The 272980-nt window shown below is 54.1% G+C and overlaps 15 protein-coding genes across 29 annotated transcripts in view; 8 read left to right on the forward strand and 7 right to left on the reverse strand.

Moving 5' to 3' along the window:
* The window catches only part of NDST1 (N-deacetylase and N-sulfotransferase 1), a 20991-nt gene extending 9610 nt beyond the window's left edge, over nt 1-11381 (forward strand). The window contains exons 2-15 of the mRNA XM_053956769.1: nt 1730-2632; nt 3185-3667; nt 3884-3971; nt 4195-4349; nt 5403-5588; nt 5968-6096; nt 6255-6437; nt 6765-6861; nt 7003-7126; nt 7298-7472; nt 7679-7849; nt 8684-8793; nt 9534-9636; nt 9742-11381. Coding sequence (XP_053812744.1) covers nt 2123-2632; nt 3185-3667; nt 3884-3971; nt 4195-4349; nt 5403-5588; nt 5968-6096; nt 6255-6437; nt 6765-6861; nt 7003-7126; nt 7298-7472; nt 7679-7849; nt 8684-8793; nt 9534-9636; nt 9742-9861 — 2634 coding nt within the window. The 5' untranslated portion in view covers nt 1730-2122 and the 3' untranslated portion in view covers nt 9862-11381. The remainder of the gene's footprint in view (nt 1-1729; nt 2633-3184; nt 3668-3883; nt 3972-4194; nt 4350-5402; nt 5589-5967; nt 6097-6254; nt 6438-6764; nt 6862-7002; nt 7127-7297; nt 7473-7678; nt 7850-8683; nt 8794-9533; nt 9637-9741) is intronic.
* A 19151-nt stretch (nt 11382-30532) lies between these two features.
* SYNPO (synaptopodin) lies at nt 30533-45327 on the forward strand. The gene is made up of 3 exons (XM_053956850.1): nt 30533-31007; nt 40080-42001; nt 43325-45327. The coding sequence occupies exons 1-3, from the start codon at nt 30533-30535 to the stop codon at nt 44090-44092; spliced, it is 3165 nt and encodes a 1054-aa protein (XP_053812825.1). The 3' UTR covers nt 44093-45327.
* A 1312-nt stretch (nt 45328-46639) lies between these two features.
* On the forward strand, nt 46640-51111 carry MYOZ3 (myozenin 3). Its single transcript, XM_053956851.1, has 6 exons — nt 46640-46821; nt 47124-47287; nt 47530-47604; nt 47707-47854; nt 48165-48336; nt 50880-51111. Exons 1-6 carry the CDS (start codon nt 46689-46691, stop codon nt 51040-51042), a joined length of 855 nt encoding a protein of 284 aa, XP_053812826.1. The 5' UTR covers nt 46640-46688; the 3' UTR covers nt 51043-51111.
* A 2469-nt stretch (nt 51112-53580) lies between these two features.
* Nucleotides 53581-61057, reverse strand: RBM22 (RNA binding motif protein 22). Its single transcript, XM_053956266.1, has 11 exons — nt 60946-61057; nt 60199-60252; nt 59237-59266; nt 58084-58216; nt 57708-57808; nt 57372-57544; nt 56638-56838; nt 55996-56160; nt 55503-55591; nt 54859-54990; nt 53581-54174 (listed from the first exon to the last, which is right to left on the reverse strand). Exons 1-11 carry the CDS (start codon nt 60997-60999, stop codon nt 54044-54046), a joined length of 1263 nt encoding a protein of 420 aa, XP_053812241.1. The 5' UTR covers nt 61000-61057; the 3' UTR covers nt 53581-54043.
* Nucleotides 61058-61264: 207 nt separating this feature from the next.
* Nucleotides 61265-73934, reverse strand: DCTN4 (dynactin subunit 4). Of its 4 annotated transcripts, none has more exons than XM_053956269.1 (13): nt 73741-73934; nt 72402-72472; nt 71358-71536; nt 70420-70463; nt 69565-69672; nt 67972-68045; nt 67521-67633; nt 66108-66217; nt 65053-65126; nt 64647-64701; nt 64073-64180; nt 63566-63663; nt 61265-63395 (listed from the first exon to the last, which is right to left on the reverse strand). In XM_053956269.1, exons 1-13 carry the CDS (start codon nt 73873-73875, stop codon nt 63182-63184), a joined length of 1383 nt encoding a protein of 460 aa, XP_053812244.1. In that variant the 5' UTR covers nt 73876-73934; the 3' UTR covers nt 61265-63181. The 4 variants fall into 4 exon arrangements, with proteins under 4 accessions (XP_053812244.1, XP_053812246.1, XP_053812245.1 ...); XM_053956271.1 differs by lacking the exon at nt 73741-73934 and adding an exon at nt 73245-73471; XM_053956270.1 differs by lacking the exon at nt 73741-73934 and adding an exon at nt 72980-73471.
* Nucleotides 73935-74000: 66 nt separating this feature from the next.
* SMIM3 (small integral membrane protein 3) lies at nt 74001-77355 on the forward strand. Of its 3 annotated transcripts, XM_053956273.1 has the most exons (3): nt 74001-74413; nt 75643-75705; nt 76348-77355. In XM_053956273.1, exons 1-3 carry the CDS (start codon nt 74352-74354, stop codon nt 76526-76528), a joined length of 306 nt encoding a protein of 101 aa, XP_053812248.1. In that variant the 5' UTR covers nt 74001-74351; the 3' UTR covers nt 76529-77355. The 3 variants fall into 3 exon arrangements, 2 of the variants coding, with proteins under 2 accessions (XP_053812248.1, XP_053812249.1); XM_053956274.1 differs by lacking the exon at nt 75643-75705 and having other exon boundaries at nt 74007-74413; XR_008433564.1 differs by lacking the exon at nt 76348-77355 and having other exon boundaries at nt 74336-74413; nt 75024-75715.
* Nucleotides 77356-81969: 4614 nt separating this feature from the next.
* GPX3 (glutathione peroxidase 3) lies at nt 81970-84763 on the forward strand. Its single transcript, XM_053956550.1, has 5 exons — nt 81970-82167; nt 83181-83334; nt 83545-83662; nt 83832-83931; nt 84022-84763. The coding sequence occupies exons 1-5, from the start codon at nt 82081-82083 to the stop codon at nt 84250-84252; spliced, it is 690 nt and encodes a 229-aa protein (XP_053812525.1). The 5' UTR covers nt 81970-82080; the 3' UTR covers nt 84253-84763.
* Nucleotides 84764-85397: 634 nt separating this feature from the next.
* TNIP1 (TNFAIP3 interacting protein 1) lies at nt 85398-100774 on the reverse strand. Of its 8 annotated transcripts, none has more exons than XM_053956542.1 (18): nt 100632-100774; nt 93217-93387; nt 92098-92220; nt 91760-91842; nt 91467-91535; nt 89713-89904; nt 89444-89538; nt 89284-89365; nt 88955-89047; nt 88644-88709; nt 88345-88480; nt 88136-88260; nt 87708-87824; nt 87274-87399; nt 86892-86972; nt 86587-86781; nt 86246-86336; nt 85398-85884 (listed from the first exon to the last, which is right to left on the reverse strand). In XM_053956542.1, exons 2-18 carry the CDS (start codon nt 93347-93349, stop codon nt 85820-85822), a joined length of 1872 nt encoding a protein of 623 aa, XP_053812517.1. In that variant the 5' UTR covers nt 93350-93387; nt 100632-100774; the 3' UTR covers nt 85398-85819. The 8 variants fall into 8 exon arrangements, with proteins under 8 accessions (XP_053812517.1, XP_053812518.1, XP_053812516.1 ...); XM_053956543.1 differs by lacking the exon at nt 100632-100774 and adding an exon at nt 99153-99239 and having other exon boundaries at nt 88955-89044; XM_053956541.1 differs by lacking the exon at nt 100632-100774 and adding an exon at nt 99153-99239.
* A 4872-nt stretch (nt 100775-105646) lies between these two features.
* On the reverse strand, nt 105647-122095 carry ANXA6 (annexin A6). 3 transcript variants are annotated; one of them, XM_053956659.1, is made up of 26 exons: nt 121997-122095; nt 119597-119656; nt 116909-116993; nt 116545-116639; nt 116278-116391; nt 116084-116174; nt 115892-115971; nt 115759-115815; nt 115524-115617; nt 115346-115441; nt 115041-115099; nt 114328-114450; nt 114070-114128; nt 113568-113643; nt 112576-112657; nt 112274-112368; nt 111731-111844; nt 111213-111303; nt 110703-110782; nt 110454-110507; nt 108684-108701; nt 107785-107881; nt 107417-107512; nt 107082-107140; nt 106317-106439; nt 105647-106011 (listed from the first exon to the last, which is right to left on the reverse strand). In XM_053956659.1, exons 2-26 carry the CDS (start codon nt 119612-119614, stop codon nt 105952-105954), a joined length of 2016 nt encoding a protein of 671 aa, XP_053812634.1. In that variant the 5' UTR covers nt 119615-119656; nt 121997-122095; the 3' UTR covers nt 105647-105951. The 3 variants fall into 3 exon arrangements, with proteins under 3 accessions (XP_053812634.1, XP_053812635.1, XP_053812636.1); XM_053956660.1 differs by lacking the exon at nt 121997-122095 and adding an exon at nt 121566-121660; XM_053956661.1 differs by lacking the exon at nt 108684-108701.
* LOC128795866 (cationic amino acid transporter 2-like) lies at nt 120960-130718 on the forward strand. Its single transcript, XM_053956948.1, has 15 exons — nt 120960-121220; nt 121901-122188; nt 122390-122420; nt 122822-122947; nt 125537-125968; nt 126073-126228; nt 126486-126654; nt 126903-127039; nt 127399-127621; nt 128082-128218; nt 128577-128679; nt 128743-128885; nt 129235-129401; nt 129956-130064; nt 130316-130718. The coding sequence occupies exons 1-15, from the start codon at nt 120960-120962 to the stop codon at nt 130468-130470; spliced, it is 2637 nt and encodes an 878-aa protein (XP_053812923.1). The 3' UTR covers nt 130471-130718.
* Nucleotides 130719-130815: 97 nt separating this feature from the next.
* Nucleotides 130816-140198, reverse strand: CCDC69 (coiled-coil domain containing 69). The gene is made up of 9 exons (XM_053956670.1): nt 140041-140198; nt 134960-135029; nt 134408-134568; nt 134138-134213; nt 133878-133951; nt 133554-133655; nt 133241-133360; nt 132906-133003; nt 130816-132779 (listed from the first exon to the last, which is right to left on the reverse strand). The coding sequence occupies exons 1-9, from the start codon at nt 140086-140088 to the stop codon at nt 132611-132613; spliced, it is 918 nt and encodes a 305-aa protein (XP_053812645.1). The 5' UTR covers nt 140089-140198; the 3' UTR covers nt 130816-132610.
* A 4663-nt stretch (nt 140199-144861) lies between these two features.
* On the forward strand, nt 144862-149747 carry GM2A (ganglioside GM2 activator). Its single transcript, XM_053956880.1, has 4 exons — nt 144862-145149; nt 146968-147120; nt 147968-148150; nt 148264-149747. Exons 1-4 carry the CDS (start codon nt 145033-145035, stop codon nt 148417-148419), a joined length of 609 nt encoding a protein of 202 aa, XP_053812855.1. The 5' UTR covers nt 144862-145032; the 3' UTR covers nt 148420-149747.
* A 1561-nt stretch (nt 149748-151308) lies between these two features.
* LOC128795766 (proton-coupled amino acid transporter 1-like) lies at nt 151309-172236 on the forward strand. Its single transcript, XM_053956801.1, has 11 exons — nt 151309-151357; nt 154600-154747; nt 155438-155528; nt 156126-156214; nt 156445-156540; nt 157266-157350; nt 159427-159645; nt 159886-159984; nt 161401-161567; nt 166498-166667; nt 169443-172236. The coding sequence occupies exons 2-11, from the start codon at nt 154605-154607 to the stop codon at nt 169709-169711; spliced, it is 1428 nt and encodes a 475-aa protein (XP_053812776.1). The 5' UTR covers nt 151309-151357; nt 154600-154604; the 3' UTR covers nt 169712-172236.
* Nucleotides 172237-173688: 1452 nt separating this feature from the next.
* FAT2 (FAT atypical cadherin 2) lies at nt 173689-229768 on the reverse strand. Its single transcript, XM_053956768.1, has 24 exons — nt 229682-229768; nt 214914-218199; nt 214193-214507; nt 207721-207782; nt 206579-206890; nt 205721-205931; nt 203336-203475; nt 201367-201642; nt 200742-200952; nt 195733-199785; nt 193328-193524; nt 192543-192696; nt 191631-191864; nt 190444-190833; nt 189457-189671; nt 188711-188848; nt 187669-187812; nt 187223-187420; nt 185340-186147; nt 184435-184580; nt 180904-181345; nt 178308-178461; nt 176070-176662; nt 173689-175282 (listed from the first exon to the last, which is right to left on the reverse strand). Exons 2-24 carry the CDS (start codon nt 218176-218178, stop codon nt 174750-174752), a joined length of 13191 nt encoding a protein of 4396 aa, XP_053812743.1. The 5' UTR covers nt 218179-218199; nt 229682-229768; the 3' UTR covers nt 173689-174749.
* Nucleotides 229769-259610: 29842 nt separating this feature from the next.
* On the reverse strand, nt 259611-269763 carry SPARC (secreted protein acidic and cysteine rich). The gene is made up of 10 exons (XM_053956805.1): nt 269661-269763; nt 263766-263834; nt 263545-263595; nt 263310-263394; nt 262785-262906; nt 262472-262592; nt 262153-262286; nt 261836-261984; nt 261105-261253; nt 259611-260910 (listed from the first exon to the last, which is right to left on the reverse strand). Exons 2-10 carry the CDS (start codon nt 263820-263822, stop codon nt 260882-260884), a joined length of 897 nt encoding a protein of 298 aa, XP_053812780.1. The 5' UTR covers nt 263823-263834; nt 269661-269763; the 3' UTR covers nt 259611-260881.
* Nucleotides 269764-272980: the final 3217 nt, after the last annotated feature.

A 272980-nucleotide genomic window follows, 5' to 3' on the forward strand; every position in this document is an offset into this window, starting at 1 on the left:
CACTGGCAGGTGCTTGGGGCGGGATGCTGCCCATCCCGGCCCCAGCTCACACCTGGCTGCTCCGTGGTGCAGTGCTGGCCCCCTGCCTGGGCAGGCTTTGACGTGGCAGCCTGGGGAGACTCAGCCAGAGTCTGGCCGGAGATGATGTCTCCAAAGCCTGGTCATTAAGTACCAGTAATTAAAAGCTCTTGGGAGAGAATGGACTAATGAAGCACCCTTAGAAATGGCAGGTGATGTAGATGCAGAGCCCTCTTCCCTGCTTCATGGAGGGTGGAGCAAGGATGGACACACAGTCCTGTCCATCAGCTGCTGGCCCTGGCACTTGGCATCAAACCCACTGCTGCCATTTGCCCACCTGTCACTGTGGGAATGTAGCTGCCAGCACCCATTGCTCCTGGCAGATGAAAGAAACGGAGAGGGAGTGGGTGCTGGATAATGCATTCCCAGCTCTCTGCATCCCTAGGCAGGGAGATGCAGGGAAGCCTCCCTCAGCACAAGCACATCCCTAAGATCAACAGACCTAGAGAAGTGCCCTGTCCCAAAACCCCAGCGGGGCTGTTGTCTCAGGGATGCTGGAGGGATGAGGTGGTACAGACACAACCTCAGGGGGGCTAAGGAGAGAAGGTGCATCTCTCTTGGTCATGCCTGAAGATCATCCATGTGCACGAAGATAAATTACAAATCAGTAAACCCAGGTGTTCCACTGTGCCCAGCACAGCCGACAAGAGGAGATTGCTGGTGTGTCCTGGAGATGGTGAAGGAGGAGACAGTGATGGAGGCTGGAAGGAGACTGGGTGTCAGCAGCACCTGCAGGGTCCTGGCTGAAGCAGTGCCATGTTGGCAGGATTGGGAAGCACTGTCTGGAGCAGGAGCTGCTGCTGGGAAGGGCAGGGATGACAGGATTACCCTGCCAAGCCCCAGCCTATAATCCACAGTGCCTCTCAGCCGGCCACGTTTAATCCTGTTAGGAGCCCGGCTGGTGTTAGCAGGGATGGTGCTCAGCCACGATGCTGGCAGGGCACAGGGAGCTCTCCCTGGAAGGAGCAGGGACTCCTGCCCTTGTCCCCAGCACTGGTATTGAGTTTGAGGACAGTGCTGTGAGTCACTTCTTTTCCTTAAACACATTGGCCTCATCAGTCTGTCCCCTAGTGGGCTTCACCTTCTGGCAAACAGTGCTTATTGTTTTCTTTTTTCAAATGAGCCTTTCACAGGGAAGATAAAAATATTCCCAAGGTCCCTTTGGCTCCACGTGGACACTCCTGCATTTCCCATCTCAGTGACCTTAGCTGGTGGCTCCTGGCTTGGCCTTGAGCCACCCAGCTGGCGGGCTCCCCATGTCCTTCCCGTGTCCCTCCCTGCCAGCCGAGCTGGGCCATGGGGGCTCAGACCACCCCCCATTCTCCTTGGCAGAGTGCAGCTCCTGCTGGGCACAGGGAAGAACGGGGCTGCTTCTCTAGCTGCTTGAGGTACCAGAGACTCACAGGGGGCTGGGGGCTCCCCTCCGTAGCAGCTGGTGATGCACCTGCACTCCAGGTGCACCCTCAGCTGGGATCCCCTGGCACGGCTGCGTGCCGCACTCCAGCTACATCCCTGGTGCCACAGCATTCTTGTGGCAAGCCCTGGCACGCCGGCGAGCTTGTGAGGACTGTGCTGGGGCTGTCAGGCTGGCAGAAATAACAGCGGCAGGTTGGCACTGTCCCTGCCCTCTCATCCCACCTCTCCCTCTCAGGGCGCCTTGTGGAGCCAGGGAAGCAGGGATCCGCCATGCCCACGTTCTCACCACGATCAGCGCTGAGGCCGCCCGCCGCCCCCTCGCCCCACTGAGGCCATGGAGCTGCTGCTGCTGCTGCTGCCACCATCACCACAAGAATTTTGGCTCGGCAAGGGGACTCTTGGTGCCTCTGCCATGGTGACATGAAGCAGACGGCGAGGGACGCCGGACTGCTGGAGGGGAGAGAGCCTGCACAGGCAGCCTGCTAGTATTTTAATTTATTAGTAGTATTCAATTTGATTTTACCTGATTTTTTGTTGGTTGGTTGCTTGCTTCTACCCCTCCCCGGGGCTTGTGAGGGGAGGGGGCGGGCAGGGGAGAGGGACCCCACCTCACCCAGCGGATGCAAGGATGACTGTGCTGGCCAGGGCCCGGCGGGGTATCTGGCAGCTCTCTCCGCAGGTGGTGTTGCTCCTGCTCTTTGCCTTCTGCCTGCTCAGTGTTTTCATCTCTGCTTATTATTTATATGGGTGGAAAAGGGGCTTGGAGCCCTCTGGGGACGTGGCGGGGCCGGACTGCGACGAGCCCAAGGTGGCCCCTTCCCGCTTGCTGCCACTGAAGACCCTCAAGGTGGCCGACTCCTCCCGCACGGACCCCTTGGTGCTGGTCTTCGTGGAGAGCCTCTACTCCCAGCTGGGCCAGGAGATTGTGGCCATTTTGGAGTCGAGTCGCTTCAAATACAGGACAGAGATTGCCCCGGGGAAGGGGGACATGCCCACACTGACCGACAAGGACCGGGGACGCTTTGCGCTCATCATCTACGAGAACATCCTCAAGTATGTCAACCTGGATGCCTGGAACCGGGAGCTGCTGGACAAGTACTGCGTGGAGTATGGCGTGGGCATCATCGGCTTCTTCAAGGTAAGGGGGTACATGGGGCAAACCAAGATCCCATGGCCAGGCCAGATGTGAGCCCCAGTGTCCTGCTGCCCCACAGAGATTTTGCTCTCCCCATGCTTTCTACAGGCAGCGCAAGTTGGTCTGGGGCACAGGCTTCTAGCAGAGGGCACCATCTTAGCTATCTCCCTTTGGAAGGGCTGTGTGGCCTTTGGAGATTTTGAGGGGGAAAAAAAACCACTTCTGGGATTAGTCCAGTTGCTTTTAGCACTTGTTTTCCAGCAGTGACCCTTGCTGGGGTTTGCCTAAAGCATGAACAGATATTTTGCTCAGCAGCCCTTCTCCTGCCCAGGGCTCCTAGCCTTGGGGCACTTTGCACATAGGACATGAGCAGGACTGAGTGTGTGAGGGGGATGGGGGCACCCCATGCTCCAGAGAGGAAGGGGAGAACCCAGAACCTGGATCTCAAGGGATGGTGAGCTGCTGCCTCTGTTGCCATGGCTGTTGGTGTTCCTTGTGAGCCCCCACCTTGTCCCCAATGTCCCATCTCCTGTAGCTCCCATTTTCCCCATGCAGGCCAACGAGAACAGCCTTCTGAGTGCCCAGCTGAAGGGCTTCCCACTCTTCCTCCACTCCAACCTGGCTCTGAAGGACTGCAGCATCAACCCCAAGTCGCCCCTGCTCTACATCACACGCCCCAGTGAGGTGGAGAAGGGTGTGCTCCCCGGGGAGGACTGGACTGTCTTCCAGTCCAACCACTCCACCTACGAGCCCGTCCTCCTGGCCAAGACCAAGTCAGCTGAGTCCATCCCGCACATGAGCGTGGACGCTGCACTGCACACCACTGTGATGCAGGACCTGGGCCTCCACGATGGCATTCAGAGGGTGCTTTTTGGCAACAACCTCAACTTCTGGCTGCACAAGTTGGTCTTTGTGGACTCTGTCTCCTTCCTGACGGGCAAGAGGTTGTCTCTGCCCCTTGACCGCTACATCCTGGTGGACATCGATGACATCTTTGTGGGCAAGGAGGGCACACGCATGAAGGTGGAAGATGTCAAGGTGTGTCTGTGCTCTCCTGGCTAGGTGGGCAGGGCTGGACACTTGTGCTTGCTCAAGGGATGCTCCAGAGATGGACTTTCCTGCCCTCAGAGTCTCCCCTGTCCCTCTGAGAGCCCCTCTGCGAAGCGCTCAGGGACACTGGTGCTTGCCCTGATGTGGCAGCTGTCCCTGAGGCCACGTGCTGAGGACACCTTGCTTTCTCTCCCCTTCTCCCAGGCACTGTTTGACACACAGAACGAGCTGCGCACCCACATCCCAAACTTCACCTTCAACCTGGGATACTCAGGGAAATTCTTCCACACAGGTGAGGAGGGCAAGGGCACTGCTTCTCCTGTGGGTGCTGTACAGCTGGTGCTGGGGCACCAGTTGGTGCTCAGGGAGGGTCCCCTCAGGGCTGTAGTAGAGTCCTCAGGCAACCCACCCTATTCTTCCATCACCTGGCCACCGAGAGCGGCTGGCCGCCGCTCTGCCCCAGCTGCTCACACAGCTCTCTGTGCTCAGTGGTGACAGCGAGTGTCATGCCACAGGTACTGATGCTGAGGACGAAGGTGATGACCTGCTGCTGTCCTACGTGAAGGAGTTCTGGTGGTTCCCCCACATGTGGAGCCACATGCAGCCTCACCTCTTCCACAACCAGTCAGTTCTCGCCGAGCAGATGACCTTAAACAAGAAATTTGCTATCGTGAGTAAGATGCTTCTGGTGGGGTTGCTTGTGGTGAGGGGAGGGTGGTAGAAGAGGAGCAAAGAAGATTCCCAGGGAATGGCCTCTGCTTGCTGGAGCAGAGGGACCTGGTGACGTTAAGTCGTGTCCCCCATGTTGCAGCTGTGTGGGTAAATCCATTTATACTCTAGTACCTAGAGCTAAAGCATTTATCTGCAGCAGCCAACTCGTTACTGTGGCAGTGAGCTGCCCCAGTGGCTGTTCAAGGGGAGACTCTGTCCTGCTGCCGTGCTTGCCTGGCCTGGCCCAGCCCCGTGGGGATGCAGAGGTGCAGCCCTGGGGGATGCTCAGCCTGGCACTTGTGAATCTGTGCTGGGTGATGATGTGGGATCCTGGAGCCGTGGCTGTGCTGGGAGGCTCCGGCTGATGGAAACTCCCTCTACAGGCTGAACTGTCAGGGACATATTTGGTTGTAAAGGCAGGCTCTGACCTTCAGCTTGGTCTTGGGCTGTCCTTTGTGTGGCACTGACACAGTTCATGCTGTGATTGACTGACAGCTGTCTTGAATCCAAACTGGTAAAGCCAGACCTATTAATCCTGGATCCTATGGCCTAAGAGAAGGATCTTCAACCTAACTTGAATTTATTATCTGATAACTACAACTGCTTAATTAGAGAGAGACCAGGCCTTTCCTACTTAGGATGGGCAATGTTCCAGCTCAGAATTTCCAGGCTGTTTTGTATCTACTGATACAAACCAATCTGCAGACCTATATAGCTGTATCTCCTCATTCTTCACATAACAGCTTGGCTGTGGCTGTTCTGTGGGTGACAGCAGAAGACAGGGATGAGGATGGTCTGAATGAAGCAGAGGAGTGGGTGTCCACCCAGCAGGGCTGCTTCCAGTCTCCCTTTTGTGGAGACAGCCAGGCTTAGGAGAGGATGCGGAGGCACAGCCTTGCCCTGCTTACTCTGCAGAGGCACAACTAGACAGTTTGTAGCTGGGAATGGAGAGGGATTGGTTTGTGATTTTGGGGTCTCCACAGTCACCCATTCCTCACTCTCTTCTCTGCAGGAGCATGGCATCCCCACTGACATGGGGTACGCTGTGGCCCCCCACCACTCGGGCGTGTACCCTGTCCACGTGCAGCTGTACGAGGCTTGGAAGCAGGTTTGGTCCATCAGGGTGACGAGCACGGAGGAATATCCACACCTGAAACCCGCTCGCTACCGCCGCGGCTTCATCCACAACGGCATCATGGTGAGTGCTGGCCTTTGTCTCTGGGGCTTCTCTTCTCCTGCCTCCCCCACCAAAACCAGAACTTTGGGACGTGGTTTCTGTGCAGCTCCAGACTGAGGGGTTTGTTCCCCCTTGCTCATCCTGCATGGGTGAAGCTTGTGTGAGGACAGTTTTTGGCGTTTTCATCTGTTTACATCCTTCCCTTCTGTGTATGGATTAAAGTCAGGAGTGGTGAGGGGCAGTGGAACTGGTCCTGGCCTCTGAGGGGCTGAGGTCAGATTCCCCCTTTTTGTTGGGAAGAAAAGGAGACCCAGCTCTCAAAGTCTGGAGGAGGCCATGTGGCCATTTCATTGCCCTGGCTCTTCCACCTGTTCCATCCATATTTTTTTTCCTGCCCCAGGTACTCCCCCGGCAAACCTGTGGCCTGTTCACACACACCATTTTCTACAATGAATACCCTGGTGGCTCCAGTGAGCTGGACAAAATCATCAATGGGGGTGAACTCTTCCTGACTGTCCTCCTGAACCCTGTAAGTACTGCCCAGGGAGAGACAGACAGGCATCTTTCAGGGCTGTCCTGGCACTGCTGCAGGAGATGTCCCCATTGTCTTCAGCCAGGGTGGAGCCATTTGTGGGATGGCTGCTGGGTGAGGCTCCACTAAGCCCTGCTCTGTCCTCTTGGCTTCAGATCAGCATCTTCATGACCCATCTGTCCAACTATGGCAATGACCGCCTGGGCTTGTACACCTTCAAGCACCTGGTCCGCTTCCTCAACTCCTGGACCAACTTGAAGCTGCAGACATTGCCCCCCGTGCAGCTGGCACAGAAATACTTCCAGATCTTTTCTGAGGAGAAGGACCCACTGTGGCAGGTACCCCTGTGCCTATAATAGGGGGAGTGACCCTTTTTATTGTGCTGGGAGAGGGTAGTGGGGTATAGCTGGTCCTGATTTGAGCCTCAGGTAGCTTCCAACCAGGATTTCTTTCTGGTTCCCTGGGTAAGCTGTGGCTTTTCACCTCTCACTGGTTCTGCAGGCAGTGCCAGAAAGGGGTTTGTCCTGTAGACCTGGAGATAAGCCCAGTCTGTGTCCTGCCTGCTGATCAGCGTAGCCTCTCCTGTGTCTGCTCAGGCTGGAGGGGCTGGGCAGTGGTAGGGTCCCATCCAGGCTCTATCTCTGATCGTCCACACTGTGTTTCAGGATCCCTGTGAAGACAAACGACACAAGGACATTTGGTCCAAAGAAAAGACTTGTGACCGATTCCCAAAGCTTCTCATCATTGGGCCTCAAAAAACAGGTGCTTCCCTTCAGCTTCAGTTCTGTGAGCATGCTGGGAGGCTTGACAGGACCCCCCAAACAGCCTCTGTCAGCCCTCCTGCTCTGAAGCAGAGCTTGGAGGGAGGTTTGGCCTGTGTCAACTCTTTCTGTCTGTCCAAAGGAACGACTGCCCTTTATCTCTTCCTGGGGATGCACCCGGACCTGAGCAGCAACTACCCCAGCTCAGAGACCTTTGAGGAGATACAGTTCTTCAATGGACACAACTATCACAAGGGCATCGACTGGTGGGTCTCTGCATTATGGGGAGAGTGTGCTGGGAGTGCCCATACCTTTGGGAAGGCGAGCAGTGGTGCTGTGAGGTTTCCCTTCCGAGTGTCTGAGATGTCACCTGTGAGGGCGGTGCTGGGGCCATCTTGTGGTGCCTGTCTGCCAGCCTTACACTGTGTCTCCCCCAGGTACATGGAATTCTTCCCCATCCCCTCCAACACCACCTCTGACTTCTACTTTGAGAAAAGTGCCAACTACTTTGACTCTGAAGTGGCTCCCCGGAGAGCTGCAGCCCTGCTGTCCAAGGCCAAAATCATCACCATCCTCATCAACCCTGCAGATCGAGCCTACTCCTGGTATCAGGTCAGCCTCTTCCTCTCCCCTGGGTTGGGCAGTCCTGTGGGACGGTGGGCTTGGTTTGGGATGTGGGGTGACTGTGGATGCCATGCTAGCTGGCTGAACGTGATGCACGAGGACACGTCGTGGTGGCCCGGGAGCCGCTGCACCTCGTGGGCAGCCCAGGCTTTGGGTTACCTTGGGGACAAACCTGCCTTGCTCCTGCCTGACAGCACCAGCGAGCTCACGATGACCTGGTTGCCCTGAAGTACACCTTCCACGAGGTGATCACGGCGGGGCCCGAGGCCGCCCCGAAGCTGCGGACGCTGCAGAACCGCTGCCTGGTGCCGGGCTGGTACGCCACCCACATCGAGCGCTGGCTCAACAGCTACCACGCCAACCAGGTAGGGATGGCAGCACCCCAGTCCTACAGTGGCAGCCCTCACCCAAGCAAGGATGTGGGGGGAAGAGAGCTTGGATCCAAGGTCTGCTGTGGAGTTGTTCCCATGGGAGCTGTTTTACTTACACCCTACAAACTATGAGGAGAGGAGTAAAAGTACTTGGAGAAGGGGTAGAGGGGAGGTCTGTAAAAGAAGGGGACCTGGTGTAGATAACACAGAAAGATGGTCTTGTGTGGGTTGTCACAGCAGGGTTCAGTGGGAGTGGGGGCAGAAGGCTGTGGGTGGCTCTGCAGGGTCACCCAACACTCACCCTCACTCTTGGCCACAGACCCCTGGGGCTGCCCTGTCTGGTGTCACCGTGGCATCGAACAGGACAAAAATAGCAAGTGAAGCTGCCCATAGTTCAAGCTGTCTGCAGGGAAAATGGGAGCTGGATGCCAGCCCTGCTGTGACCCACACAGTGCAGCACTGCTGGAGAGTATGGGATCAATCCCTGAATGATTTTTCCACTGTTGATTAACCTTATAAAGTCTTATTAGTTGCCTGCTGCTAGTGTAATTGCTGTGTTGCAATCCCAGCTGCCTGTGGGTTGGGTAGCCCTGAGCAGAAGCTCTGATGTTGTCCTGGATGGGTCCTGGCCGTGGCTTTAATTGCATTTCATTTTCCAACATCCAGTGTAAGGGTGCACCAGGGCACATTGGTATTTAGCAGGTGTCCTTGTGCAGGCTGGTGGCAGATTTGGCTCCGAGATGACCAAAGGTGTGGTAAAGGTGTCCTTTTGCCTCAGGAGAGCAGGGCTGGGAGCCAGTGACACCTCACCCCTCTTGCTCCCTGCAGATCCTGGTGCTGGATGGCAAGCTGCTCCGAACAGAACCCGCCAAAGTGATGGAGACAGTCCAGAAATTCCTCAGCGTGACCAACTTCATCGATTATCACAAGACCCTGGCGTGAGTCTTTCCCTTAACTTCTCCTTCCTCCACCCTGCCATTGCTCCCATGCAGTGTGTTGCCCTGGGGATGCCCAGCACTGTCCCAGAGCAGCCCCCAGCCCTGGGCCTCTCCACAGAGCTGCTGTTGAATTTGATGAGGCTGAGCTTTCACCTGAGACTTACCCAAACACTACAGCGAGGTCACTCCAGGCAGCCCAAGAGCAGCCCTGGGCTCCTGGAGCAGATTTCAGGAGTGCATTTGTGACACAGATGATGGTATTGAGCCCTCCATCTCCTCATAAATGCTTGAGAGCAGCTGCTGGCTATGTGGCACTTCTGCAGGTGTCACCTTGCTCTGAGCTTTCCATTAAACCCCACTGTGGGAAGCCTCCAGAGCTCCTAGAGAAATAATAATTTACCTCTGCGAGGCCTTGCCTATGTATGTGTCCACCGAGGTGCTGTGGGGCACTTGAGGGCATCCAGGGGCAAAAGTGTCGCAGAAAGCAGTAATTAAACCCAGGTAGACTCTGTTCTCCCTCAACAGGGCAATGAATGAGCCTTGGTGGACTGCTTATTGCACAGCTGCAGGGGGAACCTGTTGTACCAGGGGGTTGATGACAAGGTGTTAGCTGGGTTGTGGGTTCCAGAGGTGGAGAAGTGCCCTGTGCAGGGCTGGACAGCAGTGGGACCTGCTGGAGAGGATGTCCATGGAAGGTGTGAGGAGGATAAGAGGGCTGAGGCAGAGCTCTCACTTCACAGGTTTGATCCAAAGAAAGGATTCTGGTGTCAGCTTCTGGATGGAGGGAAAACGAAATGCTTGGGAAAGAGCAAAGGGAGGAAGTACCCCGAGATGGATTCAGATGTGAGTATGCAGAAAGCCTCCTGGGCTGGTCCTGAGCAGGGCTGTGCTGGGATGGTGAGCTCCAGGCTGGTCCCCCTGACGCTCCTCTTTGCTCTCCCATTGCAGTCACGCTCCTTCCTGCGGGACTATTACAGGGACCATAACATAGAGCTCTCCAAGCTCCTGTACAAAATGGGGCAGACGTTGCCCACCTGGCTGCGGGAGGAGCTGCAGAGCACCAGGTAGCTGCTGCTGCCCCCCCCCAGCAATACCTGAGTGGGGCTGACCCTGTGCCAGCAGGACCTTCTCAGCAATACCTGGCCTTGGAGGGGACCCCAGGAGCACACAACATCACTGGAGGCTTGGAGGGGATCCCCAGGAGCATATGGCTGCACCAGAGGCTTGGAGAGGACCCCCAGGATCACAGGGCTCCACTGGAGGCTGTCTGAGCAGTGATGCGACTCTGCAATCCCTGTGCTCCCACCTCTCTGCCTGCCCCACACCTGTATCTCTTTCATTTTATTTTTCCTTTTTAATTCCTCGTCCCTTCCCACCCTGCTCTGGCACAGGGAAGTGGCACAAATTCCCCCTTTCTCTGCTCAAAATGGGTTCCAACTGCCTTGGGCCTGAGGGCAGCACCAGAGCTGTCCCTCACTTTCTGGTCCGAGGGTGGAGGAGCTGTTCTGGGTGCACTGGTGGTGACTTTGCTGAGCTGGAGCAGAGGGATGGGGCTGGTGGAGACCCAAAGCACAGAGGAAAACAGACCCACTCCTGCCATCAGCTCCGTGGCAGAAAACAGGAGAGTTTGCTGGATTCCTCCAGCACCTACTTGGAAAAGCTGAGAACAAGATGGATTTTTCTTTCAAAGACTCGGGCACCATTTGTTTTGTCATCTCTGTCATCATATTCCAGCTCCTCAACCTCTGGCTCTTCCTCCATGGGCAGTGTGGTGGGAATGTGGCCTAGCAGGAGAAGGGGCTGGCATGCTGGTCTGGGCATACTGGTCCCAGTATGCTCATGACCCCCAAGCCCTTCCTGCACTCTTGTACAAGTGTGGTGTTTCCTGTGGTAAAGCCAAGTGGTGCCCAGCACACCCTGGCATGGAGGAGAGCTTGGGGACTGAACAGACATTGGGATAACGGCAATCAGGAGAATGCTGAGAACTTCAAACCTCTTGAATATTAAAAACAAAAGTATTTTAATAATGTTGGGTTTTACGGGGTGGGGGGGAAGTGTTTATTTGGTTCCCATTTTGCAGGGAGGTGTTTTTCTTCAGTGCCAGAATTTATACCTAAACCCCGAGGGTTTTACATGGTCTCTTTGGTGGTAAGACGTGACATGGACAAAGGTCAGTGGGGAAACCCAGTGGGAGACACGTCTTTGTACCAGTGGAGCCGTACAGAGCTGCAGCCTCTCCCACGCCCCGGGGTTGTTGGCAGACAAGACTGAGCCATCACGGGTTTACCGGGATAAGGGCCCACATTTCCCCTTGGACGGAGCTGTCCTGCAGGATGTGGGATGGCAGCGGTTCCATGGCAGGGGATGCAATGCCCAGGATGCTGCCTGAGTGGGGCCAGGGCAGTGGGGTGAATGTGTCACTCCCCACGTGGGGGGACCCACTGGCAGCAGCGTTCCCACCTGGATGTTCCACAGGAGCCCCCGTAGCTGCACGTGGGGCCATGGGGGCTGTGCTGGAGGAGGCTCCCAAGCACTGGTTTAAGGTCCTGTTGAACCAACTGCTAATAAATGGGGGGGCTCTGGTTTTATTTGCTGTTGCCTGTGTCTCTCCTCGCTGGCATGACCCAGTCCTGCCCCTGGGGGTCCTGGCTGCCTTTGGGCCCATCTCTGGGGGGTTTAGGAAGGGGGTGTGTGGGAGCAGCTCTCCATGCACGAGGTGGCAGCAGCTCTCTAGTCCTGGATCCGTGCACGCTGCACAGCGCCCACAGCCTCTTCCTCCCGGGACAGCATCCAGCACCGACTGCCTTAGCACTGGGGAGGGATTGGGGGGCCGGGGGGTCCCTGCTTACCTTCTCCCCCCTGCCCCATTATCCATTCCCTGCCTGCCCGAGCCTGCCGGCCTGTCTGCTGCCTCCCCACTGCCTTCTGCTGCCTGGCCCCTGCGAAGCGCTGCAGGAAACGAAGACGGAGCCTAATTAATCCCAGACGGGTTTGTTTGAACCTGTCGGAGTGACAAATGATGTGTGGTGCCAAAGGAGCTGCCGGATGGAGGAGAGGGGGCTGCAGGGGGAGATCTGGGGGGAACGATGGAGCTGCTTGCCCAGAAGAGGAGGCTGCTAATTCCCGGCCGTGCTGGAGCACATCCTGGCCATGCACCCACCACGGTTCCCTTCCTTGTGTCCCCAAGCCCAGGAAGAAGCAGTGTCAGGGGCTGGCCTCCAGCCCCAGATGATGTGCAAGGAAACCTCCGTCTGCCCCAGGTGGGCCCAGCTGGTGCTCAGCTTCGTCCTGAATTAATTGTTTGTTAATTAAAAGGGTCATAAGCACAATTCAGCCCCATGCCATGGCCATGGGGTGCCTGGGAGGATGAGAAGGTCTCTGCCCTCCCACAGCCACAGGAGAGCCCTGTGTGAGGGAGGATCTGTTCCCCTTGCCTGTCACCCGCCTTGGCACCTGTTTACTAGCTTCTGCCAAAAATGTGCAAAGTTGGCGAAATCCTTTCTGGGCTGAGCAAGGGCCAGAGGTTGGGCAGCTGCAGCCAGCAGGGCCCCAGGAGCAGTGGGACCCCAAAGCATCCCTGCTTGGGGCTCAAACCCTCACCGCAGGGCTTGCTGGGCTGTCCCTGCTGCAGCCTTGTCCTGCAGCCTCCTACCAGAGAGCCCAAGGCAGCCCCTGCCCAGCTCTGAGCTCCCATGAGCTGCAGGGGGCAGTGGGTGGCAGTCAGCAGCTTCCTGGGGTTCCCAGAGCAGCAGATGACGCTCCTGGCAGCCCCAGACTGCAGGCAGGACCACAGTGGCCATTGTGAGGGCTGGCTTTCCAGCCCACAAACTGCTGTGGGGTTGGGTCCATCCCTGATGGCTGCATTCTGCACCTTGATTCATCCTGCGGCGTGCTCTGACACGTCCTGTATCCTCGTCCTGACACATCCCATCTCCATGCCCCAACGTGTGCTGTATCCTCCTGGCTGTTGGGGATGTGCCAGTGAATCCCTGCTGGAAATGTCTGCAGGAGGGATATGGAGCCCAGCTGTGCCTGGGCTGCTCTTCCCATGGGGTCGGGGAGTGCTGGTTGTGCCACAGCCCACCCAGCTGCAGAGGGATGTGGGCAGCAGGGTGCGGGGAAGGAATGATGCTGGTCGGAGGGATGCAGGGAAGGAGTGATGCTGGCAGCAGGGATGCAGGGAAGGAGTGATGCTGGCAGCAGGGATGCAGGGAAGGAATGATGCTGGCAGCAGGGTGCAGGGCTTGCCTGGCTGGGCACAGGGCTGGAGGCTGCTGGCCACAGGCAGTTGGGTAACTCATGGACATGTGCCACTGAATGCAGGCACTGAATGTGGGGACCTGTGGTCCCCTAACCCTTCTCTTGTCCCCAGCACGGCTGTACAGACCGGGCCTGGATCCCACCCCTAGGTGCCTCAGTTGATGTAAGAACCCCAGCCCTAGGAAGGAGGGGTTGGAGAGGGGTTTTGCCGGGGAATGAGGTGGCAGTGGCAGCAGCTGGGGTGCACGTACACCCCAGCCAGCTCCTCCTGCCTGCTCCCAGCAGTGCCCTGGCTCCTTGTGACTTGGGATGCAAACCCCTGCAGAGGGATATTGTGCCTTCCATCATCTGGTGAGCAGAGTGGGCAGGGGGACAAGAGAGAAAACTCTTGGATGACTTGAAAGCCATCTCCTGTGTTGGCTCCCCAGAGCAGATGGAGGTGGGGGTGCTCAGCAGTTTATGGGTGGGATGGGTTCCTCCTCCATTCGCTTCTGTGCTGTCCCCAGCCTTCACAGCCTGCTAAGCCTCGACATTTAAATCAAGCTTTACAATGCAACTCAACAGAAATCAGAATTATTTCAATCAATGTCTATACCACAGGTTTAGGTTGAAGGAATCTCATTGTCACTCCCCCATCTCTGTAACCACCTCCCATCTCTGCTCCTCCAAATAGGCACACAGAAGGGCCAGAGCCCAGCAAAGCACTGACCTGTCCAAGACCTTGGCTCTGAAATCCATGGAGGAGTCAGGACAGGCCATGGAAACTGCTCTCTCGCAGGGAGAAGCAGGCTGTGTTTGCACCCTACAAATAACAGAGATCCCTGACCATGGAGGAGCCCCCTGCTCCCTGAGAAAGGTGTCCTCAGCCCAGGTGAGGGTAAAAGCAGATATTGAAAATATTTTATACTGTGGCAGGACTGTGAACACAGCAATGGCTTTGCCTTCTTCCACAGCCCTTTGCTCCAAGCTGGGGGCCTCCCAGGGGATCTTGTCATGGACAGGGAGGTGACAGAGGTGCTGCTGGTGAGGCTCTAGCTGTGGTCATGCTCCTGCTGGGATGATGGGACCCTCATGGAAGGTCAGATTTGGGGCAGTCGAAAGCCTCCTGAGGCCCCACGTGGTGTCACACAGTGCTATGTGCTGGAAGGGGACTGTGGCCATGCCAGGCCCTGCTGGAGAGCTGTGTCCCTTTGGATCCCCCCACAGCTGCTGGGATGTGACCTTGGCTCTGCAGCTCTGACACTGCTGCATCCTTGTCATGGGACCTGTGACTGGAGGGGGGTGATGCCTAGGAGGGGGGCACAGTGCAAGCCAGCAAGTCCTTGAATAAATGCCATGTAAAATATTTCTTTTAATGCCTCTCATGATTTTGAAGTGACATATTTACACTTTGTGATAAAACAAGACTAAATCCCAGTGTCTCAAAAAGTCAATGTATTTCTGTAACATGTTCATCTACCCTGTGACTACAAAGCTGATATAAATGGTTTTGTAGATCTACATTTTCCTGTAAAGATTTATAGCTCTTGTTTCAAAGATACAAATGTATAGAATGTCTCCTATACATGCAAAGACATTTATATATAAGGTATTTACAATGCCTAAGACTGTAAACACAAATTGACCATTTAAATGTCACAGCCCAAATCAGAAAATGCTGGGGATGCAAAATAGACTTGAAATGTCAAAGGACAGATGACGAAAAGATGTTTCTTCCATCTGGGAAAATTCTTATAACCAATTTCCATTAATCCCAGCTTTCCGGTGCCTGCAGTTAACCCCGTTCTGTGAGTGCTGTTTCTTCAGAGATGTGGTGATGGGCAGCTGGGCCCCTCCAGCCCCCAGAGCTCCTGGGCTGGTGCCCCCCTCAGCATGCCCCTCATCCCAGCCCTGCAGCTCCCCTCCTTCCCCACCTGCCAGCCCCTCATCCTGCATCCCGTGCCCTCCTGCAAGGCGCCTTTGTCCCTTCCCGCGCCATTTATTATTGAAACCAGGTGTGGGAGCAGCTCTGAGCCTGGGGGGAGCAGGGGCTGCCTCTCAGGGCTTTGGAGACAGGGAAGCAGTGGGTTGTCCCCCCCAGAGGAGTTGCAGGGGCACAAACTGAGGGGCAGCACCAAAGGGGTGACCCAAAGTCCTCTGGCTCCTGCTGGAAGTACCGATGGCTGGCAAAGCTACAACCAGGCAGGTTTTGCATGAGTGGAAAAAGATAAAGGCTGATAAGCAGGATCTGGTTTAATAATGCAGGGGCCAGCTGGGAGGCAGGCTGGGAGGCAGGCTGGGGTGTCCTCTCACGTCAGGAGGCTGAGGATGAGGAAGGGCTGTGAAGGGATGCTGAGCCCTAAAGAAAAGTGGAGGCAGACACTAAAAAAGCTCCAGACTCTGAGGGAGGCAAAGGGTGACAAGATGTGTGTGATTCTGGCTGTTCTGGCAACTTTTCCTTGAGCAAATCCAGCTTCTGGCCACATCAATGCAGATGAAACTTGTCTGAGCTCACGGAGAGGCAAATCCCATGCTGGTACCAGCACATTCCCACTGCCAAGGGGCTGGCACTGCTGTGGGAGTGGAACTCAGCCTGCACAATCTGTAATTTTCAACCATTTTAATACTCCTCCTTGTCATTTTAAGCCCCGTGGGGACTCGGTGCTGTTTGTTTGCTGGTGCTTTCAGGTTGCTGCCTTCCCCAGCGATCCCGGCAGTGCCCAGAGCTGCTGGAGCATCCCCCGTGGGTCCCTGCCCTTGTTCCTCCCTGGGACAGCATCTGCAGCTCCTTTTCAGGGCACATTTGGGGAGCGAGAGAGGAGAAACTCGGGAGCCAGGGCTGTTGGAGGGGCTTTCCAGCTCCAGGCACAGAGCAGGGAGATGTTAAAGGGTTCCCGCTGTTGCACATCTGGGTTGAGTTTCATCGCTGGAGCCTCCCCGCGCATCATGGGGGTCGCCGCTGCTGGAGCCCCCGGGGCTTGGAGAGCCGTGCCGTGGATCCCAGCGCCGGGGCAGGCAGGGAAGGCTCCGTTTGTCCTCTCCCCTCGCACTGGGGGCTCAGCGCAGCTCAGAGCCCATCTCAGCTCCCATCTTCCCAGCCCATCCTCCGCAGCCGGGCGCGATCGGCCCAGCCCTGCCGACCACCCAGGCGTGCTGGGATCGCCACTGCCACCCCCGGGACCCTCCCCTCGTCCCTCCCTGCCATCTCCACCCACCTGCCCTCACCGGGGTTTGCCAGGGTGCTCTCCCCCGTATTCTTTCCATGCAGGACATCACCTCCACCCTCCCCTGACCCATGTCCGGCAGGGCTGGGGTTGCTGGGATTGCAGTAGGAGGGGGTGAGGAGCCGCACGGCGAGCTGGACCCCCAATCCCGGCTGCCACCGGGGTCTCTTTCCCGGGCCACACACATCCATATGGATATTTATACAGGAAGGGAGCGAGCATCCAGCCCTGCACGGCCGCGTGGCTCCCCATGCACACCCCCCCAAGCCGTACGGACCCAACACGAATCAAACGCCTTGGAATGAGCCAGAATAAATATTTTACGGTAAATTACCAAGGCTAATAATTATAAAAACCTGTTCATATAACCCGGAGCCAGGGAAATGTTTCCAAGCAGCTGGTGACCACATGGGTGACGGTCCCCAGCTCCCCAGCTGGGCTGATGGACCCCCCCCGCTCGTGGGGAGCAGCCCAGGGGTAGGGATGGGGTGGGTCTGGGGTGGGTGTTCTCCCTGGCTCTGGTGCTGGGGTTGCTGGGGGGTCTGTGAAGCCCCACGGAAGGGCTGGAAGCAGGATTTCCTGCAACAACGATTGCTGATGGGGTTTGAGGAGGGGACAGTGTGGGGAGGGGAGGCTCAGCTGCCCATGGGATGGGCTTGTTTTACCCATTTGTCCACTCAGAGAGACTTTTGGTGTGCAGCCATCCTCCCCAGCCAGCAGGATCCAGATTTGCCCTTGGCCCGCAGCTCTGCTGGGATGGGACTGTCCCTGGGGGGCTGTCTCAGATTTGGCCACGTGCTCGGAGCTGGACCAGGCACATGGCGGGCGAGCATCCCCATTCCCACCCAACGGGAACTGCAGCTCAGGGAGGGGACCTGGCAGAGGGGGTGGAAAGCTCTTTCTCTTTCTTTCCTTCTTTCTTCTTCCTCCAAGGATTAGTTGGGATGAGCCCAGTGAAAACATGGGCACACATATGCCTGACATCTCCCAGCCCTTTCCTTCTCCTTGTGTCTGTCCTCACCATGAGTCACTGCAGCCTCCCTCCATCCCTCTGGCACTGCCTTGGCCCCATCTCTCTCTGGAGCAGCTGGAGAAAGGGGAGATTTGAGCAGCCCAAAGCCACTCACTGCTCCCCCCCCCCCGCCCCCGCCAGCCTTTTTCCCTTCCTCCCTGCCCTGATTCAGAGAAAAGAATCGGCCGGACTTCAGGTCAGCACCCGGCTCTGCCTTGCTCAGCTCCCGCGGGCGGATGACTCAGTCAAGAGTGGCAGGATCTGCAGCTCCGGCTCCGTCCCAGCCTGGCTCCGCTCCCCCCCGGCACGGCTTCACCAACAATGGTGTTGGCCTTGAGCGAGCGGACATGGAGCGGCAGCTCCCGCCGCAGCCGCCTGCGGGGTCACACGAGCAGGAAGGGAGTGAAGGTGGGGACCCAGCACTCGTCCCCAGACCGGGGGCTTGGATGTGATTGGTGAGCACTGAGGGATGAAGGAAATCATCCGTTGCTGGAAACGGGTGGGCATTCCCAGCCCTGGATCTCTGCAGGTGGGTGGGAGCATCCCACCCACACCCCCTCGGTGTTGAGTAGCCTGAGGAAGAATTCCCAATTCCTCCATGCCCAGAAGGGCTGTGGTTGCTCTGTCTCACCAGAGAGCTTTGATCAGCTCCCAGGGGACGCTCCAGTCCCCCAGGGCTGTTACCCCGTTCCCGAGAGCTCCTGGGCTGCCCTGTGCTCAGCCCCTTCCTCTGTCTCACAGCGAGACGTGCGCGGGCGGGGCAGCCCTTGGCTGAGGGACCTTGGCTCCCAGCGATCAACAGGAAACGGGAGATGGATTTCTCGGCAAACTGGGCTTTCCATAAACAGTCTGAGGGGCCGACCCGCGACGGCGGGAGCAGCACAGAGCCAGGGCTGGGCTTTACAGCTGTTTATCACATTTTTCTGCTCTCGTTTCCTCTCTGGCTCAGCAGCTCAGGGTTCCTCTCCTCCTGAATGCAAATCTGGGATGAGTTGAGTGCTGTTGGATGGACTGCTGCCATTCCCAACTGGGATGCTCCTGCTGGAGCAGGATCAGAGCAGGCATCATCCCATGGGTCCTGTGCCCTGCTCAGCCAGAGTGCAAATTGCCAGAACAGTCTCAAATCATTCCCAAACCTAAACCCAGGTCCTGTCAGGCTCCCTTTGCTTTGGAGCACACCAGAACCCACTGGCACACAAGCCTCCAATTTCTCTGCAATCAGGACTTAAGAAAATACAGGCTGACCCCGAGGGCTGAGAGAGGACTGGGTGGGGGGGGGGGGGCGACGCCGGGCTCTCCACCTGTTTCTCATTAGCAGCAGCTTGTTCAGCGCCAGCCCCGCTCCCCATCCCACCCTGGTGAGCTTGGCAGCTCCACTATTTCCCAGTGATTTCTGCCCATCCCAAAAAGCATGAGATGAGACGTTTGGTTGTAGAGCATCCCTCCATCCATCCGTCCATCCCTCCTGGCTGGACAGAGCAGCTCCATACCCTTGCACCCTCTGTGACCCATGCCCGTGTCCCTGGGCACTGACCCTGACCCGAGGAGGGGTGTCAGGGGCTGTCCCTGTCCCTGTGCTCATGCTTGCCCTGACCCATGGGACAGCAGGGACTGTGTTTTCGGGTGGTGGAGGTCAGTGGGGTCAGCCGGCGCATGGGCCCCGCTTGCTGAGCTGAACAAAGGGGCTTTCTTTTGGCTGGGGCTCGGGGCAAGCACCACCCGTCTGGGAGCAGAGCTGCCTGCGTCAGAGACAGACGGCGGCGGGATGGGGGGTCTTCTAGAGGGCAGGAAAAGCAGTGGGGCTGCACTGGAGTCCAAGGGGAGCTGCCACTGGGAACTTCAGAGATGAGAGCCTGGGACCTCATGCCCACACCCCCTGGCAGGAGGATGCTGGGTGCCCAGGGCCGATGCACGGTCACTGTCCTCATCCCACAATGCCATCATGGTGCCAGTGGTGCTGCCAGTCTGCCCAGCAACGCCCAGCTTTACAAAATACATATGGTTTTGCCTCTGAATGGCACAGAAATGCCCCACAGCAAGGCAAGAGTGGGCACACAGACAAATGTCCAAGCAAAGAGTGAGACACCTGGCACCACACCAATTTCAGCAGGTCAGTGTTGATGGCAAGTGCCAGCTCCTGGCTCCTCCCCACCACTCCAGGCACAGCCAAAACCATCCCACAAAAGCCAACTGCGATCCACCAGCACAGCAGCGGCTCTGTGCAGCCGTGCAGGCGCTGCTGGCGCAGCCGGCCGTGCGTGTTCTGGCACCAGAATGCACATCCTACTTCCACGTGATGGATGTGGAAGAAAATGTGTTTGCCTGTGGAGAGGGGATGTGGATGGCGGGATGGGCTGGGAGTGGGGCTGCCAGGGGAGGCAAGATGCTGGGATATGGGACCAGCCAAGGGGGAACGCTGCCTGGAAATGGGGTCCGCTGGGCCAGGGCTGTGTTTGGGAGAAAAGCTGGTATGTCGGTGTGCTGGTGCATGAGGATGTTGAGCTGGGAGTGCGTTGAAACAGAAGGATTTGATTTTTTCATTTGAAATGGCATTTCTGCTCTCTTGGCGTATAAAATGAAACATTACCAAAAGGGGAAAAAAAAGGAGGGGGGGAAAGTCATCAGTAACCGTTCCTTCCCACCCTGAAAAATCCCCTTTGCTGCTTTGTTTGTTTTCCAGCCTGGAAAACAAACTGCAGCTCAGAGGCTCATGTGTCCCTGTGCCATGGCTCTGCTGGCCTCAGGCTGCTGGGTGGGATGGCCCTCAGAGAGCCACACAGTAGGGATGCTCCCATCAGGGATGCAGCAGCATGTGGTGTGCTTGCATCACCCAGTGCTTGGAGGGATACAGCTCAGTGCCCACACGTCAGGGGAAGTGCAAGCAGGCAGTACCTGATCCTGCAGAGAGGGATGCTCGTGACCCCTGTGCCTCCAGCCCTGCATCCCAGTCCTCAGCAGGAGCACGGGCACGGTCAGTAAGGGCCAGGAGGTTCGTTGCAAGGAGGACTCAGGCAGGATTTGCTTTTGCAACTGTAAATCCAAACAGCAGCTGGTCTGTAGGCCAGCTTTCTTGGGAAGAAAGCTTCCAGCCACATGCGGCTCCAGGCCTTCCCCCTGGCCTCCCCATGGGTGCAGGCACAGGTAAGGTGAAGGATGAAGATCCTGGAGGTGCAAAGACGTGGTGGTTCCTGGCACACCCCATGCTCCTGCCTGCTCCTGGGAAGCAGTCAAGAAGGATTTGGATCCATATCTTTTCTCCCATAGAATTTGCACCTCATATTCCCACTTTTTATTCTCTCTGGCAGTATTTGGTTTAATTTATGTTAAAACCTGCAGGGTGAAGTGGCTGGAAACATTCCTCCCAAGAAGAATGTCTCTCTTAGTACAAGGGGCACTCAGGGGTGCAGATGCCGACTCCCCCCCAGACCTGGGAGGGTGCTGGGAGAGTCTGCTCCAAGCATTGCCCAGTCTCCACAACTTCTCAGCTCCCTGCCAGCTCCAGAAGCACTCCAAGCCCCAGACCCTGCTGATTAGAGACATTTAACATTCCTCCCAATGCCAAAGGGATCTTTTATCAGCAGGCTTTTTTTCCTGCAGGCTATTTTCTTTTCATGAAAACATTAAATGGCCTGAGAGATAAGGAACAAATTTATAGCAGTTCACACCGAATCAGCCAAGACACTGGCAAGGAAAAAATGCCTTCCCTCCTGCTACCCGCCTTCCCTCGCACGCTCCCCACCCCGGCTGCTTCCTCTTATTCTCTCCAAATTCTACAGACTCCCACGACAAGCTTGGCCAGCCCATCCCAGCTCTTCCTGCCCACGGCAGGGCTTGGTGCAAGGTCTCCCACCGAGCCAGGGGATTTGGCACAAGGAGGTGCTGGCACAGTCCCATTGGTCATCTCCCTGGGATGCTGCTGAGGGCTGTCTTCATCCCAGGGTGATGCAGCCTTGTGTCCAGCAGCCCTGGACATGAGGACAGGATCCTGGACATACACTCCCTCCTGGCACGAGGACGGATTCAGTCTGTGCGAAGCCTTGCCTTAAAAATGAGCCAGTCTAAATCTGGGTGGATGTTAACTGTGGGTCTGGGCGAGACCTGTCAGCCCCCCCTTCCCTTCCCCAATAAAGCATCCCTTGTTCCATCCCTGCCGCTGGGAGCTGCTCAGCAAACCCGTCCCGGGGCTCACAGAGCTGTAATGTTTAAGTTACCAAAATCTGCAATAAATTTTCCTAGCAGCCCCCAATCATCTGGCCCCCGTCTGCCAGCGCTGCCGGTTTATGAGCTCTGAAGAGCTATAAAGGCCTTTTACTGGCTGCGTTTTTTATTTCAAATTAGAGTGTGACTGGATAAACACTGGACAAAGTAAGGATTTACTGGGCATCCTGTGTAGTGCAGGGCTGGGGGTTCAGGGACAAGTGGAGCTGTGGCTCCGTGGGATGGACAACATATCCCTTCACCCTGGGTGAGTGGGCTTATGCCTTCCTTCCCCTGGCTGGCCAAAAACATGAGGGCTGGTGAAGGGGAGCCCTCATGGGTGCTAGTCAGGGGATGGACACCAGTGATGAGCCCCAGTGCTGAGGAATCCACCCAGTCTGGTGAAAACAGAGCACACATGTGGCCCCCTCCATCTCAGGCCACACTTGGAGTTTTGCCACCAGTGGATGTCCTCTCCTGCCCAGAAGGTCTAAGCCAACATCTCTTCTATGGGAATAAGGGAGGGATGCAGTGCCAAGGACCCTAGATGTTCCCATTCCACAATGAGGTGGCTGGTGGGGACTGCAGGAGGCAGTGGCAGCCACTGTCTGTGCTCAGGACCTGGAGATGTCCCTTCCCTACTTGCAAAGATGGTGTCACCCATTTTACAGGCACCTCGACAGGAGGCAGAGGGGAGAAAATGGGTAAACAGCATGAGGAGGATATTCCATGTGGATATTTCCCAGCCCTTCCCTGTCAGCACCTTGCCTGCTTTGCTGTTCCAGGGATGCTCTTGTGTCCTTGGGATTCGGGCAGGGAGGGGACATGCCACCAGCCCTCCTCAGCCCCTCTCTGCCACTGTTAGTCACAGTTCATGGGACCTTTGGGCTCTACCATGTCCCCAGGCAGGAGGGATATTTTGGGTCTCGGACCCCCGGGGATGCTGAGGTTAGTTTCCCCCACTTCACAGCATGCCCAAAAAACAGGGAAAGGGACATCCCTTTCTTGGCCTCGAGTCTGGGGGTCTCAGTTGTTCTTTTGAGGGGACAAAACCATGCAGGGGGTGATCCTGGGTGAAGCAGAGCAGTTTTCCAGGCTGTAATTTAGGGTCTCCCCACTTCTAGGGAGGGGTGCCAGGGCAGAGGGGCTGCTTGCTGCAGCCTGCAGCCCCCCAGGACAGACACTGTGCCCCGAGCTGAGCGCAGGGCTGTGCTCCCAGCCGCCGCGAGCGCTTGAAGAATATAGGTGGTTAATGCCTTCAGCATGTATGAAATATCCCATATGCTGGGAAACAAAAGGGGCTCTGTGCTATTAAAGTTTCATTTCCCCCCTCCCCTCCTCCCTCCCCTCTCCCCCCGTTCACCCTGCCCTGCGCGCGCGGCTGGAGCAGAGCAGGCGAGGAGACCCGGGCGCTGCCGGCCCCAGCTCCCGGCCGGGACCCCGGGCTCCGGGCACAGCGGGGCAGCGAGGACGCGACCTCCTCCGGGCTCAGCCGGAGCGCATGGAAAGCAGCCAGCTTTACTTCCCCAAGGGAGAAAAGGGGAAGAGAAAGAGGTGAGCGTGGCGAGTGCGAGCATCTCTGGGCTCACCAGAGGTGCCCTGGGCTCCGTGGCCATCCCAGCGGGATGCTGGCTGGGCATGGCTCTCGGTGACCATGGGGACAGGGCGGTGTCACAGGAGAGGGACACGGCAACCTCCAGGATGGAGAGGGCTCCCGGCAGAGCGGAGGGTTGGAGCTGGGCTTCCCTGGAGTGCTTTCCTCACGATGAGTGTCTCCTGGCTCCTCTGTCCTGCCCAGAGTGAGGTGCCCCCCTGCCAGCGCCCAGCCCGTGCTTGGCTATGTGAACTGGGCGCTGGAAGGGGGAGCAGCCCTTTTCCCCAGGACCCTCCGGAGCTGTTGGGGAAAGGATGAGCTGTGGAGGGGAGAAAGGAGAGGGGAGAGAAGAAGAGGGAGGGGAACCACAGCCAGGGGACTTGAGGGGAGCAAAACCAGCCCTGTGCCCTGGGGCTCACTGCTGTCCCAGCCCTTCCTTGAGGTCAGACTCCCACAGTTTCATGGGGTTTGGCTCCAGCAGCTCCTAGGGCAGGCGGGCACAGGTCCCCCGGGCTCCTGAATGGGTTAAGAGAGGAGAGGAAAAGCAGAGAAAGAAAAACAGAGTGTTGGGAGAGAGCAGCTCGGTCAGGGGCTGTTTGCACTGGCTTGGATGTGTCCTCGGCATGTTTATTCCTACTGCACACGCGGATCTGCCAGAAGGAGAGCCAGACTGCTGAGCACACACACACACACACACACACACACACACACACAGAGAGCCCCAGCCCAAAATGCTTGGGGACCCCTCTGAGTAGCAAGGTGGTGGTCGTGCCCTGGCCTCAGGGACCCCCAGAGCCCCCACAAACAGCAGGGCTGCTCTCCTGCCTCGCCTGGACTGGGTGGGCTCTCAGCCTTGGCGGAGCTAGATGGGAAAGGACCTCATGTCCCAAGGCCACCAGCCTGCTGTGCTGCTGGGGCCAAGGCCTGGGAATGGGCATGTGCTGGGGTTTGGCTGCTTTCCTGGTCTGGAAAGAAAACACTCCCTTCCCCGGGATGCTCTTTGTTTCCCATGGACAGACCCGAGCGCTGCCTGTGGGGCTCAGAGGGGCCAAACCCTGTACTTGTGTGCACTCTGTCACTGTGCTGTTAAAATGTCCTTTATCCTGGTCCTGGCAGTTCCCAGGCTGTGTGCACCCATCTCTGCTCTCAGTTCCCATCCTTCCTCCCTGGCATCAGAGCTGGGGCCAAGACACTGGCCAGAGCTGCAGGTTGGAGCAGCAGCCGGGAGCTGCTCCCTGTTTCTTAGCAGCACAGTTCTGTTCTTCAGGGAGCTTTAGGGCTTCAGGAATGCCTGGAGGTGACAGTGGGGGGGTCACAATGAGGAGGACAGAGCTGCTGGGGTCAGCAAACCTTGGCTGAGCTGTCAGGTCTACTTTGACCTTGGATCTCTGCACTGGCAGGTCGCATGCCCTGATCCCAACAGCCCCAGGTCACAACCCCTTGTTTGTTCAGGAGGACCTGGGCAGGGTTGTGACAATGTCAAACACAACTGTGAAATCCAGCAGTGGCTGTGCCAGCCCCCAGGGTTACCTGGGAAGTTCTGCAGCCTGGTTTGGAGCCTGGGGAGTTGAGATGCTCAGACTCAGTTGTCCCAGCTCAGGCAGCCCTGAATGCTCAGAGGTTGTTTAAACTGGATTTTCGAGCCCCTGTGGGGTTTTCTGCTTAGTTGCTGTCTTGCGCTTCATGTCTGCTGAGGCTGAGCTCCCTGGGGCCAGCGAGGCTGCAGGATGAGCCGTAACTCCACTGCCAGAAAGTTCATCCCACTCATCTCATGGCTGTGGGATGAGTTCCAACCCTTCTGCAGGGTGAACCCCAACCCCACTGCAGAGGCTGCCCTGTCCTCCCCACCCAACACGGTTTTTGGCACAACCATCAACAGGCATCTGATATCCAGGGGTGACCCCATCCCCATAGTGCTCACCTCCAGGAGCAGGATTTTGTTTAGTGAGAGTTCCTTCGTTCCTCTCCCAGGAAATGTGCACTGGTATTGCTTGGGAAATGCGTGAAGGCGCCACTGTGCCAGCCCGCCCTCCCTTCTTTCCCTCTGGCAGCTGCTACTGAAGCTCTGAGGGGAAATTTGGGTGTGGGACCTGCTGTGCCAGAGAGCTGGTGGCTGCACAGCCAGGATGTTCCTGCAGGATGGGTGATGAAGGTGAGCTGCCCCGGGCAGACAAGGATGTGTGGAGCCAAAAGCTGCCAGAACCTGGCCTGCCAACCCTGCTCACCTTGCAGCCATGGTGGTGCCAGTCCTGGGGACAGCTGTGCTGCACTGACCAGAGCTTGATTTTTCAGTTCATCTTCTCTCTTGGACCTCTCTGGTTTTTGCATTTCATTTGAGCTTTGAAAAGGCTGAGCTGCAGTTTCATCCCTGGCTTCCTGTAGTGACCTGCTGAGGCTCCAGCTGATCGCCCTCTGTCCCACAGCAGTAGGGACCAGAGGACCTTTAGGATGGCCACCCCCCTGGTGACACCTTGGGCTTGCATCAGGCTGAGCTGGTGGGATACAGCAAACCTGGTACTTTGCTCCCCAGAACTGCACTGAGAAGGGCTTGAGGCAGCTGTGAGAGCCAGACAGGGGGTGTCCTCATTCCCTGGAATGCAGCAGCTGGAGCTGGGGTCAGGGTTCAAGCTGAGCAAATGGCAGGACAGGCTGGGACCTGCCCTGCGTGGGGCTGTCTTGCAGTCAGGGCATGGGCAGCTGCCAGGATTGTCTGGTTGGGACCCCCAGGTCAGATGGGCCCCTTAGGGATGGCAGGGAGGGTTAGATTCACTTCTGAACTCAGCCAGGAGGGCAGAGCAGGATCACTGCTGCTTGGCTGGAGTGCACAGACTGATGTTTGATGGATGCAAATCTCTGTGGAGCATCAGGGTTTCTTGGAGACTGGGACTGGAACGTGGGCTGAGCAGTGGGAGGAGGGGAGTAGCTGTGCTGAGCACCAAAACCTGACCAAACCCCCATGGAATGGGGGTGGTGGAGTGGGGAAAACACCTTCTGGGGCTGGGCTGGGATGGCTGTGCCAGAGTACAAAATACATTTCACCCTGAGGGTCCAGCCCAGCCTGCACCCTGCTGCCCTCCAAGGGGTCAGCATTCCCTTCCTCAGCTGCCCATCCTGCTGCCCAGCCCTGCTCAGTGCCTGGCAGCCTCTGCTCCCAGCGAGCTGCCCAGGGACAGCTCCACTCCTCCCTGAACACAGAGGGACAAGCCCAGGGCTGGCGCGAGGAGCCGCGCAGCAGTTCAGAGGGATACGATCAGCCCACATCCAGCCCTTCCTTCCAGCGTGGGGTGGAGAGGGAGGGGACATGGTCCAGCTGGCCGGGATGCCACTGTCATCCTCCTCCTCCCTTGCTTCGCTCACCGCTTACTCACGGCCGCTGCCCTGGAGCCCGCAGCCCCCGTGCCCATCCCCAGCATTCCTTCTGCTGCCTCTGCCCACCAGCTGTGGGCACGGAATGAGGGCACAGACACCCACCTGCCGGGACCAGCAGCCCGTCCCCACAGGAGGGCTGGGGTGCTGGGATCGCAGGGGTTGCACGGGGACAGGAATTCGGGAATGTTGTTTTTTCCATCCCGGTTTCCGTCAGGTAGTAAATCAGCGCCGCAAAAGGCTTTTGTTTTCCCCAGCACGCTGCCGGCTGCTGTGCCTGCCTGCCCCGAGCCAGGACGCAGCCATGCCCGTCCACACTCCCAGGTTTGCTCCTCAGGGAGCAGGCATCCCTTGTCATGCCGAGGGGAGCAGTCACATCCATCCCACTTTCCTTGCGCCCCTTCCCTGAGCACTGGACCCTGTCAGAGAAGGCTTCTCTCCATCCATCCTGCACAGCCCAGCTGTGTCCCTGCTGTTGCCATCCCCTCCTGGCTGTAGGCAGCCTTGCTCTCCCATGGAAGCATATTGGGGTGGCACAGGTGACACCAGCCTGGCTCCAGCCGTGCAGGGCTTTGGGGTTTAGCAGGGGGGAGATCACCCCACAGGCAGCTCGGCCGTGCCTTCCCCCAGCACACAGCTCAGCCGTCCTGGCCAGGTATCCAGGGAGCTGGGAGGGAGATTGGATTGCAGCAGACGGGAGAGTGGCTGAGCACAGGGCAGCCAAATGCTGCTGGGTGACACCCGAGGTGTCTCCGGTGTCAGCTGTGAGGGCAGTGCTCCCTTACAGAAACACAGGGATGTGGGGCTGCCCTTGGGGGATGCAGCCACCCCGTCTCCTTGTCTGTGGTTCCCTGAGGGAAAGGGCCACGGGAGGAAGGTGCCACGTGGAGAAGGAAGGTGCCCAGCTCCCCTGAGGGGACATTCAGCTGCTGGCAGAGGGGAGGTGTAAAGCTCCCAGATGTATACATTGCAGCTGGGCTATTTTGGAAAGGGACTGGGCCGATCTTGTGACTGGAGCTGGGGACTGCAAGTCTGGGCAGCAGGGTCCTGCCTGAGTGACAGCGACCCGCTGCCTGACCCGGGGAAACCCGAGAGCCCCGCTGTGCTGGGGACAGCTTTCGCACCCCTTCCCGCCTTGTTTCATGGTGATGAAAACCCAGCGTGGGGCAGAGATGTGGCTGAGAACAACACGGGAAAGCGGGGACAGAGCCAAAGTTTGGGTGTGAATCTGCCCCCCCCACACACTTCATGGCACTCCCGTGGCTGGGCCACTCCCGGTCACCAGGGCTGTCCTGGAGGTGCCCCCCATTTTTTTTACAGCTGTGCCACCTCCTACCCCTGCGCTGTGTCTGGGACAGACCAGCCCAGGCACTGCAGACCCCCAGCCGGGTGCCGGGAGCAGATGGAGACAAAGACTTTCAGCAGACCCTGTCTCCCCCGGGCTCAGCAGCCTGAATGCCAGCAACGCCTGCCAAAAATATTTGTGTGGGACGTGGAAAGTTAACTTTAGTTTTCCTTTTTTCAATAGCTGGGGGGGGGGGAGGGTGACAGGGTGTGAGAAAGGCAGGTGGGGGGGCTGTGCATCACTCGCCAACGAGTGGGCAGGAAGAAAAGCTGAGCAAAAGATCTCCTTGCTGCCAGATTTCAACACTTTGTGAATTGAAGGATTTTTTTTGTTGTTGTTGTTGTTGTTGTTGTTATTCCCTCCCCAGCACCATTTTGCAACTTCTCGTAGGGACTTGTTGCCATCAGGAAGCATGAGGAGCCTCTCAGATGGGCACAGTGAGCAGCTGCTTCTTGGGACTGAGTTGGGCACTGGTGCCCAGTTTGGGCATCCTCTGGAGCTGCACCCCTGAAATGACCCTCATCCCTCTTTACAGCCTTTGTTTGCAGGTGGGGGCTATCTCAGCCTGGCTTTGTGGCTATGGCTGGTGTTGCTGCTGGTTATTGCCAGCACAGTGATGCACCCGAGGCATTTATACACATCCTACCTGGCTGGTATTCCAACAGACAGGATCAGCCCAGCAGCTTGTGCTAGACATCCATGGGAGTGATAAATATTCCCCTCCTGTGCTGCTGGTAGAGCCCAGGAGCTGTGTCCCAGGGGTGAAGGAGGCTGCTCTAGGCTGCTCTCTGCAGCTCTGCTGCTGTTCCCCCACCGCCGTGCCGGGCCCAGGCTGGCCCCCAGCGAGGCAGCAGATTCCTGACTCAGTATTTCGGTGCTGTGGGCGGCCCCATCCCAGCAGTGTGTCCTCAGGGAACACCACTGCTCGGGTCTCACTGAGGAAGGGTTTGCCTGGGGAACACCGGGGCCGTGGGCGTCACTCCCAGGAGATGCCCGTGTGTGGAAGGAGCTCCCGAGTGGAAGGGGGCGGCTCTGGAAGATGTTTCCAGGGAGGTACCAGCTCCCCCAGCAAATTGTCAAGGCAGCTCTGGTGTTGGATGGACACGATTGTGCTGCCCCAGAAACCCGCTCCTTAGGGAGAGGGTGGGGAAATGGGAGTGGGGAGATGCAGATCCACCCTGAGAGGTTCTCTGCCGACCCAAAATGCTGGGGCTATTTTGGACAACTTTCTCTTTGTCCTCATTTGAGATAAGCCAGCTCCCTCCAGCTCCAACAACTTGCCATGTTTCTAAGGAAAGATGTGGGTGGCTTCCTGCAACTACTGATCCCCCAAATTACGTAAAGAGGAGGGTGAAATTTCTTTTTCAGAGAGAAACATTGACATTTTCTCCTCAGGTTCTCTTTGCAAATCTGTGCTGAATAATTGCAGCAGAGAGAGGCAGGAGGAAGGATTTCAAAAAGGGCAGAAGATTTCCTTTGGGCGTCCTCCAAAAAATGCAGCCTTGTGTTTGGGAAATGCCCGAGCGACTGCTTTCTAATCTGCCTTCTTTTCCAAAATAACCTTGCTAAGGACAGGAAAAGTTTTGCAGAGAAGCTGTGTGAGCCTCGAGGAAGCTGCAGGGTGTATTCCTGCCAGAGCTTAACCTGAGGTGTTGACCTGGTGCTTTTTCTTATTTCATTGAGAAGCCTCACAGTAACTCAGGGAGGGGTTTGGGATGAGCAGGAAACCCTTTTCCTCCTCAGCTGGCCGTTAGGTTGGGAAATCCATCACAGTCCATGTGCCGTGGGTGCTGTGGATCTCCCAGGAGGCGTTTCCCCGGGACCAGCCTTGCCGTGAGCAGGGCTGGGCGATGCTGTGCGAGCGAAGGATTCACAGGAATTTCCGTACACTGTAACCCATATCCTGTCCTGGGAGAGATGACATCCCCCTCTCCCAGCTGATAACGTGTCTGTGTTGGTGCGTGGGTTTGTCATCCCAACAGGATTTATGCCTGGCAGGAGGGAAGTGGGTCTGTCTGCGCTTGTCCTGACGCCGCATGAGTCACTCAATGGTTAAACACAGTTTAGCTGGATGCTGGAAGTTTTCCTTTTTTGTTCCTGATAACCCTGAGCAACATCCTCAGGGATTTGGTTCTTGGCTGAACACTCCCAGCTCCAGAGCAGTGGTGCCCCGGTGCTGAGCACTAAGAGTGGTGCCACAGCCTCATCTGGGCTGACAAAGCGAGGGGAGCCGGGCACAGGGCTCTGGCCATGGGTGCTCTCTCCAGGGTGAGGATGGATGGACGAGGGTGCTGAGCTGGTAAGCACGGTGGTGGGGTTGGGGCACTTCTAAATTGCATCTCAGGGGATCCTTCCTCATGGGAAGTGGTGCTGGAGCTGGAGTTGGGCTGGGGTTGCTGGGAGTTGCTCCGTGGCCATAGGAAATTAGTGCAAGAACAAGCATCCTCAACGCTCCTCCTTCCCTTTACAGAAGTCTTTGGATGCTGATCCTCTGCCTGGAAAAGAGAAATTCCTGCAAAAACCTCCTTGCTGGCCTGCCTCCTCTGGATACATCCCTCCATTGGAGTCTCCAAAACCTGCCTGCTCCAGTGGCATCGTGCCTGATCCTCCTGCCTGCAAGAGTAGTAAATCTGAGCTCGTGTCCGGCACGTGGCTGCCCTCCCTCATGCTGCCCCTGATCTGAGGGAGGATCCACCCCCCTGGCCATGCAGAGCTGTTTGGAAAGGCCGTGGAGTGCCAGTGAAGGAAATCAGTGAAGAAAGATGCTGAGGACAAGGCTCCAGCAGTTCTGCCTCCACCCCCAGCCCAGCTGCCCCATGCCTGGCGAGGCTGAGCAGCCCCCCTGTGCCCCTGGGACAGCCAAGGGAGACACTGAGGGGGACAGTGGCTGTTGGCAGGAGAGGGGGAGCAGAGGGGGGCAGAGCTGCCATCAGCTCTGGGATGCTCCAGCCTCCAAGCCAGGCGAGCAGGAGGCACAGACAAGACTGCTGGGAGGGAAATCAAGTGGGAGCTGCCAGAGGGACCTCAGGGGGCTCAATGGGGATGCACCACAACCTCCATTGAATGGCAGCAGCCTGGCCTTGGCAGAGGAGTCTGAAGCCCCCCACAAGTGCCCTGGCTCTGCCCCAGAGCTGCCCCCCACAGCAGACAGCCCCACAGGCAATCCCAGCCAGGAGTGGAAGGTGGTGAAGATCCAACGTGTCCTCATCAACCCTGACTTTGAGCCAAGGAAAACAGGTAAGAGAAACCCCCTTTGGCCACTGTCCCCCCTGGAAAGGCACTACTGTGCTCCTGGTGAGAACACCCAGCTCTTCCCAGGGCAGGACTTTCCCTGGGTTAGAGGTCCCTGGCTTCCAGCAGAGCTGCTGGGACTAATTTAGCTTGAGATGATCTCTCTGGCCTTAAAAATAAGGAGGAATCTGTGGCTTTTCTCAGGAGGGGGTGTGGGAAGGCAGAAGGCGGGTTCCCACTGCCTCCAGGAGCTCAACCCATCCCTCAGTGGGGCATGAACAGGATGGACTTCCCAGCCCCCACTCTGGCCATGGGGCTTGGTGGGATCCTGCCCAAGAGTGATCAGGACTGGCTCCTGTGGCACTGTCTGGGACAGGGACACCTCTCCTCCACTGACTGGGGGTGGCCAAGCATTCCTCACATGGCTTTGGGCCATTTTTGTCAGCCCCTGGTTTAAAAACTAAGCGCTTTATTTCAGGCTGGTTGGTTCCTACAATGCTCTCTGCCATCGCCTCACTTCACAGCCCCGTGCCACAGCTATTCCTCTGTGCCCATGACTGTCCCTTCAACCACAGTGACACAACTACAGGCTCATATCTAGGGTTACTGGGGCTGCTGCCATGCCTGGAATGCCCCACCTCCCTGTGGGAGATGCTCCAACAGAACCCATCCTCTTACAGGCATCGGACCCATTTTTAAACCCTGCTTCCACCCTCCTTTCTGTTTTGCTCCTGCCCAGCTGTTATCTCAGCTGCCACACAGCGCCAGGGCAGGTGTGTCCCTGTCCCCACCGGATGGCGTTAGCGGATGCTGCTGCTCAGCTCAGAGCCTGGTTTTCCCAAGGCAGCCCCCAGGACTGGGTGGGATGGGGTGGGACCGACTGGGGATGCTTGACACGAACCCGGTGTCCAGAATCCACTCCCAGCCTTTTTGCAGCGTCAGGAATCCTCAAAACCAGCGGCTCCTGGATGGGACACAGGCTGGGAAGCTCAGCCAAGCCCTTTGGCTCACAGCTGCCCCAGCAGCATCGTGTTTCAGGGCTCAGCACACAAACCAGATGGACCCAAATAGTCTTCCCATTTCTCACTGCTCCGGGATGGCAGATCTGCGGTGGGGAAAGGTCAGGCCTGACTCTGTCCAGGCTCAGCATTTTCCTAATCCACGCCGCCATCCAGCACTTTTGCTGCCAGCCTGGAATTTTAAAGTAACTCAACAGGTTTGTTGGAAAGAGTTTGTCTGTCCCGTTTCCTCCCCCTCCAAGTGAGATCACCACCAGCCACTGCCTGCAGGACCCGTCAGACTTTCCAGAGCCTGCAGGCAGGATGTCACAGAGGGTCCTGAGAGCAGGTCTGGGACCTTGCAAAAAGCCTGCAGGCTTGGGAAAGAGAGGTTTGGTTCAATGCAGGTGAGAGGAAAGGGCAGGTGCTCTCATAAGTAACACTAGGGCTGTTCCTGCTGCAGGCTGTTTGCAGGAGCATCCCTGGGAGATGTCAGGGACGTGCTCCTCTTCTCTTTAGCTGTCATGGGGTACAGGAACCTCTTCCAGCTTCTTCAGGAGAAGAGGGCGCATCCATCCACACCCAGAGTGGTGCAGGGCTGGCCCTGGGAGCTGGAAGCCAAACGGGTGCCCCACCTTGAGCTGCTTGGGCCCACCCAGGCAGGTCCCAGGTGCCCCTTGGTTCCCATCCAGCAGCCCAAGGCCAGGCTGGCTGCTCTCAAATATCCGGCACGGCGGCCCGGGCTGGTTGGCACCTCTCAGGGCAGGCTGGGGAGCGCAGGAGCCCCGGGAAGAGGCAGTGGCTGGGAGATGCAGGAGGCAGGACTGGTTTCTCTGTCTGGTGTGCAAATAAATGGAAGGTTTCACTCCCTGGGGGCTGCAGAGCCAGCGCCAGCCTCCCTCAAAAACCAGGAAAGCACAAAAAAGCATAGAGGGGCAGGAAGAAAGGAAATTAGAAAGGCAAAAAATCAAGCCAAGAGCTCATCCTGAGGTGTGGACAGGCATGGGAAGGGGGTGAGGCCGGTCTCACCCACAGCCAGGGAGCTCTGCAGCCCCAGTGGGGTGATGGAGGTGGGAGGTGATGGCTCCCCAGGGATCATCTGTGGTTCCCTTGTGACTGGGAGCAGACAACTCCTGGCAGAGAGGATTCAGTACTGTTTCCAGGAGGTCCCCAGGGCAGTGACACCAGTGCTGGATTTTTGTCTCTGGATTTTTGCCTCCCTCCAAGTGCCTCAAAACTTTCAGCACTGAGGAAACCTGTGGAAGGGGGAAGCCCCACATCCCCATCAGCGTCTGAAACGTAAGGTGCTGCGGGGGGGAGGTGGGAAAAAGGGTGAAGGGCTGGGTAAGGGGGTGTCCCGGGATGGGTAAGAGGATGCTCAGGACTCTTAAGGGGAATGTGCAGAGCTGGGAGAGAGAGATGCCCCGGGCTGGGTAAGGGGATGTGGGGAGCTGGGTAAGGGGATGCCCCGGGCTGGGTAAGGGGATGTGGGGAGCTGGGTAAGGGGATGCCCCGGGCTGGGTAAGAGCATGTCCAGGCTTCTTCCCCCCGGCAGCGGGCTCAGGGCAGACCCAGCCAGGACGAGAAGCAGCGGAGCTGGAACATCGGGGGCGGCAGGGCGGCTGCCAGAGTGGCCGGGCGGGGGGGACCCGTCCCGTCGGGTCGGTCTGTCGGTCCGTCGGGGCGGGCAGGGGCAGGGGCAGTGCCGGCGGGACCCGCCACCCCCCCGCCCCGTCCCCCGCCCGCCTCCCCCCGGGCCCGCTCCGAGGGCGGAGCTGCCGCAACTTTCCTGCCCGCCGCCTCCTCCCCGGTGCAGTCGGGCTGCGCGGGGAGGCGGCACCGGCACCCGGCACCGCGGGTACGGTCGGGCTGGAGGGGTAGGGGGGCAGAGACCGGGGGGGTCCGGGCGGCGGCCGGGGGGTGCCAGTGCAGAAGTGACGGGGGAAGGAGGTTGTGAGGGCACGCAGAGGGGAGTGCAGCGGGGCTCTCGGCGTCTGGGGGTGTCCGGGGTGCCGGGGGATGGCAGTGCGCAGGGGGTGCTTAGGGGTCCGGGGTGCACGGGGGGGGAACGGGAGTGCATGCCCAGAAGTCTCGTGGGTGCGATGGTGGGCGAAGGGTGGGCGGTGGGGAGCACACAGCCGGGGCGGAGCGGGGTTTGCCTCCAGGAATGAGCGGGGCAGGTGTCGCTTCCCTCTGCCGGCACCCGGGTGTCCGATGTGGGGCGTGGGAGGCACAGCGAGGACACACGGCGGGGACGTGGAGGGACGTGGGGGTCCTCCTCGGGGCTCGCAGGGTCGCACCTCCCAGCTCCGCAAAACGTCTTCCCAGGCGATGTCCCCTGTCCCCTGCGTCAGGGACGTGACCTCCCCTGGCCATGCCACCCATGCTGGGACACGAGGTCTGGCCCTCGGCTTGGCAGCCAGCAGGATGGATCCTTTACGGATTGTGCAAGGGACAGGCAAAGGCCCCGTTTCGTTCCGCTGCCCTCCCCGCTCTGCCCACCCCACAGGGACACTGCGAGCCATTTGACCTTCTCTGGCCGGGCCAGCGCCGCTGGCTCGGGGCACCAGCCCGGCGGGGCTGTCCTGGGACCTTGCAGCCCGGGATGGGTCGCGGCGAGTTCCAGCAGCTTTGGGCACAGTGGGGCTGGAACGCACTTTCCAGGCAGGGTGGATGGAGTCCCCGTGGTACCCGGCCGTGGGATGGGCTGGTTCTGCAGGGCTCTCTGGGGGAGGTCTGCCCGGCTCCAGCCGCCTTTTCCAAAAATGAAAGCTTGATTTTAGCCAGCTGGGGAAGGTGCTGCCTCCACCTGTGTGATGGCAACAGCTTCGTCTTGCCCAGTGTGGACGCATGTGGGGCTGGGGCTGCTGACTGCACCCCCCAGGAACTGGGGATGGGCAGGGGCAGACAGCTCCCATTCGAACTTAATCCCCACCACCCCCTTCTCCCCCTGTGTGGGAATTGGGTGCCCCAGGACTTGCTGCTAGGAGTCTGTGGGGCCATTTCAGCAGGATTTGGGTGCTGAGTGCCAGGCACGGCTGCGAGCCGGGAGGAGCGTGGGGAGGCAAACAGCTCCAAATCCAGCAAAGCCCCTGCGAACAGAGCACAGGGAAAACTTGCAAGCGCAACGAATTTTCTCACTGTGCCACATTTTGTCACTGGCAAAGGCACCCGTGTGGAGAGGCCTGGCACAGAGTGTCTGCCAGGCAGGCGAGGTTGATCCCACCACAGCACCCACGACTTCAACTGGATCTTTTTGGGGCTGCAGGGCCAGCACAGATAAGAACTTCATGGAGGTTTTGTATCTGGGGCATAGGAGGGCTGGAAGCTGGGAATGAGGCAGAAAATTGTCATCTTTCTATCCATATGTTTGACTCATATCCGTTTCTAGCTAGCTCAGCTGCCTATCTGTGCTACCCTCCGTGTTTTCCTAGCTGCAGATTATTTGGGATAACTGGGAGCTGGAGGGGAATGTGTGCACAGACTTAAATGTGTGTGAGTTGGTACGCGTTGCAAAAAAATCCTGCACAGCTGTAGCTGGGGCAAGGGGCCAGCTTGCTGCTCTGCCAAAAAACCTGCTTACATTTTCTCAGTGTCCAAAGTCCTCAATGTTTGGGTGAAAACACTGGATCTCCTCTCCCCAGTGTTGCCTGGCTGTAGATGTGCGCTGGGGTTCGTGTCAGGTGGCGCAGAGCGTGTCCCTCTGGAAATGGGGTTTGTCTTGGTTTCGCTCTTGGTTTTGCCAGTGGGATTTTGCCAGCAGGAGGCACCATTTGGGTTGACCACAGAAGCCCAAGAAATGTTTGGAAATGGGGAAAAGTGCCTGCTGGTTATGGATGGTGGGTGCTGTGTCAGGGGTGGTCTGGTAGGGCGCCCTGAGCATGGCCAAGCTGGGCTGCAGCACCAGGATGGCTGAGCATCCAGACTTGGAGCAGGCCAGGGACAGAGCCCAAATGGAAGACTTTGGAGTCACCTGCCAGCTCTGACTCTGAGATTTCACATGACCTGTGGCACCCTGCAGGTCATTAAGACTTGGGTCTGCAATCATTAAGACTTGGGTACCTCTTGTCTTCTGCATACAAGGACTTCTCACCAGGCACAGCTTCCAAGTCACTCTTTTTCCTTCCTGTGACATCCCAGCCATGTCAAGACCATCACTGAATTTCACTGAATTCATCAGTTCAGCAAAACTGCCATTTAAAGCCAAATCTTCATCCCATTTCAGCTCTCGGAGTCTATCTTAGGGCAGGATGGGTCACAAGCCATGTCTGATACATCCTTCACCTTCATTTGGGGTCAGATGGTGATTCCAGCCTTTCCTGGCTGGGCTTCAGACATCCTGCTTTAGCACCCTTTGGGGGGATCCATCCTTTGCATGGAAAGCTGAGATGGAAGGAATTTTTTTCCCCCATCTGTCTAGGAAGTGAGAGTAACAAAAATGCCTTTCATCACCTTCGTCATCCTCGCTCTGGAGGAAAGAGCCCTGCACATGCTGTGGGAAGGATGGCTGACAGCTTGGCAAGAAGCTGTTAAGCCCTGCACTTGGGGGATGTTCAGGAAGTCACCCCTGGAGCAATGGAAAACCTACAGAGCAAGTGCCTATATAAATATATAGATAGAGATCTACAGGCTTCTGTGGCCAGAGCTGGAGTTAAAGTGGAATAGCACCTGGGGCTGCTCCTGTGTGCCAGGACTCCGGCAGTTCCATGGGGCACAGGATGCACAGGGAGCACCTCCTTCTGCAGCATCAGCACAGGGCAGTGGAGAGGGCTGTGGGACTCCTTGTCTTGGAAAAAGATGGGATATTTGGAGAGGGGAGATGTTTCCTTCCTGAGGGACAGTGTCATGGGAAGGAGGGAGGGAAGGAGGGAAGGAGGGAAGGAGGGAAGGAAGGAAGGGAAGGAAGGAAGGAAGGGAAGGAAGGAAGGAAGGAAGGAAGGAAGGAAGGAAGGAAGGAAGGAAGGAAGGAAGGAAGGAAGGAAGGAAGGAAGGAAGGAAGGAAGGAAGGAAGGAAGGAAGGAAGGAAGGAAGGAAGGAAGGAAGGAAGGAAGGAAGGAAGGAAGGAAGGAAGGAAGGAAGGAAGGAAGGAAGGAAGGAAGGAAGGAAGGAAGGAAGGAAGGAAGGAAGGAAGGAAGGAAGGAAGGAAGGAAGGAAGGAAGGAAGGAAGGAAGGAAGGAAGGAAGGAAGGAAGGAAGGAAGGAAGGAAGGAAGGAAGGAAGGAAGGAAGGAAGGAAGGAAGGAAGGAAGGAAGGAAGGAAGAAGGAAGGAAGGAAGGAAGGAAGGAAGGAAGGAAGGAAGGAAGGAAGGAAGGAAGGAAGGAAGGAAGGAAGGAAGGAAGGAAGGAAGGAAGGAAGGAAGGAAGGAAGGAAGGAAGGAAGGAAGGAAGGAAGGAAGGAAGGAAGGAAGGAGCTGTCACCTGTTGGATTTTGGACTGAGCTCAGGATAACAGTGGAAACCAGTTCCCAGTGCCCTTGGACACGTGCAGTAATTTTACTTTCGCCTCCTTCCTGCACGGCTTTGGCTGCCTTCAGCCCCACATCCCTTTTCCTTCTCCTCCCCAGCACCTGGACATTCTCAGTGCATTCAGCTCCCTCCCGCCTGCCTGGGGCTGGGGAAAAGGATCAACCAGAGCCCACCCAGGGCTGCCAGCTGTCAGGAGATGGCAGAGAAGGATAATGGAACGTTCCCTGTGGCTGGGAGGGGAGTGTGTGGTGTAGAAACTGCCCCAGGTGGCAGAATCCCTCCAGACACCATGGCACATGGATAAAGGCACTTGCACTGGGTGAATAACCTCATCCCATGGCTCAGGCTGCAGTAATTTCCTCTGGACTGCCAGAGGCTTCAGTGCTCTTCATCTGTGTCATAAAAATCGGATGTGAAGAGCAATTCTTACCCTCAGCATCCCAAGCAGTATCCTGAGGGATTCATTTCCAGTGGACCCAGGTGGACCAGCCCAGGAATGGTGGGTGCTGGGTGTGCAGGGGCAGGGAGGCTGCTGGAAGACTGGAGGGGATGGGCATGGATAGCAATGGACTCCAGGTAGAGGATTTTAGGTGGCACAGTCCACCCTGCAGCACACCCCGGCCCGGAGCGATGCCCATGGCTGTGGTGGCAGCAAGGGATGGAGACACCCGGGGCAAAATCCCGGTGGGCAAATCCCGGTATTGGTCCCGGCTACGTGGGAGCGTATCTGGCGGCTAGTCCAAGCAGGAACGGGCTGGCCAAGAGCTGAGTCATCCCTCCAGCACGGAGGAGATCCCCCAGGGCCCCTCGTTTGCTGTTAAAAGGCAGTAGCAAGAGCAAGAGCCTGCGAAATGGCTCCGCCGAGAGCTCGGCTTCTTAGGCAGCCCCGGCCTCCGAGGAAGCGGGGATGCTGCGCTCGGAGCACGAAACCCGCAGACATCTGGAGCCTGTGGCTTGTTTCTCAACGGCTCCTTGGCCGTGTTTCTCCTCCGTTTCGGAGATAAAGGCGGCGAGGGTGACCCCGCGGAGCGGGAGCCGCGGTGCTGGCCGCCCTCCAGCCAGCCCGGCCGGAGGAAACAGCGGCCCCGCTCTGTGCCGCCGCCAAAGCAAATAGAAATGGGGCGTTGAACAATGCTGGGCGCGAACCGGGGGGACTCTGGCCGCCGGCGTCGCCGCTGCCGCCGGGCTCCTCCTCTCCAGCAGAGTTTCCACTGGCATCTCTGCCTCCTCTGCCCCCCGCCCAGATAAAACCCTCCTGTCGGGCAGCCTGAAGACTTCATCCAGGGCATCCTGCACACCTGAGCTGTGTGCAAGGACTTGCTGGGTGCTTGCTGAGGGAGGCAGGAGGGATGAAGGGTAAGGAACAGGAGTTGCCCAGTTTCCAGCAGCCCTCCTGCTTATCGTGGGCTTTCTGGAAGGATTTGGCTTAGTCATCCATCCCTTTCCCTCGCTAGTAGGCTGAGCCACTGCTGAAAATATCCTGGAAGGCTCCCAAGCAGCACAGAAGGCAAGAAAATGAGGAACACATGAAGGAAGGGAAGACGGGAAGGGATGGAATGGGAAGGAAAGAAGAGCAGGGCTGGGAGCTTGGCCACCCACCTCCCTGCTGGGGCCAGAGCCAGAGCAGAGACACCCATCAGAGCCATCCTGGCAGTGCCTTTGGAAAGGGGCTGCACCTTTGCTGGGTGCGGGGGTGATGCTGATGGTCGGCGCTGGTGTCTGTGCTCAGCAGTGGCCTCGGCAGGGTGGGGGACACTGCCCTTCCCACGGGTACTTTTCGGGGGGCAAGATCATAGGAAATTGCTCACCCTGAGAAAATGCATTCCCGGCAGCTCCACATCCTTTCGGTCTTAGGGAAGGGCTGGTGCCCTGACCTTTGTCCGGCACAGAAGCTCAGCGGCACTGGGCTGCTCGCCGCGGGGCTCGCACCAGGCTTTTAGCACATTGCTTTTAGTGCTTGTCTTGAGTCCCGAGGCGTGAGGGTGGCTCCTCGCAGTGTCCGTGTCTGTGTCCTGCTGGGCAGGATCTGCACAGCTTCTGTCGGCTGCTGCCATCTCGTGTTGCTCCACAGATGAGTCTCCCACCAGGGCTGCCCACCGGCGCTGCTGTGAGGTCGGGGTGGGTTGGCATCTCCCCGCTGTCCCCGGGTTTATGTCCTGCCCGCTCGGGGCTGAGCACGCCGGGATTCGGGGCGAGGGGCTGGGGGACACACGCTGGCCTCTTCCCCGCCACTGCCTCTTTGAGCCAGGGGTCGAAGCCATGAGAGCTGCAACCGGAGAGCTGCTCCGAGAAATTCCTTTCCCATATGGTCAGCGCGGTGGTGTGCAGAACCCAGCCAAAATGCGGGGTGGGATGCTGGAAACGTCCTGAGTGTCACTAGGTGTCCCCTGGGATTCCTCATCTGTCCCAGCATCTTCGTGATGGCTGTGCTGGGTCCCCGTTGCCCCCGGACCGTGTACCCCAGCCCCGGTGCATCTGTCCTGCCTTCTCCCACCTGCCAGGGAAAGAGTTGGGGATGCCGGGGATACCTGGAGGAAGGGCTGCCAGTCCTGGGCGGGGAGGACTAACACCCCACATTCCCTCTGAGGGCCCTAATCCCCCTCTCCTCTCTGCCCAGGTCTCTCCCGCAGCGCCAGCCTCTCGGAGAAGGAGCTGAAGGAGGCGAAGGCGCGGAGCCAGAGGATCGCGGCTCAGCTCACCACGGCGCCCGGCCCCAGCTCCAAGGGCGTCCTGCTGTTCCACCGGCGCAGGCAGCGCGTTGATGGGCTCACGGGGGCCGGGCATGGCGGGGGGCTGCCGCTGAGCCCCGCGGCCCAGCCTCGCCAGGGCGCCATGGAGGAGAGCCAGGGGCAGGGGATGAAGCTGGAGCCTGACCAGCCTGGCAATCCAGGAGAGGGGATGCTGGCAAACGCCTCCCCGTGCCAGGAGCTTCCTGCTGAAGCCCAGCAGGTCCCACTCAGCGTTTACCTGAAGGAGAACATGGCATCGGCCGCCACCAACGGCGTGCAGGAGCAGGCAGCCAGCGGGATGGAGCGAGGGGTGGAGGGGCTCGGAAATGCAGGAGCCCCTGTGGGGGCGAACACGGCGGCTCTTGTCCTGCCAAAGAGCCCCGAGGAGGGGAAGAATGTCAAAGTGCCCAGTGAGGTGCCCGGTGAGGTGCCTAGCGAGGTGCCCAGCGTGCCAGTGGGGACAGCCACGGGGACGGCACCTCCAGCCGGGCAGCAGCAGAACGGGACACAGGGCCGGCAGTACTACGAGGTCCATCTCACCCTGGCCAAGCCCAAGCCTGTGAAGAACCGGACAGCCAGACCCTTCGGCACCCAGGCATTCCCCGCCAGCGCCCAGCCGGCCGAGGAACCCCCTGCCCCCGAGCTGCCTCCACCACCAACCTATGCAGAGACCCTCAGCAGCCCCCCACCCCTCACCCGTGTCCGCTCCCCCCCTGCCTACTCGGCCCTGTACCCCACCCAGGAGCAGAAGATGCTGCCAGATCCCCTCCTGGCCTGCGGGGTGAGCGGACCAAACCCCTTGCCCAAAACAGGGATCCTGGAGGAGTCGGCTGCTCGGAGAGCCAGCAGAAAGTCCATGTTCACCTTCTTGGAGAAGCCAAAGCTGAGCCCAAACCCCGACCTGCTGGACCTGGTTCAGAGTGCAGACAGCAGGAAGAAGCAGAAGGAGCAGGGGGAGCCCAGTGCAGAGGATGAGCCCTTCGCCCTCGGGGCTGAAGCTGCAAACTTTGTCCCCAACAGCGCAGCCAGGGGTGTGCAGCACCTCCCACCAGCTGAGGATGCTCCAGCATGGTCCTCCTGCCTCAAGTCTCCCACCATCCAGCCCAAGAAGAAGCCACAGCCTAGCCACATCCTCACTGAAGCGAGAGGGAAGGGGGCTGAGCTCTTTGCCCGCCGACAATCCAGGATGGAGAAGTTCATCATTGAGGCTCCCTCCCAGCCTGAGCTGCTGAGGTCCCCATCACCCACCATGTCCCTGCCTCCCTCCTGGAAGTATGACAACAATGCTTACCTGTCACCCATGGTCTCCAGACGCCCCTCCAAGAGTCCCTGCAGGCCCTCCAAAACCCCTCCTGCTTCGCTGTATGGCAGCAACCTCATGGAGAACGAGGTGTCCCAGAAGGAGCTAGAGATCTCCAGGCACCAGCCTTACCAGCTCCAGTCTTCTCTTTTCATCCTCTCCCCATCCAAGGGGCCAGCAAGGTCCATGCCCCAGGAGGTGCCTCCACCCAGACCCTCTCTTCCCGACTCCTACTCCTATCCCCAGCAAGCCTCCTGTCCGACCTCTCCGTTGCCTCCTTCCCCGGTTTGGCATCCCCCCGTGGCGCCCAGCGCTGGCCAGACCACTGCCAGCCCGTTCCCCAGTGCTGCCGGGGCTCTGCCCCTGACTCACGACAGCCGTGCCAGCCCTGGAGCCCCGGCCGAGGCGCTGCTGGCCTCCCCGTGCCGCCTGCTGCCGCCGCGGGCCAAGGCGGGCTTCCAGGCACCCCGGCCCTCCTACTCCACCAGGAATGCCGGCATCGAGCCGCAGGTGTGGAAACCTTCTTTTTACTACAAGTAGTGGTGGCAGAGAGGAAAACACAGTGGTGCTAGGCTGAGTCCTACCTAACTAACTGCTCGTGGGAGTGCCAAAAGCCAAACCAACCACAAAAAAAAACCAAAAAACAACAACAACAACAACAACAAAAAAAAGGCGGGGGGAAGGGGGGCGGGAAGAAAAGAAAATAGAAAAAAGAAGTGGTTGTGAGGCTGCAGTGCTGGGACAGTGGATGACAGGCGCTGCTGAGTCCTCAGGAGCTGAGGAGTCCCGGGGAGGCAGCAGGAACTGGGTACAGAGCCTGCAGGATTCCCAAAGCGTCAGCAGGAGCCTGCCTGTCCCACAGGGCTGCTCTTGCTCTTCTCTCACCTGGAAACTGTATGGAGCATCGCACCTCTGGCTCCCTCCTTTCCTCTCCTCCGGCTTTTCCAGCTCTCAGAGCTCCACCTGCTCCTTCATATCCCCTCTGTCCTGGGCTCTTCTCAGCTTCCTACCAAAGCAAACCTGGAGGGGACACACTGCCTTTCTGCCTCACTGTGCCTGCTCCTGGCTCTTCTGTTGCTCCTTCAGGATCTGTCCTTGTTTGCTTCCTCAATGTGGAGGAAGAACTGCATCCCTTGGGGAATGGCAGAGTCCAGTGGCACTGGGCCCAGGGTCCCTGCAGGGTCCCTGTCCCCACCTGGGCTCAGTGCTGGAGCTGGGGTGGGCAGTTCTGTGTGGCACAGCTGGAAGCAAGGGATGTGCTGGGATGAGGAAGGTGCCAAGGGCAGGGCTGCTGGGTGATGCTCAGCCCAAGGCTTGTCATCCAGCTGTGCCTCTGCCCATGCCCTCTTGCCACTTTCCCCATGGTGCCAAGTTGCCTTTTGACTGTGCTTTACTTCTCCTGCATTTTTCTTTTTTTCCCTCTTTCTGAATACACTCTCTGCGCTGTCACACCTGGCTCTTCTCTTTCCTGCCGTCTGGGGAGCAGTGCTGGGTGATGGATCCTGGGGCAGTGCAAGGGGGGCTCCGAGCATCCCCCAGAGGGACACTTTAGGAAGCTGCAGGTAATGACAGGTCCTGGGACATATTCTGGGCAAGGATGGTTAAACGGCAGGCTCAGCCTGCTCCCATCTCCTTGATGGGCGAGGGGGTGTAGGGTCAAATGAGTTTTGGGGACCCCTTGCAGGGGTGCAATGCACGAGGAGACATCCACAGCTCCTGTGGGGCTGTGCCAGCATGAATCTTACCTTGGCGCCCTCCTGCCGCTGTACCCCTGCTCTGTCCCTTCGTCCCCCCGAGGGGGGGGTCACTAACCCGCTCTCTGTCCCTCTCCAGGACAGGCGGTCGTCCCTCCCTGCATCGCCCACCTGGACGCCCCGGCTGGCGCGGCGCCCGGGCAGCCTGGACGGCTGGGCCAGCCCAGCCTCGGTGCCCGAGCTGGACGAGGGACCCCCCACGTCCCCTCCGTGGAGCGAGAGGTCCCTGTCCCCGCTGCGGCAGGACGCGGACCCCCGGGCCAGCCGGCAGATGCAAGCGCGGCTCGCCAGGAACATCATCAACGCTGCCCGCAGGAAGAGCTCCTCTCCCAAAGCCGTGGGGTTGGAGAGCTCCCGGCCCTTCACCCCCATCTCTGCCGGCCCCCCCAGTCTGCCCCAGTCGCCCCGGCTGGGGCCAAGAGCGCCGGCACTGCAGGCTGCCAGCAGCGTGCTGGGGAGCCTGGGCAGCCCCTCGCCCACCCACAAAAGCCCCCTGCGATCGCCCCGAGCAGGCAGCCCCCAGTTCTGTGCCTCCCCCGGGATGCCCCGAGCCGCCTGGGCAGAGGGTCGCCGGCTCCTGCTGCCATCCAGCGCGTCTTCCTGCCCCGTGCCCAGGCTGTCCCCCATCCCCAAGAGCCCCCTGCCATCCCCCGTGGTGGGTGGGCGGTCCCCAGCCAAGCGTTGCACCTCCCGGTCCCCGACGGACTCGGACGTCTCCCTCGACTCCGAAGACTCGGGGACCAAGAGCCCGGGAATCCACAGCTTCAACCTCTGTCCCCGGGGCTGGAGCAGCAGCCTGCGGCTGAAGACGGGGGGTCTGCCCTCAGGGGCTCCCTGCACCTCCTAGACAAGCCAGCCCCCGCCAAAAAACCCTCTCCCTCGACAGGTCGGCCCGGGTGATGCCACCCGCTCACTCCCCACCGGGAACACAGCAACCCCCGGGGCTGAGATCCCCAAAAAACAGTGTCCCTTCGGAGCTGCCACGACCCCTGTGTGTGCCAGAGGGGTCAGGTGCCTCCTGCCCGCCCGCCATCCCATGGCCCCGCTCTATTTTTACCACGCTAACCTTTCGGGGCAGGACTGCGTGGTCAGCAGGCAGGAGCAGGCAGGAGCAGGCAGAGTGGGGGAGCCGGCCCCTCCACGGCCCCTCCCTCGGCAGGTCCTGCCTGCCAGCCAGCCCCATCCCGCACAGCCAGGATGGGATGGGCTTGGTGGTTCCCGTGAGCCCCTGTCCCCAGCTCCCAGGTGTAATCCCGGGGAGTCACTGCAGCTCTGCTTCCCTGGGGTGGCACATCTGCTGCGGGTGGGCAGCATCGATTGGATGCCAGGCTCTCCCAGCGTCTCCCAGCCTCTAGATTTGGCTGGTGTCAATTAAAACCAGATTTTGGAGAGGAAAATTTAATTTTTAGTCCCAGTCCCCCAGTTCTTCAATGCCTTTTTTTTTTTTTAACTTTTGACTCCTTCTCAAAGAAATCCTCCCAAATCCTTCTTTCCCTAGAGACCAAAAAGAGCCAAAGTTATTTATTGCAATGTTCAGGGGACTGTTTACAGGTGCCCTCCTGCCCTGGCCAGACCAAGAGGGAAGCCCCATCTTGTACCTGTCACTGTCCCCATACCCAAGTTCACCACATCCCCATCCCTACTCCGGTGGGATGGAGGCACACCCAGGAACCAACGGGTGCTGTGACAGCCAGGGCAGGTGGGGAACTGTAGGAGCTGAAGGAAATGGTAGAAGTTGCAGAGGGTTTGAAGGAGGTGTTGGCACAGAAGGTGATTCTGAGAATGTCGGTGTCCCCATACCTGGGGGCCAGCACTGGAAAAGAGGTTGTGTTTGGGCTGCCAGGGCTCTAGCATATTCCCATTCACGGAGCCCGTCACCCTTTCCCTTTCCCCAGGACACGCTGTTGAAGCCAGCCCACCCCTCATCCCCGAGCACCTCCACACTGCAGCTGTCCCTCCTGGAACACAGCCCCCCATTCCTCCAGGACACATCTCCCACCCTCGCTCCAGCAGCCACCACAACCTGCCTTCACCACACCGCTGTATGCCCAGTTCAGAAATAAACCGCCGTTATTCCACCCAGGCTGGCTCTGATCTGTCCCCGAGGTGGCCTGGGCACACATGGCACACGGCCACCTCCTGCTGCTGCTACATGTCCCCAGGGGTCGGCCCTGCTCCATGCCAAGTGACAGCGTCTGCATCTGTGTGGGTCAGCCCTGCTTCATGCTGGGTCGGTGGCGTCCTGGTCCCCAAGGGTCAGAGCCCTGCTGCAGGCCGGGATTATGGCATCCTCATCCCTGTGAGTCAGACCTGTTCCACGCTGGGGTGATGGCATCCCAGTCCCCAAGGGTCACAGACCTGCTCCGCCCCCTTTCTCAGCCAGAAATAACTTCTGTCCCGTGGCTGGACCTTGGCATCTGGGCTGGAGCCCAGGACGGGTTGGGGCGAGCAGCAGGAGCCCAAGGGTGCCGTGAAGGGCCAGCAAAGGCCACCGAGTGCTGGTGGCTGCAGCTTGGCTTCGGCCTCATCCCCAGCACAGCAGGAGAAGCATCTTCAGTTCCCCAGAAGCATCTGAGGTATCCCCTGGCCAGGTAGGGAAGGTGAGGTCCCACGTGGGGGTCAGCAGGTGGGTGGGTGCACGGGGCTTGGGGATGTCCTTGGAAAAGGGGACACCACCACTGTGGGGGTCAGGGTACAGTTTCCCTGGAGTGGGGCAGAGGGAAGGACGGGGTCCCTGGCTCGTTGTGTGGATGGTCAGTGCTGAGCTCAGAGCTGGCAGGGAGCTGTGTGCCAGGCTCACACAGGCTCCCCAGCCCCACGGGAACCCCAGCACTGCAGGGCCCTTAGGGGAAGCTGCCCTGCATCAGCCTGAGCTGGAGGGTGCCAGATGCACCAAACAGTGTAGAACAGCACTTGGGGAGCCGAGCGTCCCGGCAGCAGAGGAGGGCTCTGCTGCAGGTGGGCAGCCCAGGGGGCTCAGATTGGAGCTGGTTTCCAGCCGCCTCTCCACAATGGAGCAACCCAGCCGAGTGGTGCCATGACCCTTCTTGCTGCTGGCTGGGCTCACCAGCTCCCTGCAGGTTCAGGGCTGCAGCCCCTGCACCCTCAGAGCCAGCAGCTGAAAATAGCTCTGCTAAGGCAGACGTGCTGGGGGGGCGGTAGCCAGGGCTCCCGCTCGGCCGGCACCTGCTGCTCCGAGAGAGCTTAGGGCACAAGGACAACAGCTCACTGTGGGCAAAGACAGAGGCAAGGACAGTTTCTGCCTTAAAGAAAGGCAGAGAGGAAGAAGGACAGGCAGGGGCTGAGGGGCAGTGTGATTTGAACATTCCCTATGTCTGTTGAAGGGGACAGAGAGCGGTGCAAGGAGATGCTTAGGGATGATGCTGAACAGGAGAGATGCTCAGCTGAATCCTAGCATCTCTCTGGGGCATGCCTGGGGTGACATGTTCCCATGTTTGGTGTCACTCCTGGAGTGCCTTTCTCTTCCAGCCAGACAGGATCCATCCCCCTCCCACAGAGCTGCCCCAGGAGCACGGCAGCAGGTGATGGCCATCATGAGACCGGGCCCTGAAGATGGTAAGGGGGTGCAGGTGTCACCAGCCCCAGGGCAGTGCTGCCTTCCCTGCCTAGGGGCCAGACTCAGCTCTGGTTGAGGCCACTTGCCCTGTTTCTGCTGGAATAGTCCATGCACGGGGGGAAGAGGCTGCTTGAACCTCTGGAGCTCCCTGACAATTCCTCACACTGAGGAAATGCCAGTCCTTGGCCTGGGCAAATGGCCCAGCCACAAAACAGAGGCCCCAACGAGGGCATACACGGTCTGTGCTGCCTTAGGGGTCCCCAGCACTGCAGCATCCTCAGCTGTAGCTGTGCTCTCCCAGCCTCCCCAGAGCCCCAGCTGGACCTGGGGAAGAAGATGAGCACAACACACGACCTGATGATCGAGGAGCTCTCCCTGCCCAACAACCGCGGCTCCCGGCTCTTCCAGCAACGCCAGAAGCGGGTGCAGCGCTTCGTCCTTGAGCATCCCAGTGGCTCCAGGCAGGTGGGTCTGGGAACAACCCTTCCCTGGCTCTTGCAGCCTTTCCAGGGAAGGAATTCCTGGCGGGGTCAGTGGTCTCTCCACGGGGCAGCCATGGTTGGCTGACTGCTGTGCAGAGGTGAGGGGAGAGGAGAGATGTCCTGGTGGGCTGGGCAGGGAGATGGCCAAACATGGGGTTCAATATCCACCAAAGAGGAGGGGGACGGTGCTGATCCCCCTCTGCACCCACTCACTGTCTCCTGCAGCTCCCAGGGCAAGGGGCACGTGGCTCACACCACACTGGGAAAGGTGATCCAGAAGGAGCAGTGAATGAACAGATGGTGAGTAGATGGAAGAAGCTCTGAGGTGCTTTCAACCACCCTCTGAGTCCCAAACGGGGCAGGGGGAGCTCCCCATGTGCCTGTTAACTCTCCCCTCCACAGTCAGGTGAGAATGCTGAGGGCCAGGAGAATTATCACTCTGAGCTCCACGTAGCAGCATCACCCCAAAGTGGCCCCCCAGAAGTACCCAAGAAGTCAGAGAAGGTCTTGCACATGAGCAAAGTCCTGAACCCCAGTGCCCTGGCCCCAGGTAAGACAATGCTTCCTGCACTTGAACCCTACCCTGCTGTGATCTCAGCAACATGGGGCTGGAGGCAGTGAGCTGCTGCTTGCTTAGGGGTCTGCCCAACCCTCCTCCAGAGATTTTATGTGTACAAATGTGTGTGTGTGTGTACACATATACATACAGATATATATATATGTATGTATGTATGTATGTATGTTATACTCATTCCTGCCCCACTAACAGGCCGTGGCCACGCAGAGGCTGGGCTGTTCCCAGCGCCCTGCCTCAGCATGGCTCTGGCCCCAGCAGCCCACACTGTCTCTCCCCTGCACAGGGTACTCGAGCCCCCTCAAAGAAATCCCCCACGAGAAGTTCAATGTCACCGCCATCCCCAAGGGCTACCGGTCCCCATGGCAGGAGCTCTTTGGTGACAAGGACAATGCCATGTATGGCAAGAACCCGCCGCCCATGAGACCCCCTGCGTGGGACTTCAGGAGCTTCAACAGGTAACAGGGGCAGACACCACCAGCCACGCCAGCCCTTGGCCAAGCCCTTCAGCCTCGAGGAGCATCCACCATCCTGCCAGGGAAATGCAACCATTCGTGCCCTCTTTATACCCCGGAGGGGCACAGCAAACGCTCAGGATGCTCTTTTCCTACTCAGGAGCTCCTCTGTGGCTCCCTGCAAAGGTTCCTGCCTCCAGCAGCTCTCCCCCAGATCTCCTCTCAGCTCCATTACTGGCCTCGCACAGCCTTAAGCAGCTTGATCTCACTGGGTAACCTCAGGGATGAAATTTGGGAGGGCCAATTCTTACAAACATGGCCCTGGAGTAGGAATCACTCCTGTTCCCAGCTGGGCTCAGCTCTGGGCTGTGTGAAGGAATGACACAGTGCCAAGTCTCTTTCCTAATTTCCTTAAGGTATTCAAGCAGCTGCTGGAAGCAGTAGGGGTATAAGGTTAATCTTCCCACAGAGTGCTAAGAGGTCACCAGATTCCTTCCAAACACCTGCTTGAGCCCAAAGCCTCCAGGCCAGGGGGTTTCTGGTGGCTCTGCCTGGCAAGCTCCGTGCCCTGTGGCTGTTTTTGATGGAGCATGGCTGGTGCCTCCTCACACCTCCAAATTACACTGGGTCAAGGATGGGACCCTGGAACAAAGACTGACAAGACAGATCTCCTTTCTGGAAAGGTGCTTGGTGGGGATCCAGGAGATGGGAGATCTGCTGGTAGTAAAGCACCAGCAGCCCATGGCAGAATAATGAGAACTGAACTTTTAAGCTGAACATCGTCTCAGGGAATCAGCAAAAGGAGTCCTGTCTGTCTTCCTCCCTGGAAGCCTCTGTCATGAGGATGGAATTACATTGGCTTTGGTGGCCTGGTGAAAGTCATCTTCCAGTAGGCAAGTTCCCACTGGAGTTTCCCCCAGGACACAGCACTGCTCCCCAGCAGACCATGTGCCAACAGCAGCAGCTCCCCTGTGCCCACCCCAGGGCTGGATTTGAGGCGTGGGGGGACACAACTGCTGTGCTTTCAGCACTTGGCAGAAGGGGCTGTGGGCGACCACAACCCCTCCTTGTGGGGGACCACAACCCCCCCTTGCGGGAAAAGCCATCCTAAGGGGCAGAGATGAGCCTGGCCACAAGTGTCCCTTTGCTGCTCTCCTCCCCCTCAGCCCTGGGGCTTTGCCATGTGGCTCTCCTTGAGGAGTTAGAGCCAAGGAGGTGCTGCAGGGGGAGAACAAGGGGCTGCTGCAGACACTTGGCTCTTTTCTTTCAACATTTAGCCATGTTTCTGCCTCAGGATTTATTTATGGACAGGGACTGAAGCAAGGGCATGTTTCTGAATAATACTCTACCCTGTACCATTTCTCCCCTCTCACACACTGCCTTTCTATTTAAAGTCTTCAACTGTAATTTAATACAGATGGATGCTAATTTAACTCCAAGCCTCTTGCCACCTCCTCTAATTCTTCAGTGAGGCAGGAAGATTCAGAAAGCCAATCTGCTTTTAACTGGGCTTTTCACGATCTTCCAAGCTTTTAAATCACTTCTCAGTTCAAATACCAAGCCACAGAAAAACACACTTTTTAGAACAAACTGGCTATCGAAAAGCCAGTGGTCTTGCCTAAGGCTAGCTGAATCCCAGCACAGCTCTCATGGGTCACAGAGCAAGGGCAAGTCCACCATCTCCACAGTAACTGTATTAAAGCAGACTCATTTATCCCCAATTTTGAATATTCAGACTGTGATGCAAAAACCTGGGCCACCTTGCTAAGGTGTGCTGCCTTAAGAGAGAGTGAAAACCAAGCTTTGACAAAGACTCTCTTTTCCCAAAAGGAAGTTCCTAGAACAAACTTCTCTCATTTGCCTTTCCCCCTCTTATTTCTCCTCTGTTGCAAAACAGTGCCACGTTATTCATGTTCTAGCTGTGCTTCCCAAAGCAAACATTCCCAGTTTTGCCTCACTGATAGCTCAGCCCCTATGTGCTGCTCCAAAACCAACATTCTTGGCTTTTTGGGGGCTGGCACGCTCTTCCCCAGTCCCTTTCCACATTTCTCCAGAAAGAGATGACAGCTCTTGCCCCCACACTGCTCCTCCTGTTAGTCATTGCTCAGGAGGAGCCGTCCCAAAAGGCGGGATGGAGCCAGGGCCAATAGAGCTGCATGTGCTGGTATGATCCTGAGCAGCGTCAGCCTCAGCCCTCTGCAGGACACAGGAGCTGCAGATAAGGCACTCTCAAGACCAGGGGTTTGTCATTGTCACTGGTCTCTGAATCTAAGCCCTTCCACGTGCAGAACAGTTCCACCAACACCCAGGCATCAAACTCCACTCTCCAGGTTTGCCAAAGTGTGAGTTGAGGTGGGCTCTGTACCAGACAACCACCCCGCTGGGCTGGTAGGGCCCTAACAGTGTCCTGGGGAGGAAGAGGAGGGTTAGGCAATGCAACAGGCATTGATAAATTGTGCTGGCCTCAGTAAACCCAGACTTGTTTTTTCTAACACCTTCACAACAGCCTCTCCTTGTGACTAAGTGTGCTTCTCCTTGTGCTGCAGGACTCCAGCCCCGTTTGACAGGGCGTTGGTTGGTGAGCTGTTCTCTTTGCCCACCGTAGAGCTGGATAACCTGAGTGTGCTGGAGGTGATTTCCCACAGGCCCAACTTCAACAGGGTGGCCCAAGGCTGGGTGCGGATCCTGCCGGAGAGCGAAGAGCTGTAGGACGTGCGTTCCCTTCCCCATGGCCAGGGATGGTTCCCTCACTGGACTCGGACACACTCACAGGGGAGGGGAGGGGAGGGGAGGGGAGGGAGGGCAGGTATCCTTTCTGGAAGCTCAGCTGGTGGGTTTGGGCTGTCATCTTCGAGTGGGGTTTGAACGAGCTCAAGTGTGGGACCATTCTGAATTGCCCTTGCAGTCAGTGCCAAACCAACCAGCCAAGTCCTCACTGTTAATCCAGCAGATCCCCGCAAGCTCCCGTACAAAACATCCCGTACAGCCTGTCCTCTTCCCTGCCTCATGGAAAACAGCAGCACCACCAGCTGCAACACACCAAGCTGCCTCACTGCATCCTCACTGGCACGTGAGACCAGCTCACACAGCTGGTGCTTTTGCAGAGAAACTCCATCTTCAGGATAACTCTGCATCTGTCATTCCAGTCAGGATGCAGAGAGGAGGTGATAATGCAAGAGCAGGAGCAAAACAAGTTACTTGAGGCATTGGCATGTTTATAGCAGCTACCTTGAGCTTGGCTGGACAACAAAAACAAATGAAGGAGTGGGAATCTACCTGTTTTCCAACACAGCAAAGCCACAATGGAGGAGAGAGGAACGCTGGGAGTTGGAAACTTGTGCTCTGTTTCCCAGAAGCTTCTGGCTAGCACTTGGCAGCTATTTCCTCCCTCCTACTGCTTTTTGCATGTCTCGCTTGAACATCATCTAATCTAGGCTCTTTGAGTGACTTATGACAGATTTGCTTCATGTAGTTGGTCAGTGATCAGGCCCTACCTGGACCTGTGGCCCTGCAGAACCACACCAGTGTGAGGATGCTGCCGGGGTGTTCTGGTAACTCCAACACCAGTAGGAAGGAAAAGCAGCACAGCCATGCCTCCAGAGCCAGCACAGGCTTCCCTGGCAACGTGAAAATCAGCAATGAGGATCAAACTACACCAGCATTTCCAGCAGTGACACACAGTGGGACATGCAGCTAACAACAGCCTACAGTCACCAGAATACCTGGGGAACCCCATTCACAAAAACCTCTGACTCAACACAGGCTTCCTTCAATTGCTTTTGTCAGGTTCTTAACGTTACCCTTTCTTATACTCCCAAAAGCACCACGATAAAAGTTCCTTTTTCCACCACTGTGGTTAAATGTGGAAAATAAATGTTGTGGTAAAAATGCAGTTAGCAGCTGCCTCATTTGTGAAGTTTGTAACACTGTGCAGAGGAAACCTCACGCAGGGATTCTGCTGCCACAGCATATCATTCAGGTGGGAAACTTTCATTACTCTGTTTCCCACAGAAGCAGGAGGGGGCAAGCAAACAGAAAGAAAAATGGTTTGTTCCTTAGAAACAATAAATCTATGATGCTTAACTGCTGCCCTGTTCCAATTCCATTTCTCTCCTCTTTGTCCAGCATCAGCAGAACCTAGGCACCCTGGGTAACTGGCTGGAAATAATAAACAAATTGGGATGATGTGAAGCCTCCTGCATGCCAAATCTCTCACAGCACTCACAGGTCCTGGCCATGGACACTCTGGGCCAGAGCAGTGGCAAAAGCCACAGCCCTCTCCCATCCACCAGCAGCCTCTGCTGTCCAACACCACCCTGGGTGAGCTGTCCCCTGACAAAAGCAGAACTAATTATCCACACCCAAAGCTCAGCTCTTTCTCCAGAGAAAGCCAGCCTGTGGTGCCACAAGTGCTACACCTCCTCTGACAGTCTGGCAGGGCTGGAACCATGATGGGACCCAGTGGCACTGTACAGGACAGCACATAAAACTAAAAGTGGATGTGCATGTCCTTGCCCATGTAGGATCTTGGCTGTGGCAGCAGTCACATAAAAATCAGACCAAGTCCTCAGACACTGCGCTCCAGGAAGCTGGGTCAAAGCTTGGTGTTGAAAATTTCAAATAATTTTATGTACTTTTTAACAAACAAGCAATATAAGCTTCAGAACAGGCCCCATCCTGTTATGAAGATGTCCACAGATCCCTTTCATGAAAGCAGCTAATATGGAGATAAACCTAAAATCCTCCAGCCACATGTACACAGACCTCGCTCAGCTACAGGCTCCAGGCAGGATGCAGTTGCTCCGAGGTCACCACTACACTTGGAGCATAGAAAGAAAAGCTTCACATCTTATCAAAGCAAGATGAAGTGGGACCCATGTCACATTAAGGGGATGCTGTTTCACAGGCCTTGGAGAGCCCCAAATCTTGCAGCTGCAATTGCATCGTGCCCTGCCCTGCAGCTGCAGGCAGCACAAACCAAGGCTCTGGAGCAGAGGGGGCTGTCATCTGGCTAAATCAGCAACTGCTGACCTGTCACTCCACACCATGCCCACACTGCCTGGGGGCTGCTCGCTTGAGCAAGAACCAGTGTGCCCAGAACTTGTCTTGCTCAGGATGTGCAGGATTAGAAGTGATGCACTTAAAAAGGCTTTGTTTTCTTGTCTTTTTTTAATCAAGAAGTCAGGAAAAGGAGGGAGGAAAATTCTGTGTAGTGGTAAGGCCAAGCCACGCATTTGGCAGGTCTGATGAACTCGTTTCTCAACTCTTATTCAGTCCTGGTTTAATACCTCATTAGCATAATACATCATTAGTTACCTGACAGAAAAAAGTCTCTGGTTACATTTTAACATGTATCCTCAGTTCCAACTGAGGATATCAAAAGGGCTTGAAAAGGGTTTGGTTTTGTTTTTCCAGTAGTTTATTTCAAAAGTGTGCCAATGGGATACATAGATAGCACTGTAATTCTGGTACCCCAGACCCACAGACCCCTGACAGCCCTTCTGTCTGTCCCCCACCCACCCCCCACACTAATAGAAAGACCTGGGACGTATCAAGAACCCGATTATACGTGGAGACACGGAGCTGAGCTTGCCCTGTGGCTGCAAGCAGGGAAATAAGGCGTCTCTAGCTCACCCACAGCTCAACATATGGTGCTACCATGGTAACTAGAAAATAACATTTACTTCAAGGATGAGGGTGGCAGGACGTGCTAGGGGCTGCTGTGCTTTCCTGCGTGGGCACCCATCCTCTGGGGATCCTGGGATGGGTAGTGGATGGGACCTGGGGCTCTCATGAAGGGAGGTGGGGGCCCCATGGCGTGGAACATGTGTGGTCCAAAACCTGCAGAAACAAAAGTTGGCAGCTTCAGGCAAAGTAACAAAAAACCTGATGTGTGTGTACTGCTGCTTCAAAGTACTGACACCACAGCTGGCTGACAGCTGTGCCTCACAAATGCGCACATATCCATCTCCCCAAACTCCTGCCCCTCTTTTCAGTATAACTAGGGCCAATCCCTACCCAACACACATCCTTAAAAATAAAAGCTGGTGGGGGGAGTGGGCAGGTGTCTGTAATACCCATCTAAATCTTTTCTACTCAACTACAGAGCAGAGCAAATACATCTATGAGAGTCCAAAATTCCATTAAAAAAATAAAGCATCTCTGGATAGATATATAGAGAGCCAAGGACATGCCAACATTCAACCATCTGCAAAGTTACCCTTTGAAGTTCGGGTTAATGTGGCATTTACACAGCCAGCAAAAGCACTGAGCAGGTCTCAGTACCAGTAACAGTGATCTCCAACATGCCTGGGAATTTGCAAGCAAATACCAACCACAACAGGCAGCTCAGTTTAATTAAACTGTGCTGACAGCTCAGTTTAGATCATCCGTTTACACTGTGTGATCAGGGATGAGGAAAATCAGCTCAGGGCATGCATCAGTACTGCAGCATGGCCTGGCAAGGAGGAAGAGACTGTCTAACACTGAATTTCACACCCCCACTAGAGGGGGAAACACAGGTACCTGGAGGCGGCGGTGGAGCGATGCCAGGAGGAGGTGGCAGGGCAATGTTCACCACAGCTGAAGGGCCACTTGGAGGTAGATTGAAGTAATTTGCAGAAGCCTCCTCTTCTGCAGCTGGAGGAGGGGGGAGGGCTGCAGAAAAAGTATATATGGTTATGGAAATCTCTCAAGCAAGACAAGCAGAGGTGTCTGCCTTCAGAGATGGAGCACAACCCACACTTTCACAAGGGCAAACTGTTGCTACTATTTCATGTATGAACTGGAATGAGAAGCAGAACTGCCCTGAAACCCCAGTCAACAATTTCTTCCATGTGAAACCAGCTTTGCTTTGTCCATCATACAACACTCAGTGGACTAAGAAAACATTAAAAACGTGGGTTGCCAGTATCTGTGATCTAAGTAAGTTGAATTCAGCTTTTACTTTTCATTCATCACATAAAGAACTCTCTTTTCATCAAGGATCTGCTTCTAGACAAAGCTCATCTCCCATCCAGCTGGATCTGCTGCAAACCTACTGTAACTGTTCTGGGCTCACCACTGCCTCTACCATCCTGAACTGTAAGTGCTCCTGGAAGTTTAACTGCAGTCTCACTCATGGAGTGGGTCAGCATTAAGTATTTCAGAGATGAATACAACTCCCTTACCTCCAGGAAGTCCTGGAACTGGCTCCAGCTTTATCCCCGATTCTGTAGTGCCTTCCTTGTCCTTTTCTTTTCCTCTTGCTGCCTGGGACCTGAAAAACAAGCAAAAGTTGGAGAACAAGGATGAGAAAGGCAGGATAAGGAGATATTTACACCACAGTGGCTTCACATTATCTATTCCAGATCCATTTCTTCAGGCCAAAGATGAAAAACTCACAGAACAGATGGTACCAAGTTTGCAAACAGTGTTTACAGGAGATGGACTAGGAGCAAAGCTACCAAAACTCATCTATAATCCTCAACCAAGAAATGCCTTATGTTACTTGTGTCATCTCCAAGCCAGATCCCACTGTGAACAGAAAACCAAAATGCAAGAGGACCCCAACTATTCACCAAACAACTATCAACTTCTGCATAATACCCAATCCTGCTGATCAAGACTGCAACCTGAGAGAAGAACTTGCAAATCCTCCAGGTTTCCTCCCCCCACACTCACCTTCCCCATTTGACGTTGAGCCTGCGGCCATTGACAATGAGTTTGTTGAAGGATTTCTCAGCAGCCACCTCTGCAGCCTGCCTGGTGGCAAACTGGATGAAAGCACATTGCTGCCTCTGCACCACCGTTATCGTCCGTATCTCCCCAAACTGGTAGAAGTGATTTCTGCATGGGACAAAAAAAATTATTATGATACCCCACTCCTCCTGGTCACAGGGTATAGGGCAGGTGAAATAGGCATGCTCAGAAACTTTCTCTTCTCCATTCTCAGTTCAAACTCATCATTAGAAATCAATAATCAATCAGTTAATTTGCCCTCCATGCAATTATGGAGCAATAAAAGCTCTGCAGCAGCTTCTCTCAGTAGCTAGCTAGAGGATACAGGACCTCCTTGTAAAAAGGGTTATACAGTATCCCCAACAGCTCAAAGGGATGACTCATCTTTAAAGAGATAAATTTTAATCCAAGCATTTGAAATATGCCTGCTTGTTCTCCAACAAGCTGGCACTCCTCTGCACTTGCCCACCAACCAGTTCCCCATTAAAAAAACTGAAAGCCAGATTTATTTTTGCTCCTCACTTGAAGAGCCATTATCAAAGTGTCAAACAAAAAGGCAAGGGGAATACAAATTCACCAACACACCTGAGATCTGATTCAGTGATGGTATCTCCAAGGCCTCCAACATACAGTGTAGTAATAGTCTTGTCTTCAGGAGGATCTAGACGAGGCATGGTTGATGCTCGTTTCAGAAGTTTGTCAGCCACAGGATCATTAATTCCATAGTAACGATCTTTGATGTTCTGGTCAGCCAGAGGATCATCTGGATCTGTAGGTTTCTCATGTCTAAGGTTCAGCAGACAAAGCATTTTATAGCATCAGGGATGACTGAATGGATTAAAATGATTGTAGCTGCCAGTTTCCCTTCTAAAAACCCTCAGGTCAATTATATCCTTAACCCTGTCCACATAAACATGCCAAAATGGAACAAAGCCCTGAAAACTTCAGCTGCAGCCAGGACTGCGTCAAGTTCTGAATGAATGGTGCTTCTGACAGCTCAACACTCAGCACTACAAAACACAAGAGCTGGGTTTGAAACAGCCTCTTGTTCAAATACAAAGATCTCTGCTTGAGGGGACTGATGCCACAAAGGGGAAAAATTGACTACACTTGAGAAGAGCTACAGTCACTGCCTTGGCAAAGGACACAGCCAACTTCTCACAAAACAAATGGCCACCACAGATATTCATTTGCTGGCACTGGATGCAAGTTTTGCCCTGACCCAAATCACTGTAGTGTCTCCTGCCCACTGCAGCATCTCCAAAGGAAGCTGCATCTGACCGTGGTGAAGAGATGGACTGCCCAAGCTGTGTCTGTACCTGTAGGGACACTCCTCTCCTCTCTTGCACTCTCCTTTTACCCAGAAGGAACAGATGTGAGGACGGTTACGTTTGTAGTATGGAGTCGTTCGGGCCAGCTTCAGCAGCATGTCACTGGTAGAAGTAGCTTTTCCTAGTGCACCAACTGGTCTAGTTCCATCAGAATTGGCTATCTAAAAGCACACAGAACACAAATAATTATGTGTATATCAGCACTGAACACTAATGCACAGAATCAGAGCAAGCAAGAGGTTTTAAGAGAAGCTAGGTCATTGCTGCCCTTTCCTCCCCCCACACAGCTACCCAAAAAACATGGTCATGGCTGGCTACACTTACCTCTCGCTCCATGTTCTGGGTGTAGTATTCTTTGTTGACATCAGATTTAGGCATTTCATCCTTAAGGGAGAGTCCTGCATCCCGGACTTGGATAGGCAAACCTAAAATGAAACAAAAAAACCCCAACCAATCCATATGAATAATAAGCTGAAAGAGCAGAAACAGTGATTTCTGCAACCTGCAGTAACCAGAGGTAAATCATCTGCTGCTCAGAGAAACAACTCTGCCCTTGAACCTCTGAAGAGACATGACGACCAAGACCTGTTCTTCTCAAAGACTGTCCAGTGACAATCACATGCGCACATTCAAAGTAATTTCACCAGCTCCCACTTCAGAGGGCAGCTCCCTGTCTTGGACCAGGTTTTTGGGTACACACCATATTCCAGGTCGAGCAGGCAGGTCTGACAGACATTCTTCAGCTTGCTGCAGGTCTGGCACACTTCTGTCTTCTTGAAGCGCATCCGCACCCCGGGGCACCAGCGGAACACCGTGAAGGGCCTGGCACAAATCTGGGACACAAAGGTGGCACTTGGTTCACTCTGCACAGAGCTGCCATTCTGCTTCTTGCATGGAAACAATCTCCAAACTCATCCAGCTTCTCCAAACCATAAATACAACTCCTTTGTCCTAAAGCTAAGACTCAGAGCTCAGGAAATATTTGTTTCTATTTGGAGTTTTACTTTGACAGGAAAAAGTTTTAGGGAAATTGGTTTTTTTTGTTGCTGCTTTTATTTTATTTATTGCAATAATACAAGTGCAGATCTACTCAAAGATATATAAATTCTCTTTGATTCCAGGTGATGTCAGTGTGGAGTTTCTAGAGATGAATTACAATGATGGGTACATCAGGCACCAGCACAGCAGCAATCTGCACAGCTTTGGTGCAGAACAGTGATGCTCCCTCTTATCTCATGGAATGAGGCATTTACTTCCTCTGCATGTACACCTTGAGTACACAATATAATCTCAGTATGTACAGACTCCAAATTATACCTTTTCTCTACTACCTCAGATGAAAACTGATAAAAGGGTAAAAACCTCCTTTAATTTCCCTCAGTCCAGGCAGCACTGAGTATTTCTTGCTCTTGGAAATAATTGTGGCTTATTTCTTGGGCAGCCAACACAAATCACCAAATAGCATGAATAACACACATAGTAAAACCCAAACCCCAGGTATTTTGCATTTCTCAGTAAAAACAACAAACTCACCCAAGAAAACATGGAGCATTTTAAATCCTGCAATAACTTCACATATAGTACAGCAGTATTTGCAAAACCTCATTCTGATAAACATGAAGATTTGTTTACAAAGACTCAAGATTTGCTCAATAATTTTACTATTTTAGGACCAACTGACTCTGTCTAACAAGCACAGTAGACTGACCTAAAAATTTATGTAGTTACATAAACATTTTAAGTTAACCCAGATAAGCACTCTTCTGAAGCTGACAGGTTTTTAATCATTAAAATGGATTGCTCCTAGATCTGCACTGATTTTGCCAATCTTTCTTCAAAACACACAAACATACCTTGCATTCTTTTCCATATTTTTCTTTGGTCTGAAATATAAAAAATAAAAAACCATGAAATATCACCAACGTAAACCATGAAACATATCATTGATGTGGTAACACAGAAGGTTTTTTCATAATTATGCTGCATTTAGACTCACTCATCCATAAGTATTTGGCTTACACCTTAGAAAGTCAACAGGACAAAAAATATAAATCCTAAATACTCTCAATACACTTTTGGTTTAGAAACTTTCATTGAAAATAGAGTACTTTAAGTCCCACCTCCTGTACTGATGAAAGGTGAGAATGAAAAGGAGGATTAACAGCTCTTTTTAAAGAGAGGTGATGTTACATTAAATAACCCATGGAAACAAACAGGTTTAGAAATATCCCCTATAGTAGCATTAGGGTTATGTTTCACAAGAACAACCCAATCTCTCTCAGCAAACTTTGTGGAACACAAATGTGAAGGAGATAATGTCAATGTAGGTCATGGGCAAACAGGCCAGGCAGAGAAAAGCAACAGAACATGGACTGACTCACCCTGCACAGAGCAAACCAAGGAAAACAAACAGGAATTTAAACTACCTTCATAAGTCACTTTTAACTTAATTTTAGAGGTGCATGTTTGTCACATTTTAGAAATTGCGCAAATTAGAACTTGAGCAGCTCACAGCTGTCCATGTTGAAACTTGCCAATACTAAAATTTCATTTTCTACTATTTCCTGCACTCCAGACACTGGGAGGGGTCATCTTCTCTCCTTTGTGATTGATTTGTTCTTAATTCACACCCCTAACTGTGATATTACACACCAACAACAGCTGGAACCAGCTCCTGCTGTGCAGAACCAGCTGTTCAGGAGTGTGTGCTCACTTCAGCACCTCCTCCTGTACCCAGCCCGATTTCAGTCCCCAAACCCACAGCTTCAGGGCCACCAGAGAGAGGGCAGGACTGCAGGGTCCAAGGGCCACATACCATCCGAATATAGGGATTTTCTCCAAGACACGTCTGGCACAGGATAGGGAAGTCCTATCGAGCAAGAAGAAAATTGGGAATTTGTAACAAGCTCTGCCATCACAACAGCATTCAAGACACACTGAAAAATGATCTAGTTTAACTCATCAGATGATTAAAAGTTGCAACTGGATTCAGAGACACCAGGAGAGCTGCAAGCCAGGACCCAGCCCCAAATTGCTATAGAATCATACTATGGTCGCTATTGTAGCTTGGAGTAAAACTTACAATAACTAAATGAAAAGCGCATTCCTGAGATCTGAACCTGTCAGTGCCTGGACTGCAGCAGATGACATCGGCCCCGTTATGCCTCAGCAGCGACTGTCTGCACTGGGCCCACTCGGGAGAGGCTTCAGCTGGAAGGGACGCGGCCAGGGCCACACGAGGGGCCCAGCTCAGCCCCCGCAGCTGCCACAGCCCCTGCACCGCGGCGCGGGGGGAGGAGCGGCGGGGCAGCTCCTTCCCTTCGCGCCGAAAGGAGAGCCGGGGAACCGCGGCAGAGCCCTCCCGGGCGGCTCAGCCGCAAGTGGCGGGTCCCCGGGGCGGGTGGCGGGTCCCCAGAGAAGGTCCCAGCCCCGGGGCCGCCTCCCCGCACTCCGCTCGCCTCGCGGCCTTGCCGCCCCACACGCTCCCGCGGCGGAGCAGCGCCCCGCCGGCCCAGGCCCGCTCTTGCCGGCTGTCCCGGCCCCTCGCGGCCGCCCCGCTCACCGCATCCTCCCAGTTCTGCCGGTTGTAGGTGTTGGAGCCCAGCGATGTGGACATGGCGGCTCCGCTCCGCTGCCGGCAGGCGGCGGCCGGAAGTGACGCCACTTCCACCAGCGCCGTGACGGAAAAGGCGGGCTGAACGAGCGATGACGTCACGGTGGCCCGGCGGCAGGGGGCGCTCCAATCACAGCTCAGCGGGCGAAACCATGGGAAAGGAGGCGGGGGGAGCATGGGGACGAGACCACTGGGAGAAGACGGGGGAGCTCCGCCTTCTGTTTTGTTTAAATGATGATTATTTTGGAATAAGAGCCAGCGCAAAGAATCCGAGAGCCACGTGTGGTTTATTGAAGGTCACTACACGACGTTAAGCATAAGGCAAGAGGCGCCTGTGGCGGAGCAGGGACAGAGGCAGGGACACGCCAATACCTTTCCTATGGCCTACAGCATAGAGGGGAGAACAGCTCGCCGAGCTCATCCGAGCGACACAGCCCAATGCACCTCTTGTTTGTCGTGAGAAGGGCGCAGGTCACGTTGCCTGCAGCAAACCCCAGCCCCAGGCACAGCTCTACGCTTGGGTGCTGGGAGGTCTTTCTGTGGTGGCGAGTGCAGCAGCTGTTTTGGCTACTGAACAGGAGAATCTGTGGCCAGAGGTGAAGTGCTTTGTTATCTGGACAGGGAAAGCTGCAGCAGGCACTAGCACTACACATTAACTACTAACTACAAGTCTCAAACTCATGCTGTACATCTGTGTGTCACCTACACAGAGCTGTAAACGTGATGCCTCGCTGCTTTGAGACCCGCTGCAGAACCAGGGCTGTGAGCTGTGAGCCCCTCCAGCACACCACAGCAGGTTCCCTGCACTAGGGGAGATGTTTTGGGGTGCTGCACCACCCCCCCAGAGAGCGGGCGGGCTCATCCTGCCCCTCCATGCAGAGGATTCGCAGATGCAGGCTGGCAGAGCCATGGCACAAGTATCATGACACGGCCATGGCTGGCTGGTATTCAAGCCTTTCCCAGCACAGCAGCATGTCAAAGCCCCTCAGAAATGTTTAACAAAGGGTCAGCTTCTGAAGTGGAAATGCTCTGCAGAAGAGCCATCTCACCTGCCTGCACCAGCCATGCACTTCTTGGTAATCTTGTCTCCTGGATACACAGCTCTTAATCACCCATTTTAGCTTGGACTGCAGCCAAATTATACCCTGGGTAAATGACCTCCTGGTACAATGTGTGTAGTTAACATATAATGAGTTTCCACCTTTACACCTCCCTCCTACCCGCCCTAACTGGAAAAACAAAGATTATGAACCCCACTGTAGCTTTATAATTACCAGGACTAATCTTAACTCTCCACGTTTCATACCCTCATTGCTACAACCCCTAGCAACACAACATTTACTGAGCTGAGGTCTGCCAGGGAACCTCTCTGGAGCATCCCTGCCTCTCCAGAGCATTCCTGCCTCAGTCAAGAGCTGCAGCAGAACCTGAATTCCCAGCTTTCAGCACATCCTGCTGCCACATCCAGCTGAGATGCAGCGGGCTGACGGTGGGCTTGGTTGCCAGTCAGATCCATGAACACTACAGTACACTATGTTTAAAGTTTAAAGGCAAACTGATCAACTCCTTTGTGAAAAAACCTCTGCCACCTCGGCTAAGCAAGCTACATAGGCCAGAGGGGTAGGGCAATATGGCCCAGCCCCCACAGCTGAGGTATTCTATGAGGGAGCAGAAAACCAAAAGAAAAGATCATGCTGCTGGCAGTAACTTGCCAGAATGCAGAAGGCAGGGACACTCCTTAAAATGTTTGTTTGGGAAGGGCATTGCCCTTTGTGAAAGAGAAGTTGTTCACCGGGTATGTAACATCAGGTTTGTGGGCTGACATGGAAAAAAAGCCAGTACAGGTTCTTTTCGGCTGATAAATCCAAATTCAGCCCAAATCATCTGTTGATAAAGCCAAATTCAGTGCAAACCTGGAGGGAGATCTTTTTCTGTGCTCTAAGACGTGCTGCAAGTTACTCTAGCCTGTGGCAGTGAGGGGAAGTGGAGTGGTGGTTAGTGGGCACTACGACAAGGGGAGAGAGAACAAACCAGCCCAAACCACAGCAGGCTCAGCCCCCTCCTGGCAGCTGGCCGGGCCCGTGGCACACCCACACATCACAAAGGAGCTCTGGCAGAACCTTTCACCAGGTGCTTTCTCAGGGTGCCAGTCCATCCAGCCGTCGGGAGCCAGCGCTGGGAGCCGCTACGGGAGCACGGGGCCGAGGCTGAGCTCCACGTGATGGGTGAGCCAGATCACCTCGGAGGTGTGGTCACCATCCTCGTTGGGCCGGATGGGAGCAGTGAGGTTTTTGAACTCGTGCTTCATCTTGAAACTCACGGTCACTTCGCCCTCTTCTTTCTGTGGGGTGACCTTGATGAAAACTCCCACCTTATTGGCTTTTCTAAAGGCAATAACGCTGCAAGGCAGAACACACAGGAACATTGGGTCAGCCAAGTTCTCAAAGCATTGTTCCAAGTGGAACAATGCTCTCAGAGGAACTCAAACCACACTGGAGGCAGACAGGACGAGAGGGAGTTACTCAAAGAGACAAGTTTTTAAGGGAGAGGATCCCCACAGGACACTCACTCAGGGTCATCCTGGAAGTCTTGAGGCTCTGCTAGCTCATCATATTCTGCTGCAGCATCTTTGCCAGCCAGAATAAGCTCCTTGGGAGGAACTGCCACCTGAAACAGAGCATGGAGAGAAAGAAGCCTTTCAGCACTGATCACCAGTTACACTGCAAGCAGGAGAGGGCTCTGCTCTTCTGAGGACTGCTTCACTGTGGTTTAAAAGAAAAGTGATTCATCCTCAGCTTTTCCCTGCTCCAGGACCACTTGAGTACCACCCTGCCAGTGAAATAATAAATTTCTCCCTTGGGTTTTGGATATCAAAGAACAGACACAATTTCAAAATACTTAATGAGCTGCTGTTTACAATTGTGACAGTCATTTAAGCTCCAAGGACGGAAACGCAGGACAGTTAGCAGGGGTTGAAGGACATATGAAAAGTGTGCCCTATCTATGGAAGGACAAATGGGAGTAGTAAACCCTGGAAGAGGCTTGGGCTTAGCCAGCAGGAGGGTACAATCAATACCTTGGCAGTGCTGTTGATGTTATCAGGGTCTCCCTCCTCACACTCCAGCAATGTGACATGTGTGACATTCTCCACGGGATTAGTCAGAGTCAGAAGGACTTGGCTCTCCTGAGGAGATTCAGGAATCACAGTTCAAGAAGCAATTGTGTGAAAATTCATTGTTACTGTAAGCACCTCCATCTTCTCTGACTCATCAACACATTCAAAAATTGCATCACAACCTCTCAATGGATGGACAGCGACCACCCCCGTTCATAAGACAGGCGCCAATGCCATGCAAAACTCTTAATATAAGCAATATGTATTTTGGGAGTCTAGCTGAGATCTCAATTCCACACCTTTTATTCTCCAGACATTGGCAAGTGCTGATGTCACACTGCACAGCAATCTACTGCTGCAGTGACAAGTACATGCAGTGTTACTCTGGCCACTCCCTTAAACTCTGCACCCTCTAAATGGAGTGAGTGGAGCCCTCAGGGAACAATCATCACACCATGTCATCTTCCAAGAAGATCCCACATTCACAGCTCCTGGCTATGTCTCAGCCTAAGACACTCCTGGAAAAGCTACTGACCTTCATGTAGCGCAGGTTGGGAATAGACATGATTCTCACTTCAGGGATGTAGTTACTACAAAATAACAGAGCAAATAACTGTGAGGGACTGTGCTGCTGTCTGTAAAGCTATTAGAGCTTTCCTAAAAGAAAAAAATGAAGGGTCCTTTTGCTGTATAACCCTAATCCTACAAAACCCTGCTACAGTCTGGGGCTGGCACAGCATGCAGTGTTTTTGTCAAATTGCTGAAATCTTCAGTAGATCAGCAAGCAAACCTATTACAGATAAGCTAAATATATTTAAAAAGGTGATTACACCATTCTAAGGGATGACACAATCCCACAAGAGGTCAAAGGAAATTAAAATAGAAGGCATTAACTAAGCATAAACAGGGAGTTGCTGTCCCAGTCCCCATCTCCTACTTACACAGCAACCAGCTGGATCTTGAATTTGATAGACGTTGGATTGAATTCTGGTTTGCTCAGGTTATGTTCACATTTCTAGAAAGAAAGGTATTTAAGTCAGCACCAAAAGACAGTGTGCAGTCACACACTGCAGAATCAGAGCCACAAGTGCTGTGTCACTAGCCATTATATTACAGCCTCCAGCACAGCACATAGAAACTATCTGGGTGCATGTCCAATGTGCTCAGCTACTGATACTCCAAAATGTCATATCCAGCACTACTAGCACAACCTCAGAAACACAGGACTTGGAACCAGTCTTGAAAACACCTGGACACTGACTGCAGCACAAGTAACTGTATGCTCCAGAATCCATTAAAAAAAATGAAGTAGCTAGACCCTATGATCTCCTCATAGGCTACTCTTCAAATACAGGATCAGTCTGACATTACTTCTTTCTGAGTAAATACTCTGCATTTGTTAAGCATCCTGCATCTTAAATACTTACAATAATATTGCTCTATTACTTTAGGAACTAGATAAATAAATATCCTTGTATGACTAAGAAAACAAATCGTGTAGTAAGGGGTGTGTAGAAAGCCAACAGCAGAACTTGGATTTAACTCTTGCCTCTCTTCACTTCCCAGATCTCTGATTTGCTTCTCTGAAATAGCCTCTTCCTGCCTTCACTCTAGTGACATCTTCAGTATTCTGCACTGCCTCTCCCTAATATTTTGTTTGTTGACTTTTGTCCTAAGTAACAGCAAATTTTTTTTTTAATTTCGACTGTACTGGCAGTCCTCTTTGCCTCCTTGGCTAGCAGGGCACTAGCACAAACCACCTTTGTATCTTTATGCATCTTTGACAGTGTTGACCCCCTTTCACAACTGTCATCACACCAGAGACATGACAGCCTCCCTCACCCCCTTAGTGCTGTTACGACTAACTTGGCTGAAAACTTTCAACAACCAGAAGCATTTGAGCCATTTCTTTTAAAAGAGAAACACACAGCCCATTTCCCAAGCACCCAAGTGCTGAGAGCCTGGAAAGGGCACTTCTCTGGATTGAATTCCCTACCCGGCAGCGCAGCGAGCGTTTGATCAGGAGGTGCTTGTGACGTGGGTAGAGCTGGGAAGCACAGATGGGCTGGAAGTCAGGCTGCAGCAGGCGCTGGCGCAGAGTCGTCACTGGGAGCACAACAGAAAGCAAGACAAAGAAATGTCTCAGAAACTGAAACTCGAGCTGGATTCTACATATGCACCTCGCACTGTGTGGAGATCTGCCACCATCTCTAAGACACTTAATTTCACCTGCGCCTCATAATTTAGAAGCCACTGGCAATATCACATTTCTAGAAATAAATAGAAAGGCAAAAGCTGACTAAAGCTGCCCTGGCTGGGCACAGTAACATGAGAACAACATCAGTGCTAGCCCAGGAGAAACAAGGAACCCACATCTTTCTTCACAGCTGAGCTGGGATGGAAACAAGAGTTTTCTAATCATCTAGAACATAGATCTTTCCCTCACCACAGCAAATGAGTTTCAGCTTTGTTACCCCTCACAGCTGGGTGCTGCATGACTACAATACACAGCTTCTTAGCAAGGAGTTTGCATAACTCAGACTCACACATAGAATTAGAGAAAACATAGTTCCCAAATCAAGGAACTCCCAACAGCCAAAACCTCCCATGGGTTTCTCTCAAAATGCAGGCTCCTCACTGCACCAGTGCCTAAGAGGCAAGTGAGCCACCTGACAGCCTTTCCCTCACTGTGAGGAAACAGGAAAGTTGTTTTCTTCACCAGCATCAAACTCACAATGCCAACAGCTTCATGAGAAAGGGAAACCAAGGAGATCTACCCCTTTCCATAAACCTTTCATGAATTGATACTGGCAGACTTTGTAGGCCTGCAGAGCTACCAACATCATCGTTCCACTTGGAGCTACCGCAGCTGGAAGCCCACATCACTTCTGTACCTGCTGGTTCCTGTTCACACCAAGTCTTACTGATCAATTTACAGTATTTGTGGATTAAATTTATGAGTCAGCTAAAGAACTGGCAAGTGTACACAGGCTGTTCCAAGCTGATGTCAAAGCAATGCGCAATTGTTACTCAACAGCCCACTTTTGGTTCCAGATCCCCAGCAGCTGCTATTTCCTTATTTCCTGCTATTATATGAAAAAGGATATTAGCTTTTTTCTTCATCCCAAAGTTGATGCCTCATACACACAGAAATTAAGGCCAGCAAGAAAATTAAATAACCCTTCAGGCCTTCTGTCTCTGAAGCCACGTACAACATGACTTCTTTCCATGTACAACATGCAGCTGAGGCTGCATTCAAAGTTACCATTTAAAAATTGGTAATTTCAGTATTTCAATCCCAGCATAAAAATGACCAGGAACTTGGGTCATGAGGAACGCCACAAGCTTGTAGGCAATGCCCATATTACAAAATGTAAGGCAAAAAAGTGACAGAATATTAAGGTTTTACCTTCTGTCAGATTGATTGGTCTTGTGTAGTAATCCTCAGGAAGAGGCTCCACTTCTTCCACTGCATCAGCTGGCTCAATCTTGATCTCCTTCTGGTCTTCTCCTTCTTTCAGGCTAAAGCAAAATAATGGGCAACTCAGTAATGAAATAGGGCATGTGTGCTCTGACAGCAACTGCATTATAGCACAGAAGGCAGCGAGAGCCAAGATTGCACAACAATAATTACAACAAGGGTGTGAGCAGTCCCTTGTTCCTCTTGCTTTTGAAAAAGCAGATCTAGAACTGCTGCAGACAGATGCCTGAGGATCTGACACCTCTCCAGTGCTCAAAAGGGGTAATCTCCTCTCACTGCTATCTGCTAATTGTCTATCATCTTTCTAGAGTTGCTTTACTCCTCTCTTGCCTACACCTCCAATGCACCCCCCAAAGGTAACCCCACCCCTGAGACTCACGAGAGTCCAGCGAGGGCACTGATGGGAGCTCCGGGCCTCTGGCGCTGAAGCCTCGTTCCAAGGCCGTATTTGTCCTACAAGGAAAAAAGGAACTGTCACCCTCAGGTCTGCCTCCTGATGGGACACAAAGACCAGCTGCAAACTCATCCTTTGAGCTGCATGACAAGCATAGGGGTACAAGCAAAGGAAAGCAAAAAGGAGAAAGTATTCAATGCTTCCTAAGATACAGTCTTCTGCTTAAACTGTTAGCAAGGAGAAAACAATTCCCACTGCACTGCAGATGGGGAAAGACAGATGTGTGTGGCTACTGCTTATAAAGCTTTTTGCTCCTTCCTCCAATCACCAGCCTGCACTACTGACACATCTTCCCTGGATATTCTCTTCAGAGCAACTCCATGTCAAGTAGTGTAGAATGAGAGCTCAGCTGTCAAAAAAAGTGGGTTGATGTGGTTATGCATCCATCTGAAAGGCTCTGTAGCACTACTTGAGGCAGCTGAAAGGTTCAGACTCCTACAAGCCTCGTTACCTACAAGTCTCTCTCCAGCAATAGCTGAGCTACTCCTCAGCATTCTACAGCTGAGCTGTACCCAGGGTGCTTGGAGGCAGACATCTTCCTTCTGGGCAGGGCTGAAAACCTGAATTCTCACCAAATGAGAAATGTGAGCATCAGCCTAACTCTGGTGATTTTTCAAGAATGAGATTATTAATGTAGTGGCACTTGCCTTGGCCAAGCAGAGAGCTGTGTTTCAGCCAAGTTTGATGAAGGACTGCTTTTCAAGTGTACATTACTTACTCAAAGACACTGCCCTGTTTATAAACTAACACAAAGTAATTTTTGTAACAAATGTTACCCTCTGAAGAGTTAGGCTTCACCTGTGTTTGTTCTAGGCACACCTAAGCCAGAGGCCCTGAGGCATGGTGTAGGATCTGTTACTCCCCTTCAGTTGGTACCATGAGAGCTTTAACACCAGCAGAAACTGTGAAAAGACTTACCACTACGTGTATAGTGTGTTGCTGTGGAGAGCCCCCAAAATAGCAGCAGGTAGCAACGGAGACAAAAAATGCAGCCATAAGACACAAGCAAAGGCACAGAGCAAGCACAATTCATTGAAGTAGCAAGCATATGCAGTCACCCAGCTAAACAAAGTGGGCATTTCCCTGCCAGGTACAATGAACAAGTCATTCAAGCCACAACCAAGTCTTAAGGTTAACTTCAGTAGAGATTTCATGCAGAGAAGTGTCAGACAATGCTGATCTGTCACTAAGCTGTGGGATGAACTGTCCTGAGAAAGAGCTGCCACTGGCACTGCGGCTGCAGTTGCACTGCACTTCACTGCTGGAGAACATATTCCCAGGCATGGCAAGTATAAACCTTCTGGCACTGCTGGGGAGGACTATCAGAGAGAGTGGCAATGGAATACACAGTAACGAGTGTAAAGGTATTCATTCCTAAAGAAAGTCTCATTTTCTTCATCTTGTCCTCAATTAGCCAAAGCTGGGCAGCCCTATCATGCTACCAACTATCTAATTTTCCAGGCTGAGGCTGTTGTGGATCACTTTTCCTGCTCTGAGAGGATGGCACAACCAGCTCACCGAGAAGGCCAGTGGAACGTAGTTGCGGCGTCGCACCAGCTTCTTCCTGTCCCGCTCGATCTTCTCCTTCTGGGCCAGCTGCTGGTAGTACTCAACCAGTTTGTTAATCTGGAGGGAGGAACAGGGAGCACTGTCACCTCAGCTGCAGCATTTGCTTGTGAACTAGCTGGGGTTCCAGCTACTTGTTTCACTCTGTTCCTAGTACCAGCTGCATTGTGCGGGATGTACCTCAAGAAGTCTGTGTACCTTAATGTGTCTTAAACTACAATGTGGGTGACAAAATGACCCTTCCTTGGGAATGATGTGTGTTGGAGGGCAGCGTCCAATTCTCACTTTGCAATTCAGCAACTGAGACTTCATTCACAAATTTGCCATGACTGCAGAGAGTAATGTCATGTGGCCAACTCTGAGCCATTTGGATTGGCAGAGCAAACAGCATCTTTAGCATCTTTTCCCCCCTCCCCGAGGCTGGTCACATTTAGAGTGGAGCCCTAATGGGTAAAAGGGAAGGGTGTTAAAGGTGCAGTTGTGTTTTCCAGATCCTAGACACACTTTTGATTGGAAAACAGCTTTTTTTCACATACATACACAGCACATTCACCTTAACAGCACCATTAGATAGGTTGGTTTCAACTGAGCTTCTTCTCAAAAGGAGATTTTATACTGCGATATCCTCAGGGGAGCCTCTAAGAGGCCTTCCCTCCATTGAATTCAGTCAAGGTGAAGATTAGGAACTGGAACTGGCATCTGAAGGATTATATAGATGCAGAAAAAGTGATTGAGAGGGCCTGACACTCTAACAGTTCTTTCTGGCTGATGCATTTCAGCCCAAGCACAGCCTTCCCCCTCACTCACCCTCTGTGTATGAGGATTCTCCGGCTCCTGCCAGCCACCACTCGCTGCACAAGAGAAGAGAAAAAGCAAAGTCCACAGGAGGTTTCCAGATGCCACACAGAAATCACACCCAACACTGAACTATCTTGGTGTTATTTATAAAATATGACATTCCCTATTTTTGCTACACCTACCACTGTAATTGTTTAAGTTCATGTCTGTACAAATATACACCTCTGAAAGAGTTGCGCAGGCAGGTTTGGAATGAAAGAGCTCTGACAGCTTTTATATTGTGTTTCTAAACAAATGTTGCTTGAGAGATACTCAGGACAGCACCCAGGAATCACTTCAGTAGCAGGTACATGTGTTTATATGTGTGTCTCTTATTACTGGCTGCTGCCGTCTCTGCATCCTCAGCTCCATTTTAAGTCACATCAAGTCCGAGGATCTGCTTGGCCTACTCAGCCCCACTTGACAGATATTTTCTGTACATCTCACGTACCAAAAAAATAGATGAAAGCTTTGTTCTAGTGTTCTTGTGAAGAGAAAAGCAAAGTTCAAACACTGACTAGCAACTCTGGAATAAGTCTAAGTGAACAAAAGTGATGGAAAATAAATTAGGTGTTTATGCTGTCAGACTGAGCAGCTTCAAAGCCTGTGAAAGCACACAAACAAGATCTCAGCTGTGGGGAGGGTGCACTGACTAAAACAGTTTGACAGTTTTCTCACTTGTCAGGTAACACAGGCATGAAAGTGCGTCACACATTCCACTAACTCAGCTCAGCTCTTCAGAGGAGTCTTCAGCAGCAAAGAGCTGTGAATTTCCCACTACAACTCCAATCCTAGCCAGATATCACGTCTGTAGCACAGTCGGGAACTAACTGGATTATCTGTTACCTTCAAAACACAAGCAGGGCTCATGCTGTAACTCAGCTGTGTGTCTTTCAACTGTCCCTTACCAACAGACTTGTCTGCCATGCCAACGTCCCGGGAGGTCCAGCGGCAGAAGCCGCAGGCCAGGTAATAGGCTTTCTTCATGGTGGTCTTGGCCGGGTCGTCGGGCAGCGGCGCAGGGATGCTCGTGGCCCGTGTGGAAAGGGTGTGCATGCAGCAGGGGCAGTCAAAGCAGTTGGCACACCTGCAAACAACAAGGCAGGGCTCTGAGAACGTTGAGATGCTTGAGCACATCCAGAGGAGGCAACAAGGCTGGTGAGGGGCTTGGAACACAAGCCCTCTGAGGAACGTTTGAAGGAACTGGGGTTGTTTAGCCTGGAGAAGAGGAGGCTCAGAGGTGACCTTATCACTCTCTACAGCTTCCTGAAGGGAGGCTGTAGACAGGTGGGGTTGGCAGTAAGTGACAGAACAAGAGGACACAGTCTCAAGCTACGTCAGGGAAGGTACACGTTGGATATTAGGGAAAAAAAATTTCACCAAAAGTATAATAAAGTACTGGAATTGTCTTCCCAGGGACGTGGTAGAATCACCATCTCTGGATGTGTTTAGAAAAAGACTGGGCATGGCACTTGGTGCTATAGTCTAGTTGAGGTGTTGGGGCATAGGTTGGACTTGATGATCTTAGAGGTCCCTTCCAACCTCATTGTTCTGTGATTCTGAGAAGGGTCCCAGGCTGAGAGAAATGCTCCCAACAACCACATCAGCACTAAACCAACAGATCATTAACTCCTAAGCAACAGCACTAGGGATAATGAGCTGTCACAGGAACTTGGGGATTCAGAGTCAGCAGAAGAGCAGCAGCAGTGAGAAACACAATGTGATACAAAAAAAACTCTGTATTATGAGCCCAGGTCATAAAAATACCCCCAAAAAGTCGTGAACAGCACATGGTACATCATGGAAAGACACTTATTCCCCAAAATAGACTCAAACACAACAAGCAGCCATTTTTGAAGAGTTTCAGACAGACATGGGAAGGGACTCTTTTAAATAGGGAGACTTTATGGGAAAAAAAACAAAAAAAAAAAAAAAAACCAAAGCAACTTTACCTGTTCTTTTTCAGCTTGGCTTCAGCTGAAGGCATGTTTTCCAGGCAGCTGGGGCAGTAGTGAGAGTCAACCTGAAGAAGACACAGCCACATCACACATGTTATCTGGCACACCTTTGTCCAAAAAGCCCCAAACTGCCACATGATCCCACAAGGATTTGTGTCTTGCAACAGCAGGATGAAGCCAGGGAAGGCTTGAGATGTGTACTGGTGTGCAAAACCTTAGCCCATCTCAGCCAGATTTTGATTTTTAATAACATAAATTATAAGGTTTCTTAAGTCAGAATGGATTAAATTACTCCACCTTCTAAATGGGAAAATATCAGCCGGGTGTTGACCTTTAACAGTTACCAGAATCTCATTTTTCAGCTTGAACAAAAGCTTTAACATTTTATTTTCCATTTAGACCTAAATTTATTCTGTCCTCGCAGTTACACTGGGCAGATACATGCATATTTCAGAAGCTGCTTTGTATCTCTCTGCTGTCACAGTGAATTTTATCAATTAAAACAACAACAGCAAGACTGGGCCCCCTTCTTGAATAGGAATTCAAACTGATTATTAAGCATGGCCACGCACAATGACTACACTGCTCACACCACAGTGAATTCATGACGGATACAGCCAGGTCACAAATCCGCTCTTCAGAGGCCTCAACATTTCATTAGAGATGCCTCTTCTGAGATCTGGGCTGCACAGTCATTCTTTCAAGGCTTCCCAAATCTATCACAATTTCTTAATTCCACCAGGCTTCCACAAAACCAGGCTCAGCGATTTTAATATGACAATTTATGAAGCCAAACCCTCCCCTCCACAGCAAAAATCGTAGCTGCAAAAAACACACATCCCTCCACAGCAAAAATCGAGGAGGGGTGAGGGTCTGGGGGTCCTTGCCCCTCCACGGCGGGGCCCGATGGGCATGGGTGTGGTGTGGGGGGGGTTTGACCCAAGGGTTGGGTCCCGCCGAGGGTGAGGGGTCCCCGCGGCCCCGGCCGGGCCCCACCGAGGTGTGGGGGGGTCCCCGCTCCCCCGGCCGGGGCCGGTTAGGGGGGCTGGTCCCCCGTGAGGGGAAGCCGCCCCAGCCAATCACAGCCCGAGCTCCGCCGACGGACAGGCCCGCACAGCCAATCCACCGCGCAGCCCCGCCCCATCCGTCACTCGCGGCCAATCCCCGCGCTCCGTGCAGCACTGCGCCCTCCCGCCAGCCGCGCCAACAACCAATAGCAAAGCAGAGAGCGAGTGAGTGACAGGAGAGCGACCCAATCGCAGCGCGCAGATAGAGCACCGTCCCGCCCGGTCCCGCCCGGTGCGTGGGTGCGGCGCGGCCGGTCCGCCGTTACCTCGTGCGAGACGCACTCGAGCGAGCGGAGCTCGCTGCAGTAGCGGCAGAAGTACAGCTGCGGCAGCGGCGCCCGCAGCTCCTTCTCGCCGCGCACCAGGTACAGCACCCGCTCCGACTGCAGCAGCGACGCCATCTTGGGAGAGGGCGGGCTCCGCCGCGCCGCCGCCGCCTGACGCCACCGCGCCGCCACCTTACGTCACCACGCCGGCCTAACCACGTGACCCGCGGCCTGGCCGCCCCCTCAGTGTCACCGAGTGCCGCCCGTGGCTCGGCGGCGGCGCCTTCCTCGGTCCCGGGGCCCGTCCAGCCTGGCCTCGGACACTGCCGGGGGCGGGACAGCCACAGCTGGTCTGTGCCAGAGCTCACCACCCTCGCAGAGGATTTCTTCCCAGTGTCCCATCTGTCCCTGCCCTCTGGCAGTGGGAAGCAGTTCTGTCTTATCCCGTCACTCCGAGCCCTTGTCCCCAGTCCCTCTCCAGCTCTCCTGGAGCCCCTTTAGGCACTGGAAAGGGCTCTGAGGTTTCCCAGAGCCTTGCCTTCTCCAGGCCAACATGCCCAGTTTTCCAGCCTGGCTGCAGAGCAGAGGGGCTCAGCCCTCGGAACATCTCCATGGCCTCCTCTGGAGTCGCCCCAGCTGCTCCGTGTCCTTCTCACGCTGGACACAGCTCCAGGTGGGTCTCACCAGAGCACAGCAGAGAGGGTGATCTTTTCACACCCCAAAGGTGTTTTCTCTTCAGTCTCATGTCCACTTAAGACAGGATCCTGACGAGAATGAACGTTCCCGTGCTGTGGGATCAGCAGGAAAGCACGAGGTCTGTGGATGCTCTGCTGTGTGCGTGGAGGGCAGAGCTGGCATCAGCACACACCACCAGTCTGCTGCTGGATAGCCCCAACAAGCACCAGAGCCAGCCTGGCCTGTGGCAGGAATTCCCCGTGCTCACCCCGGGATCCATACCCACACAGCGCCTGCAGGCAGTCCCTGCCCTCTGCCCGCTGCTTGCAGCTCCCCAGGAAACCCCTGTTCCTGAGGATGTGCCGCTGCTCTGCTCGCGATAAAAACCCACGTTCTTTATCCGCCTGCAGCAGCTGGAGGGGAGCGCTGTGCACTGCTCCCGCCAGAGCTGCGTGCCCAGGGGCTGCCTGGAGGCCAGGGGTGCTTGGGGAGCGTGTGGTAGGGTTTTTCACCACCAGAAACCCAACAGGTTTCCCTGGGAAAAGGCAGGAGGGAAGGGTGCAGTGTGTGGCTCCCACCGTGACTGACAGTGAGCTTTTGTGTCCCAGAAGGAAAGTCGGAGCATCCCATCTTGCTTTTGCCATTCAGCATCACCAGCGGAGTGGAATATTCCACTGGGCAGCAGAAACAGCGCTCCCAGCCGGCGGGCTGAGGTCTGTCCCCTCCGTGGCGATGCTCTCTGCCCGTGTCTGTAAATCACCCTGCCCGCACCCCTGCCGAGTGCGGGACCTCGCTGCGGGCGGCTACGGAGGCTCGGGGTGCTCTTGCCCTGGGCCTCGGGGGCAAGCGGGTGCCTGTGAGCCCTGCTGAGGCAAGAGGGGGACAGGGTTGGGTTGTTAATAATCCTTTGTTAACGACTATGAAGTGAAATGTCCCCACGGTCCCTCCCTGAGACCTTCGGGTTCAGCTCCAGAGGCACTCCCCCAGTGGAACCCCATTGTGGGTGGGATGAGATGGAGTGTGTTCGTATTTTTTCCTGGTGTAGAAAAAAACGTCCTGCCGTGCTTTGCCCTTCCTTCCCCTTCCTCCTATCCCCTTCCCCTCTTCTCCACCCCTGCCATCCCCCGCGGGCCGGGCCGGGCCGGGCGGGGCCAGGCGGAGCCTTTTTCTCCCGGCGGGAGTCTTTTTTCTCCCGGCGGGATCTGCCGCTGCCACCGCTTCTCGCAGGAGCTGGAGCAGGAGCCGGGTTTGGAGTGGGCGCCGGAGCCTGGCAGCGCCGCAGATAAGGGGGTGCGGGCAGGTAGGACGGGAAGGGCACGGGCAGGGCAGGCAGGGCACGGGCAGGGCACAGAAGGGCACGGGCAGGGAGCAGAAGGGCACGGGCAGGGCACAGACAGGGCAGGGCACAGGCAGCTGCCTCCTCTCCCCCACGGCATCGTGTCCCCCACCCCCGAGGGGCCGGGCAGGACGGGAGCACAGCCACGGTCCCCGGGGAGGGGTCCCCGCTCCCCGGCCCCTCCGTCCCCTTCAGCTGATGGATAACTCCGTGACTCAGCACGAGGTGCGGGTGAGGGGGACACACACGAGGCTCCCCAGAAACGAGGGGGCTCCTGGCTGTCCTGTCCCCACCATTTCACCACGTGATGATAGACCGGTGAGTGACCAGCGGGGCACCCGGTCGTGGCTTTCCTTTATCAGTTCCTGTAACAAACAGTAGCAATTAATAGGGAAGTTTTTCCCTGGGCTTTTATGCAGTGCCTTTAAAGCATGCTGTAAATCCTGCGGGTAATTGAAGGAGCCTTTACCAAAGGCTCTCGAAGGAGCCCAAGGTGAAAGCTGGACCTGGCCACAGGGGTGTCCCTGGAGAGAGCAGCAGGGGACTGGGAGGGATGGAAGGGGCTGCCCCACCACCCCTCTGCCTTTTCCTTGCAGGATGGACCTCCCTCACCTCACGAGTCCCACTGACCTCCCCAAGCACATCCTGGATGTCTGGGTCATCGTGTTGATCATCCTGGCCACCATCCTCATCATGACAGTGCTGGTGCTGTGCCCGGCCACGGCCGTCATCATCTACCGAGTCCGAGCACACCCCACGCGCAACGGCATCGTGTGAGCCACAGGCACGGGGGAACGGCCAGCTCGCTGGGCTGGGGGCTACAGCCATGGGGCCCTGTGCCAGGCACCTTGACAGGGCACCCTGAGAGCTGGAGCCTGGGCAGGAGCTGGGCCAGCAAGTGGGCCAGCGCCCAGACCTGCTCCCGTACCTGGCTCTCGCTGGGTACCCACTGCTCATTTTGCCCCCTGAGCGCTCAGGGACCGTGGGGGAAATGACAGCGTGGGCAGCAGTGGGGAGAGGTGTGACTTTGAGGACACGTCCAGCTGGAAATATCTCACTCCCATGAGGGAGGCAGGCTGGTCTCACCTTCACTGGTGACACTGTCTCCTCCCAGGCAAGCAGCAAGGAGTGGAAATGCCTGAAAAAAATATTTCTTCTTCGGAGTCCCAGCTGTCAAGGTGGTTGGGGAAAAAAGAGTCAAAGCAAGATGGATGTGGCTTCTGGTTGTGCATTTAGTGCTTGGCTAAAAGCATCAGTGACAGAGCTAGTGCTGCTAGCACAGCAGACGTGCAGCTGGCACCAGCTTCTCCTCTACCCATTATCTACTGAAATGGTAGGAAAATCCTGCAGGGCTCTTGGTTCTTCTGGGTCTTGTGGGGCAGAGGAGTATGTGCAGTTCCTGCCAGCCCTCCTGTCTGCACTCCCCACTCCTGACAGTGAGAGCTCCCACTGTCTGCCCAGCACACCAGCCCTGCTGGGAGTCTGTGCATGCCTCACCTGGGCAGGTAAAGCGGGAGGAGCAGGTTTGTGCCCAGCCAGTGGCAAGGGATCATGTAAGCTCTTGTATTGCCCTTTGTTATGAAATAAATGGACTTTATCCTTCATGTGAGTGTGTCGTGCACCTCTGTCCACACTACAGGTGGTGTCTGGCTCTGCAGGATCTGGGATACTTTGCAGCCTCTCCAGGAACCCTCCCTGCTCTGACGTCCTGCACTGCCTTGCCTCAAGGTCCCTGGGGTTCTCCCCAGCCTTGGAGCCCAGCAGGAAGCTCACTGCTAGCCCAGCCCCATGCCCCAGGAGGGCAAACCTCAGTCTGGACACAGTGGGTGGGAAGGATCCCTCAGGACTTTCTGACAGTGGTTGTGGCTGTTTTTCTCCCACTCGGGTGACCGGCACCGCTTCCCTCACACCAGCCTCGTGCCGGGTGAGTGTGGCAGGAGCCCTGGGGCTGAAACGGCGTCTGGGTGACTCACAGCAAGGAAGGTCACCAAACGAACAGCATGAATCAGGAAGGATGTGGGGAAACACTCTGGTGATGCTGGTGGGAATTGTTTAAATCCTATTTTCTGTGCTGAAAAGAGCAACCAGCCCTGCAGTGCTGGAAACCCTGTGTGCCATCCCTGTGTGGCTTGATCCACAGCAGCCAGATTTGGGTTTGCACTGGGTGGTGGGGCCAGAGGGGCAGGAAGTTCCCAGGCAAGCAGGATCTTGGGCAAACACCTCCCACCTTGGGAAGGGAGCCTAGCACCAGGATCAAGACCCTGAGGAGCAGAAGTGCCTGCACTGGAGCCACTGACTGTGGTTGCGCTGGGAGGGAGCAGACACTTATTCTTTGCCCAGACAAAAAACATATTTCTGTTTCGAGCTGTCAACTCTCTCTTCCCCTCTTGAGTTGCAGAGTTTGAGGCAAATAACCAGAGTTATTTTCCTGTTTTTCTTCCTCTCTCCCTCCCTTGCTGGCACGGTGCACCGGCAGCTGGAGGACATTACAGATGTGCAGGGTGGGAGCAGCCCTGGCTCTGCTCTCCCCTGTGCTCCACCCAAGCATTGCTTCCCTGGGGACAATGTGGGGATGGCCAGCAGCACCAGGAATTAGATCTGAGCAGCTTTGCTATAAGAGGAATAGGGGAGAAGCCACAAACATTGGAGTGGTTTGGGAAGGAAGTCTGGTTTGGAGCAAAACACGAGGAAAAGCATGGAACACCTCCCCCCACCATCCATGCAACCATACATGATTGCTGTTCCCACCTCTGCCTTCCCCTTGTCAAGAGCAGCAGAGGGAAGTGAGAGATTTCCTTTCTTGGTATGAATTTTCTGGGAAGTTTCACACCCGTGGCAAACATTTCCAGGGAAGGTCTTGGAAAGATGGGTTTGTTCATAACAACAACAAACATGGAGCTAAATGGCAGCAGAGGTAAAGCAGGGAGAAGCCACGACATTTTTTTAAAGCATTAAGATGGCGGAGAATGAATTTAAACTGGATTTCCAACACTGTCAAGTTAGAAATTCCTCCTCCAGGATGGAGTGAGACAACCAAATCCCCCTGTGGCCCTGGCTTCAGTGCCTGAACAGTGCTGGAGCCTGGAGGCAGTGTTTGCATGGAGTTTTGCCAAGGAAAAATGCCTTTCTGTTGAGAAGCGGGTCCTGCTCCGGTGACGCTGTAGCAGGCAGGGTAATGCAGGCACTGAAGTGATTCAGCATCCACTGGGATGCTTCCCTGGAGGTGCTGGCATGTGCCTGGAGCTGGCTGCTGGCCCGTGGGGGCTGCTGCTGGGGGAGGCAGATGGGGCAGTCGCAGAAGGGAGAAGGGGACACACGATGCTGGCTCTCACCTTGCTTCTGGGCAGCCTCCCTTTGCAGGGGGAAGGGGGAACAATGGGCCAGGGGCATTTCTACAGGGAGCAAATCCCCTGGAAAAGGAAGGGATGGCAATGCTGGAGGGGGCAGAGCACATAGCCTGGGGGCTGCAGGGGCACTCGGGAAGGGGGACCCCCACTCCAAAGGGTGCTGGGCACCATGGCCAGCAGGGAGGCTGCTGCTGAACCAGGGCAGTGTGTGGGAGCACACAGGCTGGGGCAGAGCAGCGAGGGCTGGGCGGGCTGGCAGCCTGGGGAAGCCTGGTGCTCCAAGAACTGGGGCCTCTTGCCTGGCAGAGCTTGCTTTGTTTTTGCTTCCTGTTGCACACTTAGAACAAAGGTTCAGAGGTTGCCCTGGGATTGATGCCAGGCCAGGCTGCCAGAGGGAAGCTGCACTGCTGCTAGCCAGGGCAATGCTGCCTGCTGCTGCCCAAGCTCCCTGCCACTGTCCTGCCACGCTGCTGGCACCATCCCTGTCCCTCTGTATGGAAATACTTCTCAGTCAGCTCTGGGATAAACCCAGCAGGCAGCACTAGATGGTTCCCACCGCTGCTTTCACATTTCCTGTCCTCAGCTGGGGCCCTGCAGCCCAGCACAAGGTCTCTGCAGCCCCTGCATGTGGCTCAGGGGACAGCCAAGGAGGCTGGTGGCAGTGGCAGCATGGTGGCCAGGGAGCTGGAAGCGCCTGGCCTCCCGCCCCGGACTCCTGCCAAACATCTGCTGCAGGCGTGAGCTGGCTCCTGCCCGGCTCTGGTGGAAAAACAACCGAGCAGGACGGGTCGTGTGAGGGTCAGCCCGCCCTGCTCAGCTGCTTTTTGGGGGGAGGGACCCCAATCCTGCAGTGTGGAGCACCTGGTGGAGCCCCTGGCCCCTTCGGCCCTCTCATGCAGCCTCCAGCATGACGTGGCACAGCACGCTGGGAGCACTGGGTGACATGCCCCGGATGCCATGGAAGATCAGTGGCAGAGAGGGAGTCCATTGGCTGTGTCTCATTAACTCCTTCCCCATTCCCAACCTCCACCAAGGCTGATTTGGCACTGGGACCCAAGGAGGCAGGACTTGGATAAACTGGTCACTTGTTTTTATTTTGGTTTTAGGAAAACTGAGTTCAGGAGTGACTCAGACTTTCACTGCTTATGGCAGGGATCAGGGACACGTGGAAGGGACACAACCACACTGTACCACACACCACTATAACTAGATGTGGGTGGCTGTTCCTGTGGTGGGAAATCGTGGGGCAGGGAGCACAGTCCTGAGCAGCTCCCCAGGCCTGTCCTAGCTCTGTTGCAGGAGGTGGCTCAAGCCCTGGTCAGGCTCAGAAATGTGAGCTGTGTTGGGGAGCACAGCACTGGGCACACACTGGTCCTTGCTGGCAGCAGGATGCAGAGACATGCAGGCCAGGAGCTGCAGCAGCCCCATGGCCTCAAACCTCCCTAGAGCCTGGGAAGTAGGTGGGGAGGGTCAAACCCTGGATATTGGCTCCTACAGGTTTTGGCAAGGAGCCACTCACTCCACTCACAGCCGTATCTGTGAGAGTCAACTGGAGCACCTCTGTGGCTGGCCTGGCTCTTGGCATGCTGTGATGGGCTCTGTGCAGTCTCCAGGCAGTGGCTGAGCTGAGGGTTTGCCTGGGCCTGGGGGAACACCCCACACTGCTTGGGGTCTAGGCAGGGCAGAGCTAAGCCATTCCCCCAGTAGCAGAGCAGGTTTACAACTTTGGGAAATGCTGCCAGTGACAGAGAAACCCTCAGCTCCCCTGCTCCATGCTTCTCTGTGTGCCTGGGAGATGGACCCAACCCCCAGCCCTCCCACGCCAGCTGAGGTTGCAGTTGGAGCCTCACAACATCAGCCTTTCCCAGGACATGGTGTTCCTTCTGGTGAAGAACACAGATTGGGAGATTGCTCCCAGCTTCCTCTTAACCCATGGCCTCATTCCCCTTCCTTGGTGGCATCTCCAGCATCTGGCTCAGTGACAGTATTGTGGCAGGGCCGACACTGCTTTCTAGCAAAGCCAAACCTCATGCTGGCACTCATGGTCCCCCCAGGGCTCACCCACTGCCACCCTATACTGTCCTCCACCCCAGGCCAGCCTCACCCCAAAACCACAACTCCCACAGCTCCCCTCTAGCCAGTTAATTCTTCCACTGAATAGTTTTTTGGGGGGGATTTCAGGGAATTCACACCTCATCATGGATATTTTCCTTGGAGACAGCCCAGGGTAAATGTTCACATTCCTTGGCTAAGCAAACAGGACCCTGGAAACTCCTGCCCCAGGGGACACCCAGCAGTGCTGTGCCCTTGACCCCAGCAGGGTCACCGTGGTGCCGCAGCCCACGAGCTGCAGAACAGCTCCTGGCAGGAGGAATCCTCCTCCAGAGCTGCCTCCAGCAGCACCTTCCTTTACCGGGCACAAAGGAGCGGAGCGGGATCAGCCTTCCCCAGCCCAGCCCGAGCAGCCACTGGGGGGGCACCCACCGAACCCCAGCCCCCCGAGGCTGCTGCTGGGGGGGTTTGTCCCTGCTCCCCGGGTGCCAGCACCCCACCTGGGGGGGAAGTGTCACCCTGGCTGGGTGGCCTGGGCAGGATGGGGCACCTCTCCCTGCCACCGTCACCTCCTTCCCCCCTTCCCCCGATATCTCTCCCCCCACCTTGCGGGTTTAATCCCGGCTCGGGTAACACGTTGCATAAGCCCTCGGCACATGCCGCTGCCCCGTGTCCCCCCGGGCGCCCCGGGTCCCCGCCAGGCCGTGGTGCCACCCCCGGGCGGTGTCTGTCCGTGTGTCCGTCCCAGAGCCCACACGGTTAACGCGGCCCCGGCCCGGCCCCCCCCGGCCATTGGCTCCCCCCTCGCAGCCCCGCCGCTATTTCTCGGCCGCCGGGCTCCGAGGTGACAGCAGGCGACAGCGGCGCTTGTCCCGGCCGCTCGCCCCGGGCTGCCAGGGGGTGCTGGCACCCCGCACCCCGCAGCCAGCCATGGGGGGCTGCTCCCGCAGCAGCTGGATTTTGCCCCTTTTCTTGGCTGGGCTCGTCCAGCTGGGGCGAAGTGAGGAGAGGGAGAAGGTAAGAGGAGGGGGCACCCCCACGGGGCGTTCAGGGGGGTTTAGGGGGTGTGTGGCACCCGGGGGACGCTCCTATTCCCCAGGCTCTCTGCAGGACTCCCCGGGGCAGAGGTGGGGCACGGCCGCCCCATGAGCCCCCCTCCTTCCCCCTACAATCCCGGTGCCTGGATCACGGGGAGATTTTCTGAGTTGGTTCTTGCCAAGGGCCAAGAATCGCTGTCCTGGGGTTGGGGACAAAGGGGGACAGAGCCATGTGTCCTGCAAGTGACGTCCCCAGGGGCAGAGCAGGGGGCTTTTCCCTCTACAATGTCCGGGTGGGTTCCCCCATGTCGGGAAGGTGTGTATCCCCACAGCCCAGCAGGCAGGGGCACTGTCACCCCCCAGTCAGGGTCCCCCCCTTGCCACCAGGACCCCACAGTCCCACGGAGCCTTCATTCCTCGAGTGCAACCCCTGTGATTTCACCTCTTGCCAGATCCTAAAATAGCCCCTCGGTGGCACCGGGTTGAGCCTCGGTACCCTGGTGGAGACAGGAGGTGAACTCCTCTGGGTTAACCCCTGTGGCCCCGGATGCAGGGGTTTCTCCAGACCGACCCTTCCCGGCCCATTCCCCATCCCACCCGGAACCCCGTGCCCTGCCCCTGTCTCCCAGGGCTTCCAGGGGTGCTGGGTCCTGCTCACTTGCCCAGAGCCTCGGGATTCTGGTGCTGGCCACCCCCGTGCTCCGGCTGTTTTGCAGCCACTTGCCTTCCTGCTGCTCCCTGTTCGGTAAACATTCCCCCAGCTGCAGCCAGCCCCCGGTGCATCCGCACGCCCTGGCCAGCCTGTCCCACCACCGTGACCTTGGCAGGCCGGAGCGTGGCTGCTGCCAGCGGCATTCATGGCAGGGGACACGACGCTGGCAGCCGTCCCCGCAGCAGGGCTGGCCCCGTTGCTCTGCTGGCCGTGAGGATGGGGAGCGGGGGGGGGGCTGGCAGCCCCCAGCCCGCTGCCACGGGATGCTCCTCGCCCCACAGGTGGACTGCTACCACTCGGTGAATGACACCATCTACAACTACGGGGCCCTGACCATCGATGGGGATGAGTACATCCCCTTTGAGAGGTACAAGGGGAAGACAGTGCTCTTCGTCAACGTAGCCACATACTGAGGCCTGACCCTGCAGTATGTTGGTAAGGGTCCTGCGGGGCACGGGCATCTCGGGGTCAGGGCAGGGCCCAGGAGTGCGACCCCATGGTCCATTCTGCTTTGGGGAGCTGGGGAAAGGGTTAATGCCTGCTCCCCAGGGCCCGGCCTGACTGGAATGGTCCCAGATGGTAAGTGCAGGTGTGGAGGTGTGCCCGGTCCTCTGCTAACCTGCTTCTGGCTCTCCTTGCATGCAGAACTGAATGCACTACAAGATGAGCTGAGAAACCAGGGGCTCGTGGTCCTTGGTTTCCCCTCCAACCAATTTGGGAAGCAGGAACCCGGCCAGAACTCAGAGATCCTCCCTGCCCTTAAGTGAGTACTGTGGTGGGGGCTGTGGGACACCTCTCCCCCAGCAGCAGGAGCACAGGCTGCAGCTGCTGCTGGCTCTGGACCCAAACAAGGGGTTTGGGGTCCTGCCACCACCCCTCTGCAAGCACCCAGAGCTGTCCATTGCACAACATCCTGTTCCCCTGCCTTATAGGTACGTCCGGCCAGGAGGTGGCTTTGTTCCCAACTTCCAGCTGTTCCAGAAAGGGGATGTGAACGGGGCCAAGGAGCAGAAGATCTTCACCTTCCTGAAGGTGGGTGCTATGGCAAGGGGAGATGAGGGGGACAGACCCACTTTGCTTTATGGAGGGGCAAGGCAGTGACGCATTGGCTCCCCATTGCAGAACGCCTGTCCCCCGGTGGCGGAGGACTTTGGGAACCCCAACAGGCTCTTCTGGGAGCCTTTGCGGAACCATGACATCAAGTGGAACTTTGAGAAGTTCCTGGTGAGCCCCGAGGGTGTGCCCATCATGCGCTGGTACCATCGCACCAACATCGCTGTCGTGAAGAAAAACATTGTGACCTACCTGAGGCGGCGGCAGCAGGAGAACCATGATGAACAGCAGGACCAGTAGGGCCTCGGGCTGCTGGCATGAGGGCCAGCATCCCCCCAGCTACTTCCCATTCCATTCCCTACCCAGATGTTCCCCAGCAGCAGGAATCACACCCTGTTCCCTCTATTGCTCCTGTCTCTGGCACCCCCCAGTCAGGATGCTGGGCTGAGGATCTCATGGCAGAGACCTCAGCGATGGCAGTAAATACTTCCAATATCCCTGTGTCCCACCTCCACCCCTGGTGGTGACATCTCCTGGCCTCCAGCCTGCCCCCTCCTCTCCACCATCCCAGGCAGTGGGAGGATGCAGGGGCTGGCTGTCCCTGGAGGAGACCACATCTCCATGAAGGCTTGGCCCGAAAGCCCCCGGCTGGGGCGGGCCTGGCCTGACCGTGCCGAGCACGGAGCAGCTCTTCAGTGCATTCAGGCTGCCCGTGGTCCTGGCACACAGATGTGCTGCTCTCCTGGTCGGGGGTGGCCGGCCCCTCACCACCCACCACAGAAACACCAAATAAAGGCTCTGCAAATGTGCAGCACCATGTGTTAGCCAGGGGTAAGGGAGCTAGAGTGGGGGTCACAGTGGCCAGGCCTTGGGGTAGCAGCGCCTGACTGGAGAAACTTTTTTTCCACAGTAACTGCAGACATGGACTTATCATCACACCCAGAATTTGAGGACAGGATGGGGAATGAGTGCAGAGCACAGGTGGGCAAAAGGGGCGGGAGGCAGGACCAGGGACAACCCCCACTGAGGAGCATACTGGAATCCTCTACCTCCTGCTGTCACACCGGTGACAGCCATGGTTAGAGAAACTGGGCTGTTTGTTTTTTTCCCCTCCAGACCTATTTAGTGGAGCAAGATTTGCTGTGTGCAATGTCAAAGACTGTCCCCAAGGTCGCTGCTGCATGGAAAGGCAGAGGGGGCAGCAGAGGCTTCCCTGCCCTGGCAGAGGTGGGGGGCAGAAGAGGGGAGGGTGAGGGGCTGAGCTCAGCACACAGAGGGAGGTGGGGGCATGCACTTAGGGCAACAGATCCTGGGGTGCCCAAGCAAGGGCTGGGGTCCCCTTGCACTCTTGTCTCCGAGCACATGGGGACCAACAGCCCTGGTATCCCTCCCTCTCCCCCTCCCCACAGGAAGCAGCTTTCAGGACAAAACCAGAGAGACTCAGCTACACTTCAGTCCTTAAATAAATACAAAGACATCAATCACCCTCAGGCTGGGCCACAGCTGTGGCCAGCACCTGCCTGTGAGTGTGGGGTCTCCCACCACCGGGAGAGTCCCCACTGTTATCCACTCCTCCAGGGGCTCTGCACTGGGGCAGCTCCTGGGAAACACTGGCTCCTCCTCCCAGAAGACCTGGCTTGGGTCTACAGCGCTGCCAGGCCAGGCCTGGCTCCTCATGGGGAAGGGGATGGCCGCAGGGGACTGACCCCATGCTGGCTGTCACCACGATGGCACCTTCAGTCCCTCCTTCATGATATCCTTGGGGGAAGGCGCTGCTGAGCCCCCCACATGCAGCACATGTCCTTGCACAGGCATTGGTGGCCGGAGGAAGCTCCTGGACACACACACACGGGCACACACACACACCCTACTCCTCTTCCACTGGTGTCGGAGCGTGGCCGGTCCTTGGCGTTAGGGCAATCCGGGACCTGCCTGTTCTGAGACACAAGAGAGGGGTGGCACAGGGTAAGCACAGTTCTTCCTTCTCACACAAGCCCCACAGGAGGGATGCCAGCCGTGGCATGCTTGGTATCCCTGAGCACCAACTGCCATAACTCCATGAGCTGTTTGGGCTCAGCCTGACTTAAGGTGCCGTGGGCATGCTGGCAGGGATGCAGCAGGGACCAACCCCATGGCAACACCATCCCCTCAGCTGATGAGAGCTGGGGGCTAAGGGAAAATGGCCACTGCCTGGAAAGTTGTGCCCCCATCCCTCCCCCATGTGTTTAGCCAAGTGCCCAAAGGTCTCAGGGTGAAGGATGGGCATCCCTGTCAGGGAGGGTCTGAGCCTTACCCAAGTCCTTGGGGACTGGTTTCACCCCGGCCACTGGTTGGGCATTCTGGCTACGAGCCATAGCACAGGGCGGGCGCCAGGGGTACTCGGGCTGTGGGAGGAGATGGAACAGAGACAGGGAATTACCTGGCATGTGAATCATGAGGCTGCACTCTGATTGACTGACAGACAGTGTGTGAAGAGGAAAAGGAGCAGGAGGAAAGGGGCTGAGCAGTCACATGCCACCAGGACCCTGCTCAACTCCCTGCTCTGGGACTCAGTGGCCCTGGAGGCAGGGAGCCCCAGACCCGCCCACATGTCACCCTCTGCTCCCCCTCCTGCTGGCACAGGTGGAGTCTCACCGGGGGGAAATGGTGGAAGTTCTGTCCTTGCGCGTGCTCGGCCGGCATGGCTGGCGGGTATCGGATCTGCTGCCACTCGTCGTAGCCGTGGTACACGGGGTGAGCCATGGGGGGACTGTACTGGTACTGGTACATGGGGCAGGCTGGGCCCAGCGGCCCTGGCCCTGGCTCGGTGTGCAGCCTCTCTCCAGAAGCCTGCAAGGAGCCAGGACAGATGCTGGGGAGATCCCAAGGACAGTCCACCGCCACCCATTGCCTGCAGCCCCCAGCCCCTCTGCCCAAGGAGGGTTTCCTCCCATCCCTACCTGTTTGTGCTGTTTCAGCAGCTTCTTCAGCTTCTCCTTCTCCTCCTTCTCCCTCTGGCAGTCGTCTTTGGAGGCTCGGAGCTGGAGAAAGAGGGGTAAGTACAGAGCCCACCCTGCCACCCCCCATCTTCATGAGTTAGGGTTGCTAAGGGAATGTCTGCACCAGTCTCCCTCCATCAGACTGCCAGGAGAGGTACAGAATTAAAGGAGATTCTCTGGCAGTGACAAGCAGCAGAAAAAACACCCCTCTGGGCTTCCTGTTCTTCAGCCCCTCCTCTTAGATATGTACAGGGACTGTGACACTGGGGGCAAGCATTTCTGAGACACATGGGGTTGATATGGGGCTCCCAGAGTGCTGCTAGTAGCACCCAGTGCTGCTCACCTGGTTGCTGGAGAGGACCAACTGCTTCTGCAGCTTTTCCAGCTGCTGCTTCAGCTCTTCCTTCTCCTCATTCATCCTCTCCCTGTCACTCCGTTCCCGCTGAAAGTCTTCCTCAAAAATTTTCACCTGGCAGGAAGGAACAATGTGGGTGCACCTGGCTGAGGGCAGACACCTCCCCTAAGCAAGCCCATTGCTGTGCTGCCATTCTTGACTCCACCAGCCATGCCAAGCCCCAGGCATGTGGGCTGGCTCCATGGCCCATGGCTGTGGTCCTTCCAGATGAATACCTGGAGGATGCTGAGCTGGGTCTCCAACCCCCACCACCCCAGCCCTGACACCTGCCCATCTGCTGCTGGCATACAGGGCTCTTTGCTGTGGAAATTGAGGACATGTATTTCCTTGCCCATCCCCAGTGGCTCCGTGTCCTGCCCTACCTGCTGCTTGAGTAGCTCATTCTGGGTCAGCAGCTCCTGCTGTGGCAGCTTCCCTGCTGGCTCCATGGCAAAGATGGGTGGTGGAGAGGCTTGGACGTTCAGGGCCTCTTCTAGTGCCTAGAGAGGAAGAGGAGGGAGCAGGGTCAGAACGAGTTCAGTGCCCAAGATGTCACTGGAGGACCTCGGGCATGTGCCCAGCATGGGCAGTGGGTGTAATGGCACAGGTAAGAGGGACAACACACCCTCCTTGAACCCCCCTTCCTTGGAGCCAGAGGGATGTGGTGGGCCTCATACAAGTGGTGGGCCTGACACAAGTCTCTGCCTGAGCAAGAGTGGGCTATGAGGGTCAGTTTTGGATTTGAGAGAGGTGAAGAGACTGGAGAATATTAAAGACATTTTGCAGTGAGGGGTTGTGCCCTGGCCCCCACCTTGTTCAGCCTCTGGATCTCCTTTTCCTGGTATTCCCGCTGCCTGGTGACCGGAGCCAGCTGCTCCTGCAGGAACCGCATCCTCTGCTGCAGGTCCCTCACCTCCATGGCCAGCCTCTCCTTCTCTGCCTGCAGGACCCAGGGTGGGGGGAGATCAGCCAGGGTAGGGCAACAGGGCTGGCAGCTCCCTGTCACCCTTCCCAAGGGACTTGCCTCTTCTGTTTCAATCCGAGACTTGGCCAGGAGCAGCTTGCGGTCAAAATCCCGTTGCTTTTGCTCCCGCTCTGACTCCAGCTCGGTCACTGCCCTGCGGGCCTCAGCCAGCTCCTGGTGTAGGTCTGTGACCTGCCAGGAGGGAGTGGGGACGTTGGCCTGGAAGGACCCACACTGGGGGAAAGAAGGCACAGGCAGCCCCCAGACCTCCCTACAGCATTTCCTCTGAGTCCCCACAGCCAGCACCCAGCAGGAATGTGCCCCCAAGCACCCAGCCCTGAGCACCCAGCCCTACCTTCTGCTCGTACTTCTGCTTCATGGAGCGGAAATGCTGATCCCACTGTTTATTCACCTCCAGCAGCTGCAGGGAGAGAGGGATGGCTGAACAGGAGCCCAAATCCTGCTACAAACCAGCTGTGGTGGTCCCCAGCAGACTCCTGTCATGAAAGCACTTTGGAGACCAGCTGGATGGAGAGTCCAGCTCCAGCAGTGCTTCCCTGCGGTTCTGAAGCCCTGCTCCAGTCTCTCGGTGCCATCCCAGCCCTGTGCCCACTCTGCCCACTCCCCGCCTCCTTAGTGGTGCCTCCCTCCCAGCCTGGTCCTCACCTCCCTGCGCTGGTGCTCCAGGATCTTCACCTTCTTTTCCTTGGCCTCCAGCTCTTCTCTGCCCGGCGCCTTCTCCACCATGGCCCCGCTCTGCTGGACGCGCACGGGGGGGACCCTCAGGGCTTTTGTGGAGGCTGTGCCCAAGGCCGGCTAAACTCGAGCCAGTTCCCCTCCCACTGCCTCCCCCATCCCCTTGAGACCCTGAGAAGTCCTGCTGGTCATACTGGGACAAACTGGGGGCTCGATCAAAATGAGGCCATCTTTGCTGATGTGTCAGCGGGCTCCCTGCCTCCTTCCCAGCCCTCTCCAAGGAGATGCTGCCTCCTCACCTGCTGCTGCTCGGCAGCTTCCCTCTTCCCACTGTCCTGGCTGCTCAGCGTCACCATCCTCCGGAGCTCCTGGTTCTCGCACCTTTGGGCAGGAAGAGATGGGTCAGCAGGAAGAAGCTTCCAGGGCAGCCCTGTCTCCATCCACATAGCCCATCCTCACCTGAGCTTCTCCAGAGCCTGGTTTCTCTGCTCCAGGTCATGCTCCAGCTTGGTGCGCAGCTCCTTGTTCTCACTGTGCAGCGTCTCACACAATGTCTGGAGGGTGAACACTGGCAGTGTGAGGACCATGGCCAGCCCTGGGCTACCCACACCTCCCACCAAGCCACGCTAAGGAGGTGGGTGTCCACCTCAGGGTAGGCATGAGGGATTTGGAGGGAAAAAACACAAGGGGGAAAATCTCCATAAAGTGCCAGGCCAGCCCTCGCTCACCTGCAGGAACGATGTTCTCTGCTCATTCTTGTGCACCTTGGAGGCCAAGCGCTTGAGCTCGGAGGCCATGTAGCCCATGCGCACAAAGACCTGGTCCTTGCTGGCCTCCTTGGCACAGCCACTCAGCGTGTTCTCCAGCTGCTGCAGCTGGGGCAGCAGGTTGGCATCCTCGTTCGGTGGCTGCTCCAAGTCCTGGGAATGGGGAGGGGATCAAGTGTGGTCAGACCAGTTAAAGGAGCATTGTAAAGTTCCTCTTAGGGCAGATCAACTTCATGTCCCATCCAGGGCTGTGGTAGGGAGCTGGGCCAGCACCAAGACACTCTGCAGCACCTCTCAGTATGCTGAAAAACTGTCAGCTTGGCTTGGCAGCCTGAACAGAACACACTCTCAGATTGCTGATAGCAATGGAGGCATCTCCACCCTTGGTCTCCTCCACCTGAGCTCTTCCCACCTGCACCAAGACTAAAAATACCAGCTCCTGAGACCATCCTCTCTACATACATCTGTGCTGGAAGGGGTGGTGGTCTTACCCCAATTCCCATGTTCTCCTTCCACCTGTCCTACTTCTCTGCTCCCTGCTGCTGTGGCACACCAGGCACCAGGAACCCGAGCCCTTTGGCAGGTGATAGTCAAGTGGGTGATGCACCGGATTTAAACAGCAGCTGGGAAAGCCCAGGTCAGGGCACACCCACCAATGTCAGGGTGTACCCTGCCCATGGGGAGTGTCCCCAGGAGGTTTATGCTCCTCTGGTGTGGTTGGTTAACTCCTCCATAGCCTAGGAGGTGGCGCTGGCACACATGGCACTGCTGGGAGGAGCTGGGGATGTGCTGGCACACCTATGCCTGCTCCACTCCCAGCCCCGCTGACTCACCTGCTGCCTGTGGGAATGCCCCAGATTGCACCACAGGCCAGCCCAGTGTGTCCCCAGCACCCTGGCCCCGGAGTTTACAGCCCCAAACCTGCTGTGGGAGGGCATGTGTGGGGCACAGCACAGCCAACTCCTCCCACCCATGTCTGCTGGCTGTGAGCACACGACTTGGACTTGGCTCAGGCACCAGCAGCTGGTGGCCAAGCAGATCCCATTCTGTTCTCCATCAGCTCTTAGCTGCACCCCAGGAGCGTCCAGTAAGACTTGACCCCTCCAAGAGTCTCTCTGGGCAATGAGAACAGGATGTGCAATGAGAGCATGTCCTCTTACTGGTGCCAGCTGATGTTCATTCCCATTGGGCTCCCCATCCTTTCTCCCCTCCATTCCAGCACACAAAAAACCAGAGCAGGATAGGATGGGGCAATGACAGTCAGGAGGGCATTTAGGTGGCAGCAAATGAAGCACACAGAGGTGCTTTGGCTAGGGCAGACCCTGTCAGCAATGACAGGGCTTGGAGGCCTGGTCCTCCCACCCAGTGTGGGCACCAGCTGAACATCAGAGCATCACTGACAGCTGCCTGGGTTGTCACAGCTCTTCCTGTCACTGTTGTCTGGCATCTGCAGACATTGGCATCCCCATCTGGCTGGGGCTGCTTCACTGGTCCCTCACCCAGGTCCAGCCAGGCCAGTTGTGTTTGGGGGAGGACCCTTGCCCAGTTTATCCCTCCTCTGTGCTTTGCCCCAGGGCTTCCTTGACATGGCTCAGCCAGCCCTGCTGGTGCCTGCTTGGACACAGGGCTGAAGCCCTGCACAGCCCCAAACCCCTGATACTGGCCCAACTCCCCACCTGCCAACACCAAATCCTGCAGGCACCAGGGCCACTCACCGCTCTCCTGCCCTCCTGGGGAAACCCCTGCGCTTCGATGGCAACAATCTCAAACTCTGAGGAGGATCCCTGTAAGGGGAGGCAGCCAGGTCAGAGCTCCCCAGGGAATGGCAGCCCAAGATGCCCATCACAAAGAGAGGGACCACCAGGAGTACAGCAGGGGAGCTGACCCCTCCTTTCAGGTTCATCCCCATTTCTAGAGGCTAAAGGCTTCCACCTTTTGCTTTAATTAGATGGACAGTGCCTCCCTCTCCAGCCATGCCAACACCAGCTTCCACACTGAGCAGACTCACACTGGGAGGTGATTTCCGTGCTTCCACGTCCGGCTGGGCATTGCCTGGGGCTGCCCGTGCAAAGCTGGGATCAGGGCCGACGGCTGCGGAGAGGGGAGAGGATGCAGCCATCAGACCCCTGCAAGGTCAGGCACTGATGGATGATTTCTACCCCACCTATGGGGATGGGATAGAAACCTCCTTTTAGAAGGGAGGATGGCAATGGTTTGATACACTGCAGAGATGACATGGCTGCAGGAGACCTTCATTGAAGTCTCTTGCACACCCTTTCCCTTCCCCCAAGCTCAGGATTCCGAGCCATCAGGTTATTCCTCCCCCATGAGCCTCACATCTCCTACCTCCGGTTTCCACCAAGTCCTCCAAGGAAGATGATCCAATCAGCATTTTATTGTCCTTCACAAGGTCCTCTGCCTTCTGTCGCAGCTTGGATGCCTCGACCTGGGACTCCTCCAGAAGCTCTCCTGTTGTGGGCAACAGAAGGATGCTCAGCCTCCTTCCCCCAGGGCCTGTCCTGCAGTAGCCCCATCCACCAGCACCAAAAACCCCATCTGGAAGCAGTACCCAGAATAGTCCTTCTTCATCTGGAAACAACTATTCTGGGATAAATCCAACGGCAAAGCTGGATCAGCGGCTCACTGGTTTCAGAGATCCTTATGCTGACACATAGAGGACTGGTTATAGGAGGCAGAAGGCACCACTGTGGCTCTCAGAGGTCTCCTTTGCTTCCAAGAAGAGACAAATTTAAGCCTTGGTGGTGGACTTACAGGTCCAACCTCCCCACTTTGGGGTCTGCCATGAACAATGCAATCCTCCCCCAATGAGGGGAGGCTGCTGTCACACCAGTGAGTCCCTGTCCCAGGTAAGAGCATGGTGACACAACGGGAATCACGAGGCAGGTGGAAATTCGGCTGCAGAAGCAGGACTCAAAGGAGGAAGCTGGCTCATGAGACAGAAAGCAAAACTGGGGGTGGGAGCGGGGGAAGGCTGACAAGAAGAAAGAGGGTGGCACAACTCAGCTGGAACATTACAACACTGGCATGTTCCTGCTGCCGCAGGGAGCACTCAACACCAGGTTCCTTGAGAAACACCTGGGAAAAGCCCCTGGCCCAACAGCGCTTGCAGGAGGTGGGGATTTTCATCAAAAGCAGAACTGGTCCCAGCACCCATGAACTCCAAGGAACAGTCCTTGCTTCAGCACTTGTCTTTCCAGTCATTTATTCTGACATGAAACACTCCAGAAGTCCAGCAAAATTCTAGTTCCCTCTGCATCACCATGTGAAAAAGCTGACATCCTGCTCGACCCTCCAGGACAGGGAGAGCTTTGCTGCTGCCCCAGTGCCAAGACCCCCAGCTTCTACCAGCACCCTTCCTCAACCAAGCAAGCAACCCCTGGCTTTGTGGGCACAGGCTGGGCTACCCCAAAGGCAAATCTCATCCCCCTGGCACACAGCAGTTACCGATAGACTTGATCCCTTGCATCTTCTCCTTCAGCCGGGCGTTCTCCTCCACCAGCCGCTCCAAGGCCGTGGATCCATTCTCCTCTGAGCCCCCACCAGGGTCATAGATATGATAGGGTCCTCTCCCTTCCATGCCTGCTGTTCAGTCGCCTACCTCCCAGCCAGGCATCCCTGCAAGGCAATGGAGCAAGGTGACACCTTTCTCTAGCTCCAGATGGTGCCACAGTCCCCTGGTCCCAGCTGTATGGGGGTCTAGGGTGCTGTGCTGGTGCCTCACTGCTTGCCAGCCAGACAACAAGTGACCCAGGTGAAGGCACTTCCCTCTCCAGCCCTGCTTGGGGCGAACGTGTGGGGGTGACTCACGGCCATGAGAACTGTCACACGAGCAGGCATCACCAGCAGCCCCACTTGGGGTTGGCTCTCACCCATGCAGGGCACTGGAGTCACAGAGACAGCTACAACCCCTGGTTGCTGCATGCCAAGAGAGATGGAGATGCAGCTCAGGAGCATTCACCCACACCAGAGCAAACCTGGACACTGTCACCAGGGCATCTTGCTCAACACGTGGTATTTCTGGGTTGCATAAAGGCTTGTCAGGGGCTGTCTGGGGAGCGGCAGTGTCTGCAACTCCAAAAGCCGTAACAAGCAGCTGAGGGGAAGTTTGGGCAGTACTGGGGGATGACCCCAGGAGCCAGGCAGGGACCCACTCTGTCCACCTGCTCAGCCAGAAAAACTGGCTTCCTGAATTGGGCACACGAAACATCCAGGCATGTGCCCTGCTGGGAGCAAAGCCCAAGGAGACAAAACACCCACAAGCACTATGCCAATTGTTTTTCCAATCCCTTGCACTTGTGGGTGGCCTAAGGCCTCCCCCTTGCTGAAGTCTGGCCTGGGGACAGCTGGGCAGGCTCCTGGCTCCAGGTCTCACCCATCTCCTGGGGGGATAAAGCAGCAGCTGTGAATCACAGCACAACTTATCAGAACTATCCCCCCTGATGCCAGCTTGTTAGAACATGGAGCAGAGCAGCAGCTGAGAAGGTCCTGGTGCCAGCTGAAGCTGGGATGCCGCCTGGGGGCACAAAAGGAACACCCCAAAGTGCTCTTCTCTCAGCTAAGACAGCTGGGGTAAGCAGGAGAGGGCTGAGAGGAGGCATTCAGAAAGGGGATGGGGGTAGTCTGTACCCGAAACTGTCTCAACCTCAGACTAATGCTCATGCCATGAGTGATCCAGGCTGATCTCCAGTTTGAATGACCTGCCTGCCAGGGAGCGGCAGGGACTTTCCAGATGACAACTGTCACCTGGCAGCATCCACAACTGGAACAGCAATTAATGCCAGCCTCAGTGACAGGGAATTAGGCCTGGCCTCAGCAGCACTCTGCTTCTGGGAGATGCATTGGTGACTCTCATCATCCTCCTGCTCCGTGGGTGCTGCAAGTCCTCCATTGCCTATATCCCCTTTATGGGAAACCAGTGACTCCATCCCAAGCAGCTGGAAGTGCCCCTGGGAGCTGCCCAGCTGTGGTGCTGTGGGGTGAGCTGAGGAGAGGCTATTCCTGGAGCCCAGAGCAGCTGACAAGAAGCTGTGGAAGAACCAGGGCCATTTGTGAGCCGTAGGTCCCAGCGATGGCAGCACTGTCACAGCCTTAAACAGAGGGCAGGTTAGGTTAGGTATTCAGGAGAGATTCTTTACTGTGAGGTGGTGAGGCACCAGAACAAGCTGCCCAGAGCAGCTGTGGATGCCCCATCCCTAGAAGTGATCAAGGCCAGGTTGGATGAGCCCAGCATGTAGCCCAGTGGCTGGGAAATGCCATCACCTGTGCCCATGGTACCTGCCTGGCCAGCCTGGCAGAGGATGGAGATGGTGTCAGAGGCTGGCTGGGGACCCGAGCCTGCTTCTCACTGCTGTCCAGTCACATGCTGCTCCAGACCTGGGGCTCTGGGAGGAGCTAGGTACCAAACCCACCCTGCAGTGACCATCTTGTGGGGCATCTGCATCCTGCACTAAGATGAGCCCAGGTGTGTGCCAGGGAAGGTAGGAAGAGAAGGAAGAAGAGGGAAGAGCTGCCCTCTCATGTGGTACCATCTCCCCATGTGCCTTGGAAGCAGCATGAAATACCAGTCCTCATTCTCTTAATGCCAAACCCCAAACCTAGAGGTTTTCTGCCTTGTCCCATAGCACATGGGAGGTACCTGTCCCCTGTGCACCCCTGCAGGAATCCCTCAGAGTCCAACTGCACTGACCATCCTGCCAAACAGCAGAGCTCACTCACAGTGATCCCATATTCTTCCAGCTGGATGGAGCCACTGCAAGCCTCTGACACTCCCTATTCTCAAGATTCTATCAAGAACTTTTTTACTCAAGGTCTGTACTCTGCAGGGGAGATTGTAGCAAAGGGACCACAGGAGCTGTTTTCAAACAACAGCTGGGGGGAGGAACTGGACTATCTCCAGCTGACCGAAGCACAGACCAGCCACAAATTCACCAGCAAACAATAGCCTGCAAGAGGGAGGGGTTTCCACAGCATTCCAGGCCATCACCGGGGACAGGGTGGGATTTCCTGGAGTGGAGGCACAGTCCAATTTCTGCAAGGAGCTGCTGGAACAGAGAGGTCACCCTGGGGACCAGAGACCAAGTCACTTATCCCAGTCTTGGTTTGTTGTGTTTTTGTTTTTTTTTTTTTTTAAGAGTTCTGACAGGTGAGATTTACAGTAAAAAAACTCATTTCAATAAAAACACAAGTGGAGGAGAGAGGGACATACACCATAATGGTGGTTAGATACGCAAAGAAAACATGACTACCACAAACTCCAGCAGAAACCACCAAACCACCAGAAAACACTTCCGTCTTTGCCAGTCAACGGTTCCTAAGGTGATCTGACAATATTTCGCAGCCCTGAGGCTTGAGGGCCAGGCTTAGACCGTGGCTGCTTGGCTGCAGCTCACTGGCTCCATGCCCAGCTGTCGTCAGACTGCCAGACAGGCACCTGTGGGTGTTGTTGGTTCCATGAGGGACACCAAGACCTTTAGGTAGCAAATTTTCATGGCAACTCAGCAAAAGTAGAGAATGAGATTGTGAGTGGGCACGGGAGACTCATGGGCAAAGATGAAAGCAGAGTGGTGTTTAAATAGCTGTGCTGTGGCTTGGGAGTGAGCTGGAGCTGTCACTGCTGTCACCCAGAACAACACGCACCACTGCCACAGCCATCACTGTACCAGCCATGCAGAAGTGGCAGAAAGATGTGATTCCTACTTTAAAATTACTGAACACTGAAGATACCAAGGCTTAGGATGTGAAGCCTGTGCAGGAGGGGGCTGGCACTGCTGAGGGTTTGCTTTGGGCAGTGACCCCAGGGTGTGGAGCAGCCTCCCTGAGCTGCAGGCTTGGCAGCCCTTCAATTCCCATCGTGTGATGGGAACCCCCTAAGGAGAAGGGGTTTTTCCTTACTCCAGTGCACAACATTCACAGGAAGCCTCCTCCGCACCAGGATCACAGGAGGTGAAAGCAAATCCCTGCAGGCTGCCAGCATAATTTTCCCATCACTGGGGCTGCTGGGTCCCCAGCATGCCTCCTCAGAGGGAAAGCAAAAGCCATTCAGACACCATGGAATGATTTTTTTCTGTTTGTTTGTTTGATCATTTTACTGGAAAACACTGTAGCCCCCAGACTGGTTTTCTTTTACACATGGCTTCAGCAGCTTCCCAGACAAGGAAAAACCATTCCTGGACTGCTGGACTGGTCTCATATGCAGGAAAGCAAAAGTAGAGTTTGCTTTAGGAGGCAGCAATAATGAGACTTTTTGGGCACTGCAGTTCACTGGTCTGGGAGTAATAAGAGGAGAAGAAAGCAGGCATTGCAAGGCTCAGGTCTCAAAGGGAAAGGTCTGAACCTCCCCTTGGCAGTGTGTTCCTTTCCAGCCAGTTTAGCCACAAAGAGAGGGCAGGAAAGGCAAGAGCCTTACCCAAAATACAGCAGGTTATTAAAGACGTCCCCCAGCCAGAAATCCCACTCTTGCCTCAAAACCTTACCTTCCGAAGAGGCTTCATGAAACAACCTGCTTCTCATGAGGCTGCTCACAAAGAAAATAAAGCATTTCCCTGGGTCTGCCAGGTTTACAAACACAGCTAACCACACACAGCTGCAGAGCTCCTCGGGATGGGCTCAAGCTTCAATGCAGGCAGGACATGCAGCCAGGCATGGTGGTGGTGCTCTCCTGGCAGCACGGGGTGGGGAGGATTTATGCAAGACTGTCTTCTGCTGCAAAGACATCTGGCTCATCCTTCCTGCTCCACTTCTCCCTGCAGAGCTCAGCAGCATCATGGCTGCTTGTCACAGCACTCCAAAGCAGAACAAGGCACAGCCACCCCTGTCCTTGTAGCCTTCTCCTTGCTTCCAAGCTACTCCTGTCCAGCTTGGTGTGCTTCAGCCAGCAACAACCCAGCCGACAGGTGATAGCAGATAGTGACACCACAAATCTACACCAGCAAAGTGCCACCCAAAGTGTAAGAACTGCTGCTTTAAAACAATATCTGCAATGCCACAAGAGTAGATGGTTTGGTTTCCCCCACCCACGAGAGTTTTGTACCAGCTGCTGGCAAGCAACAACCCACGGCCCTGTGCTAAATAGGTCTGCCTGGCATAGGTCGGGCTGAAAGGGCGTCGTGGGATTTCTTGCAGAACCAGGAACAATGCCAAAGGCAGCAAAAAGCCTCTCCTGTTTTCTTCTTGCTTACTTCACCTCACCACAGAAACAGCTCTCAAGGACGTGCCTGGTTGGAGCCTTGCTGTCTCCAGAATTCACCCCAGTGCCCAAAGTCCAGTCTGTGGAATGCTTCAGCTGACAGCGCTCTCCGTGAAATTTGCACTCCAAAAGAGCTTGTGGCAGCAGAACAGCTCCCATTCCCCCAGATGGGAATAACCCACCCAAGTGATGGGAATAACCAGCTCAAGGAAAAAGGCTGTGTTTGACTTCTTGATACAGGGGGCAACCTGTGTGCCAGGGACACAGGAACAGGATAGCCAGATCTCTGAGAGGATGCAGACCCCCATGAGTCCCATCTGGAGCTACTCTCACCCAAAAGCAATAGTGACAGGCAGCATATTTTCTGTTTTTTTTCCTCTTTGCCCTGCGTGAGGGTCTTGAATGGAATTGAGGGAGCAGAATGGAATTGAGGGGGCAGAAAGGGGGAGACAAACTGTGCCTCCCTCCCAAAAGAGGAGGATGCTGCCATCCCTACTCCAGCTGTTCGAACCTCTGGATCAATATCCGATGCGGACACACACGGTTGGACCAGGGGGAAAAAGTCAAAGGGAAAAGAAAACAGCACGGACAGGAGGGTCCTCGAGGCCATGGCCGCCGCAGCGCCCCCGAAAGGGGCCCACGAACCGGCCCTGCCCGGGGGGGATCGCAAACCAGGGGTAGTCGGGAGGCAGATGCGTGGGCCCGGGGAAACGCCGGGGTTGTGCAAGGCGGGGCCAGGGAGGAGCGGGGCCGCCCCGGGGCATCAGCACCGCCCGGGGGCTGGGGGACCCCCACCCGCACCCCGCCGAGCCTCCTCCTCTCCCCCCGGGCACCGCCGGCAACACGGACACCCCGCCTGTCCCCCGCGGGGGGCGGTGGCAGCCCCCGCCCTGGCCGGGAGAGGGGAAACTGAGGCACGGCACGATTACCGCGACAGCCCGCGACACCGGGCGGCTCCGGGAAAAATTCCCGGGGGACGGCGCGCCCCCGGCCCCCTCCAGGGTCTCACCCCGACCATCCGAGCGGCCCGAGAACCGGCCAGATATGGGCAACGCGCAGCCCCGATCCCGGCAGTTGCCTCCGGGCCGGGCCCCTTCGCTGAGGCGGCGCGACCCCGGTGCCGGTAAGACCCCGGTGCCCCGGGCAGGGCTCCTGTCCGCGAGGGCGGCAGGGCCCCGCAGCGCTCCGAGCTCACCTGCCGTGCGCCCCACGGCGGGGCCGCCGCCCGGATCGCGGTTGGGGTCGGGATCGGGGTCGGGGGTCTCGGTCCGGGTCCCTCCGCTCCGCCACCAGCACCGGGGCTGGTTCCGCCCCCGGGAAATTCCCAGCCTGACGGACAGGCGGCGCGGCCAATCGGCGCGCAGCAGGGACTATAAAGGGGAGGGCGGGCAGTGGCTGGGGATGGTGCCCGTCATGGCGGAGCCGTGGCCTCAGTGTCCTTTGGGCTCCCTGGGGCTGCACGGGGGTCCCGCCCGCCTCAGCGGGGCTTTGAGGGGCGGCATCAGCCGGCCTGCGCCTTCTTCCTGCGGGAGGTTGCTCTCGTAGGGCGGCGGCGAGGCCGAGCCCTGCAGCGGCTCCCCCGGCTTGTGCAGACACAAAATGGCGGGGCCGAGGGGGCTCCGCGTGTACCCCTCAGTGGCTGAGGGGAGGCTGTGCTGAAGCGCTCTGGTCGCCTCGGCCCCGGGAAGGAGGAGGGTGGTGCTGCCGGCTGGCCGAGGCTGACGTTCCTCTGAGGCACAGAGAATTCCCCACCGAGCCTCCGAGTTAATGTTAAATGAGGGAATTTCATCCTGTAACCGGAGCATGCATTCCAAGGATCCTTTTGCTCTGTGCTGCTGCTGGAATTGTGCCCTGGTGAAGCACCGAAATGACCCAGAGGGGCACCAAGCACAGGGAATATCTTGGTTCACTCTGCTCTTCGGGACGCAGCTTAACAGCTACCTGATTTTCTTTCTTCTGTTGGTTTTGCCACAAGGAGAAGGTGGTGGGTTTTTATTAAATATATGTGTAAATAAAAGCAACGAAGCAGGAGTGAAGAAATCCTGCTGTAGGCAGCTGTGCTGCTCTCTGCCTGTACTCCAGACGTGTCCTCCCTAGGTGACCTGGTGCTTGGTTCATCAAGGTCCTTCACTGGAGATTGAGCTGTTTCCAGCTGCCCCAGTCCTGGCTTCTTACTCAGCTGTATTCACACAGCTCCACCACTTCTTCGGAATTTGATGTTTTGGGTTGTAAAAATTAAAACCCCAGAAATTCCTTTTCCTGACTGCCCTTCACTGGCAGCAGAACATCACCCTGGCAGCCTGGCTGGGTTACGAGAGCTCAGTGCTCAGGGACCCTGATGAAGTCTGAGCTGGGGATGAGAGAGCAGGACCCCACACATGCCCAACATCTTCCCTTTTGTTCCCTGAAAGTCTTGTTTTACCCCAACAAAAGGCCCAGTGCTGTTCTGTAAACCCTCAGAAAACCTGTCTTGAAAGCTAAATGCAGTCCCACCAAAACAGAAAACACCTTGTTTATAAATTAATGCCTCAACCTGCATGAAATAACAAAACCCTGCTTATTTCTTCTAGGAGCAAAAGGGGTGGCTTGGTTTTGCAGCGCCCCAAAAGCTGCCTGCCTTCCCCTCGCTCCATCGCGGGAACTCTCGCACCGAAAAAATCATCGTGCTACTCACCAGGCTGGGTCCTGGAGGGGCTGGGGGGAGGGAGAGCTCTTCAGAGCAGGAGCTCTGTGCCTGCAATCCCCAAATGCAGGAAGGCTGGCCCAGCTGAGCTTACTTTTAGGCATGGAGAAGGGGAATTCCCCATGATGGAGGTCCCAGACAGCCGCTGTGTGGTTTTGATAGGGAGCCAGGCACCACTTAAAGGGCTCTCCTGTGCTGTTCCTCCCAGGGCCCCTTTGTGTCAGGTATTAGTCAGCAAAAAGGTGGGGGGGAGCTGTCGTAGAGGCTGTGATTCACTTTTGGACAACTGGAGAGCCTCGTTACATCATTTTCCTTGCCTGGTTTCTGGGCAACTTCACTGGGATTGCAAATGTGCTTTTCCTCTGAGAAACTGCTGCATCTGGCAAGAGGCATTGTTGTTCCATGTGTATTTCCACCTCATCCTTGTCCCTATCTGGAGTCAGAACAGGATGCATCTTCCTGGGGGAGCAGGGAGGAGCTGGGTCTGTTGATGGAGGTGCACAGGTGATGGTTTTCCTGGGTTGCAGAGAATCCCTGGAAACCGTCCACCAGGAGAACTGGCGGTCAGAACCAAGGCTGGAGCCAACTGGTGCTGGAATAAACACCAAAGCTTTAAATGTTTCTATTTAATAGAGGCTGATTCCAGCTCCCCAGCTCCTTGCCAGCAGGTACAGTTGTACCTGGCAGGGCGTTTGGTCTACACTTGCCAGGTGTGAACTGCAAGGCCTGAAGAGGATCCGGCTTTAGTCCATCTGGTTTGGGTGGCAGGAGTGTGAGCGCTGGGCAGGAGGGTGAGGAGCTGTGGATTTGGGGTCTGCCTGCCCCTGGGAACCTGTGGGTGGCACGCCCTCACTCAGTGCCTCTCTACCTCTCTAGCCAGCTGCTCTTTGTGTTTTTACCTGAGTTTGCCAGCTCAGGCTGGCCTAAACACCAGCATGAATTTCACTATGAAAATGAAAGGCTTTTGGTCCTGCTGGTCTTTCCTCATTCCTTTGGTCCCGCCATACTCCCAGGGGAGAAAACTCCCCTGATGGCAGCTGGGGTTTACGAGCACGCCTGTGTGGCTGTGAGGGTGTGTTCACAGCTGACAGGTTGACACACTAGGGATTTATTTTTGACAGAGAGTTGAGTTCAGCACCTTCAGTTGCAGCTTACGTACGTGAACATGCCCTGATTGCTGCTGTGCTGTGGGAAATGGGCTGAAAAGGAGCACAGGCGGTAGATGAGGGGTGGTGGAACTCCCCTGTCCTCAGGTCCTGCCTGTCTCAGATCAGGTCTGGCTTCCTTGATGTTGATCCAACTGTGGAGTGAGCAGGGTGGGCCCAGTGATGTGAATTCAAAGTGGCATTGGTCCAACAGCTCTTATTGCCCAAAAAATCCCCCTGCCCTCTGTGCTGCTGGGCAAACAGAGCTGGGCAAACTTGAACCCTGATGGGGCGATGGGGCCAGCCAGGACCTGGCTGTCATGGGTGGCTGAGCCTGGAGCTGGCCCTGGAGCAAGGCAGGAGCAAAGCAGGCAGTGGATACAGCTGGTTTGGCACAGCATTCCTGGGCCACTTGTGGGCTCAGCTCTGCAGGGGATCCCTCTTGGATCCCTCTGTCGATGGATCCCTCTTGGCATCAGCAGCTGGGAGCTGCTGTTTGTGCAGTGCCGGTCGGATGCGTCCCGGTGCTCCGGCAGCTAAAGGAAGAAGGAGGCTGACAGTGACGCTGTGAGAGTGAGGAGGAAGCTCTGGCTGCAGGAGGGGATTTCCAGAACATTGTGATCTGCTGCTTATGCAAATCAGAAACTCAAACTAACCTGGCAGGATGGGAGGGCTCTGGGATGGAGGGCAAGGGAGAGGCAGCGGAGGGAGCCTGGGATAGTTGGCTCTGGGAGGGCAGAAGGGAGTGTGGAAGGAATTGAGATACGAGAGAAGGGACGTATTGGGGAACATTCCTGCACCAGCAAGCCTCTGCAGTACCCTGCCTTCATGGGGGGCTGGATCACACCCTGGCTTTCCAGGGATGCTGGGCTTCTTTACCCTCTCACTGAATGAGGGGTGACTTCTTCCTCTGCCTCTGGCATGCGAGGCCAGACTCAATGTCACCCATTTCACAGGAGATCACCACCTCCTGCCATCCTCTCCCTCCTCCACAGGCAGAAGAGGATGGGTTGTAGTGGGACCTGGTGCAGTCCCATAGTGGGGCCAAAAACTGTGGGAACCAGCTCTGGGATTGCTCAGAGGATTTCCTTGCATGCCTTAAGCTTTGAATCATTTGGAATCTCATTGTACAAAACCAGCAATAGGCACAGAGGGGATTTTCCCCTCTTCCTCTCTCCCCAGGCCGTGTCTCATCCAGTGGCAATGCATGAGAACAGGGCTCAGCAGCAGTCATCATGTCCTGTAGAGCTGCTCCAGAGATATGGGAACATAGCTCCTGGAGAGCTCAGCTGTTTCCCAGCCCCAGCTTGCCACCTCCCAAGGCGGAAGGCTGAGTTTCTCCCTTCACAGGAAGGAGAGGATGGCAGGTGGGATGGAAGTGGCTTGCATTGTGTTAGGGATTTAGGCCAGCATCCCATCTACCTCTGTGGCTCCTCCTCTCCAGGGGCTGGCAGCAAAGAGGATCTGCAGTGGCTGACTCAGAGCAGAGGTCCGGCCCTCTCTGCGCAGCAAACATGGGCTTGTGGGGTTTTCTGAATGTTGCAACCTGTGAAATCTGGCCTTGGCTTTGCCTGGAAGCAAGTCCTTGCCCCCGACATTGCTGGTCAATGTGTAAAGTGTAAATCCCAGGCTGTTCCCTGCACTACCCCTGAAAGCTAAAAGTGTGGATGGCCTGCACGGACCTGCCTCCAGCCCTTAACCTGCTCACAGCCTTGCTGATTTTCCCCCCTTTGTTTCCTAGCCTTCCTTGAAATGCTCACCTCCTTGTTGATCGCAGAGGTTAGGCAAGAGATTTGTCACTAACGGCTCTCAGATTGGGTGGGTTGGAGCCAGCGCAGGGAGCAGAGGTGTTCATGGACAGTGGTGCTATGAAGTGAATTTTCTCTGGAGACTGGGGTGCTACAGGGATAGGGATGAAGCTGCTTTATGAGTGAGTCCAGAGGCCATGCTAATGCTTCCCAAGATCCCATCACCCTCCTGGCATTGCCTTAGGATAGGCAACTCTGCTGAGCTCAGGCCAGTTTGTGGTTCTTTGTAGGGCAGACCCAGCCTCACCATGGGGCAGGTGCTGAAATAACCTGTGCTCAAATGGGGTACTGACTGTGCTGAGTACTTGCAGCAATTAAAATACCACTGGCTGTTTTCTGCTCCAGCTGAAACAGCAGCTGCTGCAGGAGATGGATTACTATGGCACTGGAGCAAGACAGAGGATTTTTGTCTGCAGGACTTTTCCAGAAGAGGGAGTTGCTCAAGGAGGAAACTCCATTTCACTCTCCCTTCCTGTGCCCAAACATTGTGTGACTCTGCTATCTTGTAGGAGAAGCCTGCAGCAGGCACCTTGGGAACAGTGTGCTCTGGCCAGCCAGCCCTCCTGGTGGTGGCAACATCTGAGCTGGGCTGGGAACTGGCCCTGAGGGGCTGACTTGTGGTCCTGCCACTCCAAGACATCCAGGCTGTGGGTGGTGAATGGCCCTGGCCATTGGCATATAGCAATCGCGGTACAACCAGAAAATTCACTGGAGTGTTTACACCTGTGCCCAGGGAACATCCACCCCTGTACAAACCCCTCGAGTGTCTGTTTTGGCAGCAAGAATGAAGCAGATGATGGCTCACGTGTTGTGCCCCTCTTCTAACATGTGAGCAGGGCTTCCACCTGCTATGGAGGAACAGAGCTCCACTGCCCCAGATCTTCCTCTCCCAGGGGTGATGGTCTGTCACCCAAGCCTCAAAACTTCCTTGGGCCTTCCTCACTCCTGAGCCCTGTTCCCCACTGCAGGGAGGTGGCCAGCTCTGCTCCTGCAGTCTCTGTGCCGCCCTCGTCTCCAGAAGCCTCTGCTGCAAAGCTCGGAGCTGCAGCGTGGAGCTGCAGGAAGAGACGGGCAGATGAAGGTTGGGGTTACATCCTCCCTTCAAAACAACTTCTGCAGCTGCTTGGTCTTTGCAGCAGGTTCCTGGCCAAGCAGGTGACCCGTAGGCTGCTGCAGGTGTGGGGTATGTTGAGCCCCCCAGATACTGTTTGAACAGGGACGCCCAATCCTACTTACACACAGGGGCTAGACATAGGAACCCAAATCTCTATGGGGAGTATGGGGAGGGTGAAAAAGCTTCAACCAGACTGTTTTCCCCAAATAAAGGTTATTTTGTTACAAGGGGATGTTTTACAGGAAGGCATCAAGGGAATTTTTAGTGGGATAATACCCAGCTGAGTTGTTTCAGCTTCTCTGGTTTGTCTCTACATGTTGCTGCTTCTTGACCTCAGCTGGTTTTGAAGTGTTGTAATAATATTGTGTTATTATTCCCAACACTGCTTTGATATTTTGAAGGTGAAGCTTTCCTCACCCAGCTGTTCTGAGGAAGACTAGGGTATTCACAACTTTTTGTTCTGACTTGGAAACAATTGAAAGTGCTGGAATTTCCCGCTTTTGGAAATTCCAGTTCTTTTCTCCCGAGTGTTGGGGGAAGTGCCAACGAACAGTTTGGGGGTGTAGCCTCTATGGCATGTGCCTTTCGACTGCTTCTTCAGCAGCTTGAAAGCACAGGAAACCGCGTGCGAGGACGGGTGGATGCCATCAAATCTGATTTGTATCTCTGGTTTATGAAAGCATCATCCGCACAACGGCATGAACCCTGCTGGGGATTTTCAGAGGCATGAAGTGAAGCCCTTGGTGAAGTCCCTGCACTGCTGCCAGCCCCACATGCATTTTCAGCCCCTGTCTCAGCAGAAGGGTTGCTTAGAGAGGTTTTGTGGTGTCTTCAGGGCCCTCCCTGGAGCTGGGGCTGGGCTCTTACCTGAGTTTGCCTATGGGAGCAGGGCTTCCCAGTCCCACCCAAACCTGCCCCAGTAAGTCAACTGCTCTCGCCTCAGGGTCAGCAACAGTGAGGTTTTATTTATCAGATTTAAAATTGTCTTTTCCATCTGGGTAAATTCCTTGGTTTAGTGGCATGTTCGGGTATGAATTATTTTGCTTCAAGACAGACAATCTCCCTACCCAGACCCCTCTGCTCCCCTCCCCGAGACTCCCCCGCTTGCAATGTGGTGCTGCTTTCCAGCGCAAAGTGAGTTGTTCTCTGGAGGGAACTGAGTGTCCCCTGAAGCCCCCAAAGCTGCGGTGACATCAAGGCAGTGGCTGTGTGCTGGCTCAGACACAAAGAGCCCCAGCTGCCACCTAGTCCTCCCCACCACAGAGGGCCAGCAGAGCCTTGCGGTAGTCGCCAGAGGTGTCCTTCTGCAAGAGGGAGAGCCATGTCAGAGAACCAGCCCCGGGGAAGCCTGGTTCAAGGTGCTGGGCACACAGGGGAGGCACAGCTCCATGTCCTGGACACCCTGCAGGTATCCCTGCAGCAGTGGAAGATGCCAGCACATCCTCTCTACAGCCAGACCAGCCAACTCTGGGGCTGCTGGGGGCAGTTCCCCCTGCCCAGGTGATGCTCAGCCCTTGTGCCACTTATGGCTCAGGTCCCCTCAGGGCTCAGAGCCAGGACTCAGCCAGGCAAGGTGATGAGCCAGGAGGGGATGTCCCTGTCCCCTCACCTCAATCATGTGGTGCAGCGATTTGTCAAACAGATCTATGAACTCGCCCCGGATGTTGAACAGGTCAATCTCACTCCGAGAAATCATGATCCGGGTCAGGGTCCTCTCATCTGTGCCAGCACCCTGCAAGGGAGAGCTTGAACAAAAAGCCCTGCAGGGACTGGGGCTCACTGGTATCTCCAGCATAGTCCAAGCTGGGGATCAGGCCCACGGGAAGGCCACAAAAATGAGTCTGGAACACTTCTCCTGTGAGGAAAGGCTGGGGTTGTTCAGCCTGAAGATGAGAATGCTCTGGAGAGACCTCATTGCAGTCTTTTAATACTAAAAAGGGGCTTTAGAAAGATGGGGACAAACTTTTTAGCAGGGAATGTAGTGATAGGAAAAGGGGTGATGGTTTTAAGTTAAAAGAGAAGATTCAGAGTAGTTACAAGGAAGAAATCGGCCAGGTTGGATGGGGCCTTAAATAGTCTTGAAGACATCCCTGCTTATTGCAGGGAATTGGATTAGATGAAACTTTTAAAGGTCCCTTCCAACCCTAACTGTTCTGTGATCTCTCCTTGGACATATGCTGGACTTGCTGGCAGTAAGACATCAACCTGACACATCACCTGATAACCCAGATGTTGGTTTGAGCTCAGCCCTCCCTACTCCCTTAGGGACACCCAGAGGACAAACCCCATCCCTTTCACGAGGTTAAAGCACAGTCCCAAAGAAGCCCAGCACAGCCCTCTCCCACAGCCCAGCCCCAGGAGGGTCTGAACTCACCTTCATGGACTTGTAGAGCTTGTCAGCGAAGAAAGCTGGCTTGTTCTTCACACTCCGGACTGCAACACACAGAGGGGACAGAAAGAGGGTTCATGGCACCCAGGGGACACATCACAGCAAGGAGCTGTGGCACCACAGTCTCAGCCACAAGCCCTCCTTGGTACAAGGGCGCAGGCCTGGCCCTCTCTAGAGACCCTGTAAGTGCCCTACCCCATGCCCCAGTGGGAGTCTCCATGGCCCAGAGGCAGCAGGAATCTGCTGCCACACTGCCTAGGCAGTGACAGCTAAAGGGGCTGCCTGCCCTGCAGAGAGCCCTGTCCAGAGGGAGCACTGACCGATGGCCACGAAGGCGTCCCTCACATCTCCCGACATCCGCTTCTTGATGGCGTGCTCCACGTCGTGGTTGGTCATCTTGATGAACTCCTGGAACACTGAGGATGGGGGAGAGGAAAGGGTCACTGCTGAGCTGTTCCACCCCAGCCCAGGGCACCCAGGAGACTTGAGCCTCAGCTGTGGAGACTTCTGGACCACGTGAGACCAGAGCAGGCTTGGGTGACTTCAACAAGCCACCTCAAATGCCAGGCCTCATCCCCACCACTGCTGGGGAGACAAGGCTCAACCTCAGCATTGAGGGGACCCCCATCTCCCATCTAGCCCAAATCCAAGCACTAGTGTTGCAGCTGATGGAGAAACGTGATCCTACCTCTGCGGAGGTGGGGGTAGCTGCGGGTGCAGAGGATACTGAGGAATCGGGTCTCCAGGGAGTCGCTGGAGTCATTGCTGGAGACATCAGCAAGTTTCTGGGAGAGAACAAAGGGTGAAGAGGGAGACATAGCAGAGAGGGACACAGGTGTGAAAAAGCTTTTCCTGGGACAGCCAGTCTTGACTGGAAACCTTTTTGTAAAGAAATTATGAGCATGAAAATAGCTGAGGATATTTCCCCCTAAAAAAGGCATTTCCTCTGCATGGATGTGAAGCTGCACACTCACAGATTATCTCTAAGAAAGATGTTTTCCAGTTTTTATGGAAAAAGCTTTGCAATGCTCATGGTTAAGACTTTTTTTGTCCTTTGTGGAGGATGTTTCAGGGGTGACCAACAGCACCTGAAGAGAAAATTCAGGGCTGTCTGAAAGATACAGAAGCTACTGTGGGCCACAGTAGTGCTGCCCATGAATGAATGGCTACCATTCCTCTCTGGGCATCAGTGAGAGGCTGTGCTCATCTCATCCATTAGGCTGTTGCAGGAGAAAGTCACCCCCTCCCCAGTTGCCACTTTTGGGGAGCCAGGGAAGCCAGCCCAGAGTCCCACACTGCCTGGAACACAGGTCGCACATGCAGGCTTGGTCCCCAAGGGCAGGGCAGGTGGCTTTCTCCCTCTCCTGCCCCACGCTGCAGGGAAGTGCCCTCATTGCAGGTCCCATCTGTCCCCTTGTCCCCTATCCTGATGCAAGGACACCAGAGTCCCAAGCCAGTGAGCACAGCCATGTGGTCAGAAAGGCCTGGCTTGTGGGGCTGCAATTCCCAGCCCCAGCCCTGCACCCCAGGACTGCAGCATCCCTTCAAATGTGCAGAAGGGTGAGGAGCGAAAAGGCAGGCACTCACCAGGGTCTCAGCAACAACCTGGTGGAGAGAGAGAGACAGGAAGACAACAGGGTCAGAAGGTGCTGCTCAACCTTTATTGTTCCCTGACAAAGCAAGGGAAGTCTAGCAAAATCCCTTAAAGCTACCTGTCCCCAGGTCCCCTACTTCCCCATGAGCAGGACCTGTGTCCTCCTCCAGTTTGGCCTCTACACCAGTACCTTGGGAGGTTGGTCTTTGGCCAAACAAAGTGAATTTCCCCAGCCCTGGAGCTTGGGTGCCAGTCTGTTGCTCCTCTTGGAGCATCCTTGCCTGCCTTTAGGCTGGCTCCCACCAGCCTGCCCACCTCTGCCAGTGGGACGAGGGGAGGGGCAGCTTTGCTGACAAAACACAGCGTGGTGCCAGGTCAGGTGCCACCTGTCTGGCTCATCCCTGTGTATGTCATCCCTGGCTCTCTCTGTGCAGCAGGGTGAGGTGAGCAGCAGCACATGCAGCAGGGGTGCAGGCAGTGAATGGGCAGTGATGCCTTAGGATTTTAGCTTTTGTATTTTTCATGTATTTGTAATCCTGCAATGCCTTAGTGTATAACTCTAAACTCCATATAGTGTTAGCCACTGCTTTCCCATTTTAGACATACAAAACAATTCCTCCTGGGAATCAAGGACACTTCACTGTCTCAGGCCCCAAGAAATGTAAACAAGAGAGGTGGGGGCAGCAAACTTGGGGTAAATGACTTCATTACCTGAAGCTGTAATTGGAATATTAACCCCCAATATGCAAATGGACCAAACTTATAAAAGTATGAAAACCTGTGACCTGTCATCATTTTTGGGTGTAGCCCCTGGGGGGGCTACGTGTGCCCTAAATGCACTTAAGGCCCTTCAATAAATATAACCGCTTTTTATTCCTTTAATTTTGTCTAGCCTCTGTTTTTAGGTAGTCCCGAAAAGGCAGGAGCAGAAGTACAGGCAGAGAGTGTGGCAGGGTGCAGGCAGTGCCTGGGCAGAGGTACAGGCAGAGAGTGTGACAGGGTGCAAGCAGTGCATGGACAGGGACACAGGCAGGACAGCATCCGCTCCCTCTGCTGGTGGCAGCCTTGCTGGCAATGCTGTGGTGCTCTCCCGGGCATTGGAACATCCAATGCTGGCACAAGACAGCCAAGCAAGATCTCGGGTTTGACCCTGCACAGATCTTCCCAGCCCCTCATAGAAAAGACCCGACCCTGAGGAGCAGGGGGTCAGGGGACACAGCCTGTGGGTCACAGGTCTCCTGGGACCAGGAGCTCAGCCAGGGAATGGCCCCCACACCTCCCTGCACTGCTTCTGGCTGCTCAGCCTTCCCCTTCCAGTTGTGTCTCACCACAGCCCAGGAGAGGTCTGGAGCACCCCAGTGTGTCAGAGCTGCCCCCTGCACAACACACCGAGGTGAGTGGCTCATGCAGAGCAGCCCAAAGCTATCTTGGAAGCTCAAGAGCCAAATTTCAGCATCAGTGTGTGTTACTGAACCACAGAGTGGCAGCTCTGCACAAGAAAGGCTGCAGCCTACTGGTGGGGAATTCCCTGGGGCTGCTCTCCCCGTCCATGGAGCAGCAGAGCCAAGGGCTTCAGGAATCAGGCATGGGAGCTTTACTTCCAAAGGTGTCATTTCACCTGGCATCTCCTCCTGCAGTTTACAGAGACCCTGGCCCAGCAGCATTTGCTTCCCTGAGAATGTCAGTTCCAGAGCAGGGCACGCAACATCCTCTCCTTTTTTTTAATGCAAAGCTCAGGAGAGCACTGCCAATATGGGTCTTACCTTGGCATCTTCCTGTGCCTGTGTGAGGTTCTCTGGTCCTTCGTCACGGTTGCCCTGTGGTTGGATACAAAAATCATGGAGATGGAGAGGGGACATCTCCTGGGAGAGCCCCAAGTGAGGGGGTGGCAGACAGAGTCCAGCAGCACTGCCCAGCCAGGCAGGGGTGCTGTGTCTTCTCTACTGTCCTCCCAGACCCCCAGCACTGCCTGTGGCAGGGAGAGGAAAAGACCCAGTGAGAGCTGCCCTTACCAGAGCCAGGGAGACGAGAATCCTCTTGAAATGCCCTGATGTGTCAGAGCTCAGGTCATCTTCCAGGCTCTTGTGGTAGGCTGTGGAGAAGGGATGGCTGAGCCCTGCAGCTCAGGTTCCCACCCACCAGTGCCTGTTGTCCCCGTGATGCCCATGGGAAGCACGGCTGAAGCAGATGCTGAGTTCAAACCCAGGGAAGAGGGGATCACCCCAGCAGCTCTAATGCCCTGAGCATAAGCACAGCCTCTTGCTCCAGGTACTCTGGAGGAAATAGGATCATTGTGAAAGAGCTCTCAGGGAAGGAGACATTGACAGCAGAGCTGGGGCATGTCACCATGAGGTGGAGAGAGGTGAGGACCAGCGCTCTGCTGGAGGGACTAACAGACCTTCACAGCATCAAGCCATGGACCCAACCCAGAGGCAAAACTTTGCCTGGGCTCTGGAAGGACCTTGCACAGTGTGCTCTGTGCCCAGAACCTGGGTGCTCCCCCAGTCCCTCCTGTGCCCTACCTTCCTGATAGGCCTGGTTGATAGCCCTGATCTCCTGGTTGTTCCGCGTGGCCATGATTTCGATCAGGACACTCTCATCTGTGCCGGCCCCCTGGAAGAGAGTGCCATGGTGGGTGCTACAGGTGCCAACACCAGATGGGGACATGATGGCACTGCTGTGCAGTGCTAGGCAAGGAGGGGTCCAGGTCAACAACGTGGCAAAAGTCTATATCCAGCAAATTGCCCCAAGAGCTGGTAGGAATCAACATGGAAGTGTCCAAGTACGCTGCTAGTGAGGTCCCAGCTGGTGTGACTGGTGGATAGCAGTGAATGTCACTGGTTTGTCCCTACCCTGGCTCTCCAGTGGCTACCAGCTGGCTGAGCATGCTGGGCTGCAAAGAGGCATGCAAGTCTTGAGTGCAAACCAGGTCTTTGTCCTGGTGCTTTCTTGTCTTTTCTTCTCCAGAGGAGATGAGACCCTGGGGCATGTGAAGCTGTGGGCATTGACAGCCCTGGGCCACCAGCAGTGTGACAATTACCTCCACGGCCTTCCTCAGCTGCTTGGCGTCGTACTGTGGCGGCGTCAGCATCAGCCCGAGGATCAGCTTGGCCAAGCTGCCAGACAGCTCAGACTTCAGGTCTGCCATCAGGTCCTGCAAAAAAAACGTTTGAGGGTTCAGTCCCCAGCTGCTTCTGCAGGGACGGACCAACTGAGGAAACATGAGAGAAAAAGAAGGGGAGGAGAGCGTAGGGATTGGAGACATCTATGAAAACCCTTGGGGCAGTTTGAAGTCACATATTTGGGTGTCTCTGGGGAGATTCTGGCTCTGGAGCCCTCTGTGCAGAGCTGAGGATGGGGCAACCGAAGGGAAGGGACACCCTCGCTTGGGCTGGTGGGGCACCCAGAGTGGGTGGCTGCTGTGACACTGTTTCCCTTGGGGGAGTCATGCCAGGGCATGTGGGTGTGCCCCAGCTGCCCACTGCTCCCTGGGCAGGATTCCTTTCAGTGAGGGGCTGATCTCCATGTGGGAGGGGGCAGGATGTGGGCAGGAGGAAGCAGGGTGGGATGGAGACTGCAGTACCCTGCCATAATGAGCCTTGTAAGCCTTTAGGATCTGTTGCCTCTGGGCGTTGCTCCTCTTGGTCACCACCTCTATGATGGCCCCTTCATCCGTGCCTGCAATGACAGCAGAACCACACTGTGTCACCGTGTCACCGCTGATCATGGGCACATCGCCACCCCCACAAACTGGGTAGGCAGGGAAGGGAGAACTCCCACAGCTCCGTCTCTATTCCCCCTGGGGCTTCCATGCAGCCCTGTGTGGGCCAGGGTGGATTTTGTGCACCAGGAGCTGTTGGGCCTAAACTCACTGTTCCCACTTACCCAGGCCCTTCATGGCCTTCCTCAGCACCTGCGCGTCGCCATCGTCGTTGAAGTCTCCTGCAGGCTGCACGGTTCCTCGCAGCTGTGGATGCAGAGAGGGGTTTATGCTCACCCTCGAGATGAGAGGGAGGGAGGGAGGGAGGAAGGGATGAAGGGATGGAGAGAGGGAGAGATGGAGAGATGGAGAGGAGAGATGAGGAAGAGGGAAGGTGCCACCCAGCAAGCTGAGGCCAAAGCAGGCTCTGTGTTAGTGCAAGCACCTGGGGATCAGTGAGGATCTCCACACCACTGTAACCCCTTCCATTAAGGGGCAAACCATAGCCAGATGAGCAGAGAGCAGGAATAGGACAGAAACAGAAAATCCCTGGAGTCTTGGTGCCCTGCCCAGTGTTACACCTGCCTGCCTTAGCCTGGAACATCTCAGCCTGGGCTGGCCATGTCACTGAGAGACAGAAGAGGAGTCTCTGAAAGGGTGCCCATTCCTGCCCTACAGTTCTATCCTCCTGTGTCCTTATGCTCCAAAAACATCTCCATCCTCAGAGTGTTCATGTAGGGCTCCGGGTGTATTTCTGCATATCCCAAAGCACCCTTTTGTGGGAGTTTCAGCTGCATGCAGGTTACCGCTCCCCATACTGCAGCCATGCCCTGGCCAGCTCTAGGCTACCCCAGGAGGCAGGAGTTCTTTGGTGGGCACTGGAGCCAGGGCTGCATGTGATGCATTGCAGAGACATGCAGGACCCACTGCCCCAAGGCAGGAAGGCTTCAGAGGGAGCAGGGGGTTAGTGGAGCCCACGGGGGGCAGCCAGCCCTGCCATGGTTACATCCTGCCAACCTCGTACCCCAAAACCAGAGAATGGCATTGAGAGAAGCTGGGGAGTGAGAGTCAGAGCAGAGGTGTGGGGCTGGCTGTGCCCCATGGCAGAGAGGAGCAGCCAGGGGTCCCAAGCTGGCAGGCAGCACAGCGGGGGTGCAGGGGGGCTGGGGGTGCTGACCTCTACTTTGACCGCACTAAGCTCCCACATCCGATAGGCCACCTGCGCCGCCTCGGGGAAGAACTCACCTGCAGCACTGCAACGGAGAGCAAGGACAGGGGACAGTGAGCCACAGGGGCCCTGCACCTGCCAGCAGCCCCCCCTCACCCTGTCTCGCTCCTCCATGAGGGGTGTTTTGTATCCACTGGGCACAGGGATAGGAACCAGGTGCTTGCTGTGGGGCTGGATGGGTGGGAATGGGAGGAAATATGTGGTGAATCCCAACCTCCCCCACCAGAGCATCCTCCCTCCAGGGGTTTGGCCCTGCCCTGCAGGGCTCCCATGTGGCAAGAAGGAACCACGACATTGTGGCTGGCCATGCAGAGGGGCCACAGGGCCCCCTGCACCAAACCACAGTCACTGTGGGTGCTGCTGGTCCAGGTGCTCCACCAGGCTCTGACCCAGATGTTGCACCCAGCACCAAGGGAAGGAAGAGGAACAAAGCGGGTGACAATGGTCTTACTCATCGTCCCCTCCACACAGCTTCAGCAGAGCCTTCTTGTACTCCCCAGACGTGTCCTCCTGGAAAAGCAGATGGAGACAGAGGACATGCAGTAGGTAGAATCAAGGTAGTGCCATGGGATGGGCTCATGCAGAGGGGTCTCCCTGAACCCTGTCCTCAGAGATGGACCCCCAGCACAGCCCTCCCAGGGGCGCTGGCATCATGAGGGAGGCAGCATCAGCAGCTGCTTGGAGGGTGAACAAGACCCCCAGCACTTACCTTTATCATGTTGTAGAGAGATTTCTCATACTTGGTCCTGAACACCTCCCGGATGTCCAACATGTCGATCTCGCTGCGCGACACCATGATGCGGATCAGCGTGTTGTCTCTCGTGCCCAGACCCTGCAATGGACCAGCTCCACATCAAGCCTGGGATGGCCACAACTCTGCTCAGCTCATCACATGTTGGACCCTCTGTGGTAATCACATATCCTCTGAACAGAGAGAGATCTAGCTCTCCCAGTATTTTCCTGGGAAACTGTGAGAAGCTGTGAGAAAGCTCAGAGAAAGAATGAAAACAATTATTATCTCTCTTTCTACACAGGTTGTTTATAGATATGATTTTCCAGAGTGTGCTATTCTTAGTTCACCAATAGTGTGGGAGGTTTTTGCTTTAGGACCAATCAAGTGTCAGCTTAGCCAGTCGGGTTATAAAAGACTCGCTAATTTCTATTTAACACCTTCTGTTCACTTTCTGAAGACTAGAGTCTTTGTTCCTGTCCCTGACTCAACGGTGACAGCCCTCTATCTGATTTCTAGCCAGCCCCAGCCCTGAGGGAATAACTCCTTTGGAGGGAAGGTCACATAAGTCCTGCCTTCATGGACCTGTGTCACCCTGCTCTCCAGCAGCACCCCGTGGCAAGGGGACCCCTCCTCTGGCCAGATCCCTGCAATGCTGGGGGGACCCTGTGGGTAAGGGGAAATCTACTTACCTTCATGGCCTTGTAGAGCCTTTCAGCAAAATACTCTGCTTTGCTTCTGATGCATTTCACTGCAGAGAAATTGAGGTGTGGTGAGGGATGCCAGCACCCAGCTGCACCAGTGCCCCCAACCTCTGAACACCCACACCCCATGGGAACCACATCCAGCATCCCCACCCATCCTGAAGGAGCCTCCCTGAGCCCCCTGATACCAGGTACAGCCACAGCCCTGACCCTGCTGGCCCCAGTCCTGAGCCCTCCCAGCCGAGAAGGGCAGTGGTGTGTTTTTGCAGAATCCCCACGTGGGGCTGGCTTACCCACGGCCAACATCAGCTTCTCAAAGTCACCAGAGAGCTCCCCCCGGATGCTCCTCTCAATGGGCTTCCCAGCAATCTTCAGATATTCATCAAAGACTGCGGGATGAGAGCAAGGAGATGCCTGGAGAAGCTACTGAGATAGCTTCAGGCCCACCCTGAGCTCGCAGGTGATGCTCACCCAGGCGGAGATGCTGCCTGCTCCTCCGGCCAAGGATGTAGATGAACTGGGCCTCATCTGTGCCCCATTTCAGCTCGCCAGCTTCTAGCAGGTCCTGGTGGGATGAGGAAGGCGGCACAGCCTGACTCAGGGTGCTCCCCTGGCACCCACCCACCTTTTGCAGCCTAAATCCAGATGTCCCAGTGCCCCATCCCTGCCCAGATACCACCTATGACAGTGACCCACCAAGCCTCACCTTGGCATCCTGCTCCACCAAGTCCTCACTCACCACATCATCCTCTTCCCTGGCACCCTGTGGGAGAGAGATGGGCTCAGCCCTGCAGGGCACAGGCACCCACCACCTACAGATGCTGGACAGAGGGACATACCTGAAGCAGAACAACGAGCATCTTCTTGAAGTGGCCTGATGTGTCTCCAACGATGTCAGCTTCCAGGTCTCTCTCATAGGCTGGTGGAAGAGGAAGGGAAGAGGTCGGGTCTGGAGACTTGGATCCCTTCACCTCTGCCCTTTTTGTGGCCCAAAGGGACACAGGGCAGCCCCTGCCCTTCTCAGCCCTCACCATCTTTGTAGGCAGCCACCAGGTCATGGATCTCCTGGTTGGTGCGGGAGGCGAGGATCTCAATGAGGCACTTCTCATCTGTGCCGACGCCCTGCGGGCAGAGACACAGCCCCATGAGAACTGGGGCTGGCTGGGGTGCCCTCAGAGGGGCCCTGGGCAGCGTGCCCACCCCTGGAGGGGTGCCCACCCCTTACCGAGATGGCATCTTTGATCTCTTTGGCATCTCCATAAGCTGGGGGCCGCATCAGGCTCACGATCAGCCGCTCAAACTTCCCCGTCAGCTCGTACTTCAGGTCTGCAATGAGGTCCTGGTGGAGGGGGAGAAAGGGGCTGGGGGATCCTTTGCTCCACAGCATCTCCAGCTGGGTCCAGGGAGCAGTGGGTCCCTGTGTGGGCTGGGTGGTGGCAGCCACAGCCACTTTGCAGTGGGGCCATGGGCCAGGGAGTGCTCCTGACTTTACCTTCCCATAGAGGGACTTGTAGGCTTGGCAGATCTCCACCCGCTGCCTGTTGCTTCTGGATGTGATGAGGTCAAGGATGGCCTCTTTGTCACTGCCTGTGGGGAGAGCCAGGAGTCACCACAGCCACCCTGCTGTGCCCAGAGCTGCTCTGGAGCTGGGGCAGGGAGGACAAGCAGAGCCAAGCTGGCTCCAGGGAGGAAAGGAAACCAGGAGAGCTTTAGCACATTGCTAAAGCACTCAGTCAGCTGAGAGGGGAAGTGATGCAGGACACCCAGCCATGCAAGGGTCAACCAGGGAATAGGGGACACCAAGGAATAAGGGACACCAAGGGTAGCCCTGGGGCAGTCTGGAGGAGCATCCATACCAAATCCCTTCATGGCATTGTACAAGGCCTCTGCATCCTGGTTGGCGTCAAAGCCCTGGAAATCCTTCACTGAGCCCCTGTAGACCTACGGGAAAGGAGGGGAGAAGGTACAAGAGGAAGGAGCAGCTCCAGTGGGATGGGGGAAGAAGCTGAAGCTGAGCAGGATTGAGGTAAGATCCGTTATGGCTCAGGCTGCCCAAGGCAAAGTTCAAGCTCAGACATAAACAGATGTTCTCCTCTGCAGTTGTTTCCTTTCTGTTTGCTCTCCCTACAGAGGAAATTAATTTTCCACTGCCTGTTGCAAGCAAGGAACCACTCTGGATGCTGAGGTTGCCCAGGCTCTGCATGGCCTCCAAGCAAGGAGACAAATTTACAGGCACAAGTGGGCTGCTAAGTGGAAAACACTGAGAAGCACCAGAGCTGCCAACAGTTTGTCCTGCTCCAGCATGCACTCCCACGGGGCCCAGGCTGATCCAAGGGGCTGGAGCAGAGACCCTGGGTATTGGGAAAGACTTTCCAGAGAGCCTAAGAAATCCTGGGGGTTGATATGATCCACTTCTATCTGCTCTTCTGCCACTTCCAGACTGCTCAGGAATAACACCTCCAGAGACCTCAGGAAAAAGGAGGGGCCGAAATCCCCCTTCCCAGGTCAGCTTTGTTCAGGGAATTCACCCCACGGGAGCCTGGAGCTGGACCCTGAATGAGATCAGCACCACCCTGGGTGGAAGCAGAGGTGAAACCATCCTGGCCCCACATAAAGAACTGGGATACATCCCCACCAGGGGCACAGACTGGGAAGAACTGAACAGCAGCATTTCTTTAGCAGTTGTGCTGACAAACAGGAGAGCTGGGAGCTGAGCTGGGGCTGTCAGCTGTGCCAGCACTCTGGGAAACTGAGCATCCTCCCCTGGCTCTGCTTGTACCACGTGCCAGCTGGGTATGTGCACCTCCCTGGGCTCATCTGCTCAGGATCTGCTGCACGGCTTCTTTAAGATCCTCAGGAGCTGTAAAAGGCCCAGGCCTGCTGCCAGCATGGACATCTAAAGCCAGCATATCCTTGGAGAAGATGGGCATCGATGTCCCTGACCCAGGAAGTGCCTCCAGGAAGGAGCCCAAGGAGATGGACTCAGGGCAGCTCCACACCCACCACTCTCCTGGGTCCCATCCCAACATCATGGCACAACAGCTCTGCTGCACATCTCCCCCGTCAGAAGCAAACCAGCCTCTCTCCTCCTGTTTTCCAGAGAGAAACTGGGCACATCCCACAGGCCCTCTTGGGAGGAGCTGCTGGCATTGGTGTCCCCTGTGGCAGGGACCAAGAGGAGATGCTGCCCTTCCAGGGAACCAGGCGGGCACGGGGCAGATCGTATTGCAGGTGATTCATCAGGACAGCTGGATTTAGCCCCACTTCCCGGCAGCTCCCAGACCCTCCTGGCTTGGCACAAGCTGCTCCCACACACATGCCTTGCAGAGATGGAAATAAATTGCAAGGCAAAAGAGGTGCCTGGAGGCAGCAGGACTGAACAAGGGTGGCTGGAGAGTATTGGAAGTCAAGATGTTGGCTTTGGTTAAATGGAGAGGAAGAGCAGGGCTGTGTTCCTGCCTGCTGAGCCATCGAAGCATGAGCTGCCTGCCTTGCTGGGGCAAGGGAAACTGAGGCAGGAGCTCAGTGCTCTGCATCACCCCACACTCCCTGCATTCTCTGTGGGAATGAGCCCCAGGGAAGTGCAGGAACATCAGTTAGGATGGAAACAGCATCCTGCCCACCACATACTCTTCATACCCCCATCCCACTTTCCATCCTGTTTCAGCTGCCAGGGGCCTCCTGCCTCCCCTCCTCCAGCCTCTGAGTCATCCTGGCCTGTCCGGGACCTCCCAGCTAAAAATAAGCCACACTGGGGCCAGGAGGGTGGAAGCAAAATTCCCAGCGTGGCTTCGCTCTCTTCCACCCCCATGGCTGCTTGGGATCCTGGACTGCTGCAGAAACGTGCTCACCTGCACTGTGCCTCAGTTTCCCCACCTAGAGCAACCACTGCCTTAGCTGGGCAGGAAGCTTTGGGTAGTAAAGTTGGAGGAAATAATTGCTTGATTTCTCCAGGGAATGGAAAGCAGAGCCTGGCCCCAGCAGTGGAGAAGGGAGGCTCTGGGCTGGGACTCCTCCCCTGCCAGCAGGCAGGCTGCACTGAGCCAGCACACCTGCCCACCGAGGCAGGGTTTTCCACCCACACTGAGATGTTTTCCTGGCTGCAGGGGAGCACCTGCTCACCCAGCTGCCACACCGCACCAGCCCCAGTCTGGAGTGGGAAGTAATCCAGGCTGGGTTGTGGAGAAAGGCCCAAACAGGGCTGCATGCCTTGCAGCATGCTCAGGCGGGAGTTTTCTCCACCAAATGCCCAAATCCCCAGTGCAACGTCTCTTCTCCTCCCCTTCCCACGGCCCCGCTTCTCTTCCCCATCCCACTGTGGTCCCAAAAGGATTTTTGTTCCTTGCTGTTCCTGCTCCCCAGCCCAGCACTTCCCCCATCTGCATCACATCCAGACAGCACTGGCTGCAGAGGCAGGAATGTAAACAGGCTCTGGGCAGCATGGTGTCCATGCACCTCACCACATCCCTGAGGCTGCTGGAGATGCTGCCCCAGCTCTGGGGTCTGCCCTGGACCCACCCCTGCCGTGTGGAGGTCACTCTTACCTTTCCTTGGGGTGCCATGGCTCCCAAGCTGGAAATCACTGGAGCGAGGGCAGGGAGGAGCTGTGGAAGGGAACAGAAAGGTCACTGTGAGCCAAGGCCCCTCTCTGCAGGTTGTGTTAGTTCAGGGAGGGTTTGCTCCCTCCTGGGGGGTGGTGCCCATGGGAGAGCACTGCCAGGTGCTGCAGGATGGATCAGGGAGAGGGGCTTTGCTGGCCAGCCTGTGGTTACTGAGCCTTTGCTATCCGGCACTGAGGGGACCCCACAGGCCAGGGGCAGCGCAGAGCCTGCACAGCTTCCTGTCAGTACCAAGAGAAACCAGAGGGGAAAAAATGTGCTGAATACGTGGAAACGGGCTGAGCATCCTCTGCAGGGCTGGGCCTTCTCACTGCACCCTTCAATGTCCCTTCTGCCCCCCTGAAGCCCCAGGCTCTGAGGCCAGCCCAGCTTCAGCAGCTGCTGGGGACTTGTCTTTGTCTCACGGTGCTGGGCAGCCCCCACAATATCCCCAGAGCTGTTATCTGAGTTTCTGTGCAGCAATCAAGGCCACCACCAGTCCCACACATCCTTGGAAACCAGGAAACACAGCTGGGTTTCCAGGGTAACTTGCAGGTTGTTTTCTAACACCAGCACCATTTATAACTGCAACCCACTGCAGTGTGGGCTCTCCCCACCCTCCCAGAGAAAGTCCCCCAACAGCGCCATTTGCTCCGAAGAAGTTGGTAGAGGGAGAAAAACAGCTGGAAAATGGAGCCCGGCCATGAATGAACCGCTGAGCGTCAGCTGAGGCCAGCCATGAGGCACGGCCCCGCCTGGCTCCTTCACCCTCCCTCTGAGACACGTTGCAGAAAGATTCAGAGCAGAGCAGGGCCACGCTGGGGGATTTCTGACCCCAGAGGAGTTCGGTTTCATGCCACGGAGCGAGCAGGAGAAATCACATGAACTTCCCTGGCTTGGCTGCACATCCCTGCAGGAGCTCCCATGCAAAGGGAGACCCAGCCCTGCAACCAATCTGTGCAGCCGAGTCCCCCTGCTTGGGTACAGGAAGCTTTTAAAAGCACCCACAGGCACCGCGGTTGAAGGGAGAGAGTTGTGCAGAAACGCAGAGCTGCTTTCACCTCCCCTTCCCCCTCCAGCTGGGGAGGCTGTGAGCCTCACCCCCTTCCGTGGCTGCTGGCCGGGGGACAGCCCCCGCACGCCCCACACGCAGTGGGGCCGCACTGCGGCCGGATGCTGGGTGGGTGCCAAGGGATCCCACCCCGGCACAAGCAGCCTGTTAGTGCCACCTTGGAGCCTCTACAGGAGGCTGTGTACCCTCCTGGGCGGGGGGAAATCCCAGCATGGCACAGCCCTTCTCTTTCACGCCATGCATGTGGCAGCGGGGCTGAGAACACCCAACTCATCTCGGCAGTGGTGGAGAATCGCCGACCACACCCAGTCCCCGACCTGTCCTTGTAGTGCCTCGTCCCTGTCCCCCGCTGCTGCCGACACCTCCGCGGGTCCCTGGAGAGCAGCCCCGGGAAAATCCCCGGACAAACACACCCCATCCTCTGGGCAGCAGCGGCCCAGCATGGGGGTACACCTGCCCCCCACCCAACAACGGAGAAACGTGGGTTATGGGGATCCCGTGAGAAATCCTAAATGATGCGCACAGCCTTTGTGGAAGCCTCTGTTTGGCCAGCAGTGCACCTCTCCAGGCTCTCCAAAGCCCCCCCACAGGTGTGAGCTCAGGGCTGCACCCCAAGAGCCCGACTGGCTTGGGGGGCTCCCCCAGCACACAGGCCACAACACCCAGTGCCCCGCAACCCGCTGTCCTGAAGCAAAGTGAGCTTGCCCGGCTTAAAAGAACACCGGACCATCTTCCTGATAGGGCTAGGGACTTCCCCAAAACGCCCTGCCCCACCCCACTGCCAAAAAGCCTCCCAGGCCTTCAGGAGCTCCGAGCCTCTGGGCAGTCGTGGGCTGCGTTTACCTGTGCAAAACTTGGTGGGTACCAAAGCAGGGGGGATCCTCAGCGTGGATCCCGGCTGGAAGGAGGGATGGGTGGCTGTTTCCGCAGCCGCCGCAGCACCAAAGCACGGACTACATCCCGGCCGGGACACACCCAGCGGGGCCCGCAGCCCCGCCAGCGCCCGCCTCAAAAAGCACCCACCGGCAGCGGAGCCCCCGGGGGCTTGTCAAGAAGGAAAGATTTTTCTTAAAAAGAAAAAAACCCAGGGATTCCCCCTGCAGCCACCCCTTAGAGGGAGCCTCCGCTTGCACAGCTCACCGCCCAGCGCAGCCTTTCCACGACTTTCCTCCCCCCAGGCCATTGCGGAAAAAAGCGCCCGGCCCCGTCGGGCGCCCCGGTCCGCACCCCTCAGCCCGCAGCCCGCGGTGCCCCGGCCCGCAGCGGGCACTGACCGGCAGCGCGGAGCCTCTCGGGTGCGCTCGCAGGAGCCGCCGCGCTCGGGCTGTTCTTGTGGCCGAGCGCTCGTCCTTGGCGAGCAGCTGTTTCCTCACGGCGAGACGTCACCGCCCCCGAGTCCCCGCCTGCCATGGCCAGGGCCACATCCCACCCCCGGTGCCGCGCCAGACCTCCGCCGGGTGCCCGCGGTGCGGCGGCACCCAGTGTCACCCGCAAAAGCACCCTGCCCTGCCCGGCTGTGGGGAAGGGGGTCTCCTGGCACAAGAGCCCCACTGGTGTGTGCAGGGGCACTCTGCCAGCAGCGGTGGCACGGTGCCACACGCACACTGCCAGGCAATACCGGTGGTTGCATTTCAGCTGCGGAAATGTCACCCCTTCTCTCCCCCCAGCTGTGGTTTCCTGGTGAACGCCAGGCGCAAGGTACCCCAGTGCCTCCCGGTCCTGCCGCCAGCCACCTCTGCCTGCACCAAATCACCCCAAATCACCCCTTCCCTGCATGGCTGGGAAATGTCCGTCCCTGACTCTCTGCAGGAGTCTGAGGAGGGAAGAACGGCCTGGCCTTGGTCCCCCAGGACCCGCTTAAGGAGGGAGGTGCTGACCGAGGCTCTGCAATGAGCACCCACGGGGCAGGACCCGAGCTGGCGCGATGAGCTGGTTTTCTCCCCAGGCTTCTCTTCTCATGCTGCAGACACGGATGAGATGCAGGTTGAGTCTCTCCAGGATGCTCCTGGCAGGCTGTACCGTTGTTTGCACTGCCCTGAGGCCGTTTCCTTCCCTGCCTCACCCACGTTTAACCCGGCTCCTTCTTCGCCACCACCCAGCCGGCACAGAGAGCGCGGCGGGGCTGGAGGAGCTGGCGGGGCATCGCAGGAGCCACGGGCGGTGGAGTCTGACAACAGCCAGAGCAGAAAACCCCAAGGGACTCCTGGAGATGCTGAAGGCTGCTGGTGTGTAACTCTTCAGGCATCCCAGGCCTGGGGGTACCCACTGGCTTGAGCATCTCTCTGGGGCTGCAAGGCAGCTGAGCTGCTCAGCCCTGCCTGTCTGGGGCAGCGTGGACCCCAGGAGGGCTGGCCTGCAGCCATGGGGCTGTGCTCCCCTGGAGGAGCCCGGCAGGGTGAGACCCTCACAGCCGCCCAGCACAGGCTGCTCCTTCCTGCCCTGCCCTGTTCTTTCCTCAGAGCAATGTTCCCTTGGGCTGGCACTGGTATCTGGAGACCTCGCTCATGTGAGACGGCGTGGGTGACAAGCACGGCTTTGTTCACCCTGTGCTGCAGCGTGGGACAACAGCCCTGCTCTCCCTGGCTGGTGTGCTGAGCCCCCCTGCCCCAGAGCTGCTCACAGTGCCCAGCAGCTCACAGGGTCTCTAGATATGGGGCTGCCCCACAGAGCCAGGCAGCCCCTCAAGGCAGCCTTGAGGTTGAGTGTACATCTATGCTTTAGATGCTCTGGATCCTTCCTTGCTTTACTCCTGCATGGCTCCTGCTCCCTTCCTCTGCTCCTTGCAAGCTGAAAGCCACAGGATGAGCTGAGCCACAGCCTGAGAGTTTTTTCTCAAAATACTGTAAACAGACTCAGCCTGAGCGCTATCTACAATAAAATCAAAGTTAACTCTTCACACCAAAACACTTCTCCCAACCTGTCCTCAGAGCCCAGACTTGGTCCTCTTCTCCCAGGACGCTGATGACCAACCAGGTCACCCCATCACTCCCTCCATGGCCTCTCCTTGCCAGGAGCAGCTGTGCAGAACAGCCGTGCTGGTGCCCAAGGACACTCATGTGCCTTAGTGGCCCCAAGGAGCCTCACCTGGGACCCCCAAGCACACAGCCCAGCCCTGGACTTAGCCCTGCCCCTGCTTGCACTCTTCTGCTCAGTCCCTGTGAGCTGCACCCCAGGAATGCCCAGATACCAGGAAAGTGCAAGCAGCCTCAGGATTTTGCTTTGGGGAGTTTCAGCTGGACATGCTGCTGCGAACATCCCATGGAGCTGGGTCTGTGCTCCTCTGCCTTGCTGCTGCAGTCCATTTCATCTCTCTCTGTTCCCCAGGGGCAGCTGGGTCAGTCATAGCTGTAGGTGCATGCACCCCTAAACCCCAACCCAACCTTATTACTGCTCCTCTCTGCCTAAATTTCCTCCAAAACCAGCTCCACAGACTGAGATGTGGGTCCTGGTGCAAGGAGCAGGAACAGAGGGAAAGAGTTCCCTCTTCTACCTGCCCAGGGAGCTGGGAAAAGTCAATTAAACTCCCTCAATAATGCCTCTGAGCCTATTAGCATTGCAGGCTGTGTGTATGATTTGGAAGGCGTTGTGGGAAAAATATTTCTGCATAGATTTCCCATTGTGCAGCCCGGAGCGGTGGTCAGCGGGGGGAGGGCCAGGGTGCTCCCAAAAGGGATTTAAGGGGAGAGCGTAAGGGGGGCATGCCTGGTGCTCCTTGTCCTCAGCAGCTCGCCGCTGGAGCAAAGGATGGCTGGGGTGAGTAATTTGTTTGCAGGAGAAAGGAAAATCGCCGGGGCGAGGTGCCCTGGGCGGGACTGGGGTTGTGCAGCGGGTGGGCGCTGCTGGGGGGGTGGCAGGGCGGCGGCTCCTCACCCCCAGGGCACAGCATTTGTCCTGGAGAATCGGAGCTCCCTGTTCCACCAGGAACACCTCATCCTGCGGGTCTGGGTGCCGGGCAGGGCTGTCCCTGTCCCCTCCAGCTCCACACCACAGCAGGGATCACATGTCCCCTGTGCTGCAGGGATGTGCACAGGGTTTCCAGCTATGTAAGTAGCAGATTATGGCATTTGGAGTGCGTGGCACGGCTTTTGCTTTGCTGTGGGATAACCTGGAGGTCCTGGCAGCACCATGGGATGTGAAGGCAGGTTCTCCAGTCTTGGAGCTCCTGGGAAAGGATGTGCAGGATGGGGGAAGGCACACAAATCCCAGACATGCCATACAAAGCCCACCTTCCCCCAAGCACAGATGTCACACAAATTGGGGTTTCTGCCAGGCTGACATCCCCAGTGGTGCCCCCAGCAAACCAAAGCACTGGCTGATGGCCCAGGGGATCCAGTCTCCTCCTGAGCTGTGCCATTGACCCACAGTTACCGGTTCTGTGGGAGCATCTCCAGCTGAGCAGGTGGATCCTTCCTGGTGCACTTCAAGGCAATTTCCAGGAGCAGAGCATCTCCCATCCTTCCTTCTCTGGCATGGGTTCTGTATTTCAAATAGTTTCAGTGTCAAAGCTGGGATAATCCTCACTGTGTGTCCCTGCTGAGGAGACTGCTGGAGCAACACGACTTTCTGAGCTGGCAGGGGACATGTGTCCTTGTCCTCTCTCACAAATTGGACAGAGCCAAACAAACCCCAGCCAGGCATAGCTCCACTTGTCATTGGGGATGAGAGAGCAGCACAGCTGCTTGAGCCCCATCCTGCTCCAAATGGGCTGTTTTACTGGCAGGGACAGAGAGCAGGCAGCGCCCAGCGAGTCCAGGAGCACTATGGATGGTGGGAGCTGCAAGCCAACCACTGAGGCTGGGTTTGTGTCACATTAGGGTGGTCAGTGCCCGTGGGGCAGCAGTGTGCTCACGCCTGCTGCTTTCCTCTCCTGCAGGTGCCGTGCTGGGGCCGCCTGCGCTCTGTTCCCAAGCTGCTTTCCCGCAGGAAGCGAGTCCCAGCCAGCTCAGAGGGCTCCAGCCTCCGCCGCTGCCTCTCCACCGTGGATCTGGTTGCCTTGGGAGTGGGCAGCACACTGGGGGCTGGTGTCTACGTCCTGGCAGGGGAGGTGGCCAAGACCAGCTCTGGCCCGAGCATCGTCCTTTCTTTCCTGATTGCAGCCGTGGTGTCTGCCCTGGCAGGGCTGTGCTACGCCGAGCTTGGGGCCCGCGTGCCCCTGGCTGGCTCTGCCTATCTCTACAGCTACGTGACAGTGGGCGAGCTCTGGGCCTTCCTGGCTGGGTGGAACCTGCTGCTGTCCTATGTCATCGGTATAAGGCCCTCTTGATCCCTCCCACCACTGTGTTGGTGGCTTTGCTGGGTCTCCTTAGACACCTCACAGGAGCACCAGAACACAGCCATCACCTCTCCCCAGGTACTGCCAGCGTTGCCCGGGCCTGGAGCGCTACCTTTGACCAGCTCCTCGGCAAGAAGATGGGGAGGTTTTTGGGTGCTCACGCAGCCATGAGCTCTGTGGGGCTGGCAGAGCACCCAGATGCCTTTGCTGCTGGTCTAGTGATCCTGCTGGCAGGTAGGATGCCTCCCCCTGTGCCACCCTCCATCAGGTATGATGAACTCCTCACCCCACTGCGAGCTCTTCAGGATGGGGCTGACTCCTCTGATGTCTTTACCAATTCCCTGAGCATAGAATGTGGAATAGAAAGGGAATCTGGGGAAATCTGCAAGTTGTCCTGAATTTACCACTGCCCCCCTTTTCCACCCTCCCCAGTAATGTCTACCCTGGTGTCATCCAGGGGGCTCATCCAGTTTTGATTTTTTATTCTCCAGCGCTTCTTTCCTTTGGAGTGAAGGAGTCCACCATGGTCAACAAAGCCTTCACAGCTCTCAACGTGCTCGTCCTGCTCTTTGTTACAGTGAGTGGCTTCATCAAAGGCCACATGAGCAACTGGAAGCTCAGGGAGGACGACCTGCCACAGGCAGCTGCCCAGGAGGCTGGGTATGAGGGGCTTCACTCTCCCCATGCTGCCTTCAGAGTGGGGGGGAGTCAACCCCCCAGTGCTTTATCCAGGGAGACAGCACTTTCTCCGTTCTCCCTGTTGGCAATGTGTCAAAGAGACAAAGTCCTAAGTCCTGCTGGGTTGATGCTGTGGGTTGATCGGGTTGGATGGACTGCGCAGCTTGACCCCATCCTGGGACCCCATTGCACTGACCTCCCTGCACTGCCTGACTCTTCCTCCTCCCCAGGAACCAGTCCATGGCCAACAACAGGACCAGTGCCTTTGGGGTGGGAGGCTTCATGCCCTATGGTTTCACTGGGACCTTGGCTGGAGCCTCTACCTGTTTCTATGCCTTTGTTGGATTTGACTGCATTGCTACCACAGGTAAGTGAGGTGGGAGTGCTGCTCCCTGCAGGCTGGGGGGCTGTGGCAGTGACTGTCCCCACAGTCCTGGGAACTGGTGTGAGGCTGGGAAACAGGCACATTCCCAGCTCTGTGCTGCAGCCACTCTCTCCTGCCCTTTCTAAGAGTCCACGTGGAATGTCTGGGCTAATCCTTAAGCAGAGATATTCTCTATCCCAATATCCCTGGGACAGAGAATGAATCTAGTGGTCCTTGCTAGAAGGTCTCTGTGTTCTCTCTTGGGGGGATATAGGATCTTCTCTCCAGCCTGAGCTGGGCTCTTAGCATGCCATGCACTTTAAATGAGCCTCTGTTCCTACAGCTGAGCTTGTCCTCCCCAGGGGAAGAAGTGAGGGACCCACAGAGATCCATCCCCATGGGCATCATTCTCTCCCTCCTCATCTGCTTCCTGGCCTACTTCGGGGTGTCTGCTGCCCTCACCCTGATGATGCCCTACTACCTCCTAGACACCATGAGCCCACTGCCAGTGGCTTTTGAGTACATTGGCTGGAGCAGTGCAAAGTACGCCGTGGCTGCGGGGTCACTGTGTGCCCTGACCACCAGGTGAGGGGCGTCCTCTGATGGCATTTCTGTGGTTCAGAGCAGGTACTGGAGCTGTAACACATCCAGGAGATATCCCCAACCCCTTTTTCCCAAACTCCTCCTTGTCTTTCCTGTTTGTCCAAAACCCCTTCCACACAAACCCTGGTGTTCCCACCCTGGCCCTTCCTGATCAGGGAGAGCAGCCAAACCCATTGGCATGCCCCTGAAGGAAGTGGTCAGGTGGTACCATGCCCAAAAGAGTGAGCTGGGGTGTTCTGGCATGCACAGGTGGCTGCAGACATCTCTTCCCTGGCACTGTCCCTCATCTGATGGTGAGGAAGGTGATGATCTTGGTAGATGGTCTTGAGAAGGTTTTGGGCCATAGAGATGAATGGGAGCTCTCTTGGAGGGGCAAAAGGCAGGATGGCACCTCCTGGATTCCTCCCCTCTTCTCGCCCATCTCCTCCCCTCTCTCGTGCAGCCTCCTGGGCTCCATGTTCCCCATGCCACGGATCCTGTATGCAATGGCTCGAGACGGGCTCCTCTTCAAACCTCTGGCCAAAGTCAGTCGCCGTCAGTGCCCAGTGGTGGCAACTCTGGTGTCTGGGGCAGTGGCAGGTGGGTGAGTGCTTGGGTTACCCTTAACTGTGAGCAGGCCTTGGGGGGTGTCCTCTTTGCCTCTAGCTTGACTGCAGGTGTTAGAGCCATGTCTCTTCACCCAGAGACAGATCTCCTCACGGTGGGTGAGGACCATTTGGCCTTGATGGTGTCCCAGACTCTGGTTCAGCCTCTCTGCACTGCCAGGCAGGAGGTGTCAGGATGCTTTGTGCTAGTGACCAAAGCATCACCAGTTCATCGAGGTTCTGTTGCAGTGGCTGTTGGGGGGACATGGGGAGGTCAGGAGAGTATGACTGAGGTGGGCACAGCAGCACTGCCAGCTCTGCCTGGAGGCTGAAAGGGCTTCTCTTCCCCACAGCTCTCCTGGCCCTTCTCTTCGACCTGAAAGCCCTGGTTGACACCATGTCCATTGGCACACTGCTGGCCTACTCGATGGTGGCTGGCTGTGTGCTGCTGCTCAGGTGAGACTGCTGGGGACAGGGGACAGGGCTCACCCAGCTTCTGATCCAATGTCTGCTCCTCAGGTATCGGCCTGGGCCCAGCCCTCGGGACGCTCCTGTGGGGAAGGTCCCAGCTGTGCAGCTCTGGTGGAACCACCTGGTCCGGCCGCCCCCCCATCCCACCCCTCGCTCCTCTGCTGTGGTGGTCTGGGCTCTGGCAGCTGTAGGTGTGTCTGGGAATGATGGATGGGCTCTGCAGGGAGCTGGCCCGCGGGGACCCATGGGGGACATCCCTGCTGGAGCAAGGGCTGGCCTGGTGGAAACCACCCAGCTGCAGATGCAGGGGCTGCCTGGCTCCTTCCTGCTCTCACCCCACTGCCACACAGCTGGCTGCCCCAACGGCAGCTCAGGAAACCTCCTGCTCCCTCTGCTTCCCAGACTGGAGAGAAAAGCTAAACCCCCCATGAGAAGGCACCCAGCCGTGTCCCCCGGCTGTCATTTGTGCCACCATGGCAGCGTGGCAGAGGGATGGGCCCAGCCCAGGGAAGCTGCCCTGACACTGTGGTCCCTCTGCAGCCACCCTGGCCTGTGCCCTGAGCTGGGTGAGCGCTGCTGGGCTGCCCTGCCTGCAGGCTGGGGGTGCCTGGTGCATCACAGCTCTGGCCCTGCCTCTCCTGGGGATCCTGGCAGCAGCTCTTCTCATCTGGAGGCAGCCTCAGAGCCAGGACAAAGCACCCTTCATGGTGAGCACCCAGCCCAGCCCTCGGGATGTACCCAGGAAGAAGGACCTGGGGCACAGAGAGCAGGCAAGTGCTGCAGCCCTGTGGGGAAAGGGTGCCATTTGGGGGTTGTCCCTCAGCTTTAGGTCAGGCACATCTTTGCTGCATCCACATTAATAAGGTACTGCTGGAGGCAGTGTGTAGCTCATGGGGTTTTCCACAGGGACCACGAGGGTTCTTCCCCCCATGACCTGAGGGCTGAAGGGGCATCTCCCAGCTGACCCTGCTGAGGAACCAGAGCTGCTCTTCAGTAAAAAGATATCTGGCCTTAACAACTTGGCTTAATTTTACAAGTGCTTTACTGCCTCTCACCTCAAATCCTGCGGTACCTCCTGTGCAGTGCAGGACCTGACAACTAAAACAGCCTCCACAAGCATCCCTCTCCAGCACAGGCTGCAGTCCCAGCTTGGATCTCTGAGCCTCACAGCCAGGCTGGGCTTCCTCTTGCCTATGGACAGCTAGCCAAAGCAGCAAAGAGCTGAATTTAGCCGTGGAATTTACCCTTGTGCTCCCTGCAGGTTCCCTGCCTGCCCTTCCTGCCTCTCCTCAGCATCTCCATCAACGCTGTGCTGCTGGCCCGGCTCAGCGCGGCCGCCTGGCTGCGGTACCTGCTCTGGATGGCTGTGGGTAAGCACGGCCACTCACGGGGCCCCAGAGCTGGCACCAGCCCCTCTGCGTGGAGTTCTGGTGGTTTGAGAGCCCGTGGCACTAATGTAGCTCTGAGCAGTGGTGGGGAGGGAGGAGATGATGACCTTTGATGTCCAGCGGTGGTGGCAGCACCGTGTCCTCTGATATGTGCCCAAAGGGGCCAGCACTTGCTGGCTGGGAGGGGAAGGAAGAGAAACAGTCCATACACACCCTATTCTGCCCTTTCCCAGGTTTCCTCATTTACTTTGGCTATGGGATCTGGCACAGCACTGAGAGCCACTGGCCCGAAGGGACAGGTCCCCGGGAGCTGCCGGGAAGCAGAGCCAGGGAGGTGGCCCTGGAGCCCCGTGGGACTGCCCTGTGCCCATCTGCCCCAGGGCAATAAAAGGACATGGCTAGTTCCTGAGTGCCTGGCTCCCTCCATCCTGTGCCCAGGGGGCAAGGAAGCCCCTTGGGCTGTGGGTCCTGTCCCACAGAGGGGACCAGCCCGAGCTGCAGGCGCTGCTTCCCCAAGCCTGGTGAACTTCCCTGAGCAACCCAAATCCTCACAGCGAGCCCCTGCAGACGGAGTTCTGTTTGGAGAGGATAAAGCACACAAGTGGTTTTGCTGCTGTTACTGGGCTGTGTTTTTGGTTTTTTTTTCCTTTGAAACCTTTCCCTGCAGTCCCCCAGAGACCCCCTTGCCTTCGCCCACCCTGTTCCTTCAGCTGCTCACAATTAGGTAGAGGCTTTTTGTGCTGCCCTGACCCTCCATTTTGTCTGGGCACCCAGGACCTATCATCCCCCCCATGACTGCCAAGGTACTGCCTGGTCCAGGCTTTTCCCCTTTCATAGTGTGCAAGTCCTTTTCTGCACTCATTTATTCCTCCTCCTCAGTTCCCAGTGTCCCCTTTCCCAGAGTCAGGCACATTCTTCCAAGTCCCACGCAGGATCTGCCTTTGGGGCACTGGGACGTGGTACCAGGTGTCCAGAGCAGGATCCCAGATCCCACCAGCCTCGTATCCCCTTGTCCAGAAATCCTGATCCCTTCAGCCATAACCAGGCAGGATTTGCTGGGCTTTCCCCTGCTTTGGTGCTACAGCACCTGGGGGAGGCACAGATGATGCGTGGAGCAGAGGATGCCCTGGTGGGTGGGACATGGCTCTGACACAACAGGCTCCCCCATTTCCCCCTCTGGCAACCCCATGGAGGTTTGTGGGTCAGAGCTGGATCCCCCATCCACGTTGCCTTCCTGGCTGCCCATTCAGCTGCTGAATTTCTGATTAGGGTCAGCACAAAGGAGGGAAGTGACTGATGCAGTGGCCCTGATGCTGGGAGGGTCTGGGTCTGCCCTGAGCTGGGAGCCCATTGAAATGAAGGAAAAGAAGGAAGGAACAGGAAAATGGGGATCAGCCTTAAGGGCCTCATGTGGAGTTTCCTTGTTGAGTCTTTGTGGTGCCAGCTCCCACCCTTCCCCTTCTTCCCACTGTGTGGGGTGTGGAGCACACAGCCCCACTCTGGGACACTCCTGCACCAGTCCCCCAAACCACTGACATGGGACTCCTGAGGCTGCTGCTTCTTACAGATCTGTAATCATTACAGGCAGCAGCACCTTGGCTGGTGCACACACACACCCACAAACACACAAACCCACACACACCCACCCACACACACGTACAGCTCTGGCTAAACAGTCCTGGGGAGGGGACAGGCCTGTGACAGCCCCAGAGCAGAGACTCCCATCACACTCGTGCACCCAGGGGAAAGTGCTTGTGTGCATCCAGCCCTGACCCACAGCCATGCTGGCAGCACCTTCCCTGATGGGGATGCCCTGCCTCGAGCAGAGAGATGTGACCTGCCAAAGCCTGCTACCCCCTGGGAAGATGCTCTGCTCCCTGAGGTGCAGCTCCAGCCTCTGTCCAGCTTTTGTGGGAGAAGATGGGACTGGTGGTGCTGCTGAGGGGCAGCAGGGACAAGTAGGGCTTGGGGTCTTTGTGGCAGTCAGCTGGGACATGCAGGAGCTGTACCTGGGAGACATTTGCTGAAGGTGGAGGAGGTGATGGGAATAGGAGGGCATGGGTGGGAGCCCTGCCTGGTGAGGTTAACATCATGTCCCCAGTGCCCTCCTCATCCTCCCGGTGCTTGTCCCCCTCCTGTCCTAGTGGCCTCCTCATCCTCCTCATGCCCTGGGGCAGCACTGGTGCTGTTTATACTCAGAGCCAAGCGCTAGGTCAGATCCGGCCCAATGCAAGTCTGTCTGTCCTGGCTGAGCCCTTTCAGCCACAGACAGCCCCTCACCAGAGGAAGGGGCGCAGGGACTGCGTGGGTGGGAGGCCAGGGTCCCTCTGCAGCCCCACACGGGCTGGGGAAATGCAGGCGTAATCGTCCCATGAAATGCTCCATCGCTCTGGTCCGTGAGGCACCCCGAGGGCTCGGCCAGCCCGGAGCCCTGCCCCGACTGGGGGGCACTGGTGAGAGCAGCCCTGGGCTCACAGGGCTGCGGGGCAGTCCCCGGCAGTCCCCGGCAGCGCGCCGTGCCGTCGGTGCTACGTGGCGATGAGGGGCACCTCGCCGGTAGCTATGGGGAAGGGGGTGCCGTCCCCGGCGTTGAGCACACGGTACAGCAGCTCCTCCTTCTCTCGGCGAGCCTGATCCAGCAGCTGCGCCTCCTTCTCCAGCGCCCCGCGGGCGTTCTGGAGCTCCTCGGACAGCTGCCTGCGGGCAGAGGGCACAGGCTGCCGGAGCCGCCCCTCTGCTCCCCGCAAAGCACCCGCGGCAACACAGGCTGCCACCTGTCCCCTCACCGGAGATGCCACCTGTGCACGGGTGGGTGGGACTTACCTCGCCATGACCAAGTGGTTCTGGGTGCGGACTTGCAGGTCCTCGTTCTCCTGCTGGAGAGTTTTCACCTTCTCCTCCAGCAGAAGGTTCCTCTCCTCCTGGAAGGGGGCATGAGGGTGAGGAGAGAGCTGGGAAGCACTTCTGAGCCCCCTGCCACTCCATTTTGGGTGAAATGCTGACCTGGTGGCATTGCTTCCCCATCCCTCCCCCCACAGGAAGAGAGGAAGAGGGCTCCATCCACCTTTGCTCCAGCTGCAGTTTCTGGGCAGAATTTAGGTGGATAGAGGAGCTGAAAAGAGGAAAGCCCACCTGTGACCCTCGCCCTTTCAACCCACCACGGTTTCCAGGTGCAGCAGCTTCTTGTCCAGGCCATGGATTTGCTCGTTCTTCATCTCGATGACGAAGTGCAGGCTCTCCAGCTCCTGCTCCCAGAAGGGGCTGGGGCTCCCGTGCTCCTGCAGGGCCATCACTTGTGTCCAAGGGACCTCAACACCTCCCCAGGGCAGGCTGTCCTCAGCTGTCCTCCCCCCTCAGCTGTCCTGTGCTCCCCTCTGGTTCCAGCCCCACCCTGCCAGGGTCCATCAGAGGCCCCTTGGCTTTGGGTCAGCACCCCATAGCAGGTCCCCTCCCTGACACCCCTCCCTGCACCTGGATGTGCTTCTTGTAGTCTGTTCTCAAGAGTGACTCCTCCACCCGCTTCATCCTCTCCTGGAAGGATTTCAGCTGGGAATTCAATGCCTGAATTTTCTCCTAGGAGAACCAGGGAAAAAGCAGAATGAGAGGTATCTGGGATTTCTTTCTGAGATGGGGACTGCTGGGCTGTGGTACCCAAATAACACCAGGGCTGGAAGAGCTGGCGTGGTCCCCGAGCACACCAGGCACTGAGGTGACCACTGGAGAATGTGGGGCACCATGGCAGAACCAACAGGTGGTCCACAAGCCCCCCCTCCCCATGGATTTCTCTGCTGATACCTGTAAGGCTGCCTCAGACCTGTGGTGGGACTCTGTCAGCAGCAGCTTCTCCTGCTCATGTGCTCCCTGGAGCTCTGTGGAGGAACATGAGCTGAGTGCCACCAGTGTGGGGACATTGGGGCAGCGGGCCCCACCTGAGCCCCACAGCAGTGGAGAGCAGGGAACAGCATCCCCATGACCCCACAGGCAGCCAAAGGGACACGGCAGTAGCGGGGAGAGGGGAGGGGAGCTGCAGGGAGCCCTGCTGCCCTGGCACGCACCTTGCAGGGTTTCTGTGTGCTCTCTCCTCAGGGCATCAAGCTGTTCCTTCAGCCCCAGCTCTTTTCCCTTTTCCACCTGGGAAACAGTTGGATGAGAAATCTCAGTGCAAGGGATGCAGAGCTTCAATGCTTTGGGCTTCCTTACCCTTTCATAGACCTGCCCTCCAAAAAATGGGAGAGCTCAGCCCAGCATGTGCCAGGGAAAACCAGGCTGGTGACATGCTCCATGCCCAGCTGCTGCCTCCAGCAGCACCAGCCCTTCCAGCTCACCTGGATCTCAGTGTCCTGGGAGATGCTCGCAGTGCCTGCCTGGCCAGCATCCTGCAGCCGCTCCTCCTCCTCCTCCTGGCCTTGGAGGAATCTCGCACTGTCCGTCCACTCCTCTGCCCGCGCTGCCTTCTCCCCATGCTCAGGAAGCAGGGAGGCATTGGCTGCAAGACAAACACGGCTGAAACAGCCCTGGCTGCCTCCCTCTGGCTGGGCTGCCTGCACATCCTGGGCAGCTGAACCTGCCAGTGCCGTGGGCCGGGTTCAGCACTGCCCTCTTCCCACTGGAGAAACACCTCCCTCCGTCTCACTGGTCCAAATTAGCCCTAATTGGGATGGTGCTGGCAGAGCTTGTCAGGTCTCCTTTTCTGGGGATGACCTGTCTGACTGAGAGGAAGGGATGCCGCTGTCTCTGGGATGCTCTGTTTGCCCTCCTGCACCAGCATGCACCTACATCATCCTCATCCTCCCTGGTGCCATGCTGGGGCCTGCCCAGTGCTTCCTTAATATCGCTCTGAGAAAGCAAAGCAGTGGGAAAACATATTTTTTTCTCACCATTCTGTGTCTTCAGGGCCGAGAGCTCCTGGGAAGCCAATCCCCTCTGCTGCTGGGCTTTTAGCTGTCTCTGGCAGAGAGAGAGGAGGCTGGAGCAGGGGGGAACAGTCGGGCAGGTGGCTGCAGGCAGAGAACACCCTGTCCTGAGCCTGCATCAGCTCTGCTAAAACACAGGTCCTCGGGGAGCAGCAGTCCCTCCCAGAGCCCTGCCCTCTCCCAGCACCCGTGGGTGTGCATGTACTGCCCATCAGGCAGCCTCAAGCTCATGCCAATTCCTTCCATCCCAGACAGTTCACCATGTGGCATTCAGCTGGAAAACCTGGGGGATGCCACCCTCGCTGACATGGTGCTGGTGCAAAATGGGCCCCAGAAGCAAAACTTTTGGTGGGGGAGAGCAGGCAGCACTTGGCAGGACTCCAGCTTTGGCACTCCTTTGCCCCTCTCCTCCTGTCCTGGGATGCTCAGGTCAGTCTGGTCCCTGGCACCTTGCAGCTCCCCAGACACACGCCTCTGCCAGGGCCTTAGACAGATGGGCTTTGACACAGCTGGAGCAGGAGTGAGAAATGAAAAATAACCATAAATCAGGGACGATACAGCCCCTGTGCAGGGCTGGCAGCAGGCGAGAGCAGGCGGCGGCCAAGCAATGACCTCAGGAGCGCAGGAATGTGCTGCACAGCCCCGCACTCCCGCACGCTCCCGCTGCTGCCACGGGGCTGAGATAACCCAGAGCCGGGAGCTGCCTCCAGCAACACAGCTCCGTGGGATGCCTTCCAGCCCTGCATGGGTTTAATTTAGTCACTTGGAGGGGAGAAGAGGAAAAAAAAAAAAGAGTGGATATATTTTTATCAGTTGCTGAAAGATAGAAGCAAATCTTGCAGGCTCTCACGGCTCGGCCTCGCTGGTGCAAGGCAAATGTGGTCCCTGATGCCCATCACTGAGCTGGGCTTCTGGGTATGGCATAGATGCACGAGAGGCGAGAAAATTCACCTGAAGACACGGTGCTGCCCTCCAGCCCCCGGCAGAGCTGTCCCTAAAAATCCCAATCCCTAAGGAAAGCAGTCCTGCTGCCTGCGGGACCCGCCGGGCCGGCTGCTCCCCGGCTCGGCCCCGCGCACAGCGGCGCGGCCAAATACAGCCCGGATTAGAGAGCCTGGCTTGGGAAAAAAGCAAGGGAAAGCAAAGAGACGTCCCTGTCTCCGCCTCCACTGCAGCCCCCCTTCTGGAGCGGGAGGGAGGCGCAGTTCCAGAGAGCAGGAGAACTCCAAGCCTCTGGGAAGCCACGGCTTTATCTTCCCTTCTATGGCATGAGCAGCCACAGCGTTGAACGTGGCCCAGGCGAGGGGGCGAGGAGGCACCCGGCAGAGTTCACGGGGCTTGTTCTCCTTGTCCGTGTAGTTCACCCTGAAAGCGCGGGGTGCTCTGAGATGCTGCTGAATCCTGGCACACCTGACTGCAAGGAGTCCCCAGGAATCCTCTCCTGTCCCCTGACACACCTCATGCCAGCGCGCATCTCCCTGGTATTTAACGTAGCAGTGTCCTGTGATGGGTTTTGAAGTTCGGGGGATGGGGGGCAAGGGAAGAGATGAATGAGACAATCGAGGCTCTGCAGCCATGAGGGCATCATAGGAGTCCCAAAAGGCCTCCTCCCCACACCCCATATCCTTTTTTGCACTGCAACAAAGCAAAGGCTGTGTAGAAGGTCCCTCCTGATAGGTGGATGACACACGCCTCAAGGGTTTTGGATGATCTCAGCAGAGCTGAGAGCAGGATGCTGTTACCACCTCCAGGAGGGACCCCAAACCAAACCACCTCTGCTGCATTTGTCCTGCTCACTGGCATAAGTGATGCCTAAGGACAGAGAGCCCAGGGCTGGTCACCTCCATAGCACAGGCACTGTCCCCAGCACACACCCAGGGAATCTTCACCTCTCCCGCACACCCCAAACCCAGCAGGATGGGACCTCAGAGCCCTTCAGCCTCTAAAGGAAGATGATTTGAGACACCAGCACTGAACTCAGAAATAGGTGAAGCAAGGAACAGGTTCACCAGCATCAACAGACAAATCTAAATACTTGCCCTGAGGCTATGAGTGAGGCATCTTCCTACCTCTAGGAGCAATTAAAATAGCGTCTAGAGCTAATTTTAGTCATAAGCACTCAATTGTCCTTTGGAATAAAAGCTCCACCTCGGGGGTGAACAGCAAAATTTGGCTGAAAGCTCTGAAATATGGAGGGACTTTCCACTGTCACTTCCAGAGAAGCTTTGTGGCACCCGAACCTCTGGTATCGCCTGGCGCATTTTGGAGAGCTGGAAAATCATCCTGGAATTCACAGTGTGTGCAAGGAGCAGGTTGGGAATTGCTCCAGCTGGAACAGCTTTGGACAGGGGAAGAAACAGCCTGATACATCCTGCAGGTGGGGGCCATCCACAGCGTAGCTTATCCTGTAAGTTCTTGGAAACCTCTGCCAAAAATACCTTCCAGCTATGAAAAAACCAAAAGTATCTACATTCTTAGAACTAAATATTTCTAATAGTCTGGAGCAGAACTGTTTATGGATGGATTAATAGGGATTTCCAACAGGACCTGAGTCATCTCCAAGGGTTCTGAGATGAGGAGCACCAGTGCAGAGCAAGCTGGCACAGTGTGGGCAGCCGAGGTGGCTGCAGCCTCTGCTTCAGCTCGTGGTGTGAGGTGGGGTTTTGGACTGTATTTTTCTTCCTCTTTTCCTGTTTTACAAGTACATTAAGCAATTCAACCATGCAACCTAGCAAAGGAAATCACAAAGAGGCAGGAAATGAGTATTTAAATCCTGACTCTGCTCCTGGGGAGGAGGCTTTGCTTTGTGGCTGTGGAGTAGGGGGCCAGGATTTGGTCCGTGAGTGTAACACCTCCCAGACCTGCAGCAGATGCTCAGTGCTGCCAGAGCAATGCTGGCAGGTCCGTAGGACCTGTCTTTAACCCTGCTGCTGTGTTTCCTCCAGTGATGGTGATGGTTGTGTTAGGAGGTGATTATCACCTCTCCTACAGTCAGATCTGTGCCGCAGACCATAGGCAAACACTTCACACTGTTGACAGCCCCGAGTTTTGCATTCTGGCCCTTCCCTGACTCCTGGTGCTACCTACAGTTCCCAGCACTTCAAAATAAATTCACCCCAGCCCTGGAAGGCGGCCAAGCCTCAGCCCCAACCTTTTGGGAAGGCAACTTGGCCTCTCTCACGCCAGGAGCGTGACCAAAGCATGAGTGGCCAAGCACGGGTGGATGGAGCTGAAGGGGAAGGAAACCCCAGGGGCAGCGCCCGCAGCTCAGGGCTGGGTTTTCTCTGTGCCTCCCTTATCACCCTGCTGCCTGCAGACTGGTGCCAGGGAAGGACGAGGCTGCCAAGGAGCCTCCCCCGGGGCACACACTGGCTCCTGGTATGTCATCCACCCACCAGACCCAGCCCAGCACCAGCTCCTCAAGGTCACCTCAAAGCTGGGACTGGCCTCAAAAGCCTCTGCAGCCCCCAGCCCCATTAGAGTCCCCAGCCCCATGACCTGCACATGGCTTCTGGCTGGGCTTGCCCTGGGGTTTGAAGTCTCCCCTAACCCCAAGAAACCTCAAGGGAGCAACTCTGCAAGTCCACCCATCAGCAGTGGGAGGTGAAGGTCTCCCATCCTGCCTTTTGGTACTCTGGACATGAGAACATGGGCAGGAGTGGCCTCGTGCATGCCCTTATGCCTTTTAGCCATCATGGGGATTTTAGGTGCTGCTTTCAGAATGACTTCCAGTCACAGCAGCAGGGCTGTTTATGGGTAATGACTGTTGGGGAGCAGTGACACAGGGCTGTGCAGAGGAGCTCGAGAGCGGGCAAGTGCAGGAAGGGAGACGTCTGTAGGCAAATGACAAATTTCCGTGTTTCGGTAAATGTGGGGCTCTCAACACCTGGGGCCTTGGGGCTGTTTCTCCTTGTCCTATGCCTGTTCTTGAGAGCTCTTAGAGTCACAAACCAGCCCAGAAATATCTGATCTTATAGGTCATAGCAAAGAGTGGGATTTTTTCCATGATGTGGAGAAGCGACCAAGCCTGCAAGTGCTGTAAATAAAGGCACTTGTTGGCTGCAGGGCTGTGTGAGCCCCGTGCCTGCTCCCCCTGCACATCCAGCAGTGGGTTCTGTGGTCCCAGGTGGGGACTCTCACAGCTGGATCTGCAAAGGACCACCTGTGCTGGGGGCACAGCAGCACCACGGGGTGTTTCTGCCTTCCCTCCTTCCCTTGCCACCCTCCAGCGATCACAACACCCAACAGCAGTAAGCACAGCAGTAAGCACAGCACATCCGATAGCAAAAACATCCCCCGAGGTCAGTGGTGAGGCACTGGGGCAGCATGAGCACATCAAATAATAACAACAGTAATGATAATAACAAATCAGCAGATAATTTCAGACCTCACCAAAGAGCTCTTCAGTACAGAGCAACGTGCTGAGATCTGAGGGGACTCAGAGTGCTCCCCCACAGGAGTGTTCCCCTACAGGAATGCTCCCCTACAGGAGCGATGCCTTCAGCACAAGGAGACACAGCCTTTGGGACGAGGGAGGATGCTGTGGGAAGCTGGCAGAGGTCTAGCTGGGGGAACCCATGCCTGTCATCCATGGGACCAGCATTTCCAACAGGCATCATCATCCCAGATCCTGCACCCCCTTAATTATAGAATTTCCGTGATGTCGGGGTGAGCCTGGAGAGGTGCAGGAGAGTGGAGGAGGGAGCAGGAGAGCGGGTGGCTGCCACTTTCATTGTCCCCGCTGCCACCTCCCCCACCCCAATGCCGGTGGGGTCCCACGCAGCCGGGGACAGCCACAGCACCCGGCACCACCGCTCCCCGGGACAGGGAGGAACCCACGCCGGGCGCCTCCAACACCCCTCGTCCCCAGCAGTGCAAGCAGGACTCCCCGCAAACATCAGCCCCACGCGAACCCCAGCTCCATTGAACCCCGACAACGTGTGCACTCGGTCCCACGAGAGCCCGACCCCACGCGAACCCCGACCCCGAGAGAAGCCCAGCCCAAGCCCAGCCCAGCCCAGCCCAAAAACCCCCGCAGCCGCTACCTCGGCACCGACGGGGCAGCAGCGCAGGGCGCTGCCGGTGCAGCCCATGGAGCCCCGGCGGGACCCGCTCAGCCGCGGGGCGCGGGGCGCGGCATCCCCCGGCGAGCGGCACCGGTCAGGGACGGGACGGGTTGAGCCGCCCCAGCTGGCAGGCAGGAAAAAAAATAATTAAAAAAAAAAAAAAAAAGTAATAAAAACGTCCGGCAGCTGCTGACAGGCAGCGCCGGGAGAGGGTGCTCTGCACCCCCGAGCCGCGGGCAGGGCCCCCGGCCGCAGCCTGCCCGCCCCCGGGGCTGGCCCTGGGCCCCCTCCACCCCGGGGTGTCCCCGCCCTGGGCCGGGGTGCTTCGGGAATGCTCTGTCCCACGGGCCCCCTGCACTGAGGATGCTCCGTTGTGGGTGTGGGGTAAGAAGAGCAGGGCCCCTGCATTGGAGGTGTCCTCTCCTGGGCGAGGGGAAAGGGGAACAGGAGCCCTGCACCAGAGCTAGGGTGGGAGCAGGACCAGCTGCTCAGGGGGCTTCCACTGCTGAAGCCACCCCAGCCCCCTTAGGAATAGGGATGAGAGTGAGAAAGCAGAATCCATCTGGCTTTTGCCATCACCCCATCAAGTTTCAGCTTTTGTGGGGGTACTTGTGGAAAAGTGGTGGGTTTGGGGTGCTACTCCTGGCAGGAGCTCTGCTCTGGGGTCATTGTGCTGGCTGGAGGGGGCTTTCAGTGTGATCCATATTGCCTGAGGGACTGTATCCTGTCAACCCTTCTCTTGAGCATCCCAAACACCCCAAATGCTGGGCCTGGAGCCAGGGTGCCCTTTTCCAGGGGGAAATCCTACACTTTGGAAGTGGGTCTTGAACATGTAGGGACACACATGGATTTGAAAGTGTCCCATCTAAAAAATAATGCGAGGAAAGGTATGTTCCTCCAAATGTTTTGATTTTAATGATTTTTAAATGTTTTTTTAAAATTATCTTTTTATACATTCCTGAGCGACCACACATTTTGACCTGAAAACCCATTGGTGCTACCCAGAACTGCTGAAATAGGAGTGTTTGAACTTGGTCATGAGGCCGTGCCTGTATGGAAACATTGCAAGTTTTTTGTCAACAAGTTTCTATTCTGACATTTTCCAAATATCCCCTGGGAGAAGTCCAAGCAGCCTGCGGCTCTAGGGATGCCAACACCTTGGCATTTCGCCTGGGCAGCGAGGGAGTGGAGGTGCCTGGTCGTCCTGTCACGTTCGACTTGGAGGTGTTTTTCTTGCCCTGGTAACCCTGGCACCGGGGAAATTGTGAAACACCACTTGGATGGGAGGGTGGGGAGGACGAGGGGCAGGCCCACGTTGCCCCAAGTCTCCCGGGGACTGGTGGGACCAGTTGCCTGCGTCCTCTTGGGTGGGTGCTGCTTAACCTGAGTGAAGTTTTGTGAGTCACAGAAGCTTCTGGCATCAGCTCCCACTGCTCAGAAACCACCGAGAGAGCGTCTCAGTTCTTATCTCTCCCAGCACTTCAGAGTGGGGCAAGTCTCTTCCCTGCATGAGAGTACTTATTTGGGCTGAGTAGATCGTTTGTGGGATAAATGCGCAAGGTGCTGGTCTCCACCTCTCCAGGGTTAATTAAAAATCCCGGTCCAGACTTCAGAGACTGAAGGCCTACAGGGGGAAGCGCAAAGCACGTGCAGATTTCCAGACTGAATTTGCATTGCTGGGGCCAAGGCTGCAAAGAGAAGCAACTGTGTGGGCAGCTGATGAGGAGTCTGTCCAGCTGCCATCACGTCTTGCTGGTGCACAAGGGTCCAGTAGTTTGCACATGTGCTTGTGGAAATTTCAGCTTTTAACTGTGGGGTGCCGAGGGGGTGCTTGGGGAGCCCTCATTCCACAAAGTGGGGCTCCAGGTAGGATTTCTCTTGACAATGATGGAGAAAAAACAGTTTGGTCACATCAGGCTAAGGCATCGAGCCAGCAGGACAGAGCTGGGGCTTGGGGATGGGTCTGTGCAGCAAGGCCAGCTCCAGCACCCCCATCCCCAGCCTCTGCTGCAGGCTCTGCTGTGACAACCCTGTGCTTCTAGGAGAACCCCTGCCTTTTGGAGACATGGCTGCCCAGACTATGTTACATCCTTCCTTCAGCCTGTGGGTGCACTTGTGAGGCTGCCTGCCAAAAGCCCTGCCTGTGCTACCCCAAACCTCTCTTATTCTAGCTTGATTTTAGTAATTCCTCAATTTCTCCAGTCTTTCCTATAGAAACTGCATAGGATATGTGCCTGCAGACCGGTCTTTCACCTCAGCCCTGCTTTATCCTCCTCTGCCCCAATATACTGAAAACTTGCTCCCTTTTCAGGGCAGCACTTAAACAGCCAGGAACTGCTCTGTTTGAGCAAAGCAGGGGCTTTCCATGGCATCCTAGGGGTAAGCAGAGCACCCCGGGCATCTGGAGGCTGCATGAGGCAGCCTGGAGAAAAAGGGGACTGTGGGAGCAAGGCGATTTCTGCCCAGGCAAAGACAGGAAAGCAGAGGTGGTGTTGTGCCACCACCTGAGGCAGCTTCAGCTTGTTTTGAAGTTTGCTCTAATGTCTTTTTTTGGTGTTATCTTGATCTCTCCCCAGGAATGACAGCAGCTGGAGACATCTCCAGGGTTTTGTCTAGAAAAGTGAGACGAGGAGGCTTTATCACATGCTCGGCTGAATTGCCGTAAATGGGATAACAGCTGGAAAGCCGAGTTAATTTGTACCAATGGTCATTTAAAGTGTTTGCCAAAGCTTATGGATAAGAAAAGCATTTGTGCAAACTGTTTAAGTGTCTCTTGTGGCTCTCTCTCTGGTTCCAGTACGGACTGGGCACAACAGGATGGGTACAAGGGTCAGTGCCAGCCCGGCATGGTCTGTTTGCAGAGTGGTTCTGTGAGTGCAGATGGGGTCATTCAATTTTTTTTTCTTGTTTGTTTATCTTATTTTCAGAAACCTAGTCTGGAAAAAAAAAAGAAAAAGAGAGGTGGAGGATATTTTTCTGGAAGGTTTTTGGGTGATGAGCTGGCCTGTGGTGATGCCTGATGGTTCCTGGTAGAGCTGCAGCCCAATGGGTGGACAGATAGTGGTCGTGGTTACACCTTTCCTCCCTGCTCATCATTTGCAGTCTGTTTGCTTTGGTAAATGAGAGGTAATGAAGTGCTGGCTGCTTTTCTTCATGCAAATCCGAGGTGTTTAGCCAGGTCTGCTGAGACCTCATGACTTGCTCTCAATTTTGCATGGATGAGATAGTTGAAAAAACTGTTTGAATTGGAGAAGTTCTCACATGTGTTGGAGACCAAAAAAAAGTCACAGGCTCTTTTAGTGGGGATTTAGGTCACACATGATTCTGCCTTGAGGTAGTGCAACGATTTCAAGTCATTCCTGTCCCTGCCTGTGCTTTTCCAAGCAAAAAGATGTGGGTTAACCTGTTCTCGCAGTCTTTTATTCTCCTTTTTCCCCCATGGCAAAATGAAGTGGAAAAGGATGGGAATAGGGAAGTGAAACCTTCACTCACAATGGCTGTGAGAAGCAGAAAAGCATTCGATGCCAGGGCTCGAGGTGAGGGGCTCTGCTCCCCTCCCAGCCCCAAACACAATGCTTCTTCTGTGCCTGTGCCTCTCCCCATGCATCCCTATCCTTATCCCTGTCCTCCGGCTGCTCCGGGGCCTCAAAGTGAAAGCTAATCCCAGGGGATAACTTTCCGCCCCCCTCCGTTCCCGGCTGGGAGGAACGGGCTATTTATTCCTCACCCTTAAGCCTCGGCAGTGGATCAGCGGCGCAGTTGTCGCTGCCGGCTCGGGGTGGGCAGCAGCATCCACCACGTCCCCTGCCTGCTCCCACGCCCTGCCTGCAGGCTGCCGCCCGGCCTTGCTGCTAAATAAGGACGAAAGGCTAAAAATAGAGCTGAGACGGGGGTTTGGACAAGCCAGGCAACCCTTCCCAGGGCTGAGAGCAATATGGGGAGGCCAGGCAGTGTCCGTGTGCAAGGGAGAGCAAAGCTGACTGTGGGGAAGGGTCTCACAAGTGGCTCCTGACCGTGCTGTGGCAAGGGGGGAAGATGTGAGACCTGCCACACTTGTGTCCTCTGTGCTCAGTTGGCTCAGTCCCCTCTGCAGGATAAAAGCATCTGTCCACCAAAATATACGGGAAAATCCATGCCACTCCTGATGGAGGGGTACCCGTGTGACTCTTCCAGCATGATGGGGGTACCCGGGGCAGCACTGTCTGGAAAATGATCCGCAAACCAGGGGATAGGAATGGAAGAGGGGATGATAAATCCAGCATTTTACATAGATGGGTGGTAGGGGTACTGTGGCAAACTGCCCAGGCAGGAGCTACCCGATGCCAGTGTCCCCTCCCCCCTGCTCATTCACATCGGGTTTGAGGGTCTCAAATATCTGAAATATCTCAAATATCTCTGCTCTTCAGCTGCCACCTGCCCTGTGCCGAGCGCGGGGGGAGCGTGGGGGTCCCGGGTACCGACCAGAGGGTACCGACCCTCGCACAGCCGGGGCACCCCCGAGCGGGATGTGAGGAGAGCCGCAGCCCTGGGTGGAGGGGTGGGTGGTGGGGAGATGGTCGTGCTTCCCCCATCGGAGCGGGAGATGTGTGTGCCCCGGGGTGGTTGGTGCAGCTCCCACCCCACCCCCCCCCCCCGCTCCAAGTGCCGGCTCTGGGAGCTTGGGAAAGCGGCGCTTCCCGTCCCAGCATCCCTGCGAGTCCAGTCCTGCGCTTGGCAGCGAAACCGGGGAAGGGAGGGGAAAAAAAAAAGAAAGCAAAAGGGGAAGGGAAAATGTGAGCGTCCTCGGGGGAGGGAGGGGAATCGGGCGGTGGGCCGGGCTCGGAGAGAAGGCTCATCCCCTCTGCTCGGGGCTTCATAGACCGGCCGCTGCCAGCCCGGTCCCGCCGAGGTCCCTGCCCTCCGCTCGCCTCCCCACCGCTCGGAGCAGTTCCCCGGACGCATCCCGGACCGTTCCCGGCGCATTCCCGGAGGATGCTGTGCGCGGGGCTGGCGCTGGCGCTGTGCGCGCTGCAGCTCGTCCCGGCCGCGCTCGCCGGGCCGCAGCCGCAGCTGCTGGTGGAGCGCAGCGGGGCCCGGCGGCTCAGCAAGGTGAGGAGGGACCGGACCCCGCAGCCCGCAGCCCGCAGCCCGCACCTCTCGGGCACGGAGGGGGCTGCCGGGGGGACTCGGCGGGGTGGAGAGGGGGAAGAATCCGTCATCCCGCTGGGACTGCAGGAGACCAGGAGCATTTCCTATCCCGTCAGGGTGGAAGGTCGCTGCTGGGCGCGTCTGTGGTTGGGCAGGGGAGTGGGGTCCATGGACCCCCTGCGGCCCCGCAGCCCCCGCGTTTGGGAGCAGTGCTGGAGGCTGGGGGCAGCTCGGAGCAGGAGGGAACCAGTGTTTACAAACACTTTTCAACGCAAAAACCCAGCGGCCTCGTCCTTCGGCTGATCGTCTCCCGGCTCTCATTTTGCTGCTCCATGAATCTTTTCCAGCCCATGTTCTTCTTCCCTATTCCCACGGAGTTCTGGGTCGGGCTCATTAACACGCGCTGATTAAGACACAGCTGATTACCACGTGTAACTCTCACGCGGAGTGAACGGAAATATTGCGATTTATTTTCCAGGAAAGCTGTGCTTGCCCGAGGGAAGGGGCAACCGGTTGGGAAGGCTGGAGGGGGCTCGGCGGGCAGCAATCTGCAGCCACACACTGATGCTCAGCTCGCTGGAGCCTCTTTGCCTGCAAACTCTCGGGCTGGGGGCTCCCAGCTCTTGCTCAGCGTCGGGGTGCAGCCTACCCTTGTCCCGGCTTGTCCTGAGCCCTGTGTCCTGCCCTGGGCTGCTCCCGGCGGGCGAGCAGCATGGTGGGATGGGCTGCTCAGCTGCGTGGGCTGCGCTCTGCCCGCTGGGGCTGCCGTGTGGCACCAGGCAATACAGCCTCCACCGGTTCTGCGGCTGCGAGCAGGCAGGGAGAGCCCCACGTCATGCCATGGGGACATGGGATGCTCCAGCCAAACCTGCTCGGGGAGGGAGCTGGGGCTGTCTCTGCCATTTGCCTCTGGCAGGCTCAGAGGTGGCTGTTGCAGACAGTGCTGCTATCCCTCCAGCTTTGAATCCAAGTGTCTTTACTGGTGGTTGCTGGAGAGGTTGATGTGACTTGTAGGGAACAGGGGAGATGTCCCAGCATGACTCTTAACTCAGGACACATAAGTGATGTCCCTCATTCGGGTGACATCTCCTTACATGTGGATTTTCATTATCCCACGGGGCAATGCTGTTTCCCTGTCTCATTTGTACTCTGGATCAGGATTTGTACTCATTTGTAGCTCAGGATCAGGCCCCTGGGGTGTATCAGGCAGAGGATGAGCCTGGCTCATCTGGTCCCCAAGTGTGATTCCTGCTCCTATGTGGAACCAGGTGGCTGGAGCTGGTGGATGAGGGCTCACAAAGCAGGGCTGGTCCTGGATGAGGTGGAGGCTGTGCCAACCCCACAGCCCCTCCAAGGGGATCCCCCCACACCCCTGCCCAGCATCCTGCTGGACAGTGCAGACACCACCTGGTCCCAGCTTGCTCTGACCTGTCCTCACACACCTTGCTCAGTGCCATTGGCATGAAGGATGCATCTTGCCTTGGCCACATGTGAAGTGCTTGGAGGCAGAGCTGGGGCAAGTTTGGAAGTTGCAGCCTGGTAATCCTCTTCGGGTGTAAAGTACATGCAGAGGCTCACAGACAGAGGGTTCTGCAATGTCCTCAGTCTTGGAGAGCTGGGAGTTGAAGAACTAGCATTTGAAGGGGCTGAAGGTCATTTTCTGACTCTTTGTAAGCAGATGTTTGGCAGGGGTCAGAGGTGCAGCTCTGGATAAACCTCTTGCAAACACAAGGCAGGGCTTCTCCTGCCTCTAATTCCTCCTGTCCCTCGGTGCTGCAGGTTGGTGGCTTTGCTTGGGAGAACTGTGGTGACAAGAGGGACCCCGTGGTGCTGCAGAGCCTCTCTGTGGCACCCGACCCCATCAGCATCCCAGGGAGCCTGCGTGTCAGCGCGGCTGTCAAGAGCGGCAAGACCATGAGTTCCCCTCTGAAGGTAAGTGCCAGATGTCCCTCTGTGTGGTGAGGGAGGGCAGAGCTTCCCCAAATCACTGACAGCTGGAAAATGCCTGTCACTGGGTACAGGAATGAGCAGCCCTTGGGGAGTGAGGTACAGAGAGGTGCAGGGCTGAGCACACTGGGCTCTGTAAGCCAGAACAGGACAGTGGGCATGGGGAGACCTGTGGTGGGAGCAGACAGTTCAGTGGGAGCCTCCCAACCTTGTTCCTGGGACAGAAACCACCTGAGTAGTTTCATGTCCTGGGGATGTATTGGTTCCAGGAGGGAAGTGAAACCCAGGTGCTGTGGGTGCTTCTGGAGGTTGCTGCAGCACTTGTTTTTCAGCAGCCAACCCAGCTGCTCCCTCCAAGGGCATGCCACAGCCCTGCTCTGGGAGCCTTGGGCCATGCCAGCTGCCCTGCAACACGTTTTGGGAAGTTTTTTCAGAATAAGACAGAACATGTCTCTTGTCCAGTGTGCATGGGCTATCTAGAACAGTGCTATGGTGTCTCCTTGGGCCTGGGATTCTGGGGTGAGTGCTGGGGGAGTGAGGAGCCAGAGCTGTAGGATGGGAGCTCCCTGGGAGTTTTGGGACAGGCAGAGGAGAGGAGAAGGAGGTGGGGATGTGAGGTGCTGGGTGGTGTTAGCTTAAGGGGTCAAGCTGAGGTTGGGGGAACAGAAGCTGCAGGTTGAGAGGAACTGAAAGCAGGAGGGGGAGGCTTGAGGGGGTTTAGTGACTTCATGGACATCCCAAAGATTGCATGATCAGGAGCTGAGGGAGTTGGCTGGTGAGGAGCTGTGGGTGGCCCTGCTGGTTGTGCTGCTGCTGAACACCTTCCCTCCAGGCAGCGCTGGTGGTAGAGAAGGCACTGGGTGACCTGTGGATCCAGCTGCCCTGCATCGACCAGCTGGGCAGCTGCACCTACAATGACGTCTGCAGCATTCTGGATGAGCTCATCCCACCCGGCACGCCCTGCCCGGAGCCCCTGCTGACCTACGGCATCCCCTGCCACTGCCCCTTCAAAGCGGTACGGCCGTGCCCCGCGGTGACGCTGGCAGTGCCAGTGGGTACCACTGTGCCCTTTGGTGCTGGGCTGGCCTTTTGGCTGACTTCTTGCCTGTCTGTCCCCTCTCTCCGTAGGGCTCCTACTCCCTGCCAGCCAGCGATTTTGACGTGCCCGATGTGGAACTCCCTTCCTGGATGACCAACGGCAACTACCGCGTCCGGGTGGTGGTCAGCAGTGGCGGGGAGGAGCTCAGCTGTGTCAAACTGGCCTTCTCCCTGCACTCCCACTGAGGGGTGGGACACCATCCCTCATATCCCCTCCAGCTTGGTTCCCTGTCCCATCCCATCCTGTCCCGACCCATCCCTGTAAGGTCCATCCCTCCTGCTGTCAGGAGGAGGCAGCCCCTGTCCCCACCATCGCCTCCTCCCCTGCTGCACCCAGAGAGGCCCCTTTGGCTGTTCTGCTGTCCCCAAACCCATCACCAGGGTGTCTCCTGCCTGGACAGGGTGGCCTTGGAGCCTAACCCCAGCATGACCTGGGGTTGCTATTTTTTATCCAATTTTTTTTTTTTTCTTCTTAATCCTATCAGGGCAATTTTAGACAAAAACATTCCAGGGAAAAGCAGTATATCTTGGAGCAGTCCGTGGGGATGAAGGGAGTGTTTGGGAGTGCTGGGGCAGGCTAGAGGGATGCAGCACTAGTTGCAGAGGGTGTCCCTGCTTCCCACCATCTCTGGCCAGAGCACAGGGCTGTTTTGCAGAAATGTCCCCAAAGTGGCTGCAGGAGACCCGTCCCCACAGAGCAGCTTTGGATCTGCTGTTGCTGCATCCCTGTCCTGCATGGGGAACCAGCTTGGTGGCATGAGGCACCCGTGATGCCACCTCCCCATGCCCCTCCTGTGGGGGGAGGATGGAAACCACCTGAGCCCCACATGGACATTCCAACCTAGAGGGGACCAAGAGGCTGGTGAGGCTCCCAGCAGCAGAAGAGGTTCATGGCTGTGCTCGCTCCAGAGGGGGACACAAGGCTGTGATGCACTGCTGGGGCACAGCCTGGCTGAGGACCAGTCATATTAATCTCATTTTTCCTCTGGGAGTGAGCTGAGGCAGGATGCTGCACTGGGACTATCCTTCCCCTGTGCTGGCAGAGGCACCCAGACACAGCAGCATCCTGATCATGGGATAACTGGGAGATGACCATGAAGACCAGCAGCCTAGATCCTATTTGGGGGTGTCCTGGCTGTGGCTGGGGACAGTCATGTGGGCAGGCAGTGTCCTTCTTGCTTCAGCTTTGGGCAGGGCATGAGCCTGTCATCACTCCCCTGTGCCAGGTGCCACCAGCCACCCACATCCCTTGCTGTCCCTCCCTGCTTGTGTTATTTGGCCCCTCGATAGGGCTGGTCTTCTACGAGCACTTTATACGCCTTAACTGCTGCGGGTGCTCCTGCACCATGCAGATGTGCTCCCACTGCCTTTCTGTGCCCTCCACTTGCTTTGTTTCACCCTGTGGCTTTGCCTGGAGAAGCACTAATCCTCTGTCCCCGCTCCCCTTCAGTGCCAGGGCAGCAACCTCCTTTTGGGCAGGTTCTGCAGGTTCTTAATAAATCTTTTTACCAGGATGTGGAGCTGGTGCCTCTTGTTGCTGGGGGTGACCTGGAGGTGACATTTATTTCGCTGGGAATAGTGTGGATGTGGGTGTGAGCTGGGGGAAGTGGAGGTGGTGTGGTGGGGGCAGCGGTGGAGGATGCTGTGGCCAGTGGAGCTGAGCAGCCCCGAGGCCAGTTCCTGTGTGAGGGGCAAGGCAGGGATCCGCAAACACTGCTTTGTGATGTGGGGACACAGGGACACAGCCATGGCCCAGGGTCCACGGCTCAGGCTGGGGGGCTTTGAGGGTGTCACTCATCTGGGTGACCTTCTATAACCCTGACACCCGCATGGCCCCGCAGGCCTTGCCCCAAGGTACAGCTCTGCTGCAGGGATCACAGAAGCACAGAATCAATTAGCTTGGACAAGATCTCTGTGGTCATGACCTCACTCTGTGAGTCCAACCCGTGACTGAACACCACCATGTCCTCTCCACCATGGTGCTGAGTGCCATGTCCAGTCTTTCCTTAAGCACCTCCAGGGATGGTGACTCCACCATCTCCCTGGGCAGTCTAATCACTCTCTCTGTGAAGAAAGGCTTCCTAATGTCCAACCTAAACATTCCCTGGCGCAGCTTAGTCTTCTTGTCATGTTGAATTGTTAAAACCGAAAATCAGGGACAAAGACTCTCTAACTAGTCAAACTTAGAAAATGGTATGTCTATTAGCAGGAGGGTGGCATGGTGGGGGGAGGGGGGGCTTGTCCATGAAATGCGTGACCGCATCGCACAAGGATTTTTGCCTTCTATTTATTTCCCAAAATAATGCATATGCACAACCCCAGCACCTCCCATCTCCGCTTTGTATTAAAATGAGGTTATTAGTCCTTCACGCATGCGCAATTCTTCTCTTGAATTGGGTCGGTGGTCTCAAACTGGGTCAGTGGTCCCAGGGATGAAGTCAGGAAGGTCTTCGTCAGGTCTCTGTGGCCCTCTGGCACGATCCAAGGCCCCCTGCTTCATGATGGGTTGACACAGGGTCCAGGTGCTGGGCATTGTTCTACTGCTTTCAATATGTTCCTATAATGTTTCGCTTGCTCCACTTCCTTCTACAAATAAGCCCATAATATAATACTTAGCTTTAGCTGAAGCATCTAATAATTATTAACCTATCGTTGTGTATTTAACTTCAATATGAATTGGTTCTAACTCTCAGCTAAAATCTTAATCCTTTCAAACTATAATATCGGTGGTTGCCTGGGAGCAGAGCCCAGGCACCTGGGCTCCTGGGACGCCACCTGGCTTCACCGTCCTTTCAGGGAGTTCTAGAGAGTGACAAAGCCTCCTCCAGGCCGGAGACCTCAGCTCCCTGACAGGCCGGTGCTCCGGGCCGCTGCCCAGCTCGGTTCCCGTGCCCGGCCGCCCTCACGGCCCGAGGCGCGGCGCTCCCGCCTTTGCCCACAGCGGCCGCGGGACCCGCCCGCCGCCAGGGGGCGCCGCCGCGCCGCGCCCGGCCCCGCCCGGCCCCGCCCCTCGCCCTCAGCGCTCCCCGCGCGCACGCGCCGCGCTCAGCTGAGCCGCCGTCACGTGACGGCGCGGCCGAGCGAGCGGGCCCGGCGGGGCCGGGCGGTGCGGGGCGGCGGAGAGGTGCGGCACCGGGACAGGGACAGGGACAGGGACCGGCACCGGCACCGGGACCGGGGGGCTGCCAGCCGCCTGTCAGCCCGCGGCGTGCCCAGGAAGCCGGGGGGCGCGGTGGATGCGCGGGGTCCCGGCAGTACCGCCGTCCCGCGGGGGTGCTCGGGCAGCCGGGGCGCGCTGAGGGACTCGGGGCTCCGGGGTCTCGTTGGCAGCCCTTGTGCATGGGCGGGTGCTGAGGGCCTGGGGGTCCTGGCAGCTGACATGGGTGCTGGGGGTGCCTGGGGGTGCTGGAGGCTGACACGGGTGTGCCGGGGCGTGCTGGCGATGCCCTGCAGGAATGCTGGCACCCCGTGGGGCTCCTCTGGGAGTGTCCGGGCGTGCCGTGCAGCGCAGGGGGCACAGCCCCCCATGTGAGGTGCTGGGAAGGGTGCGGGATGCTCTGTGGCACTGGGAGGGTGCAGTGGGCCCTGCTGCGCTGCTCTGTGGAGGGGCACGGGGCGCTGGGCAGCACAGCCCGGCTGGGGTGGGAGCTGTGGGGTCTGCTGGGGTTTGTGCCCAGCAACCTCCGTGTGGGCTGTGGGCGCCGGGCCATGCTGTGAAACGTTGGAAAGGTGAACCTGAGGGTTCTCTGGAGCTGTGGGAGCACTGGGTAGCACAGGGACAAGAGGACTGATGCTGTGACTGGAGGTGTTAGGTCGGCATGGACATGGTGGCCTGGGGAAGGGGCTTGTCTGTGGGCTCCCTGCGGGCAGGGCAGGGGGATCTGGCAGCGCTGGCTCTCCCTTGTGTCACGCTGAGGTGGGTTATTACAGGTAGTGCTTTGGAAATGAAGGATTTGACATGCATGGTGGGAAGTGGCAGTGAGTTTTGCTGTGAAGATCACTTTTCCAGAAGATTTCCTGATCTACACACAGCCCCTGCTCAGCTGGGGAGAGCTGTCAGGGTCAGAAACAAGTCACATCTTGCTTTTGGCTTCTGGCATGGGGCTGTCACTGTAAGGGACAAATTGCTGTCACTACCCCCCAGCTTTCCTAATAGGACGAAAATGCTTCTGTGTGTGGGTGGCAAAAAAAGCACAAGAAAGTGGCTGAGGAGTTGGGTTTGAAGTGGGAACTGAATGTAGATGTTCCTGCCTTTGCTGTTTCCAGTGACAAGGAAATGGTGTAGTGAGTTTTGCTTTGGTTTTAACTGTTTGTCGTGTGGATGAGACAGGTTTTGCAGCTTTTCCTTGTTGGTTGCGGGAGAGCAGAGTGCTCGCTCCCTGCTGCTATGCAACCTTTAATCCAGACACAAGGTAGGCAAGTCACGATGAATGCATTTCCCTGGCTCTTCAAAGCAGAAAGCAGATGGGCCTGCTTGAAAGGGAAGAAAATCCACAGGGAGCAATCAGGCAGAGTGATGTCAGCATGTTGTGTTTATCTCGAAGTCACCGCTCTTGGGTACTTTGGATGCTCTGCGGGCTGTCTTTGGGAAGGGTACCCATGCCCGACCCAGTCCTGCACCCCCTCTGCCCACTCTCCTTGCCCCCTGCCAGCCCATGGTGTTTGGCAGAGCCTCCCAGGTTTCTCTCCTGCCCCTTGGGCCTGTCACCGATGACAAATAGCTTCTAACGCTTTCCTTGTGTAAACTCCTGCTGCCGCTCTTGCCGGTCCCTGCCTCACTGGATCACCCTGCCTGCGGCGGAGCCGGTTCAGGGCAGGATTACGTGTCCCAGCTGTGAGGGAGGAGGCTGGGCAGGAGTGATGCATGTGCTGCCTTTGGCTCTGGAGTGCCTGCCAGCCAGCCTCACTTCTGCTCCAGAGCCAGGTACTCCATGGGACACACTGCTGCTTCCTGCTGCTGGTGTTGCCTGGTGCCGCAAGAAATACAGCACTGCTGTTGTGGCCTGGATAAATGCTCCAGAGCAGCTGGGATCTGGAGCATCCAGACCTGAGGAAAACCCTTGCTCCCTGCTACACTTCTGATTGCCAGGCTGGACCCTCCCAGTGGCTGCAGCTCACCAGGTTTGCAGAGTGGTGCTCTGGGGGTGCAGCAGCCCCCGGGGGGCCTGGGCTGAGCATTCCCGGCACAGCCAGATGTGTTGGTCTGTGCTGAGGTTGCATCTGGCAGGCGCTTGTGTGACTTGGTGGGTTCATGAAGAGCAGGAAACAAGACAGTTTTTTGCAGTAGTAACATTTCTCTGCTGCTTCCTCTTGCTCCCAGTTCTTTACCAGTGTTGGGGGGTGGGATGGGGGAGCACCAGGACTGCTGAGGTAGGTGTGAAGCCTGGGGCACGACAGCCCAGAGGAGCTGTGGGGCAGGGACTGGGTCACCAGTCTGTGGCGCAAGAGCCTTACACATAATTTCCCTGCCTCTGGCACTCCTTCCCAGTGGGTGTTCGGGATGCTGGGTGTGGCATGTGTGGGAATTGAACCAGCTGACTGTTTTCCAGACAAAGGCATGAGGTGTGTGTCCTTGGTGAGGCTTGTGCTGGTGCTCCTGGCTTGCTGGACACTGTTGGAGTTTCTGTTGGAGCAAGAACTCCAGGCTGTGCAGGTGCCTCATCCTGGGGAAGCCTCTTTTTCCCATAGGCACCTCCTTGGCTGTGAAACCTTTGGGGCAGGTGTTTCGCTGTCAGCACATGGTCTGTGCTCCTCTCTGGTGGGAGTATAATAAGTTTTTGTAAAAATTCTCTTTAATAAAAAGTCTTCAATAAAAAAAAAAAAAAAGGGAAAAGGAAAAAAAAAAGAGAAGTTAGGAAACTTTTCCTTCCCTGGCAAGAGCAAGCTGTTCCCTTGCAGCACACTGTGTGCGAGTTAAAAGCGGTTACACTTTCCTGGCCCATCCACTTGACAGCCCTAGTCCCGAGTGCCAGAGCAGGGGACACAGTGCCAGCATGTCCCCTCCTACCCCACTGCCTGTGGTGTCACACTCACCACCCTTAGAGCAGGGGTATGCAGCTCCTGTGCCCGACATGAATTGGGGCACATCCAGGCTCTGCCTGCAGGATACTGACCCCTTTCTGTCTGGGTGTGCCCAAAACATGGGCACGAGCCTGGAGGAAGAGCCAGTGGGAATGTGCCATGCACCTTTGACCTTAGGACATGCCAACTCTGTGATTGCTTGGGCGGGAGCATGTGCTGTATAAAAGCCCTGGAGGAGACCTTGCTCTGGCAGTGCGAGCCGGTCTCTGTGCACAATGGCTGACCCCAAGGAGCCTGAGAGTGGGGCTGTTGAGCTGGGCACCCCTAATGCTGCTGCCCCCACAGGGACCATGTCCACCCGGCGCCTCCGCAGCGAGGACTACAATGACTACAGTTCCACAGATGTCACACCGGAGGGGAGCCCTCCTGACGGCATGAATGGCTTTGCGCACCCCGAGTCCTACCAGCGCTTTGGGGAGACCAATGGGACAACGTGAGTGATGCTTCCCTCTTTCCTGGGCTGGCCTGGCATTGGCGAGGGCAGAGGAGGTCATGGTGGCTCCCTGCTGACTTTGCTAGAAGATGGTGGAACTGTGGTTTTATGGGGAGTTCTCATGAGGGTGCTGAGGGCAGAGCTGTGGTCCGGCATCTCTGGGGTGCTGGCAACAAACGAGCAGCTGCCCCAGTGTAGGTCTTTGCTCTCTGGTGAAGCTGGGCTTGCTGGCAGTGGGCAGTGATTGATGCTTTTCCCAGTATTTTCCCATTCCACCTTCATTCCATGAGGAACTCCGGCAAGTAAACAGCATGCCCAGATTCAGAGCCACGTTCTGGGGGCTTCCTTGTGCCCAGGTGTGCAGAGGATGCTGTCTTTGCCTGACAGAGACTGATCCCTTCAACTCAGAGACTTTCTTGTGCGGATCCTTGGTGCTGGGCTGTGCTTATGCTGGGTTTTGCCATGAAGTTGGTTTTGCAAATGCCCATTCAAAATCTGTTTGTTCAGTCTTTGCTTTCACACCTAGCTTGGTCCCAGCTGGTTGAGGTGGGTTCAGGGGACAGGATCATGAGCTCCATGTGCATTCCCTGCTGCAGTTCAGAGCTACTGTGCACCCTTAACAGGATAAGCTGTGTATAGTGTGGGTGTGGGCACTTGCTGACAGTGACCTCTGCATCTGCTCTCCCTCAGGTGGTACCAGACCCTGATCCATCTGCTGAAGGGGAATATTGGGACGGGGCTGCTGGGGCTGCCTCTAGCTGTGAAGAATGCTGGCATCCTGGTAAGGCAGCTCAGCCCTGCTGTGCTGGAGCTTGTGGGGCAGAGTGACCCCAGGGCACTGGGCAGCTCACATAGCCAGTGTTGGGGGTGTTGGGGCTTGAGTCCCTGCCCAGACACCTCTCAGTGTTTGGTGACTTGCACATGTTTGCACCCCAAGCTCTGTGGCTTTGTTTCGCTGCTGAGACTGTTCCTGCTGCTCCTGCATTGTTGCTGCCTGGTGTGGAGGAGTTCAGTGTGTGAGCTGGGCCTGTGGTTTCCTCTGCTAGGGTCAGGCAGGACGCTGTGTCCAGGTCATGACCTCTTCATCACCTGCATAGTAGAGATGTGCAAGATAGTTTGGAAAACAATCCTGGAAGTGCTTTGCTACACCCAAACTACCCCAACTTGCTTCTTTTGCATCATTCCTGCCAAACTCGTGGCTCTGTTGGGTTACTCAGTCCTGGGGGGCTGGTTCCTGGGAGCTGCACCAGAGCTCTGGTTCAGCCTCCAGCAGTGTTTGCACTCACCCAGGCCGTGGAATTTTGTCTGGAAGTAGAAGGCACGGTGCAGCTCTGCCTTTGGCCATCAGAGTGCAGCTTTCCCTCTCTCTTCCCTGCAGCTGGGTCCTCTGAGCCTGCTGGTGATGGGAGTCGTGGCTGTGCACTGCATGGGCATCCTGGTCAAATGTGCCCATCACTTCTGCAACAGGTAAGGAGCGACTCCCCTTCTCAGCCCTGCAACTCCTACAGTTCTTCCCTCTTGCCCAAAAAGCCCTGGGGTTTTTCTGAAGCCCCTCAGCAGCAAGTTGCCCATGCCAAAGCCTCATGGGCATGGGCAACTTCTTTTTCACAGGAACTGTTTTCCTTTTAATGTCACTATTTGCCTTGGGAACTAGCAGAGAGGGCTGATGTGATGATCCTTCTCCCTTCTTTGGACAGGTTCCAGAAGCAGTTCCTGGACTATGGAGGTGCCGTGATGTATGGGCTGGAGGCAACTCCCAGTGCCTGCCTGAGGACACATGCCATCTGGGGAAGGTACTGCTCCCCTGCCCCAGGCAGGGACTTGTCTTTGAGCCTAGCATGTGCTGCAGTTGGGACAGAAGAGCCTCTGGTCACTGAGCTGTGTCAGCAGATAAGCACAAGTGACATAAAATGCTGTTTGGCTCACCTGCCCTGAGTGCTCAGTGTTCCCCAGAGGGTGATGCTGAGGTCTTTGATCCAGTACTGTCCCCAGACAGATGTGACTTACACTAAATGTGTGGGATAACTAAGTCTCCACAGCATAACAAAGGAGTGAATAGGGTCTTGCAGTGCTGGCCCATCTTGCTAGGCATGGAATGTGTCCAGTGGCTGCTCCCCGCCCTGTGGGTGTCCCACATTGCATCACACAGATCATTGCCCATCAGGGGACGGGAGCATTCACCTATTCCTGTGTCCAGGGAGTGTTGTCTCCAGCTCTGACAATTCAGCAGCAGACTGGAGATGCTAAATCCAAAAAGGAGACTTTTCTCCTGAGGCTGGTCCTGACCCTGTGGAAGGGACAGGATGGGGAGACTGGAGAGCCTGAGATCTGTGAGGTTGGGTGGAGAGAAGGTCCTCTCTGCTGATCACAGAGAAGTGAGTTGGGTGTGCTCTGACCTGTACACCCCAACCTTGGGGAGAGCAGCATCGCTGCGCTCTGCAAGTGCAACCCAAGGCAACCCAAGTGGGCTCTTATTTCTGCCTGATCTGGCTGACAAATGCTCTTCTTTTATTTCCAGGCGTATAGTGGGACTTTTCCTGATCATCACTCAGCTGGGTTTCTGCTGTGTGTACTTTGTCTTTCTGGCGGACAATCTGAAACAGGTTGGACTTACACCTCCTTCATGAGCCGGGGGGAAGTGAAAGGGTGTGAAGGTGCTTGGGTTTTTCTTAGCTCTATGTCCTCTGCCCTGTTTTCCCCCAAAGGACTGGTTTCTGTAGGATAAGCTGCTGTGAAAAGTCCACTCCTCTACCCAGATACTTTGGAGGGTTGGTTTTCCTGTTCAAACAGAGCAGGTTTTCCTATGAATCTCTATGATTTTGCACAGGTGCTGGAGATGTCTGTGTTGTCCAGGAAAAGTGGGGCCATCCTTAGTGAGGGAACAAGAAAGGGATGAAAACAGAGGGACTGTGCATTTTCTATCCTGTCCCCCTCAGTTAATTGGTTTGTTGGTGTCAATGGTAACTTGTGGGTCCCAGGACCTGCTGTGAACCTCTCTTCTCCCTTCCTTGGATGTGTTTGCATTCCAGTTTCTTTCCTCATCCTGTGGCTCTGAAGCTTAATTACATCTTTAGAGAAAGAGTTTCTTCCTGCCAGGCCTCAGGAGGAAATAAACAGAAACCCTGAACCACTTGGCTGGCTCCTGTTCTGTAAGAAGCTGGGAATAAAGAGTCCCCATTCCCAGCCTCCACCAGCTCAGTGCCTTGCAGGCACTGTTCATCCTTTTTTCCCCCATGTGCTCCTGCTGTGCTCTTGCAGCAGTGGTCTGGTCACTGCCACCATGGCTGTGCTCTTCATCAGCTCTTCAGTGGTGGACATCAGCTTCAGAGGGGGCTCCTGGGGAGCAAGAGGGGGTCCCTCCATTGTGAGACTCTGCTCTTGGAGCAGCAGCTGAGGAGATTCAGCTGAATTCACCTCTCAGATTCCTGAGAGGTGACAGGAGGAATAAACGGGTCAACACTGGTGATCCACCAGCTCTGAGAGCAGGAGGGATCAGAGTGTGTACAGGGGCCAGGCTGCTGCTGGCCCCCACCCCTGGGAACAGCGCCCTGCCCCACTTCAAGGTGGGCTTCTTTCTCCTCAGCCCGTCACAGCAAAGACTGAAGGCTGTCTCAAGCCTCAGGGGAAATTTGCAAAAACCTGCAAATCCACACCAGTTTTTTAGGCCACAGGTGGGAAACCCCTTGGCTTTGGTTTTGGAATTTTTTTGGGTGGGGAGAGGGGAGTGTTGCTTGTTTCTTTTTGTGGTGAGGAATAACATGTTAGGTGGAGAATCGTGGTGCAGGTGGTACCTTGGGTGAGGTGCCACTGTGTTGGGCAGGGCTTTGGTTTGGAAGATGGCTTTGGAGCAAGCCATGAAGAGGCAAGGCAGGCTGAGGCTTGAGCAGCACTGTCCCATGGGTGCGTGGCCCTGCACTGTCCTCTCCCACAGAGGATGTTGGTTTATACAGCCTCTCCTCTGGGGCAGGACTTGCTCTGGAGCAGGTTAAATCAGTTTGCAGACTGCTCTTTGCTTCAGTGACTGGACAGGACCTGGTACCTGAGCCAGCTTGGTCATGGTTGTATTGGTGATTCAGTGAGCCCATGCTCTTGTGAGGAATGGCTCAGCCACCTGGTTGCTGGGCCTGAGCTACCTCTAGAATTGAGCACATGGCCTGGAGTGCCTTTGGAATGAAAGGCTCCAAGGAAAGAATGGTTTGTCATGAAGAAAGTGAACTTGGGGGCCAGTAGTAGTTTCCGGATGTCCTTGCATGTGAATGGGGTGCTGGGTAACTGAAGGACTGTGTGACTTGGATAAGAACTTGGTACAACAAGAGGAAAAGGATACCTTTGGAAATAGCACTTAGTGCCTCTTTCCTCTCTTCTCAGCTGGCCTCATGGGCAGTGTAAACATGCAGCCTGTGCTTTCTGCCCTCTGTGTGCCTGGCTGCTGAGTCCTCCTGCTCAGTGTACCTGGGTTCGGGCAGGATTTGCCATAGCCAGTCCCACCTCTGCCACCTGCAAGATAACAGGGGTTTGCTTCAGAGCTGTCTGAAAACACATGTTGGTTTGCTTTCAATCAGCTAGCTGTGCTTGAAGTGAGCTCTTGGGGTACTCTGATTCACTGGGATGAGCTGCTAAGATCTGTGGCTTTTAGACCTGTGTGATGGGGTTCACCAGGGCTTCCTGTGCTTCCCCAGGTTGTGTCTGCTGCAAACGGGACCACCAATGACTGCAGCTCAAACAGGACAGTGGTGATGACCCCCACCATGGACTCCCGCCTGTACATGCTTTCCATCCTGCCCTTTGTGGTGCTGCTCACATTTATCCAGAACCTCAAGGTCCTGTCCATCTTCTCCATGCTGGCCAATGTGGCCATGCTTGTCAGTCTTGTAGTAATCTACCAGTACATCGTCAGGGTACGTGTGTATGGCTCCCCTCTCTCATTTCTGTGCTGTCCCATGTTTTGGCAGGTGGAGGGAGCTCGGCAGTGGGGTATTTGGATGCTGTGGGGTACTGCTTGTTCCTGTGGGCATGATGGTTCCCTCTGCTCTGCAGGGCTTTCCCTGCAGCATGGGGCTGTGACAGGGAGGGATGGGAACAGGCCAGGTCTTCCCCATTCTTCCTTGTGTCTGAACTCTACATGGGCTTTTTTCCAGGATATTCCTGATCCCAGAAACCTGCCTCTAGCAGCAGCCTGGAAGACCTACCCTCTGTTCTTTGGCACTGCAATCTTTGCTTTTGAAGGCATTGGTGTGGTAAGTCTGGGCATGTGGCAGTGGGGCTACTGCACAGGAGGCTCAGCCCTGCTTGGACTTGCTGCAGCACCTGCTCTGCTTTGCAGCTGCAGTTGCAGCTGAACTTCTCTGACAGTAGCCCAAATTCTGGATGATGCTGTTAACTTTAGCTCCAGGCTATCTCCTGGGTCAAAGTCTGGTGCTTCCCTCTGAGGCTGGAGGAGCATGTGCTCCAAATCTCAGGAGGTTGGTTGCTGCTTTAGAGGTGGCTTTATCTGGCAGTAGATTGGGAATCACACCAGACTCTGCCTTGGGCTCTGCTGGCTGACCTGCAGATGAGGAATTGTCCTGAGTCTTGTTACCAGGCTGGATTCTGAAGTTGCCTAAATGGGAGGCCAAAAAGGGTGGCATGAAAAGATGTGATCCTTCCCTTCCCACCCTGCTGCGGGGGCACCGAGGTCTCCCTTTGGCAGCTGTGTGGCCCCAGCCTGCCCATGCAAATGGGCCTCTCATGCAAGATGCTGTAAATAGACCAACTGTGTCTGTGAAAAAAGCTGGGTGGGTGGGTAGAGAGCTTAATTACTCCCTAAGATGTTGTGGGTTGTTTCCGGGAGCTCCCTTCAAAGGGGAAAAAAATGTTTTCATCTCTTAATATAAGCTGGCTGTGTAAACACAGGGCAGGAGAGGGCCAAATCTGTTACAGGAGGAGTGCTTGCTGAATGCTATGCCCTGGGCAGAGGGTTCTTGCCAGCACTGAGGCACAAATGCTCTCTTCCTCGCGTGACTTGGAGGTGAAGAAGCAAATAAAAGTTTTTCTTGTTCTGCCTCCTCACCAAATCTGCCATTGTCTCTCTTCTTGAAATCAGCACCACCCAAGGACAGCTATAAAATTGTTTGCTGAAGGCCTATATTTAGTGTCAGTAGTATAGAGGTGGGAGAATTACCTCCCCTTGCTTTTTTTATTGTTCTGCCTGGTTGAAATCTATCCAGACAAACTTGATAGCAGAGGACAGTGTGCCTTGGTCTTTCCAGAATTTGCTGGGGAAAATAGAATGGTGTAAAATAGTGGGCATGGCTGTGCTGTTTTGGGGTACAGAGCATAACACACCCAAGATATGGGGTGGTTGGCATTGCCCCAAGACCCAGCACTGGACGCAGCTCCTGCCAAGGGCAGGGAGCAGGTCCTGTCTTTAAGACAAGCGTGTGGATGATCTGTTGGAAACTTGCTATACTCCAATGGGAGCACAGAAATCAGATCTCCAGTATAGTTTTTTTTTTTTCAGCTGGATTCTCCAGGCTCCGTGTTGGACTAGCCCATCCCCTGGCATGGTGGGCTGTGCTTGACCATGGGGCTGCCCCTCCTGCTTTTTGTTGCTGGGGGCTATAGAGGAACGGGCAACCTGCTGCTCTGTCATCTTCCTCCTCCTCTTCTCCCAGGTGCTGCCTCTGGAAAACAAGATGAAGAACCCCCGTCAGTTCCCAGTCATCCTCTACGTGGGGATGACCATTGTCACCATCCTGTACATCAGCCTGAGTGTCCTGGGGTACCTGCGCTTTGGGACAGACATTCAGGCCAGCATAACACTTAACCTGCCCAACTGCTGGTGAGTCCCTGTGGGCAATGGAGGGACTAGGGGGTGTGGAATGAGGGGCCCAGATAGGCAGGTGGGAGAGGGGGACCTCACTCCTTATGGGAACTAATCTGAGTGAGCTTGAGGAAGCTTGAGGAACTGTGCCATAGGCAAACTTCAAGGAATTTGGCAAGGATTGTCAGATGTGTGTGGTGGAAGAGGCTTGTTGCTGTAGTGTCTGAGCTGTTGCTGTATTGTCTTGGAGCTCAGGCTGCTTCATCTGGGTCCCTGGTGGTCCCTGCCTGGGTAGGTGCAGCTCTTGTTTTTTGCTTGGAGCTTTGTGGCATATTTTGGGGCTCATCAGTGCACTGCCTAGCAGATATTGAACACAACCCCCATGCAGCCATACCAGAACATCACTGAATTGTGCAAAACTTCTCTTCTTCAAATGTAGCACGTGAAAAACCAACCCAAAGCTGGGAGCTCCCAGAGGGAGTGAGATGTGACATTTTCATGTGTGGGTTGTGTTCCTTGTTTGCAGCCCTGGAGCTGAAACTCCCACTTCTGGGCTCCATATTGTGCCCAGATGTGGCTCATCTTGAGCCAATGCTTTTCCTATGAGCACTGGTGCCGTGAGGATAACCCTTCCTTCTGTGGGGGCTGAGCTCTGCTGCAGCCTCCCAAACCTGTCTGTCCTCTGAGATGTGATGAAGCCTCTTGATATGCTCCATGTTTCTGTCTGGGGCCCTCTGGCCTGACCCCATGCCTACCTGCCTGGAGGGCTTGTTTCTCCTATTGCCAGGGCTGCAGCAGCTGCCCAAGCTGTGTGCTGGTCTGTCCCTGAGGATGGGTGGCTGCTTAGTGTCATGGCTCCATATTCTTCCACAGGAGAAATGCCATCAGTTTTCTTTGATGGTCTCTGCTGGCTTGAAATCCTGCAAGAGAGCAGAGTGAGACCTGGAGCTGGGAGTGCCTGTCCTCCACATCAGCCCATCCTCTCTGCTCCTAGTAGCACCCAACACCTTGCACTGGGACTCAGTGTCTCACTGTTGGAGTAAATTTGGGCAGGACTCAAGTTTTGAGTCACTGGTGCTTCCACATGCTGTCCTTGCAAAGCTGCGCAGCTGGGACTCTGGAGACAGCAAAGATTTGACAAAAATAGAGCCTGGTTTTGCTTTAACTATTGCTGTTTGGGTTTCTTTTCAGTTTGAGTGCATGGATGTTCATTCATGCTGGGTCTGTGTAGTGACTGCACTGCTGGATGTTGGTGTTGGTGTGGTAGAAGATCCTGCTCCTGCCAAGAGCCTTGTCTTGTCCCCTGCAGGCGTTGGGAGCTCTGCCAGGTCCCTGCTCTCAGTGAGGAGGGATGGGGCTGGTGGAAGGATGTGCCTGTGTTGTAGGGAGGTCTGAATCCCACCATGCCAAGCACAGGAGGTGTGAATCCCTTCTACTCAGTAAACTGAAGTACAATGTGAAGGGGATGAGATACTGCTATTTCTCCTTAAGGTGGAAAGCAGGTAATTTCCAGGTTTGGGCTCTGCATGCCACAGTCTGCAATGACATCTGCTGACCTGAAATGCTGCACAGGGGCTTCTGCAGGGAATCTCAGCTCTGTTTGCCCTGAAGAATGACATTCCCTTAGAACAGGTCCTTAGAATGGGATTGCTATTACCTGCTAGGCTACAGAGAGAAGAGTGCAAGTCCATGTTTCTAAAGTATCCACACCTTCTGTCTTTTTTAAAAGTAAACTACTTTTCTGAAAGTGAAGTATTCTAAAGTTACTTTTCTAAAAGTAGCCGTAGGGTTTTTGGATAGTGAGAAGAGAATAGCCCTTTGGAAGCAGTGTCTGGGGAAGCCTGGGCATGTGGCAGGCCAGCTGCAGGGAAGGTGTGTTGTGGTCCTTGTCACTTGACATGCAGGACACCTTGATGCTTGTGCATGTTGCCTCTTGGCAGTGGATGTTGGACTTGGAAATGGGTTATCTCAAGTAAGGGCTGTGATAGTTGAGATAAAGTCTTCACTACCACTCCTGTGGATTAAACCACAGGTGTTGGGTGAAGACTTGCTCTTGAAATGAAAGTCTTGCCCATCCTGCCTCTCCCATGGGTTTTCTTCCTGGCAGTAAAAGGCTGGGCTGTAGGACCTGGTCATAAAGGGCTGTGGGTGAGAAGTCATGGGGTTTGCCTGCAGCCTGGGAGACCAGGCAAGGATTGTGGTGGAGTTGCTGCAGCCTTCCTTAGCTGTAGCCATTGCCTGGAGGTCTCTGGAGCAGATTTGGAGAGTGTTTCAGGAATCGTTGAGTTACAGGGTGACTAAGACTTTCCCAGTCTCGTTTCTCTGAAACCACAGCTTCCTCAAACGAGGAGTGTGTCAGTTCCCAGTGCCCGGGTCTAACCACAGTGTCCAAAACATGGTGCTGCTGTGCAGAAATCCCTTCTTGCCTCCTGGGAAGGGTTGCCTCACTGCAGTATGTGAAGGGTGAAGAAATGCTGTAATGAGCGGGAAGCTGTTGGGCTGCATGTGGCCAGTTGAAGGTAATGACAGAGCTTAAGGTCCCAGGAGAGTATTTCACTTCTTGCAGCCTTTTGGGATGGCCTGGCATGGCAATCTGGCTGAAGCAGGCATTGCTGTGGTTGGCAGAGTGACTCTCCAAGGCCCTGCATGGGCCCCTGTTTTCTGTGGATCAAGGGTAATGCTTGAATTCTTCCTCTCCTTGGTATTTAAAATGCCCTTTGATCTCGTTGTCATGGTTCCTGACCTGTGCAGGACAGGTACACAGTCTTCTGCTGTACTTTTTTTAATAACAACTATTAATCTTGGATTGCCCTGGAGCACTTTATGGCTTTTATGGAATCCCATTTTTGGGAATGCAGTGATAAGATATGCCAGCCATGGGTCAGTGACTCAAGGCTCCTGTGCACACGTGTGGCTGCACGGGCGCACTCTGGACTCTGGAGATAACTTTGTGTTCAGTCTGCCTCTGGAACCTCAAGGTAATTCAGGTTGGAGAGGACACCATGGGATCACTGGGTCCTCTCACGTGCTCACAGAAGGGCCAGCTTAAGTGCTGAGTATCAGTAAGGACAGTGATTCCCTACCAATCCAGGCCCTTCTTCTGGCCCTTAACCATCCTTTGGAGATGCAGCTCTGTCCCATTGCACCTGGTTCTTCTGCTGTGCAGCTCCAAGAAGAGCTGTTACTCTCTCCTCCATGCCCTCCTATTAGGCAGTGAAGACATTAATAACATCCCCTTTTAACTTTTTCATCATGCTGAATGCAGCCTCTTTTCTGTACATCATGCTCCAGCCCCAACCATCTTAGTAGCCTGCACTCAACTTGCTCTGCAGAGTAAGTCAGTGTCCTGTCCTGGGAGTATTAGGGCTGGACAAAATACTCAAGATGCACAAGCCCCAAACAAGAAAGTAATCCCTTGATCCCTGTCCTTAACCTCCTGGCTGTGCTTTTGTTAACACAGCCTGCTTTGTGATTGTCCTTCGTCACTGCAGGGTCCTGCTACTGGCTCATGTTCAGTCTGCTGCCCACCAAGACCCCCAAGTCCTGTTCTCCTGGCCCCAGCCCTTGACATGTGTGGGAGTTTGTGTTTGCACTTGAGCTTTGCTTGTGACATCATGTTGTTTCTCCAAGCTGTGTCAGCCATTTCCTCCAATGTGATCTTGCTTGGAATTTGATGAGAATGTGCTCTGGGTCACTGAAAGCTCATCCAGGTCACTGATGAGGATATTTCCATGATTACCCTTTGGCAAATCCCTGCTGGCTGTTTACTGTCCAGTATGTGCCTGGAAATAGATACCAGGTGGACTTAACCCATATTCCTCTGGGGATTGAGGTGAGGCTGATTAGCCTGCACCTTCTTGAAGGTGGATATTACTCTTCTCCCAAGGCAGCAGGACCTCTGCCTGAGCACCCTCCTCTTTTGAAGGTGATTTGGTGGCTTCAGGCTCCTGTTGGCCACAACCTTGAATACATGTGGACTGGTCCCATAGACTTGTGTGACATTCCATTCACTTAGGTGATCCCTAACTCCATCTGTGGGAAATGTTTGAGACTGCCACTAGTGTTCAAAGCTGTCTTGCATGGGAATACTTGGATTTTTCTGATTTAAGGCTGTTGTAGAAGGTGGATGCTGAGACCCAGCATACAGAAGGGCACAGGCCCAAAGAGGGTAGAGGGAAGGCAGGAGCCAGATACATTCCTCAGCTTGGATCCACCCCATATTTACCCAAGTGGTATGGCCAGGACCCATGTTTCCTGATGGTTATGTCTTGAGTTGGGGAAGGGTTAGGACGATATGTGAGGTAACCAGATGTTACTTCTCTTTTGGAGAGGTTTTTTCTGCTGCTGGGAAGCTGAGGGCAGAGATGGGGTGGGAGGTGCCTTTTGGTCACTTGTGATGGGCTCTCTCCTGCAGCCACACTGTAACACTGCAGGATCTGGGACATGGTGAGATTTGACTTGGGGGGGAGCCCAAGGTGCTGTTCACAGCCTGTCTGCACTCTGCCTTCCTTCTGCTCAGCTCAAACTGCTCTTTTAACTCTCTTCCCCCCAAACATGTATCATGCAGCATTCCCAAAATAGCTGCTCTTTTTTGTTTAATGGAGGAGGCTGAGTTGCCTATTGACTTTGCTTTTGGAACATTGTGATGTTCACTCTGCATGGAAGCCCAGACTTATCCCAGCAGTGCTGTCCTCTTCCCTCTCCTCAGAAGCCAAGCAGTAGCTGGAATGTGTAATCATGGCTTCAGCTGATACATGTCTTTGCTGTCTCTTGCTCAGTGAAGGTCCTTGTGAATTAAATGCATCACCCCTAATTTTCTAAGAGTGTTCAGGCGTTGAGACCTCTAGCTCACAAAAGTCCTTGCAGAGCATTCCCCTTCTGCTTTCTACTGTTGATGTTGCAGGGGCTGGAGCAAGAGCCTGTCTCACTGTGTCCTTGTCCTTTGCAGGCTGTACCAAGCTGTCAAGCTGCTCTTCTCCTTCGGGATTTTCTTCACCTACGCCGTGCAGTTCTACGTGCCTGCCGAGATCATCATCCCTCCCCTCGTGGCCCGGGTGTCGGAGCGCTGGGGCTGGCTGGTCAACCTGCTCCTCAGGGTGGCCCTGGTCTGTGTGACCTGTGAGTACAAACCACCTTGTCTGACTTTCCCTGTGATGCTGTGGCACCTCCTTTCCACTGAGCCTTCACCCCTCACCCCAGTACCTTTGACCCTGCTGGTCAAGCCCTCACAGCTGGTAGTCCCTGGGCCTGGCTAATACAAACCAGTGTGTCAAGTGGCCTCCAAGGAGCAGCAGCAGTGGTCCTTTGCCCCCTCTGTGTGGGACCAGTCTTCTCAGTGGAGGAGTAGTAAACTGCATTGTTTAGAAGTGGCAGACCCCCATGGAGCCTCAGGCCTGGGGATGGCAGTTTTGTGGGATGTTGAGTCCTACCAGGGTTTGCATGAAACACCCAGCACAGGGTTCAGTGCCAGAGCAGCCTAGCCTAGAGGCTGTTTTCTGTAGGCAGTGTACAGCCAGGCTTCTCGTGCCTGTGGGATGGGGACACGACTTCAAAAGAGTCACTGAGTGTGAGGGATGGGCTGTTCTTGTGCCACACACTCATTGCAGTGCAGAACACAGCAGGAGACAGCTGACAGGGGTAGGTGACCCATAACCAGAGCTCTGGTGTGCTGCAGTGTAGAGTGTACTGCTGGGCAGGTGTGCCTGGAGCAGCCCCACAGGGTCCCTTCCATTCATGGTGTGTGGTGCCTGTAGTGAGGTTTTGCTGGGACAGGCTCCTGGCTCTAGCCTGGTGGACCTTAGGGAAAGGTGTGGAGCGAATCAGGTGGTATCTGATTTTGGCTGGCTTTGATTCCTGAAGACTAAATGCTTGCTGTTGTCAGCACAGCTGAGATGCTTGACTGAGCTCCCTGGCGTCCCCTGCTGAAAAGGAGCTTTGCTCCATGGGTTGATGCTGCTGATACACCAGAGTTGAGCATCAGGGACCTGGCCCTGTGTCCCAGCTGGCTTTGGTTTGGCTTTGAGAGGAGCATGGAGCTAACTCAGGAGTGGTGGAGCTGGCTGAGAGCAGGGTGCTGCTGTTTCTGCTTCTCACTAATGAAAGGCCAGAAGCACTGCATTAACAGAGATGGGCAAGGTCCATCTCCTCTGTGCTGAGTTCCTGAAGCCTTGATGTCCTCAGAGGGTGCAGGGATGAAATCCTGCCATGTTGGGCGATATGCTCTGGCCACCCTTGTGCTGTGAGTGAACTTGGAACTTGCTTGTGGGGTTGGAGCCTCTCCTGGAGGGTGTTGGGCTGTGCCAAACCATGGAAGTGAAGGCTTGGAGAGATGGGATGGCTTTAGGCATCAGCTGTACCCTCCTATTTGGGGGTAGGGAGGCAGAAGAGGTGTTGGTGGAAGGATGCAGGTTCCTTTGTACCTCCTCCCCTCACCCTTCCATGTAAGGGATCTCTGTGGCTCCTGCTGAGGATAAAAGCGATTAGGAGGGTTTCATGAATATTCATTGGATCATTGTGCGGCTGCACAACAAGCCCCTACCACGGCTTTGGCTCCCAAAAAGAGGATGCAATCTGGTGTATGGGTGTCTTTCAAGCTTAAACTTCAAAACTAGCATGCTTAAAACCCCTTTGAATTAATACCTGCAGAAATCAGACGTTTCCCCGGAGGCTGAGGACTGCAGCTGGTGCTTCAAATCTGCTTGTTTTAGAGGGGAGTTAATAATTTTGTTTACTTTTGAGTCCAAAGAGCAGTGTGGGGTGGGCTGAGGATGCTGTTGGAGGGGAGCTGCTCTGCTCTCCTCAGAGGCTGCTGGAGCAGGGATGCTGCTTGCAGCAGTCACCTGGCAGAGCACTCCTTTGGCTCTGTTCAGGGCTGAGCACCAGGATAAACTGGCTGAGGACCTTTGTTGCTGTTTCCCTTGGTGAAGGGATGGTTTATCTCTAGGCTTATCCAGATGACAGCAGTGATGCAGTGGTGGCACAGTCAGTCTCCCAAAATTTCCTTCTTCTGCAGTTCTATGGGTGATCTTTGGCTTAGGGAGGCTCCAACAGCCTCTCTTGCCTGTAGCTGATGAACAGGGAAAGAACAAATCCCCCCAGTAAGGAGCCTGAGATGTCCCTTCTCCACAGGGGCTGCACCTGCCATGGCTCTGGGTGTCTCCTGTTTCTAAGCAGAAAAGCTTTCAAAGCAATAAACCAATTTATTTCTCTAGGTCACTGGTTAACTACTGAAGTCTGCTTTGCTTGCAGAGGGTTCTCTTGTGTTGTGCAGAGCTCTGGAGACATCCCTCTGTCCCCTTCTGGTGCCATGCAGGAGGAGGAACAGGAATATCCCGAGCTCACACTGCTAAGCTCAAGCTGTCAGGAGTGTCTCAGGGGGATTTTCCTTGGCTGCAGTTTTCACCTAACAAATGAGTCCTAACAAATGTTCTCCCCCAGGCTGTGCCGTGGGTGTGCTGCTGCTGGAGCAACTCTAAACACACGCAAACCACAGGGATTGATTTGGGGTGGGGGGAGATGCCTTTTTCTTCCCTTCTCCTGCTTTTATGGGGTTTCTGAGGCTTTATGGCTCCCCAGGTGTGGGGATCAGGAGTGCTGGCTCGCACAGGGGGGTCAGGAATGCTGGCAGCCAGCGGCACCCATCCTGCTCAGCCCTGCAGCTGGCTTTGGTGGCACCCAGGGCGACAAAAAGGCTTGTTAATTTAACAGCTTAATTGCTTCTTGGGGAGGAGTTGCCGTAAAAATATGCAGCCTTGTCTTCTGTCAGGGAGGAGGGCAGAGGTGTGAGTCAGCAGTGGCATCCCTGGGTGGGGTTTTGCTAGCTTTGACATGGGGAGGGGCCTCTCTGCCATCTGGGAGGTGGCAGCATTGATGTTGTGTCCGTTCTTTCTCCAGGCGTGCTGGCCATTCTCATCCCGCGCCTGGACCTCGTCATCTCCTTGGTGGGCTCCATCAGCAGCAGTGCCCTGGCTCTCATCTTCCCCCCGCTGCTGGAGATTGCCACCTACTACTCCGAGGGCATGCACCCCCTCGTCATTGCCAAGGACATCGCCATCAGCCTCTTCGGCTTCGTGGGCTTCGTGGTGGGCACGTACGAGGCGCTGGTGGAGCTGGTGGCACCCGCGGCCACCGTGGTGAACGCCACCACTGTCCTGGTGCAGTGACCACCCCCTCGCCCCGCTGGCCCCTTTGGATGCTGAGTTGGGGGTCATGGACACCGGGCACTGCTCTCCTGGGAACGGCCTCCCCTCTCCTCTTGGGAAGCGTGGAGGGTTTGGTCTGCGAGGGGACGGGGCTGCCGAGCACTGCGGCCGCCCAGCTGCAGCAGGATCCTGCCCTGGGCTCTGTCTGGAAGGTGGGATCCAGGCTGGGGCAGTGCCTTCCCTGGGGGCTCTTCAGGCAGGTGGTAGAGCAAAACAGTTCTCTGTAAATAGGCACTTCGAGAGGTGAGGAATCCCAGGGATGTCGATTTTATTATATTTTATTATTTTTTAAAATCCCAAAATCCCAACCTTTCCATATTTCCCTTGTCCCTTCAGTCAGGGCAGGGAACAGGGACTACTCTTTTTTGTGCCAGTTTGATTTTTTTTTTTTTTCTTTCCCTGAGCACTTTATTTTTACAGCAACAGACAAACCTCAGCTCAGATTAGAGAGCGTGGAGCTCCCTCCTCACCTTGGCTTTTTGGGGAGGGTGGGCAGAGTATGAGGTGTGGAGCATGCTGGGGCCCATAGCTCTCTCAGTGGGATCCCCATCTGTGGGCACTGGCTCCTGCAGTGCTTCAGCTCTGTTTCCAGCTGCCTTGAGCGGGAAGTCTGAGCAGGCCCAGGAGTTGGGCACTGGGCATGGCACCTCCCTGGCCTGGGAGGGTTTGCTGACCCTGGCCCACGCTTTCAGTAGTGACACTTCTTTATCCCCATCCAGCCTACAACCCAATGCTTGGCTTTCAGAAGCTTTACGAACTGAGGTGTGTGGGGAGCAAACAGGCTCTGCCATAACGAGGGGCTGAGCTGGTCCCCTTTGGGTGGCATGGGGTGTCCCCAGGGGTCACCACACACTGCCCACACGCCACAAGAATACATCACCTTGTTTACAGTGCCTGAGCTGGCCCTGGCACGCTCCGCCTGCATCTGCAGGCTGATACTGAATGTCAACTCACACACAAAAACTCCATAATATTTCTGGTTTTAACCCTTCTTCTCCTGGTTTTATTCCCTCTGCATCCTCTGCTTCCACCCAGCTCCTCTCCTCCTGTAGGATGCAAATCCCTGGCACTTCTCCCTGTGCTCCTGTTGCTTCTTTTGTCGTGGCTGGTGCATGCCTGGTGGGGATGGTCCTGTGGTGCTGCTGCTTTCCTTTCTCTGAGAGCCCAGCTTCCTCCCTAGAGACTTTCCTTGCCTTTCTGCTGGATTTCTACTTTTTTAAGACAAGGGAGCAAATGCATCCTCCACAGGACAGGTCAAACTCCTGCCTGCTAACACAGCATCTCCCAAATGCCAGCTCTCTCTGGAGAGCCTTCGTCCCTCATCCCACTGCAGCCATGTCTCCCTGGGGTTGGGCAAAGGCTGCTGGTCGTGGGACAGGAGGCTGAGTACAGCACCAGTGGGCTGTGTTGCCATCTTTGGTGGAGGGTGGGGTTTGCGGTTATTTTCGGTGTTTGACCGGGTTCTGTGAGGAGAAGGCTGTGTGGAGCAGTGTCCCTGCAGCCTGCCTCTGCCTGGGTGCTGCTTGTGTCTGCACTGTGCCCCTTTGCTGGCAGTTCTGGGTGCCACATGCCACGTGGACCCGTGGCCAGGTGTGGGGTGGGTCTGTGCCATGTCTCTGCCCCTTTCCAGCCCCTCTTCTGCTCTCTGCATCTCTTGGGGCTCACCTCATCTCATCCAAGGCTGTGCTGGGCAAGGTTTTGGCATGACCTGCATCACTTGGTCAGGAGCAGAGCAAAGCTTTAACTCAAATCCTCCCTCTGGAGGGCACCATGGGGATAGAGAGGAAGTACCAAGGGCTGGGAGGGGGCTCCAGGGCATGACACAGGCGGGACAAGTGCAATATTCATGTCCATCTCTGTGTACTGACCCCAGCGTGGCCCCTGGGGTTGGGTTTGAGTCAGAATTGTCAAGCAGAGGAGGGAGTGCTGTGAGGAGCAGGGGATGTGTGATGCCTCCCCTTGCCCTGCTAGCAGTGCACTCGAAGAAGGCTGGCCACATTTAAGGGACAGCTGTGTGCCAAGGCATGTCCCCAGCCTGGCACTGGGCATCAGTGGGTTTGCTGATGAGGCTCCTGGCATCCAAACTCACTTTGCAAGCAGCGGTGAAGACGTCATTTCAAGGGGGCTAGGATATCACAGAAGCATTAAATGGGTTTTGCAGCTCTTCCCCTTTATTGGGGTGAGCAGGGGTGTTTGAAGATGGGGTGACTTGTGCTGGTGACACATGTGGTGTGAGGGGCTCTGCTGAGCCAGGGGAGCTGGTGCAGGACCCGATGGACACGAAAACTTGACACTTGTGTATCGTAGGCTGCTCAGTAACCAAGAAACTTGTCTGTGTAAATATAGCAATGGTCACGTCCACGTCTCGTGCCTATGGATATTGTCAGTGTACAGCACAGGTGCCTGCCCAGCAGGAAAGCTGGTGCTGCACCTGAATCATGTATCTTACTTTAATCAATAAATATAATCTATTTTTTATGTGTAAAGGCTTTGGGAGTGTGGATTTTTTTCCCAAAAGAAGGAGAGCAGGTGATGTGGAGCCCAGCAGGCAGCCAGGATCCCATCCTGTGCTGCTCCCATCCCCACACAGCACACAGGATTTCCCCTCCTAGTGAGTGTTTCAAATAAAAGTGTTCCAGCTTTGCTGCTTGGAAAATTTAATTTTTCTTTTGACCTCATTTGTGCAAGTAGGTCGTGGGCAGAGCTTATGGGCTTGTAGGGCTGAGCTTTTCTCTGCCTCACCAAAGCTAGGCCTTAGTTTCTCATCTCCCTGTTTATGTCAAAAGTGGGGCTGCAGCTGAAAAAAAAGGAGCCTGGCATGTGAAAAAAGATGGGGGATCCTGAGCTGCTGCAGATCCACCCTAGAGATCAAAGGAGCAAAAGTCAGCCCACAGTGGGAGGCTGCCAGCACTGCTGCAGCTTGGCTTATCCTCATTGCTGAATAATTCATGCCATTGCAGTGTGTCATTACAGGGCTGTTGGGAAATCAGTGCTATAAAAAGTTCATCTTTAGAAACTCTGGCAGATTTTTTTTTTTTCTTAAACTAGGAGGCTTTTGCAGGCTGATGGGGACTGTGGATCTGAGGTCAGCTGAATGACAGGGCAGGAGGCACACTGAGCACAGGAACTCCTGGTGCTTCAGGATATTCCTGACTCTGGAGCATCACCATGGTGGGATCCACAGCCATCCTTTCTTAGGGTTGAGCATTGCAGGGCTGTCCCTATCCCATGAAAAGCCTTTACTGAGGCTGCTCCTTCCCAGGTGTTAGAGGAGCTTCATCTCAAGTTGTCTTTGCCCTTCCCTGTGTTGTGACCACTGGCCAAAGCAACCCTGGGGACTTTAAAAAGTCTGAAGGAAAATATCACTATTATTTGTGCTGCTTCTGCTGCTAGGAAGAACAATTTGTGTTTTCCTTATGGGCAAAAGTGGTGCCTGTTGCTGAGACACCTCAAAATTGAATGTCCTCAAAGAACAGAAATGCACTATTTTAGGATGATGTTCAGAGGGATTTACCAAGCAGAATAAAATCAACTAGATAAAATAGGCCTAATCCAGGCAGGGACTGCTTTCTGATGGGCAGAGCTGGTGAAAAAGTTTTGTGGAAGTGCATGACAGCTTTGAGAGGTAAAACAAGTGGTGTTTGTTGGGGATGCAAATCAAAGGCTTCAGTTTGGGTCCTTTCAACCCCATTACTCCTGAGCTAAGAGATACGGGAGGCTCATGGTTTCCCAAAGTAAGACAGGGTACTGTGGGTCTATCTGCCTCATCCCTCTGGCACTTACAGGATCCTCAAAAAAGTGGTTAACTTGCTGTCTTGGTACTTCTCTGAAAGCTTTTGGTGCCCAAACTAAGCTGTTATTCCCTTGGCTGAAGCTAGGCAAGGATGTCCTATTTATTTACAAGAGAATCCCTGAGATACTGAATAAAATCATAATAGTAAAAAAATCCAAACTCTTTTAATACTTTCCAAAAATTCAACAACAAAAAAAGTTACATCAAACAACCAACCGAAGAAAACCTCTCACGAATAAACAATACATGTCCAAGCACAAGGACAAACAGGCAAACCCATGCTCAGCAGCTTCAGTGCCCCTCTCTGGTCAGAGATTCCAGGCAGTGCTGGCCAGTCTTTCTGGGATACAGCACGGGGTGTACAGCTGCATTCAGTGTGGGACTGTGACAGCCACGGGGACAAGCTGTGCACACAATCCTCGGGGCAGGGTGCCCCTTACTCGTGTGCACACAGCCCAACTGGGCAGCCTGCTTTGAGTCTGTGGGCGGTTCCTGCTGTAACAAACCTTGTTGCTTGGGTTTTCTACAGAAATTGACTCTTTTTTTTCTTTTTTTTTTTTTTTTTTTTTTTTTTTTTTTTTTTTTTTTCCCTTGGGCTTCTGTTTGCCAGTCAGGGACGTGCTGGTGGGACCAGCTGCATTCCCTCTTCTCTCTCCCAGTGTCAGGGAGCAGACACGAAGAGAGTTTGCACCAGCTGATCCATTCCACGAACAAACTGTTGGCTTGATGCAAGCCCTTGGAGGCAGAGCTGGGAGCAGGAAGCCTCTGTACCCCACATGGGGCATTGCCAGGCTGTGCATTGCTAATCCTTTCACACCTTTCTCCACCATGACTGCTGCCATACCTGCAGTGCTTGCCTTCCTCCTCCTCCTGCTCATCCTCCCTGTGGCCAGGAAGCCTGGGGTAGGAGGAGGTAGCATGCTGTGGTCCTACATGGTGTTGGAGGCAGTCCCCTTGGTGAGGAAGCAGCTTAGTCATTGGCATCCCAGGAGCATCCTCCATGTCCCAGCAGTGGCTGGAGCATTTCCCCTCCTTTTGCAGCAGGAGCACCGTGGAGGGCAGCGAGGGGAAAGATCCAGCCAAAATTACAACCCAGCCATGCAGGGGGGGACGCACACAAGCCTCCCTTCAGCAGCGTGTGCCAGCCCCCTGCACTCTGTTCTGCGTGTACATGTGCTTCTCTCCTCACCCCACGAGCAAGCCCCGCTAGAACATCACCTCCTCGCAGCTCCCGTAGTCACTCTCCACCATGTCGGAGCCCTCGTAGTTGGGCGGTGCCAGGGGCTGGGCTCGGATGCTGGGCTGGTGGCCCAGCTCGCAGTCGGCGTAGGACGGCTGGGCCACGCTCAGGCGCATGCTGACCCTCTTGTAGCCCGGCTCGGGCTGGTACGGGACCCCCTCGCCCTGCACCAGCTGCGCTGGGTAGTAGCTGATGGCCGTGTACTCGTTCTGGCACTGGGATGCTCCCGTGTCCACGGGGCCCAGCGGCAGGAAGTCCTCCAGGTTCTGGTTGCTGTAGCGGGGTGGGATGGGGGCTCGCTTGTTGCTCTGGTCCAGCGGGAAGGGGAAGCCTCCGTAGAGAGCGACCGGCTCCGTGTCTGCTGGGGGAGGGGGCGGCGGCGGGAGAGGAGGGTGAGAGGAGGAGGCAGGGGGGCCTTGAATGATCTCGTAGTGGGAATACTCCTGGACATCTGATGACAGGTACCGCGGGGGCCAGTAGGTTGTTTCTGCTGGGTAGACTGTAACAAACGAAAAGTCGTGTTAGCCACAGCTCTAGCGGTTGTTGCCTCTCTCTTGCCCTCCTGCCAATTCCCTCTGTAGGCTCTGAGCCTGTAGGAGATGTGGCAGATTGGGAAGGAGAGGAGATGTAGGGATAGGGGAGGTGTAGCTGCTAATTTGGGAATTGTGGGGACCTGAGATCACCCCTAGCTGTGCTGAGGCAGTGTCCCCTCCAGCCTACAGATATCAACTACTCCAGCACCCAAAAGACACACTTCATCATTATGTTTGGATGCAAGAAACTCATGTTATGGAAGGGACTGGGGCAGTGATGCCCTGGATCTCTCCCTTTCCCTGCAGTTACTCTTGTGAGGAACTCCTGCATGGGGTAACCTTGTTGTCCAGAGCCATTCAAGGTGTTTCCCTGAAAATGTGATCCCTCTGCCCAGGAGCACTGATGCAAATGCCTTCACTAAAATTCCTACTGAGTTTTAGGATCTTAATTTTTTTTCCCAAATTTTCTCTTTTACAAGCTTTTTTGACCCAGGATCACAGCCTGCTGTGCATTAATGGTTTCCCTGCTGATTGCGTACAAAACCAAGCAGGTTAAAGCAGAAAACTGGGATGTAGTGGTGAACCAGGAGGAAAGAGCCAGTGAAGGCCCTATAGCAGGGCTGGGGAAGCATTTGCCCCTACTTTGCTTTGCTTTAGCCAACAACCATTTGTCCCTCATGTTTGCAAACCTCAGATCCACTTCTCAAGGGAAAGAGGGATGTGTAAGTGCAAGAACAAGCTGTGGCTACTGACCCATCTCCTCCCTGGCCCAGGTGCACTTGATGAAGGACTCATTGTCAGAGTTGGACGGGGGTGCAACGGGGGGCAGGTTGGGGGCCACGCTGCACACGATGGTGCCCCGGTGCTTCGGGGCGTTGGCCGAGTTGAAGGTGACGAATTCAGGGGTGCCGGTGGCTTTGCGCTGCTCCGGCGTGGCCCGGTCCAGGTTGTTGTGCGGCGTGTCGCTGAGGATGTTGAGCTCGATGGGGGGCACGGGCTGGGTGCCCACGCCCACGCTCTTGGAGAACTCGCTCTTGGAGAGCAGGTCGGGGTCCTCGCGGGCCACCGGCTTGTGCGCCTTGGCGCGGTGGCGGCAGCGCTTGCGGACGAGCACGAAGGCCGCGGCCAGGATGGCCGCCCCCAGCACGCCGGCCGCGATCTCCGCGATCTCCTCGGGGCCCAGCGCCCACTGCGTGGGCACGATGGCGGGGGTGATGATGGGCTGGGTGCAGTAGTCCCCCTGGTAATCCGATGGGCAGATGCAGTGCACGGAGCCCTGGCTGCTGACGCAGCGCCCGGCGTTGCGGCACGGGTTGTCTTGGCACTCCTCTGCCAGCTTCTCACACCTGTGGGGAGAAAGGGATGGAGACAACCCCTGTCAGTCTGGGATGCACCAGAACTGCCTCATCCTGGTCAGGCTCTGGCTTACACCACCCAAGGATGTTCTATCCTGGTCTGCTCTCCCTCCCTTGCTATATTTTGCTACCTGCTTATCCTGGCAGAGGATCCTTGAGTATAAAATGATGCTTTTCGAGAGACCATGTTTTACAGGGTGGCCCTATTTTTCAGCCGTACACCCAAATTAAAATGGAGGGCTTTCTGCCTCAGAGGAGTGTTTGGAATCCTAGGGCTAACACTGCATAGAGAGATGCTCCCATCCTGTTAAATTAGGTCAGTGTGAGGTGTGTTAACCTCTTATGAAGCCTCCCATGTCCTCCAAGCTCTGTGGAGCCTCTGGATGGTCTGTGGATGTCTGCAGGTTGCAGCAAACATTTGGGAAAAGACTATCCTGTGACATGGTGAATGGATACCCTTGCTGGAGAGGCTTTTTGACATTTTATGGAGCATTTGCAGAACTGCGATGGAATTTCTTATTCTCTGTCCTGCTCCACCCCACACACAATCTAAACATTTGCTAGCAGTACAGAGGACCTTTCCTTCCAACAGCAATGACCTCCCCATGCTGGGGGGAATATGCAGTGCTTTAGTGGCTTTCCTTCCCTTTTTTTGTTCTCATTACTGAACAAACTCTGTGAGGTTGGCACTGCTCTTGTTGCAGTCAGTGATTTAGGATGTGTGAGCTGGTATGTGCAACACGCAGCCACAGCCTCTGGCTGATGTCAGGTATTACACTGCCACCTAATGCTCAGCTACAGGCTCTTATTCCAAGAGCTGAACAGATAATTTCTGCCTTTGCTTTGATCCACGGGACCAGTGTCCATCCTGGCTAAATGGGCAAGGCAGAAGGATGAACTGGGTGTGACGCTGTTTGAGCCTGCGCTGGGAATCTCTGACCAGGCTGGGCTGGAGACAAAGTGGGGGTCTTGGAGGGGCTGCTGGGCTGGGGTGGTAATGCCCACTCTCTTGAGCTGGGATTTGAATTGGATGAATCACAGCTGCGAGCTGAGACAGAGATTTCTTCTGCATGAACCCTGCAGAGCTGGTCCCAGATAGAAGCAATCCCTTTAGCACCTTGCAGGGTGGGTGTTCAGGCTACTGAAGCAGGGGGCACCTCACAGCTCTGCCAGGCAGGTTCCCCCAGCCTCAGGGCACCCTCCTGCCACCCAGGGCAGTGTCTGCCTGTACCCTGCTGCCAGGCCCCCACCACAGCCAAGGTGTTCCCATTAGTGCTGAACTCAGCTCCTGAGTTGCCTCACAGGGAGCAGCAGTGTGTGGGGAGAGACTCTCCCAGCAAGGAGAGACTTTGCACTGCCCCACAGCACCTCCAGGCACCAAAGCATCTGTAAGCAGAGGAGATGTTTCTGTCTTCCCTCCTGCTCAGAGGGGCAATGGCCACACGGTGGCAGAGTTATTTGTGTCCCGTTCAGCTCAGCTCTGCCCTCCAACACCTCCTGGCTGCAATGCTCAGGTGCCTGCAGTTTGCAATTAATCCCGGAGTGCGTGGATCCGGTGAGCTCCAGAAACGTGCAAGGCTCATGTGTTCAGCCCATCATGGGATGTCACCTGTCCCAAAGCCCCCCCAGGCCTTACCTTTCACCCAGGTACCAGTCAGGGCAGTGGCAGGAGTAGCCGGTGGCCGAGAGGGTGCAGGTTCCCCCATGCAGGCAGGGCTTGGACTCACAGGGACTGTCCCCAAGCTCACAGTGCTCGCCAGAGAACAGCCCGGGGCAGATGCAGGTGTAACCTGGAGGGGGTGAGAGTGAACATATCCATGTGGAAAAATGGGCAAGAACAGGGAGGAGCAGTGCCTGGTGCTGACGGCCCCCACAGGGGGCTTGCACAGCTACCCAGGCACAGGAATTTGCTGCAGCAGGTGCTATGGGACACCCAGGCAATCCCTGGAAGCCTGGTGGGTTCATTACAGGACCTGGTGTGGCTGCTGGAGGCTGGGTGGAACCCTGGGGCAACACAGTGGCACGAGGGGGCTGACTGAGCAACAAGTCAAGCCGGTCCTCTCCTGACACAGATCAGAGATGCAGTCAGGGCATAGCTTTATTGCTATGGAGAAGCTGAGGGACAAATCTGGGATAAAGGAAGGGGAACTTGGCTGGCTGATTCACAGTTTCTGACTCTGTTCAGTGCAATCCCCTGTAATTTGTTGTTCTCAGGAGTCTTTGGTCCTGCGAGTTCTCGTGGTATGAAGTGCCTGTCTCAACATGCCAAGTTTCTCCTGCTTACAGGAGACGTCTGCTCACAGAGAAAGAGAAACCCAGCACAGCCATGGACTCAGAGGGGGCTCCTGCTCTTTGTGATTTTGGCTGCTGTTTAGCATAGCCCTAAGCATGGGAATGTCCCTGGCTGTGCTGAGCTCCTCCTCGTCACCTGGCTGGTGCTGCTGTGCAGGAAATTCAGAGTTTCCACCTTGCAGCAGACTTGAAAAGTCTTTCTACTCATCCACAAATTGAACAACCCTGCTTTAGAGCACGGGGCAAACAACCTGGGCCTGTTCCCACATGTGTGTCAGCGGCTGTACCAGAAGGATGTGCTGACACTGGTGCAGCAGGTGCTGGACATTGCCCACAGGGCTGTGTGTGCCCAAACACATGTCCTGGATGTGGGGCTCACTTGTGTTTGTGGTCCTGAGCGCTGTGGTCGGGGTGGTGCTGGGCTGGCCCGGGTCCTCTCCCCACAGCTGTGTTCTCACACGGCCACGTGGTTCCCCGGGCTCGCTCCCACAGGCGAGTCCCTGCCTGTGCTGTGATCCCACACCTGAGATCCCCGGGCACAGCTCTGCATGAACTCCTGCTGCCTGCCCGGGGTCCCCAGGACGGAGCCCATGGCACTCAGGGAACCAGGGTAACCTCACAAATAAACATCCCTTGGGCTATCCCTTCCTTGCAGCAGTGTCCTGCCTGGGGCCATGTCCCACAGGCTCTTTCCTGGTCAGCTGGGCCATTTGCAGGAGAAATTGTTCGTCCTGGAAGGAAATTTTGGGAAGGGTGCTGGATGATAATTAGGTTATTGCTGAGGGAGTGATTTTTCACCTTCCCCTCCCACTGTATTCTCTCTGCAAATGAAAACAGCGGATGCCTTGACTTAGAGCAGAGATATGTTTTCCCCTCGTGGGCTTTGAGGCCCTTCCAGCCCAGGCAGAGAGGTTTTCTGTGCAGAGGGTCTGAAGGCTGAGGTGTGGGTGCCAGCCAGGCTAACTGTTCTGTACATTTACACCTGGTGTCAAACAAGTTCGCCTGAACCAGGCAGCTGCTGAGTCGACAGGGCTGGGAATCTTGTTCCCAGAGGCAGCGGGCAGGGCAGGAGAAGGTGGTGCCTCCTCTGTCCTCACTTGCTCGCCGGGCAGGGTGTGCTTTGGCAAGGGCCCCAAAGAGCTGCAGGAGCAGCTTCTGCCCCACGCAGCAGCGTGGGAAGCAGCCCACTGCCCCTCGGAGGGGCCGAGGCACAGGCAGTACCCATCTCATAGACAGGGAGTTACGGGGTGCAGCCCTGCTGTGCTGGCAGCTACACTGAGTTGTAGGGCAGGGACACACGGGTGGACATCACTGGGAGCAGCTCCTCTGCTCACAGCCCCTGTCCCTGTGACACAGCTCACTGCAAGGGGCCCCTCTGATGGCAGGAGCAGGGCAGCAGGGACACTGCCTAGGGCAAACCTCAAACCTCTTTGGGGTGTGCGCACTCCACGACAGCCTGGGACTCCTGGATTTGAGCTTACAGTTTTCCCATATCCCTTTGCATAGCCCTGGGGAGCCGCTCACTGCAGTGGGAAGAGACGAAGATCTTGGCTTGTTTCTGCCCAGATACCATCACCACATGATCCCTTCTTGCCTGACTCCAGCTTTGTTAACAGCTCCTTAAGCAAAAAGGATGCAGAGGGGTGGGTGGAATCTCTATATGCATTTGAGTTTTTGGCAACACTCTGCTCTCCCATGTCATGCACACTCCTTAGAAACACCTTCCTGCCCTCTGGGCCCATGGTCCACAGGTGAGAGCCAGGATGATGATCTCACACCCTCTACTGCTGCTGCACTGAGTCTCTTGAGGTCTCCTGGGATAGAGGATCTCTGCTGCCCCTCTGGAGTAGCCCCTCCACAGGGATAAATAAAGTTGTTGCATCTTTCCCTCCCTCACTGCTTACTGCTCTCCTCCAGCTCTGTGTGGGATGTTCACATACCTCCTCCGTGAGTTTCGGAGCACATCCCGTTGTTGAGGCAAGGGTTGCTGCTGCAGGCACCGGTGGGGGAGCAGCACTGCCTTATCCCCACCTCCTCCAAGACTTCCTTTGATTGCCCTTTCCCTGGAAGGAGAACCACTTCTCTGCCATTGATTGCAACCACGTCCAGGCAGCCCCTGAACCCCCGTGTGACTCTCTGGGACTGCAGCAACTGCCGGAGGCCCCCAAAAATCAGGTCTCGTCTGCCCTGGGAGGTGCTACAGGTCCCTGGCAGCTGGAGAGAGGCGTTGCCCAGGCCGTCGATGAGCAGGCGGACGGAAGTGTTCTTCACCTCCAGGAACACCGAGTGCCACTCGCCGTCGCTCACAAACCGTGAGGAGGAGAGGTTCCCAGAGGAGCTCCCCTGGCAGCTGTAGCCAAGCTGAGGCACTCCATTAACCATCTGTAAAACACAAAAGTCACAGGTAGCTGTGACACGGGTGGCTGCTGTTTATGAAGGGTTTCAACATTTCTCCTGCTGCTTGTTCCCCTCTCTCCCGGCCTTCACATTGACAGCTGAGATTACTCCCAATTTTCTGATTCCAGGAAGTACCAAATGCAGCCCCTTTCACCTTTTTTTAAGCTATGCCTGGATCAATTAAGTGACTACAACTCCTTTATTTTGCAGAACACCTTCATCTCTCTGGCACAATTTCACCCGTGGTCCTTCCCGGCAGCCTGTGACCAGCATGCAAGGAGGGAAACCCATCTTTGCACTTAACAGAGCCATGGGATCATACAGCTACTGCTGCAGCTGCTTGCCCTTTCTCCCACCTTCCTGAGCCTGAGGCATTCAGACTATCCATAAATGCATCGCCAGTCACAGATGGACTCTTGTTCTGGGCCAAGTGGCTTTTCTTCTGTTCTCACTGTCTCATTAGTGGTGGGGAAGGTGCTGGAGCAGTTGCCCCTTTGGCAGGGGTGAGGGTGGTGAAAGAATCTTATTGAGGAGAAGCACTGGCAGCTTTCTCTGGAGGAAAAAGGAGGACTTGGGAGGCAGAGAAAGGAATTACTGTTGTACCCATGCTGGAAAACCAGGCCAAAGTTACTGATACGTGCTGCAATCCAATCCTTGATCTCCACCAGACTGGAGAGAGGCAAGGTATTGAGCTGCTAAAAGTGAACCACACCAACATCCTCTGCAGTAAACTGGGACATCAGAAATTCCTATTTCTGGCCCAAGATTCATCTTTAAAAGTCATATAGGACGGAGAAAGGAAAAGTTAGCTGTGTTATTTCATAGAGAAATCAGGGTTAAACCCCTTTTCACATTTATCTCCCCAGTGCTTTGTTGATAAAACACCTCTCTCACAGAAGCCAAGAGCCTATGGAAAAGGAGAAAAGAGATGGAATGAAGGGCTGGTGGGAAACCTGCAGAGCCTGCTATGTAACATCAAGCAATTCATCCCAGGCAGGAGAGATGTCCATGGGGGATATTAGAGACAGCAAGGAGGGTTTGATTCTTAGAAGGGGTTAGAAAAGCAGGAATGATTATGGGCTACACTGACTCTAGAGAAACCCACACACAATATGAAGGGGCTACTCTGGAGCAGAGCAGGACAACAGTTAACTCTTAGAGAAGCCCATGGTATAAATAAATACCAGTGGGAGGAGAGAGCAAATGCTGAAGGAAGAAAGAACAAGAAGCAGCTGGCATATAGCATGGAAGGGCCTGAGGGAAACACGTGTGTAAATCCCTTTGCACAATTGGCAAGCACACCAGAGAACTCTGTCACTTCACTTCATCTGCAGGAACATGATTTCTCTTCAGATGGGTCTGTAGATTTGGCTTATCAATTTCTGGGGCTGGGAGACAGATGAGAACTCAATTCCCTGGAGCAAGAACTGACACACTGCCAAGCCTTTCCCAGCTTGCCTGGTCTGCCATCCTCTTCCTGCAACCTATTTCTGAACATCAGGAGAGCTTAGAGACTGGAATAGTGATGATATGCACACTCTTGGGAGAGCTCATCCTCTTCATCAAATCTACAAACCATCACTTATGGTCCTTTCAAGGCTTTGGCTCGTATCTGGAGTACCTCAGTCTACAAAGTTTAAAATCTTGAGGGATTCCTTCTTTTTTATCAGGCCAGGTGGTTTAGAAACCTTTTTATCCTTAAGATATTGCTAATAAAGTGAGTTGTGAAATAAGCGATTCACAGGGACTTTTATGGAGGAGGCTTTATGAATGTTTCCTATTGAAAAGATTGTGGAGACAAGCTTGGGCACAGGAGATCATGGGCTCACTGAGCTCTACCAATAATGAGCCTTTTCTCCCTTGACTCCCTGTGCTGGCCTGGATCAGTGGAGTTTCTTGCCATCTTGTCCTTCCTGAGCACCACCTAAAGTGCTGGATTTCTTCTGATGAGCTCTTTGGTGACTCTCCTTCCCAGAGATGAGGTAGAAAGCTTGAGACCTTTCAGGAGAAGTTTTTCTCACTGGCCCTTTACAGTTCAGGCTGAAGTCACTCTCAGAGATGGGTACATGACACATGGATGATATTTCTCTGCTCCTGCTCTTCAGGAGTGATGGCTGTGGCAGCAGGAGCTTGAAATGTGTGCAAAAGGCATGTGTGTGGGGGTTGACTGATGTGTAACTCCCTGTCTGTGTGGGTCTTTTGTAACTGTAGAAAGATGGAACAACAGGTAGATGGGGTTGTGAAACCACGAGAAGGGGTGGGGAAATCCAAGGACAGGATGAACACTTCCAGGTAGGTTGTAGTGTGTAGATCTCAATGTGATCAGTCTCAAGGACAAATCTCTGTAAGCTGGTAAGCATGTCCTGTGATCTTAAGTCTCCAGTTAGTCTGAATTCAATTGATGAGGAATATATAAAAACGCTATTCTTTAGTCAACTGCTGCTTTCCTTCTGTTGCCAAAGTGGAAGAGGGAGATGATCTTTGAATGCTTTGGTAAGTTCAGTGTTCAGTCGAAGGGAGGAGAGTGATCAGAATGAAATATTCCTGTCTCTGCAGGTGTCTAAAATAGTTAAACCATCTGAAGAAAGTGGTTGAAAAGAGGGGTGCATGTGTGAAAAATATAATTTAGGATTCCTGTTCTGTCTTTTCTGTCTATTATTGTAAAGGGCCTTTAATTTGAGCTATGGGAGAAAGTTTGCCCCTTGCTAAAGCAGAAACAAACTGGTTTGTGGACAATTCCACCTGACAAATTCTTTGTCCTGAGAGGTGAGATGCAAGAGAGGAATGAAGAAACAAGAATGAAGGTGATGTAGACCTGCTATGAATGTCTTATCACTTCACCAGAAGTCACACCAGAGACCAACACATGTGTTTACATGTATAGAGGATGACTTCCCGTTATGGTTGCAGCAACTGCCAAACTGTGCCTGGCTCTCATTTGGTCTTCCCAAGTCTTGTCTTTCACAAATTACTAAGGGTACATATTTTTGCATATTCTTTCTGTGATTCCCTTCCCTGAGAGAGTAAAGTTTTTGTAGCTGTGGAGAGAAATCCCCCTGCACTGCCACACCCACCTCCAGAGTGGCGTGGTCGGTCCCGTTGGCGTGGAACACGACTGCGTGATGCTGGTGGGTCTTGAGGCGGAAGTGCATGTGCCAGGAGCCGGCCTGGGAGTGCTGGTACCAAATGTAGCTGTGGCCTCCAAACCTCACAGCTGTTCCTGAAAGGAGAATGAGAGAAAGGTCTCATCTTTGTGGCACTTTGAGGCTATGGACTGTATCAAGCCTTGCCTCTTTTCCTAGCCTGATGCCACAACTTTTCCAGGAGCAGTCCCAGCCACAGCAAGCCATGGATGCCTCCACTGCATCTCCCACAGTCCCACCAGGAGCTCCCAGTATTTCTTCTATGTACTCAGCTGTGGAGCAACCCTGAAATATCAGCCTGACTATTTCTGTCCTTCAAGGTGCCCTCAGTGTGGTCTACAACACCCTTGAATTTCTCCATCCTTAGTAAATTTTTATATTATTCTCTGGTATCCCCTTACATTCCTGCCCTAGTGTTACTGATCCCTGCTCCCTCCAATTATTTCTTGAAGTATCCTACAGCCAGTATAACAAATATACTTTATTTGACTTTCCTTAAATTTATCAGTTATTCTGTGCTTTGCCAGGTCCAGGATCAACACATGAGATCACAGATAAAAATTTTTGATCACTGACCTTCACTTCCTGCTAAGTATGAGTGACTTCTCCCAGTCAGAGAGACAAATGTTGCTGTTATTAAATGCTACAGGAGATTCATTTTAAAAAACAGACTATATGAAACTTTCAGACTCTGAAGTCTTTGAAGTTGTGAACAGAACTGTTGGTCACTGGGCAACCTAATTCCATGGAAAATCCAGGTGCTCTATAGTGTACTGAAGGAGAAGACAACGTGTCCAGGTTTATAGGGTCAGACACTGCCAGGAAGGATTGCTCACCATTGCACGAGCAGATCTGCTCCAAGCTGTGCCGTGGGGTGAGGACGCTGAGCCGGGCAGTGCTGTACGTGGACATCATGCCTGGATCCAGCTGGATTGTCTCCTTGCAGACACGGTGGGCACAGTCTGACCCGTGACAGGGCACATGGATCGCTTTCTTCATCCGGAGCCCGACCAGCTGGTCCATCTCCCCAGCTGACCCAGTGAGCTTGTTGGCCAGCACCCGCGGCTCGTACAAGGAGCCGTGTGGCTCTCCAACGGCCAGGAGCAGATCCACTCCATCAGAGGCAGCTGCGGGCTGCAGGCTGGCCATGTGGATGTTCTGGCGCCGGGTGACAAGGATGTTCCCCAGAAATCTCTGCAGGTTGCGCCAGTGGTCCCCCACAAACTCCTCGGGGGAGAGGTGTCGGAAGTGCAGCACCACTGCCTTGTCCAAGGCCTCCTGCGTGAAGCACCACACATGGACGCTGACGCTCGTGGTGGCTGTGAACGTTCCGTCACTGACTGTCACGTTCAGAAGGTAGTGGCCGTGGGGGAGCTTGTCCCCAGCAATGATCTTCCCATCTGCAGCCCCGACAGAGAAGAGCCCCTCCTTGGGCACCTGTGCCACCAAAGTGTACACCAGCGTGTCGTGGGGGTCCCGGTCCGTGGCGTGGATCTTGCCCAGAACGCCGCCTCGGAAGGCTTCCTCGTTGGTGGTGATGAATATTTCCAGGGGAAGGGCCGAGGGGGCGTATTGGCTCTGCTCAGTCACTTGGATATTTATAAATGCAGATGAGGAGAGGGGAGGGATGCCGCTGTCGGAGACCTGGCAAGGAAAAGGGAAGGATCTGTTACAGCCACACGCTGACTTACCGTCACCTCACCTGACTGGAGAGTGCCTTTCAGGGAGCAGTGAGTGGAAGCTCTCAGACAGCAGGTTGGGAGTGAAGAAGGAATGGGAAAAATTGGCAGCATTGGAGCTCTGCCTGGAGAAGGCCCTAGGGAAAGGGCAGCATCCCTTCCAGCATGGAGACTGATTGAGGCCTTCTGACAGGGGTGGGGTCACACGCACTTCCCTGTGCATTCAGCAGCAGCTGAGGCACCTCTGCGTGGCTCTGAATTCCTGAGGGTTAATAATTTTTTGTGATGTTGCCAGTCTTTGTGGTTCCATGCATAACTGAGTGTAGAGAGATGTAAAGCAGTTACGCACATCAACACATTCGCTCACCTTCCAGGCTGTTTAAGCCCCTGTCCCACCTCTGACAATGTCTGTCTAGCACTGAGTCAAGGAACCTCAAACAGAAAAATGCGAATAATCAGATTATGGGATAAATTTTTCCATAATGCTAAGCAGTTAGAGGTTGAGGTTTGTAATATAATAGTACCCAGCTTTTATAGCAACTGCCATTACTGAAGAAGTATGCACTTTACATGTTATTATCCTTTTGTTTGTAATGGACTATCCCTACTGATAACATTGAAAAATAATGAATTCATTCTGCAACAATAGAAATCCTTTTTGAAGAGGAACTGAAACCACTTCTTAAATGACAAGGATAATTAGAGAAAGCTTGTAGGACCAGATCCAGGTCTCACTTTAAATTGGAATTCACTAGAATGATTATGGGGAAAGCATCTGTCTAAGGAAACTGCTGACAGAGTATTGTTCATGATCATATTATCTGATTTTATCAACACAGAAGCTGGCCCCCTGCTTCTTGTGGGCAGACTGTGTGGAGAATTGAGCTCTGGAGCTGGCTCCAAGCTGCAAAATTTGTGCCTGGATTGGATTTCTTCAAAGCCAGAGATGTTTTCATTCAGCTGAGCCATGGTAATCACATTTTATTGCTACTTAAGCTAGCTGGGGAATTCAGACACCAGGACAGTAACACAGTCTCTACCTGGACTTGCAATAGGTATTGTTCTTTTATTCTTCTGTTCAGGACAGATGATGTCACCAGCAGACCATTTTGGGTGACTTCGAAGGCTTTCCCATCATTGCCCTGGGTGATCTGGAACGAGTATGGTGGTCCATTTTCTGGAGAGTCTCTGTCGCTCATAATCAGCTCCAGGACACTTGTCCCCACGGGAGCATTCTCCTGAAATGGGGAAAAATGCTATTGGAGGAAGGTAAGCAAAGAGAAATGTCCCAGGGGAACCTACAATGCCCCAGGAGCTGCTGGATCAGGAACAGGAAAACAAATCCCACCCCTGCCCTAGAAGACAGAGAGCACAAAGCAGCAACGTGATTCATCACTGTCTCCCCACTTTGCTCCAACAGCAGCCTAGGAGTGAGTTCCTTAGTGCAAAGAGAGGGATTGGGAGAGCAAACTGTCTCCTGGCTTACCTGCACCACCACACTGTAGTTGAGCTGGAAGAAGCGAGGAGGATTGTCATTGACATCAGACACGTGGATGTGCACAGGGACATCACTGAACTGAGCAGGGTGGCCGTTGTCCGTGGCTCGAACTGTCAGCGCATAACTGGGGGTCTGGGGGATTTGTAGTGCAGGATTACTTGGAGAAATGGCAGAATGGTGGCTTTTTCACATTGAAATTTTATTCTGCTGCAGCTTGATGAAATGCCCAAGGCCACATGTAGTTATGCACCACAGCCACAACAGCTTTGCCTTTGGCTAAGGCTCTCCATCCATAAATCTCACTCAAAGCTCATTGCTAAACTAAATCAGCCTCATTACAGTTGCAGAGAAGAGAACCAACTTAGCAAAGATGGATGAAACTAAGCTGGGCAAACACCTGTCAACAGTGGTTTAAGAATCATAGAATCACAGAATAAGCTGAGCTGGAAGGGACCAGTCAGGACCAGCTCCTGTCCCTGTGCAGGATATCCCAAGAATTCTACCATGTGGCTCAGAGTGTTGTCCAAAGGCTTCTAATTCTGGAAGGCTGAGACAAGCTGCTGCTGTTTCTGAATGAGAGATTGTCCAGGTGACCTTTCTCCTCCCCACACCTATTTTCTCTAATGCTCTAATGCAGAGAAGCAGAAGCCAACCATGTTGCTTTCCACAACCAACATTCCCAATATTTGTTGGGGCTAACTCTCATCCAGCCAGCCTGAAGTACCAGTGGGGCAGACCAAAACTCAGAGCTGAGGAAGGTGTCCTGGCCCATGGAAGGGGTTGGAACTAGATGATCCTCAAAGTCCCTTCCAATCCAAACCATTCTAAGATTCTATACTGCTTTTCCTAAAGCCCAGCCCTCCTACTGCAGTATCTGTGAGTCTAGAAAACAAATTAATGCCTTGTCTTCTACCTACAATATTATGAGTAAATAATTCAGAAAACAGGCGGTAGCTGAGTAAGCTGCCCTCCCTCAGTCTTTTGGGACACATCTGTTTCAGCCTGCCCATTCTCATTTTCCTGAGCTCACCTCCTCCCTGTCCAGATGCTTGGCAATGCTGATCTGCCCATTTTTGGGTTGAATGGCAAAGTGTCCCAGCGGGTTCCCTTCCACGATGGAATATGTGATCTGATTATTCATGGATCCATCCAAGTCATCAGCTGACACCTGTTTGGAGAAAAACAAAAAAACTCCGCTAGGACCCTTGGATCAAAAAGGACGTGCCATGGAGAAGTGGGACCACTTTGTCATTTAAGGGTATTGGTTTGAGCTTGCTTCAAATGAGGAGGGGGAAAGGAGGGTAGTTCAAATAAGTGTCGTCCCATAGTTTTTTCAAGACAACATAATTTCCTCAACTTTCTCCTAGTCCCTTTCCGGACTTTACCACCCCTGTGATGGTAACAGGCTGGACAGGGAACTCCATATCACCTTGGACTCTGCTATTCTGCCCAGAGGAGCCGCTGCCTTTCCCAGGTCACAAGGCCATTGTCCTTTTTCAGGCATTTTTTTCTTCTTGGGATGTTCTCAAAGCACCTGAGCCCACACTTAATTTTCACTTAAAGCTGTCTTATAAGGCAAAGTGTTCTCCATGTCTGTGGAGTTTCAGGAATTCTGCCAATCATCCTTTTTTACAGTCATGCTTTAATCTTAGATGCTGAACTTCACAAGCCCACTGAGGTCGCTGTGTCCAAGGAAAAGAAAAGTGCCCAAGAGGAGTGAATATTGCATAGCACAATAAAGAAGAGGTAAAGACAGCTGGCCTGGTTCAGTCATACCGTGAGGATGATTTCTCCAATGGCAGCATCCTCCCGAATGTCAGTGAAGTAGGGATCTTGGATGAACTCCGGTGCATGGTCATTAATGTCAGTTATGTTGATCACCACCATGGTCACATCGCTGAGGGAGGCTGAGCCCTTCCTCGTGCCCTCAATGGACAGGTAATACTCGTGACTCGCTTCAAAGTCCAGGCTCCCATTGATGTATAAGGCACCTACGTTGGCAGATGGGGAGGAAAGGACAGAAAATACTTCAAATGAATGTCACATGAGATTTCTTGGAATACTGCAGATATGCCAAGGCAACTGCCAAACTGCCAGCTGAAACAGTGTAGTTGACCTAACTTTGACCTCCTTGATGTGGAAGAATTAGCAAGAGCCTTGTGACCAGAGAGGCTGAGGAGCCATTGATGAGGATGTTACAGCCAGCCATTGCTGACGCAGCCAAGGGCTCCTCGTTAACACAGGCCTTCTGATAACAGCTCTTATCACATTGCTGTGCCAACAGAATAGGGCTTTATTTGGCCGGTAATCATGGCTCAACACCTGCCCAAGGTAAGGGTGATATTATTCACGTTCACTGAATGCTACTCAATAAAGCTGCCTGTTACCCTGGGCTATAGGTTCCTTGTGGGATCTTGATGGAGAGACTTTTTAAATGAAAACACTTTCTCCTGAATTTTGAAGTGGGAAAATTTCCTCATCCTGTTCTCCACACATCCCTCATTCACATGGGCCTGTCTCAGGTCTCAGACACAGAGAAGGCATCTTTCCATTAATTTCAGTAAGATTTGGATCACTCCTTGAATGGCTTGGTATGGCAAAATCTGATGTAGAAAAGAAGACTGTATTCCCTACCCTTGTGCTGGGTAAAGACAGAGGTAAGCAGAAGTGGGAGCCAAATGGGCAAGAAGCAGAGAAGATGCACACAAAGAAACCTTTGATGTTGGATCATCCTGGACCTGCTCGGGCACAAGATCATTTTACCTGTGTTTGAGTTGAGCTGAAATTTCCCATGGTCATTGCCGTTCACAATCTCATACTTGATCTCTGTGTTTTCTGCATTGTCCCTCGTCAGGACTGACAAGTTGAGGACCTCGGTACCAACAGCCACATCTTCCTTCACCATGGCCACATATTCAGGGGCCAGGAAAACAGGCAGGTATTCATTGAGATCCACAACAGAGACAGTGACAGTGCCGAGGGAAGAGAGGGGCTGCGGGGTGCCCCGGTCGGTGGCACAGACGGTCAGCTCAAAGGCTGAGTGCTGGGAATCCTTCAGAGGCTTTTCCAGGCGGATCACCCCTGTGGTTTCCTCAATTGAAAAGTGTCCATTGGCAGAGTCAGACAGAGAATAGACCACCTCAGCGTTGAGACCTGGAAGGGGAACGGACAGGCTGCAGTAATTCATGGGTAGGGATGCTGCTGGGTTTGTTTATTTATTTATAATGCATTAGGACTATATGAACAGAATGACCTTCAATTCCCAGGGAAAAGAGAGGCTGTATGAACATCATACCAACATCAAGTGTGCCCCTGCCCATCTGCAGGTTCAGTCATCTAGCCAGCCCTCACCATTATCCACCAGTGTCAGCTGTCTGCATTTACTAGTGTTCCTCATTTTTAATTGCCTTGCTTTCAAATGTAATTTCTCTTCATATCTGCTTCCAAAGAAGATAGATGTGATCTTTCTTCTCTAAATTCAGCCTCTGCTGGAGAGGTTTATTGGAAGTTCCTTTCTTAGGAGCCTTACCTATACTTCTGAGAATCTGTGTATCGTCAGGAGGACCTCTCCATCCATATTACCTACCCCAGCCATATCTAAAACTGTTTTTATCCTTTATTACACTCATTCTCAGTCCCCACCTTTGAACAAGTTTCTGTCCAGTCTGGATCCCTGTGTCACAGTTTGTGCTGTGTATCACAGCTACAGTTACTGAGCACATTCTCAAAGAAGGCCTGCATGTTTCTACAGATACTGTGCTCCCAACAGGGTCACAAAAATGCTGATGCCAGCCCAGTAGTCAAGAACATGTCAGCGATGAGATTCAGGCACATCTTCGCCAAGATTCAATCATCTAAGCCCATTGCTGTAGCACTTCCCTAGGTTTCAAAGGCTTCTGTTCAGAATGAAAGATGAACTCTACTAACACATAAATCCCATTCTGACTCACCTTCATCAAGGTCCCTGGCAGCAACCACAGCGATGGGTGTCTTAGTTGTGGTGTTATCGAAGACAGCCACGGCGCAGTGGCTGGGGAAGAACCTTGGTGCGTTGTCATTGGTGTCCTCAATGATCAGCGTCACGTCAGCCTGGCACGAACGGCCCCCGCCGTCAGTGGCTTTGGCTACGAGGTGGTACGTGGGCTTCTGCTCACGGTCCAGGGGTGCAGATGTGGTCAGCTCCCCTGTGGGAAAGAACAGGAGGTGGTCGTGTCTCCAGCAATCACAGCTGCAGCCTGCAAGACCTCAGAGAAGTTCAGCTGTTTTCCTGGATGAACCGTGGGAGACAATAATTGAGCTAATAGTGGTGATGTGTCCGCACCACATTGCTCAGGGCTATCCTCGGATCATTGCCAGCCAGAGCTCTGGCAAGGCTTCGCATGGGCAGTCCTGCAAGTTCAGCTGAACTTCATCCAAGGGATGCCATCATGGGATAAAACTGTTCATAAATAAATTGTACTTCTAAACTCCACTGCACTGAGGTTTCTGCAATGTAATGAACCCAAGTGATCTCTAGAACGATCACCAAGTCTGGGTAAATACACAGCCCAAGACCTGATAAAAGGTGTTTTGGGATTTAGAACTTGTGTCTTTGGCTCAAGCCAAACACTTGCTGTTCTTTCCTCCTTGAGACCTGCCTGCTAGCAATAGTGTCTGCTCTTCATTTTAACAGAACAGACAGAGCAAACAGGATGATGTAGAACTCCCTCTCCTCTATGCTGTGCCCATTCCTTCCTAGCTTGGCACAGCTGGAATAAACAGCTCCTTATGTTGGTTAAGAGGAGGTAAGTGTTGAGCCATGCTGGGAGCTTGCTTTTCTCAGGGGTGGGTGAGGAAGAGGATAAAAGCAGCCCTGCTCTCACCTGTGTGTGGGCCCAGCCGGAACTCCTCCGCGCCGGGGCCGTGCAGGCTGTAGGTTATCTGGGCATTGCTGCCGACGTCGGGGTCGGTCGCTGATATTTTCAAAATTAAAAGACCTGGCCCGGCATCTTCAGAGACTCTCCCAGTGTAGAGTATCTGGCCAGGACAAAAGAAATCATTGGCATCTGAGCCATCTCCAAAATACTTCCACCCCATATGAAGGGAGAACAGACCCACAGAAGCTTCACAGAGAAGGATAAACCCTGTGTTTTATAGGGGAACACAGTGTGCCTCCCATTCCTGGCTGCTGGGGTGTGGACTGGGACAAGTGAGCTCATTTCACACAAGCCTTTGAATCTCCTTTGGGAAGTAACCACCTCTGTTCGTTCTCACCACTGGTGACGTCCACACCAGCGATCAGCTCTCTAGAGCAACAAACCTCCTGATGGGAATCTCCCAGCTTAGCAGGATATAAAACTCAGTAATTTACATGCCCCTTCCCAGGAGGCTTCCTGGCATTGTTTATCTCCAGAAATTACTCTTCATAATGCTTAGGCTCTCACTTGCTGCTGGCAAACATGCTTGGAGGCTAGATTTAATATTCTTGCTTGACATGCTGCTTAATTAAAATTGTTAAGCATAATCAAAGCAACAGGATCGTGTGAGAAGAATTATGACAAGCCAAATCCTTTAACATGCTCTGCCTGTTCTTTCTTCTTTTCTATTGTGTTCTTTCCCTCCTAGGGATCTCCCTTTATGCCCCGATGTCCCAGAGCAGACATCTTACCTGGCCACACTCAGGGCTGTTGTCATTGATATCCAGTACAAAAATTTCCACTTCGGTGGTAGCCTGAAATTTCCCATCAGAGGCCATAACCTTGAGGAGATATTTCTCTGTATCTTCTCTGTCCAGAGGCTTCTTGGAAGAAATTGTCCATTCGCCCTCAATTTGATCAACTGTGAATTGTCCCAGTATGTCTCCTTCTAGAAGGGGGCAGGAAGCAAGCAAAAAATGGCATTTACTAAGTGCTGAAAAACAGAAGGGATAAGGAAAGGGAATATGGGTGTGTCCCCTGATGGTTCCTTAGGAGAACTGAAGGACCTTGATGCTCCTAGAGGTCTCTTCCGACCTAAATGATTCCATGACTCTGACTCACACTGGTGATGCAGAGAGGGCACTGGTGGCGCATCCAGCAGGTGAGGAGCTTTTGGTCAACCTCACTGCACAGCTGGGAAATACCCTGCATGTTTTAGCTACTCCCTGTCTGCACATTAGAGTTGGAGAAGGAAACAACTGATTGCAGAAAAGTCAGTAATGTTCTGCAGATGTGCATATTCATTGCCTCAAAACCACATTGTCTCACCTCCCCAAAGCCTGTCAGTCTTTTTTGTGCATGTTCCTAAAGGGATCCGAGAGTTGTAAATACCCTGCAGACATGGTTTGGATCTTATTCGTATGGTACCATGTAAAATTGTGCTTCCTCTAACCTGTAGAGGTATTTAACGTATAGCTTTGTTTTCTGGGGCTACTTTTCATTTCTGTAAGAGCCAAATGATGAGAGACAGGTAAATCCAGACTAGGCAGGCTCTCTGGTCCACCAGATTCACGCTGCTCCTACTGTTACATATGTTAGATTTTAAATGGGCTGGATGCTGCCACAGGAGAATCCCTCTCCCCTGGGAAGGAACCGGTGTTCTCTGCTGACCCAGGAGGAAGCACATCTGGCAGTGGGGGTCAGTGAACAGAGCTGGCTGTAGAATCTGTGTTGGACTCTGAAGGGTCTTGCACAGTGGGATAAATGAAATTCACTCCCTTTCTGCTTTTATTTGCGCAGCAGTGATGAGGTTGTGGAGGCACAATGACACCTGTACTAGCTCTTCTTCTGACGCTGGGAAACACCAGCCCATGCCCAGATTTAGTTTCTGAGTGTTTGAAATCAATGTGGACAGGGGGAAGCTGGGCTCTGTGTTTACCTAATCCTCTCTTGCTGCATTTCCATGTTTATTTGTAAAGTTTGACCTGTGTTTGTATATGCAGAGCAGAGAGCACAAGATGTTCACCCCTAACATAAGTGTGCATCCTCTCAGGTTTAAAGTATTTGGAAGTTACTACTACCTTTAAGATGGCAGAAATGTGAATACATAATGGATTAAATCTTTCCTCCCAAAGGCTTGCAAATACCTAGGCTTGCCATAAGCCAAATGAAAGTACCAGCATTCCTCCCCTGTTTCAGATGGTTACAATAGTAGATAACAGGCTGCAGCATGATCTGGCCTAATGTTTTGACCCTGAAGGGTCCTTGTTTGAGTCTGAACAAACATTTTAATTTGAAGTATCTGTCCCAGGTCTTAGAAAGACCCTTTAGGGTCAAAAGAATACCACAAAAGCAAGCTTCTACTTGTGCAGATGAAGAACAAACATTCCAGTGTAACTTTTTTGTTATTTTACAGCAGTGGTTAATTTTAGTTGGCACATGTGATGTTTCAGGGATGCAAGAATAATTTTTAGTATTTCTTGTTAGCCAAAACTTTTACTAAGATTGACATGATAGTCTTAAATATTCCCCAGTGCAGAGTGACTATCTGCAGCCTTGTTATTAAGCCAACCTCCAAGTGGTTTTGTAGGAAACACACAATACCAAAAAGTTATATATAGTTATTAAAAAACACAAAGAGGCTACAGGTATATGTATGATGTGTAAACTGACTGCAGTGCTGGCAGGAGAAAAAGCTAGGTCAAAGAACTTAAATACAGATCACAGTATCTGTGTGAAAAAATCTTCCTTCCTGCTGTACTGCCTCTACTGTCCTTCCAATAGGAATTACAATTACACTCTCTTAAATATTCCTCTGTTAAGAAAGTGTAAATAAATATTTCTACAGTACAGTGTAATTACTTATATGTATCTTATTTATTTATTCCCAGAGAAACAGGACGATTCAATGGTGAGATAGTTATTTTAAAGATCATTCCACCCACTGCAGTTACTAAAGGGTTTTGTGTTCCCCAGATTCATTTAACTGAGGAGTCCAGCTCATGCCAGAGCTCAGCCTTCATCTCCTGCTTCTGACAGGACTGTCAGTGTAACACTATTTCTGTTCTAATAATCTGTAAGACAAGGTATCAAATCCTCACTTTGAGACGATACTCTCTTCTTGCCCACTGGAGATTCAAAGCCAGGAACAACTCACCGGTGATGTAGCACGTGACCCGCCGGTTCTGCTCGGAGATGTCGGCGTCGATGGTGCTCAGGGTGACAACGACCTGCCCCGGCTCCGCGTTCTCAATGACCGACCCCTTGTAGAAATCTGAGGTGAACTGCGGGGCGTTGTCGTTTTCATCAGAGACAGTGACCTCCACCAGGGCTTGGGAAGAGAGCTGGACCTTCCTGCCGTGGTCAGTGGCCACCACATAAAAGCGATAGATCTCCTGGTCTTCGCAGTCCAGTTCTTTCAGTGTGGTGATCCACCCGCTCTCACTGTCGATGGTGAAGAGCCCACGGAGGTTGCCAGATTCTGCTTCCAGACTGTAGGTCACCTGCCCATCACTTCCCATGTCCTGGTCATTAGCTGTCACTTGAATGACTGTGGTTCCTGAAGGCATGTTCTCCATGACAAAAGCTCTGTAGGGATCTGCCTCAAAGACAGGTCTGTTGTCATTCACATCCTGCACTTGGATATTCACAGAGACCAGAGAGACCAACTCAGTCTCCAGATGTGAGCAGTGAGCCATGACGTCAACCTGGTACCACTTGGTGGTCTCATGATCCATAGGTTTTTTGATTTTCAAAGCCCCTGTTTGTTCATCCAGTGTGAACACCTCGTCCTTGTTACTTTCTGTAGTGGTTCCCTTCACCAGGCTGTATATAATGGGATCCTCTGCAAAAGCTTTGACTGACCCTATTTCTGACCCCTCTGGAAGATCCTCAGATGCAGAGAACGTATAAAGGGGCTCAGAAAACCTTGGCAATGTCACCTCCCTGGGGACAATCTGGAGATTCACTGGAACAAGGAAGTTCCAGTGAGGGGGTCTGCCATCTTCAGCTTTCACCTTGAAGTTAAAGGCTCTGTTTTCTAAACCAATAAGACTCTCCTTGACCTTAACAACCCCAGTGGCAGCATTGATCTCCACAAGGTCTTCTGCCACATCTTCCACAGAGTCAACAGAGTAAATGACATCTGCATTTGCACCTTCATCAGCATCATAAGCCAGTACCTGGATGACAGGGGAGCCTTTGCTGACATTGGACTGGATGGACAGTGTGTATTCAGAGGCTTTGAACAGAGGTGGGTTGTCATTCTCATCTGTAAGGATTATTTTGACAGTGCAGAAGGCCACCTTCCCACCCCCATCCTTGGCCATGACTTTAATGGAAATGACTCTCTCTGTGGAATTTTCCCTGTCCAGTTTCTGCAGTGTGGCAATACAGCCTTTATTGTCTATGGAGAACTTCTCATGGGCGAGTTTATTTATGATGGTGTAGTCTATGGTGCCATATGGGCCACCATCTGGGTCAATAGCCAGCAGCTCAATCACTTTGGTTCCTACCTCAGCATTTTCTGCCAGCTCTGCCTCGTACACATTCTGCTGAAAAGAGGGGCTGTATTTGTTGGCATTTGTGGTGTTGATATACACAGGCACAGTGCTCTTGAAAACTCCATCTGAAGCAGAAACTCTGAGACTATAAGATGGCTCCAAGTCCTTTTTGCAGCGGTTGAACATGGATATTATCCCAGAAGAGCTGTTGATGGCAAAATGCCTGTTGTCATTACCCGACAGGATCACATACTCCAGCCGGGTGGTGTCTCCACTGTCGGGGTCCAGGGCCTGGACTTTGATCACGATGTGCCCACACGTAGCCATTTCACTGACCTTGGCTTCATACTGAAGCTGGCTGAACTCAGGGGGATTGTCATTGATGTCTGTCACATCTACAATTACCAGGGCATCGCTACTGAGTGGAGGCACCCCGTGATCTGCAGCTCTGACTTTCATGCGGAACTGTTGATTTGTTTCATAATCAAGTGCTTGAGCTGTTGTTATTTGCCCTGTGCTGGCATCAATATTAAAGAACTTGGCAGCATCTGAACCATCATCCATGATCTGATAGGAGACCACTTTGTTTCTGCCCGAATCCTTATCAGAGGCAAAGAGCTGGACAACAGGGGTCTGTGGTGGCAAACTCTCAGAGACAGACGCTGTGTAAATGATCTGAGAAAATATGGGAGGGTTGTCATTAATGTCCTCTACCTCCACCTCTACTCTGGCTTCTGAGAAAGATCCAAGTGCTGTGTCTGTGGCTCTAACAGTGAATGTGTGTTTTGTCTCTAGCTCATAGTCCAGCTGCCCTGTGACAGTGAGGACACCAGTTTTGAAGTCGGTGTTGAAGAGTTTCAGGGAATCTTCTTCCACAATGTTGTAGATGAGGCGCAAGCCTTCGGGGCTGCGGGCCTGGATGTGGAGGATAGATGTGTATGGGGGGACATTTTCTGGCACCTTCACCCGGTAGTACAAGCTCTGGAACAGAGGGTTGGATCTGTTCCTCACACTGATCACAACCTCCTCTTCAGCATGCAGGGGAGGTTCTCCTTTGTCCTTAGCAATGACCCGGAGGTTGTATTTATTTAAAGCTTGATAATCAAGAGGCCTCTTAAGGGAGATGTCTCCCAGGTAAGGGTCAATCCTAAAGTATTTGTATTCCTCTGCAAATGAGTAGGTAACAGCTCCATTATCCCCTATGTCTTTGTCTGTTGCTGACACCTGAAAAAGGACATCCCCTGTCTCTGTGCCATCCTGCACCGAGGCGTAGTATGGCACATTCTCAAACTCTGGGGGGTTGTCATTGACATCCTCTACATAAACTCTGACTGTGGCTTGGGACACTCTTGGTGGCTTCCTGTTGTCCTTCACTTCCACAGCTACCTCGTGCATGTCTTGCATTTCGCGGTCAAATTTCACACCCTTGGTCTGAAGAACTCCAGAGGCTTGGATCATTTTGAACCTTTCCTTTTCATTCAAAAGTGAGTAGGAAAGGGGTTCATTTAGCTGATACCCTTTCACCCCGAGAATGGTTAGAGTCTTCTCATCTGAAGAGTTCTCCATCACAGTTGCTGTATATACGTCTTGATCAAATTTCAAGCTGGTACCTTGTGCCCGAGTTAAATTTAGCTTAACCAGAGCAGTGCTCTTATACAAGCCATCACCAGCTCTGACTGTGAGCTCTTGGTAGCTTCTCAGGCCACTTGTGTTAAGAATGGAGATGAGACCTGTTAGGGGATGGATATGGAAAGCATTGTCAAGGTTCCCTTCCACGATGCTGTAGGTCACCTCTGAGTCTGCATCTTTTGCCTGCACTGACAAAAGCTCCATCCCTGGGTGGGCAGGTAGCAAGACAGAAACATCGTAAGTGTCTTTGACAAAGACTGGAGGTGAATCATTAACATCTTTAACGTGGATTGTGACCTTGGCAGGCTTGGATGCGAACAAACTGGGACTTCCACTGTCATGCACATGTACACTGAAGTGGAAAACTGGGGTAAGCTCATAGTCTATATCAGCACGACTGGTCAGTGTCCCTGTGCTGGGATCCACTGTGAAATATTTCAGTGCCTCTGGTTCCAAAATCTCATAGATCAGCAAAGCATTGGCGTCTTGATCAGCATCTGTTGCATAGGTGACGAGGGGAGCGTTGCTTTCATCCAGAACCATGCTTTGTGATGGGGCATTCTCCATGATCCAGCCAACGAAGGAAGGCTTAACGAAGACAGGCACGTTGTCGTTCTCATCTATGACATAGATGAGCACCACTGCGTCCATAAATGCACCAGCCATGTTGGTACCACGGACTTTCAACTGGTAAAAAGACACCTGCTCAAAATCTAAGTTCTTCTGAGTGGAAATAAGGCCTGACTGATAGTTCATGAAGAACACTCCATCTCCATTTCCATCTTTTATTTCATAGCTGACTGGTGACAAGCTTGTGGCTGTAACCTGGATCAGCGGAGAGCCAACAGCAGTGGATTCGCTGATCTCTGTGATGTATTCAGCCTCTGGAAATTTTGGAGGGGTTCGATCCGAGGGTCTAATGTGGACATGTACTGTAGCAGAATCTTTAAGCTGAGGAAACCCCTGATTTTCTGCCTTTACAATAAGAGTAAATCGCTCCTGCCTGGATGGGTCCAGTTTCTGGGCAACTGTAACAATTCCAGAATATGGGTCAATGCTAAAGAAGCCTTCCCCATTACCTGCAAGAAGAGAAATTACAAAGTGAAGAATGCAGACACCTTCTTGGTCTTCGTTTTCTGCAACTCTTTTTCACAGATTCTCCTCATTGCAGACCTGATTAATGTATGTTTCTTCTACTGAGAGAAATTAATTCATTTCTAAATAATTGTAATTGTAAGAACAGTGAACCCATTGAGATCTGTGAGCTAACATTTGAATCAATCAAAATGTAAATTAGAGATAAACACCCTTTTAATTTAAGCATATTTAGTGGTGGCAGAGCATGTGCTTGAAGCTTTTGCCTCGTGTGCAGAACATGGAAGCACAGACAGTACTAGTTCCTTCAAGCCCCGTCATGCTTGTAATTACCAATACTTCAGGAGCAATTAAATTCCTCAGTCCTTGATCTAAATTGCAGTGAGAAAGATGGAGCAAAGGATGGCTTGTCTCCTGCAAGAAGTTTACAGGCTAAATAGGCCGTGTGGCACAGACATAAATACTTAAGTTTTAACCTTTACAGTGAATGATAAAATATTTGCCCATTGAGCACGAATGACTCAAAACCACCACCTGTCAGTGCTGAGAGGGTTCTCACCATTCCTTGAGGATGTATTTCTTGGTAGAAATAGTGGAATGATGATGACTCCTGTGGGAATTGGGAGTACTTTTGCCTAACAACTGAATAGTTCCCATGGACAAAGAGGAACAGATTTTAGGCTGCTCTAACTCATCCAGTCACTATTTTTCTTAGACCAGTGACTCAACATTAAGCTGTTTTCTTAAGAAAAGATGCTAATATTCTATAATATGGACATTACCTACTCACTCTGGGTAGGAAGAAAATCCCATTTTAGAACTGTGCAACCATTTGAGGTTCTTTGCAACAGCTAGAGAAAGCTGGTCAAGTGGCCACCAGTCAAAGCATGGTAATGCAGGTATGATCACAGCCTAAACTGTCTTGTTGCACAGCTCTCACCTGCCTGAAGGGAGTAGTGGATTTCAGCATTAGCTCCCTGGTCCTGATCAAGGGCTCTGACTTGTACGACCTCTGTGCCCACCACTGCTGAGTCCAGCACTTCTGCTTCGTAATGGATGCTGCTGAACTGGGGAGGGTGAAGGTTGCAGCTGTCCACGTCAACAACGACTCGGACAAAGTTCCGCTTGATGGGGACCTCCTGGTCTCGTACCTGAATGGCAGAGAGAGAGCAGAACAGTCACACCCAGGGACAAGCCAGTCTTGCCTGCACCTCCTTCCAAGGAACTCATCAGCACTCTTACAGCGGTGGGTGTTTTGCAACGGTACCAATCCCCTGGCTGGGAATGAGCCTGAAAGTTTCAGCACCAAAGCTCAGCCTTGAATTTGAACCCAAACATTAACTATTACACACTGTGTTTTCTTTTATAAGAATCCAGTGGTCCTGCAAAGAAGGTGGTTAGAGGAATGCAGGGTGTTAACTACCTTTAGCCATATAGTAAAGGTTAACACCCTGCTTTCCTCTTCCCTATTGTTCCAGGCAAATCCTCCCTCAAAGACTAGAACCACTTTTAATTTCTCCAGTGACCCATCCTGGCCAAACCGGTGGACTCAGCAGGGGACTCACCATCACTGTGAGGGTGTGCTGAGGCATGGGCTGGGAACTGAAGCCTTCTGCTGTTGTGAGGGCTCCGTTGCCTGGATCCAACTGGAAAAGTCTTGTGCTTTTGGGGTCCACACTGCCATGGATGGTGTAGATGAGCCCCTTTCCTTTGTCCTTGTCTGTTGCACTGACTCGAAGGATTTCTCTCCCTGAGGGGGTATCTTCAGGAATCCTCACCTCGTAATGGCTCTGAAGAAACTGGGGACGATGCTGGTTGATGTCAATCACGTGGATAAATGCCTGTGGGGGAGACGGCACAGTGAGGGCAGCAACTGGACATGCAGCCATCTAAAATCTCAGCTACCAATCCTTCTTGGGTGTTGACACACTCTGAGTGCCATAACCATCACAGTTTTCCAACTCTTGGAGCTTTGCCATCTGTGATGACCGGGAGCCCTTCTGTCCTTCATCCCAAGGAACAACTGCTGTGCCTTCCCCTTTTGTGTTTTTCAGTTTGCTTCCTCTCCTTTTTCAAAATCTCTCCAGTCTGGCAAGGCATTCAGAGTGAACGTGCCTGCACTTGGCACATGGGATAAGAGTCACAGCCTGCCATGGAAAGCAGCAGCGGCTCAGCCGTGGTGCCAGCTTTGCTGCTGGCTGGTGCCTACACAGCAACCCCCATTATTTACTCAACAGAAAGCTGACAGAAGGGGATGTTTGGTAAAAGAAGGGAGGGGCTGTCCAATCTCAAGAGCAGCAAGTGTGTGGAGAAACAAAATTTCTGTTCTACCCTTTTTAGCCAAGTTTTCCTCTCTGCATTTAACAGCACACACTGGGAATCCTGAATCCTGCTGGGGAAGTCACTGCTTTCTCCTGTGTGGTCTCCTACCCTGGTTGTCCTGACCCTCCTACTGATGTGCCTCCTGCATCTTAGGAAGCCTCAACCAAGTGTAATAATTTGCTTCCTTCAGCAAACCTGAGCATGCCATGGGGGTTTTACACGAGCAGGTTTCTTGACATCTGCTAGCGGCCTTGAGTGCCAAAATAAACGTAGGGATGAGATGCAAGGTGGCAGGGAATGCACACTAGGCAAGGTGGGGCTTTGTTTGTTTATTTGGAGAAACACTTGAAGATAGTTGAGACATGTGGCCATCCATTAGCATCACGTTTCACAGGAATGGTGGAGTTCCTCACTCATCATCCCCCACAGTGAATTTCCCATGATAAGCATTACTGACAGGTGACTCACATCCTAGGTCTTCCTGTGCATTGAGGGCTGGATTTTTGGCTGCTTCTTATGTGTGGAGAGAATGACTAGTAAAAGATCATGGCTTGAACACCCCTCCTCAGCGTAGGTAAAGATGGGCAAAATCTCATCATTTTAGCTGGGGCTCGGGGACATGCCTGAGAGCGAAGTGCCTCCTTTTCCCAGCAGTTACTTTATATGTGGCAACTCAGAGCACACAGCATCTCTGCACTTGCCCCTCTCACTCCCTGGGCCTGACCTCACCTCTTGCAGATGGATTTGTGCTGGCTGTACCTGGGCTAGCATATCTCAGGAACACCCCTTGACATGAGAACACGGACCCAAGCCTGACCTAACCGTGTACACACTTCCCTTAAGATGTTGTCCCAGATGTGTTGTAACTCAGCCTGAGCAGCTGAGACCAAGGTGAGGTCTGAGTGTGTGAAATGCCAGCCCAGCTTGCCTGGTGGTATAGATGTGTCCTTGTGTGCTACCTGGGATCCACAGGAAACACCCAAGCTTTCCTAGACCAGCTGTGTTTCCAACAACATAAAAACAACCTTAGCTTGGTATAAGACCTGTGTACTGGAGGATCCTCCATTCACTGTCACTGTGTAGTGGAGGATCACAGTGTAAGGAGATTCCTGTGCCTGGCACCTGATCCAGAGCTCAGCAGACTCAGAGGAAAGGTTCCCTTTGGCATATGCTCCCTCTCAACGGGGTCTCCACTAAAGAAAAAAACATTACCTGGGTTTTGATTGTACTGGACCCATCAGTGACTTCTACTGTGAGGTTATAGCTTGACTTCCTCCTTGCATCCAGGGGTCTTGCAATGACCATGCTGCCTGTACTCTTTTCAATGTCAAAATCCATGTCATCATCACCACCTGGGACACAGGGGAGATGGAAAAGGCAAACAGGAGGGCAGTTACAGTCAGCTGGATTTGGGACAGTGCCACAGGTAAGGTTTCTCCCAAATCTGGAAACTCAAAACAACATGTGATGCACACAGGAGATTGGGAGGACAAAGCAAAGCTGGACAAAGGGATAGTCACAAATGGTGACAAAGGAGTGTGAAAAGGAAGATGAGGGGAATAAGAGAAAAGGAGGAGGAGAGAAGGGGAAAAGATGCACTTAGGCATGTGATGTCCTGGCTAGATTGGCAATAAGCCCATTTGAGCATTGATTTATTTGCACAAGGTTTCCAGCCATGCACCATCGCTGGCTTAGCATGGACCAGGGACCTGCTGGGTACAGGGCTCTTGCTGGCTTCTGATTCAAGGTCACAGTGTGGGCATATCAGCACTGGTCCTTGTCACCATGGCTGGGAGCCTGTGAGCTACCTGAATTCCCAACACTCCAACAGTTGGGGAGGCAGACGGTGCTTCCAGGGTGAGCAGAGCCTGTTGCCTCCAACCCAGATGGCTGAGAATTGCCAGGAACAGCAGGCCTGAGCAGCTCAGCAGCAGAAGGCTGTCCCTCACCCTACTGCTGCTCAGCCCTGGCAGGCAGCTCCTTTCTCATGCCTCGCTTGCTGGGGCCTGTTGGGCCCCTCTTGCACATTAAACCCTGCAAAGCTGCTCTGAGATATGGAGAAGCTGAAACAGTTTCCTGTAATTTATCTCAGGTCTCAACTTCTTCCTTCCTGGCTACTGGATGCTCTGGATTCTGCTTTATTCTATTACCAGCTGGTAAAATTTTTGCTGGTTGTAAAATTACAAATCTTCCCTTGCTGGAGGAATGCAGTGCTCACCAGCCATCTGGACCACTGCTCTCCTGCTGGGAAGGAGACAGAAAGAAGCAGAGACAGAGGGAGAGAGACTCATGGATGCCCTTCCCTCAGAAAAGAGAGAAGAGCTCCCTATGCACAATGCCAAATGGAAAGAAGAAGCCCAGAAAAGGAAAGAGATGAACAGCAATGTTTCTTTGTCAGAGTTTTTGCAGACTCCATCAATCCCAGTGACAAGAGTGACTGTGGTCTGGGAAAGGTGAAACTTTGAGTGAGGTCCTGAAGGCTCCTGGATCTCTGCATCGCCCCCCTGGTTACCAGCTACCATGATGTTTTCCTTCCCTTGCAGGGAAAATAAAATCCTGTCCTGTTCCACCAGGACAGAAACTAAGAGAGCCCTCAGCATCACTTGGAACTCTAGGAACTGGGAAAGATGAGGTCAAGCAATGCTCCGGCACTCAGCAGGGAAATGACGGGATAACATTCAGGGGAATACACCGTTAATTCTGCAGACCCAAGCAGACACTACTAATGCCAGATAAACCTTGCACTGATATTGTCTTGCTCCTTGTAATGTTGTATCTCTCGTTGGTTAATTGTATTTATGCACTATTATCCTTACCCTAAAACAGTAATGGGAAAAACTATTCACTTGCCCAATTAAGGCTTTGTCTGACAAGGGCAGGCCCTGCAGGCAGTACCAGGGAAAGGCTGTGCAAGGTAGATTGGGGCACCACTTCAAAACATCAAATTACATGAGCACAATTGGCCCTTGTTGGTAGGACGAGTTCTGCACATGCTGCCTGAAGAGTCCCCTGGGGTGACAGCCCACGTCCCCTCTGATTCCTGTATCTTAAAGGAGGCCCTAGAGTTCCACATTCCATGTCTAAATCACCCCTGGGATGTGGTGAGGAGGAAGGGAGAGCCCCACAAGTCAGGGCAGACCAGGTCTTTGAGGAATGCTTCCTTCTCAGCTCCCTGCTCAAGACTCAGCATGGAGGGAGATACAGGGGGGTTTCTGTAACACTCAGCCACACACCTGGATCCTTGCAGGCAGTTTTAACAAAACCAACAGTGTCACTTGATTCCCAGAAGGAGCTGGCACTGGCATGCCCTCCCTGCCTTTCGTGCGACATCGGAGAGCACCTCAAACACAGGCAAGTTCCAGACTGTCATTAAAAAAGCGTGTTGGGTAATTGCACTTGGCACCAGAGGCCTTGGATGGGCAGCTTTGTCTAATGGCTGTTTAAACCTCCTGATGCCTGTGAGAAAGCTTTCCCTGTAGCTCACCTACAGCTAAAGCAAACAACTTCATTAGCTCAGGCATGTGAGCGCTGAAAGCCAAGGGAGCCAAAGCAAATGTTCATGGACACCACTGCCCTGCTCTGATTTCTGTGTCTCACCTGTGATATTAAACCACACTTGGCTGGGGCCCATCTCGATGCTGATCACCCCCACCATGTGGTTCACAGGATCTGTTTCCATCACGGCGAAGTTGAAGTGGGGTTCATCAAAAGCCAGTGGTTCTGAGGAAGGGCCGGGCCGGGCGACCCAGCTGATGTGAAGTCTCACGTGGGAGGAGAGCGGGGGGCTGCCGCCGTCCGTGGCCTTGACCTGCAGAGGAAGGCACGTGCACTCAGGGAGAAAGCTGAGTTAGCTCACGGGAGCTCCATGGAAATCTCCTTCTCCCACCCACCAGGAATCTCAGCTCCCAGTGTGCCCAAAATCCCATGAAATAAATCCTGAGCCAGTGGCCCATGCCCTGGCTGCTTCCAAGGAAGAGCCATGCAACCCAAATTCCTCTTTACTGTCAAGTAAATCTGCCAAGCTCTATCTGTAGCAGAGACCTGGATCACAAGCCTTGTTGCAAGGACCCACAGATTGTGGGAAGGCTTTGAAGCCACATCCAAGCCTGATCAGAACACCATACAGAAGCATGATGGAACCCAAAGACTGGTCAGGTTTGGGTCCACATCCATATGGGATCATGGATCACTGTATTCCTCTCTGAAGGTAGGTTGGACAGTTAATTTTAAATTTACTGTCCATTTTTAATAGCTTCCTACCTTCTGCATTTCCTACCATTCCCTCCCACTTTCTATCCCTCTTAACACATTTGCCTTCTTCAAACTCTCCTCCTCTCCACTGCTGCATTTTCTCCATCTTTCTCCTTTTATATTTTCTGTTTCTGAACCCTTTTCTCTCTTTCCCTCTCCGCCTGTCTCTTCCCATCAGCTCTTTGTGCTTCCCTCTCCTCTCACCGTGAGTATGTTGTATTCGGAGGCAGGAAAAGCTTTCCTGGAGAAGACCGTGCCAGTTGTGGGGTTGATGGTGAATATGCCCTCCTCCTCCTCCTCGATGGTGTAGGTGACCTGGCTGTTCTGGCCCTGGTCACGGTCGGAAGCGATCAGCCTGTAGACCGGCAGTGGGGTCTCCGAGGCCTCTCTCTCGGGGAGCTGCACCATGAACAGCTTGTGGGGGAAACTGGGAGGGTTGTCGTTGGCATCCAGGACTTGGATCACGACTCTGCTGGTGGACTTCAGGGCTGGCTCTCCGTTGTCAGAGACAGCCACCTGTCAGCAAGCAAAGGGAGTAGGTGACAGCGCTCTGAGGCGTGACCTAGAGTGTGACCAGCCAGCCTCCATCCTGGTGGGCAAGGACTCAGCTGGGGGGTTTCTGTGTGGCTCCGCATTTGTATCCCAACATCTTCAAAGGCACTGCTCCTCTCTGCAGGGCAAAGCCTGGCGGCTGTAGCTGGCAGTGTGCAGGGCCTGTCCATGCACAGGGGGATGAGTTTGCAAGGCTCCTGCCTCCAGCTGCTCTGGGCAGTGGGTCAGGCTGGTCATTAGAGACCACACATCTGAAAACATCTGCACTGCAATGGCTTGGCGAGGTACCAGCCATCCTCACCCTGCCCTGCCTGTGCACGCTCCCAGCATGTTGCACTGCAGAGAGAAATGATAAACCCTGATAGACTCAAAAACCTCCAGATCCCTCTGATGGGAATACTCATAGCTGTGAGCAGCTGAGGATGGGGGCTGGTGAGCAAAGCTACACAGCAATATCTGATACCATGAGATAAACGAGGCTGGATTTCTCTGGCTTTTTCTTTCCCCCATAATGTACAAACTATCCTGCTAGAGGATAGTTCCAGTCCTCTTCCTGCATTCCCACAGCTTCCAGAGGAGAACTTTTGCTCCAGTCCTCAGCAAGAAAATAATAAACCCTGCAGTACTGTTGCAGCTGTCTCTTGGGTTAACACACACCATTTAATTAAGTTTCCCAGCAGTTGGGAGCTGATGGGATGAGATTCTTTCTCTGTGCTCCAACTTGCAAGGAAAACCCTTTGAGGACTTAATACACTTGTAGGTAAATAAAGCTAATTACAATCATCATTACCCACCTCTAGGATATGTTCAGCCTTGTATTCTCGATCCAGCTGCCGTGAAGTCGTGGAAATCAGACCTGCCAAGAAAGAAATCCTTTGAGCTCCAAGACTCAGCATGCAAGAAAAGCCAGGGCTGATCAGATCCCTGAATGCCCAAGATCAGCCTGCCCACCTGTCCTGTTTCAGGTTCCCTTTGTGATCAGAGGAGAAAGACAGATACCCCCAGAGGGTAACCCAACCCCTCCCAGTGTGAATCCCTCTGTGGAGGTGTTGCTGCTGCTCTCTGATCACAGAGACCACGGAGGAGGGGGAACACCAGATGCCTGCATCAGTTGAGGGTTGGCAAGGCATTAGGTGAGAAAAGCTGCAGGACCATGAAAACAAAACTTTTCTTATGCCTCTAAGTAAGAAACATTCTGCATGTGCTGGCACAAGTCTGGCCTCTTAACAAGTCTCCTAACAAGTCTCTACTCCTGTTTTCCCTCTGCTGAACCTTGCTCTTTGTAATTTACAGTGTTTTGACAAAAGTTTGTCTTCTGTCTTGGGAAATACCCTCTACTCAACTGCTAGAACAAATGCATTCAGGCTAAAAATAAAGTACACAGTCAAAAATAATGTTGGTATATTATTTAAGCCTTGCTGAGACACAGGGTGAGTCCTCCAACAATTTCAAGATTTGAGGGATTTCTGAAAAATACACAGTAGTTTAACCACAGGGAATAGGCTGGATGCAGGAGAGAAGAATTGTGGCTATAATAAAGTAGAGTTGAAACAAAATCATCATAATTGCCCCCTTTTGGCCTATCAATGACTAAGCTGAGTAGATGCAAGTGTGGAAAGGATGGAGTTGAGGCTTCTGTTTCCATGTCTGGTTTCATAACAGTCCTTGCTGAGTGCCTTGACTCTTCACTTCTGGGGAAAAGCAGCTCTAGATCATTTTACAACTGCTTTACCAACAATGGAAATCGTGTATGTAATATTTGACCTCCTGAAAGTCATCAAGCCTGACACATGTGAGTGCTTTTGTCCATTCCCAGTTGTCAAGGTCTCTCCCCTGTGAAGGGAAGTTCTGCTTCTTTACACCAACGAAAGGCAGGGTGAATTTTCCTGAGCACAGCAAGCAGAGACACAGGTTCATGCTGCCCTGGGAAATGCTTTGCACGGGATGCCACGTGCGTGTGCAGTGGTGTGAGCACGTGCGTTTGTGCGCCCTGAAAGTCTTGTACATCCCAGCTGCATGAACCCATCTCAGCTCTCATTCCTGGTGCAAAACCAGACAGCTGTAATTAATGGTATTGTCTTCTGTTGTACCATACTTTTTGTGTGTGTCTGAGCGTGACAGGCAGGGGAAAATTTCAAATGGCTGCAGGAAACACAAGGCAGCTGAAGGAGGGAGCAAGGAGCAGCTGCTTGGAACATGACTCTTGTTCACCGTTTCCACTTGTTCCCTGGGATTATTCACATTTGGCACCAGCCATGGTGCTAAACATTTATTTGATGCCTGTACAATCATAAATCAACATTCCTTAATGTGTTATGACAGGATGGCTTGAAAAATTCTGTTTGCTTGTCTGTCATAGTGGGTTTTTTCCCTCCCTAATCATCCTTTTAACATCTCAGCAGGTGAAGAGGACTGAGCAGAGAGCCCACTGGCTGAGGAGCTTTTAAATCTTTCCCAGGTTATTGAGAGGCTGTATGGCTCCAATAGCAGCCAAACTCATGGAAATGCTCTCCTAATGGGGGCCTGGAGAAGGAACTGCAGCAGCAGCTCACTGAGATCTCTAATGTTCCTATCTTCACTACCAATAGGTTGGCTACTGAGCCCAGAACTCCAGCTACTTCAGGGAATTCTTCATAATTTTGGCCTAAAAAGCCCACAGGACACACAGACATTGAAAACAGACACCCATGTGCACACTGGGGATGTTTCTGGTTTATCAGATTACAAAATCCAGCTGCAGCAGACTAACACCTTGTTTGTACTGGATTACTGCATGCCAGCTGATGGAAGGCAACGTAAGCACTCTGAGGTAGCTATCTGGATTTGCTTGGCCACACCCTGAAATTCTTTCATGACTCAATGAAAAAAATGAAAAAAAGCAGGATCATAGCTCAGCTTTCTAGTGCTGGAGAAGGAGGACTGTAGTGAAAGCAGATGAACTGGAATTTAATGACACTCTTGAATGTCTGTACCACCGAGGATGCTCGCATCTCCTGGGGAGTAAGAGCTGACTCTGCTCTCTGTCACACAACCTGTGCTGTATCCCAGCTGGGAGTCTCACCAGATGGATTTTTTTTGGTTTATCTTCACATCTGCTGAGCACAAGGCAAAGGGTTGGCTTCTCCTCCTGACCCCAGGCAAACTCTGTCCCTTACTCCGTGCCCAACTGTGGCTCCTGGTTCCCCCCTCTGGAGCCAGTTACCACTGTGCCCTGGGATCTGAAAGGCCTGTGGTTAATTAATTAGGGTTAACCACCCTAATTCCCGTTTGGAGCCGTGGCGCTGGGCGGTGCTGAGATGCACAAACTGACAGCAGTGTTCACACGGCCACGGAGCACCCGGAGCTGGGGAGATGGACACTGCACACGGCTCCTGAGAGAAGCTGGCTGGAATTAATGCACATTTTCATTTGTTGCTGCTTGGTTATACACCCTGTGAGGCCAGAGGGCTAAAATGGAAGTGGAAGCTGTTATTAAAGGGGAACTGCCATCAGCTTTTGTGGCCTGGGGACACAGTTCCTTGGTTCTTTCTGCTGTCCCCTACAAGGCCTGGGAAGTGCATGCCTAGTTTTAATGAGTGTTTTGTGTGTGCATGTGCATGTGTGTGAGTTATCAGTACCCTGCCCTGCTGGAAAACCCCATCCAGCCTGTCCCATGGGACGTGTGATGGAGTTGAGTGGGTGTCCTTTATTTGTGTTCTTGCATGAGGCCCTGATGGTTTCTGCTGAATCCTGCAGAGACTGAACAACACTGTCAAAGGTCCTAATTGCACCTGGCCAATTAGCCAAGCTCTGCATCCAGGTGAAGGTCCAGGAACAATGCTTTCTGTTGCCTGCATGCAGGCAGGCATAGACTGTGCTCCAGCAGCCTGTCCACACACAGCAATGAGGAAGGACTGTCTGCCTCTCTCCTGCCTGCTGCCTGCAAAGGGCAGAGGGGAAGGCTGGTCATGTTGGAACAAGAGCAGCACAATTACCAGGGAACAAAAAATAATAATAACTTCTGCTGGCAAGAACAGGGCTGGGGTGGAGGTTGCTGGCCCCCTGCCCTTGCTGCAGGGGGGAAAATCTAAGATAGTTAAAATAGCCAGAATCAGGTTTGCAGGCACTGAGACTTTCACAAGAGCTTGAGAAGGGAAGAGGTTGTCCTCCTAAAAGCCTCTTTCTCTTGTCTCACCCCTGCTTCCATTTAACCTTTTTTTCCTTCTCCTCCTACCACCCCACCTCTTGTTCTGACCCCACTGTGCACTACTCCATGCTCGGCTGTGTGTTATGTTGATTCTGGGGAGCAGCCATGCAACCATCCCTCGGGCCTAAAGAGCAGGATGTCCTTCCTTGTAGAGAAATCCTTCCTTGCAGGGAACCACAGGCATCCTGAGGAAGCCAATGGATACTGTCACAGCAGAAGAAACACCAGAAGAACAAGCACTAGATAAGAGCTGGAGACAAATAACCCAAAGTAAAAGGATTCTCTGAACAGCCTTTCAGCAGGATGAATGGCCTCACTCTGACTCTTCCTGCTACATCCTCCCAGTTCCTCCTGGTCCTGTCTGGACTCAAACCCCCTTCACATCAAACAAAACAATCTGAAAACTTTTCCAGCAGAAGAATACCCCAAACCCTGCTATCTGCCCATCTCTCCGTGTAGCTATCCATCCCTGTCTCCCACAAACACTGCTCCACACCAGCTGCCAGGCTGGGCTGGAGAGATTCCATGGCCGATGGCACACAGCTTTCATCTCGCTGCACAGTTTGCTCCCTCTTCTCATTAGCCTTTCATGTATTTTCCCCCTTTTTCTCCACCCTCTTTAGAGAACTGAGAGCTTGAAGATCTTAGAGCCTTTCTGTGGGGTTTGGGAATGCTGGAGAAACCCAGGACAGTTATCATGGTTCTTCCTGGTTCCCCTGCCAGGCCTCAGGAGAAGTCAAGGGGCCTTGCTGGTTATGTCTCCACTGGCCAATCCACCCCATGCCAAGGTACTGAATCAAACACACAACCAGGAACCGAATTAGGTTACTTGCAATAGTGTGTCACTCTGCCCTAAATGATTATCCAGGGCTATTCTGCAGGGTTATTCTGCGTGTAGATACACCTGCTGTAGCAGCACATCAGGACCTTAATTCCTATTAAGACACAGGATGAGAATGAGCTTCCTCCTCCTCCTCCTCCTCCTCTCCCTTTGCCACTAGCAGAAACGTCCAACCTAGGAGAGACCCAGACTGACCTCTGGTCCTCTTGTGTCCTGGCTTATTTCAGTGCCAGTGTGACTTATTTGTCTGTCCTTTGATGACAATGACCATGTGGGATAGGTGAAAAGGAGGTGTCTTAATCACAGTTTTCTGCCCTGCAGTGGGATAACTTTTTTTTTTTTTTTTTTTTTTAATACAATCCTGCACTAATGGGGATGACAGCAGCTCATCTTCCCAGTGCTGCACTACCAAGCTGAGACCAAAGATTATTGTTTTACTCTACTTAATGGAGTAACTAGCCTGTAAAATGAAAATACTACTGGGTTTCCAAAAGGCTGCCTAGGGCCCTGAATAAGCTGTGATATTCCTTCTGGCAGCAACAGCAAATCACTTCTCTTCAGATACTGTAAACATGAGGGTATAACTGCTCAGTTTATGCCAATGTTCACAGGTAATTATAGATTCTTTTGGGTGACATGCAAGTAAAATAATAGATAACCGAATCCTCATCAGGCTTGGAAGCAGGACCTTAAACAACTTCCAAGCTCAGGGTTTAAAGAAGAGACTTCCAGCAACTGTCCAAGAGATAAGATCAGCCCGTGGGTTTCTTTCAGAACTGACAAACTTATCACTCTTCTCATGCAAATCACCTGAGTATAGGGAGAGATGGAGATGACTCATACCTGAGAGAGCTTTTTTTGTCTAAGATGGCAATTAATAGGTTGGCTCAGAGGTGAGGTGTCTCATTAGCAAACATTTGGATTTTGCCAGTCACTCATTTTGCTATAGAACATGACAGCCTTGGATTGTGACTTTGCACTCAAATGGGGTCGAAAGCTTTGCCTGCAGGATAAAGGCTGAATTTCCTGCAGGGTGCATGGCTGCTCAGCTGAAGAGGGGAGCCAGCTTGATGTCCTGACAGCCCTTCTGCTCCACATCCCATCAAAAAGGCAGTGGTTTTACGCAAAAGGGCTTCTGAAGGAACATTTCTGGAGAACCTTACATTGTGCAAGCTGTCCTGGGGCTGGGTTGTGCATGGCTGTTTGGATTATGTGGAAAGTTGGATGCAGAGCAATGTCCTGACCAGGCTAAAAAGCTTCTGGCAGCACAGACAGCTACAGCTGTGGGCAGCAGTGGTCACAGTTAGCTGACATCTCCAGGTGCATTTATACAGTGCCATGTAAATACATCCTGTGAGGTTCTTGTGACAAAAAGATTTTAGTATTTAATAATAATAATTTCTTTCTTCCATTCCCCTCCTAGCCAGGTGTAGAGAACTGCCAGAGAGCCATTACACCACTGGTAACACACAGCTGAGAGCAGCTCCAGCCTTTTCCAATACATCCAGCTCCTCATCTGAGAGCAAGCTTCCATCCCGCTGCAGTAGCTGAACTGCTTTTATCATCTCCAGGAGATCAAAGTCATGCAATTAATCCTCTCCCATACTCAGGCTCTGTGCCCTCCCTTCCCTCTTCTCCCAGGAGCTGATGGCATGAAGGGCTCGGCACAGCTTTCCCTGCCAGACTGGCCCAATGTCAGCTCTGCCGGGATAGTTTGAGGAAGCTGTTTACACAAAACATCGGCGGGTTTTTGATGGCTCTGAAAGATCTGGTAAATAATCCTCAGATGAAAGATACAGTCTAGGAAGATGGCAGAAGAGGCTTACTACACTTACTACATTAATAGTGCTGGAGAATGGGTGGAACCTTTAAGTGCAGTGGAATTCATTTTTGTTAATCCTGCCTGGGTCTGTGTCAGGAACAGTCACCTCCAGAAGGGTGTTCCCGGGCTCAGGCTGTGCAACAGTTCTTTATAAGGGGGAAAATTAAAAGCAACTGTTTAGGGCTTTGAAAGCAGCACATTTATGTCATTCTAAGAGCCATCTGGATGCAAATCACAGCCCTCAGGTTGAGGGTTTCAATCCTCAGACTCCCTACAGAGTGTATTTGGAGACTGGGACCTTTGCTGCAGCAGAAAAGTGTGACAAAGGCAGCTGTGTGGGCTGTTTATATTGAATATGTAACATCCTCTAGGCACTTGGAAGCCTCAAAAACAGATGCTGAGCTGGGTCAGTCTTACCTGTAATGAGGTTAATGGTGAAGAGTCCTTGAGGATTTCCAGTTAGGATGTGAAAAGTCAGTTTTCCCTCAGAGCTGGAGTCTGGATCAAAGGCATCAAGCTGAAGGACTGATGTGTTTGGTGGGGAATTCTCCATCACAGAGGCATAGAAGACAGGTCTGGACATCTGAGGTGGGTTGTCATTGGTATCAGTGACTTCAATATAAATTTCAGTCACAGAAGACAGAGGAATTGTTCCCAGGTCAAGGGCCAGCACAGTCAGCCAGTAGTGGGATGTTCCCTCTCGGTCGAGTGATCCTATGGTCCGTATGGTGCCTAGGAGAAGGACAGGGAGTGTTTGTGAGGGATTTAAGGAACTCAGACCACTTAGTCCTTGATGACAGAGCAGTCTCAAGTCTGCTTCCTGCTCTTTGCTGCACAAACTCTCACACCCACCTTGTGTGGCGGTGAGATTGTGTGAGGGGCTTGCTTCTGCTGAGGTTAATTTTTGGTACACAAGTGATAGAGAAGACCTTGGTATTTTGGGGGAGGACATACACTGATCTGCTGTTATTTTAAGGAGAAAAACCCCTGCTTGTTCCTACCCACATCCAGGGGTAAATTAGTAAATCCCTGCACAATCAAGAAAGGCTTGAATGCACAGAACATTGTAAACAGCCAGGCCAAACACACCAGGTAGTTTAAGCCTTCAAGGTGCACTATTAAATGAATATGTCCTTACCTGTGTCCTTTTCGATGTGGAAGACGGACAGGCCAGTGCCTTCTCGGAGGAAATACTGAACCTCTCCATCTTTGCCCCTGTCGATGTCCTTGGCCGTGACCATCATCACCGACGTGCCCTTAGGGCTGTTCTCCTGCACCCAGCCTTTGAAGACAAAGGAGGCAAAGCGTGGTGGGTTCAAGTTCTCGTTGACATCAATGACGTTCACTTCCAGGTGGCAGAGGGAAGAGCGAGAGAAGGGCTTCCCACCGTCACTGACCTGCACGGTTAGATTGTAAGAGTCCCTCTTCTCATAGTCCAGCTCCTTCTCCAAACGGAGCGCCCCGGTCAGCTTATCCACATGAAACATCATCTCCTCATGGTTAATGAGGCTGTACCTCACCTCCCCCCCAGAGCCAGCGTCAGGGTCAAAAGCTTCCAGAAACAGGAGAATGGTCCCCACGGGCAGGTCTTCGGGGGCCTTCACACTGTTGAGGGCTGGGAGGCACTGAGGGGTGTTGTCGTTTACATCCTCCAGAGTCACAATGAGGTCTGTAACAGAGAACAGCTGGAAGCCTGTTTTGGGCTGGTCCCTAGCTTCTATTTTCAGCACATAGCAAGGCCACAATTCTCTATCTAGAGCACCTGTAACTGTCACTTCTCCAGTGACACTGTTAATGGCAAACTTATCCGTGGGGGTTAGGAGAGAGTATTTTACTCTCCCATTGTCATCTGTATCAGCATCTTCTGCTTTCAGTTGAGCTATTGTTGTCCCTGTTGCTACATGTTCTGGTATTGCCACCCAATAGGCACCTTGAGTGAATTTAGGAGTATCATCATTGGTATCCAACACGTTCACAGCCAATAGTTTCCAAGATGATTTTTGTGGTGTACCAAGGTCGTACACAGTAATGTTGAGAATGTAGAAGCTGGTTTGTTCATGATCTAAAGGAGAAAGGACTTGAAGGAGACCCAGTTCCAGGTCAATTGTAAAGCAGCTGTCATCATTTCCATCTGAGATCACATAAACCAATTTTCCACTAAAACCAGTGTCAGGATCAATGGCTGAAAGGTCAGCAATAGTTGAGTTGATGGGAACAGTCTCTATGATATCAATGGATCGTGGAAAGCTGTCATCAAACTTAGGAGCATTATGGTTTATAAGGTGCAAGTTCAGAGATGTTTCATCATCCTGCCCATGGCCTTGAGACTGAGACTCGATGGAGTGTATGATGGTTTCTGTCAGTTGTTTCAAGACTCCTGTTTCCTCACACTGCATTTTGACGGGGAGACCTTGGCTGACCACAGTGATGTTTACAGATGTTGGCAAGGCGTAGTTCTCTCCATCTGTTGCAGTTATTTTCAAAGAGTAGAAAAGTGGCTGTTCAGAAGGAAGATCTCGCAGAGATATTCTAAGGGATATTACTCCAGAGATGGGATTCAGTTCAAAATGCTGTAACTCATTGCCAGACTTGATTTCGTATTTGATATGCTGCAGCTCATCACTGTCAATTGCAGAGACCGTGGCCACAGGGCTCCCAACTGGAAAGTCCCGTGGGATGGCGCCACTGCAGCTTGCCTTCTCAAACACAGGAGCGTTGTCATTGACATTGCTCAGTGTGAGGGAGACGTACACCTCAGTCTCATGGCGGAAGGGTGAGCCCCAATCTGACGCCCACACTCGCAGGTGGTACTGTCTCTGCATCAGCTCGTAGTCCATCGACTTGGAGGTGGAAATGACACCAGAATAGGGGTCAATGACAAAGGGAACTGATTTCTGGTTGGCTATGCTGTAGGTGACAAAGCCATTGTCTCCTTTATCTTCATCTGTAGCCCTTACTGTTAAGACACTGGTACCAGGAGGAACATTTTCATCAAAGGCCCCATGGTACGAAGACTGAGTAAAACTTGGAGCGTGATTGTTGCAGTCAGTGATGTCAACGATAACAGTCGTGGATGTGTGACTGTTACTGCTTGTAACTTCAAGCTCAAAACTAGACTGCTCATGGAAGTTCATTGCTCTGACTGTAGTTATCAGTCCAGTGTGAGGATTGATCTTAAAGCTTGTGCTGTCAGGAGTAGGTCTCAAAATGTATTTAAGATTTGGGACGACTGGTGCGATCTTCACCATAACAACTTGGCTTCCAGCTGGGGAAAATTCACTGAGCTGGACCCGGTACACTTCTTTCTCAAACCTGGCAGAAACATACTTGGAGGGAGGTATGTGGACAACTCTGACAGGAGAGAACAGTGGTGGCTTGCTCTTGTCCTTGGCTTGCACACTGAGGTTGAAACCAAATGGGTAAAGTAACCAGTTTATCTCTTTGTTTGACACAATCATGAACTCAGTGCTCCCAAAGTAGGATTTGATGGCTTTGAAATGTCTTCCCGGATCTCCATCCACAAACTCAACCGAATCAATCCCTGTTTCTGAGTCACCACTTTCTACAGAAAGAGTTGCATAGATAAAGTCTTCCTCTGAATCAGGTGATGTCACCTTCACTGAGGAGATAGAGGGGGGTTTCCTGGCAGATGGCTCCACTTGGATGGTGAGATTAGCCAAGTTCCCAAAGCCATCCCCCCCCGTGATCTTTCTCATTCTGTCCACAGCCCAAACCTGCAGGTTATGCCTGCCTCGATGGGTGCTGTTCAGCCTGCCTGTGACCATAACTGCCCCCGTGGTGGGGTGCACAGTGAACAGGTTGGACTTGGTGTTGAGGGCATAGTAGAACTCAGCGTTCTGGCCAGCGTCAGCGTCAGTGGCACTGAGCGTGCTGACCACTGTTTTCAGAGGAGTGTCTTCTCTGATGGACACTTTGTAGGAGGGCGGTGAAAAGAGAGGTTTCAAGTCATTTCTGTCCAGAATATGGATCAAGACTTTGGCCCAGGCTTCGTAGGCAAAGGTGCTCTCTGTGGCCTTGATTATTAACATGTAACTGTCTTTGACCTCACGGTTTAAAAGTGCTGTGTTGCTGCTCCTGGTTCTTATTCTCAAGAAGCAGAAATCCCCGATCACGTGCTCTTCTGTTTTAAACAGACCAGTGTTGTCCCCAGAAGCTATTCTGTACCTGATGTCCCACTCAGGGACTGTCTTGTAAATACCCATTTTGACGTAGCTCTCCACGTAGGTCTTGGGGGCTGAGTTCTCATAGATGGTGGCATTGTAGAAGAAGTGGGTGAAGTGCAGAGGGGAAGTGTTGCCCTTCTCACAGCTGGCCTTGTGGACCACACAATGCATCAGGAAAACAGCAACACTCAGGAAGTGACTCCTGATGGAGACTTCCATGGTGCGGTGTCTCCTCGAGCCCTGCAGGTGTCAAAGGAAGAACACTGGTCATTTTCATTAAGGTCAGTGTGTTACAGAAAAAAGTCTGCAAGGCTCAGCCTCACCTCCCTGCTCTGTCTACCTTGATCTTTACTGATACAATTGTTAGCTCAGCTCTTCTTCCCTCTGTCCCAGTGAGGGATCTGTCCTCCCACATCCCTACTCTGGCTCAGATTTCTTCACTTTCTCTGCTTCAGTTTCTGCCTTTGTAGAGGGCAAAATGTGCTCAGTCATGCAAGACACTCTGATCAGGCTGACTTGCTATTCTGTGAACAATCTTCCCTCCCTTCATTCTGCTTTCTCCTAAGTCAAACAACATATTTACACTTTCCATCCCAAATCCAAACTCCCTCTTGTTTTGTTTCTCCAGCCTCCTTTCTCCATCTTAACTTCTCTCTCCACTGAGGTTTCTGAAAAATATCTTTGAGAGTCAAAATACAAACTGATTTATGTGCCTCTCTGTGGTTGTCTTCCCTTTTCTCTCCCTGCGCTATAGGATGTGCTGTCCTTCCCCAGCAATGATGGGGAACACATGCCACGTTGTAAAAATTCCTTCTGAGTGTGCAGCATCGCGATGTGGCCTTTCCAACAACTTTCTCTCACTTTCTAGTCAAGCTCTGCCTCCTCAATTACCTCAAAGTTCTAATGCACAGGCCTGACCCTGCTGCCTCCTCCGTGCTGACTGAAGGAGCAGGCTTCCAGCAAGACACTTTGCCCATGTCACCCTCAGCCCTTGAGTAATCTCTCTGGTTGCTGCCTTCTCATGGCAAAGCCCCAGGGTCAGGATTCCTGTGGAGGATCTGCTGTCCATGACCACCCGCCATCAGCTTCCCTCTCTAACAGCTCCCGAGCAGCTGGGGCTCCACGGTTTATCTCTGTGAACAAGGTGTATCAAAGGAAGAACTGGGGAGCACATATGTGATTAACAGGGATGTGACTTCATTAGGGAGCTTTGCAGAGCTTGTTAAAGGATCAAGGCCTGTTCTTTTCAAAAGCTAAGTGCATGCTGCTGTGTGTGCAGTTAGGGGTTGAAACCAGGGATAAGCTAAATATAGGTGCATATATTTCCCCTAGATATCCTAGGAGATCTTTATCTAGAACTGTTTCTTCCTGTTTTAAATTTAAATTATATATCAAGTACCTGCCAGTCATTTGGCACATTCCTAATTTAAACAGGGAAGACTTGTTTTTCCAGACACTTTTTCAAGACTCATCTCTTTAAGAACCAGAACTAGTTCAATTTGTAACTCAAGTTGAGTGTTAGGAACCAATTGTTAGATCCCAACTAACAGTATGTGTCATATTCTCTCACTGAGTTATCTAATTACTGATAAATACAAAGCTGTAAATTTCACATTTGTTTCAAATCCTTTTCTCCTTGGTAAAGAGAAGCCAACCATCCAAAAACCTCTCTGTGGTCATTCCTTTTTGAAACAAATGGTCTGAAGCTGAAGTCAAGCTATCAGAAGTCAGAGAGAAATCAACACAATTCAGTTTTGACAAAATTCAGCCTCATTTTTTCATGCCATCATTTCACTTCTAGGACACACAACACAGTCCCAAATGTACTTCAAATTAAAGAAAAACTTGGAGGGCAGGCATGGGTGACCCAGAAAGGCATGTGGCTCCTTCTGAGAAGTCAAAAACCATGTTCTTAAAAGCTCTGCTTGTTGCTTGTTACTTAACAGCACTTCGGAGCTGTGCAGCATGTAGGGACTTGCCTAGAGCTACTCCCTTCCAGCATTTTCAACTGCTGAACCTGGAGAGGAGACGTTCGCAGGCTGCGCACGCGTGGCTGCGAGCGCTGGGAGCGGGGCAATCCACACACCCCAGAGTGGAGCAAGACACCAGAATAAACCAGCAACCAAACCAGAGCTGTTCCACCAACAGCAGACTTAATGAATCCGATCGCTTTGTATCTGGGCTAATTGACTTTTTAATTGAATTGTACTCAAACAGCAATGTGAACTCATCTCTCATAAGACATCAGAGAACCCACAAAGCAGAGACGTTATGAACTCCACAACCACAAGAAAAGCTGGATCCAGAGCACATGCCTTCCTGGGCACCAGCAATTCAATATGGGAGGATAACCTTGAGCAAGGAGTGGGTTTTCTGGCATTTTAACAAGATGCAAGCTTTCGTCTGAATCTCTCCTGGAATGTACTTAACCTCCCTCTTCCCTGTATATTTCCTGACATCTAAGAAGGGCTTCACTTAACATTGCTGCTTTTCCCCTCTGTATTAGCAGGGTTTTACTCCTCTGTCCAGATAATTATTTTTCAAAACCTGTTGTGACCTCAATATTCCTTAGAGCTTTGCTCTCAATTACAAGCTGGACTGAAAGCAATCAATGGCTTCAGCATTTGTTATGAGGGATGGAGAGTGACTACACATCTGGGGCATGAGGCAGAAGCCTCATTTCCTCTGGAAATGATCTGAAGCTTTGGAAGACACAGTCAAAACTTGTGGAGAATTGTCTAGGAGGCATCACCATCAACTTTTCAGGAGTTTCTCTTTGTGTCAGGACCACGCTCAGTGGAACAGAGAGTCTCTGTCCCCTGACAGCAACTTCCCACCCTGAGCCTGGAAATCATCCCCTATGACCTGCAGCCTGCCGCTTCTCCTTTAGTAGGCTGCACTGGGAAGCAATCATGCTCTGAGGGTCTTGTTTCTCTTTCTCCAGCATGGCTTTTGTGCAATTTGAAGCATGATAGATCTCCCAGGAGATGACTGTGCTGTCCCTATCTGTCTTCTGCTTCTGGAATCATTTATGCCACAGTCACAATGCAAAACTACCCAGAAGTGGGACTGGGACATTTCCAAGGGCCATGGTGAAGCTTAACAGAAAAATGGGGGACAGTGCTCTGAAGAGAGGGGAAATCTGGTGAATTGCCTCAGCTCTAGAGAAAATCCTGTTGGGACTGACCCTGGAAGATGACAGCAATGAACCAGCAGAAAAGAGGGGGGTTTCTATGACTTTTGTTCCGGGGGTTGAAAGCTGTGCATAGCATGAAACCAGCAAAAAAAGTCAATTTACTGGCCCTTATTCCCAAATGCAGGTGGTTACCAAGGAGGAGCAGCACTGCCAAGCTCAGGGGTCCTTGCCACAAATTACAAGGATCTCCAGATGGAAACTGGGTGAAACCAAACAGATTTTTCGTGCAGATTAAGAGAACCATTCCTCCTGCTTTTCTAAGCTGCGCTACCCCATGTCCTTGTGCTGACAGCAATTAGTGCACGATCCATGGGACCTGTGGCAAGGAGCATACACTCTTCAGGGCTGCCAGATCAGCTGCAAGCATTCAACACTTGAACATCCTCACTTGCCTCTGGTCTCTTCACCTCATGGGACCATTTATTTCTGCTCCTGAGAGTGCTCCACTTCTCTCTTTCGTGGCCTGCTGGCTCTGGCTGCACGTGGGAAGGCAGCAGCGCTGGAGGAAGCCCACGGTGGGATGGAGTGTGGAGGGCAGGGCACGCTCCCGACTTAGGGAAATACCAGGGCATCATTATGTGGTGATTCAACCTCCTGTCCTAATCACCAGGCGAGGATCAGAGAGCCTCGGGGGGCTTTGCCCTCAGCCCTGTAGATGCAAACTCCAGCGAAGCCAGTAAACAGTCGGTGTATCTCTAATCAGAGCCTGAGCGCGCGTCTAAATTTAACATCCAAATTGTGAACCTCTGTCAAAGACATGCCCAAATCTGTCGGCTTGAAATGAGGGAACAAACACAGCGCTGAGATTCAAAGTGAGTGCGTGGGGAGACCGTGGAGATGGGTGATTTGGGGGGATTGGTGCAGGAAAAGGCTATTTTGGCCAGCTGGGGTGAGTGGCTGGGGCATGGGCAGAGGGCTCTCTGCAGGCCCTCCCAGGGGTCTCCTGCAAGGTGTGGGCTGCTGTGTTTGTTGGCCATATCGCAGGAAAGTGCTGTAGCCTGCCAGAGTCAGGTGTGGCCCCAGCCCCACCTTTTGATTCCCTTCAAGAGGAGCATTTAAAAGCAATAAAAACCCAAAACACAAAACAAAGTGCGTGCTGAGTGCACGCATTCCCCTCATGAGTTGTGGTGGGGGCTTGGCCCAAGGTTTTGAGATCAGAAGCCTAAAGAAAAATCATAATTTTCATTGGAAAATAAGGACAACTGTTCCCTTACTAGTCTTTTGCCAGCATGTATTCCAAGTTTTCTTTCTTCCTCTCATCTTCCTCCCTCACCTCCCTCCATTTCCTCTCCCTTTTTCCCTCAATACAAGAAACAGCCTTTTCCCCAGGATAAGGACCAAGAAAAATCCCCCCCAAACACGTCAACTTCTTTGTCAGAGGCTGCAAGAACAGGGAAAGACAGAAGATGAGACTGGCTGTTCAAGTAATTAGTTTAACGATGCATTTCAATGGCCACTGTGAAACAGAGACAGAGAGCAAAGGGAGCAATCCTTTAAGATGGTGAGTACAAGGTGTTGGGGAGGTAACAGGAGATGGGACACTGCTCTCCTGGCTTGGTGGAGCAGAAAGGGTCCAGCTACAGATGGGGCAATATCCCTACAGCTGCCTGCCAAATAGGACCAACCAGAAAGCAGTCCCTGGGCTTTCAGTGTGGCAAAGTCACAGAGTTAAATGGACACTGTGAAATGTTTTGCTTCCCAATGCTGAAATAGCCTGTGTTCACCCTGCAGGGAGGTTGTGCTGCTTGGTTAATGCTTGCCCTCTCCTCTGCTACAATGATTTTGGTGGGAATCTTGGATCATTTTGGATTATTTTCCATTTGGGGAGTTCCCTGGTGGCTGCTCAGAGTCACCCAGTGGGGTTTGACTTCTCTGTGGAGATGGGTATCTTTCAAACTGTCTCCCTGGACTTTGAAAAAGAGCAAAGAAAGATCTCCTTCCTTGGAGATCCTGCTCCTGCCTTTGGTTGTGCAGTCTCTGCTTGGTTTTGCAGTACAGCAGGAGAAACACGTCCTGGAGGTACTACACAAAGCCAGAAAACTAATGAAAAGAGCCCCTGAAGTTATGGTGCTTCCTTCTTCAATGTATCTCGGGGTTTTCCAGCGCCTGTGGATGGTTTTGTAGGGCTGATGTTTGCAGAACTGCTTGCACCAGCCTGCTTGGGGGCTGTGTCAGTGTGGGTGCAGCTTTTTGCTGGACTTGCAGATTCCATCCAGGCACAGTTGGGCTGCTCCTTCCCCATCTCGACTTTCCAATCTCTGAATGGCTTGGATAAAGTTTTGGAAATTGTTTCCAGGTTGCTGGACAGCCTGGAGCAAGGTGGCTGATCATGTAGAACCTGGTGCACGTGCCTTTTACCACCAAGGACTGTCCTTGCTCGGAGCGTCCCATGGAATGCTGTCAGGGCAGTGCGTGGCAGTGCCAGACCTGTGCCACAACCATTTCATGGCTGAGCTCTGTTCCTGGGGTAAAGGGGCTGTGTACTGATGGGGTGGGCTGTACTGAGGGCTTCTCAGCTGCAGAGCCACGGAAAGCCATGGGTTAATGAGTCTCATGCTGGCATGCAGAGCAGTGACTCTTTCCTTGGCCTGCTCAGCATGGCAGGAGGTCACACACACATCCCTGAGCAGAACAGGTACAGTCCTAAAGCACTACAAATGTTCTTTCCATCACCTGCCAGCTGAACCAGGCAGGTGCTTTAACCTGGGGGGTCTGGATACCCCAAGGAGCTTGGGCTGGCAGCCTCTATGGGGTGGTGGTGGAACAGGGACTCCCTTGAAGGAGTTTGGGGGAAGCCTGTGAGACACTGAGTTGTGTGGGGCAGTCTGTACCCCAGGTTGGGAGGAGATCTGGCAGAGATAATCTTTTTTCTCTGTACTTAGCAGGGTTCAGTAAAACTGCTTCATTCTGAGGCAGCCCTGCCTTCTCCAGGTCCTGCCAGGACCACCATTCAGTGGGAACAGGGCGGGGTGCTGTCCCTTGAGTGGTGCAAGACACGGATGAGTTGAGCCAGAGAGGAGATGGCAGGATGGCCTTCCGTGTGGGAAGGGCAGCTCGGAAGCATTTAGTTACTCTGATGTCCAACTCCTCCTTCCCCCTTACAGCTGGATGCTTTTGCCACCGTGCCGGGTTTCACAGGCTGGATGCTCAGAGCCAGACTGGCTCTAAAGGCACCTGGCTCCATGACATCTTACTGTGGCTTCCTCCAGCCAGCCACTCACCCCCTTCCCCCTGGGACATCTCACCCATTCCCCCATCCTTGGGGCTTTGGCTGTGCCCTGATGCTGCTCCTGCTGCCCAGGTGTGACCCTCCACTGGGGCCAGCAGGTGCTGTGTGTCTTTGCCTCCAAGCCATCCTCTGTCCAAGAGCATCACCTGGTACGTGAAGCCAAAGGCCACCTTCCCACCTGCAATGTGTATTTCTGTCTGCTCTGTGAGGAACTCAGGCAGAGCTGGATTTTGTACTGCTGCCAACACCTAGGCCCAGCCCAGACAACATGTCACCTAGCTGAGGTGCCATTGCTGTAAGCTCATCTGTTAGGCACAGGACAACTTGAACATGCTTGAACTCTCTGTAGAGTTGTGAGGGTCAATGATCTGTTTTGGCATTGCAGCATCATTCTAGAGCAAGAATTAACTGAGCAGCTCCAGAGCTATGGAGCTCTCAGTGAGGTCTGGGGGGCTGAGGGAACCTTGCAGTGCCAACTGCCTTGCTGCTGGCTCCTGTCCCAGGGCAAGTGTGACATGAGGGAAGTGAACTTCCTTGTGCCAACAGGGAAGCATCCTTATGCATTATTCCTAATCCCTTTCCTCTGCTCTCCCCAGTTACGGGAGCAAGGGGGTAAATCCTGCTTATCATCCAAAAGCTGCCACTGCACCGAAAACCAGTGGAGGTGTTGAGGGTGGACAAGGACAGCAGCTATGACAGCCAGGAGACAGCACATCCCACTGGTGGCTGTCAGGGGAACAGGGTACCTGCTGGCTGGGACAAGAAACAGCCCTGGGGGCTGCAGAAGGGGCAGTCAGTGTTGGTAGGAAGGAGTTTTGGTGGGAGCTGCTCACCAGGCAGGGTGTGAGGGGCCCTGGGGTTGGGCACCACAGTGCAGCAGCCCAAGCACGTTGGCACAAGAGCCAGGTGGAGCATGCCAGGATCTCACATGAGTGTGCCCCCACTCTGCTGCTGCTGGGACTGTGCACCACTCACCCTGTGATTCAGCTGCCATGGAAGCTTTTAGCACCAAGGACCCCATACCTCAGTCACTGCAAATTATCTGTGAGAGCCCACAAGGGTCCTGGGCTCTTCTCTGATTGCTTTCTCCTGCCAAAACTTGTACTCAGCCTTTCACATTTTCCTCATGCTTGGGATGCAAGTTATCTTACACTGATGATCATTCCCCTGTCTGCAGACTGCTGAGGGAACCGGGTGTGTGGGACCACACTGTCTATCCTGCTACCCCTTCAGATCCACTGGCCAGCTTCAGCCAAATTTAACCAGATAGGCAAAGACTTGAAAGGAGTTAACTTTGCACAAGCTTGCGAAAAGCAGCAGGACAGAGGAGAGAAATCCAAATTAGGACTCCCATCTGGAAGAAAAAGCTCTAATGTGAGCCCAACCCGATTACTAGACATCAGAGAATCCACACAAGAGGGAGCGCCGCAGGCAACCAAGCTTCATGAATTCTGCTGCTCGCAGAACAGCTGTTTACCGAGGTGCTGCAAAGCTGGGAGAGCAGAGGTCTCCACACACAACTCCCACCAGAGCCGTGGACACCAACAGAGCTCAGCTCACCCCAGCCTGGTGAGAGCAGCAGCTCTGCCCAGTGTGAAAGGGCTCAGACCCTGCGAGTCCTCACTGCCACCTTAACTCAACCTGGGTGTTGGTAACGAGGCCACTGCCCTCATCACCTCCAGTGCCCTGCGATTCCCCGTGGGGAACATACACGTTATGCTAAAATCGCTAAAATTCTTCGGGAAGGAGCCCAGGAGCATCTTGGCGTGAAAAGCTGCGTGTGGGACCTTGTGCCCTGCCGGGTGCAGGTGAGGAGCCCCAGCGCTCGGCAGGACAGGGACTCTCAGCCCCCGCCTGCCCTGCAGCACAGCCCTGCCCACCGCGCTCCTCCCTCACCTTTCCCTCCCACCCGGCAATTCTCATTCGCCCTGCAGGCCTGTCCCCGCACTCATCCCACGTTCTCCTTGCCCTGCCCAGAGCCCTGCTGCTCTTTCCCTTCTGCTGCCCGAAGGTGATCACGGAGAGCAGCTCTCTGCTCTGCCTGCAGCCCCTCTCTCTCCGCTGCCTTGCGCTGCTCCTTCCCGTAAGAACACAGAGGACAAAATATGAATGAGACAATCAGGGCACGATCCTCCCTCGCAAAAGGATGGCTGGCCAGCATGCCAGTAGCCGTGCCACGAAAATTCCCTGCAGCAGATATTTATTGAATGCAGAGGGTTACCTGCGAGCTGATAGAAAACCCTTCAGCTCCCAGACCTGCCCGCAGCCGCCCACCTCCTGTGCTGTGTCCAAAGTGCTGCACAAGCTGCTGCAAGGTCAGCCCGTGCCCTGGGGAGAGCTCGGCGTTTCACCGGAGAAAAGATTAACCCCCAGGACAGACGCGTTTGCCCAGGCTGGTCTCATTGCCACAGTGTGTCCTTGTCAGCTCTCTTTGTGCTCCCAGCACAGGTCACTCCCTCCTGCTCCGGACTCTGCTGGAAGCGTATTTCTGAGATCTCCTGCCATTGCAGCACCTCTGTGGAGCCAGCAACGGTGCATGGACACTGCTTGGAGCACCTGTGACAACCAGGCTGGGCACAGAGTGTCCCTGTCAACCGGGGCCATATGGAGTATCTATTCATGGCATAACCCGCGTCTCCCGGGCTGCCTGAGTCACAGCTTCTATCCAACGTGCAACCCAGCCACTCAAAAATAGTCACACAATGTAAGAGCATCAAAATAGCCCTGCTTGGCTACCTCTCTATCCTCTCTCCCAAAATGGCCAGTTTTGATTACTTAGTGGACGAGCATAAAAAAGAAGGCACGGGTAACCTGCTCCTTCTCCCACTTTTCAGCAAGTACCTGTCTGATCTTGGGCTACTGCATTTAAAAACCTTCACTGGAGCCATCCATCCCAAATGGATCAAAACCTTGTCTGAAACCAAATACAACTTTTACTGTCTGCAATATCCTGTGGCAATTTGTTCCACAGTTAATTATGCCCTCTCTACAGAAAAGGGAAGTGTTTCCTTTGGTTTGTTTCAACCCGACTCCTTGTCCATTTCTGAGCTACAAACCTTTCTAGCAGCCCTTGCAGCCTGCCCCTCCCTGGAGCTCCTACTTCCCAAAATTAGAGAAGAAAGTTTCTTTCCTAATAAAGCAGTACCTGCCTCATTGCCAAGGAAAAAGTGTGGTTAGAGGAAAAATTGCTTGCTCAGCAGATCACCTTGTTAATAGACAATGCAGCATCCATGTTGCCAACCCAGTTAAAAAAAATTAAAAGGGCTCAGGGGTATTTAATCCTCTTATGTTTGTCCATGATAGGGGGAAACCTGCTGCTAACTGCTCGAGGTGCAGCTGCACTTGCATGCTCCACACGTGGCAAAAAAACAAAGCGAGGTGCACGGAGGAGGGAATGCCATTGCTGCAGCATGCAGGTAGCTGGAACGATCCTGCAGCACTTGCCTTGGAGCAGTTGGCAGGAGAGCGGGATGCAAAATGCATTCGTTCCCAACAGATGCTTGATTCCAGGTGTCGTGCCTCCTTTGAACTCTCCCTCCGAACAGGAGTGATGCTTGTTTGTTTGCAGGGTTGGGAGATGCACTGGTTTGGGAACATTAGGATTTGAAATGCATTCATGGTGCGAGGGAAAGACGAGCGGATCCTGCCGCGCTCTCCCTTCCACAGGCAGGGCAGCTGGGCTCGTTTTGGGAATGTCACAGAGCACGCTGGAGCACAACAGGCAGGCTGGGAGAAGCAGAGACCGAATCCCCTGGCTGGGTTAGAGACGTCTCCCCTGCCTAGACCCTCAGGAACCCCAACCCCTCAGCAGACAGGCGGATGTCCCTGAACCCTTCCCGATAAGGTGGGGTGTTCTGTGTATTAGGAGATGATAAAAGTACACAGTGCCAAGCCCGGAGACTTTGCTGTCCCGAATCCCAGCCCAGCCCTGCTCAGGAGCCCAATACAGACTGTTTGCTTTCCCGAAGCTCCGATAACCTCCCAGGTCTCTCTAGCTGACAGCCTGGAGAGCCACGACAGCTCCCTACACATCCCCAGCCTGTTCTTCGCCCCTCTGAGTGCCGGACTAGGCAGAACAGAGCTTTCCATGTCCCCCTGCCGGGATCCAGGGCACTCTGGGCGAAGCAGGAGCCCGTTGGCCACAGCCCTGCCTGCCCAGCAGAGCCTGCCCAGCTCGTACCACCACACAGCCTGAATTTCCACACCACCTGGAAACTCTCAGCCCTCCGCAGCCACAGGCGCAAAGGAGCAGGAGCTTTCTTTAAGGGTTTTCTCTGAAGCAACCCCAGTCGCGTGACCGCTGATCTTTGTCCCTCTGGAGTGCTGTGCTCCACCGGGTCCGCCTTCAATTTCCCGGGAGGCTGATTAGCCGATAACTGCAGTTTGGAAGGGCGCCGTCGGCTCCAAGTGCCCAGGCCTCTCTGCCTGTATTTTCACCTCTTTTATCAGGGCTGCACATGTACATAGGAAATAACTCCTGCACGCCCTGAAGTGGGACTGGGCTTGCTCTGGGATTTCAGCCCGTCACAAGGCATCTGACAGTGAATGAAGGTGCAGACACACAAACGGTGCCTCTGGCTTCAGCTCCCTGGCTCTGCTGCCCGTCGTGGAGGGGCTCAAGGGCAGGTGAGGAGCTCTTACCCGAGTGTACAGGGAAGCTGGGCAGGGGAACACCAGCGCTGTGGCTGCACTCGGGAATCCCCAAAGCACAGCCCAGTTCGAGGTGACAGTGGAAGTGGCTTAGTGGGGCACGTGGGGACAGAGTTTGGAGCGGTACCACCTCACCCCGGTTTGTAGGGCTGTACATGGCCAAGAGCTGCGCCTACAGCCAGACGCCATCACTGCTCCTGCCACAGCTCATCCATTTACTCCAGCACAAGCTTGCTCCTTGCAGAAATCCTGCCCTGTTCAGACACCTGGATTGCTTCTCTGCTCACTCCCTCCACACCTGCCTTGTTCTGCAGCGTGGCTTTTGCCTTTGATACCTGGAGCCCACCTGCTTGCACTGGCTGCAGCCTGCTGAAGCTTCCCAGCTAAGCCAGATGAAAACACGAATGAAGCTTTTTCTGCCTCCTTCCATAAGCCCCATGCTAGGGGTGCCAGAAGGGAGGAAGAGATGAGCTCTAAGTCCCAAACCTCTCTCTGTAGGTGAAGGCTGCTTCCAGCAAAAGTTACTCACATGCAAAAGCAGTTTCACGAGTAAATCTCTGCATCCTCCATGCCTTCCTCCATCCACGATGTACAGACTGCTCCCTGAGTAATTTCAACTCCCCACACCGGCGGGCAGCGTGCCTTACCTGTTGCAACAGGAGAGAGACCTCTCCTGAAGTTCACTGTCTCTCTGCTCCCTCCGCTGGAAATCCTCTCCCGCAGCAGCAGCACCTCGCTGCCTGCCGGGGGTCCATGGTGCTTGCAAATCAGAGGAGAGGGCTCCGAGGAATTCCTGCAAGAAGGGGTTTTGCCGGCTGGAACTCCGGCGGCACCGCGAGGGAGCAGCGAGGGAGAAAGTTGCGAGGGGTGGAACTCGCTCGCAGGAGCGCCAGCCCTTCCGTGACGGGCTGCAGGAGGAGGAGGAGGAGGAGAGGCATCGCCCGCTCCCTCGCTGCCGAAGTGAAGTTGTGTGTGCGTATGTGTGCCGGGCAAGGACCCAAGCCTTAGAGCCAAGTAATTGCAGCGCTTTTTACTGTTAGATTAACTAGCATTGCCATGAAATCCAGGGCTTCAACTGCAGGAGGGGCGTGGGGGTGGTGGGCTGGTGGAATATCTCAGGTAAATCCCTCCAACACACCTGAAAAACTCAAAGATTGTTTTTAACTACCTGCCAGGTGGGTGTTGTAAGGAGGGATGGGTAGAAGGGGGTGGGGGAAACCTGAATCTGCCCTCGGAGCAGCTGCATGCGAGAGGCACTTTGAAGGTTGTTGTTGTTGTTTGTGTTGGGGGAGCCCCCAGAAACCTCGGCCGCCGCCAGTAAGCCCCGGGGTGCTCCGTGCTGCACAGGCAGAGAGAGGATGAGAAGGTGGTCCTGTCCTGAAAAGGCAGGAGGCAGCGAGGAGAGATGGCAGCGTGGGGAGAGCAGACAACGTCCAACCAAACAACGGATCAACCAAAGCAGGAGCTTTGGGGGATTTTTCTTTGAACAAGTAGAGCATCCTGGCTCTGGGGGACTTGCTCAGGTCTAGACCAAGGTGAAAGGACACGGACCCTTCTGTGGGTGTTTCTGTGAGGGTCCTTCAGTCCTCTTTATCCCCTTCTGCCTCCCCGCTTCCTTTGCACCCCAAACCCCAGTAAATATTAATGTTCCCTCTTTAGATTGAAGTGAGGTATGAACAAGGTAGTTCTCAACATGGGAAATGAATGTTCAGCTTTAGGTAAAGTTTCCTACCCCTCTGGCGTGTTTTTGCAACTGAAATTCCCAGAAAGACTTCTGTCTGATTTTAGGGAAAAAAAAAAAAAAAAAAAAGAGTATGGAAGTTGGACAATTTTAACTTCAAACTGTCCACATAGGTGCCTGGCTGCTCCTCATGAGGCTCCATACAGCGATGGCACAGGAATGAGTGGAGGGGAGAGACAGGGTCTATTTACATCCCATTTGAGGAGTGGTTGCAAACCTGCAGCTTACTGGTCACCAGCAAGCCTCCCAAGACAGGAGGTTATTGATCCTCTGGCCACACGTACAGCCTCAACTGGAACTTGACCCAAACTAGATGCAGTCAATTTCAATCACAAGACACCAATCCATTGGAAAATCCATGTGATTTCATGGTGCAAATCCAAAAAGATGTGAAGAGGTTGACCCATGATATATTGGGAGTATTTGGAGTTGTTGGTGGAGATGAGTGAGAGCAATATGGTAAATTCACCAGAAAACGTGATTTTGAAGGAATGAAAATTGGTCAGGAATTTACATTAAATCTGGGGCGTTTATACCAGGAATGCGAGAGGAAATGTGCATGGCATGGTGAGACTGAACATTCTCCCATGGGGTCACTGTGGGACACTGCTGGGTTGGGAAATCGCTGTGGCTTTGGTGCTTCAAATGTTTTTGTTGGGTGCTCTGCTCACAGCATCTTAACTCCACTTTGAAAGTGACACTGGTTTCAAGCTTATCATGGCCTTTCAGAAACAGTTTGAACTGAATGGGAAGAAGGCAAAAATGTAGTTGGATTTACATGTGCAGCTTGTCCATTTTTCCAGCCGGTTTGTTCAGATGATTTATAGGGGAACTTGTAGTGAAGTTTTGAAGATTATGGAAGTGACAGTAGAAGTAATAGTACCTTAAAATTGCAAATTAGATCATTTTCAATGACATCTCATGAGAGGAGACCAGATCAGCCAGTGATGGCACTGGGAGGTGCATTTGGGAGGAAGGAAAGGAAAAGTTCCTTCACACAAGCTGTGTGTCTCATGTCTTGCAGCTGAGGAAGGCGAGAAAATCAGGTATTGGTGGCTGGATTTCAGCAGGGCTGACGCAGGGCTCAGAACAATACTTGTATTATATTTAGACACACCAAGGTGCAAGTGAGCAAACCTCTGGCTTCAGGGCATCAGCTGATTGCTGCAAGAACCAGCATTTCCCTGTGTTTGGAGCCTTTCACCACTGCACAGGTGCCTTGTTCCTTCTGCTTGCAGGAGCAGTGGGGACTTGGTCTCATCTTGTGTAGCAAGGTGTGAACCCTCAGCTAGCAAGGCCAGCAGTGCTGATCTCAGCAATGCCACCCACGAGCCAGCTCTCCCTGTCTGCACTGTCTTCTTGCTCTCCCAGGTGGTGACAGGGGCCCTCTTTCATCCCTTTTCTTTGCTCTGCTGATGAAATGCTCTTTGGGGAGGCTGGTGCTCACAGAAGAGCTGTGTATCAGTCAGGCCCTGCAGAAAAATTGGGTGTAAGCTGGTTATTCCCCGATCCCCTTACAGAAAATGTACAATAGCCAGTGAATGCAAAAGCCACTGACAACTCCACCTTGTTGCCAGCAGGTTGGTGGCACTGGGTGTTCCTTCCCACAGAGGTGGCAGAGCATGGTGCCGTTCTTGTTGGCTGCAGGGGACTTAGCTCTCAGAAAAAACTTGGCTATGGAGCAGCAGAACATGAGGGACATGACTGAAGGAGAGCTTGATTATCCAAAAGCTCACCTGCTTTTCCAAAGGTACCAGATGGTTTAATAACAAACATTACTTTTCCTAATTAAATCATGGCATTGGGGTGAGCAGCAATCTAGCTATGGAACCCCCAAAATCCTCATACTATCATTAGTTAGGATACTAAGGGACTTCTGCCTTCCATACAAAGACAAACATGATCTCTTAGAGCACATTTGGATTGGTTGCTGTCCCAGTGATCCAGGAAGTACAAGAAGCAGAGGAGAACTTTTCCTGAGGTCCAGCTGTTCATTCCGTATCAGTGGTGAGTGAGAGCCTGGAACTGGTGAAAACTTTCTGGCTCTGCCTCCTCAGCTCTCCTGCTCAACCTGAAGTCAGGCTGGGTTAGGAAGAAAAGTGCTGTATTTATCCCAAGGAGCAACTCCTGCTCCTGCAGAAAAGGGTGGGTTGCAGAATTACTTGTGGTTGCAAGCAGAGAGGATTGGTCTGGCTAGGGAGCTGTGCCAGGAGGAAAGAAAGAAGATGGAGCTGTGCTTGATGCCTGGCTTTGTCCTTCTTCACACCACTCAGACAGTCAGTCAAACAAGCCAACAACGCTCCATAAGCTGCTGTCAACATTTCATGCCACCATGTCCCGCTGTTGGGATCTCACCCTGCCAGGAGCAATGGGACCTTTGCCAGGGTGTGGGGGATGTCAGAGCTCCACCACTTGGCTGGCGAGGGTGCTTCTTTCTCCCTCATCATGGGGAGAGATTTCCTTTCCTGGTTCCACCCAAGATCTCCATGTACTAAAGCCAAGACGTTCTGCTGTGGATTACCTGCAGGTAGAGTTCTGCAGCAAAGCAGCGTGTTCAGGCTGGGGTAGAGAAATCACAACGGGCCTCTCTGGACCAGCAAGAAACATTCACAGGGGCCTCCCTGCCAGTGGCTGGACTCACTGCCCTGCCTGTCTCCTGAAGACCTGCCTGCAGGCCCATCTTCCACCTCATCCTCCCAAACATGTGCCTTTCCTGGCCAACACTTGCAGCTGGCCCCACTGGAGTGTTGTCTCCATGGTTCCAGAGGTCAGGGCAGTGCTGTTGAAATGTGGCAGTGGATTTTTTTTCTCCAAACCCTTCTGTCCTCAGAAACAGCCATGATGGCGTGACCTCCTTGATCATCCCTCCTGAGGGTGTGGGTGAGCTGGGGACTGGAATGCTCCAGCTGTGTTGGTGAGGGTGGGCAGCCAGACTCCTGGTGGGTATTTCCTCAGCCATCCCAGCTCCCACTGCTCTCCCACAGTGCCTTACTTGATGATGTCAGTCCACCTCCAAACCTACAGTAAACGTCCGCTCAGGGGTGTGCTGGGATCTGTGAGTTACCTCCCTCAGGGACAACAACTTCTGTTTCCCCTTTGCAGAGAATAGAGCCTGTCTGTGTGTCTGGCCCTTCAGCCCTGCATCTGCTGCCGTGCTCTGTGGGTCTGTTTGCACGGCAGCATGCAGGGACTTGCCAGGGAAGGGGCGATTATCTGCCTGGAACGGCGGCAGCGCTTCCCCAGCGAGCGGGAGCGTGTGCTGGGGGCAGGGAGGATCCGGTCCTGTGCAGGGATCGGCTCCCTGAGCTGTGTCTGACTGCAGCCTCCTTGACCAGCGCTGATGAAATGGCTCCAGTGACTCAGGATCGTTCCTATAGACCTGCAAAACACCCTGCAGCTCCCAGACAGGCAGATTCTGTGGGGGAATGAGGGGGTGCTGTCTGGAGAGGGACGTTTGGATTGTTTAGAATCTCCCAAGGGGCACAGGCTGGATCCATCTCTCCCCTTGCAGCAGAGTGGTAATCACAACCCTTGACTCATATCTCTGTGAGCACACCTAATTCTCACTCTGAGACGCACCCTTTGTACCCAGTACAAATTTGAGCTGGGATTTCCTCTGAGCTCCAGGTTATCCTGACCTGGAGTCCAGTGATGAATGAGTTTGACTCAGGCCACCCATCATGCATAGTTTTGGGAATAAGAGGGTGAAGCACTGCAGACCACTCCCCTCCATTCAGTGTGAGATCTATTAAGACATCTTTGGCTCGTGAGGCTGAACACTGGGTAGTCCCTGCCCTTAGACACTCAGAAGGGCATCACCATGGAGCTCCTGTTGGAGTCGGGTCCCCCACTCCACAAGTTTATTGTTGGGACAGATCAAGCATGACACATGGCTAGGAGTGAAGGGCATGAGGTTGTTTGCAGTGTTGGACTGGAATCCAAGCCTCTTTGGGCCCTGTGTGGGATCATAAGGATGCTGTGGCATGCTCCCCATGCTGGCTTCCCACCAAGCATGATGCACATTGATTCCTACAGGGCACTGCTGACAGATCCATTGCCCCTTTAAAAGAGATGAAGTCATCTGCCTCCGAAGCCATCTGGCACCAGGACAGAGTCAGAAGCTCAGTGCAACAGAAGGCTGGGATGCCAGCCCACAGAGGGGATGTCATCGCTCTACAGACAGATGGGACCCTGATGGGATGGGGTAAGAAGCTGCTCAAGACCCCAGGAGAAGGTTTGGTGTCCTGGGGAAGGCAATGAAGACCTGCTGGCAGAGTATCAAGGTGTGCCATGGCCCCATTGCCATCATCCATGCGAGTGGAGCCCCGCTGGGGGCTGGAGCTGCAGGTTTTCCTGGGAGGACAGGGGGCTGTACCAGGCCCTCGTCATGGGATGAGCTGGCGAGTCAGCGTGTCTCCTCCTTCCCCTCCATCCGTCCGTGCGGAGCAGGCATGAGCTCATCCCGAGCCACTCGTCCTGCGCCACGTGCCGGATGGCTGAGCTCATGGATGGCTGAGCTCATGGATGGCTGAGCTCATCACTGGCTGTGCCACCAGCACTGACTCCGGAGCGGCGTGTCACCGCAGTCCCCGACAGGACACCGTGGAAAGAGGAGCCACCACGTCCCAGCGAGGCCTGGGGAAATGATCTCAAGCAAAACTGCCCACCAGATTTGAGTGGGTGGTGGGGGATGAGGTGAATTCCTCTCTGGCATGCCCAGGGAACAGCCTCTCACTTCCAGGTCTGGCAGGAGGTTTCTCTCTCAGTATTGCTGGCCATTCCCAGATGCCTCGTGTATCACAGACTCCTAAACCCTCCTGGTGTGACTCGCTCAGGAGCTGGTCCCCTTCACAGGACTTTGTTTGGCCATGCTTTTGTGCCCCAGGAATGTCTCAGGCCACCATAATTCTTTCTGAAGTTGCTGCACTGGACCACCTTCTCCCCACCATGCACTGCAAGGTGTGGTGGCTTCTGGCCAAGGCAGGGACACAGCAACTGCCTCCTGCTGCCCCAGTTTTGCAGGAAGGAGCTGGGGCTGTCATGGGTGGATGAACACAGATGTGCTTTTCCACCACCCTGGCTGAGAAACCAAACTTGGTGTTTGTGGAAGAGATTCGTGGGGTGACAGTGGATAATAGAGGAGAGGACAACATGGGAATTGCTTGGGTCTTACTAGGAGGTGGGGATAGAGGACAGTGAGTTAACTTATCTGAAGGGTAGAGCAAGGATGAGAAGTTAAATTACAGCTCCAAAGTTCAGGTGTTTGTCCAGGGAGAATGAGCCATTCCCAAAAGATGAGTCTTTCCCCTCACTGATGCCACACAACCAGCTTGGACTGGATGTTTAACTTTTAGTCCAGTGCACTGGATCTTGTGCTGGGGATTGCACAGGCACTGGGAGATCAGGCACAGGCAGAGCAGGGTCTGCCCACAGTCTTGCTTCACTCAAATGTCTCTGGTTTGCCTGGCTTGAGCAGAAATGCTTTCAAAGTGGAGGTTAATTTTGAAATAGGGAAATAATTTGTGTTTGTTCTGGTCTGGCCTGAAAAATCCTGGACCACTAACTCTTTTTCCTAGGAAGACCACTCCTCTCCTTCTTTATCATGCTTTGGGAAAACAGCTCTGTTCTTCTCCAGCCCAAATCCTTTGTACTCTCTCCTTTGCATTGCAGTCCGTAAATGTTTATTAATCTGTTAACCCTCCCAGACTTCCATGCTCCTCTCTCAGATCCTTGCTCTCTCCTTCTCTTTTGCCTTGGTGCTTAGACCTGACAGCCAGTCTTGCCTGGCAGATAAACCAAGCTGGAAGTTCCTTGCTCCAAGGGCTTTATAAAGAGGCGCCATTGTGCAAGGGAGCCGTGTACCAGGTACACAATCCATGCGATGATTATCTCCATACCATCCTCGCTGAACCAGGGGAGCCTGAGCCAAAAGAGGAATTTAGAGCTAAACAGCTTTTGTTTACAGGAAGCCAAGCACAGTGTCTGGGCTTGTACCAGTGTAGCAGGAGATGTTGCTACTGTCTCAGACTGCAAAATATTGATGGATGGTGTGTCCCTGAGATTTCCCAGGGACGTTATGGGAGCAATCTCCCTAATTTTTGAAGCATCTAGTACAGGAGCCCGAGGGAAAAAGTGTTTCCTTTGGCTGACTGGACAACCAAACAAAGGTCATCAGCTTTATTGACTGCTGTGTTAGGCCATGATCACCACGGGCTTTGCAGCCTCTGGGATGGAAGAAGGTTGGGTCTCGTGTGTTGTAAAGGGCAGTGGCCACCAAGGGACACAGTACCAGCAGTCCAAACCTCCATGAATTTGTACTACCGAACAAATCCACTGTCTGTAAAAAACCCACTGATTTCTCACAGCAAAAGAGAGGAAACAAACTTCTCTCCCAGTGCTGAAGCTACTTTTCAAGGGGTATTAGTGTCTTCCTTCTGGGTTTGCAAAACTGCAGTCCTACAGGAAAAAAAGCTGGTAAACTGCTCTGCAGGAAGAGGCAAAGAGCCTCATCTCCAAGGCTTGTCCTGCTCAGGACAAGGAAACAAACAATTGAGAGAGAAAATCAAAATGTCTGACTGCTCTCCAGATGTGAGGGAGGGCTTGCCCACATCTGGCAGGGAGTGTTCCACAATGGGAACAGCTTTCCTCAGCCCTCGGCACACAGCTGGGGGTGGCTGTTGTACCCACAAACAGGATGGTCCAGTTCCTGTGGAGGCAGATCTGTTTGGGCACTTCTGTGAGTCAGAGAACACTTACCAAGACCTTTTTGTGTCAGGAAATGTGTTTTGGTGAAAAAAGGAAGAAGTTTAAAATAAATTGAAAGAAAAAAGGAGTGAAAAATGAAAGAAGTGCAGGTTGCAGAGGCATTTCCCAAACAGCAAATCCTATTGCTGAGGAATACCATCCAGCCCAGTCAGGATGGCCTTTGTGGGGTTCACTGGTTGCCCACTGCCTGCTTTCAAATGAGCCATGTTTGGTAACACCTCACAGGGCTACAGTAAGACTTTGCCTGTCTTGAAGCACTTTGTCCAACCATTGGGAGAAATATCTCAGAAATTTACCTTTGGAGTTGTGCTGCTCTGATGTGTATCAGTCCCAGGCTCCTTCCCTTCATTCCTGGGATGGGGGATAATGATGTCTGTAGGGCTGACAGTCTTCTTGGTAAAAAATGTGTGGTGAGAACAGGGATGACAGAGCCTCAGTGGTGTTGAACTGGGCCCGTAGCATCCCGCAAATGTCTGTCATCTCCCAGTGCCTGCATCCTTCCAGGGAAGCAGGGGCATCTGTTAACCTCCTTTTCACTGGTGGGAAAACTGAGGCACGGAGATGTTCAGCCATACTTGGAAATATGTTAAGACAAATGGAGTAGATAAAGGGAATGCAGAGAAAAGGAGCAGAGAAGGGATGAAGGGAAGCAGAGGAAGGGAGCAGGTACCTGAGGACTGGAAGGTTTGGTGGGGCAAGAAGATAGGGTACAGAAATGCTGCCTGGGAAGGTGAGCCTGTCCAGCCTCCTTTGCAGAGCCAAACCTTCTGTTTTGTCAGGGTTGGGGAAGGCACTTCCCTCATCACCCTGCCCAGCAAACCCCTCCCCAGTGAGCTGGGCATGAGGGCTCAACTCAGCTGCTTGAGGTGACGGCTGGATACATTGCTGAAGGCTGTTCCCCTCTGAGTTTCCCCAGAAAGGAGGTTTCTCCATTTTCTGCTGTGGCAGCACTCTCCACCACTGATGCTTCTTGGTTGGGGCTTTTGCTGTGAAGCAGCTCCGAGTATCCAGCCTTCCCTCCTCCCCTGATCTGTGCAGTTCAGGCACAGTGTGAGCAAGAGGAAGGGGCAACCTGAGTTGGAATGAGAGGCAGTCTGCCAGAAAGATAAACAGAAAAAGGCCTGGGTGAGAGGTGTGGAGAATCCCTAAAGCTGAGGGGCTTTGCATTAATTATCATATTAAGCGTTCAAAACTGCAAAAATACCCATCTCCATTTTCATGCATGTTCACTTTTAAAAAGAAATAAAAATCCTGCTTAATTGCTCCACTTAATTCATTAAAGGATTAAGGCAAAGACTAAAGGAAAAAAGTGAAGTATGATGATGGGTGGTTGGCATCCTGCTCCAAACCATCCGTGAGTGTTTTGGAAGGAGCCAGGGTGTGAACAGACTCCCCTGGCCAGCGTTCCTGCCCCGTTCCCAGCACAGTGGTGAACCCTGGAGCTTGAGCAACCCCGACCACTGGGACCAGTGGGTCTTGGGGGCACAGCCCCAGGCACTGTTCTTTGCTCAGCAGATGCAAATCCTCCCACTGAGTCCTTTGCAGGAACTTTGCAAAGACCTCAAGGCATTCTCCATCCTCTTTGGCTGCGTGTTTGACAGATGCTTCTGACCCATGGACCAAACCTCGTACCGAGCCATCCCATAATCCAGGGATTTCTTTTTTTGTTTTGAAGTGCTGCAGCAGGAGGCAATGTTGACTTTTGCAAAGTGTTCTCTGTATTTGTTTGCATTGAGCTTAAAAGTAAGCCTGGGAGACTGGTTTATCTCTCAGGCCCATTTTAATTTGAGTTTCCGAAGTTTAGAGGTCAGGTTGGTGTGGGTCTGCCTGCATCACATCTGGGCAGGGACTGTGCTGGCAGAAAAAGGAAATGGGGAAAATGTGCAGGTGGGGTGTTTGCTGCCTGATAAAGGGGAGGGGAGCAGCTGGCTGGAGGTTAAGACTAAGGTTAAGGTTAGGAGAAGAGACTGCCCATCACTTCTCAGATTGGTGTGACCAAAGCCAGGCTGGAGTGCTGGCTTTGGAGCAGGAGAAGGACAGGGGTAAGCCCACCTCAGGGGGACAGGCTGTGCTGAGGAGTGGAGGGAAGCGCTGCCATGGGCAGGGTGTGCAGGGGATCTCACAGGGCAAAGAGAAATAGGGACAGAGCTCTGCAGCCAGAGCGTGTGAGGCCAGCTCTGGGCTTCTGCCTTCTCCTGGGGAAGGCTGGTGGCTTGACTGTGTTTGGGGATGTGGGTTTGCAGCTGTACAGCCCCTGAAATCAGATGCCACTTCCCGAGCAGTTGAGGTGGAGGCTGCCCTGTGGTCCTGGTGGCTCGCATGGCTTTGGTTGCAGGAGGAGGCCAGGGCAGCGTGCATCGCCCTCGCAGCCGAGCTCCTGCAGGGCCTGAGGTCAGCGTTCCAACACTGCCCTTCCCAGCTGCCAGCACGCCCCAGCCAGGATGGGCTGGGGAGGGATTGCAACCTGTTCCCTGCAGCAAGGACTGAACACGTGGCTCCTGGGCACAGCAGGGCTGTTGGGAGGGGAGCCAGGGTCTGGCCTGAGAGGGGAGCAGAGCGTCTTCTGCTCTGGGCTGCCCTCAGATCACTGTGCAGCATCTGGAGCAGCTGAGCTTGGGCAAGGTGAGCACCCAGACAGAGCTCAGCCCCTCAGCAGGGCACCCTGGGTTTGTCTGACCAGCCTGGCTTTCACTCCCTCCTTCCTTTGCTCATCCCTCTCGGTCTCGTCGCTGACCACAGGTGGTGGCAGGTGCGTCGCAAAAAAGCCAGATTGGAGCTACAGATTTGTGTGTGTGTGAGGGGGAAACAGCAAATCATCCTTGAAACAATGTCCCTTTTCAGAGTCTTGGCTCCTGGCAGGAATAATCTATCCTCCCTGGGCAGCTCAGCCTGGCAGCAGCTCTGCCTAATCCTGCCCAAGTCGTGGCAAATCTGTGGATTGCTGAACTGTGGGGTGACACGAGATGCTTCTGCAGCCCCTTGGGGAGCTTCTGTTGTGGCCCTGGAGGAGGCTGGGAGGAAAGGACATGTGATATGCTTTTACACATCTGTACAGGCAGGCATATCTGTATGGGCAGGCAGGAGTGCTTGGCAGGTTGGGTTTGTGCTCTGTTCTTAGGACAGCCCCCATGGGGAATGCTGAGGGTTGATCCAAGGTGGGGATCGGCATCCACTGAGGAATCAGCCTGAATGGGCATCCATTGCTGGGTGGGGAGAGCACTGACTGCTGCTCTGTGGGTCACTCTTGGTGCCTCAGAGCTGGACTCAAAGCAGAGACCCCAGTCCTGGTATGCTGCAGCATCTGGATGCCCTGGAATGCCCTGGACACAGTTGCTGTCACCCATGGTGAAAAATATGGGCTGTTCAAAGATCTCAGTGACTTAATAACCCTCTTTCCCCAAGGAGAGGAAGAGGCAGCACGATCCTGCTCTCTGGACCTGTTTGCAATAGTGCTGCTCAGATTACTGGGGAGGGTGTGCACAGAGATTTAATTTCAGGAGTTTTCAGCACTGTGGGCTTCTTTCTGCAAGTGAATCTTGTGCTGTTTTGGATGTAATAGTCATTGTTTGAAATGCCCTCCCAAAGTTGTTCCCCTACCAACTTTTATCTGTCTCCGCCATCATAAATATCATCTCATTTTATCTTTCAAATGGGCCCTGGAATGAAGGCTCTGGGCTGTCTTGAACCCCAGACTGGGGAATTCAGATTTTATTTGAAACATGCCAGGGAATTTTGTTTTCCAGTAACAACTTGTGCTGTAATTGTGAACTTCCTCTTATAATAGATCTAACTCCCCACTTCCCTGGAAGGGAGGCTTGAGCACTGCTGGTGTTTTCTAGAGTCCCCTTGAAATTCTCAGTTTTAGCAAAGCTGATGCAGGACAGGGATTTGTTCACCTTTTGATGCAGAAGATTTGGAGCGGAAGATGCAAGAAGGGTCCTTGCAGCTGGAGAAGGGAGGAAAGGGAAAGGGAAAGGGAAAGGGAAAGGGAAAGGGAAAGGGAAAGGGAAAAGGAAAGGGAAAGGGAAAAGGAAAGGAAAGGGAAAGGGTTCCTGCTTACCACCTCCACCTTTCCTTCCCAGCTCCTGTTTTCCTCTTCCTTTGCCTCCTCTCAGCATGCTCTGACCCCGGCCTGGCCCTGGGTCACCTCCTGCTGACCGGGTCAAAGCCAAGCTGGCACCTCTGGCCCTGGCAGGGAGGGCAGTGCTGCCCTGTCACCTGCTGCCAGCCTGGCCCGTGCCCGCCAGTGTCGGCTGCAGTTGGGATGGGAGAGGAGTTTTCTCAGCCTGCTCCTGCCAGACCCCAGGGTGATCAAAGTTGGTGTTTAAAGGCCATGAGATAGGGCTGGGAGGGGATCAAAGGCACGCTGCTTGCAGCAGCTCTTGGCGATGCAGAGCGTGGGGCTGTGCTCTCGGGGTGATGCTCAGCACTCCTCGTCCCCTTGCCCTGCTCAGTGCCACCCCCCACAGCCCTGGCTCCAGACCTGCTGCTTCCCAGCAGGGAAGGCTCCAGGCTATGCTGGGCACAGGCATTCCTGTGCACAAACCCCTTCTGCATCGGGACGCACGGGAAGGTGCCTGTGGCCCTGACATTTGGGGGCTCTTTGGTCCCTCCTGGGGGTCACACAGCACCTGGTGTGCCAATTCCAGGGGCTGAGCTGCAGAAATTGCATGCACATTAAAATGCAGCTTGCGCTGCCTGCCAGGCGTGGAGCAGCCTCTGTTCCCACGGACTCATTTACCTGCTTGGAAGTAGAAAGTGTTCAGTACCTGGCGGGCTCTGCTGAGCTAATTAATTTATTTAATAACAATTCTTAGCTGCTCTCCAGGCCTAGCTGCTTTGCATCCCAAAGGGTAATGTTTTTTTTTTTTTTGTTGTTGTTGTTTTTTTTTTTTTTTTTTTTTTTCAGAAAATCCCAATGGAGATGTGCCTGGTTTATTTATATAGATAGGTAGTATCTTTTTTTGTAGTCCTCCATTTGAACAGCATGTTGCACAGCAGGGCTCTGGCTCTGTACCCCTGCTCTGACATGCTGTTGTCATGTACATAAACACTGCCACCACGCTGGGGACATTGCTCTGGGGATGCTGTGGGCTCTGCCCTCTGGGACAGTGGGTCCCAGGGCTCCATGAACCAATGGGGCTGCAGCTTGAGCTAATGATCCAGCCTAATTAACCTGAAATCCTCCAAGGACTTGAGTCATTAGAGGGAGACTGGGGAGCCCCTCTGCTGGTCTGGGTGGTTCATGGTGCCCTGTTTCCCTTTCTCTGCAGTCCTCAGGAGGAAATCCAGCTGGCTCGGGGGGATGCAGGAGGATGCAGCTTTCCATCATGACTTGTCAACTGAGCATTGCTGCTCTTGGCCAACACCCTTCCCTTGGAAGTAGGGATGGGGCTGTGCCCTGGACTAGAGACGCACATTTCCTAGCAGGAATTAGGAAAGTCTTGTTACCTGATCGGGAATCTCTGCCTACTTTCCTGCTGCTCGTGGCAAGGCTGTTAGGACAGTTGACTCGAGGGAGTTTGTGTCTTGTTTCAACACAACATGGAAATGCTGATCAAGGCTGCCTTGCCTTCAGGGACAGGCAAGAAAACACAGGTGTGGGAAAAAAGCCTGTTACCCTGTAGGGCAGGTGCAGGGCATGCCACTGGAATTACCCAAAGCATTGCCCATGGAAGCCTCTGGGTGCTGGGGACACTGGCTCACTGCTGGGGCACAGGTGCAGGTCTTGCTGTCCCAGGGACTGGGCAGGGGAGGAGAGGAACAATGTCCCATGGGTTGGTTTTCCCAGAGCCTGGCAGTGGCACTGTCTGGCACGAGAGCCTGACTCCACGGCAGAATTCAGCAAGGTGCACCTGGCACCCAAACCTCCTGTGACCATCCTGTTCATGCGGGGGCCTGCGTGGCTGCATCCTGCCCTGAAACAAAACGAGGAAAACTCCCAGCACCGTGGCTGAGTGAGGAGCTTTTCCACTTGAGCTCTGACAGGGCTGGGGTGCAGAAGCCATGGCTGAGGAGCCCGTGGCTCTCGGGGTGGGCTCGCTCACCCCACACCATTCCCGGAGCCCTCTCACTGCTCTGCAGGAGTTTGTGAGTTTGTTCTCCTCCTCGCCCTGACAGACCTGGGTGTTTCCGAGCCTTTCACCCCCAGTTTGTGCCCCGGCGGGCTCCTCTCCTCCCCCGTTCCCCACTCCTACCCCAAATGGCATTTTTCTCTGCCGGTGAGTCACGTTGTGCTGTTGCAATACTCACCTGGCCACGACCTCAGCAGGAGCCCTGTCCATGCATGCAGGAGCACAGCGGGGCGCAGTGATTCAGCTGGGATCAGAGCACTTGCGCCTTTTCCCTGTGCCCAGCTGTGTGTATCCAGGAAAGCATTTCTGCCTGCTGGGGAGTGAATCACCCAGGAGTGGCTTACCCAGCCCTGCCCGCTGCGAGCAGGAAGGGGAATGGGAGGAGAGGAGGAGTGTGGGCAGCCTTCCTCCTGCACCGGGGACCGGGGCTGCTTTGCAATGCAGCACGCAGGTTTTGCAGAGGAAGAAGAATCAAGTGGGGATTGGCTGCTCCTGCACAGCCTTGCAAGGCACTCTGGTGGCACTGGTGGCTGTCACCCCCGGAGCAGAGCAGCCGAGCCTGCCCTGTGCTGGCTGCATGGGCTGCAGCTTGTCCCAAGCCCTGTGGCTCGTCCTCTGCTGGTGCTTCAGGCAAGCTGGGACACGGCCGCTGCGGAGGGGACGTGGCCGTGTCATGCACTGAGCTAATGCTGGGCTGATCTCTCTGCCGGTTCCCACAGCCTCTTGCTGGAGCTGGAGGCTGGGGATTTTCCAAGTGGGAAGCTGGTACAGGACCATCCTGCCTGCCCAGCTGTCATCTCCCACAGGCAGCGAGGACAGAGCAAACTCTCCTTGTGTCCTTTCTGTTGTGCTATTTCATTTGCTGTCCACTGGCTCAGAGCAGTTAAGAGCATCTAATTTAAGAACTGCTACAATAAAAACAACTTGTGGCAAAGACACCAGTTTTAAATGAAAGCCAGTTGGTGAGTCTTCCTCTTTGACCTGTCTGCTTTTGGTGCACTCTGTAGCAGGATGAGCATTAGTCACTTGGAGCAAAATCCTCTTTGCGCTACCAGGTCCTGGGAGATGGAGTTAGGAGCTGAGGGTAAGGCTGCTTTGGGCTCCCCGAAAAGCTAATGTGGTGGGTAAGTCTGGTGAGCATCTGTTTAGATGGGATTTGCAAAAATATGTCCCTAACAGGTTGGAACAACCTTATGGCCAGTCACTGAAAACCCTGCTGCACTCAGAAAGGGCAGGAGCAAGTAATGGGTACCACAGACATCCTGCCTGGGGTTCCCCTGTATGGAGCTGCTCTGTGCTTGGCTGTGTCTGACCTGAGTTTTCTGGTGGGAATATTGGCCAGGATGGTTGGGCCTTGCTGCTGGCTCCATTCAGTCTACCCAAGGAGTGATGTGAACAGCAGCAAAGCTGCGTCTGATCTGGACACAGGTCCCTAAAGGACAGCATGGCTGCACTCACCTGTATTTCCTCATCCTCCATCACATCAGACTGCTTGTTGCCTTCATTCTCAGGATGTATTATGGCTTATCCCACCCATCCGTGCATCCCTTCTTTGATTCCAAGGAATGGGGTTGTTCCCTCCTGGTCTTGGGCAGAAGGGGACGTCACCCTGGTGGTGTCACCATCCTTTAGGCACCTTCTTGGTGCCGTTGCTGCTGGCAGACACGTGCACGTGCCTGGTGCTGAGGCACCCCAGGAAAAGGGCTGCGAGGTGCTGTGGTAATCCACACCATCAATAACTGCAGGGGATGATCTCAGATACACATCTCTGAGCAGGGCGAGGGACCTGCAGCTCATGTATTCCTGGCACGGGAATCAAGAATGAAATTGCAGCCCCTGAAAGTTCAGTGATAAGCCTGATGGTGATAGGTGTGGGGAGGGAATTTCCTGCGATCTGCTGACTATAAACATGGCTATTAATATTATTCTGAGAGGATCTGGTTCATGATTTATTAGACCTCTGTGGGACAGGCTCATAGAAGGCATATGGAATAAATTAGGTGAAACCCGGAGCTGGTTCCACCCCTGCTACTGCAGTGAGGGTGGTGGGAGCGTGGCAGCCTGCGGGGAGGCTTTCCAAGGCCACCCCACAGCACTGGCCAGGATGGGTCTGAGGTCTGAAAACAGGACCTGGGGTTAGAAGAGGAAGTAAGCAGGATGCTGGGAGGTGAGTGGTGAGGAGCTTGGTCCTTCCCAGGCCCCAAAATGTCTGGGCTACAGCACTGTGCAGCTTGGTGCCCCACACCGCCGATGGAGAAGGGGGGGTGGGAGTGAGGCATGTTGCTACAGTTCTGCCATTACCACATCCAAAATTATCGTTCATATAAACAAGGCGAGCAAGAAGCAAACCTCAGGACAAACCAGAACTCGTCTGGGGGGAGCGGGAAAAGGCAGGAGCCACAGGGAGGGGAGTGGGAGGTGGGCTCCTGTTGCTGGCACTGCTGTTTAACCCTTCTCACCTGCCCGTGCTGCTGGACACTCTCGCAGCCACCTCACCTGGTGGCTGAATTTCCCCCGGTGCATGTTGGAAGGGGGAGATGTGGAGGTGAAGGAGCAGGGGTACCTGGGGAGCAGCTCCTCCGTGCTGATGTAGGAACTTCTCCCTAGCCCCAGGCAAGTATCCAGCAGCAATTATCTCCGGTGGGTGCCACCCAGAGCGAAGCTCTCCTGGGTTTTATTTCCCGGCCATCTCTTAAGCTGCCTGAAGAAAGCTCTGCTGTAAAACCTGTGTCCCTCCTCTCACAATGAGGGTTGTGCCTGGCTGACTTGTACTCGGATAAGTAACAGCAAATGGGCTCTGTGGAGGGCACTGGGCAGCAAAGGAGCCATCTGCCAGGGCACCAGAGCACCCCAGGCTGAGGTTTAAAGCCTAGGCTGGAATGCTGTAATAAATCATCTTCCTATTCAGCATCCCCACCTCTGCAGACTCTGGTGCACCCCTTCTCTCCACGGCTCTGTAGGGAGGTTTTAGCTCCATGGAGCCCAGGGCTTCTCTAAAAAGTGAATGTTGTGTGCCATTACTGCCCCTTGGGGCTGAGGGTGGCGATTTGACACTGAGTTTTAGAAGAAGTCATCAGGTATTAGGTGGCTTCTCTTAGGGAATTCATAGGGAATTAGCCTAAGGGTTCACACACCAGGCTCTGGAGGGGATGTCTGCTCCAGGTGGCTGAGCTGGCCGGTGGGGTCATTCTGCCTTCTGAGGGGCTCTCCTTGATATCTGGAGAGTGTCTCACTTCAGTTGCATTTTCTTGCTGTTAAGGTTTTATTTAATGCCAAATGAGTAATCAGCAGGTGAACAGCTTGAACATCCTTGGTGTCAAATCAGAGGGGTAAAGTCCCTGAAACAAGGAATTTGAAGCACCAGGAGAGGAGGAATTGAGAAATAACCAGTTCCTTGACTGATCATGGGAAACCCAGCCTTCTGGTCTGCTCTAGCACAAGTGTTGCAGAGATGCAGGCAGGCAGATGGATGGGTGAGATCTAATAAATATTGGCCAATACTGACATGGCTTGGTGTGTGTGTACAAAGGATGATTGTGAGCAGCCTAAATATGATTGTTGGGCAATAGTTTGCTGTTATGCAAATCACACCAGTGTTGCACAACCAGGGAGGGGTAATTCTTCAGGTGTCCCAGTGCCTCATCTGGGGCTCTGCTTGGCTGAGATCAGCTTGAGCAGCACTGTAGGAGCAGGATGAGGGGCACAATGTGCAGCTTAATGTCTTTTTCTGGGCTCAGAGGACAGATCCTGCTCCCTCTCTTTTACTCTGTTGTCACAAAATACACCCAGCTGGTTGAGGTGCTTCTCTCTGTGTCCATCTGCCACCGCCTGTCCCTTCATTTAACACTGTTCAAAGCTGGACAAAGGCACAGGAGCTGTGGCTCTTGCACAGAGCCTCTCCAGACACAGGTCTGCTCTCAGATAAGCTTGAGGCCAGGTGTTTCATCCAGTTTTAAGTCTGGAGAACTTCTTGCTTGCAGCCCCAGGGCTTGAGGAGCCCAGGCTGGCTGCAGCTGGGAACACACCCCTGCGTGTCAATGTCTCTTCTGCTGCTGCTGCTGCTGCTGCTGGGGAGTGTGGCAGCGTGAGGTGTTCCCATGTGGATCTGCACTGGCTGATCCTTGGCCAGGCCCAGATTGCTATTAATATGCTCTTAATGCTCCCTAAGCTGGTTATAGAGGAAATTCTACTTTAGACACTGCCGTGCGCTCCCGCCAGTCCTTAGCACAGCTCAGTGTATTTCAGCAACATGTAGGATTCCCAAATGAATAGAAAATTATGGGGCATAGCTTTGTTAGGTACTTGGAAAGGATTTCCTTCTGCAAAAGCAGCATGTTGTGTTAATGGGAGAAATTATAAAGGGATTAGGAGGGAACACACCTCTGCAGCAGATGGGAAAGGGCAGAGCAGTACAGGAAAGTGCAGTGGAGTTGGACTCTGTGGGCACAGGTGGGAGCTCCCTGGGCTGGGTACAGGGAAGCCTGGGGCATGCAGAGCTGGAAAGGGGAGAGCCAAAGCCCCTGGCTATGCACAGTTCTCTCAGTGACCTCAGGAGCCCATGCCAAGGCAGATCAGATCAGCCTTTGCAGCTTGTGCACCAAGAGCCCATGAGGCATCAGTGGTTGTGACTGAATCCCCAGGTGAGGGGGACAGCCATCAGCTGACACTTGTTCTGACTGAGCCCCTGAGGAGCCTTATTCAGGGTGACTTCAAACCACTGAATCCAAGGGGTTTAAGGTGAACAGAACCTCCCTGCTGGGCTGTGCTCTCCTCTGGGGAGCTGCAGTTTCAGGGGTGAAGCAGGTGCTGGGTGACTGTGCTGGGCATGCACTGACTCTGGCTGTGAGTCCTGGGAAGGCAGGACATCCATCAGCATAAGTGCCGAGCCTGGTGTAACGTGAGGGCAGGTCCTACTTCACAAAACAAGGTTTGGTGCCTTGAGCCAAAGCTTGCAGCACTCCTGGAGAGTGGGGCAGGTCAGGAGGCTTCCTGTGGCAGCTGGTGTGCCTGCTGGCCAGGCTGGCTCCAAATGTGGCCCAGTGTGTCCAGCAGAGAGTGTGTGCATGGACATGAGCCCCACAGTGCACAGCAGGGATGTTTGCTTCCTGGCTGCAGGATTTGACATTCTTCTGCTCTTTGTTTTCTGGCAGAACAGGAGAGTATGTGGACTCTCACGAGTTCTGGTATCTCTGATCTATCTCCTTTGTCTTCATACCTGAAATCACTGAGGATGGGGAAAAGAAAGCCTGACTACCAGCAGCACTGAAAGGGCACTCTATATTACCCTGTGGTTTATAATTTGCCAAGTGCTTCTGTCCAAAATTACCAGAGGGCAGAACGGCTGTAGGGAATGTGGAAACAACAACAGGATGGCTACAGCTTGCTCTTGTTTATACAGGAATGGACCAGCAAGGCAGTGGGAGCATGTGAGTGCCAGATGAACAAATGGACAAATCCCTGGGAACTCCTCACATGGATGTACCTGGCCAATGTTTTCCTCTGTGGTGGATTTTTGCATGTATGGACTGTGTAAATAGAGGGTAAAGGCAAATATATAGGTTGTGGCATTCCACCAACCTTCCTGAGTGTGCTTTTATTCTTAAAGAGACATGTGGACCTATGTGGGGCTCAGGAGACACTAAACTGAAGGTGGGGAAACTGCTCTCTGCCAGGGCCTTTGATGAGAGCCAGCTCTGAAGGCAGAGGTAATTCCAAGGGAAAGAGCACAGACGTTTGGGTGTTTTTAGGATCAAGGGATTGCCTTCAAAGCTGCTTGGGCATCTTAGGCTAACCTAAGGTAGATGTTGTAAATAAAACAAGTGACCTGTAAAATACACCAGGTCTTCACATCTCTGCTTTCTCTTGTGCTGGGCAGCCATGATGCAGAGGCTGGGGCAGGTTGGTGGGGAATGGTGCTGATCCAAGGATATGACACAGCAGTGGGGAAAACCATGTCGAAGTTGTGCATGAACAGAAATGAGTGGTTTTAGGGACATAGAATAAACACTTGGCATGTGTCCAAACATCTCTGTAAGGTGCAAAAGCAGCTGTTGATGCAGAGTGTATTTATGTGGAAATATGTCTGGAGGTAGTAAACACCAGTTTGTGCTCCTCTCCATGTATGTGCACACATGCCTTTCATGGCATAACGTGAACATGACTGAAGGGGAGGCCTGGTAATCGAGATGAGAAAAGATATGGAAGCACATAAAAGGCAGAGATTACACATTCTTGTAAAGCCTTCAAAGATGAATTCATGCACTGGTATACAAATATGCAGGGTGGGGGGAAGAGATGTACCCAAACACATCAACAGGGAATTATACCCACAGAGAGATGAGCAGTCCCCCTCTCTTTTTGGATGTATGTTTAATACCTTTGTGATGATAATTAAAGCCCCTGTTTGGGTGTTGCATCTTTTGATTTACTGCGGTCTTATAAATCTTTCAGCAATTTGAGATCTGCAGGGAACAAAGGTACTGCAAAGTTTGGAAAAGAAACAAAGAGAAGGAGCTGCACCACATTCAGCAGAGGGTACCCTGGGCTATCTGGAAAGAGTAGCTGATAGGCAGGGAGGGTAGGAGGTCCCACAGGACTTTCCAGCCCAGGAAATCAAAACCTGTTGCCTGTGGACCCCAATTCCTCCCATCAAAGGGAGGCACCCATCCAAAGTACCTCTCCCTCTGGCTGGCTTTTACACTCGTGGAAGGGGATGATTTTTCTCCAAAAGGGCAGAACCTTTTCTGATGGCTCCGTGCCCTCCTAAAGAGTTTGAAGAGGGGAGGGCTGAAGGTGGGCAGGGAAAGCCACGTGTGAGGTCGGCAGTGCTGTCGGAGGCTGAGGGTGGAGGCGGGCAGACAGAACACTTGAGAGCAGACGGAAGGGGGGTGGAGGTGGTTTTTGGGGAGCTGGGCAGGGAAATGGAGCCAGTGAGGGATGTGCTGGTGAGTGATAGAAATAGAGCAAAAATACTTAGATGAGATGTGTGAAATGGGGAGCTGTGGCAAAAGGCACTGGAATGCAGAATTAAGGTGGTGAATATGGTAGAGTCTGGAAAGAAGAGCCAGAGGTCTGGAGGGCTGTATGGAGACACACAAAGAAGATGTCACAGTGGGATAGAGAACAAAGATGAGATCTCTCTAAGGGGATCGATGTGTGAGAGGCAGGTGGGCCAGGAGGGCTCCAGTCCAGCACAGAGCATCCCTGCTGCACATCAGGGAGCGACCTTGAGGAGGGATCTCTTCCCGTGCAGTCTGAGCCTCTGACCGCTGGCAGTGGGAGCATTGCAGTGGTGTCTGTGGACATGCACAGACCACATCTCTTCCCTACCCTCTCTGTGACCTTGGCAGGGTGCTCCCTGTCCTTGCTTCCAGGAGGTGAGCAGGCTGTGTCACAGGCAAAGCCTGAGGGCTCGGTGTGGAGCGGAGCTGTGGCTGCAGCGTGATGGATGGGGGCTGAGTGACCTCAGAGGAGCTGGATGGCTCCTGGGTTTCAAAAACAGAACCCGCAGCCCCTTTTTGGAAAGTGCAGCTGGGAGGGAGACAGGAAAGGGCTTAGAGGCAGGAGGGGGCTCAGGTGAGAAGTGCAAGCAATGAATGGTGCTGATCAGTTGTTGCATTGCTGGCCTCCTCCCACGGGGCTGAGAAGAGACATCCTGAGGGCTTCACCAGAGCCATGGTGCCATTGATGTGCTGCTGCCTGGGCCCGCTAAGGAAGTGCCAGAACAAGGGGAAGAAGGGGTGACTGGGACAACACCTGGAGTGCAGAACAGCCCCCAGCTCTGTGGAGGATAGCCAGGCTGCCCTCCCACCACAAGAGAATGGAAATGGGGAAGGGACAGTGCAGGGATGGGGCTGTGGCAGGGATACACGATCTGCCTCTGGCCCAGCAGCACCCACCACACCATGTGCCACCCCAGCCCTTATCAAACAGACTGCGTGCTTGTGCCACCCTTCTTCAGGGCTTGTTTTGCTACTCTGAACTGAACTCATTTTCTTCTCCTTTTGGCCAGCTTGCCTGATGTCCAGTTGGCATTTGGTGGAATAGCAGTCATGGCCATGACAGCAGTCCTGACTATTCCTGCCAAGAAATCAAAGCTGAAGAATGTGGAGGTGGAGGTAATGGTGGGACTGAGGGATGGAGAGGCATGACAGACCATCTGCAGAGAGCATGGGGTGGTCTGTGCAGCTGACAGTGACAGTGAACACCATGACTTGCCCAATGGAGATGGTGATTTCTGGCTCCTTTCTAGGATGAGATCATTCATTGGATTCCCACCAAAAAATCAGCACTCCCTCCCGCAAACAGTTCAACCCTGCTGAGGGCATCTGTGCTGATTATTGCTGTAGATGAGTCTCCAAGAACGCCGAGGGGCTGATTCTTCAGGGAATCGAAGCCTGGCCACGTGTGGGTGGATGAGAAAGCAAATAAAAGGATGAAGAACTTGGTCAATTGATGCTTCCCAGTGCTAGAATCCTGCTTGTCATCATCTGAGTCAGGCGAAATGGGAGGCACTGGAAATGAGCAAAACTGGAAATGAGTAGAAGTCAGTGGAGGTTTTGGGTGTTTTTTTTTAATGATCACCTGTGTGATCATCGTCCCACCACTCCCAAAGCAGCACATGGCTTAATTCTGAGTTCTGCAAGGAAGGAAAATGTTGTTGCCAGGCTACTTCTGATACCCGAAATAATCTACAAGAAATCAAACCATCTCTTCTTCAGCAAGGCAGGGTCAAACTAAAAGTACTCAGATAAGAGCTGAGCCCCACAACCAATCCCATTCCTGAGGTGCCTGCATATAAATCAACTCAGCTGGAAAGCTGAGACCCTTCTGTTTGTGCTCATGATTTTCAACTTTGGTCCTCTGCAGGTCTCTAGGCAGAGGTCACAGGCAGGGTCCTTGTAGAAAAACGTGCTGAGAGATCAGTGCCTGCTCTTTCCCAACACCTGAGGCTGAGGGGGGAAGGAGAGAATGATGGGCCCAGGAGAATGAAGGCTGATATTGCCCTGTGGGTGAGCAATGGACTTGCCAAGAAGGTGGGGAGCAGAGCCTCCTGTTTAGCTCTGGGGAAAGGTTGACTTCACTCCAGAGGGATGGGGGTAGTGCTGGGGTGGCTGCTGGCTGTGGCACGTCTCTGGTGATTTAGATCTGGAGATATGTAGGAGGTTTCTCTGGCTCCCGGAAACCCTGGCACAGAGAGGCAGAAAATCCCTTCCAGCATTTCCTGGGAAGTCTGCTGGGTTCTGGAGAAGGCAGGATGGAAAGTGGGCAGGACAAAGGGGTCCTGGGGTGCTCAGAGTAGCTCATAGAAGCTCTCCAGCCCTGTGTGGGGACCAGTTTGGGGGCAGCTGTGGCCCCAAGGAGCTGGCTTGGCGGGATGGGACAGAAACAGGGAGAGGGAGTGGGGATGGACATGGGGTTTGGCTGGCAGCAGGGTTTGAATGGATGACTCCCATACAGAGGCACCCACTCACCAAGAGTTGCCTCTTGGGTTAACAAGCCCCACTCCTGTTCTCTGTGGGGCTGGTGTGGTGTCCATGGGGCTGGGAAGGGTCAGAGCCACCTGGAGTCAGCTTTACTCTCAGCTTAACTCACTGGGATGGGAGGAGCTGTGAAAGGATGAGCTGAGCCCAGGGAGAAGCAAGAGAGGGAACAGAACATGGAAGAAGAAGCAGAAACTTGTCAGATAAGCCAAGAACCCTGTTTGTGTGTGGGTGTGCACACGTGTGTGTGAAACACCACTCTGCCATGTGGTCTCGGTTTGGTCTGCATGGAAGGGGAAGATTTTTGCTCTCCCACCTGGATGGAAAGAGGAAAATTTACAAAGAAACAGGGATGCCAAAGCAGCTTCATTCACTCTCTTCACAGATCCTTTGGCATCCTCACAGAAGGAACCTTTTGCAGCAGGGGCATGTCTCAACCCCATCTTGTTTCCTCTGTCCCTATGGCTGCCAAGCAGAGCTGATTCCATCCCTCGCTGCCTCCTCCTGGGTCCATTCAAAGCCTTCCCAGACAGGGCTGGATCAGGAAACCAGGCCTCTCCCAGCTTTGGCAGTCCAAAGCTGGCCTTTCCCCAGCAATTCAATCATTCCTTCTCTCCCAAATGGAACGTGCCCCGACACCTTTGCTTGAACTGAGTTGCATCCAGAAGCCTGGGTTTGCCCACACATGTTAAAGGTACAGCTGGAGGCCAGAAGCAGGGAAGCCAGCCACAGCTCCAGTGTGGAGGAAAAGGGGAGCCCTCAGCAGAGCCCCGAGCTTGGGGCTGTGGAAGGGGGGCCGGCTGCTGGAGCAGCAAAGTGTGCCCTGACATCCCAGCCCAGCTCCTTTCCAAAGCAGTTCCTCCTCAGCTAACATTTGGCTTTTCAAACCAGAATTGAGCGTCCCTGGGGAGAGAAACCATCCAGAGCAGGAGGACTGGGTCTGCCAGGGGGTCACTGCTGTGGCACTGCAGCTGTGTGGTGGTGGTGGGGTTGGGAGGTGGCAGGAGAAGGGATGGGCACAGCACTGTGAGAGCGCTGGGCTGAGCCCCGCAGTGCCGAGGGCTGTAGAGGCTGCTTGGCTCCCGCCCGTGTTCTCCTCCCTGCAGGGCTGTCCCTGTGGGCAGCACGGGCAGGGGTTTGTAGGTGTGAGCTCTAGGTGCAGCACTTTCATCCCTGCCAGTTTTTAGGCAGAGGCAGCCAAGGAGAGGAGGATGATCTTCTCCTCCCTTCCTCTTTTGCCCTTTGAATATGGAGAGGAAAATTCATTCTCCTTCCAGTCTGTCTGCCATGCCAAGATCTCCAGGGGAAATGAGTTTCCATGGCCAGGGGTTGAAGTTTGCCAGCACTGGCTTGAGAACATCTGTATGCACAGGCCCTGTGTTATGATTAATGTGCAAGGGATATGGGCATCTGCCTCTGAAGGGGAGCAAACCTCTGGAGCCCTCCAGATTTCCCCTCTGATTATTACAGCATGTTTCTTCCTGCCACAGGTAGTTCATCCGATGCCAGCTGCCAGGCAAAGGAGAAGGATGCAAACAAGACATGTTAAGTGAAATACTCATGGATGAGCAAGCTGTAAAGGAAAAGGAAATTATTTCTGTGGAGCAGGATAAAGGCTCACCAAACAAGAGAGCATGTGGGCAGTGCTTAGAATAGGGCACGGCTCTTTGAAGGGCATGAAAATCCGCACCAGAGCTAAAACCTGGAGCTGGCTCTCAAGTGAAGGGGGAATCATCTGATGGAAGATAAGGTAAGGCTTTCATTAAGGACACCAGGACCAGGAGGAAACAACAGGAATCCTGCAGGATGAATGGTGCTGCTCAAGCCCAAGCAGACAGGGCATGATTGCAGGTGTGGTTAGAGCAGAAGAATAGCAGGACTGTGTCAGACCAAAGGTCTGCCCTGACTCATCTCTGCTCTCAATAGCAGATGCTTCAGGGAGAAGGAGCAGAGCAAACAAGTGGTGATACTTGACCCAGATATTAACCTATCTTCCAGACTGCATCCAGTTCAGGCACTTGTGAGCTGAAGCAGCTCTTCTTGGGGACATTTGTGCTGGGGGAGAAAGAGCCTCCAGTTTCCAGGAGATCTCTTATTTCACGGGAAGTAGATGCATTACATGGCTGGTCAGCACTAGATGCTCAATGTAGGAGTCCTGTGGTGGTTTTACACTGCTCCTGGCTGTGAAAAGCCCTGTGAGTGTCAGGTACAGCCCCAGCCACCAGGAATTGTCCTGCCAAGCATGGTTGTGGTGCCATGACTGCCCTGGGCAGCCGCAGACAGTCACCATCAGGCTGCGGTCAGGCTTGGCTTTGTGCACAGAGAATTTCGGCCCCTGAGCTGACGGCAGCAGAGTCTCCAAAACCCAGGCAGTAAAGGTGATCAGTGAGGTGTTTGGACAAGAAAGAACAAGAGACGTGTACAGTCTCCCGAATCCAGATGGAGTAGCAATCAAAAAGAATATGAAATTAAGAAAAATGTAGGGAATGCACATAAAAATGTGTCCTGGGGCGAGTTGTTTTCCAAGAATCACAGAATCAGAGTTTCTTTGATTAGGAGCATAATACTGAGCCTGACAAAAAATGGGCTTAGTTGGGAAACGGCCCTTGGTTTATGTGGTAGGACATAACATAGAAAGTAATGGAAGCTCTCCATGGGCAGTGCAGAAACTGGATAAACCTTGACACAAATAATTACTTACTGTGCAATTACCTGGCACCAGAGCACCAGGCCAAGCCCAGCTCCTGTTAGAAATCAGCATCACTGTGTCTGCATCCTCTCTCTGTCCTCAGGACACCCGGAGGAACGCCATGGCTGTGGTTTTATGCCCCACCAAATCCAGTTAAAACCAGCCAGTAGGTTCAAAAATTAGAGGGAATGGTACTGAGGAAGACAGACTGAGCTGCAAAACACAAAGGTTGGAATCCTATAAGCCATGAGTACTTTAGACTGCAAAATGGTCTGTGCTCCAGAAGGGCTGGGGGGGCTCGGGCACCTCAGGGTGGGATGGGATGGTGTCGTGAAGTCACTTAAAGAGTCACTGACAAAGGTACCAGCAAAAGCAAGTTTGAATGTAACTTTGTCAAACTGCAACTTAACAGTTTGATGGGCAACATCCACTCTATCACTTCCTACGTGGATGAAGCATAGAGAGGAAAATTGACCAAAATCATCTTAAAAGGATTTGCTTGGAGAACAGATACACAAAAAGATAGAAGTAAAAAGGATAAGGAAGACGCTCCCATTGAGTCATGAGGTTTAGAGTGGACCCCCTGGCCAAACTTAGCCTCAGATCTGGTCAACTGCTTTGTGTCTAAAGGGTTTAGCAAATGGATGGGATGGGATGGGATGGGATGGGATGGGATGGGATGGGATGGGATGGGATGGGATGGGATGGGGTAGCCAAGTGTGGTGGGGACGTAGCCCCTAAAGGGACCAGGGCTCTGAGCCGCTCCGCTGCAAAGGGCAGACCCCTCAGCTGAGCGGTGCGGGAGCGGGTCCCTCCTCTCTCCCTGTGCCCCGGGCAGCCCCGGGACAACCTGCCCGCCCCGCCCCGCTCCGGCAGAGCCTCCCCGCAGCGCCCGGCTCCATCGCCGGCTGCATCGCTCCCCCCGCCGGCCGCTCCGCGCCGCTGCCGCAGCCAGGGATGGGATCGGCCGGGAGAGGAGCAGAACGAAGAGGAGCAGGACGGGGAGAAAGGAGAGGACGCGCCTCTCACAGTTTCAGGGGGCAGACAAAAGTGTGTCTGCTTCCTTCCCCTCTGCCCTCCCTCCAGGCCGGCCGCAGGAGATGAGTCCCTCGAAGGGTTTCCCTCGGCATTGTCTCTTCGCTGGAGGTTGGGCAAGATTTTACTGAATTGGTCCATCTTTGAAACATACGGGATTTTAAGACAAAAGGATGCTCCGCAGTGGATATGGGCAGTTTGGGAGCTGCTCCTCAAATCGGAGCAGGGCAGACGGGTGGAGCCTGACACTGGGGGACACTCTCTGTGCCAGACCCATGATAAGATCCCCCCTCAGCAGTAATTCTGGGGGTGCTTGAACAGCTGTGGCAGAGACCTGTGTGTGAGATTCCCACTGGGAATGGTGACTCCATCAGCCCCACCACCCTGGGTACCTGAACACGGGTCAAAGCCCTCAGTTACACGGTTCAATTTTCCTTTGCAGGGCTGATTTTAGCTGATGAGACTTGAACCTGTGTGAAATACCGGCCTTCACACATGGAGCCTGAGGGAATGGTGTGAAGCTGTGACAGGGGAGGCTTAGGTTGGATATTTTCCAATATCCAGAGGGTGTTTGGCACTGGAAGAGGCTCCCAAGGGAAGTGGCCACAGTGCCTGCCTGATTGCGAGAAGCATTTGGACAACACGCTAAGGCACATGTTGTAATTCTTGGAGTTGTCCTGTCACAGAAGTCGGACCCAGAGATCCTTGTGGGTCCCTTCCAACTCAGAATTTCCTGTGATTCCACGGTTCTGTGCTGTAGGATGAGTTTAATTCCACGGGTTTCCAGTGTTACTGTTAGCTATAGTAGAAGCAGCTCCAGGTGCAGCTACACCTCACAAACTGTGGGGCTCTGAGTCCAGGCTGTTTCCAGGTGTGTGACTGGTGATCCCTGGCTTGTCACCTTTTTTCATCACCTGCATTTTGTACATTTCAGCCGCAAACCTTAATGCAGTATTTGTGCCACAGTTTGTTTCTCTTACAAAAGTAAGGGTCAGGAAAACAGACAGGACAGCACAAATCTCTACAGAAGTCTTTGTCTGCTCCATCTTTCCTCTCTTGAATGCAGGACATGGCTCAGTGAGTAACTGCACCAAAAGGAACCATCTCTGCAGATGCACTGTAGCACTCGGGTCAGGCTTGTGCTGGTTTGTGTTGTTTTTTTTTTTTTTTTTTTTTTTTTTTTTTTTTTTGTGGTTTTTTTTTTTTTTTTTTGGTTTTTTGGTTTTTTTTGGTTTTTTTTTTTTTTTTTTTTTGTTTTTTTTTTTTTTTTCCCGGGTTTTTTTTTTGCAGGTTTGCAACAAACTGTGTCCTCAGTCAGCACAAACCACAGGGAGAATTTCCACTCGGAAAGTACAGGCGAGTTTCTTTACTGCTGTGCAGGCACGGGAAGGCTCGATTTCGGCTCCAACAGGGAAAGGCTGTTCTGTTCCACCCTTGCTGACTGTCTGGGTCTGAAAGCTCAAAGAGGCCAGCTTATTCCTCAAGTCCTGACATAACCCCTTGTATGGCATTTGCCCCAAGGCAGTGAAATTCCAGCCACTTGATACTTCAGGCTGTGACCTTTGAAGGGTTAAGAGAGCCCCAGCTTCAACCTCCTGAGCTCATTCTGATGCTCACTTAAAGCCAGGGCAGCTGCACTTTGTCATAGCACTGGGTTGGCTCCTTTGGGCTCTGCCAGACTGCTGGGACAGGAGTGCTGTCCCATGGGATGGGACGTGGCCTTGGAGACGGATCACTGCACCTTCCAGAGCCGTGATAACCAGCTCTCCTGGTGCAGCCTGCCGGCTTTCCTGAGCTTGCTGCGACTCGGAGCTGACTCCTGCACCACAGGGGAAGGCAGGGGAGAGGAGGGCTGGAAAGCCTTCCCTTGCACAGGACCCAAGCTCCTGTGCCTTCTGGTGGCACTGGCAGGAGGGCTGAGCTGGAAGGAGTGGAGCTGCCTCTCACAGGGGAGTGGAGCGAGGGTTTCGGGCTGAGAGGGAGTGACTGGAAAGCAGGTTTGCACAGGATGGCTGATCTCCTGCAGCCCCTGCCTGTCTTCCTGTCCTCTCCCCTGCCCAAACCTTCTCTCAACAGCTCTCCAGGCCTGGAGGTGGGTCACATCCAGCTGGCTCTTGCAGGGGTCATGGGCAGTGGTGCCCTTCTCTGTGTCAGTTCTGCCAGTTTGTAGCAGCTGCTCCCACAGTGGGGAGGCATTCACTGTCTCCACTGAGAACCCCCCTTTGGCTAAGAGCCCTGGGAAGCAGTGTGGCCAGGGGGAATGGGTGCTGTGCTTCACCTGGCCCCTCTGGGCTTTGCTTTCCCATGGGGGTCAAACACCTTGGCCATACAGAGTGTCTGTGGGATCTGCCCCAGCTCTGCAGCCAGGAGTGACCCTGTGCAGGATCCGACCCGACAGCCCTGCTGGGAGCACAGCACATTCCACAGGGGCTGTCAACAGGGACCTCACAGCTGAGCCAGAGCTCTGGCAACTTGGCTATTTTTAGCCCATGCAACTGGAGGTGTTTATTTTCCTGTTCTTGTGCCTTTTTGCCTTTCCCAGGGATTTTATTGCTGGTGAAAGCAAGGGCCTGAAATCCATGTGAGTGTCTGTGCTGGCTGCTGCAGTGATCCCATCTCTGCCCACATGTTACCCATCCAATATTCCCCAAGCCCTTTACAGTGATGGGCTGGAACGGGCAGAAACACCTCAGCTTACCTTGGACCAGAACCTTTTTTGGGGTTTGAACCCGTGCATGAGGTTGGTGGTGAGGGGGCAGTCCCTCTCACCAGGATGGGATGAAACAGAGGAACATTGCAGGCTGGTTTATTGTCAGTGTTTCAAATCAGTATTTTTTATTACAGAAACTCATCAGGTTGCTCACACTGTGGCAGGAATTTAATTATATAAGGCACAGGGAACATTCAGAGGTAAAAAAAAAGAGTTCTCAGCCTGTGAGATTTAACCATCACTTTGCTCCTGTCAGGACCCTCTCTTATAAAGCAAAGTCCAAATACCTTCTCCCTTCCATCCTTTGCATCCCTTAAATCCACAACAGGAAAAAAAATATACTACAGCCTTTCCCTCGAGCATGTGGCAAACACGCCACTTTCTGGGCAGAAATATCCCTTCCAAGTCTGACACAGCTTCCCTGGAAGAGCAAGGCTGGAATTTAGGCACAGCCAAGGCAGAGGGGTGGGAAGTGCTTAAGGGCACTGTGATTTGGGGAGAGCCAAGAGCTTTATCTCACCTACAGCTGAATCACAACATCAGGGTGAGCCAGACACACCCCGGGGAACAGGCGGCCGCACCCCATCTCGCACAGAAAACACGACAGCAGCGGGGTCATTGAGTGATGGTGAAGCATGTAGCACTTTCAAACCTTTATTATTCAAGAGGATTTTACAGGATGGGAATAATTTCATCTTATTTGTTTTAAATTCTGTGCGCTTCCCTATTCGCTTGGTCAATTTATCTTTTTTTTTTTTTTTTGTGCCCAATAACTGCTAAATTCAAACCCTGGGAATGGGAGGGAAAAAAAAAAAAAAAGGAAAACAAAATCCTACCACTCTCTTTCTCACCCCTCTCCATCCTTCCTACCACAAGCTGGGTGGCCACAATGTCACCTGCAGCAGCTCTGCTTGAGAACCCAATCCTCCTACATCCTCTGGCTCTGCCTTCCTTCGCTGGCATCTGTGACTGGGGTGGAGAATCAGCTGAGAGGGTTTTGTGTCTGAGTGTCCAGGAACGTGCTGTCAGTGAGAAGTTAAGAGAAGTCCATCCCAGAGCGGATGGTGAGGCAGAGCAGATATTTAGCACAGGAACAAACAGCAGTAGAGACATAGAGAGAAAAGGCTGGTAAGAGCGTGTGGAAACAGCTGGGTGAGTAATCTAGTGGTGATAGATAAGGCTATGAATGAGGACTGTTATTTCTCTTAGCACCGTTACTACATATGTTTAGACCTATATTAGCACCTTGTTCCCAGGGAAAAACAAAACAAAACAAAAGCAGTTTAAAAACCAAAGGAAGTGGGAAGGTTAAAACATGACAAAGTTGGCAGCAGAGCAGGAAGGTGAGCGTTTAGATCACAAGATCCTTGTCTATATCCTCTGTGGAAGGAAAAGAGAGACAAAGTTAGGAGGTGGATACTGCCAGGGTCCCACTGTTCCTGTACCCTTCCCACTCCCCCCTGCTTCCCCTCACCCAGGGCTGGCTGTAATGCATTGCTTCATGCACAGAGGGGGTCCTGGGGGTGCTCTTCAGCCTCCCCTCCACCCCAGTTCCTGCCCTCCTCAGTACTTACGCTCCTTGATGCCAAAGCAGCTGGCCCACTCCTCCAGGGCGATGTACTTGTCGTTGTCCAGGTCACAGGCCTCGAAGAAGCGAGTGGTGCAGTGCTCCATGGGGATCAGGGGGGCACGCAGCGGGGCCAGCTCGGTGTGGGACAGGTACCTGCCAGGGTGACCAATGCTCACAGGAGGGAAGAGGCTGGCCCCAGCTCTCTGGTTTGGCTGATGTCCCTGTGCCCTCCCAGTATCAGCCACTGAGTGTCACAGACTGGTGTCTGCCTTTGCAGCCAGCTGTGCTGGTCACAAATCAGCCACCAGCTGGGGGTCTCTGCCAGTGCCCCCACCCACAGGCCTGCGTGTGTGATCACTCCCATGCCCATCTGCAGCCCACAGCTAAGCCAGCAGCTGCTATCTCAGCTGCTGAAGCTATCCCAGCGCCTTTGGACTAAGATATTTTAGGGCACTGTCAAAGAACAGTAAATCTGAGAAGAGAGAAACTCCACACCCAAGGGAGGTGGGAGCAGCTGGGGCTGGGGCAGGCCCCTCTTCCTGCAGCAGAGCAGTTTGCAGGAGGCAAAGGTGCCTCTACCCCGGCCTGGTTTGCCACAACCTCTGCCACCAGCCACCCACTGGTGTCACATCTCCAGCCTGCCTTGACACCTTCTACTGCCAAATCACCCTGGTCCTCAGGCAGGAAATGGTTCTGGTGAGGTCCTTGTCCTTGTCCTGCTCTGCTGGCACTCACCCATCAATGGGGTGCTGGTCCAGCTGCCCAAACTGCCAGTGCACAGGGAAGATGTACATGTTGTAGTTCTTCTCAAAGTCCCGGGCCAGGAGCTCCACGGTGTGGTCGCCGGCCTCCAGGCGCTTCTCGTTCTCATGGATCTTCTTCACCTGCCACGGGAGAGGCCGGGGAGGCCTTGTCAGCAGGGAAATGGGGTGCAAGGGGCGACCTCGGGAGGGTCTTTACAGGGATCCCACAGGTCATTCTGGACAGGTTCCCTGTCTGTGCTGGCCTCCACTCTGGGGGTGAGCTCCCAGACCCCTTCCCCTGTCCCCCACCTTGAGCTTCTGCTTCTCGGTCAGCAGGTTGTTGTCCTCGTCGCGCTCGTACAGAGTGATCAGCACGTTCTTGAGCCAGTCCCGCATGCGCAGGGGGAACTCGGTCAGCTCTGTGTCCAGGCAGGCAGGGATGACTGCAAGGCACACACAGGGCTCAGTGCAGCATCTGGACGTGCAGCTCCACAGCCTGGACACTCAGCCCTGCCGCCCTCCCACCTCAGCCCTGAGCTTGCCAGGGCCTTTGCTCTCCACCAGACTGTGAACATGGGGGCTGTGCCAAATTAGGGGTGCCTTTGTCTCAGGGAGTGGCTCCACTTACATTTGCAAGGCCCAATGTAGTCCAGGTGCAGCTTGTGTCCCTTCTTGGTTCCCTCCAAGGTGCACTTGGTGGCAAAGAAATGGCAGGAGGAGTCGTAGGTCTTGTTGTCAGTGCCACAGACCTGCACAGGAAGGGGAGATGCTGTGTGAGAGGCAGGGAGAGCCTCCAAACAAGATGTTGTTTCCTGGGGTGGGCAATGGCTCCTTCTACACCACCAGATGGGGACCAGCCACCCTGATTTTGTCTCCATGTGTCACCATCTCTGGCAAAGCCCTGGCCCTGCCCTGGGCCACCGAGCAGATCCTGCCCTCACCTTCTCGAAGACGCCGGCGGTGGCGGGGCAGCTGGAGGGGTCCTGGCACACACACATGGGCGAGTTGTTGTCATCCACCTCGCACACCTTGCCGTGCTTGCAGTGGTGGTTCTGGCAGGGGTCTGGAGCAGGAGGGGAGCAAAGTCAGAGCCAGCCACATCCTCACCTCCCACGAGATGCTCAGGGCACCTCAGCACAGAGGGAAGACTGAGACTTCACCAGGGACAGCCCCCACATCTATTCTCCCACTGGTTTCCAGAAGTCCATGTTAGCCCTGGGGCTAATCCTGGACTCCTTTCTGTAGCCACACCTATGGCTTTTGTGTTGCAAAGATGGGCTTACAGAGAGCCCAGGGCTGGAAGAAGCCATGTGCCTCTTGCTTTGAATGTACATCCAGGCTGGCATTGTCCTTGTGCTACAGCCCTTCCCAAAGGAGCCCCTCACTGCTGGGGGTGGCTAAAGCTCCCCCACACAGGGAGGGGACAGTGTCCCTGCCAGCTGGAGGGCAGGGGAAGAGTGACTTACTCTCTGCAACAATCTCCTCTACGTCCTCAGTGGGTTCCTCGAACTCTCCCACCTCCACCTGGACAGGATTAGCCCCCACAGGCTCCTGCAAAACAGGTTGGTGTTTCTGCTGTGGGTGCACAGCCCCAGCTCCTGGGGGGCAGAGCAGCCCGCCATGGCTCCCCAGAGCTTTGGGGATGCTCTTTCCAGAGCAGTGCTGAGGGGATGGGTGAGGAGGAGGGACAGAACCACCTACCTCTGTGGTGGGATCTTCGATGACCTCTGTCTCATCGGGCAGAGCCTCCTGCTGCAGAGGAAAGTGCACATGAGTGGGGGGTCCATGGGACAGACCCAAGGGGGGTGACCCACTGGAACAGGCAGTAGGGCCACTCTCAACTTGCCCCTCATTCCTCAGTTCTTTATTTGTTATAAAAGCAAATCCCCATCGGCTATTCCAGATGAACAACCCTGACTTACCGGCGCTGCCAGGGCTTTGCCTGCCAGGCAGAGAAGGAAAAAAATCCAGGCCCTCATCTTTCAGCAGACCTTGAATAAAGCAGAGGGAAAGGAGGGATGAGGAAGGAGGCCACTGTGTGCCGCTGGGCTCCAGGCTGGGCAGACACTTTGAGAAGGGTGTTCTCTCCATTTCCTGCCTTGTCTGTTCAGCATTACAGACCCACATGCTGGCTTTTCTAGCCAAAACCTTGGGCCAAATCGTGCTTCCAAGATAAATTAGTTTGATTTTGCAAAATGAGACTGTGGGGTTTAGATGTCTGTTCCTCTCCTGGATGCCTTTAGGAAAATCACAGTCAAAATGGCTCTTTCCTTCTCTGGAGGGGTTTTTTTTTCACCAATCTCCCCACATTTTTCATGTTAAAAATCCCCTGATAGGAGTGCCAGGTACAAAGAATGAAACTCTATCATCTTAGTTGTCAATCAGAAGAAATATGGAAGTGGATGAAGGAAAGAGATAACAGAGAGACAATGAGACAGAGCACTTGAGAATCAAATCCTTTAGAAAACCCCTTCCCCCATGGACACAGGCATCCCTAGGGGTATCAGACATCAGTCCCTCATCCCCAGCACCCCAGAAAGTTGGTTTGTCTATTGTTTTTCCCTTTCCTGCTCAGTCCTGAGCATCCCCAGACCGGGTTTGAGGGATCCAAGGCTTTGTGGCTGTGTCCTGCTGGGAGACGAGCTCCAGAAGGATGAGCCCTTTGCACCCTGCCAGTCTGGGCTGTTGCAGAGCCTCTGCAGGAGAGGCAGCCCAGCTAACAGCGGCTGCGGTGTGAGCCAGGAGAGCACAGCTGGTGACATCCCCGTGTCCTTGTCCCCCCCCCGGTTCCTGTTTGGCAGGGCCGAGCCGCTCTGTGTGCGGGCGGAGAGGAGCTCAGCTGGCCGCTTAATATGCCGGTGGCATTCCGCTGCTGACAGCGAGGGCTGCCCGCTCCCTTCCGCCCGCGGGGACACTGAAACACCCCCGTTCTGTCTCCTGCCAGCCAGGGGACCTGTGCCCCTGCCAAGCCTTCCCTTCCGCCTGCCCTCCTCCGCTCCACCTGCGCCCAGCCCGCCCTGGGGCCAGGCACGGAGAGGGATTTGCTGGGACAGAAAGTGTTGGACGAGGTTTCTTCTTCTCTCCCAGGATATCTAATGTCACTGCAGCCTTTTCCTCCTGGTGCACAGCAGCTCTCTGGGTGTGAAACCACACCAAACCTGCCCTGCTGCCAGGGCACCAACCGGGCTGGGCTCTGCTTCCTAATTTAGAGGGTTTGGCCACTCAGAGAAAATCCTCTTTCCAATCTCAGGACCTCACCCAGCCTCTGGTGGGGTGTCTGTGCTAAGTAGGTTTCAGGGAATGAAGGGCAGTTTTCTTGGGATGTCAGAGGGCTGGGAGGGGCTGGTGGGGATGGCTGCTGTGGTGGCGTGAAGGGCCTGTGGCAGAGGAGCTGTGGGGAGGGGTGATGAGCTCTTTGGCTCTGTCGAGGCTGCAGCTGAGCAGCTCCCTCCTCTCCTGCTTGCTGTGAGCTGTCCCTTTGCCTCGACTTGATTTGTTCTAGAGGTTTCTGTGAGCTCTGCCAGCATTTGCCAGCAGAGATCACTGGTTCTTTCTTCCTGGAAGGGCTGTTTGGGGAGGGAGGTGGAAAAGTACAGGTGATTCTGGCCATCTTCTCCCTTGCTGGTATCCCCTGGCTAGTAAAGGCTCCTCCTGGGCTTCTCCCAGGGGCTTGTTTGCTTTGGAAGGTGCTCCGAGGTTCAGTGATGTTCACTGGGTGCTGCCCAGCCTGGAGGAGAGGGCAGTGCATGCACTTGTAGAAGGTGGCACTAAGAAGAACCCAACCCCATGCCAAGGCCATCTTAGATAATTTCCCTGGCTTTAAAAAAGTCTTGAATTTCAAAGTCTGGGCATGCAGTAAGTGGGGTCAGGGAATTACATGTTTGCTAGGAGCCAGCAGACAGCTGGAGCTGCCAGTGTTGTGTTTGGAGGAAGAGGGAGCATGAAAAATTCTGAGCAAACAAGCTCTGCAGAACTGTCTTGTGCCTTAGATGGTAAAACAAATTTATTATAAAATAACAACATTTTGGAGGCAAAGCCTGTGCAGTGAGGACATTGCAGTGTCTGTGTGCCCCTGGCTGGGTTCCAAATGGTCATTCCTGAATGCCTGGTGGCCAAAAGTCCTGAAATAACAGCTCAGGAGGCCTGCACACAGGGTTGCTCTATCAGGATAACGTGGTCCACGGTGCAAGTCTCCCTCCTTGTGGAGCAGCCACAAGGCTGCTTGGATAGCCTCTTGCTATCCAAAAGGATGCTCTTTGGAGCTGGAAGCTGGGCTGCACCACGAGCTTGGCATCCATCCCCCTGCTGGAGGGACTTGGGAGGATCCCTGAGGGGCTCTGCACTGGGAATGCCTGGCACTGCTTTGTGAGCCCCATGGAGGGCAGAGGGCAGCAAAGGGGGTGCAGCCAGGGGGTCATTTTGGACAGAAGAAAACAGGGAAAAAGGTTTTAGCAAGCAGGGACTTAGGCCCTTCTGCATCCTAAAGGAATGAACACTAGCACGTCACAGGATGCTGGAAACCTGCACAGAAAGGGCTGCTGGATATAGAATAAGAGAAGCTCCATGGTCACCACGCTTTCCTCAGGCCTGCCCTCCTGAATGCTGTGGATTGAGCAGACAGCAGGGCACCATGGGCTGCAGGACACATGGGCTGTGCAGATTTTTTAATACCTGATCCCATTTGCATGCTACATGGGGACTTCAGCTCCCAGTCACTCTTTAAACAGAGTCTGGGGGCTCCCCCAAACCCCTCTCAATGGTTGAGCTCTCCAGCATGGCCCTCAGCACCAGCTGCTCATTTTGCAGCCATACCCCAGAGAAGAAAACCAGGGGGTGTAGAGAGGGCTGAGGCTGACCCTCAGCACCTCCACAGACTCCAAGCCAGATGCTCTGGGGAGCTCTTTACCACACTCCCCCCAAGCTTGTGGCACCACCATCAGCTCCTTCTGACAGGGAACATACCCTGCAGTGATGCACAGAGGAGAGTCTGTGCCACTGGGTCTTTCTGGGGACCCCATGCTGGGGCCTTCGTGGGTTGGGAGGGCACTGATGAGCGGGTGCAGCCTCCAGGAGAGGCTCCCTGCACCGTGGAGCGGGGTCCATGTGGTGCTGGCCCTGTCCAGGGTTGCGTAAGCCCTTTGGGATGCCACGTTAGCGTGGGGAGGAGTCTCTCCCTGGCCACTTTGACAGCTCCACCCCGAGGCCACCGGGCTCACCCCAGCTGCCACCCCTGCGACGCCGGGCGAGGGGCTCTGCTGCCTCCTCCCACTGCGGCCACGGAGGCAGGAATGGGCAACGGGGGGGCACAGCCCCAGCCCGGCAGCAGGGTCTCCTGCACCCACCCTCCCTCTGCTCACTGCTCATCCAGGTCTCTGGAGGATCTGACATTCCCCCACCTCACACTGAGTGAAAAGCAAAGCTGGTCCAGAAAAAGATTCTGCCAAACCCAACTGGGGCCACAGTGTTCAAGGTGCAGATGGGTGACCAAGTGTGACCCCCACGGAGACACCACACCAGCACTGGGTCCCCACTGCCTGGCCCTGCCCTCCCTATGCAGGCAAGACCCTCCGAGCTTTACTCAACAGCCACTCCCAGGCTAAAATTCCATTTGAAGCTGGAGTTGTTTGCGTGAGTTCCCATGACGCTCCCTGCTGAACAGGTCCCTGCTCGTTCAGTGCCGGCTCACCCAGATGTGCTGCAGCTGCCCTGGGTGCCTGGGGAGCAGGGCAGGGGACTGGGCAGGAGCCAGCCTGGCTCCTGCCACCTGCACAGACCCCTCTCATGCACTGTGCAGGCTCAGAAAGCCACGCAAGGTTTAGATGGAAGCGAAATTCCCTTTAGCTCACACACACATTTTGAGTAGAACACAGCAGGGGAAAAAATCTCCCTACCCCATGTGCCTGTGTAGAGTCACATGAAGACACGGCTACAGCACAGCACTGTGTGAGCCCATTCCCTGTGCTGGGAGCTGAGCAGCTCTGTGAGAGCTCAGAAATGCTCAGATCTTGCAGGGCTTGTTGATACAACAGCAAGAGCCCAGCCCCATCACAGCTGTGTGCTGAAGCTGTCATAGTTCCTCCAGGTTGCGGATTGAACCCATAATAGAAAACACTTAAATTAGTACCAAGAAAAGTGCCTGGATTTGCCATGGGCTGCAGGCAGCCACTCATGGATGAGCTCTGTGCAGACAGGCGAGACAGAATTTTGCTGTCCTGCCTGAGCTTTTTCTTTTGTGTGGGCTGGACCTAAGGGAGTGTCAAAAGCAGCCTGGATGCTTTGTGCCAGGTGCGGGAGGTCCCTCCGGGGGTGCAACCAGCTGATCCCACAGAGCAGGCAGAGAAAGAGAATAAACTGTCCGATAAATATTCTGCAAAAATGCAAACCATCTCCAAAGCATTCCCTGGACCTGCCCTGCCACAGCCGCTCCAGCGATAACAGCCCCGACATCCCTCAGACCAGAGGACCCAGAAAAGGTTTCCATGGGAGCCGACATTCCTCTGGGGCTGAGTCATGGAAGAGCAGAGTGTTGTGGAAGGAAGGGCTTGAAAAAAAGTTCGAAAAGTTTATTTCTGCTCTTCCCCCTCCCAACACCGCCCGCACCCCTGCTCCTGCCTATGTGGCAGACAATGGCTTGGCTTTAGCTGCTGTGCCGGACGCAGCAGCTTTTCTGTTCCACTTAAAACTTGCCTGGCCGACCCTAACAAACAACTGCGATTAACTTTTGTCCTTTTGGAGGGATGCTGAGTTTTTGGGCTGTTTCAAGTTGGTCGTCTCTGAGGACTTGGGAGTACTGGTGACATTCCCAGTACTCCTGGTTTCACTCCAACTTGAAACTTTTGCTTTTCAGTTTGGGTGGGAATTCAGCCCCCAACCGGTTGAATTTCCCTTTTTTTGGCTGGATGCAACAGAGTGAAGCTTTCTTAGAGAAGGGACACAAAGAGCAGAGTGAGACTGTCACGTCAGCGGGCCAGGAAGGACAGCAGCTGCCTTTAAAGGAAACGAGCCCTCTTCTCTTCTGTGAGGACCTAAAATTGTGCCTGACGGAACCCAAGTTCCTAAAACTTAATAAAACACCCCAAAAGAGCTTTGCTCCTCCTCTCCCGCAATATCTCCGTTTCCCTAACAGTCGATCAACCAGAGTTTGGCAAGCCAGGGCAGCAGTCTTGAAAGGCTTTCAGAGTTTGCTTGGAACAAAAAGCCGAGTGTCTTTTTTTTTTTTTTTTTTTTCCAAAGGAGAAATAAGATCGGCTACACTGAAAAAATAAAACCGCTGGCATGAAGTCGGCAGCTCTTTTGTTCTTCCTCTGGATACTCTGGTGAGTAAAATATCACCTGCCAACACACCTCAGGCTGGGAGAAGTGGGGACTGTTCATCATAACTACATCTGATTTTCTCTACAGGTTGGTTTGATGTGCCCAGACCTTGGTGTCATGGATGTCACTAAAGAACTACCCACCAGCTGAAAACACAGAGGGGGAAAAGGGAGGAGAGAGAAGAATGAGGGCAAGTTAAACCTTTACAGTCAGATGCCACCAAAGCATTGAAGCTCTGGCAGCGAAATTGAGTAAGAGACAGTTTAGAAGGGGAAATGCTGCAAAGAGGAGAAAGGGGTGAAGTCAGGAGGGGTCTCTAAATGCACCACTTGGGGTGGAGAGCGTCCAGCTCCCCATCCCGAGTGATGCATTGCCAGCATCGGATGCACTCCCCGGGTTGGGACAGCGGGTCCCGGGCCAGGAACCCCCATGAGCGGGGCTGTGGGAACCCCCCTGTCAGGAGCAAAAGCACAGCAAAGGCAATTGCAAAGCTCGGGCCATACCTCGCAGTCCCGGCAGCACGGCTGAGGGAACTTCAGGCGCTTGGACAGGCTGGAGGAATCTGCAAGTTTTAGAAGGAGGCAGGAGGAAGCCAAAGGGTGGGCTGGGTTTCCCTCTGCCTCTCCCCCTCCTCCTCCTCTCTAGCTTTCCAAATCGGTCTCTTCCTCTCCTCCGCTTCCCAGTGGGCAGTCCCTGAGCCTGGCTCCAAAGGATAGACCAGAGAAATCAAGCTGAAAATCAAAGGGTCCCTGTCAGGGGCAGAGCAGTCCCCAGCGCAGCCCTCCCAGCAGGGTCCTGGCACAGCAGTTGCCTGCAGTGAGTTTCCAGTTCTCCATCTCTCTCGGACTGACAGCACACGGGGATAGGGGAATGCCATCTCTCTGCCTGATTTTGCATCTCCTAACACCCCGACCTGCTGCAATTATAATGTTAAATGCTGTCATTTCTCAGCGGAGTAGCTCAGTCCCTGAACTGGTGTTTCCCATCCTCAGGAGGATGCAGAGGAAAGCAGGAGAGTTTTTGCTTCTTCATCCTGTCTCCTAACATTGCTGATATCTGTGACTGCCTTGTGGAGAGGGAGAGGAAAGAATGACCCAGAGAATGTGGAGGATAAAGACATATCTGAAATTCTGTAAGTAGGCAGAGAAATGCTGTGCTGGTAGATGTGACTGTCAGCACAGTGGTCTCTCTGTTGTGGTTATCACCCAGCAGATCTGGACTGATTGAACAAAACCCAGCCAGAATTGCCACTCAGCTGAATTTGGTGGTCTCCTCAGACATCACTCACTATTTTGACTTTACAGATCATAACTCAGCTGGAACAGTTGCCCAGCCAGAGTCAGCCAAGCAGCAAAGCTGTTTGGAGTTGAGTTTTCCCATCTGTTCCTCTCTATGCCCAGGGTGAAAACCCAGCTTCTCTCCCCTTGCTTCTCTCCATGGCTGAGAGGATCTGAGGTGCATCTGCTCCCCCAGCACCGGCATGGCCTTGGCACTGCACTGCAAAGGAGAACCAGTAGCCAAAAATTCCTACAGTTTGGGCATCCCCAAAGAATGTCTCTGTGCCATACAGAGCTGTCCTGAGCCCCATGGATAATCCAGCTCTTTGCAGCTTGTGATCCTCCTGTGGCATCAAACCTCACCCCGGGGCTTCTCTCCAGGGCAATGGAAGGTAGTGTCTCGTGTAGCCAGCAGGACTGAGGACATCTGGGCACCAGCAGTGTGATTGTGGATGCTGAGTGAAGGACACTCGAGATCATAGCAAAATTCGACATTGTGTTTTGTCTTGGCTGCCTGGGGTTTGGGTTCATTCTTGATTATGTGCTATCTTTGAGAGGGCTGAGACATGAACCTGGGTGGTGCTTAACCCTTGCCACTGGTGTTACTGAGGATTTAGATGTCAACACAGGGACTGGCCCGTGATGACCTGCCAGGCTGTGCTGGCTCCTTGCTCTGTAGGATGCCTTTGTTGTGGCTCTGTATCTGCTCACTCCTCACTCGGCCTTGCGGCACTTCTGCTGCATGTGAGAGGTCAGATGTAAGACTAAACATCCCATGGACAACAAGGAAAAAAATATAAACAGGACAGAAAGGGAAGGCAGAGGGGAATGGAGGAGGGGTTAATGAAAACCCATCATCACTTCCCAGTGAACAATCTCTGTGATCAGGCAGCTCAGGAGGCTGGTGGCAAAGAACAAGAGAAGAAAATCTTCTCCACCCATTTCTTTACCTGGCTGCACACTTCCCAAAAGCCATCCCTGGGTGCTGATATGAGGATGTTGATACCACTCACAGAGTAATAAATATTCCACATGACCCTCCCTGTGGAGGCTGGATTTGTGATGGTGTCTAAGACTCCATGGGTCCTTCTAATGCAACCGACTGGAGCACCTTGTCCTCCCACCACAAGTGTCCGTGCCTCCCAGGTGCAGCCCAGTGCCAGTTTGGCTCCAGAGGTCAGACATCCCCTAAAACAAAGTTTCATCTTCTTAAGTCATAACCCAGGGAGCTGGACACAGCTGTTGAATGCTCTCTGCAGTGGATTAGTCACGGCTCGCATTGAAATTGTACCGCTGCTGGTTCTTCTCCTAAGAAAAAAAAAAAAAAAGACATCTGGAAAAAATTTTAGAGAGAAAAAAAAAAGAAGAGAAAAGAAACCATGACTTTTCTAACTGACAACGTGGCAATTGCTCTGCACTGTAGCCTGAAGTTAAGCTCTCTACTTAGGGCTTAAACAAATGATAGTGGCCACAGAGATAATTACAGCAGGGATTTCTTTATGGATGTGGCGGCTTAGACCCTGGGTCTGAGTGAGAGCAAAAAGCAGTGATGCAGTCACATCTGGAAATGGCCCCCAAGCCCATCCTGCGAGCCCAGGGGATTGGGAGTGAGGGGTGCTCTGTGCACAGAGTGGGGACAGCCAGGTCCTGTGCATTGGGAAGGACACATTGCCTGGCACCAGCACTGGGATGGAGGGGGATCATAAACAGCCTGGAGCAACTGGCTGGCTCTTTAAACTCAGCAGCTTTAAAGAGCTCCTGAAATGACTGAGAGCTTGCAAAGGAAGTCCTGGAAAGTCCTTTCCACTCTTGTAAGGCTTAGTGGGGTCATCAAAGAGGAGATTTTTCTGTCAGGCTGCCACGAGGAAAACTAGACCTCACACATATTTAGAAAGCTGTTTTATGACATCTGGGGCACTGGATGAGCAGGAGATTGCCCAAGGGGCCTCCTCAGTCCTGGGAACCCTGGCAGGGCTGCAGCAGGTCTAGCTCAGGCTCCTGACCCTGTGCCAGTGGGTGCTTTGGGCACAGCAGATGAACCCCAGGGCTCCCAGTGCTCGCTCCCAGCTCGAGTGACTGCACAAACTCAGATGGAAACAGCAAACAGGGCAAGACCCTTTGGGGCTTGAGCTATTTTACTGCAAAGCCAAGAGGTCTGGAGGGGTGAGGTTTGAACTCCAGCTAACCCCAGTTCAAAATCCAAATTTCTTCATCCTGCTTTGAGCCAGGCTGGGCAGATCAGGACTGGTGCAGTTGAGAAAACCCTGGTGCTTTCCAAGAGGGGAACAATTTTGCTGTAAGAGATGGAGAAAAAGGCAAGTGAGCAGCTCTGTAGGAGTGATACAAGTGTGGATTAATAATCTTGCTGTCCCCTGGTCACAAGTCTGTCAGTGTGAGGAGCTTTTCCTTCCCTCTGCTCTGGGATGGATTCTCTAATGAGTTTTTCTCTAGAGGATGTATCTGCATTAATTCTGGTGGATGCTGCTGCAAAACAATGAACCCAAAGTGCATATAAATAAACAGAATGCCCTGGAACCACTGTGGGA

This window comes from Vidua chalybeata, chromosome 15 (assembly GCF_026979565.1).
Source record: "Vidua chalybeata isolate OUT-0048 chromosome 15, bVidCha1 merged haplotype, whole genome shotgun sequence".
NCBI classification, from domain to species: Eukaryota; Metazoa; Chordata; class Aves; order Passeriformes; family Viduidae; genus Vidua; species Vidua chalybeata.

What these genes read in the sequence shown, in the direction of transcription:
- DCTN4 (XM_053956269.1), bottom strand. Translation starts at nt 73,875, where the DNA reads ATGGCGTCGCTGCTGCAGTCGGAGCGGGTGCTGTACCTGGTGCGCGGC. An exon ending in AGAATCCTCATACACAGAGG is followed by an intron (nt 69,673 to 70,419) that starts GTGAGTGAGGGG and finishes TCCTCCCTCCAG; the next exon opens with ATTAACAAACTGGTTGAGTA. An exon ending in GACTTCCAGGATGACCCTGA is followed by an intron (nt 63,396 to 63,565) that starts GTGAGTGTCCTG and finishes TCTGCCTTGCAG; the next exon opens with CGTTATTGCCTTTAGAAAAG.
- ANXA6 (XM_053956659.1), bottom strand. An exon ending in CTGTGTGGAGGGGACGATGA is followed by an intron (nt 113,644 to 114,069) that starts GTAAGACCATTG and finishes TCTCCGTTGCAG; the next exon opens with TGCTGCAGGTGAGTTCTTCC. An exon ending in GGACGCCTTCGTGGCCATCG is followed by an intron (nt 107,141 to 107,416) that starts GTCAGTGCTCCC and finishes TGTGTGTTGCAG; the next exon opens with TCCGGAGTGTGAAGAACAAG.
- LOC128795866 (XM_053956948.1), top strand. Translation starts at nt 120,960, where the DNA reads ATGCATGTGGCAGCGGGGCTGAGAACACCCAACTCATCTCGGCAGTGG. An exon ending in CTGTGTGCCCTGACCACCAG is followed by an intron (nt 127,622 to 128,081) that starts GTGAGGGGCGTC and finishes TCTCTCGTGCAG; the next exon opens with CCTCCTGGGCTCCATGTTCC. An exon ending in CTGGGCTCTGGCAGCTGTAG is followed by an intron (nt 128,886 to 129,234) that starts GTGTGTCTGGGA and finishes GTCCCTCTGCAG; the next exon opens with CCACCCTGGCCTGTGCCCTG.
- LOC128795766 (XM_053956801.1), top strand. Translation starts at nt 154,605, where the DNA reads ATGTCCACCCGGCGCCTCCGCAGCGAGGACTACAATGACTACAGTTCC. An exon ending in TGGCGGACAATCTGAAACAG is followed by an intron (nt 157,351 to 159,426) that starts GTTGGACTTACA and finishes GTGCTTCCCCAG; the next exon opens with GTTGTGTCTGCTGCAAACGG. An exon ending in TCTACCAGTACATCGTCAGG is followed by an intron (nt 159,646 to 159,885) that starts GTACGTGTGTAT and finishes GCTTTTTTCCAG; the next exon opens with GATATTCCTGATCCCAGAAA.
- FAT2 (XM_053956768.1), bottom strand. Translation starts at nt 218,178, where the DNA reads ATGGAAGTCTCCATCAGGAGTCACTTCCTGAGTGTTGCTGTTTTCCTG. An exon ending in AGGCTGAACATATCCTAGAG is followed by an intron (nt 206,891 to 207,720) that starts GTGGGTAATGAT and finishes GCTTGCTGACAG; the next exon opens with GTGGCTGTCTCTGACAACGG. An exon ending in TGCCAGGGACCTTGATGAAG is followed by an intron (nt 190,834 to 191,630) that starts GTGAGTCAGAAT and finishes TTCCCCTTCCAG; the next exon opens with GTCTCAACGCTGAGGTGGTC.
- CCDC69 (XM_053956670.1), bottom strand. Translation starts at nt 140,088, where the DNA reads ATGGGCTGCACCGGCAGCGCCCTGCGCTGCTGCCCCGTCGGTGCCGAG. An exon ending in ACTACAAGAAGCACATCCAG is followed by an intron (nt 133,361 to 133,553) that starts GTGCAGGGAGGG and finishes ATGGCCCTGCAG; the next exon opens with GAGCACGGGAGCCCCAGCCC. An exon ending in TGCTGCACCTGGAAACCGTG is followed by an intron (nt 133,004 to 133,240) that starts GTGGGTTGAAAG and finishes GCCCCCTTCCAG; the next exon opens with GAGGAGAGGAACCTTCTGCT.
- SMIM3 (XM_053956273.1), top strand. Translation starts at nt 74,352, where the DNA reads ATGGCCTCCTCTGGAGTCGCCCCAGCTGCTCCGTGTCCTTCTCACGCT. An exon ending in CACGCTGGACACAGCTCCAG is followed by an intron (nt 74,414 to 75,642) that starts GTGGGTCTCACC and finishes CGCTTCTCGCAG; the next exon opens with GAGCTGGAGCAGGAGCCGGG. An exon ending in GCAGCGCCGCAGATAAGGGG is followed by an intron (nt 75,706 to 76,347) that starts GTGCGGGCAGGT and finishes TTTTCCTTGCAG; the next exon opens with GATGGACCTCCCTCACCTCA.
- GM2A (XM_053956880.1), top strand. Translation starts at nt 145,033, where the DNA reads ATGCTGTGCGCGGGGCTGGCGCTGGCGCTGTGCGCGCTGCAGCTCGTC. An exon ending in GGGCCCGGCGGCTCAGCAAG is followed by an intron (nt 145,150 to 146,967) that starts GTGAGGAGGGAC and finishes TCGGTGCTGCAG; the next exon opens with GTTGGTGGCTTTGCTTGGGA. An exon ending in CCATGAGTTCCCCTCTGAAG is followed by an intron (nt 147,121 to 147,967) that starts GTAAGTGCCAGA and finishes CCTTCCCTCCAG; the next exon opens with GCAGCGCTGGTGGTAGAGAA.
- SYNPO (XM_053956850.1), top strand. Translation starts at nt 30,533, where the DNA reads ATGCTGAGGACAAGGCTCCAGCAGTTCTGCCTCCACCCCCAGCCCAGC. An exon ending in CTTTGAGCCAAGGAAAACAG is followed by an intron (nt 31,008 to 40,079) that starts GTAAGAGAAACC and finishes CTCTCTGCCCAG; the next exon opens with GTCTCTCCCGCAGCGCCAGC. An exon ending in ATGCCGGCATCGAGCCGCAG is followed by an intron (nt 42,002 to 43,324) that starts GTGTGGAAACCT and finishes GTCCCTCTCCAG; the next exon opens with GACAGGCGGTCGTCCCTCCC.
- TNIP1 (XM_053956542.1), bottom strand. Translation starts at nt 93,349, where the DNA reads ATGGAAGGGAGAGGACCCTATCATATCTATGACCCTGGTGGGGGCTCA. An exon ending in GATTGAAACAGAAGAGGCAA is followed by an intron (nt 88,261 to 88,344) that starts GTCCCTTGGGAA and finishes TCCTGCAGGCAG; the next exon opens with AGAAGGAGAGGCTGGCCATG. An exon ending in ATGAGCTACTCAAGCAGCAG is followed by an intron (nt 87,400 to 87,707) that starts GTAGGGCAGGAC and finishes CCTTCCTGCCAG; the next exon opens with GTGAAAATTTTTGAGGAAGA.
- RBM22 (XM_053956266.1), bottom strand. Translation starts at nt 60,999, where the DNA reads ATGTCCACATCGCTGGGCTCCAACACCTACAACCGGCAGAACTGGGAG. An exon ending in GGAGAGGAGTGTCCCTACAG is followed by an intron (nt 56,839 to 57,371) that starts GTACAGACACAG and finishes GCTGAACCTTAG; the next exon opens with ACATGAGAAACCTACAGATC. An exon ending in ATCACTGAATCAGATCTCAG is followed by an intron (nt 56,161 to 56,637) that starts GTGTGTTGGTGA and finishes TGTCCCATGCAG; the next exon opens with AAATCACTTCTACCAGTTTG.
- SPARC (XM_053956805.1), bottom strand. Translation starts at nt 263,822, where the DNA reads ATGAGGGCCTGGATTTTTTTCCTTCTCTGCCTGGCAGGCAAAGCCCTG. An exon ending in CTACATTGGGCCTTGCAAAT is followed by an intron (nt 262,287 to 262,471) that starts GTAAGTGGAGCC and finishes TGTGCCTTGCAG; the next exon opens with TCATCCCTGCCTGCCTGGAC. An exon ending in CCGAGAAGCAGAAGCTCAAG is followed by an intron (nt 261,985 to 262,152) that starts GTGGGGGACAGG and finishes CTCCCGTGGCAG; the next exon opens with GTGAAGAAGATCCATGAGAA.
- MYOZ3 (XM_053956851.1), top strand. Translation starts at nt 46,689, where the DNA reads ATGTTCCCATGTTTGGTGTCACTCCTGGAGTGCCTTTCTCTTCCAGCC. An exon ending in GAGACCGGGCCCTGAAGATG is followed by an intron (nt 46,822 to 47,123) that starts GTAAGGGGGTGC and finishes GTGCTCTCCCAG; the next exon opens with CCTCCCCAGAGCCCCAGCTG. An exon ending in GACTTCAGGAGCTTCAACAG is followed by an intron (nt 48,337 to 50,879) that starts GTAACAGGGGCA and finishes CTTGTGCTGCAG; the next exon opens with GACTCCAGCCCCGTTTGACA.